General features: G+C 39.3%; 1 protein-coding gene across 2 annotated transcripts; it reads left to right on the top strand.

Moving 5' to 3' along the window:
- Nucleotides 1-82,423: 82,423 nt before the first annotated feature.
- NLGN1 (neuroligin 1) lies at nucleotides 82,424-287,656 on the top strand. 2 transcript variants are annotated; one of them, XM_063408223.1, is made up of 5 exons: nucleotides 82,424-83,027; nucleotides 92,539-92,691; nucleotides 276,094-276,306; nucleotides 281,216-282,005; nucleotides 282,982-287,656. In XM_063408223.1, the coding sequence occupies exons 2-5, from the start codon at nucleotides 92,571-92,573 to the stop codon at nucleotides 283,802-283,804; spliced, it is 1,947 nt and encodes a 648-aa protein (XP_063264293.1). In that variant the 5' UTR covers nucleotides 82,424-83,027; nucleotides 92,539-92,570; the 3' UTR covers nucleotides 283,805-287,656. The 2 variants fall into 2 exon arrangements, with proteins under 2 accessions (XP_063264293.1, XP_063264292.1); XM_063408222.1 differs by lacking the exon at nucleotides 82,424-83,027 and having other exon boundaries at nucleotides 91,553-92,691.
- Nucleotides 287,657-288,358: the final 702 nt, after the last annotated feature.

Here is a 288,358-nt window from a genome sequence, read left to right as displayed (position 1 = left end):
GCGAATCACATCTAACCTTAGCCCATGAAATATTTGCTGCCTCCCACTTGTCTTGTTGCCTTACAGCCTCCAAATAGGGAGAAAAAGAAAGGGCTGCTGCAGCTTTCATTAATTATTTAAGCGCTGTTATCAAGCATTCCTAGAGCGCCGTAAATTTACAGGCTTTGGTACCAACTTGGAGAAAGCAAGTTCCCCGCTCTGGAGAATTTACAGCAGAAAGACAGAGAAATTTACAGAGAAAAGACAAGAGAGGTGGAGATGTGAAGGAGGTGGATGTGGAGAAGTAGTGCAGGACAGGGGAGTTTGGATAAGAAGGGATTGGCACAGTCCAGGGTGTGAGGGAGAGCGGGAGCGCCGAGCGCGGGGTGTGCCAAGAGGAGAAGGCGGCAGCAGGAAAAGCCAGCAGCAAATAACGCAGGGGGATTACAAGGAAAGCAAAAGGATTGACCTGATTTGTGTGTTTACCACTCAGAGTCTTAGTGGTGCTCCTCCAGCTCCTGCATGCAATCGTGGGGCTCCAGGGAAGGCTGAGGAGCTTTCAGAGACTGCTGTGGTTGATCAGATCTCTGTGCCCACCACAGGGAGTTCGTGTGCGAGCCGGTGAGTGACTCCCAAAGACACACGGACAAGTGTGGGAAACACTAAAAGTAAAAAGGATTTTTAGGAGCTGAAAAAGCAGGCCACAGGCAGAAGAATCTGAGAACTCAGAATCTGCTGCGACTGAAAAGTTTGAAACTAGAAAAATACAGTAGTATAGCAAACAAGGACATGGGAAACAAAGGCTGGGTTTCTAGGTTTGGCTTGAATAAATCTTGAATAAACTGCAGAAATATGTGGCTGACAAGATAGTAGAAGGTCTTAAGCTTAACAAGGGTATTGTGTATTGTTAATAGAAAAACATACAAGTGACCATTGTTTGAAGCAGGTGTACGTGTGCTATAATTGTTTGGCTAAAACAACTGTCTCTAAGCTTTAGCAGTATAGTATTAACTGAAAAGTTTTTAGGATGCTCTGTAACAAATGAATTTGCGGCTGCTGCTGGCAGGCTGTGAGCTGTTGCCTTCTCTCAACTGTCTCAAGCCCTGTAATGAGACTGATGCTTCATTAAAGATAGAGAACAGCTACCCCAGCAGTCCCACACTGTTCCTGCCCTCTCCAGCACAAGAAATGGTCCCTTCAGGGGGTCAGTGACACACCCAGCCCCTAGCACAGGGCTGTCTCTGGGCCTCTGCAGTTGTGTCCCCCCCAGAGGCAAAGAGCTGCATCAGCTGCCCACTGAATCTGGTTTTTAAACTCAGCCTGTATCTGTGGGAAATGGATTTGTAGAGAATTGTGGGTTTATATGCATTGGTTGTTGTAGTGACAACACCAGTGATGGTGCCTTGTGTACTTCACTGTGCACGGCAAATGACGAACAAGGCAGTCAAAGAAGTTTTTCCCATTCAAGAGAGAGTGGGAAATGTGGGAAATGGATTTGTAGAGAATTCTCAAAGCCTCACAGAAGGCTCACATAACATACATCTGTATGCAAACTCTGAGATAAAAAATGCTGCCTTAGGAATGCCATGGAATAGGATGGACATTGTTGAGAGAAAAAATGGAACTAGGAACAAGTTTCAAAACCTTGCAAATAGACTAGATAATTTGGAGAAATAGAACTGTGAAAGATGCATTGTAGTAGGGTTAACTTTAGATGATTGGCTTTAAGGCATTAGCAGCATTGTGTGGCAAAAGCTGATAGGCCAAAAAATATAATAAAAAATATAATCATGTATAATAATTATGATGTATTGTATAAATTATGCAATTAGGAAATAGTTTGGCTTCTGATTTGGATGGTGTGAATTGTGATATCAGTACTGTCTCACCCTTCACATGAGACTGAAAATAGAACAAAAGTCCTTAAAATTCCTCTCAGTTGCCCCATTTCAGGGTCAGAAAAATCTGACATGTATCCTCATGTGGAACCAGCACCTTTTTTTTTGTTCTTCTAATAGGTTTCATATTTAGATGCATGAGCACAAAGGGTACAAGTGCATCTAAACAACACAGGGTAACTGGGGTGAACAGGCAAGACTGAGCTCACAGAAGCCACAGATGCTCCTGCTATTTCCCAGTGACTTTGTTGTGCTCCCAGGTCTTGTGTGGCAGTGCTCATCGTGTGCCACTGCCCCACGTGGTGCAACTGCTGCTGTGGAGATCCCTTGAAATAATGGAATATTAAAAGGTGTCATCTGTGATAGAACTGTCAGGCACCACGTAAAAAAAAAAAGTATTCAACCACACGTTTTTCCTAGAGAAAAGTCAACGTATCTGGGAGCCATATGATCACCCCTTGTTCTGCTCAGTGCGAAGGGCTGACCACGTGTTTGGGCACTGTTTGCTGATCAGATGTTTTTTATTGCACTGAAATGCTGCAGAGTATATTCAGATACTCAATCCATGTGTGTTTAAAACCCTCACTTCAGCATGTTCCTATGGAGAACAGTTGTGGAACCTGGGGTTTATCCAGGGATAGTTGAGGGCAGGTGTTGATTTAAAGCCTTGCCTGGTGGGAGCATTGCTGTTCACTGTTATAGGAGCAGGATTTGTCCCATAGTTTGCTAAAACTGGAAGGATGACTCCTGGGGACCACAAAAGTGGTTTAAAGTGGTTGTAAAATGTCTGTAAGTCTGGCTATAACCCTACTATAAAACAGGCATAATTGTAGTCACTGCATGAATTCTGAGCAAAACAAAGACATGTATGGTCATGTATTTTCACCCTGAGCTAAATAAGATTTTTCTGTTGGTCTTCTCTACTTGTAGCTGCATTTATTTGCTTATTTACTGTAACTTTTTTGTCACTAACTTTAAGAGGGAATACTTCAAGGTAGAAGAGCAAGATATATACATCTAAGCCCGTGGACAAAAATATCAGCCAAAAGCTCTACATGGGAATGAATACATAATCAGCAACTTGTACTTGTCTGTTATAACAAAATAGCATTGAGGAACAGAACATTGAGTGTAATGTAAGTTGCAGGTACTTCCCTGCCAGGGCAGCAATCCTCTTGAGGCTGTCATCTATTGCAACTTGAGCAATTGCTAATTGCTTTTATGAAAGCACCAGCGTCAATTATATTTTTAGTGTGTCACCTGTACAGCTTTATATTTGCATCTATTTAGAAAGGCATTCATGCAAAGCCAAAAAAATTAGGAAGCACTCCTGCAAAACTGAGAATGCCACGTGTGAATTGTGGCATTAAATATGCTGAAGGCACAGAACAGACAGTGGTGTGCTGATCACACCTCCTGTATGGAAAAGTGGGGAAAATGCAGTGTTTTGCTGACTGCCCAAACCTCCTCTGGGCCTGGGTGTGCACCTGGCTCCACTGCAGTGCTCCACCCTCGTGTCCCTGGCTCTACTCAAAGTAGAGAGGATCTTAACAACACATCAGGGGATCACAGGATTGTGGAAAGGTTTGGGTTGGAAGGGATTTTTAAGATCACCCAGTCCACCTTCTGCCATGGGCAGGGACACCTTCCACTGTCCCAGGGTGCTCCAAGCCCTGCCCAACCTGGCTTTGGACACTTCCAGAGATGGGGCAGCCACAGCTGCTCTGGGCAGCCTGTGCCAGGGCTTAACTGTGAAAAAACTTCTTCCTTAAATCTGACTTAAATTTTCACCTTGAGCTTTGCAACACTTCAGATTTGGACCCAGACTGTCTGGCTTGAGCCAATGCCTCCTTCAAAGAAGAGATAATTAAAATGGCTTTTATGTCTTTCTCAGAGCCATCGTGTCATTTGTCCTGGCAGCAGATGTGACAAAATTACTGCATTTACTTTAGGTTTTCTGTGTTGTCTTAATGGCCCGGGAATTTTTTAAAGCAGGTTTAGAGTGTGTGGCACACAGTGACAACTGCACTAAAGCCAGTGTCTGTAAGAGCGTGGCTTTGCAATATCAGTACTCATTTTATGGTCTGTGCTAGGCAGCCTTGAACTGCTTTATCATTTTGCTCTCTTCTAGTGAATCAGAGTAATTCCTCACAGTAATAAAACAGAGACCTGAATTAGCAAAAATCTGATCCCTAAGTGACCTTATCTTGCTGCCAGTCTGATGTAATCCAGATCCTGACGTGATCCTGCCCTCCTTTCATGTGAACAGTGAAAAAGCCCTCACTCTTATGGACTAAAAAACTAAGTTTTCTTAATAGTAAAAAGAAAAAAAAAATCTTTTAGCCAATTTTCACATTGGAAATATGTTCTATTGGTTTCCACAATCAAAATGGCCTGAAATTTTAAAAGTGAATATTATTACTGATATATTACTGGTATATTACTCTGTATTTTTGGATATATCTGTGTCTTTGTTAGTGGGAAAATTCTGCTCCAAGTGCAGCATAGCAGCTGAAAATGCTGGTCCCAGTTCAGGAGGTGGATGTAGGTTTTCTCTCTCTCTTTTTTTTCTTTTTTTTTTTTCTTTCCTAAGCGGGAAGAAAGAAATTGTGTTATATATTTTTAACAGAATGGTATTGAGATTAAATAATTATAAGCCTTGTAGTAACCTCCTGATTACTTTGTGCCTGAGAGTAAGCCTTGCAGTAGCTGAAATCATTGATGAAATGATGATACAGAAAATATATGTTGTTTATTAAAGAACCATTGCTAGATGAAATTAAGATGAATTTTTAGGCTTTGTAAATCAAAACAAACTAAAAATAGAAAACAAGACTACATTTTCATGGATTTTCAATCCTATTAATATTTATTAAGCTCCAGTTCTTTGGGTTTCTGTGTTTCAGATAGTCTGTCATGAAATAACACAGGCTTGTCTGAGATGAAAATTAACTTGGACCCGACTGAAATCAAAGTAAAGCGATTTCTTTATTTTCATTCCTCAGACTGACAGAACTGCATAAAGCAGAAAAGCCAGAAAAACATAATAATTAGACTTGAAAAGTCCTTGCTACTTTATACATCATGGATAGTTTTGGGAATAAAGATGTGCAAAGTTCTTAAAAAAAATAAAAAAAGAATGACGAAAAACCCTATTTAATTTTGTATTGCTATTAAAATTTAAAAGCAATGCAACACTGAGGATTACAATCCAGCCTTCCAAAGTGCTGCTGCCATGTTGTGTCAGTCTTCTTGTCCACATCCTCTGTACTGTTCTGGACAACAGCTTATGGAAATCCTGATTATCCAGGGAAAACAAAAAAATCCTCACCTCTGTGTGGCAATTGCATGGAAGGTATAATTGGTGGTGTTTTACCAGCAGTGGGGCAAACAGGTATTTTTTATCAACACAAAGGCATTCTGCATTGACTTATTTGATTTATAGATCATTGTACATGTGTCTTTTAGTGGTTTTATTACAGTAATTTGAGATGTGCTGGATGAAGTGCCTAACATAAATATTCAATATAATAATTGAATTATGTATATGATTTGAGAAAAAGGGAAAAAAGAGATTGTGATTTTTCTCTACCTGTGTAAAAACTGTTTAAAGCGTGGAAATCCAATCTTTTGCTTATTTTGCACAAAGGAGAAAATTTAGCTAGTCAAGAAGTTTTTAGGGGTCAAGAAAAAAACCTGTTATCTACACTGGGGTCCTACCTTTAAGTAAGAAAATAGGGTTGTCTAAAATATTTTGTTGTTCTCAGTAGTTTTCCTTTCAGAAATTAAATTTGACTCTCTGCCTCTCACTTGAATCTTTTTCCTACTGTAGGCCCCATTTCTGATGTGAAAAACAACAAGAGGAGCTTGTGAAATTTGAAACAGTTTTGAAAACAAAGTAAACTTTTTCATATATAAAAGAGAGGGAAAAGGGCATAGCCTCTTTGTTTCTTTTCTTCTCCTCTGCAGGTCATATTTGAAGTGACTCTGCCTCTTCATATTTCATCTTAGACTGAAAATTTTGGTCATAAATCAGAATTAATGTTGGGGCAGAAACAGTGCAGAAAACCAGTTGTCATTTAAAGTGGAAAATCCAAGAGAACCCTGAGCACAGGCAGCAGCAAACTGTGGTACAGCATTGAGGACTGGAGTGGGAGGCAACTTCTGTCTTTGAACAATAACCACAAATGCTTGTGCCTCGGAAACAACTAAAAATTTGTGATGCACAACAACCATGGAACATACTGTGTCAATGTTTAGAGCTATATTTTTATTTTAAATGTTTTTTTTTGTTAAGAAACCCCTATACCTTAAATCCCAGGGTGCTTTGTGGAGCAGTTTTGACTGGTGGTGGATCCAGGGGCGTCTCATCCCACGGCACCACCTTGTGCCAGCTGGTCCCGTGTGGTGTCCAAGGCTCCTGTCCTGGCCCTCAGCTTCTCCCCAGGTTTACCACAGGTACTCTCAGTAGGGATTCCTGCAGCAGCCTTGCTAAACCTATTTCCTTGTTTTTCTTAATTTTTTCTTAATTCCACTCGAGCTATTGAAGCCACCCAACGTGGCTGGGTTTTGTGGGCGCGGCTGGGTGGAGACCCCGGAGCTGTTTGCTGAGAGATCTGCACTGTTTTGCTTTGCAAAGAAAGTGGCAGCTGGTTTTTTTTGGAGGATCCAGGTTTCCCCCTTGCTCCAAAGCAGGCTTGGAGTAGATGAGAACATGTAATTATCTGACTGCAGATTGTTTCATAAGGCATTTGCATAAGGAGCCAAATTAGATTAGTTTAACTTAATTCTGGTGTTTCCTAACCTCCCGGTCTTTGACTCAGCAACCTTAATGTTATTTTAATGTAGTTTCTGGAGATTAATACAGACAAAGAGTCCCTGTAGATCCTATAAATCTGATAAGCACATGGAAAATTTAACGGGAGATATTTCTGAGAGAGAAAAGGAAAATGCTTGTTCACATGGAAATGTTAGCTTTCAGAAAAACTCTTGTCAGCCACTGCAAAAAGAGGGTGAAATCTTCATCCCTTTGAAATCAAAGGGATTTACTTGAGAGTTTATGTGATTAACACAGAGAAGATATCTGCTGTAGTAGGACCAGAAGGATTTTTTTTTAAAAGCCTTTCAAGTGACATAGTAAACTATTAAATTCTGTAGATTTCTTAGTAGTGTTGATAGAATCCCATCATGTTTCTCACTGCAGCAACTCAGTTTTTAAATATGCTTATTTGCATTATTTATCTGCCAAAGGCACATCCTAGACTGTTTCCTTCAAAAAAATCCATAATTTTCATGTGTCAGTTTTTGCCTGAATGGTTCTGCATGTTCACTTAAATTCTGGGTGGTGTACTGGGGGAGAGCTCTGTAATTCCCTTACAGATTATATTAGCACTGGATTAAGAAAGCCACAATAAGAATTATCTACTTTATCTTCCACAATTAAGCATTAGTCTGGTGTAAAACTTTAAAGTATCAGACAACACAGCAGTCCAAGTTTTAATTAGCATTGTAGCTAGTGCATATATTTGTGCTCACATGACATAAACATGCCAAGGACGTTAATACCTGTATTATTTTAATGCTTGTGGAGTTTTATTGTGATGTTAATTATAAATCAGGATGACAAGAGTTGTGGAGATATTATTCATATTAATCAAAGGGAAATAAAATAAAAAACTTTTCCTCCCTCATGAGAATAGAAAATCAGAAACTACTTGATGTTTTTGGGATTGTAGAAAAAATATATTCAGCTACTTTACATCTTCCGAAAAGTTTTGACTTCAGCTTTGCAAGGTGTTTTCAGCAATCACAAAGTCTTAGAAATATAAAAGCTGAAATTTTCATCCAGCTCTGGCTTCAGGAGGCTTGGAAAATGACATGAAATATGGTGAGGGCTGTGATTTACAAACAAATGTGTCTCGAGCATTAGTGTGACAGTGATAATCTGTCACTGCAAGGGTACAGCCTGCACTTCTCCCCAGCCTGTGATGGCCCTTGGGTTTCTTCCAGCTTTTGGGATGGCACAGAAGGGAAAGTGCATGCACTCTTCTCCCAGAGATTTTTTAAATGGATCATTACATTTTCAGGAGTCTCTGGCCTGGAGCAGGGACTCCCCTGTTAAAGAGAGGTGTGACTGCATGAGTCCATGTGTGGATAGGTTTATGGCAGTGAATATTACAAAATTCTCAATTTAGCCAGAGAAGCAGTTGCTCATTTTGCAGGTTCTATTAGGCAGGAATCTCCTTTTGGTTGTAAAATCAAATCCCTTCCTCCTCTCACTCCCTTTCTTCCCTTCCCCTCAGCAAAAAGCACATCCTACCAGCAGAACTAGCAGCACAACTTCAGCTACAGAGCAGCACGAGAGAGAAAGCAGGTTAAAAACCCTTCAAACATATGGCAAGCTTGGGCTTAATAGGAAGTAGGTGGCAATCTCCACAGGGATGCAGCATGGTTTTTTGAAGCATTTGTTTCCCAAATACCTTTTTATGATTTCTCCAGCACAGGCAGGCAGTAAGGGAGTGTAACTAGAGTATAAGCTGCTGTGTAATAGGCGCCTTCTGCAAATGTGACAGTGATGAATTTGACAAAAGAGGAGGTGGCAACCAAAACAAAGACAAAGAAGTGCTGGAAGGACTATGCAGAAATTAAATGGAGGTGCCATTTAGGGTATTGCTGTAGAGCCTGCTGATACTATTTACCTCCCTGCTGAGGTAGAAATCTTTCTCTTCTAAAAGCCTTCATAAGAGCACTGAGGATATGCCTGTGCAGCAGAGTATTACAGGACACACATCTGAGAGGAAAATTATTAAAGGCCTCTAATAGTTTTATTGAATTATTGCTGCCCTGAGAAAAAATACACTTTAGGAAAACCCCAGCTGCTAAACTCAGCACTTTTGGAGTGACTGTGTTTACTTCAGCGTGGCGTTTAAACTCAGTTTATCCCCAAATCAAACAGCAAAAGCTACAGCACTGGATGCAGGAAACAGATTTAGGGATGTGGGTTAGTTCTCCAGCACGAGCTTGCTTTGAGGGCACTCTCTTCAGTGCAGAGAGAGCAGCTGGGCTGATCCTGTGAGTGGTTGGGCTGGGGGAGAGGCAGGGGGGTCTGTGGTGGTTCCCACCTCGCACAGCCACAGTGGGTTTCAGGGAGGATGCTGAGCTCTCCAGGGCTGGCAGAGCACCAGGGGGGCACTGGGCTCAGGCCAAATGACAGGTTAGAGATGGCTGAGGAACTTGTTTACGTCTCTTCTCTCCCTCCTGCTCCCCCTCCCTCCCCATCCCCTCTCTCTTTGAAGTGCCTCTTGTTGGTGCCAAGGCAGGATCGGGGCGCCCGGACCATCCCATGGCAGTTCACAGAGCACTGTGGCAATTAGTTCTTCTTTCATTACACAAAATGTAAGGGCTCCCATTTCCCTACACTCTGTCTGTAAGCACGGTCTGTTTCTCTGGATAAAAAAAAGGTAGAAAATGGAATGTGTTCCTGTAAAAAAAAGTAGGTACAAATTTCCACCATTGTCTGGAAGCCGTCACAATATTGTGACTGCCGTGGCAGGTGAATAATGAGCCACTATGCTGGGCTTCCAGCTAAATGGGGCTTTGTCCTGGCTTTGCTGCAAAGGCATCCAGAAGAATGCAGAGCAGTTTTCCAGTATACAATGAATCACTCAGTGAGGCCAAATGACACTCTCCCCACACTCGTCCCAGATATTACAGCTGTTGAAGGAAGCTGCTTATGAAACAAGGGTAGGCTCAGTCGCTCTGTGACCTTACAGTTCCTGTGCAGTAGGAAATAGTTGGGGTAACTCTCTGCAGGAATAGTGTTGCTTTTAAACCCATAGAGCTCTGCAAATGGAATTGCTGGAGTGTCAGGAAGATGTTATGTTGGGAGCCGACCTGGCAGGATGTACTCTGGGAACAGTGTGGGAGCCATTTGTATCGACTGCACAAGCTCCAGGAGAGAGAGGGGAATTTAATGCAGCCACTTGGCAAAACCAAGCAAAGATCTACCTGGAAACGGGAGATTTGTCTCACCTCAGCCGGCATACCTACTGCAGTTGTAACACAGAGGGAGCTGTGGCAGTATTTATTCATAAAAGTGGGAATTTGGGGCCTTCTGCAAAGCAAAATGGAAAGTTTAAATGGTACAGACCTAAAATAATCTCCTGGCTGGGTTTACAGTGTGGAAGGGCTTTAGGTGTTGTTCCTGTGCCTGCTGTACTATGGTGAAATACTGTAATGTAGCTATTATCCCTAGTTTTGCTGCTCCCATGGCCAGTCACTTAAGCTGTATTTTATGTTGCCCTCTATAAGCTCTTGAAATGGTCCTTGAGCAGCAAGTCACTCTTATGCATTAGTGCAATGGGAATATATTATTTACAGGTTATACTTGCCTTCAATTTCTATCCATTTTTTCCCTTGAAAATTTCATGTGTTTCAAAAGTAAGTACAGGCATAGGTAAGACTATGTTCCAGCTAGATTTGGGAAAAAAGAGTTTGGTATGACCACTTTCCACTGCTGCATCCATTTCTTTAATTCATGGATAATCAATTTCTTAGTCTTGATGATCTGAATTGTTAAACTTCACTTTCATTCTTATGAATTTCTGTTAGGAGAGATTGTGTACAATGATTCACAATGTTTACCTACCCGCCTAAATCAGAAAACAGACTGCACTATCAAGGGAATTATATTTGTCCACATGACTAATTTCATGAAGAAATATTTACTTGTGAAGCAATGAGAACATGTCATTTCTATGCAGACACTTCGGGTTAAAAACCCCTGAAATTAATGGTATAAGCTTATGGTCATTGGTTAGGTCTGTGCTAATCACATATGAGCAGTTTCTGATAATTAGAAATTATTGTCTATGTCAGTAGCTGAGTGAGGTCTTGCACTTCCTTTCTGCCCTTAGGATTTAAACCCAGTGCACTCAGAAATCATTTCCCTTGCCTGTGCTTTGCTTTTTGTGTGTCACAGAACAGTTTAATTTCCCTTTTACTCCTCCCACTTAAGACACAAATTTTCTGCAATCCTGGGGCCAGATTGTGATAAATCACACATCCACTCACAAACAAAAGCAAAGATCAAGCTGTGAAAAATGTACCTGTGTACCCAAACTATGGTGTGGTCTTTTCTCTGGTGTGTAAACCTGTGCCATTTACTGCCCTCTTGCTGAGTGAGCTGCACAATATGAGGCTGCTCAAGGGTGTTCATTAGGGAATGGGATGCTCGGGGTACCCATTGTCACCCCCTGCAGATTTGGGCTGTGTTGCCCACCTGGATGCTCTGCAGAGGGACACAGATCTCTCCCAGGTCCTGTGTGCTCTGCCAGTCTCTGCAGATGTCCTGGACACTCTGCAGTGTCTAACAAGATGTGAGATGTTCCTGTTTCAGGTCCTGATCCATCACAGAATCCCTGTTCCTTGAGCTCTGGGACGTGGCACTGAACTTTTCAATCATTTTACCCTCACAGCAGTGACACAGAGGAAGCAGCCATGTGAAACTGGGAGAATTTTTCCTTCTGTGTCTCAGTCCCCTCCTGTGCAGCAATCAGGAGCCTTTGGAGGCATTTCAGGTTGACTCTGCTGCTCTTTCAGCTCTGTATTGGAATAGCTTCATTACAGTCAATGGAACTATTCCATTGAGTAGCTTATTCAGCGAGGTGAGAAAGAAGCTCATAATGTGGCCATAATAAAAGGCTCAATTTTGCCTTCTTTAAATGCACGAAATTCCATTGTCTCCAGCGTAAAAGGAAACAGGGATATCAGGCCTAATGCTGTCTGTCTAAAAGTAATTCTACCTGACACCTCTGACCTTTATTTTTAGAACAATTCCGCTGTTAAAGGAAAGTGCAGAAATATAGGAGCATTTTTCTATTTATATAGGGAAAAAGTGAAATCACTACTTTTGTCTGGGTGCAGGAGCATGACAATGTGCCTGCCAAACTCTATGTGTAGCTTGGCCTTCAAACCAGACAGCAGAGCCTTAAATGAACAAAAGACACAACAAAAGCCTTATTTGAAGAGTAGCAGGAGAATGTTGGGGACTGGAATTACGTTTAAGGATATCAGACTCTTTTTTTTTTTTTTTTTTTAATGTGTCTTTTAAATCATATTTAAAAAGATTCAGATGGAACGGAGTTAAACCTTGGACCAAATGAATAAGGTCACCTGTAATTTTTGTAATTATTACAGAAGGCATGCTGTGTGCTGTTACTTGTGTTGACAATGTCCAGGAATTGGTGCTGGGAAGGCTCCAAGTTTCACTTTGGTGAGAATAAAGCAACAATTTAATGCTGTTCTCCGATTCTTAATGTTTTTTGTTTCACATTTCGTCGAATACCAGGACAAGCCTGATGTGCAGGGACTGCAATGTGGAAAGAAAGCACGAGATGGCAGCCGGGAGTATTCCTGGGAGTGACAGCCGGGGAGATGGGGCTGGAATTGGGTTAGAACAAATAAAACAACACTCTGCTCCTCCTGTCGCCAGCGGTGAGCGCGTTCAGACCGAGCCCAGCTCTTATCGCACTCGCTTCTTGCAGTCCTGCTCCTGGAACACTCCTGGATGCTTTTCAAGCGATTGCACGCCGTGTTATAAAAAGCCCCGTACGTCTGGTCTCGTAGCTGTACAAAAATCAATAAGCTGCTGTTAAAAGTGCCAAGGTGCAGAGTGAAAGGCTGCGGGCACAGACCCAGGGATGCCCTGGCACGGCATGGGTGAGTCCCTTGGAGAGCAGCTTGGGCTGGGTTGGGTTGGGACACTTCCATTCAATTACCCTTGGATTGTTTCTGTCTACCAGGAATTTCCTGCCCAGCTGTGGGGATGTGGTTGATGCATCAGTCATGCCAGAATCACAATTCTGTAATGATATCTCTGTGTTCTCACAGTCTAATACCTCTCCCTCTTGCTCATGTAGCTGCTTTATTGCCACTGTAAGGGCTAAGCCTGCTGCCCCTCTGCAGGGCAGAGGGACAAGCTAAACTTTATAAAGGAAAAATGCAGTTCAAAAGTTGTCATGTATTTTTAAAAAAGTAATTATTAATTAAAATATCTTTGTAAAAAATAAACCACAAACCAGGATTTTCACTCTATAATTTATAAACGCTATATTTCCACAGTCATAGTGTAATTTTTATATGCCTTGCACTTTATATAATATTGTCAGATGTGTCTCAACATATTGATATATTTTACCAATTTCATATTCTATTTATTTTTGTTGGTGCTGGTTATTTTGGAATAACCAAGCCCATTTCTTTGACAGACAGTAAGAGACAAGAGGAAACTTTAAAATTAATTTAGGATCTTGAATCACAGATAGGAACCGTAGTATCTGAATGTGTTTTGAAATACATTTGAGAAAAAATCAAATTCACAATAATGCATCTGAATGATACTCCCTTCCTGAACATTTTAGGGCTGGAATCACTATGGATTGCATTTGAATACCACCCAGACAACATTTTGCCTCTTGTATTAAGCACCAACATGTGTGGACCCGACCTGGGGCTCAAATATTGCCCAGTCAGTAGGTGGCCCTCTGAGCTGAGCTTAAATGTGTGCCATCCTCATTTCCCAGAGCTTTTGATCCACTCTGTGACTTTTGGAAGGTCGTTTTTAATGTCTGTTTCTCCCACCATATTGCAAGCTCAAATACTTTGTAAAATCTGCTGGGGAAATGTGATGTTTTGGGCAGGGTTGAGTCTATCTTAGCATAATAATTACACCGCCAACATTTTAGCTAACCCTACGTGCTGAATGCTACCCCACTGTGAGTGATTCTAGTTTGCACTGCTGTCTTATTAAATCTGCCTGGAGTTTGTACCAGAGCCAACACATGACCCAGTTTACCTTCAAGATAATAAAGAGCTTCTTAGATTCTTCTCAGAGTATTATCAGATCCATAGAATATCCTGTTGTTATCCTGATAATGGGAAAGCAATCATTTGACCTAGGAGAACTTCAGGAGGAAAGAATGATCTGGGCAGTCTATAGGAGCTCTGAGTCAATCAGATTACAGTCTGTTTTCTAGAGCTCATTTAGTAGTTGCCAATAATATTGGACTGAGGTTCTCCTGTTCCCTATAAACCCATACAGAAAAAGCTCTGACAGCTTCCTCACCCAACCTTCTCACTCTACTCTCACTGAATTCACCTGCAAGGATTTTTTCCATTATTGTATCTGTAACTTTTCAATAAAACATCCCCAGAAGTGGTGGGTTGTTGGGGTTTTTTGTTTGTTTGTTGCGGGTTTTTTTGTGTATGTGTGGCTTTATTATTTTTTTTTTAATGGTGATATTTGTGGCAGAGACATCTATCAAATGCAAAGCAGCTCCAGGCCGTATTCCTGCTTTGCAGGAAGCATTGGGTAGCTCCACTGGTATCTACTTAAAGTCACCACAAATGTCTGCAAATTCTTGATCCATCCATTTGCCTAATGACTGTACTGCTTAAGAGAACTCAGACAGAAAATAGCTTGCTTTCACAAAAAATAATGCTGCAGTAATTAGGTGTTGTAAGTCACCTGGATGCTGTGAGAGCCATTAGGCTCCTTTGGCAGATGAAAGCAGAGCAATGGGAAAGCTACTTTAGAAAATCACATATAAAACGTATTCAGAAGTTCTTTCTGAAAGGTATTGCAAAAAAGCATACTTTTTATACATTGAAGTAATAAGTAGTTTAGCAAATCCTTTGCAAACTTGTCAAAATGTCACATCCAGGTACTGGATTGGAAAATTAGTAACTGCTGGAGTGTGTGAGTGTTTAAAGGTGTCAGTGTGTGTGGCAGGCTGGCGGATTTTAGCTTCTGGCTTTAAGGAGAGATGTTAATCATTATGGCTCATATTTAAAATGTCAGAAGACCTTAGCATGAAGATAAAGGATTTAATGTGAGACTCTGCTCTGTCATGTTTCCTAACAGGGAAGGAAGATCGGCACCTGTTCCTTTTTTCATTCTATCTTTTTTTTTTTTTATATAATTTAAATTCAGTGGCACTGTAATAGCTGAGGCAGCATCCCAAAAGCAGGGCTTATGGAGGTGTGAGATGGGGAAATGGATTGCTGAGTGTTTGCTTTTTTGGAACCACCCTTTACATCCCTCTGTAGCTCCAGTGCTGTCTTAGCAGTACCTGGGCTCTCTGCAGCCAATGGCACTGGCAGGGAGAAACCTTGATTTATCACTTCCATCCTCACCTGCCTTCCTTGGCCTTGGCTTTGGATGAGGCTGTGAAAAAGTTAAGGAAGATTTTCTTTTGCAGCATGTTTCTTGGCAAGGATTTCAACTACCTCTTCTTAATGCTTTCTAAGAGAATACTAAGTAAGCAAAGCTGCAGAATTGCTTTGCTCCCACAGCCAATGCTTTTAAACTACTTAGTGAGAGTGGTCTTAGTGGCTGAAGGAATCTAAAAAAGGGTGAAGAGGAAAAACCATCTATGATTTTTTGGTTTGGTTTTGCCCTATTTCCTTGTAGCAAGTCTGCAAATGCACTCAGGTAGCTGAAGCTTTACATTATTTGAATTTAAGCATAGAGTTTCCTCTCTGCCTGGTTAATTCTGCCTAGTTTGGTAAAATTAGGTAATGCTATATGGATTTCTCTGCCTTGTTGTTCACTTGGACAACCTGCTGCACTGGCACACCTGAAGGATGGTGTTTTTTAAATGTTACTGACATGAAAATGATCTATAAACTTTGAATAACAATCTGTAATATCCCATTAAGGAAGTATTTAACCACTTTGGATAAACAGATAATTATCTAATCATCATGTTTGTGTAACTATTTTAGTTCATGTTCTGCTTTTTTTCCTTCCAAATCTGATCAATGGTATGAACCAAGCTGTCACCAGATAAAGTTATACAAAGTCACATAAATTTTTCATTTTTAAGGATGACAGAGTTCAGAGAAAGTGTTTTGTGTACTGAGTTGCATTTTATATGTGAGGAAATAGAAGAAAAGACAATTTTCTTTTTTTTGCTTTTGGCAAGGTAACACAGAGACTTTGTGGTTGGTGTTCTAGCTTTAAAAAGAGGTTGGAAGAAGATTGATGTCTTGATGAATATTAATTGACGCTTTTCCACTATTTTTCTAGAAAACAAGCTATTTCCTAAAACCAGTAATGAACTTTAGGGCTGTTATCTTGGTACTGTTGTAAAGAATTTTTGCTTCCCAATCTTTCATCAGTATGTCTAGTGGGATGGGTGGTTTTGTGAAGAGAAAAACTGCACTTGGGGTAGGAAGATTTGGCATCTGAGTTCACAAGGTGAATTCTGATTACCTCCCCAGGAGTTTCTAGTGACCTGTGGGTAAGTGGAAGTTCATCTTTGTCCTGTGTTCTTTTGTTTATGCTCTACAGAAGAAATTGTTGTTAGTTAATGACTTCATGGGCAGCTTTGGTGGAGAGACAATGAGCAGTTCCAGGATACAGTCCCTGAATTTGAGCTGGGACACATCAAGGCAGCAATGTTCCTTTCTGAATTTATTCAGTAGGGCAAACATTCTGGTGACCCAAAGCTCTGGTGACCCAAAGAAGTACCCAGACATTCCCCCCTGAAGTGCCCTTGTCTCTCTGCACCAGAGGGAGCAGGAGCCTTTGTGCAGGGGGATTTTCCAGTGTGGTTTGACAGGTTCTGCACAGCTTCTGCCATCCCTCCCCAGCCGAGGCACCACTGCTGTGACCCTCCTGGTTGGGACCTGCAGGGTCAGATGAAACCTGAACTTACAGTTTCCATAAGGAATTTAGTTGTACCACTGTGGATAGAGATTTTGGTTTCTTCTGTGTCCTTGTCATGATGTGGAGAAGCTGCAGGCACACATTTCTTTATGGAATGCTTCACTTTCAACAGAGGTTTTTTTTAGTGCTCAGCCTTATAAAATTATATTTAAATGTGTTTAGCTTTTCCTGCATGCATGTGCATTTCTTCCCATTGCTTCCTCAAAATAAAAGAAACCTGACACGATTCTTTCTCCCCTGACAGTGTGCTGCCTGTTTCTCTCTTTCTTCCCTTCCTGTAGCTTCTTTATCTTTTGTTCTCCCAGTCATGTCATTTACTTTCCCAGTAGCTGAGAAACAGGAGCTACAATACATGCACTATGAAATTATTTTATCAGAAAATTCAATGGAAAACCTCAGTAATCCTTCACAAGTTATCAGACATGAAAAAATAGTGCACATTCATATTAAGCATGGGATAAACTATTCGGCATGTGGCAGTCAATATACTGAAGGAAAAGGGTTTTTACCCAACGTGAAAAAAGTTGAATAATTGGTAACACATAAGAGGCAAAACCTACTTTTTCTTCCCTCAGTGATGACAGTGAATGCTCTCAGTATGAGTTACATTTCTCAAAGCGGAGAAGACCAAGGAAAGGCAATTTCTGCTTGAGCATCATCAGGATCAAAACATCATCTATAATTTCTTGGTGTGTAAGGCAGTTTTGACAAGTACAGACCTGACAGTCAGTGGTCAGAACACATTTAATACATCTTTCATGTGCTGAAGTTAGTAGGTCTAAGGTCTCCCTGGAGTAATATGATGTAAAAGATGTTCATGGCACTAATTTACTCACAGACCATTAGCTCTCTGTAGATGCAAGACTTTATAGACCTATGTGCAAGGAACTTACTCTTCATATGCCCATATTGTACTGCAATCCTTCATTTTCTTAATGCAATTTCCTGCAGCTGTCCTGTTGGTCATGTGGGATGCAATGAAGAGTAGACCTCTGCAAGCCATAACTCTGAGTAATAGGTCTTCTTATTTTCCACTAAATTTTTGAGTGTTTCATTCCTTAAGCAAAGAGGGGAGATGAAATTTCAAATGTAAAAATGATTTGTTGTAGTCAGTTTTGACAAACAATATTCTCTAGTGTTTCAGTGCTTTAAAGGAATTGGCACAGAAAAATGAAATGCAAACTATCGTTATGGAGCTTTTTTTTATGGTCTTCCTGCCTCTGTTTTCCAGTTTTAATAAGGTGCCTGTAAAAAATGAATAATGAAGCAATATATAAACAATATTATGAAGGCAGCATTTCCTCATTAGGTTGAGCACCCTACTCTTTTATAGACAGATTTTTTTTTTTAATATTCTGAAGGTAAATTTGGGATGAAATGCCAAGAATCTATAGCATGATGAGCAATGATGGAGAATTAATGTCACACAGCAAATTGTGTTGCCATTTGAATAGTATATCATGCAGTTCAGTGCCAGCAGATTTAACAAATGTGTCAGCCATCATTATTCAATCATCCAAAAGGTCATCTTTCTATCCCAGCAGGGTTGTCCAGCAGTTTACAGCATGCACATAACAAAAGATGATGTGTGGGATCTCCAGCGATCTTTTTGATCAAGAATCAATTAAAATAAGTTGCTGTTAATGTGACACTAGATATAGACAAAGTGTGATACATTTGACAGCCACTAATTACAGCAGGCAGCCAAAAGAGCTCTGTAGAGATATGGGGACAGAAATGGCTAAATTAGTAAACTGTGTTGACACAATCACTCAATATTTTTTGATGTGCAAGCACAGAATATTCCCAGGTCTGGCGAACCTGACAGGCATGAGCTACTCAAACTTTATGAAAATAAAGCAGAGAATATGATTTTTTTTTTTTTTAATTTTACAATTAGAGTAGCTCAAAGCTAATTACCCCAGCAAAATGGAATGAGCAAGCTGTCCCAGCAGGGGAAGTTTGCACTTGTCGGTGGTGCTGCCTGAGTTTAAAAGCAACCTCAAGCAAGATGCTTTTTAACCTGGGGATGCCACCAAGAAAATGTGCCTGTTCTTTAAAGCAAATGGATCCTGACTTCTGTCCCACTCCCTCACTGCTTGTGGTGCCCAGTGGGAATGCTCCATCACCTTGCTTTAGAGCAGGAATTAGAGAAATGTAAATCTGGGGTAATTCTGCCCAGCTGGATCTCACTCCAGAGCTCGGAGCTCCCTCGGCATATGCCCTTCTGTGGGACACAGTCCAAGAGCAGCCGTGTTCAGATGCCTGGGGTGGAGGCAGGGAGCTTTATTTTGTTGGCTTTTCTTCCCCCTCCTCCTTTGATGGCTTCTGAAAAGTGCCAAATGATCTTGTCATGTTCCGGGTGATTCGGTGCGCGTCTCGTTTGGAGCTGTGTATGCCCACAGGAGGTTAACTGGTGCCTTGTAAGATGGATCCTGATAAAAACCTAACCCAGCTGTGCCACTGTTTTGAAAATGAATGCTGGATGAGAATCCCAGGGTGTCATATCTCCTGCTCTGCCAGAACATTTGTGGACGTTTTTTAGAATAACTCAGGGATTTTATGAGACTGAAATTGTTATTCTTCACCACATCATGAAATTTCCCTACATTTTCTTAGCAAGCGTTTTTTACAGCCTTGGACTTCTAATTGGGAAAATTGGGACTCCTTTAATGCCAGGGCTGTATTTCAGCTAATGGAAGAACCTGACACAGCACTGAGGTCAGCACTTTCTAGCATGTTTATCATGCTGTTTTCAACCTTGGGTTGCACTCAAATCTTCCTCTTCTTTCCCTTGGTCACACTTGCCAAATAAAATCTGGGGTTTTTTCCGTTTCTCTGGAATCTGACCATGCCTCACTTCCCTGTGCTAGGCACTTAATGTCTCTCACAGTGACACAACCCCCTGTCTATTTACTGGCTTGTCCCCAGCCTCCCCTTGTCTGCTGTAAGAGTATTTCTGATTCCTTTGTGTCCCACGGGCCCCAGTTCTCCCCAGAACAGAGGGGAACCCCACAGCAGACTCTTTCTCTTTATCCAAATGTTTCAATTCTTCATATCTGCTGTGTAAACTCCCAAGCTTGTCATGTTTTAAGTGTTGTCTCCTATTCCCCATGCTGGGTGAATGCAGAGTATCATGGGTCTAATGCCTTTTTCTGCCCCTTAAATAACAGCTAGAGTTTCTTGTAAGGTTTATCACAGACTGGCTGCCTGTGTCTGAGGTCAGGTTTTTATCAGGTTTCATATTCCTAAATTATTGACTAAATCCTCTCTTACTGAGCTGAGAATGAATTAGCAGCATCAATTTATTTAAGTCAGCATTGCAAAGGCTCTTCCAAAGGGTTCCTTCGGGATCAAGGTAACCCCTGAACAACTGAGCATCACAATTCCTTGCTGAAATCCCAGTGCTGCTAGCAGAGCTTTACCAACAGGGAGGAGAGACACAGACCAGTGGTGTTAATAAAAATATAAATGGTTTTCAGCCCAACATCGTGTGCAAACCAAAGCTGAGGATTGAATCACAAATTCATACTGTAAAAGATCAGAAGGAAACATCATAATCCAATTTGATTTTCTGTCCACAGACCTTCACCCAATCAATCCTGTGGTATAAAGCTGCTGTTTCTAACCTAGAAAAACCCAAGTTATTAGGCTGTGTTGCTGCTGCAGACTGAAGCTCAATTTTTTTCCTTTCCTAGGAAATGATTCTATAATTTCTGAGGAAATGGAAAGTATCTCACTAGTTGATTGTTAAATTGTTCAACAAATTGAACGTGCTTTGAGCTTGAAATATGAGATACCCCAGAAGTGGGGAAGGTGGAATGCAGATGATAGTAGTACTCTTTGACCAGGAATTTACCTTTTTCACTTACACTGAGCCAAAAGCAAGCTAAAACCTCTGCATGCACTTTCATTTCTGCATTAAATATGAGTGTAAGAAGCCTACACTGTATTTTTCTCCATTTCTCCCAAACAGGATATATGTAAAATCCCTTTTGCTTTCTATTTTGATGTAAATACCTCTTGCTATAAATTTCATTTTTCTTTGCAATACAAAAGAATCTCTCCATCTCTTGAAGCCTGCAGTTTTGTGGAGTTCAGGGACAGTTTTTCCATAGGAATGTTTCCCTTTGCAGCGAGGGAGCTCTGACTGTGGTGTTCTCTGACATTTTCCCTCACCGTAGACTCTTCTGTATCTCTTAAAGGCAATGAGCCATTCTGGGACTGACGTGACAAGACATGACAGGAAATTCCACTGAATAAAACAAATTATACACTAGAGATGTGCTGAACTGACTGAAAACAATTCGGACACCAGGGGCAATGGAAGGTGCTGAGAAGGTTGAGAGTAATGACATTTCCTTTTGGATTGTATTTAAAACATTTTGATGCAAAGCTTGGTATAAATCAGTGATTGTGACTTTTTTGGGTTGTGGCCCTTCAGGTTCCTTGCTCCAAAGGGTGTACATACAGATGTGAGTGAGACACATCCATTAATTAATTGTAACTGATAACGACTCTTTATGATTTAGACTCTTTTGGAAAATTTATGTATTCAAGTCTTCAATGTGTGTGTCACTGAATAACATTTATGAAGAGAAATGGCTGATGTTTGTACCCAGGTTTTAATTCATAATGTAATCTAGCATCACGTGCTTGTGTTGCAAAGCAAATTGTTCAACGCATGTGATATGATTAATGGAAGGATTTTGTTGAAAGTGGTTTTACTTCAAATAGTGACAAAGAATTTCTGTCTATTAAATGCAACAATGAAAGACATAGTTGATGTGGGAAAGTATTTAAATACCCCCAATAGGGAACAGGAAGAAATCTGTTAAATGAATTAGGATTGTTTGTCATTTATGTCTTCCAGCTTCAACAACGAGGCAAATTTACTTGATTGGTCTTTGGCGTCTGTCAATTTTAAATCACTGTGCGTCAGCTCCTTTTGTGAGGCACTTTGTGAGTGAGACACAGGTGATGAGTTATTGCCAATAAACCAGGATTGCCATTTGGGTGTACAGTAACAAAACATAAATTTTGCCTAATGTGCCTTTAAGAACGTGAGCTGAGTGGATGCGCTGCTGGCAGTGAGTAACACCCACAGCATCAGGACCAGGATCTGTTTGTCTGTCTCCTCTTGTCATGTGAATGTTGGAAAAAACCCCGAGCAGCTAAAATGGCAGTCTGGCAGCAGCCTGCACCCAGCCCGGGGAGTCAAGGGCTCCTGCAGCAGAGCAGGGGGCTCAGGAGGAGGCTCTGCCTTCCCTGACACTTTTTGGATGACAGCGGTGGGAGCAGAGCAGCCTCTGTGGATCCCAGAGATCCTGCACCCCCTGGAAATTGGTCAGCACTGCTGGGAGTGGCAATGGAAAAGAGAGGGGTGAAGATATTTTACACTTTATTTCAGGCATTTTCCTGTGGTGTGCTGAAATTAATCCCTGGAATAGTACAAGTGCTTCAAGTAACACCCAGGGAACATCATTTGAGCTTGATGCTGACACCTGTTCAGAAAGAAATGTCAGGAAAACATTTAGGCAACAGCAGATCCAGCTTTGTGATTTTGGGGTTTAATTAATACTTGAGATTTCTGCCCTGCATTTGTAGAAATCAGCAATGGCCATAAGTGAACCTGGACAATTCCTCCCTTGAAAATCGAATTGGAATAGTGTAATCATTCCTGCCTTGATTTTCCTGTGTGTATTGCCAGGAAACTGTTCCTGGTAAGACTGGGTTTACACTGGGATTTGGCCTGCCTGTCTTAGTGGAACTGCTGAGGTTGATGACAGGGGTCATGTTTGGGAGGCTCTATCAGCATCAATCCAGGCTACCCATTATTACCCATTAATTCAGTGCTTTGGTGTTTATTACAGTATTCCTTAGACTGTTTCTTTCATGTGAAATTCAGTAAAACCAACAGATTGAAATACACTATTGCATATGGTGCTGTAATATTTAGGTTTTAATTGCATTTCTGAGAAAAAGTACAAACTTAAGTGCTTGTCTCAATGGAAATATGAAGTAGATTGCAACCTTGAATGAACTGCAAAGCAGCTGAACAGAAGATAATCTTGAAAATACAGAGATACTATTGTTTATGCATATGGGTATATCAACATGTGCAAATTATGCTGGTAGCACCAATTATTGTATTTATAGACAGATCTTCAGAGGTGTATCCTTGGAGGTCAAGGAGCAGGCCCAGGACAGCTACAGAAGAGATGACACAGCCTCTTGCTGTGCTCAGCACAGGTGTCTCATGGAATAGCACAGCTTTTTATAGCAGGGTTTTACTACCACTGATGGTCAATCAAATTCATAATTCACACATGACTAACTTCATACCTTATTCTGTGGTAGGAAGGAGCTCCTGTAATCTTTCCAGCCACTGAAATTATTCTTTTCCTTTCCTGATCAGACTCACCAAAATGCATTTCTTTTGTCTGCGTAACAATTTCACATGGGCAGTGCAGAGATAGATGTATTCCCAAAACAAGGTGACTCATTTTTGTTAACCTGTTCGTGTTTTCGGTTTTACTTGCAATTGAGGAGTGTCAAATTTTGTGAAGTTGGTAAAAATACTTGTGCCCCTGTGTGCACTGCTTTAACAGTGCTGGGCATGCTCTCCCTCCCACGCTGCGTTCTGGGAACGAGCTGCTGGTTGGGAGCAAAATTGTCAGCTCTTGCAAATTAGGAACCAGCTCCAGCCATCCACAAATGACAGAGAGATTTCTGAACATCCTCAGCAGGGAAGACAAAAAGAATTTTGGGGCTGTGGCTACATGGGGGTGTGTGTGTGTGCAGTGTGTACATCCACAGAGCGAAGAACACTGTTCCGAGTGGGTGTTTGCACCTCTCAGGAGATTTAAAACACCAGACACTGAGCACAGGAACATGCTTGGTTTGCCAGGAAACAAATCTATATTAGCAACTGCAGAAAAATCAGTAGAATGTATATGACTGATTTGATAAAAACCTCTTAAGGCAGTGTGCATCTGAGAAGCATTTTCATCATTGTAAATTAGATATTGAAAATGTTTTTTCCACAGACTAAAAATTCTTTTTTTTTGCTCCTGTACTCATTAGATTTGTAATTAAGCTATGGAGGGGTTTTGTTTTGTTTTAACAGAAAGACCTTATTTTGTATCTTCCAAGAATGAAAGAAGAAACAACCATTGCAAGCCAAATGGTAGAAACACAAGATATTTGTTCATAGCAGGTTCAGTAAATAATGTTTCTGTGGCCAGTTCCAAGTACTCTGTATAAAGGAAATATTTCACATTTTTGCTGCCATTAGAAATGTAAAATATTTAAATATGTAATGGGGTTTTTTCTGTTTATGATCATCTTTTACATCAAGTATATTTGCACTTGTTCCTGGTATTGCTAAGAGCCTGAGTCAGATTCTCAGCTCATTGTCCTGAACCTCTTGATTTTCTTTGCCCAAGACTCTTTGGTAACTTGTTCTGTTGAATTCTGTCTGGGGGTAGTATCTGTATACAGCTCATATTTTGGGGTTACTAAGTAGCAAACAGTCATAGAGCACTGTCCTCTGGCCCTCCAGAGTTGCTTTTTAAACATTTAAACAAAAGAAATAACCCTAAATGCCGATATTAATTCACAGTGTAGTTTAACACCCAATAATAAATGCCAAGTGTTTATAGTAAATCTATGGAGACAGTGCCATATTTTATCACCTAAATACCTTTAACTACCACAAGGTCTTTCAACATAATTAGTAGAGAATATTGAGCCCAGCCAGAAATATGGGATTCATCATTAAACTCAGAGGCTTCTTCATCTCTGTGAGTCTAATCATGTGTGCAGACAAATTGTTAATGGCATGGGCTTTATTGCTCTTAGATTTCCTCTATTTGAAATGGAATGGCCTCCTTTGTGAGAAATAATTAGGTTTCATTGTTCTACCTGCATCAAGTCTTGTTGATAATCTCATGGTTTTAGCAATTCAGATTCAGAGAGCAGTTGGTTGTTGTGATGATGTTTCATTTTAAATCACAAAATATTGTTATATTTCCTCCTTCCTCCTTTATATCTTCTCCCCTTTCCTGTGCCAGTAATAGATGTAATATCACTAAATTTCAATGGCTGAATGTCAACAATTAACAAACGAAATTAACAAACGAAACCCATTTGGGTTTGCAATATGCAGATTTGAGAATATATCTCCTTTCTTGGCAGAGGCTGCAGTGTTTTGTAGGACACCTCACCTATGCCTGTGCAATCAGAAATGTAAAGCCTCAAGGCAATGACAGCCTATTACATAATCATATACAATTCTCACTGATTTACAAACTCATTGTTTGACCTTGCTTTTTTTGGTTGGGTAAGTTATGATTATGCTTAAGGATTAATTAGCCTTCTGGTACTTGTTCATGTAGAAGAAAGAATTGCTTATCTGTAGCAAGGGTCATTTGCTGTGTCTTGAAGTCTCCAGAGAAACCTCTCTCATGTTATTCAGTTTTAGGAAGTCCAGAATTAATATAAGCTGAGGTTTTATGTGAAACCAAGGGACTGCATGTCAAGGGGCATTTAACAGATTTGCTGCTTGTATCTCCAGAGGAGGGATCTTGGCTCTTTTGGCACAAGTACCAGGTCTCTTGTTGACTAATACATTTCAAAATGATTTTTAGAATGAGATTCTTGTCCTGAATGCACAGTAGGAAAAAGTAGCAATCTGACTGAGAAGTCACTGTGAGCTGCATTTCTCTGTCTACAGGGTGGAAGACCATATATCATTTGTCCAGGTCTGCATTTCCAAACACATTCCTAACAGTGTGTGCATCCTCTGCAGTCAGTGCCCTCTGGCTAGGAGAGTTCTAAAGCCCCAGGAAAATACCTAATATTTTTTTCTTTCTTACACCAAGGCAAATTCTTTGAGAATTTTTTATTGTTCACCTTGTTTTGGTATGTCCTGACACTGTGTAACCATACCCCAAATCTGTTGACCAATTCTTGGGTAAGATTTTAATTTTGATGCGTTTTCATCCCAAAGCCAGGACATTGTAAACATTTGTGGGAGTCCCTCAAGAGGCAACTCCAGAGGGGCTTTTTCAGTCTCTAGACTTGTGGTAAGGTTTTCCCTATTTTACACAGACACTGACATCTACTTACAAATACTTTCAGTAAGTTACAACTTCCCTGGGAAGATGGGGAACATTAAAACATCACAATGAGAGCTGTTTGTTGTGAAATATTGGGTACTGACTGTATGAAATGCAGGACTCTGAGCGCATACGAGTGGACTTTAAAACCCCTTGCCCAGCACGAACAGACTCTAATCTATTTTTGCAGTGCATCCCCGTGCTCCTGAAGTGCTGCTTTTTCTGTGGTACAGATCCATCTCAAAGCCAGGGCTCTTTGGGCTCCTCAAGAGAAATGATGTTTTCTCTGCATCTCCTTGGCCAAAGCGTGGCTGACGCGATGCCTGCGCGGTGTATAATGGCCGAATTGGGACTCCTGAAATTTATACAATATTTCAGTAGATAGAGCACTCATCCAGCCTTGCAAGGCTGAAACTCTGGGCTCCTTGTAGCCTCGGGGAGATCAAATTCATACCTTTCATTTCTCATTAAAGCGCCCTAGGTATGCAGCACAGAGGGCATTGTCCACTCCAGTCTCATCTCTGTCATTCTGCTAAAAGCCCCTGCAGGTCCTTGGGCTGAACAGACACACTCTGTCTGTGGTTCAGTCACCGAGGCAGCCTGGGTCAGCAGAGATCCTGGCCCAGTTACTAATCCAAGTTCAACGTGCCTTTGGGCAAAACACTCCGTGTAAAAATTCTGAGCAGTGGCCAGAAGAGGGCTGAGCCCCCAGCCCCCTCCTCCTGCCTGTCCTAGATAGGTGTTCTCACTCCTGGACTGCAGATTGTGCTGCCCTGCTTTGGTTCCACTTACAGCGGTTTTCCACGGGGTTGTGGAGTGTAGAGAGAGCTGCTGGCTGAGGGCAGGTGGGGAAATAGGGAAAAGATGAGAGTTTGAACCCTTTTGTGCTGAGAACACTGTGGAAGATTCACCTCTTTTTCTCCGTGGTGTATGAAAGAGAAGTGACTCATACTGCTTCCTTCCATTGTGCTGGGGGTTTTTATAGGAATGACCCTCGCTCACTTTATTGAAAGGAATGATTCCAATGCATAAATGCAGTAGCAGATGATTATTTTGGGACTGGCTGTAGCAGTATACGGAGAAACCACAACGCTGCCTTTTCGCGTTGTTACCTCTTCTCCATAAAGAGATTGCTGCCTCCAAAGCAGACACCCTCACTCCCTGTCAATCCAGGCTCACCCAGGTTAGCCTGAACCAGCACTAAAAGTGATTTAAACTAATCTGTTTGACTCGTTATCAAACTGGCCTGGTAACATTCACCCAGGCTGCCAGGAGGGCTGTGCTCTGCGAGGGGCAGAGGCAGCAGGAGCAGTCAGTTCTGCCAGGCTTGCAGGCTGTCTGCTGGCTCCCTAAATCACAGAGCCTGCTGGAACTCGGAGCTCCTGAGCCCACAGGGAGCTGGGATTTATGGCACTCTCCCATTTCAGCATCCCCCCTGAGGAATTTGAGAGTGTGAGGTGCTGTGAATCCCTCACAGTGCCCAATTTCCCTGTGCTGCCAGAAAACACCTCTTAAAATGTCACAGGTTGCAGTTGGGAAGTCAGGTGCTCAAAACTGAGGTTGTTACCTGACCAGTGTGGAAGTGCCTGGGTCTTTTTTTTCCCCCCTCATTTAGTGCATTTATCATATAGTATTTAGTAAAAACAATGAGGAAAAGAAGAGGAGCAAACAAATAGGGCTGTTCTATCCCACCAATATGATGGAACAGTTAAATTAATGGCTAAATCTAATTAGGAAATGAAAAATTACAGCTTGTCTGCTGCCAATACTAAAGCAAATGGACTGTGAGATAGAGCTATGGTTACACTCCAAAATTATCTTCCCATTGTTGAATCTTAAGGTGGCTTTGCTGCCTGCACTTGGAAATAAAATAATCCTAGCAATTATGGTTTGCAATTTGTGAGGGGTTTGAAATGTAGTGGCTTTTACCATAATAAATGGATTATTGTGTGTTGACAAAGTACAGGTTTAATTAACAGTGACAGATAAAGCTATTGCATTTAGAAGCTGTTTATATTAGGAATTACCTGATAAAAAGGGGTTTAAGCATTCTAAATGCTCAGTTATGCATTACCATCTTGATCTGCTACCATATGTATTCAGCATTGCATGGATGTTGCTTGGAATCACAGCAAGTTTTTCTGAGACATCAGACTGTCATAATAACTGATAGATCAGGGGCTTGATTTACATATTTATTATGGAGCAACTGCTCATTTTCATCAACATAACTTAGATCTTATGCACCCTTTGTCTAAAGTTAATTTGAAAATATTAATTTTCCAGTGACAGCTCAGTCTCCTTCCTGGTTAATCCCTTAATTTCCCATCTACCTAGGAGTGACATTTAGTGAAAGGAATGAGAAATGGTAACTTCAGGTTGTCATTGTCCTTACTAAGAGCAAACAGCTCAAGAGAGGTCTGGGTAGCTGTACAAAATATATCAATCACAAAAACAAAAGCTAATTGCTTTCTATTTTTATTCCTTTACGTAAGAACATAACATTAAAAATATCTCCTCCTTTAGTTTATTAATTTTCGGAAGCCTAAACCCACATATTTTTAGAAAAAATAATCCCCAAAAAGAAAAAAATGTGCCATCTGTCAGAACCAGGAATGTTGTTTTACTCTGCACATTTTGTTTTCAGCATCATATTCAGCATCATCTGGATCACAGTGTCTTAATCCTCCAGCACAGGAATTTGCACAGAGGGACTCTTGGATCTCAGGGAAAATACTCTCTGAAGTATTTCAATCATTAAAAAGTCTTTGTGTTTCTCTATTTTGTTAATTCCCTGCTTTTCCTTTATTTTACCCGTTTCTGCAATTCAAGGTAGCAAAGGTGTTCAAAGGAATGAGAAGAAGGAAATTTCTGAAAGGGAGTGGCTCAATGCTTTCTGTGTCGTTGCACTTTGTATGGTAGAGCTGAGTGGACAAGGTAGGGAAAAAAATAGAGGAATTACAATGAGGAGATTAAGGAATTGGAGTATAAAAGGACAGAGGGAGAAGTGGACAAGGTAGGAAGCATGGCACAGGCAAAAAGGATCACAGTCCTGGGGATGCTGGTGGTTGGAAGTGTTGGCAGGTACTCAACCCCTTAGCAACGTGTTTAGACCTCTTGGAAATTAGAAAAGCCTTAGAAAGTCAGCTTGAATTTCCATTGCTGCTCATGTCTTTGCAGATTCCTTCCTTCAAGGTTATTTCTGATTTTATTTTCGGGTGGTGTGCATCAGGCTTTTCTTTAAAACAGAGCTATTATTTGCACAGTGCATCCTGCATCAGCACTGGAATTTCTGCACGTTACCTAAGGCTCTCTCATCTTCTCCTGGGAGAGCCCTGTGCAGCCTCACTGCTGCTCATGAGGATTTTACTGATGGGACCAGAACACCTGGTTTGTCTGGTAGATGGATTTTAAGAATGAAAACTAGCTTTTGTTTTGGTTTTTTTATGCCATCAGTTTAGCACATACATCAAGTGTGTGCTGATAGGGACAGTGAACATGACTTTAGCCTCCAGCCTGTTTCTAACTTTAGTTTGGTAGAGGTTCAATCTAGTTCACTTATTTAGCTTGCCTCTGTTGCATGACTAAAGATCCAAGGGAAAAAATGCTTAAAGTCCCAGCATCTGTTAATTTAATCTATTTAAAGTACAAATGAATCAGAGGAAAGGATTTTTTAAACCAGTTTCTTAGAGGGTTTGCTCCACTCACCGCATGTGTCTATGTTGAAAATCACAGGAACTATTTTAAAATTCCAAGTTACAAAGCAGCCATTAGAAAAATGATTTTGAGTCAACAATTTTCATGCCTGCCATAATGCAGTAATGTGCCCCACTGGTGGGAAAGTGCAGTGGTGAGACTGGAAATGCCTGTCAGGTATCATTCTCCCCCTCAGACAAAACCCGCGATGGCTGCTTAAAATTTTTGTACATCATGGATGTTACACAGGCAGTTAAAGTCTCTCTGCAAATGCACTGCTTTTCTGGAGTTTGTAGGCACTACAGGAAATTTAATTGAAGCAGTTTGGTTGGTGTTATAGGACATAAAATCAGAGATGTTCCTTACTCTTATTACATACTTAAAAATATTATCTTAGAGTGTTCCCTAATAGTTTCTTATAATTTTGCCTTGGTTTTAAAAAGCAACGTCTTGGAGTACAAATAGATGAAAATTCCCTTGGTAACTAGGGTAATTACAGAGATTTTCAATTACCAAACTGCATGTTCACTAACTTTTCATTTATATCTTTCCCTTAAAATGAAGCTGTATTACAAGATGAAGTAGATGCATCCTCTGTTTTGGCTTCTCTTCATGTTCTTGAGAATTTGTTTTTCCTTTGGGTGCTTTTCTGTTGGCTCTCTGCTTTTTTTTTTTTTCCTAAGTGTTCCATACTGTGAGAACAAACACACCATGACTGCATTCTCCTTATCCAACCCTAACCACTGTCACCACTGTCTTTCACTGTATCTATGTGATGAGGATGTTTTGGATAAGGACATGCATTTTTATTTGTGTATGTATTCACACACACATACTCAGAATTATACATATACATTATGTTTTCTTGTCTACACAAATCTATAATCTTGCACATTTTACAGGAGCAGAAATGCACGACAAGCCCCAATGCACAGTAGGTTAATGTGAGCCCAGGAAGCTGAAGTAATTGTCACAGATACATTTTCAAAATTAATGTTGTTGAGCTGCATGTATTTGGTAAATATTCTATAATAAGAGGAGTTCCACATTAAGCCGAATGAACCGATTATGAAAATTGGAGGATAAAATAAATGTTAAATTTGCAGTGTTGACAAACTGATGGTACCGATAAAAAACCAAAAAAGCCCAAAATGTTGGGGGCTAAATTCAGGAGCTCTGTGAAAAGCACCTTGTTATAGCCCAATCTTTTCAAAATTTACTAATGCACTTTCAAGCATGTTTTTCAATTAGCTAAATATCACAGCTGCATCTTGCACCTCAGGAAGTCAGTGTTAGCTCTGCCTCCATGCTGCGAGGCCAGAGGGCTTTGCTGCAGAAGGGAAAGGAAACCAGTGCGAAGCTTCAAGGCAAGACAGTTTATTGCCTTTTCTTCTTTTTTTTTTTTTGTTTGCCACCATTCCTCCATCTTTCTGGGCGTGCAAATAACACCAATCTACATTAAAAATGTATGTGGATAATTTTTACTTCTGTTTATGTCACCGTTAAATGTGACTCTCTGTGATTTACCGCTGAGGTTTTAATCTCGCGTTAATGCAGCTGATTGTAATTATTTGTCTTCTTAATTTAAATATAGTAGGAAAGAGAGGCTTCTGGAATTTTTTTACTTGCACAAATCATTCTGCACTGGTTTTGAAGTAAACATCTTGCTATGGTGGGTGGGACTGGAAGACAGAACAGCCCCATGTAACTGCACAGTTTGTTATACAGTTGAAAATCTCAGTGAGGGCACATCCTTGCAAAAAACAATTACAGCTTTCTACCTGTGTTGAAGTAGAAGAAACCATCTGTGGAAATACCAAACTACAGGGTAAAGTCTTTTTTTGGAACGGAATTATTTAGTTAGTCTTGCTTTACTTCTTTTGTAGTGGTACACAATGCCCATTTTTATATTACTATATTTATAGTGTGCAGTTATGATTGTCTTTAAAAGCTGTGGGGTGTGAAATAGGAATATATGTATTTTTTACATTAAAGGGTTCAGAATTGCCTTTTCTGAGGAAACTGTCAGTGATGTCGGAGAATATCGAAGTCAGTGTGAAGCTGTTATGCTAAGAACCTGCTTTTCATTTAATTTCTCTGCCTCTGCATTTGAAATCTTGATAAAGGTTGAAAGTTTAGAGGTGACTGATGCAGTTATGGATGCAGTGACTGTTTAGCTAATTGGCAGCACTTTGAATAAAGGTACCATTTATAAATTATTCATTGATATATATTCCATGATTAATAGGTGGAGCTTGGTTCTTCAGCTCATTGAAAAGCATATTCAAATTGTTTTAGTAAATCAATAACAGATGCTGCTCTAACAAATTGTTATAAAACACATTATAATGTGTAGATATAACTGAAGCAATATATATCGTTTCACTGTTATTCAGTGTCACTGTCTTATATAATTTCTCACATCACTGTGACACTGAATAAAGGAGGGTTTTTTTCCTAATGAGGAATAAAACCATATCCTATTTGTGAAATGCCAACTCCATTAAAATCACTGGTGAAATTCCCACTGGCATTACATGTTTGAGAATACAATTCAAATTTCAGTGCTGTAAATTGGTGTGAGTGTCCTGATGTCACTCGAAGGAAAGGTTTATAGATAGAATAATAATGTTATGGTTAGTGTACATTAAAGTAACTTCTTCATTGCTACTCCAAGCCACTTTTTTGAAGGAAGAACTTAAGTTTTCAGTGGAAGTTCAAGTCTTGGTTGTTCTCTTTCAAGCTTTCCTCCTTCTTTCTTGTGAAGAGTCACCTTTTGTGAGTTCCTGGAGTCACTACAGGCTTTCTTGCTCCTCCATCAGTGGAGGATGATGGTGGAAAATATTTTCTGTTATTGTCAGTCTCCACCTTTTTTCTCACAGTCTCTAAAGGAGTCTAATCCTGCAGATTTGTGCACTGTGCTGTCTTTTGCAGTCTCTCCCACTGAGGAAATATTCACATCCATGTGACGCAGGGGTGGCAGCAGGACTGAGATCTTGGCTTGGAAAGTCTGGTTGCTGTGGTTAAAATCTGTCCAAACACACTGAGAATCCAGAAGTCAGAGCTATTTTGGATTATTTTCACATGAATCTTCAGTTGTCAAGGGTACTGAATTAACCTATGACTCAGAGAACATGAAAATGTTGCAGTTCAAATAGTTGTACTAAGTTGTTGCATAGATTGATATATTTGAACTTTTCAAGGGTCCCACAGGCTATTGACAAGCACATTCAGGGAATTCAGAAAAACAGATGGTCAATATTTACAGGAGAGACTAAAACAAGGTGATTAGGACAACAAAAAGGGTGATACAAATTTCAAGTTGCCTGTGGAAAAATGACTGTGGAGCAGGTGGGGAGGAAATGACAATGTGCCATTGAACAAGCTCAGCCTCCTGCTGTGGTTTGGGGGTGATTGCTGCTTTGAGGAGGGGGGTGCAGGGATGTGTAGCCTCCCTGCTGGACACCACCACATTTACTGAGAGGAAATCCAGGTCCTCAGCTTCACAGACAAAACCAAACGTTTACCTGAGGATTCCAGAGCAGCCTGTGCAAAGATATAATATACATCAAATGATATTTCCCCTGAATTTCTCCTCATAGCTTTCAAATGCATCATTGACTTGCTGAACTCATCTTTAGGAGCACTTGCAGACCACCACCTACCAGAGGAAGGCAGCCCTTGAGGAGCAACCAGTGTAGCATCTGCAAATGCATTTTCTGTGAGAAAGTTTCTTACCCCACAACAATCACAATTCATGGATTCTCTCTCTCCCTCTCTCGCCGTCTGTCTCAGACTCCAACATATTTCATCCCGTGCATCAAATGTCCCCAGGGGAAGTGTGGGTGAAAAGAATCCTCCAGCACTAAGATGAATTCACACAGACAATTGGTGAAAAAATATGGAAATCATATTTTCCCCAAGACAAGAACTCCATTTCCAGTCTCTCTTAGAAATCCTCAGGGAACGTCTACAAAATACCTTCAAGAGGCTGTGTTGGGAGAATAAGTCACATCTGTTGGACACTAAACCCAGGGACTCCACGGAGGTTTTATTGCACATTATAATTTCAGTTTCCATTAGTTTCTTGTATTCCAGAGGCAACAATTTGCTGCCTTATTCCCCTGTCCTGTTGTCCTGATCATCTTGTTTTAGTCCCTTCTGTGAATACTGAACATCTCTCTTCTTCTGAATTCCTTAAGCACCTTAGGTGAATGTGAACAATTTTTCTTAACCCCATTCTGCTTGAAGGTCGCTGCTCCCACAGCGAAAGTGAAGGAAAACTTCTGTACAAGTCTCATTTTCTTTTCCTCACAACCACATTACCTGTTCTAATGAAACTTTCCTTGCAGCCCTTATTTCACTTATACCCTTAGAGGGCGTTGATTAAAGGAACAATAACATCACATCCTGGGGAAGAGAACAGTGTGCCCTTTGCCCTTATTTCAGCACTGTGCTGTGCAAACACACGTGCCTATATGGATATATATCTATATATATGTGTATTTTCAGTGGCCAAATGGAAATGCAGGTGTTTAAGTACGGAATTTGTGGCTGAAAAGCTCCAGCTCTGCTTTTGTGAGTGCATTGCTATGGCGTGTGGACAAACACCAGTCACTCTCAGCTGCCTTAGTGAAAGCACTTTTTTGTTAAAATACAGGAAAAGGGTGCCCAGCAGTGGCTGACACTGTGTGGGTTTGGGTACTGAAGGCATTGCTCTTCTCCAAATGCTGCAGCTGCTCACTGAAAACCTTGGGGCTTCTGTGCTGTGACTCAGCATCTCCTTTTTAGGGGTTTTAATTTCCAAAATTATGTTGATAACTCTATCAAAAAAAGGGCTGGTTATACAACAATCTAGTGAATTTTCAAAGACAACAGCTAAATGCTAATTTTTAAAATGTAAGAGAAATATTTTTCAATAATTCATACTGTTAAATAATGAGCTTATGTCAGGAATTTTCTCCTGAATTTTTTTAGATGTAATAGGGTAAACTTGGTATATTTAGAGGTTTGAATACAGCAAAATTTAATATATATTTATTAAAAATCATAACTGCCTGTTATGTCTTAAGAGCAGAGCCTGGTACCATTATACAAAAGACAGTGGCAATATGGCTCACTGGAGATTATGAGACTTTCTTCAAACCCATGGAAGTAAATATTAATTAAAGGAAATTAGGTATTTATGAAGTCAGAGCTAGAATTAAGCCTCCAAAACATTTATTTTTTTCTTCATAGGATTATTTGGAAGAAAATGGTTCATATGAGTGGGATAGTTTCTTACCCCACAACTATCACATAATTACCTAAGGTTCTTCTAAATTACCTAAGGTTCTCTCTTAAAAGTCATCCTCTGGTTTCAGTTTAAAAGAGTGTTTTATTGGAGGTGTATTGCTGAAACAATAGCTCTATAAAGTTTCATATTTCAGTTATTTCCATGGCCCTGCTTATAAGTAAAAACACCTTGGTATGTTGGTGGGGCAGAATAAGGATTTTACTGTCAAAGGTTTTGTGAGAACTTTTCACTACAAACACAAGAATAATTTAATTTTGGTTATTACTCAATATTTATAAGTCAATCTTTTTAATTAAGATTTTTTTTTGCTTTTGTCTTTTTTCTGTCTGGAACCCTTGGATGAGCCATTGCCAGGTATCCTTAGAAGGACATCATAGCAACCAAGACACGGGGAAGGCAATAAATGAGAAAGTACAGCCCAGCAGTTTGTTTTAGCAGAGGTTAATCAATGGAGCTGCAGCTTCGATCGCAGAGCCTGAATTCATTTCTTGTATTTGATTTTCCTTCCAGCTACCATTACAATTTACTTTATATTAAATGACTTCTGATGAGAAGATGACTTTAACCTCTTTTCAGTCCCGTCCATTCAGTGCATTATTGTGGACTGTAGATTAAACAAAACCGACCCTGACAGAAGTAAATTTAGGCAATGTAGTTTCATTTTGTGATGCCAGAGTAACTCTTCGTTACCAAGTACCTTTCTTCATTAGCTGAGCTTGATGTAATCTCCTCTGAAGTGTTTATTTTATCCTTGTATGGACCTATAAAAGATTTACAGAAGAATGAAAAATATCATTGGTACAAAAAATGTAATGAAGGTCTTTTCCAGGACTGAGGCATGCAGTTGTATAATATCCAATATTCTTTTCCCTGCCTTCCTTCTCAAAGGAATTGTATCTTTTCCCTCATATATTTCATGGAGGCACAAGCTTGCAGGAATAGTCAACTGGGTCTGTATTTTTTGTGTTCACTGGTCAAACTTCAGTAACCTGCCCCTTTGAGGTGGCTCTTATGATTTTTCACTAGATCAACTGCCAACAAGATATTTTTTTAACCCCTATATAAGATGATGATGATAGAAGCATTCTCTACAGGGACTGATAAGAAATAAATAATCTCACAAATGAAATATGTATCCTTTCCAAGAGGCAGGATTATCACTTGTGTGAAGTAATACTGGGGAAAGAGATCAGTTGAGACAAAATAATCTGTGGGGCAGGACTAGGAAGTGTATGGGATCCAGAGTAACCCCTGGCAGTCAGAGAGGTGTGGGACACTTACACCAAGTAGTAGCAGGTTTGTGGGAGCAATCAGCCAAATCTCTGCTGTGGCCAGTTTTCCTCGAGGAATGTTGATGTTCTCCACCAGTGAAGCCCAGATGTGGTTCCCTGAAGCTTTGCAGTTCCAGGTTTCCCCAAAGCTTTGCAGAAGCTTTGCAGAGGTTCCTGCCGTGGCTGTGTGAGGACAGAAATGTTGTGTTCCATTTTCTGCTTTGGCTGCCAGCACAGAAATGGAGTGGAATCCTCCTGTGTTGCATTTGTTTCTCCCAACCCTTCCTACCCTCTCCTTCCTTTCTACAGCTATGCCTTGTCATCTTCCACCTCTTGCTCTCCCATCACAAATTCTTTGTTTCTTGCCCCCATTGACAGAGATGAATTTATTCCTTCCATTGCCTCTTGGCATTGGGTGCACATTCTACTCTTATTCTCCGTGTTTCTTTCTCTACCTGTGAATTAATTTTCCTCAGATTTTTGTATCTTTTTCTTGCCCTAAGTTGGCACAGCTGCCGTCTGACTTTTCTTTGTGTGATGTATCTCTTTTTCTCCATTCTTGTGTTCTGCAGTGTGTGAAATGCACTGAACTGTGGAGTTGCCAAGAAGCATCAAACAGTGAGGAAGAGATAAAAGTATTGAGCTACAAGAGTGTACTTTAAGCTCTGTGTGCTGCCACAGACAGGACTGGTTCCCTGTTGTGCAGCTCTACTTGTGTTGTATAAGTTTTAGGACTAATTATGACATATGTTGCTCATTCATTTTTGCTTTCTTGGGCTTACAATCCAATTCCATCTGGGAGATATGTTCTTTCTGAACACACTTTTCACCTGTAGGGCAGCCCCAGAAAACAAAAGCAGTGAACCAGAACAATTTAAAATCCTAGCTTTTCAAGCAAATCCAATAACATACCTCTTAATTGTCTATGCATTTTAAAATTTGGCTTTAGTCAAATGTATGGTTACTAATAGTATGTTGGTAGAAAAATTTATCGTCAAGAGGTTGTTATTTGCATAAATATTTCTAAAACACGACTTCAGAGTTTGCAAAGACTTTTCCCATCCCTGTTACACTTTAATCCTTGTTTTCCAGCCAATTTAGAAAAAGAAACATACCCCAGTCAAAGCACTACCATCACTCTAAAAATGAGTTTAACTTGTATTTGCTGAAAAATTGGGAGAGAGCTTACAATGAGGTTTTTTTTTTAATTGTTGAGAAGAATAATTTTAGAACTACACATATTGCATAAAGCAGTTTTATTGCCCTTGTATTGTTTACAAGATGCAAGGGAGATTTAAAAGAATAAGGTGCAAGGAAGTTTTAAAGGAATAGCATCTAGTTTACAGTATCAGGAGGCAGGAAATTAAATTTATTGCAGAATTCCTCCTCTTTGTTTCTTTTCAGAGATAAACAAATTTTCTACCTGTACAAGTGAAGCTTGAAAAGTTTAAAAAACACCAAAACCCCAACCCTTCCCCCTCCCCTCATAGTATTTTTTTTAAAGAGCGATGTATGTATTGCAGTAATATAGGCACTTTTAAAAATAGATATTTTATATGTAATAGGAATATTCACTTGCAGAGAACAAATGTACAAAGTTAAAAGTCATAATGTGAGTTGTGAATGTGAAGACAGAAAACTAGTGGGATTTAAGAATATATGGGAAATGCAGCAGTGAGATCTGAAGTATTGCCCAGGTACTGAACAGTCTGTGCCCTGTACTGTGTGTTCTGGGGAGCCCTCATCAGTGATGATTTAAACGACTGGGAGGTGACAAAAGCACACCTGAGCAGGTTATTGCTTCCTGCAAGCTGAGAAACTCTGCCAAACAGAGCACCAGGGAGGAATCCTGGAGCACTTGGAGGTGTCTTTAAGCTCCATCCTCAGATGGGTAAGGATGGCTGCAGGATGTGTCTCGCTGCTCAGGATGGTGTCTGTCCCCCTCGGGATCAGTCTCCTCCTGCACAAACCCATCCCCAGCAGCCTGGTCCCAGCAGACCCACACACTTCCCAGGCTGGCTGTGCTGTTATCTCAGCGTGAGACTCGTCTGTGTGAGCCACCCCTAGCGAGTCACTTCATTTAAAAATCACTTTTCCCACTTGGGGAAAGAGTGGTTCCTAATTCACAAGCACAGCGCTCAAAGTTGTTGCAAAGCAAAGTTAGAGGAGGAGGTCCATAAGAGCTCACTATGCTCCATTTATTTGGCAGAAATGCATAATTTTTATAAGAGAGACCATAATTTAGGAGCTGAATTTGGGCAACTCGGCCCTCTAATTCTCTTGGAATAGCACAGCCTTTCTTCTTCATCCAGCAAATACTCAGCTGCAGCTGACCTCCTGGCCATTTCTTCCCTCTTCCTTTCCTTCTGTGAGATTTTGTTCTCCTTTCCCTCCAGCCCAGCCCTTACCTGACCTATGTCCCCCAAGGCCAGTTCTGTTCAACAGCATTCAAGGTGTGGTTTAACATTTCCTGCTGCTGCTGAGGCAGGGAGTTGCTCATCCTGGATGTGCTCAGCTCCCTGCTGCCCCTTGGAACATGAAATCTCATGTGTGGAACATGAAACTTGGAATGTGAAATTTCAGGGGTGGAACGTGAAATTTGGAATATGAAATCTCAGCTGTGATTCTGTTTCATTGCTGACCGTGGTCTCCCTTTGCATCTCAGAAGTGTTTTCTGACTGGGTGCAGTTTTAAGAGTGAATTCAGGAAGTGGTTGAAAAACTTCTTTTGTTCCAGGTTTCCCCCATGGCAATTCCTAGGAATATAAAAGCTCTACAGCTTGCATGCCACCATTCTCTCTGGTTCTTCTTGGTTTCCATATTCGTAGGATCATCATGGATATAGTGCAACAGAAATTTTCATTTCCAGAAGTGTTATTTTCTATTCTGCACATGAATAGCTCCTGAGTCCTTTCTGAAAATCTGCAGGGAAAGGATTTGCCTTAACACATACAGTAACTCCACTGGACTTTTAGATGTGAACTCTGGCAAGAACAACAATAATCCTTTAAGTTTGTTTAAGTGTCTCAAGAAACAAAGACTCAAACTTGAATTTTGTGTTCTGAAATACAAAAATGCAAATCTGAAAACAGCTTCTCACAAGTTTTTCTTTGGAAGTTGATACCCTGGGTCTGTATTTATTCTTTAAACTGCAGTAGCTAGCAACAGAAGCTGTGTAGGTGTTAAGGAAAAGAAAAACAAATTACATTACAAAGCAAGATGCACACTGTTTGAATGCATCAATAGTTCCCTTTTTCTTCTCTTTTAGCAGCAGTCCTGAAAAAGATGCAAATATATTCTGCAACTTAGACTTGAACTGTTTATGGCAGATGTACATTAATATAAAACCCTTTTCTTCATGCACACTTGGATGAGCCAGATTTTTTTACAGAAATAATTGGGCTAATTAAAATTGAGTGAATGCTTTAATTTCCTTTAAATACAACAACATATTTTCTACCTGTATCAGATGTATGCCTTTCTTGTTTTGAGATACTGAAAAGAAAGGAAAAGAATTAACTACATTACATGTAAGGAGCTAAAATTTTTCCAGCTCTTTAATATTTCTTAGCTTAAAATGTCCTCTTCAATCAAAATAGTCTCATCCTAAACCTTTGCCCTGTCTCTTTCTGCATACAACTTCAATCTTTAATGTGCACATGGCATGGACATTATTTAGGTTAATGACAACCTTGGCATACACAGTGATTTAATTTGTAGTGTTTAGTGATGAGTGATTGGTCTTTAATAAGGGACAATTACTTGTCAATATATTTCAGATTGTTTTGCAGGGTGTAGTCACTTGGCTTGCTTTGTGTTATTCCTTGGGCTTGAGACATTCAGTCTTGGAAAATGCAGATTTCACCATCTCCAGTTGCATTTTACATGAAAATAGGTTTACTCTTTTTTTACTCTTTTTTCTCAAATTTTTTTTGTCTTGCTGCTCTTCACAGTGGATTAAGAGGATACTCAAACATCTATTGATTTCAAGGAACACTGTATCAGATACTCATCTATATTGTGCTAGCATCTGTTTTTTCACAAAGTCACTCTCCCTGCCCATCTTTTCCACTTTCACAGTGTCTTTGGTTGCACCAATATCACCCAACTAACCTTTCACAGCTTTCATCAGTCCTGCTCTGCTCCTAGCACTGTACTTTGTCTTTTTCCTCAATATTTGCTGCTAATGATGATTACCTGAGTCCTGGTCTGTGTGGGAGTTTTCTAACTCTCATTACTGACTTTTCATCTCTGTCATGAATCGTGCTGTTAGTGTTCAATAAATATGAGCAAAATAGAATTACACAAGGCCTTTTTTTTTTTCCTAAGTGCTGCAACAGGGATGTAAATTCAGTTTAAAGGGTTTCTTCAGCTCGCTTGGGTTGAATGCTTGCCTGTTAAACTCAATGGAAGTTTGCCATTTTCTTCTGCAGAACTGTGATTTCCTCTGCTGTTCCCTCCCCCACCCCCTTCTTTTCAAATAAATTATCAGTGTGATTCACCCCAGCATGGTCCCTGAAAACCCTCATTTTCCACTTTCTCCTCTTTACTTGCATTTTGCTGTTCTCTTCTTCTCCAAAAGCTGTTGTGAGATTTCCTGTTCTGCTCATATCAGAATACCCGTGGCTTTTCTGTCTTGTCATTAAATTTACCAAGGCTTGTGTATCCTTCCATCAGGATGGTGCTTTACATTGTATGTCTCTGTGAATGGGGGAATGTTAAGGAAATACTTCTCTTAAAGACAAGTTAAACTCTGAAAAGTGACTTGGATCACTGTGGAATATTGCTCAGGTTTGTGCAGGGTCCTCCAAAGAGATTAAGGCTTCACATGCAGAGACAAGGCACTTACCTGCACTCACAGTAAAGTTTTGTAGTCTCTCAGTTCAGATTTACAGAGTTTCTTCTTCAGACTCCTGTCTGCATCACTGCTCAGTGAATATTCTCCTGCTAGGATCAAGATGTGTTTCTTATGTTGGGGACACAGAAGAGGACACACCAAACCAAAATATATTCTGTGACTGGGGAAAAGCAAACAACTAAATAGAAATTCTGCTTCAAGCTGCCATTGCAGCTCAGCTTTTCTGTTTGGATGAGAGGGAGTTTTGTACCCTGAACATCTCTTTGAAGGGCTTCAGCAAAAGTGCTTCACAGGATGGTAGAAATGCCATGGATGGAAAAGCAAGAAGTTGCATCAGTGCAGAATGAAGATGTGCAGCACCCCTTCTGGAAAGTCCTGCACAAACTCCTTTTGGGGCCTAGAGTTGGGACTTTGAAAGGAATATACAGTCCAAGGCACTGTATTTTTCTGAGTTTCTTTTAAAGAACTTTTATGAACTTAATTTCCCTTTTAATACTGATGCTATAGATAAGAAAAAAAAAAAGTCTGTTACTAAATTCTTCTCTGTGGAACTGTTGCTATCTCTAGGAGCATTTTTACAAAGAAATCTTATAAGAGAATCTTCACATTTTTCATTTGACTATGTAATACACTAAACCTCAGGAGATATTAAATGTGTGTCTGTGGGAGAATGCAGTGTTCCTTGCATAATTTAACCAGCATTATTACTCAGCAGCTGCCTTAAAGGAATAACAATTTCAAAGCTCTTTTGCTTGTTCTGCATTCTGTGATGTGGTGCTTTACTACATCCTTTGCTAGTTAAATTAAAAACCTTAAGAGTCTTGAACCAGCACTACTGTTGCAGCACAAACTAGACAAGGAGAGATGAAAGCAGAGTTCTGTCTGGGCCTTCAATTCAAGAAGTTACTGAAGAGAAAAAATGCATAGTGATATCAGAAATTAATATTTCCCTGATAATATTCCTTATTATTCAGTGCAGGTTTGTGGAAATGTATTTCTGTAAATCAAACATGATGGGTAAGAACTTAACTGCAGTAGATTGCTGTTAATCATTCCTATTTTTCAGTTGATCCTTGGTAAATTAACCTTATGGCAGCACTAAATGCAGTAGAAATCTTCCCTTAGAATCTGAAAAGCTATTACCTGGTACCTGATGATCTTCTCTCCACTGTGTGCAAGAGGCTGTCAGGGAACAAAAAATACTGGACTTTTCTTCTTTACTTTTCTTTCTTGTCATTTTTGATCCACTTCTTGTGGACATGGCAGAAGTGTATGGAGTTGTGTGTGCTCTGAGCTCATGTGCTCAGTTCTCTGTGTGGATTTGATGCATTTATCTGTATTTGAGGCAGGCTGGAGGTATTATGCTGTGAGATGAATAATCTGCTTAAATGGTAAAGCACCGGTAAGCGGTATTGAAAGCAATGAATGTCTTTCTTTGATGGCCATTTCCTATGTGGCCTGAATAATATTGCTAAGAGCTGGCAGCCTGGCATTTCAGGCTCAGAGGAAATTTCTTCTGGTTTTGTAGGGCGAGTTTGTCAGGTATGACGTGACAACACTTTTGTAGGGAATTGAATGATTACTTTGTGCTGACAATTTGGCTGGCTATGAAAGGAGATGGTATTGACTCTAGTTTAGGTCAGTATTTGAGGTCTCTGTGGGAGCTGCTGTCTGGGTTTTAATTTTGAAGTTTAATTTACAGCAAGGCATGCTCATTCTAAGGTAGCTTTTACGCTCAGGCTTACAAAAGGGAAAGAAAAAAAAATTAAGGTAGAGTTGGCATGATGGACAAACTGTACCAGCAGAATATTGCATTTGTAGAAACTTGAGGGGGAAATGCAGAGGCAGATTAGAATAGAAATATTAGAGGTGGTAGAATTGCTAAGTGAAGGAGATGGGTCAAGGTTTCTCTGCTGAGAAATAGGTGGAGCTTCATGCAGAATAATTGAGCTTCTTGAGCTGGAAATCTGGTCATAAGGCTTGTTTTTCAATTCTGTGCTGTAAACCAGGCACCAAGGCCATGGGTGATACAGGAACCACCACCTACAGAAGGTACCAAAGGCACAGGGAAGCTGTGGGTGGCCCAGAGCACAGGAGTGAGAATCCTGTGCTTTATTGCTTAAAGAACCGGGTGCATTAAGTTAATAAAACATTAACTAACTAGAAGGGGGCTTTCCAATCTGCTGGATAAATATGTGCAACTTTAAAACCTCCCTATATTTGGTCTGCTAGGTTTTTGTGTGATTTGTAGGTCTTGGTAAAAGCGTAAAGTGCTAAATAGTAGCGCTGCTCTGAGGGATGTTAGCAGGAACAAGAGTTTTGTGCAGCTGAATGGCATCCTTTGTTCCTGATTACTCCACTTTGCCACTCTTCTGCATGACTCAGTTTGCAATTGTGTGCCTTTGAGGGTGTCTGGATGATTTGAACGGTGATGAAGGTGCTATTGTAAGGAATATGTGGGAGTAGTCATCTACAGGAACATTTAAAAATATATGTATACACACCATCTGGTGCAATGAGGTGTATTTCAAAGGCAAAATATTTGCTCTTTGGAAGTGTCTCAGAGTTAAGAATATTATTTTTTTTTCTTCAGAAAAGATGGTTTGGCAGTTTCTAGAAAGAAGGTCTTCATTTGGGGAAGGCGCCTAACCAGGAGCTGGATATTTTATAGTTCATTTTCTGCACCGTCTCCATGTTTTTAAAAAAACTCTTTTAAAGTACCTATTCAAGAACTGGAGAGTGCTTGAAGAATAGCATCATTAAAATTTCATACAAACATAATACCATTTAGCTACGCCTTCTTGATGTTTGTTTATACAACCAGGATCTATGTGAGCTCTCAGAAAATGTTGAATTGATTATCCCTTTCGATGGCCTTTTCAGAGCTTTCCAGCACAGAAGACTCCAATCAGGATTCCCCTGTGGGAAGGCTTTTTGGATTCATGGCTCTAAAAAACGCAGTATATTAGGCTATATGACCTTATGTTTTTCTTGAATTACTGCTCAAAGTGCTATGAAACTGTACAGGGCCAAGAACAGCTGTTCAAAGATCCACAGTAGCAGCACCTCTAGTGAGCAATGAATACTTCACAATAACTTTCAGAGTTGTCAGCCTAGCATAGTAATGTGCACATTTAGCACATTTAAATGTGCCACTTTAATTCTGTGTAATGCTATTTTTTTATTAGAACATTGTGTGCTTCAACATTAAATGTCTCGCAGAGAGATTTTTGTTGTCAACTAAAGCTGAGAGCAATCTTTTTGTTTTTTTGGAGAAGACTTAAAAACATGTTTATAAAACCAAGGTGAATGGCACGATTATTTTTTCCCTTCCAATTTCTTTACTCACTTGGCAGCTGGTACCTGTTTTGCTCACGATCAAAGTCAACCCGATGAGTTGCAGGTACAGATTTCATTTGCTTTGCACTTCACAATTTTTGCCCAAAGAGTTTAATTTCTGAGTCTCCTGGAATATCTGCAGTATGCCAAGATGTATTAGAAAGCAGATAATTCTTGTAGGAGACGTGAAACATTTTGCTCATTTTTAAAATCTGCCATTATTAGATGACTGGTTTTCTTTAATTACTGTGGGAATAAATATCCCTCTAAATGAACTGTGTAGCATAACCACATATCTTTCATTTTTCCAGACATAAACAGGAATACTTTGTGGGTAATCATTTTTATGCATTTTTATTGATATTTTGAAAATCCTAATATAGTAATGGATGTATGCCTAACTGATAGGTTCAATTTCCCTATTATGCCTCACTATTTGCTACAGGGTTTTTTTATTAGAGCTTGCCAGCTATCTTTTAAATTTACGTTTCAATGCAATGCAATCAGGATTTTTTGGTTTTGTTTGTTTTAGAGGCAGGCTTTTTTCAGTGAAGCTTTCCCTTTTCCTTCTTTTCAGGGTGGCTTTTGCAGTCAGTCAATCTTCTCTTGTAATAATAGAATTACAATTTGTGGGGTTTTTTTCCTCCTGTAAGAATTAACAAATCCAGTTATCATTTATGTTTATGGATAGGCCTTGTTGGACATGAGCTGTGTCTGCACACAGCAAATGAAAGCAGGCTGTGATTTATAGCTTCTTTAGGGATATTTGAGTAATGGCAGCATAAGATAACTTGGATATGTCTCCATGCTGATGGCATCTTGGATAATGCATTTTTTCCTCTCTTTATCATATGTGTTAAACGCTGCTCTTTGATCTAATGCTGGGCTCTGTACACACGTTAATGATTGCTGCTGTCAGATAGGACTTTAATCCATTCCAGGATGTCTGATGTGGCAATAATTTGGAGCAGTAAGACTTTCTCTCCTCAGCCCTAGATGGGCTTGCTGTTTGGGGATATTTAGAGACTTATACACTGCAGCCATCAGTCCTCCCACCAGACTTTGATAATTCTGATTTTTGTGTAATTTCTCCTCTAATGGAAGTTTTCCCTCTTGTTTTTTGGATGGACATTAGGCTAAGGACAACTGATTACTTTTACATCTCTCAATAATTTGATACATTGTTCAGTGACTGACTATCATCACTTCTTTTAACCTCTCAATGGCCTTGAGTTTTGGGGGAAAAACTAATTCTCTTCCAATTCCTGCGACTAGTGAGGCATGTGGGGGATCCTGTGCTCTCCTGCTGGGAGGTGGATTATCAGCAGATAAAGCATTTCCAGTTGCTCCAAGGTGATGTGAACTTTCCCTAAATCCAAACTGGCTCCTTGCAGGGTACCTGGAGGGCCTGGAGCTCTTCTCCCTCCAGGGGACCCAAAACAGCACAAAATTTCTGCAGCCTCACTTGAGGAGGGGCAGAAGTTTCCTCAGCCCCTCTCTCTCCTCATGTCAGAGCTCCTGCACCTCTTTCCACAGTGGCTTTTGATTGCTTTTTGATGACTACAGTTGAGTGATGACAATAACTCATGGAAGGACCCAAAGTTGGCCTGTCACTTCTAAATGCACCCAACAAGCAATTTGCAAGTTCCTATATGAAGCTGTTTTCAGAATGAGAAGTTCTTTTAACACAACAATCTATTCTGAGGGTGAAAACAAAATTTTGCACTTGTAATAACAAGAGATTTGTCCCATGAGAATCAGCAAAGAAAATATGTAAACAATTCAAGAATAGATAGATTTGACAGACAAGTAGAATACCTTTTACTGACTAATAGAATAATTTGCAAGAAAACTATTAACTAAAGTTGCCCACAAAGTTTGTAAAAACTGTTTAAAAGACAGTATGCTACCATAACAAAAGAGCCTTCTAAAGATTTTACCATGTCACTCTATATGTCATGTCCACCTCAAAAATGACAATAACCCTTCTCCAGTTCCTCCTGCTGAAATTGCTGTTTTTGATAGAGCTTATTTCAGTGAATGTTTTTGTAACTGCAGAGCAGCACGTTTCTCCTGCAGGATGAGGAGTGCTGGTGGGAAAATGAGTGTGTTAAAACTATGTGAAACTTCTACTCTGCACCTAGAACAAAAATGTGCATAGCCCAAATGTGTTTAGCCCAATCCCAGCAGGATTTGGCCCAAGATCCATTACCCACGAAGTTACAATGCCTTCTCCAGTCTATGCCATAAATCTGTTGATTATATTTCTTTGGAAAGGAATTACTGCTTTAGTCAGACATGAATCTCTCCTCAGGTTTTATTAGCTTTATTTACATTGCTACTTGGATTAAAAAGAGCAGTTAAATAGCATGAATTAGCAGTTTGTCAAATTTAAGTTTTCATGGGCCAATAATTTTCAGGGCGAGCTGTCTTGCGCTCTGCCTTTCACACTCGCTAGCAAGAAGTTTAATTCTGACTTGTACACAACAGCAACAGAGGGCAAACCAACAGGGACTGGCCCTTTGTGCTGTGCTTTGTCAGGGGTGAGGTTTTCCAGGCTGGTGCAAACCTGTGGAAGCAGGGGTTGGTGCAGAGGGGCTGCCCAGGCAGACCCTCACCCCTGCCCACCTCACCTCTGGTGTAGGTGCTGGACCCCTGTGCAGTTTCCAGGGTGATTTTGGCCCCATCAGCCACGAACACTGCTCATGTTTGTGCTTAGAGGCCGTGCAAAGTGCCTCAGGGAGAAGGCTTTTAATGCCAAAAGTACTAAAATTGGTCACCTGTATATAAAACCCCATCCCTGCTGTCTGTGGTGCTGCAGTGCCCTGCTGGGGCTGCCCCAGCTGGGGATGTCACTGTGGTGCAGGAGGGTCTGAGCCGAGGGCACAGGAGGCTCTGTGTGACTGAACCTTTCTTTGTTTATGTCTCTCCCCCTGTGAGCTGGAAGCAGGGAGATGTTAACCATTGCTCCAGGTGGAGGGTGGCACACTGGTGCCTTGGTGCCCAGCTCAGCAGAGCTCCAGACTCCAGGATAACACCTGAGAACTTGTTTGGGGGTAATCAGGAATGGAGGAATGTGTTTTTACTGAGGTGTTAGCATGAACTGGCAAAGTATCCAGGTCAATGCAATTCCAGGATCAGCAGATCCTCTGGGCACTCTTTGCCCCCCACCTCTGTTTACAAACAAAGAACAACTTCTGAGGTGGCTTTCAGCCCCCAGGAGAACAAATTAACTGTTCAAACAAATATGTTTTCCCTTCAGTTCCTAAATTGCAACCTGTCTGGTGACAAGGAAGATCTCTTTACCCCTGGCAGTGGTAAAGATTTTTAAAAGCTGAGTGTTAAATTCTTATTAGTTTCCCTGAACTCGAGCTGCCTGTACACCTGGGAGCCCTTGGAAGGAGACATTTCACCTGAGCATTGTGGCTACAGAGACACGCTGAGCGCCCAACAGGCCCTTGACTGTGTTTGACTCCCTCCTTGCCTCACCTCCCACTGACTGGGGTTTTTTAGCTGTGGAGAAGTTCCTCGTCCCTGCTTGACAGCTTTGTTGGAGGCTATTTCTGTTTCTGCCCTGGCAGCACCCTGTGGTGTGGGATCAGCATCTCCTCAGTGCTGGGGGTGAGCCTGAATATAATGCACAGTGCCTGCAGGGCTGCTTTACAGGAATGTAAAATACCATGCAGTCAAAATCCATTGTTGCACTTGGTGCCAGCCTTTGTCTGCTGGTCTTTGAGTGCCACCAGAGTTGCACACAGCTCTATAACAAAGACATGGAATTAATGATCATTTTCCATAAAAAAAGAGGGATGACACTGCTTATTTATTTCTATGAATGTGAGTGAAGAGATCTCTCTTTTCAGATGGTAGAGTTCTCAGTGAGTGCTGAAGCAGATTTGCTGTGCAGTAAGTTGAAAAACTGGCTTTGGTGTAAAAACAAATAGTGTAGAAAACAAATCCTGACTCCTCCAACCTACACACTCCATGAAAGTGTGATTATGAAAGGTGCTGGCCAGCTCTGGAAGCAGATCTGAGTTGGTACATGAGGCTTTGGAGAAGATCTCTCTTGGAATGTTATCCAGGACCTTTCAACCACAGGTTCTGCTGGTGACCTGCAGCAAGCAGAAGCTGGTACTGCACAATTGCATTTATGTCCAGGTTTCTCTGTTCCTGCTTCAGCATTGCCTGTCAAAAAGCCCAGCTCCCATGCTGGGAAAATGACTGGATGGATTTGTCCTAAAGCAAGCACCAAAGCTTTTGTTCATGGGCTGGCTGTCAACAAAATGCTGAGATAAGCTGGTTGGCACTGGAGCTTCTGTCCTGCAGATCAATTGCAATAGGGGTGCAGTGGCAGAATGAGATCTTTGCTCTCTCCTCTGCCCAATAAATTACTGTCTTTATATTTTCTGGTTGTCTTATTTTACCGTCTTATGAAATTTGATGTAATCGCCAGCACTTGTTCTCATTCCTGCAGGAATGTGCTGTGTAACATCCAGGGTTAGGGGGTTTTAATTCTGAACATTTCTGCTGGAATGTGCTGTATAACATCCAGGGTTAGGGGGTTTTAAGGCTGAACATTTCTGCAGAAATGTGCTGTGTAACATCCAGGGTTAGGGGGTTTTAATTCTGAACATTTCTGCTGGAATGTGCTGTGTAACATCCACGGTTAGGGGGTTTTAAGTCTGAACATTTCTGAGGGGAGTTTGGAAGGCTTGTCCTGGTGAATCCAGACACAGAAAGGGAGATGCAACTCTATTAATGAGGACAAAATGCACAAATTGAAGGTGAGGAGTCTGTGGGGAAGTACATAACAAAGTAGTGCTGTTACTGCTGTCATCTACCATGCTGCTCAGCCAAAAGATTGCTATTTTCAATAGCTGGAGGGTTTAGTGTAGATGAGGCACAAATGGAAATAAATAGGTATGCATTTAATATCTAGATATTAGCCTTGTGTTGTCTGTGTCTTTTATGTGATAGCAATCTCAATAGCTAGTAATCTCAATTTCTTTTTTTTTAAATGAAACATCCACTTTTTTTCGTGTATTGTTCTCACATCTCAGTCTGTGGAGTTTTGCTGCTGATAATAAACGTGCTCATGTTGTTAATTCCTTGTATTTTTACTTCTCTGAGTAAAACAGAGCAAGAAAGTCTGGCAAAGTAGGAACATTTAGTGCCTATCAGTGATACAGAGAGTGTGCATACACCTCCCTGGCTGGGTGATGATATCTCAGTAGCAAAAAAGAGAACAACTGCCAGCTACAAGTGAAGAGGCAGAAATTAGAGCAACTGCTGAAAAATCACTGAAATTAAGGACCTGCTCGTTTAGTGTGATTGGAGCATGTAAATATTAACTCTAATGATGACAACACAGAAATTGGAGTGCTCAATAAAATTTGAGCACATGAAACTGAAGTGCCACAACCTGCTTTATTGATAATTTTTAGTCATCTGCATTTAATTTGCCACACTATTTACATGTGCTTCCTGTTTGTTTTAGTAGAATTTCCATAAGGAATCCACCAGTCCTCCAAAATTCACACTTACAGGTACATATAAACAAAAAAAATTCCATCTGCAAGATATCCTAAAGTTGGAAGATAATTAGGATTATGAAATTCTTGCATTTCACTTGTTTTATAACAGCCTCTGCCTTTGCAGAGAAGATGGAAAACAGCAAGATAGTTACAAGGTAAAAGATTTCTGACATAGCCAGCTTTCATTCCTTAATCAATAAGGAGAGCAAAGAGAGTCAAATACTTCTCAACTGGCCAAAATGTAGTTCATATAAATAGATCCTAAACCTTATAGGGTCTAATCTGCAGTGAATTCAGGACTGTAAATGAAAACTGATTGAGGTGCAAGTATCTGGTTTACTTTCATGACCAAATTGAATTTGGAGTCTTTCTATGGGCCTTAAATTTACCAGAGCTGAGCTTTATACATACAATATTATAATGCTACCTTTTGGTCCCTGACATTCTCCCAAGTGCAAAGGCAATAATTGAGGTGACATTTTCACTGTGAGGATTCAGCAAACAAAGAGCAAAAATACCACAAAAGCGAATCAACAATGAGAACTCTTCTTAGATCATTCAAGCAGCATCTTTAAAGACATTGTGCACTTTGTTTGAGGAGAAGTCTTTGTGTTTTTGTAAGGCTTCCAGATCACAGACATTGGTATTGAAGAAAATTTTCAATCTTAAAATTGGAAGAGTTCATTTTCCAGGTTATTTCCCTCATTAACATGCAACTCCTTTTGTGAAGGATGGGCAGATGTAAGTGTGAGATTGCCTGGCATGATCAGAGACTTCTAGGTAATCTTTGTAATATAAAAATCTTGAATCTGACTTTTAAGATTTAAAAATACCTGCGAACAGGAGCATCAGCAGCAAAACTGCATTTTGGGATTCCAAAAGGCACAGAAGTTGTGTGCCCAGGTCAGTGAGAGTTTTCTGTCAGGAGGCTGAGCCTGGGTGCTCCTGCCTGGCAGGGTTTCCAGCGGTGCCAGTTTGTCCTGGCAGATGATGAGGTTTGCTTCCATTAGCTCCTGATTGAACAAAAGACAGGCAAAACCACGGGGACCCTCTGTCCTCTTGTCAAAGGCCTCATGCAAAAGGGACTTTTTACATTGAAGGAGAGGTTTCTTGAGATTTCATAATTAAATGCCAGACTGGAGTCTGGCTATGCCAGAGCTATGCAAAACAAAAATGAAACTCTTTGTACAAAAGGAACTAAGAAAGGATTTTTATAAATCACTGAAACAGGCACTTGTTGACAAAATATGAGCACAACCCATTCATTCATTCATCCTACTAAATGATTTTATAATACTTTGTGTACATCAATCCCATTAATGACTGGTTTTTAAAATTAATTCAGGTTTCTCACATATAGAGATGTATTTTTTGCTCATCCGCAAGATGTAAAGTGATAAAAACCTTTCAGCATCGTGGCAAACAATGAGAATTAGTTGGTTTCTCTCATTTCAATATTGCAGCCTTTCAAATTGCTCAAAGGTTTGCTGTGAGGAGGTGTTCTATTCTGCAGCACCAAGCCAGGGTGTTATTGCAAAATAAAGCTGCTGTCTCTTAAAAACCTAATGGAAGTGTGGGATAAATAAGACAAATCACTGACCTGCTTGATCTTTGAAGAGCTGGGAAGACCTCTGTGCAAAAATTCAGGATGAGATTGATTTTATGCTCTCAAATACTGGGTGAAATACGTGGAAAATAATGTGACACAGGGGACTTTGGGGGTTATCTCTGTTTCCCTTCAGGCTATGCTTGAACAAAGGCAGTGGCTGCTAAACTATGTGTGCCTCTACTATTGAAAAAAAAACCCTTACAAGACTAAAACCAAAAGCAAAGAACATGTCAAACCCTTCAGACAGTACAAACAAGTCTGAAGTCTTGTGCAATCAGATTTGTAATTCCAGTCCTTGGCTCTGAGTGCAGGTGCTGAGCACGCCTGGAGTTTGTTGCAGCTCTCTGCAATGAGAACACTGAGGCACGCCTCAAAACTGGGCAAATAAAAGGATGGGAGGGCAAGGATGGAGGAAATTAATTATTCTGGAGGGTGAGAAAGCTGGAGGAGAAAGGAGCTAAAGGAGGAAGCAAATGGGAAGGTGAGAGCTGCAGGAAATGCAAAGGTAAAGGAGGGGAAAGGAAGAGTGGGGTTGGAAAATATGAGAGGATGCAGGAAGTTACTGGGGAGACAGTAGGAGGGGTAAGGACAATAGAAAAGAAAACCTATAATACATAAAAAAGTATTTTAATTTTTTAAAAGCTGGGGTAAAAAGGAATATTAAACAGGAATTAAGGAGTGTAGAATGAATAGAATCCCTCCAGATTCACATGTTTCACATGTTCTTGGAAAAGCTCTTGATTTCATCTGCTTGTAACTGTCTTTAAGACACTTTAATATGTCCTAGCAAGAGCTGATAACTATTTTGGTGACCATTTCTTGCTCAAGAGGATGTGCTCTGCCTTAGCCTGTGTGCAGGTGCCTTGGAGCCCTGGATTAGCTGCATTCTATGCCCCCATGCCTTAATCCCTGGAGATCTGCAATGTGCACTTGATGTAACCCATGGCTGGATGCTCTAAGGTCAGAGGCACTGAAAGTCTATGACGTTACAGGATCATTCCCTTCTGTGCCAGTACAGAGTAGCTTCTTGCAACAGGTTTTGTTAGAAAATAATGTGAAATATTGATTCACCCATATATCCTTCAATAATCTGAACACTAAACCCACTGTGGTGGGCTCTGGATAACTCACTGCTCAGTGGAAAGTAAAAAGCCATGTTTCCTCTTCAGCTTCAGCACTTCAGTTTCTGTTTGTGAGACCAGCTGAATGGCCTGCAACTTGCAGTTTCTCCTAAAGTGTGTAATAAAACCTGTGCAGGATAAATGTGCTGTGATATTTAGAATATTTAGCTTGGGAAAGCTTGCCTGGTTTTCATGGGGTGCAAGGACCTGAAGAATCATTTCCTTAAAACACAAAAAAATTATTCAGGAGGTGAGGCATATTAAAATACTTAAGGCAGATTTAGAGAAGTCCTTTCCAAAATATTCACTTGTTCTCATCAGGGAGGCAGAATTCAGGGCTGATTACAGAACTGGGATATGCCCTTTGGCACTACAGGTATTCCATGGTAATTGGCAGGGCTGGCAGCAATAATTCTGGTTTTGGTGCATTTTGTGAGTGTGTATTTTATGCACAGCTCTGGGAAGGGACATGTTAGCAAGTAATAAGCTCTGCTTTAGTACTAGAATGTTGAAAATTGCTTTTGGGTGTCTAAAATTTATTTTTCTCATTTAAATTTTATGTTGATATTAATATTTAAACTGTATCAGCTAGCAAAAATGGTTTGAATGAACAGAATAGAAAGCCTTGTCTAACCATGGAAGACAAATGCTTTAATTTTTCTCATTTTAAGCCTTTTCTGATAAACCATATTATTTTGCCATGTTGTTAAACTTAGTCATTTTAATATCAAATTCATTATAGTTTTGGCATTTGAATGTCAGTTAAAATTAAATTTATTTAACATTTCGCTATACTCAATTTCTTCAACAGCTAATTCAGTTTATGCTCAAGAATAGTAAGAAATGTGTTTATAATGTATTTATTGTATTTAGGGTCATATTTTTCTTCTTCCATGAATTTGCTGAGATTGATATATTATATTTCATCACATAACCATCCAGGGCTCATAACATCTACCACAATAAAAGAAGTCAGTCAAATTTACTTATTTTTGTCACATATAGCCAGAAAAAAGTTCACATTACAGATCCTTTCATAAGTAAAAACACAGTGGCCAAGGCTTGCACCAAACTGGGAAGTTTTATCAGCTCTTCCATCTCTGTTCTGTCAATCCTGAAAAAACTGATCTAAAGGTTACCAAAGTCAATGAAAAGACTCCTATTGACTTCAGTGGGTTTGGTTCACTCCCTAAATGCCAGTGAATAAATGTGGACTTTGCAAGATGCCTAGAGAATTAAAAAAAAAAAAAAATCCTGGGAAAGATGAAAATGTGTTACAAAATCTTTCTCAGCCAAGTCCCACGAGTTCACTTCCCATTTATCAAAGGAGCTTCAACTCTGCTTCCTCAGTTAACCCTGTGTAGTTTTTCTCATTTCAGCTGGAGAAATGATTGACAGAAACAATCAAGAAGTGTTTGTCATCCACCTTCATTTTGGTTGAGCTGTGAACTAAAAGCAATGGGGGATTTCCACTCATGACCTTCAATTATTGCATCCTGGAATGCAAACCCCCAGCCAACATTCATGGCCAGAGCTCCAGTGGAGGGAGACAGCTGTGGAGTTTGTATTCCCTTATTCTTGATACTTTATATTTATATATATATATATATATATATATATATATTTTTAACATCATAAGCTGTATTTGCTAGTACTAACTTTTATGTGTGGCTCTTAATTTTTTAAGTTTATTTATTTATTTTTTTAGTGAGAACTAGTGCTTGCATTTATGAGACTCTGTATATACTTCTCAAAAAGTGCAGGTTACCCGCAAATTCCAAGTACCTTTACATTTTTAAGTGCTTTTAGTTCAACTTTCAAGCCTCTCACATTCTAAAACTTCTTTTGTTCAAGTGTTGCTTTAGAGGCACTTTCTATGAGTGCTGAACTTTTGTGGAAAATTGTCTCCACTACCACTTTATCATAGAATAAACGTTCAAAATTCGAGCGTAAAAATAGAACACTGTGGGTATGGCTGTTGTAGAGTCATCAAATCATTAACTCAGCCCTGCCAAGGCCACCACTAAACCACGTCCCCAAGTGCCACATCCACATCTGAATGCCTGCAGGGACAGTGACTTCACAGCTTCCCTGTCCCAGTGCTTCATAACTCTTTTGCTGAATAAATTCTTCCAATGCTGCACTGTTCAGAACTCTCAGTAATCACAGGATACTTTCTCTAAAGAAAACTTAGCTTACATAAATATTTACCAGATATTTCAGAGGCTTTGTAAATTCCTTTTCACAGCTCGTTGCTGGGTGGGCTGAGAGATGAGTGGGGGTGTTGTGTTGCTGCTGCAGCACTTGTGGTATCCAGGAAAGCCTGTTGGGAGATGTGCTGTTTGTTGGCTGAGGCTGGACAGGCTGAAGAGCTTAGATAATCCACAGAGCTAACACTGGAGAGACAAAGCTCAGCTCTGAGTCCTGCTTTTCTTGCCTGGTTGTGAGAGCCCTGAGAGGTCAGAGCTCAGGGGAGGTTTGGAGGGACACCACAGCTCCATCCGAGAGTTCGATGAACGCCCCGAGCACCAAATCCTCGCCACCGTGCCATGGGTGAATTTGTCCCCTCTTGCTGCTTGCCAGTATCCTGGGGACCCATCAGCCTTTAACTGAGCTGTCTCTGCTCAAGGATACCCAGGCAGGTGTTCAGGAATTGCCTCTGTGGGGTTTGGGCAGTTCAGGAGGGTTGGTGCAGCACAGCTCTGAGATTCGGGTGCTGCCCCAGGTTGCTGGCTTGGTCTGGTTTGAGCTTTGCCAGAGTGCCAGCAGTAATAATGGTAAAAAGTGATTCAGACTTTGGATCACCTCTCACTTGCAGCCACTAAACACTTGCTGAAAGTTCTTATTTTGTGTTCCAGGCTACGTTCTTTGTGGGGATTTCTCTACCAACCTTAAAGCATTTCCTTCTAAAAGAGCATTTAGTGATATGAATAACATCCCTCACATCAGGCCAATATTCTCCTATTGCTTATCTGACAAAGCAGAATTTGGCCTTGCTTTTAGTGGTGCTGTTTATTGTGTTTTTAAAACATAATTTTCATCTTTTGTGTATCTAAAGAGATCTAGGGGTTTAGAGGCTGAGGATTTTGAATCATACCATGGTCATTAGATCATCTCCAAGTTTCTGTCCTTGCTTTCACTGCTGTCACAAATGAAATTTGGTATCAGTAATATATTTAGACACTTTATTTTTGCTGTGAGGTCAATATGGGGTGGAGGTACATGAAGTCACACAGATGTTTTTCATGGAGTACATCACCTAATTTTACCACCATCTGTAAATGACTCATAAGATCAGAAATACAAAATTACCTTTTAATTTTGTACCTCAGCAGTAAATCTGGTAGTGGACTCCAGCTACTGTGTAGTGAGGGGGGTGGGCTGGGAACATTGGTTGGCATTTTGGGAGCTAGATTAACATCACTGAGGTGTAATGCAGAAACCCAGAAATTAGATTTTGTTTTTTCCCTAGGTAAAGGGAGAAATTTAGACTGACATCTTCCTACGTATGAAAGTATAGGTAACAGCAGAGTGCCATGTTTCTATATATTTTGTAATTTTTATGTCTTGTGTTTTTATGAGGTCTAAAAGGTTGGAATTATATGCACTGCCACAGCCAGGGATGAGTGTGCAGCAGTGGAAAAAGCTTTTCAAATAATGTGTTGAAAAACACTTGTTTTCACCCATTTTGTTTAACTACTGAAAAATTGACCTTTTGAAGATAAAAAGGCAGCTATATTCTGTATTCTGTGACAGGATTTCAAACAAACTTTTGTATAGGATAAATGTAAGAATAGGTAAACAGGTAAATTCAATGTGTTTTCCTGCTGTTTTGGTTTTTAAAGTGAGTCTGGGGTGTTGTTAGGAGAATTGATAAGCTTGGATAAACTTAACACTGACAGTGCAAGAGCCATAATAATCATTAATTAGGATGTGTGTGAGTTCAGTTGAAGAATATTGGATTATTTCCTACCATATTAACTGCATTTCATAATGTGCTGCCTATGGAACAGAATTGTATATATGGAATAAATTTTTATGGAATATCAATGCAATCCAGCCCAGCTGCTTCCGTCATTTTGTGGTGGGCAAACACCAACAGATTTAAGGGAGAACACCAAAAAATTTAATTAAAATATCAAAACCCCAAAGGGTTAAAAGCAGGACCAGACTCTATGGCTTTGCTGTGGCATGAGCTATTTAGGATTAAAAAGACATTTTGTTCTCATATTAGTTCAAATGGTGAGAGGGACATTTTGCCACAGATTCAAATACACCTGGCATGAATTTGTTGGCTTAGATTTACATGGAAAACTCTGGAAGCATCAGTTCACTGACTGATTATTTTCAAATGGCTTTAGACTATGTATATAAAGCGCTTTAGTTCATTGAACTCCTGTCAGCACAAACATAATATATAAGAAAATTGCTTCACCAGCATTCAATTATTACAATTATAACCTTATTACATGGAATCAGCTTTTTGCTCACTGCAGTAAATAAATAGCATTCAAGGTTTGTTTATTCTTTTTCTATGGCAGTGGAAGCATTGCATTGTTCAAGAAGAAAAGAAAGAAGCAGAGAGCAAATAAAATGTGCAGGGAAAAGGCCATTGAGAAATTTTAGTGATGTGGTAAAATGAAATGAGGGCTCATTTACTTCTGCATAGCTTTTCAAAGCTTGACTCTGTATTTAGGATTTGTGACTGCTATCAATTTACCATAACTTCTCCGGGTATAGTCTTAAGGGAAAAAAAAGAAAAGGTGAAATGCATGACTGGTTGAATATTTTAGGAAATGGAAGCTTCTACTTTTAGTTCATTGCTTTATTTCTGTATCCTTTCCTCCTTTACCTTGAAAGTTCATGAAGTGATAAATAGTTACTAGATTACAAGGTTACTTTGGCAGTGATAGCCAAAGATTCTTCCCTTCTGCTTATGTAGTAAGGAAAAGAAGATAGGGTTTTATGCAATCTCCTTTTTTCCTCTGGTCAAAGTAACACCTAACTCCATGCTAAATTAAAGCTGGAAAGAAAAACTTCTGGTTCAATTCTGTGATATTAAACTGTTGTACCAAATTGCAATTTTTTTATATTTAGCTCTTTTATTTTTTCCAACAAGCCTGCTAGGCCTGTTAGGAGATACTACCATTTTTATAAACCTTGTTTTTCTAATATCTGTTTGTTAGGGTGACACAGTGTTTGTCTTAGGTGAGTATCCAAAAGCGTAGATATCTGTCTGAAATACTGATGAAATTCCAATTCTCCCATATGTAGATGTCACCTGTGGTTCCAGGGATTACACAACATCTCACATCAACCTTGGTGATAGTGATAAAAATTCCAACAGTTTTGGGATCCTGACTCATCTCAGGTTTGGTTCTAATGCTGCATAGCACAGTCTGGAGCAAAAAAAAAAACCAAAAAAAACCCCATCCAAAGTGCACCTAAATTTAATGTGAAATTATTCATCCTTGATCAAAGATTAAGGGAAAAACTTAAAAGAATCATTGTGATATTTTAAAGTAGAACAGCAACGTTAGCTCACATAATATTGCCAAATCAATCCATGTCAGATATTTCAAAACCAAAAAAAAAGAAAAAAAAAGAAAGAAAAAAAAAAGAAAGAAAAAGAAAAAAATAGATTATTTAGAACAATTTATTTCCTTCCCTAATTATTTTCAGGTCTTGAGCTGTCTGAGCAGAAGTTTAACTTTTTTATCACAAATACTCCAGCCAGTTACATCACAGATGGTTCAAATCCGACCTTTTAGAAGCTGAACGAGCACCTCTTAAAGAAAGACAAAATATCCTGGTGATCCCAGATGGTGTGTCATGATCACATTACCTGATGGTTTTGTGGGAAGAGCTGAATTTCTGGCAGGAGCACATCACACATGGCACTGTGCAGGCTTTGGCTGAGGTTAGATGTTCTGTCAGGTGGCAGAGGTAAAACAAGTGGCTGGCACAGAGAGGCACAGACACTGGGAAGAAGTGGTTTGTGCATATATATACATATATATACACATATATATATATATCTGACACATAGAGGCTCACATGTACACACATAGTGCTACTTTTTAACAAGTTTGGTTCACTTCTCCTACAGCTGAAAGTAATCTGAGTATGCTCATGATACGAAACATTTCCACATGGCTTTATAGAAATGGGATAGAATAGGCCAGTAATGAGCTTATCTATTTATCCTATATGAATAAAGGGATGAGTGTCACCCCTGATTTGTCTTTTTCCCTGGTTTTAGTGAAGGGGTTTGCAGCATCAGGTAACAATTCTGGCTGTACCTGTGGTCCTGGTGGGTGTTTTCCTGGGTGGATTCTGCACAATTTTGTCAGGTAACAGAGTGGATGCACTGCACAGGGCCAGGGGGAGGCTGCAGAGCTCTTGCCTGGCCCTGGTAAATCCAAAGTGCAGCTCTGCAGTGGAGCTGCAGGGAGGAACTGGAAGAAAGCAAATAGATATAACTTCACCACTGTAAAATTTCCACATGCTTTGGGTACAGCAACATTCCCAAGAAAATACAACCTTTGAATTATGTGCTGCAATCCCAACTCCTGAAAACTTGACCTTGGAGCTTTGCCTGGGGCATGGCTTTGTGTGATTGTATCAGCAAGCACTCTGAGGCAAAATAGACAATTAATTTTAGGCAGAAGCCTTTGGTGGGTATTAATTTGAAATAGGTAACAATTTTTTTGGAAAGAAATTATTTATTTATGTCTTTGTGCCTTTTCAATGTAAAGGAGTGAAGATGGTTTTTCACTCTACTGTGAACAAACTTTCAGGATACAAAATTTTGTATCCTGGTTTTAGTAGTGCTGTTCATGTGAATAAAAGGGCCACAAGGAATGTCTTTGGCACTTTGAATAAAAATCTCATGTTGAGTAACACCCCCTGTAAAAGTCTTAGTGCACATTATCATTATAGCAAGCCACAAGAATCAATGCTACTGATTAATGAAATATTGCATGTTAATGAGCCACGCTCCTGTATCGTGTAGAAGGTTGTATCCTTGAGACATATTTAAATAAATAACATTAAGAAGAAAGAAGCCTTCAAATAAGTAAATGGTTTTAACTTAAGTCCATAAAATCAATGAAAATGGAAGCTAAAGCTCTTGCTGATCTATTAATTCAGCACTGTGCCTTCTCCAGGTCAGTGTTACAGCACACATGGGACAAAATACCCTTGAATGATTTTGTACAAGATTACTGCAATAGGCAGACACAGGGAGATAAGGTAAAGACAGACTGATAGGCTTAGCTCTGAAATGGCCTGGTTTCATGGCTTTATTTCAAACCCCTCACAACGAGCACTTCCTGTGGGTGCTGTATCACTGCTATATAAACCTTTGCTTATTTGGCCATTTAATTTGTAAAGAAGGCAACCTTTAAGCTGGCAAGCAGCTTTAGAGCCTTTCTGGTCTAAACCAGAAAGGTGAAAAATATGGGCCAAAGTGTGACCCATATGGTGTAAATGGGATGTGTCTTAGTGATTACGTTAATAAAAATCAGCAAGTGTTGCCTAAAAATTTCTTTTATCAGAGGCATAAGTTTTACTTATAAAAACAGTTGTTATTTTTAGTCTGCTACTATCTGTATTTGTGGCTCCTCATGTATCTTCACTGCAAAACTGTTCTCCAAGGAATAACAGAAACTGCAACACTGGCCTGTGTTACATCCCACATAATATTTGGGGCTTTACAGCTTTTTAGTTTCATTTTTCTCTGCTTTCCTCCTGCTGAGGATGTTCCTCTGTCTTCTAATAATGCCCCTCCTTTATCCTTACCTCTTTTCCAGCTTTAAGAGCACCAAGCTACAGCAGTGAATTTCCCTTTATTGGTATATTTATTACCACTGTAAACTTTGGTGTAAACCCAAGCTGAAGTCCTCTGTGGAAGTAGCCCTGCCTCCCACAATCATCAGTGTCATCCTTGAGGATGGCAGCCTCAGGGTTTCTGGGGAACACTGCTCTTGCGAGATGTTAGTGTGGGGAAGGGGGGAGCTCCCAGGGGCATTTTAAATCTTTTCCTTAGAGACTCCTGAAGTGCATCAGCAAGACCTCGAATTTGACTGAATATTCTGTGGGGAATTGGTGTAGAGAAAGAAAGAGGGCTGCTGTGTTGTTAGCTGTTGATATGACTAAGGAATTAAATGGCTGTATTTTAAATTCCTTGGAACCTTTCATTCATCTAGATGTATAAAAATATATATTAAAAAGTCATGGCTTAGCCAAGGGATCACAGGCATCAAGGTGTTGATGATTTTTTAGTGCAGGACCATACCCACCATTGTATATTTACTTTCACTGCAAAGGTAATAATTTTGGAATGGAATTTACTGTGAGCTTTCCTTGGTGGGTTCTCTCAGAGAGCCCTGTGATACGGCAGCCTTTTGGTCTGTACAAGATGCTGGACTTTTACTTCTTCTCATCTTGACAGTTTTTAGATTTTTGGTGCTATTAGAGCTCCTAATTCAATGTTGGTTTAGATTACTCTTCTCCCCCCTCCCCTAACTAAATGTAATTTCTGATTTGTTTATCATGAGGTTAACACTCACTGCCTCTGATCTTTATGTGAAAAGTATGCTAGAGGGAAATGTGGCTTTGTAGAAAGAGTTATATATTTCTCAAATATTTTGTAGAAAACCCATGCTATTAAACTAATAGTAAGGTTCTTGAAATAAAGAGCAAATTGAATAAAAATGAGTGTGACAGGTAATTTAAGACAAGCAGGAAAGACAAAAACCTTTCTTTAGTAAAATCTGTGTCATGAACCTGAATCTCCAGTCACAGGAATTGCAAGTGAAGTATTTCTATTCTGGACAACCAGCTGATGGAATAGGTACAAAAGTCGCATTGTTTCTCTGATAGTCTCAAATATCTGCCTTGGACACATCTCTGTGCAGTTGCAAAGTGTTACATGGCATCACATTGTGATTTCAGCAATTGAAAAGGGAGCTTTGAGGTCTCCAATCTCACAGGCCAGCTGGCACTTAGACACACTTTGTTTCAGCAGGGAAACAGCATCCATTTGTTTCCCCTGGAAATCTGATCTACCTTGGAAGAAAGGTCTTTTGAACAGGAGGTGGTTTCAGTGACTGACCTTTAAATAAATTTCAGCTCTGGCAGCTGCATTGAGAAGCCACCCTGGGACATGTTCTGCTTTTCTGTCCCCGTGCTGGTGCTGCCAGCTCTTGTTTGAGTCCACAGGATGTCAGGTGTCCCCTCCTCACTCCACGGTGACCCTCAGGGCTGAGATGGTGCACTCTGCCTTGTCACAGCAGCACAGCGAAGTTTGTCTTTTGGGGGCCATGGAGAAATGCTGAATAGCTGGGAGAGGATTATTTTTAACCTGGGAGGTTTAGCATGTCTCAGTGTAAATCTCATGGATTACAGTTTGACAGTGAGCAGCAGTGGGGTGTTAGACTGGCCCTAAAAGGATCAGCAGCAGTGCTGTCATTACCCCACACCCGAGTGAGGACTTTACTGTCTGGATGGGAAATTGGTTACAGAGAACAACCAGGCAAGCTCCTCCCTTAACACAGCAGTGAAGAGAAATCCCTTAATCATGATGGACTGGATAAATATAGGGCCAGGTTTGATTTTTGCTGGTTTAGGAACAGCCACATTGTAATTGACTTTTATAAGCTCAATAGAGTGACGGGGGAATAAATAAGAGGAGTAGGAATTTATAGTTACACTGATTTCTTTTTTTTTGGGGCGACCACTATTAGTGACTCATTAACATTTTGGATTCTGTGAAAGCTTCAGCTCATCCTTTCTGACAAAGATATTAAAAATCCATTGTAACCATGCTATGAAATCACCAGGCGCTACAGGAAAAAAAGAAGTGGATTTGATGGAGTTAAAATAATAAACATTTATTCCTTAAAATAGATATACTTTACAGTGACATATAAAAGCACTCAAAAGATGCAAGGCATAGATATAACTTCCCTAGAACCTTGGAAAAGACTTTGAAAATCAGCTTAAAGGATAAGATTAAAAAAAGAAAGAAAAGGAAATGACCATACAACTTTGGGATCCCCACAGGGAACTTTTGTTTGAAGATGATTTACCAACCATAATGACGAATTGAAAGTTAATCATCAATTGCCAGGATAAAGTGTTCTGAACTGTAATGATAAAGACCTGGATTTAATTCCCAATATCTTGATTCCTTTTCTTATCTGTCTGTGCTTACCCTTTCAGGGAACTGAGCAAACAATACTCTCATGTGCTCTGGCAAGGGTAGTGTAACACTGCTTAGATGGGACTTCAAAAGAGACTGCAGCACACAGAGATTAGCCACTGAGATTCCCCAAAGGGGGCAGGAAATTACAAAACACAGAACCAGAATTATAAGTGTGGTGAGATTTGGATTGATGTGGGACCAAGGCATGAAAATATAGGTGAAAGAGTATTCTATTGACATAGTAAAATGTAATTGAAAGCAAATAGAGAAGCATTAAAATGCTTTAAAATTTAAAATGGTTGTAAAGACACTGACAGACATTTGGAAAGGTTCACGTGGAAAGAGAAGGAGAAAGGAGTAGGAAGAATGTAATATTCAAAGTTATTATCTCGGTTCATTATTAGTCCCTGTAGCAGAAGTTTGTCTTGCCTTTATAGGATATGGGAAATAAAGGGGATATATAAATTGATTTTTTTGGATGTATCCCTTATAACACATAGTTGTCAGAAAAGCTGGAGGTTTTGCTTTATTTTTCTTCCCACTGTGGTGACATGTAGAGAATCAAAAACATTACAGCAGCTTTTTCTCAGCAAGCCTTGTAAAATACATTTCAGCCAGTTAGCAGGAAAAAACCTCCAAAAGTTCTCTTATTTTAGGTGTTACCAAAAGCTTCTAAGTGACAACAGAGGGGGTTTTCCAGGACCAAAGTGTGGGAGACTGAGGACAAGTCTGAATGAGAGGACAGTCTCCCCTTTTGCAGTATCCCCTGTGCCATTTGCATTTGGATACAGGTGCAGGTCTAGGCTTGCTCAGGTAGTTCTGTTTTCTACAGAGAAATTTTTTTTTGTCAGTTTAGCAGATGAATTAAGCTTAATATGTGCATTCTAGATCCTCCACGGGTTTCTCAAGATTAAATTCTGGAGCTGACAAGTGAGATCACAGCTACAAGAGCACCACATGTGTAATGTCCCCAGGGGAGGCACATCCCTGCCACAGCCACCCTGTGCCTTCTCTTGGCCACAGAACCTGCAGCTCCAGGCAGGGTGTGGCTGCATTTTGTCACAGAATCTTGCAAGGTTTTGGGCTGGAAGGGACCTTGAAGGTGACCTTGCCCCCGACCAGGCTGCTCAGGGAGGAGCAGCTCTCTGGTGTTTGCCCAATGCACAGCAGCAGATGTTACCTGTGGAGGGTTGTGCAGTGACTGCATCCATCAACACAGAGTAAGGTGAGTCTGTGCTGGTGCCTGTGACTAAAACCAAGTGGGAAAGCACTGTTATGTTGTCTGAAGGGAGATGAGGCAGTAAAAGTAGCAGCTGGATGTTTACCTGTTCAAAGCATTCACAATTTTCCATTTGGGAAGTAGAAAAACTAATACTTAGAATATTTCTATTGTCTAAAGAATCATAGAATTTAAGCCACACACATGAAGAAAGCAATTAACAGCAGAGAAAAAAAGATAAAGGTCAACCACTTCCAGTGAATGTGAAAAAACTTAGTTTGCTCTGAGAATTTTTATCATAAAGAGGCTTAATTATGAGGCTTTGTAAGAAAGCATTTATTCTTGTTTCTTGCTGAGGTCTGTCTTGTATTTCTTGGTTAATCATGAAGTTAGTTTTCCCAAGGTCACCAAAAATGCAGAAAATGTCACAGCTTAGCATAAAAGACTGAAAAGAAATGTATTCACTTATGTTTCTTGGAAGAAAGGACTTGGTAGAAACAAGAATAAAAAAAAATAAACTGCATAATAACACTGCTGTAATATTTTGGTGCAAGAAAGTAGAGAAAAGGATGCTGAACAGTTTTCCCAGAAACAAAACTATTAAAAACTGATCACTGATGACCTGAACACTTTTTATATTTTTTGCAAAATAGTGCAGAAATAAGCAGCATATCATTAACCTTCTTAAGGTTTGGGGGTTTTTTGCAAATCAGACAGATGGTGGATATAATGATCTCACTTTTCACTGCTCAAAATGTGTGCAGGCTTGGTGAAGAGGAATGCACAGTGACGTGAGGAATTTTTAAACCACTTCTGCCACACTTTTATGTGGCCTCAAGCAAACCATTCCATCACTCACCTGTTTTCCATTCTCCAGATGGAAATGCAAAAACATTTGTACCTCACAGGTGAGCTGTGTTGTAAAGTTATTCATTTCTAAGATATACTCACACACAGAGGAGTGCTGTAAGAACAGTAATAAATACAAGAAATGTTGAAACTAGAAAAGAATTGAGGCTCAAAAACAAGAGTGCTCAACTCACTTCTGTGCCTCTGAAAATTCCTCCAATGGTTCTAGCTCAGATCTCAGTATTCCCTGAGTCTATATAACCCTATACATTGCATTTAGTATTAAATTTGCACAGTACTTGAATCTTTGACTTTATTTCCCCCTGCTCAGCCTTTAAATGCTGCCCAGAGCTTCTGTTTCTGACCACACAGGGAGAATTATGCTTAAGTCACCTTGTGCTAAGCTGAGGCTCAGTACTTAGATATATTTCCCTCCTGCTATTGCACTTACATCATGTGGTGCCAGCATGTTCTGGGTAATCTCAAGCAGTTTACTGGCATACATGTTTATTTTCTCCTTTCTGTTACATATCTGCTCAGTTTCCTGTTTGCTGAACTCTAGACATTAATTTTAGCACAGTTGTATCATGTCTTGCATTCACAGGACCTGACTCATTTCTGGTGCCGTCTGTCACACACTTGGAATTTTTGCATTGTGCTGCCTAAAATCTGCTAGTCAGAAAGAGCCACATTACCCCCAGTGTGCTCCATGTGCACTTGTCAGGCCCAGGGGCCTGCCAGGTAATGTTAGAATTCATATTTTCCTACAAAATGCATGGTACTATACTGTTTTTTTAGATGCTTATAGAGTTTTTTTCCTCTGACTTTGATATTGTGTGTATTACATTGTATTGTAATGCCATTAACATGGCATTAATTATAGCAACATTCTGATGACTTAGTAATTCAAAATTCAAAACAATGGCTTGGAAAGGGCATAGCTCAATGTTTTCAGGAAAAGGCTTTCAATCCCAAGTGAAGTTAAATGCAGAATTTAGAAAGCAATTCCTTTATTGCAATGCTGTGTTCACTGTGTTTACAAAGCCTATCAAATATTCATTGGGTAATGAGTTCTCTTCTTTCCAATGTGGAATTTTCCCTTTTGCTTTGCTGCAGAGGAGCAGTGCAACTTGCATGACTTCCTGCCATTATTGGTACAAAGATCTGTGGTGGCACTGGAGGGTTCTCCACCCAGTGGGGTTTATGTGGGTGATTGGATCATTGGAACAGGATTCTTATTTGTCTTTCCAGAGGTGGGATTTCTTGAAGATGGCTGAACACCTGCCTGCCATGGCAAGTGGGCAGTGAATTCCTCGCCTCGTTTTGCCTTGTGTTTTTTGACTTGCTGTAGAACCACAGAATCACTTTGTCTATAATAATTTGAATTGTTGTAAATCCAGTTCAATTTTCAGTGCAGAAATCTCAAGGAATACTGGCAATCTTCTTTTTAATATATACTCCCTCCAAAGAAACAGCACAAAGCTGCCTGATGTACATTTCCCAGCTTTATTCCAAATCCCCTAATAAAACAAGGAGCATGAGTCCTACCCAGCTGCTCCAGTAACTCTTAGCCTCAAGGAGCTGAGAGTTTTACACTAAACCAAATTCTGTATAAAGGACATGCAGCCTTAGTCTTACTCTTAACAAAGAGAATAGGAAAATCCCATTTTGACCATACTGATCCTGCTGCTGGGATAACTTGGGAGCAGGCAGCAAGCAGTCAATCCCTTTTCCTCTTGCAGACACCTCTAACCACTGCCTAGGGAAAGGATAAGCTACAGCCAGTAGTACTCTTATTTCCATTTCTTCTTCCATCCTCCTCTTGTGACCTCTGTTAATCCCTTTCATCCTCCAAAGCCAAAGGAAACCTACATCTAAAGTTGCTCTTATCCTTTAACTCTTCCAAAAATAAAATGCCACAACAGCTTCTGAAAAAGGCTTTTAATATATGCTTAAGTGCCTCTGATATTTCTGCAATTATCTCAGACATCCGAGTGCTGTGTGAACTACTTATTTTTAATAGCAAAATATTGACCTAGGATTGTGGGGTGTGTTTCAGAAAACACAGCAAAACAGAAATTCATCCTTTTACAAAAGGCTACCAAAGGCTTATGAGCCACATGATTTCCACTTAGCCTTGTAAAGTAGGGCATAACTGCAACTTGCTTTTGTAATGTGGCCTTGTACTGGCTTTCTGCCTTTTTCATTTCTAGAAAAGACTGTATTTATATTGGTTTGGGGGCATTTTACATAATCAGGGAGTCATGGATTACTAAAAGGGATCTGGAGTTGTAAATATGACTCCAGGGTTTGAATGCAGGGGCTCCTCATCTCACTGAGTGTCACATTTAACACCAGACACAACATTTCTGTGATCCTTCTTCACTCTGTCAATCACTGTTGGTAACAAGTAAATAATCTTGTAGCACATTCCTAATGCTTATCCAAGTGTAGTTTTTATGTTGTTGGTTTTGGTTTTTTTTATTTTTTAAAAAGGGTCATATTTCAAAAGTTGCAGTTTTCCTTTTACAGATGCTAATTAACCTTTGACTAACTTACGTATCGGTAGGTGTGGGAATTTTTGATACATTAAAAGTAATGGTGATTTTGTTATCATGAGTTTGCCCACTGGAAGAGCTTACTATGCTATCAGACCACAGAAAGAAGAAAGGGGAAATGATTTGATATAGCTTAAAATATTAATTTATTTTTGATAGCACGTCCTGAAGTTTAATTAGCTCTTTTGGATTTTTTTTCTAGGTTGCCTAGCATTCTGCTGCTATGCAGTGGCTTAGTCTCTGCTTCTGCAAAGTATTTAAGAAAAAAAAATGTGGTTAAGGTATAATTTTACAACTTTACATTTATTTTTTAGAGAGGTCTACACAGTGCTTTAGGCACCATAATGTATAATTATTAACCTAACTGAAAAGCACCATTACTGGTAAAACAATTAAAAGGAATCAGCTGGCAGCTCTCTACAGAAGATCTCCTTTCCTTTCTATCCTTTTCCTCAAAGCACATTTTAAGGCCTCTCTGCATTGTCTTCTCTGAAGTGTTTTTAGAGGCTCCTGTTCATGTAAGCAGGATGGAGTCAATGATGCTCACAGGAGTTACTCGTGTATTTAAAGCTGCTCAAATGCTCATGTCTTAAATGTTTTGCCACACTATTACTGTAGCCTTGATTTCCCATCTGTACAACCTGCCTTAGGTACACGAGGTGATTTTCATTTCCTTATTCCACTTTCTATGAGAAACTGCTCAAAGAAATGCCTCCTTCGAGCCTGAGTTGTACTCTTTTGAAAAGTTTGTTTTCTTTATAAATTGAAGACAAAAAAATCAACAGTTTTAAAACAGCTTGATGGGTTACGATGGTAATAAAACACACTTTCTCTTTATTTTCAACAGTTCAGACTTTTATATTAGCAAATAAGCAAGTATGTGATCATTATGGCATAATGTTCAGTGTTCTGCCTTTTTAGGAGCTGAGATTTGCCTCTGATTACAATCTCAACTTCTTTTTCTATTCATTAGCTATTAGTCACCCAATTAGTCACCTGATTATCTCAAATTATTGCTATCAATAGATATGTTTTCAGATTTGAATTTGAAACATTGTATTTCTGGCGACGCACTGCCATAATTATTCAAAAGTCTTTGTTAGATGGAGGATGACTTGATGCAAAGTGCCCTCCTTTTCCTTCCTTGCTCTGAAAGTAGGGAAATACAAAGGTTTTTGATTTTACCAGAATTTTTCTGCACAATTTTCCTCACCACCATTTGAGGGGGAAGCCTGATTGTCTTCTCCTAGCAGGTAGTGCTTTAAGCAGTCTCTGTTGCTCACTGCCTGATCAGATTGGACATTAGGAGGAATTTCTTCAGAGAAAGGAATGGGCTGCCCAGGGAGGTGGTGGAGTCACCATCCCTGGAGGTGTTTGAGGAAAGCCTGGCCATGGATTCAGTGCCATGGTCTCACAGGTGGTGTTCAGTCAAAGGTTGGACTCGACTATCTCAGAGGTCTTTTCCCCCAAATTATTTCTGTGGTTCTGCCATGATCAGACACAGTCACATCCGTGCATTTTTTTCCTCCTTGCTCTGCCCACCCTGCCTGCCCCCCACGTTTCCTCCTGCCACAAAACCAGGTGAACACAGGTTTACAGGAGCCAAAGGAGAGGGAGCAGAGGTGCTGCAGGATGTCCGAGCCATTCCCATCACTCAGAGCCAGGAGAGTGCCTGAGGTTTGATGGAGCTGCTCTTCCCTCTGCAGCAGGGGCTTTCCAGTGCCACACCGTGGTTTTTCTGCCCTACAGAATGTTAAACTGAGAAAATCTATTACATTAAATATTTGCCCCCTTAGACAAAATCTTTCTTCTGTGCTTCATCAACCAAAATCATGAAAGCAATAAGGAAGATGGAGCTGTTAACGTTGGTGTCCATTCTCCTTCTGGGAAGATATTTGTGTTTTAAGAATGATTTCTATGTCATACAGCTTACTAGTCTGGTAAGAAACTTGGATTCATATTTACAGACATTCGTTGTGACTCATCAAGTAAATCACACTCATTTTCCAAATTAGTACTGTATGCCTATCAAATATGTACTTTCCAGACAGCTGTGGTCCATTAAATATATCATTTTCTTCTTAAGAAAATTAAAATTCAAAGTTGAAATGAAACTTTGGGGAAAATTTTTAGCAAAATGAAATTAGAATCTTTTTTCAAGTGAGAAATTTTATTAGGAGGATGTAAAAGGACAGGTTATCTCAGCCTGAACAAGTGAGTGTAACAAGATAGATGTAAATGTAATCTCTTGCTGCCAAAGTGATATAGGTTTCTAGATATTTTGTTTTCCCTTCACAGGTAATGTTATTTTTACTTTGAAGGATGATGGGAGGGGAGGATCTTTATTTCAAGCTTGAAACCCAAAATAGACTCTGCAGTTTAATATTTGACATAATAGATATGACAGATGCAACTAGTTGGAAGACTTTAAATGTTCTGTGAATTTTGCATATGACACACACTGATTTGAATCACCCATCTGTGCTTTCAATGACGTGCACTAATTGCTCAAAACAATAGAATATCAGACTATTATATAGGTGTGATGCTACACAGTGCACTCATTTTAATGAGAGTTTATATTCGGTTCTTCCTGTCTGCGTGAAACGAACCCCACAGAAAAAATTAACAATGAACTGACTAATTTTATGAAACTGTAGAGTTGATTGCGGCAAGAAATGAAGCAAAACAGTGTTTCCTGTGGAGGATGTGCACTCCTCACCACCCGTTTCTGTCTGGTTGTCATTTCTGGAAGCTGGCAGTGGGGTTTAGCTGCTGATTGAGGCACTGTCGTGAGGCTGTGAGTGCAAACCACCACCTCCCACAGCAGGATTTAGGGCATTGTCTAAGTCCTTCTTCTTCACCTTCTTCTTCCTTCTTCTTCATGGGTTTGGGTGGTTTTCTGTAATTGGGTGAGAAAGGTCCGCATTGCAGGCCTTGGGTGGTCATTATTGGGTCAAAAACATAAATAATGCAGGAGTCACCTCATTACTGGGTGATTAGCACCTAAATACCTTTGGAAAGGGTTAGAAGCACTCCATTTTACCTTTGTTTTCTATCTTGATAGCTAGAACTCACACCTTGTGATAAGAAATAATAAACACTGAGCCAGAACACTAAACTGTGACTCCCAAGTGTTAATCCCCACCTTGGCAGAAAAAGAGGCCAGAACCATCACAGGCTGTGCTGTCTCCATGCTCTGTGTGTGTCAAAGCCTCTTACCCACATGGTCCTTGCCTGTTTAGCTCACATGTGGGGAGCTGCATTTAGTGTTTACAGGCTGTGTCACAGTGGAACTAAAGAAGAGCCAGTGCCTCCTGCTCTCAGTCTGACATAAATTCCATTGCTCATCAGTGGGCCCAGGGGAGGGCACCTCAGAAAATAAAGGATTCACTGACACTGCTGAGAGTGATGCATTTCATGGCAGCATTTATGAGATTGTTTGAGTAGCTGTAAGCCAGTTCTCGTGGTGTTTGTCTCAGCTCCTCACAGAGGTGCAGCCCTCAGTGGAATTCGGGGTTCTGTGGATGTTATTCAGGGTAGGGCAGGGCCAGCTCAGGTGGGATTTGCACAGATGTCAACACACATCTGTTTTTGGGAAGCAGGCTGTTGCCAGGAAGGGTTCCAGCTGGCTGGACTGCACAGCCAGCTGGAAATCTGCCAAAGCTGCTCTTGCACTGATGCCATGCAGTGGGATGGGATGGAGCTGGAGGGTGAAGAGAGCAGGGAAGGAGAGGGAAGAGCCCTGGAACTTCTGGGAGAGCAGTTCCAAGCCGAGGACATGGCCCAGTTCAGCATGTAAGCACTGGAACCTTGTCCAAACCACAGTGAATCATGACTTTATATAAAAATGAGTTTAATTTACAAACAATACTAATTGAAATGTTGGTTTATTGTTTTACATTGAAATACAAAACAACTCTACTTTTTCATGCTTTCTGACAATACAAAACTATTAAATGTCTTCTGTTATATGGACCATTTAATTTGTGTTTGTCCATTTCTACAAACCATGTAGAAATAGACAAAACTCTCTGTCTATTCTACAAAGCTTTCAAAACAAAGTGGCTTACTGAATATTATTGACCAGTAGTGCTGGCTGGTGTGTTTTCCAGGAAACAAGGTTTAACCAATAAAAGACAAATAAACACAGTTTATTATTTATTTTTGGGGAGCTGATATCATTAAAATGTTCTTTTTCTTTTGCTTTCAAATATTCTGTCTGCATCTAGTATTTCTTCAGCAGATATCCACAAACTGTGCACAGAAATTCCCAGGAGAAAGAGAATTATTTTTTAACTCTCACTTTAGCAAAAAAATGTAGAAGTCATCTATGCCCACATACACTTCTAAAACTTTCTCCTACATTTAAATCACAATGTTAATATACACTCAGTGCGTGTGTATCTCTGAAGGCATGAGTTAAAAGCTCTCAGAAACAATTGAAGTTAATTGGATTGTTCCCATTTGTCTACATTAAATACCCTGCATTTACAGTTCAGTTAATAATCCCTTAGCTAAAGAGCTGGAATGAATCTGTCTAACACTGCCAAACATTATTGAATCCACAACGCTAACAAACTAACTAATTGTACAGGAAAACTGTACATTCTAAATTCTGCCTCCTACTATGGAAACTACTCATTACTGCTGTGGAATTGCAAATGAGAACCAGGATAGCTTTTCTGATGGACACAACAGCACAGAGAGTCTTTGCTGCCCCACAGGAGCAGGCCATCACTGTCTGTCACAGGAATAATCTCCACTGCCCTCAGTGCTTGTGGTAGTTTGATGGTCTAAAGTACAGTCCTGGTGCCAGGAGTTTGCTGTGCTTGCTGCAGGCATTCATTGTGCTCAGCAGGATGGGGCTTGGATGCTGTGATATTTTATTCACTAACTTTGGTTGACTTGGGAAAAGATTGTAAGGACTGTTTGCTCAAATAGTCTCAAAAATAATCCTCACAGATTTTTTTTTTTTACATTCTAAACAAAAGATGCCATTGGTCACTCTAAACAAACCAACCTTAACAATTATCACTAATGAGTTAAAGTGGTTATAAAGTAACTGCTCTGTGTGTCGCCCTTGCAAAATGCCCTGTTTAATTTAGCTACTGATTTTGCTACCAAAAGGACCCGTGCATGAAACCTTGGACCATCACTATAATTTAGTAGTGCATACTCTTTATTTAATTTACTTTAATTAAATGTAAAGAAATTTAATAAATTAATTTAATTTTTTATTATTATTTGTTAGGGAAAAGAAAGTACATTTTACCCCACTAGAGTGAAACCCCTGGTAACTGTGCCCATACTGTGATCCTGAGCAAGCTGACTTCCAGAAGGAAAATAAACAAAAATAGAAGCGAGAGTACCTTTTGTCCAATGCTGAGAAATGTTATGCCTTTATCTGCTCTGCATTTTGTTGCTTTCCTCCAGAGAGCAGGGTTATTGTCAGCAGACAAAGAATTAGAAATGTCATATTGTCCCAAACCTGTCAACTCTCACCTAAGTGGCTGTTGTGAAAATGGAAGCAAGGGCTACTCTGATATTTTGCTCTTAAATTTGCTATGCTTTTTGTAAATAATATATTGTAGTTCTAGACTTGACATTTTTTAGATCTGTTTCATTTTGATGCTCCTTTTCTATTCACCAGCTTCTGTGTTAAGATACTCAATTATTAAACAGGAAGCATGAAGGGAAATTTTCTAGCAGAAGGGTTTGGAGCCTTCTGTCCATATAGGAGTCGACAGTAGCTGTGTAAATAAGTGGTCCCAAGTATCACTGCCTGTCTGGGAGTTCTGCTAGATTAGAAGTGATGTGCTGATTTCCTTTCATGCTCCATTCAGTATAAGGATTTTTTTTTTCTATTCTTTTGGGAATCCTTAATGTAACATGCAGAGCAAGTCAACTGTACTTCCAAAACAGGTACCGTGCTAGCACTGAAAACATGTCAAAATGAAAATGATTTTTCTTATGACAAGTATTTGATCCCACTAATCTTCAAGTGCTGGCTGTGCTGTTCTGGTTTTGTGAGTGCTCCATTGCGGAGATGTTTTGAGATTTCCTGCCTAAAATTATGCTCTTCTAAAAATACAGAATGTAAATATGAGGAGATAAGTGGGGCCAGGCACTTTCCTTCTGACAACCTTTTACATAAATGCTGTCCCCTCAGCTCTCCCATCACCATTCCTCAGAGCTATGCACTTAGATTCTGTCAAAGGTGTGGTAATGAGAGCAGATACAATAATGTTTCTAAAAGCTGGTGACCACAGTCCAAATTAAATGGTTTAAAAGGATGCTCTGAAAGCTTCAAATAGCAGAGAAACATTTGACTTGAAGTACCTTTATTCTTTCTAAGACCCAAGTTAATGGAAAGACTGTAGTTCTGAGCACCAGGTTATTAGTATCAGTATTAATTTCTTCAGTGCGTTTCTGTTCCAGTCTTACTCAGAGCTTCAGTAGTGTAGGAAGAAATGCCTGTGTTAAAAAGGCACATAGGAGAGCCTGCTTGTCTGTATGTGTACACATTTATTTATGTAGCCATATATAATTGAATGAAAATCCTCCACCTCCACCTTTCAAAGGAAGAAACTGTATTGGGTGAATGTTTTTCAAAGCATTTGAACATGACTGTACATGCAAAAATTGGAAATAAGTCAGAATTGCTCTTTCTGCTCTTGAGATCACAGGAGACCAACAAGGGACAGCCCTGGGACTTAGTGCCAGCATCAGCATTGGTTTGGGAGGTTCTGGCCCGTGCTGGAGACAAGCCTTGACATTTAACAATGGGAGGGTGCAGCTCTGCCCAGCTTAACCTGCTGGGATTTACTCAGAATACACAACCTCCACCCTGGTTTCTCACTGTAGAATCAGATTTTCTTTAAGTTATTCAAGAAATACAGTGATTCAGAGTTAGCACAAGGACATTGAAAGGGTGATCAATAAGAGCTTTACCTCTAAACTCCCTGCCCCTCTGTCTGCTGAGTGTTTGAGAGGACAGGGTTGGATTACAGCCAGCTGAATAAAACAAGTTTCTTCTCCCCTTTGCCACTTTTCTGAAGGAATTCATCTCTGTGAAGTAGCTGGGGTCGTTTTACTGATAGTGGCTCAAACAGAAAATGGAGAAAATGAGACTTGCATGTCATTCCTGATGCCTGTGGCTGCAGGAGTGAGAGTTTCACATTGTCAAACACTGCACAGGTTGCAGTTACACAGAGCTCGAGCATGTGCCTTGAAACCAGATGACATGAGGAGCACTGGGAAGAGGGGTGGGAGAACTTATTTCACTCCAAACTCTATATGAAAATATTATGCACAATTAACTTCATTTGCTCTGCAATGTTCAATTACATGGTTACATGAAGACCAATTTTGCTCTGCTGTTCGGGCTGTGAAACTGGGCCTGGAGAGAGCTGGGCTGTATGCTCAGCTGTGCCATAAACAAAGCCATACAGCTGCTGCAACACCAGCCCCTGCAGTTAGCAAGAAGGGTCAGCAAGAAGGTTTTTCCAGCAGCCAGGGTTGTCCCTAGCAAAGGAAATTACTGGTGCAGGAATCTCAGAGTGATCTCACCTGTTCTCTCCCGGCTCTGGGATCCTTTCTTTGCAGAGAGAGATGTTTAGGGACAAGATTAGAGAATTTATTTATCCAGTTGTTGTTTTGGGCTGATAACAGAAGGCAGCAATGAAATAAAAGTGAAATAATTTCTTTTTTACTGTTATTTTTGTATATAAGTCAAGAGACAACAGAGAATGCTTTTTCATAGTGTAGTTTATTGCTGTAGATGACCCATCCTAGCATCTGAATCAAGATAACACAAATTCCCCCAAAAAGCAGAAAAAAATAGAACAAATCTTACCAGTTCCCCTAAATTGATGGGGTTTTTTTCAGCTGTGGCTTTGTGTGTCCTTATATAAAGGATGCACTCACTGCATCCTGACTTGCACTTATTACAACAATGCTAGAGAGAACTTCAAAGGAAAGTGAAGATTAATGTTGGTGTGTTAATGGCAGTTGTAAATTCTCCTTTGGGAACTGAAAATTTGGGTCTTTAAATTACAGATTTTTAGTTCTATTGCATGAGCTAAATATGATCAATTTTTAAAAGCTTGTAGTCTAAAAGAAGTTCATGTCTTCTTTAAAATTAGGAAGCAATTTGATTATGAGAGCTGTGAAAAATGAATGCAGAATTTTATTTGTATGTACACAGACTAAGAAGTAATGCATTTATAAAAAGAGAATTTAATTTCATTGCAGAGCTTTGGTGGTATGTTCAAAAGATTGAAATTCTATTTGTTGATTAGATTTATCCACAGAATAATTGAGGGAAGGTAGAAATTTGGGATGCTCCTGTCTGTTTATCGTTTACTCCTGAGCTGACCTCCTGGCCCAGATGCAAATAGAGCAGTTCTGTTAATGGTAGTGAATCTATCTTAATATTATTGGATTTAGCCTGTTGACTTGGGAGAACTTACTCAGAAGCTTAAAGTTAAGCATGACCATAAGTCTTCATTAGGGTCTGGATTGTGGTCATTACCTGGAGAGAGGGAGAACTGATTCATGATCTCAGAGCTCAGGTGGTGGCACAGCCATGCAATGCTGCACTCAGCTCCTTACAGCACTGTGCCACCCTGGGGAATGGGTGTCTGTTAAAAAAACCATGAATTATCAATGCAAATAGAAAGGTAAAATCTGCGTGAACTTGTGACACAAGCACGTGAGGTGGCACTGGAGTCGTAAATGCTGATGTTAATGCCAATATAACAGCTCACAACTTCCATTTCTCACGTCTCTTACCCACCCATCCCTCACCTCTGGAGCACTCCTGATGAGTTCCTGGCTAGAGGTTAGTGTTCCATGGGCTTTGTTCCTCTGGGCCAGCCTTGGCCAGCAGAGTTTTGGTGCCTTCCAAACATTCTTTTTCTCATGTCTAGTTCAGGTGGGTGGGACACCCACTCCTTTATCCTGAGTGTCTGTTGCATTCCTTACCTCCACTGGGAAAAATAAAGTGAATAAATGTCACTCCTCTTTCCCCTCTCTAGCATATCTTTTCCCCACTGGCTAGAGCCAAAGTCGGAGTGTCTCAGAAATCAGGATGTGTAGAATAACTCCCAGGGTTTTGGCTCTTCCCCTGTCCTAGATCCACCCCAGACATGACCTGTGTGCTCACCCCAGGCCTGTCAGGGTGAGCAGGGAGCTCACCCAGGTATCCCCATGGGCCTCTCCCACCCACCCACCTGCTCTGACCCTGCTTTCCCTGGAACCCTGCACGGCTCAGTGCAAGGCAGACCATGGAACCAAAAGCCCCTAGAAATGGAATTGGATTTATAGAGTGACCTGTTGTGAAGGGAGTGGGATTTACTAAGGGTCTGTTCTCAGGACATGGGAACATAAAGTGCCCGTGCCTCTGAGAATACAGAGAATTTCAGGCTGCATCTAAAACAGGAAGCAGAAGAGTGAAACTCTCCCTACATTCCCAGATTCTAATCTTATTTAAATTCACACATATCTAGCATGCAGTAATGAAACTCCTTCAGATTTAAAGGAAATCAAGATCCAGCCAGTGTGATTAATCTTGTGAATAAAAAGGTTTGGGATTAGATATTCTTTCTGTGTGACACTTCAGCAATATGCTGTTATAAAAGGCACAGCAGGAGTTAGTCTTGAAGTGTCAGAATAGCTTCTTTAGTGACAAAGCATTTATACATGTAAATTTTCAAAGAAAGTTGGCAACCCTTTTGTGGGTTCAATTTGTACCTGTCACTCACTTGCAGATGCAAATTTGAGTTACTTGCAGCTCTAATTACAGAGCTTGATTGTCATCGCAAATCAGGTAGTGAGATGTGAAACTACTGAGGTTTGTGCCATCATTTGTTGTTAAAATATGAATGCAAATGTTGCCATCAAAAAGCAAAGTCGGCCAGGGCTTTGCCCTGCTGATAAGAATGAATATTACAAATAAGTGCAATATGGAAATAAAAGGAATTTAATCAGTGGGGGTGTGTGTGAATAACAAGGAAAGGAGTGAGTGTGTGGTAAAATCAGGACAGTAAAAAGGGAAATAAAAAAGAAATTTAAAGATTGTTTTGTCTGTTGCAGCAAAATGACAAAATGAGATTTTTTTTCATTTAAGTGCTTCTTAGACCTAGCTGCCTTTTATACCTTCCAAATTTATCTTTTCTAAGGAATCCTAGGTCTTTTATTTTTGCTGAGAGCTTTCTAATTTTCAAGTGAAAGAAGATGACTTCATAAAATTATTCATCAGATAACTATTGTGCTGTAACTTTCTCTTCTGTCATTGCATTTATATATATGCATATATAGAGAGAGTTATATTTCAATCTCAACATATAAGAATTTGATTTTTATTCAGAGAAAATGTTGAGGTGTGAAGATTGTTAATTGTAACTCTATTAATTTCTTTTAAATTGAAAACTGGAGATAGGTACAACATGTTATTGTGCCTCAGCTAACATCTGCTAGACAGTGATAATTCAACACAAGTTTTGGTTTGGTTTTTTTTTAGCTGGAGAATCTGTTGCACAAAAACGATGGTAGAAATAACAAAGAATTGATTATTTTATATTTGGAACCAAAGGTAGAGTCTAAAAAGATGAGGTAATTTCCCTTCACAGGTTTTCAATGCTTAATTAAGAAATGGGCTAATGAAGAGGAAATAGCAGTAGCTGGTTGGGGGCACTTAGATAAGTTTGAAGATAAATATGTAATATCACATTCCACAGTGTTGCAGCCCTCCTGGTGAGCATTTCTACGAGCATAATTTCAGCAGCCAGCCTCAATCTTATCTCTTCCCCTTTCCATCAAGCAGACACCTTTACCTCAGAGAATAATTACTGCTGTGGTGATTTCTAAATGGCTGGATCCATGGAGCCTACTTAACCTGATGTAAAAGGTCCTTTTTCCTTCCCCACTTTCCTCATTACCGAAGGAGAACACTTTGGCCCGAACAGTGCCTGTGTACAGCAGCACTGATTTATTAAGTTTAGAGGATTTGCACTGTTGTTTTACAAAATGGTGTCAACTTGCAGCACGACTCTATTTGATGATGAATAGCTTTCCCAGGCCAGAGAGATAATGACATCCAGAGCTTCCGTGCCTCCCACACTCCTGCGGTCCGAAAGGCCACAGATAATTTCTGCCCAATCCAGCCCATAAAGAGAGAATTTATAATCAGCTTTAATGTATTTGGGAGCTAAAGTACCTTAGTCCTTCATCAAAGAGAATGATAAAAACCAGAATTAATATGGCTGGATTTAATTATTTCTGAGTGCATAATTACTCTTTAGCTAACTGGACAGGAGGTGTGTTATTTCTCTTATTCTGAGCAAAGGAAAGGCATCTGCAAGCACACAGTAGTCACTATCAAGATCTAAAAATGCATCGTGTTAGCACTGATTGCAATACAAACAGAATAAATATTTGAATAATAATTTAAATAATGCAAGAACTATTTTTAAATTAAATGAGTTAGGAGTGCCTCCTGCACACAGAGTTTCTTTAGCTTTTGTAGCAAGACTATTCCTTGCCTTTAGGAAACATAAAATGCAATAATCACTTTTTTCCCCTTTATAAAGTGACTTAGGGGTCCAATTTCCCATTAGCATTAATGAGAGTTATGGGTATGCACCAACATGAGACTAAATGAGACTAAACCTTAGAGAGCCTTTTGGTAAGTAAATCATCTCTGCATCAGCATTTTGGAGGCTTTAGTATCCTCTTTTTCCCCCATTAGTCACAGTACCTGATTACTTTGTTGATATTTAATATTTATTACGTAAACTTTAGCTAAAATTTAGTCTGGCACAGTAAGGCAGCATTATCTGTTTGAGGGTTTATGAGTTTACACAGTAAAATCCTTTTTTATAATGGATGCCCATTTTTGGAAGTGAAATGCTCAAAAAGTAAGATTAACTGGGCCTTCACAAAAGGTAAAGAGAAGGCTACAGTAGAACAACAATGAAAAATAACTGGGAACAAAAGACTTCTGGCAATCATAGTTTTGTAAAATATTCCTTTTTATTTCATTGGCCCATAGTCCATTATGTCTTAGTATTAATATTCTTAAAATTAGTTTCTGTTACCTAAAAAGAATATTAAAATGATGGAAGAACCCTAAATAATCACATATTGAATGAACAGTCAGTGCTAAAGAAATAAACCTAGTTGGGGTATACGTTTAATTTACAAAATCATAAACTATCTGTAGAATATTAATTGAAAGCTGCAGAAAATATCTCAAAATTATACACCTACTAGGGAATTTTAGTTCTGATTTATTTTTACTTAAAAAGCTATAGCTGCTACATTTTTTAGGTTCTTGCCATAAGATTTTATTCTGTTTATCTGCTTGTGATTTCAGCCTGTTTTCCTGTGTGAGGACTCCAAACATCAATCTTTCTTTATGATCATCCCGACACAGCGAGGCTGTTAGTCAGAGTAATCAGTTATCTGGAGAATCAGAAGTAAAAGCCATTTCTTACTGATTTTAGAATGAGAGCTATTGCTGAAAAGGGGTGGAATTCTAATCCAGAGCTTCTCTTAATGCTGCTTTTCACGACTTCAGAAAGTGTCTTTAACATCTGCACATGAGACAGGTGGCGCAGGTCACAGCAGAGCTCTGCTCCTCTCTCACTACCCCAGGCTGAACCTCTTGATGTTGCCCTTTTAGACAGCCCTGTGCAAGCTGGCTCTTGAGCTGATGCTGCTTTCAGGGATTGCCTAGCAATTAAAAAAAATATAAATTAAGCTTCACAGCCCCCTCTGTGTGTTTAGATAAAATACAGGGAGGTTCACACTCACTACGTGAGGGCCGAGCTCTGCTTTGGTTTCTTGGACTCGGAGCCTTGCAGGTCTAGGAAGCAAAAAAACCTCTCTGAAGATGTAATAAATGTTGTCCATTATATTTGCAGTGAACTTGTGGGAGAAATGATCTCTCCCCTGTCCCTCAGGTGTGTGAGGGGTGCCTGGTGGCTGTGCCACGGGTCTCCACAGGGATGAGTCCTCCTGCTCAGGGGATGTGGCCAGCAGAGCCCCTCTGTCGTGAGACAGATCTGCAGCTGTATCAAAAAACATGGTTAATTTATGGCAGCTTAAAAATAGGTCAGCCCCTTTGCAAAAAGGAGTTGTCAAGCACTGGAACAGGCTGCCCAGGGAGCTGGTTGAGTCACCATCCCCGGAGGTGTTTAAAAGATGTGTGAGTGTGGCTCCTGGGGACGTGGCTTAGTGGCTGCCTTAGCAGTGCTGGGTTAATGCCTGGGCTCCATCTTAAGGGTCTTTTCCAACCTAATCAATTCTATTATTTTAAGAAAGATGGTCTAATTCTTAAAAAATGTTTTTCATAGCATCTCAGAACTGTATAAACATGAAAATTACGCAGCTTACTTATAAAGCTAGTCCTAGTCATGCTTCACCACATTGTAAAATCAGAAATGGTAAGAGACCAGACATTTACATTGAAATGGTCGATGCACTTTGTAATTGAAGTAGAGATGTGGAACCCTGATCTACACAAAATACCTGCCAAAGGCCAGCTATTAAAAAGAAAAAAATGTAACATACATTGTCTTGGTTTCATCTAGAAAATAAATTGCCCATCTCTATGCAAGTTATTTGGAGAAATGTGTGTTGTTTGCCCTTCCAGATGCCACTTTGTCCTTTTCTGGTGACTTTTAAAATTTAAAATATAAGAAGCTATTAACAACATGTGTGTGTGTGTATAAATATATATATCCTTGCCTGTCTCTGGATCTCCATTCTTAATTACACAGCTCTTACCGATCTTAATTCACTCTTCCTGCTCTCTTTGCTGAAAACACATCATGAAATCATTGTCATTCTTTGCATAGAGTTTTTATTTTTCTGATTTTATTCTTTCGGAAGTAAAGTTGTTATGGTATGAGAATGCTGGGCAGAGAGATATTTGAATGTGTGAGTTTGGATCAGGGCACATTATCCAGATACCAAATATTGCAAAGATTATATCCAGGGCTTGTAGCAGTAAAAACTTGCATTACCAAGGCTTTCCACTGAACAGACTGATTGCTACAGGTGTGATTATAAAATGTGTTTTATTTATGATGTATAATTCTAGTGTTCTGTATCTAGAATGAGTTAAAAACTATACTCCTGGCTGATGCAGGAATTAAGGTATTGAGCTTTGGTTTTCAATAATACGGTCCAGTTCCTACATTCACAGTTAAAGTCTCATGGTACTTCATGGTTTTTTTTTTTCCTGTTTCTTAAATCCATGCACCTGGTAAAAACATTTTATGATTTCTTTTAAAAAATGCATCACTCAGATACATGGTATTTTGCCTATAAATGACAAGTTTAACGCTGATTGACTAATATCCTGTAAAATAACAGAGAGCTTTTAAAATACAAATGTTTTAATATTCCACAGTGCTTAGACTTAATGCATGTCTCTTGCCTACATCTACTGCAAATATCAACACACACTGTTCATCTCCTTTTTGTTGTTGTTTTTGTCTATTGCTATTTTATGCATGAGGAAGTTCTTGTTTTCTACTCTGTGCTTGGCTGGCTTTTTCTTTTTCTGTTCCTTAGCCCTGTGTTCGTACTGATTGCTTTTTCGCATGCAAATTACAGAATGTCATGGAAATGAGAGAGCTCTGAAAAAAAAGGAAAGATAATGCTGAGTTCCAACTGTCTTTTGTTTGTGCGTAAGTGTGTAAAATATACGACATGGAAATATTTTCAGAGTGGCCTTTGACTTTCCTTCTGGTGTATATTTTTATTACTCAGTAAAGGAGTGGGCAGCTTTCCCATTGGAAAATATAATAAATCTATAAATACTTGTTAATAATACAGGTGTTGGGCATAAAGGAATTTTGTCTCATCATCCTTTTATGGAGATAAGAAGTTATGAACCTGGATGCCTTGCCCAAGCTAAAATTTCAGTTCAATACAACTTTTTTGCATGAAACTCTGGCCCCATTGAAATCAATGGCAAAAGTCATTGTCTTCAGTTGGTCTAGGATTTCACTCTTGTTTCTGGTTTACATATAGATTTTCATGTTTCTTTACAAATATCTCAGCAGGTAGTCAAAGGTTTCAAGGGTATCTACGGTTCTGTTTGAAAGAGAATGTGATGAATGTGTCAAAAAAGCTCCCCCCAAATTAAACCTGTGCTTATCTTTATATAAAACATGAGCTTAAATGGTTGAATTTAGAAATGTGAATTAGCATTTGACAGAAAATCTTGTTTTAACCAACTGTCAAGACTTTTATTAACCACCTTATTGCATCAGATGCAAGAGGTAATTTGGCAGTTCTTGTCTCCACTATTCCTAATAACAGCAACAGGAAAAAACAATTAAATGAGGTGGATAAATAGAGTCTATGGCGGGGTATGCTTTTAGTAAACAAGCTTTGATTCTTCATTTAAAAACAATAAAGCACTGGGCACTCTCTGATTCTCGTGCTAGATGTTTCTAATAGCCATACCCCCTAGGGAAGGTTTTGCTGTAATGTTTGAAAAACTTAATGAAAAATGGGTTGTTATAAACTAAGATTTCCCTCCCTGCAAATGTTTTTCTTGAAACGTCCGTGGGAATTTAATATTCGCTGTTTTTTTCCTCAGTCTTGTATATTCTTGAATTGTCTTTTTTCCTCCATTTTCTCCGTTCTTAATCCTAGGTCCCCTTACAAAGAAACAGACAGATGATTTAGGTGATAATGACGGTGCTGAAGATGAAGGTATTTTTTGCCGCCAAACTGATTTGCATGACAAGGATCCCTGAAAATCTTTTTTCTCCCCTCTTTTTTTGACTTCTTGTCTTCTTTTGAAGAGTTTTTTTTTGTTTTTTTAATTCCCATTTTTGATGTGTTTTGTCTTCTTGCTTGTTGTTATACATATATATTTTTAATTTTTTAAAAGAAAGAATGTTGTTAAGTTCTACGTTTTGATACAAAACAGTAACAATATTTAAAAAGGAGGGGTTTTGTTTTCTTGAAATGGACTTTTGATATGTTGCATCCCACCTTTTGACTGAATTTTGTCCATACTATTTAAACTAACACTCTTTTAAAGTTTCTCTGTACACCTTTTTGCATGTTTTCTAACCCTATGTATTTCACCAAGTACAAAGATGTTTCTTTTTTTTTTTCACTGACTGATCTCAGTTTGATAAACATAGAAAATGTTGTGTTTATAAAAGGAAAAATTCAGAAAATTCTTTAAAAGTGTCTCTTAAGCAACTGAATTTCCCCAAATGCCAACCCATCTGCATTTATTCTGCCATGAAAAAATATAAATAAATTAAAGACTACTCCACCTCCCTCCAGAAGGGAGGCAGCATTGCCTGTTGGTGAAGCTCTGTGGAGCTAAACTAAAATTAAAATAACCCAATCTCCTCTGTTTTCTGCAAGCATACAAAGATGCTGATCTGCTTGAGCTGACCCTTAGGAAACCCTATTACCAAGTAAAATCAAAAGTTTGAAATGTCAAGCATATTATTCTGTTCATAAATTATGTCTGTTGATCATGAAGCTATGCAGATTTGATATTTTTTCAGGGCTATGAAAATGGTAACAAGGGGCTCCTTTCCTGAGCACTCTCATCCCTTCAAGAAGATGTGCTTCAGAGTTCTGAATCTTAAACACACTCTTTGTATGGTTGATGGTCAGGGAGTAAAACAAATTACCAGATAGGACTGGTAGAGTTGCTGCTTGCTTCTCTCTTAATATTTGGGGTGGCAGGGAAGCTGGCCAGATACTGAGATGAAACTTGTAGACTGAAAGGCTCTTAATTAAGAAGTTTTTCATCACACAGAACATCAACTACTTAACTTAAACAGAAGCATGCAGTCTTTTCAGAGAAGATTAAGGAAGGCAAATTTGAGCATTTAACTTCCTACCCAATAATTGAACAGAGATTTTGTCACCATTTTATGACTGACTTATGATCCTCTACTGTATGTTAAGCATATGAATGAAAGCCCACCAGCTGGGCCAAAATTTGCAAGATTTGATGATTTTGATAAATTGAAAATCTCCTTTGAAAGCTCTCCTGTGGTAGTTTAAGCCAGCAGGCAGCTAAGCAGCACAGAGCCAGTCACTTACTCCTCCCTGGGGGAGAGAATTGGGGAAGGAAATATAAAAGTGAAATTATTAATTGAGATAAAGACAGTTAAATATGACAGAAATTAAATGAAATAATAGCAACAATTGTGATAAATAAAACGAGGACATGCCAAACACGTGGAGCACAGAGCAATTGCTCGTGGCCCCTGGCTGATGCTCAGTGAGCAGTGACCCCCAGCCAGCTCCCCCCAGGTTCCATGCTGAGCGTGATGCCACAGGAGATGGAATATTTGGAATATCCCTTTGGCCTGCTGGGCTCAGCTGTCCTGGCTCTGTCCCCTCCTAACCTCTCATGCCCCCCCAGCTTCCTTGCTGGAGGAGCTGAAAAGTCCTTGCCTTAGTGTGAGCACTGCTCAGCAACAACTAAAAAAATCAGTGTGTTGTCAACATCATTCTCACCCTAAGTGCACAAATTAACTCTATCCCAGCTGAAATCAGGGCACAGGTTGTTCAGAGCTAATTATGAGAATTCAGATCCTCCTGGTTTATGAAGTCAGGACATTTTTACACAAGTCCATGACAGAATATGGCAAGGGACATTCTTATGAAATCTCAAAGATCTGTGATAGTGAATTAGCCATTACAGAAATCACTCTGTCTTGTTTTAACAACATGTTTTAGGAAATAATTTGAAATTTGGGCTATTCACCCAGTGGGCCTTGATAGCTCTCCTAAATTGCTGTATAATTGCCACAACAGATGCTAATGGTGTCAGGTTTGTTGAGTCCTTCTCTTCTTAGACAGACTCAAAAGAGACTCCTCAGTTTACTGAAATTCAGCAGAGAGTGGTAGCTGTCAGAAAATGCTTTAGTAGGTAGGCTCAGAGGAGGGATCTCAGTCTGCTGAGAACAAGTGTCCATGTCAGGGAAAACCTGTCTCCCTCTCTGACAACTGCAGGGGAGAGAAGAAGGGCTCTAAGAACACAGCAGTTAGACTAGAGGGGAAGAAGCACATTTACAACACTAATAAATCTCTGTAATTTATAGGACTGGGATTAATTTTCTCTGGCGTACAAGTGACAGTTTTGTTCTCCTTTCCCTGCCAATAGAAGAGTGCAGGCAGTAATTAGACTTTTACTGCTTCCGAGAGGCACAGAGAGACAGGGAAAATTTAAATTTTTATGATCACCAGACACTCAAGACTGCTGGGATGTCTGCTGGGTCGATAGAAGCCCTGTCTGCTGAGACCCTGCACTCCCCAGAGGAGGAGCAGGATCAGAGGTCCTGCATTTTTGTGAACCTGCTCTTCTGTATTGAAACTCTAGCACTTGTTGTATGTGCAGAACTGAAGAGTTCACAAACTTAGTTGTATGTGTTTGGGTATGAGTAGCAGGAAAGAGAGAGGCCCAGCAAAAGGTCAGCTTAGCTGTCTAATTTTCTGCTAACCTGTCCTTCAAAACCTTCATTTTCTGTAGTCTGGTAGATTTTAGGCAGTGTAAAATCCTTCAAACAAATAGCTGTGGAAAAAATAAAATAAATTCTAAACTGAATGGATGTTGAAATTGGAGCATTAGGGAGACTGGGCTCTAAATGGTGCAGAACAACTGTCAGATACCCATAGAGTCCATGGGATATAAACTCCAGTGAGTTCTAAAATGCCCAGGATGGCCTCTACATCAAAAAGTCCAGAGATCTCTGAAGAAAGATCTTCCACAGCAGCTTCTGGAGAGCATTTTGTGTTGTGCCACTCAAATATCTGAGCTTGATTAGAAGATTTCATTTTAGAACACTGTTCAATAATCCCACTCCCATCAGCTGCTGCATGCCACTGCCACAATGTTGTGGTCCAAACCTTGCCAGCACAAGCACTGGAGTCAGTAATCAAATTTGGATGTCTGGTATGTGCTGCAACCAGTAGACCAGGCTTAATTAGATCATTTTTCATTTTTGTTTTCAAAAGACCCAAAGGCAGTAGTGCACATTACCAGCTAATGATCTGCAAATTTGCTGTTTAAAAAATGAAGGTGTTTTCAAATTCTATGAGTGTGAAAAGTCAGAAATAATACAAATGCCTTTTTCCCCCAGTCTGGATGCATTATTCTTTCTGTTTAACCCTTCCATTCCTACTGTTTTCAGTAAATATTGAACTTGAGCAGGCACCAAAAACAAGAGTCATAGAAGCTCTTGCAAGCAGTGAAGGAGCACTGGGGCTTTCCCTCTTTATGGCAGTGGTGGATTTGCCCATTTGCTGACCTGCACGTATATAATATCTAGTCTAGATGCAAGATTTACCTTAAAATTGGTCAGCAGCTACACAAAGTGTGCCTTCCCCAGTCTGGAAACAAGGCTTAGTTGTAAAAGGTAAAATATTTTAATCTTCTTGTCTTATTCTTAATTTTGGTCAGGTAATAATTTAACTTTAATTTGGCTATAGCAAAAATCAGTGACTCTTATGCACCCTTAGTGCATAAGATCCCCTCAAATCCTAAGCAAGACCTAAAATATGGCAACACAAATCATTACCCAGCCCGTGTACTCTGGGACCAGAACTGGACTTGTAAGCAGTTAGTGTTGTATGAAATATCCATGAAGGATTGCTCACAAATGAATTCTCATCCACTGCTCTCTCATACACACATTGCCTGGCACATCGATCTGTCAATCTTAAACCCTCATTTAGTCCCCAGGGCTGTTTGAGCATCTCTCAGTTTTTAACGTGCTCAGCCTCACAGCAGCACAGGAGTGCTGCTGCTCCCTTTCTGGGAGGGAGGGATGCAGATGCTGACTCTGAGGAATGCAGACACTGTGTCTGCTGCTGAGAGTACATGCCTCACAAGTGGGGTCTGCACTGCCGTTGATAGATGCTTCTGCTCTTCCCTCCTCCCTTCCAATTCCTCCTGTGGAAAAGGAGACAGATTAGGAGCAGATGTTGCTGTTTGCTCACAGGCTGTAACTGTGATGATTCTCATCATTTAGTCTGGTGCTCTGTCTTGTATGGGCTGTTGGACTTCATTGACAGAACGAAGTTCTTGGTCCAGAGCATGTTTTAAATCAAAAAAGCCAAAAATCCACTCAAATTTTAAGTTGCTAAGGATGCAGAATTCATCTGCAAATCCCTTCTTATGCTTAACAGACTGTAGTGCCACTGGTGTGAAGGAGCAGATTGCAGAGTTGAGGCTCTCCACAAGCCCCTGTCCCTCCACTGGTACTAAAATACGCTGGGATGCCGAGTTTGGCATTTCATCTGCCTTCAGCTGTCATGGTAAGAAAGAGGGGGAGCAACACTCTTTCTGTCTGGCACTGGTTTTCAGACTTGGGAGATCAGCAAACAGCAAAACACATTTCTCTGCCCTGTAAAGCAACCACATGCTCCAGCCTTAATTACAACCTCTTTAATGAGAGCCAGCCAGGCTGGGGCAGCAAGATCTGACCACTTTGGGTGAGCCTGTTGACTGATGCACGTAGCCAAATTCGTGGTCCCTCTTCCTCCTGTCACCCATTCATGTTGGCTCTGTGATTTCCTCTCCAAAGTACAGCTTCTGATGCTGCTTGCACATTAAATTGTGCTGATTATATTTTCCCTTTACGCACAGACACTCAGTTCAAATTGTGTCAAATTTTTTGTGGTGATGTTATTAATACTTGAAAACATGCATGATAAAATTCTGACAGACCTTTAATTTAAGTACCTCTTTAGGGCTTCATTTGACTTTCAGCACTGCCAAGCATTGCTTGTACAGTGAAGAGTCTGTCAGCTTTTGCATTTCTAACCATCATCCTTTAATAATTTAAAATGACTGCCTACCTGGCTATTGAGGTCCTACTCTAATGGGAATCTGCTCCAGGTGTTTACCTGTAAAAGCTTTGGCCTTTTTCATGCTAGGATAACATTCATATAGTCCTCCATCAGGATCTCAAATAATTTCCAGGTAAAGGTAGTTAAGGGTTTGAGAGTGCACAAAATGATCCCCTGGTTTGACAGATAGGAAAGCAAACAAAGGGAGAGAATCCTATTTGTCTGAAGCCTGATGGATGCAGGCTGCATTTCAAAATAAAAAACATATCTGAAACTCTTCACAGAAGCTCAGTAGTCACTTTAATAGTCTCAGGACATCTAGTTTTATATCTCATTTTAAAAACGAGGCATTAATGGATGTTTACATATTAGGACTAAGTGCACTAGTTTATTAAATGGTAATGCATCTATAAGGCACCTGATGGATTTGAACTGAAAGGCCAAATGCTGCTAAAAGGCTTTAAAATTATTAAGAGTAGTAATGATTGGGCTCTTGCTCTACTGAAATATTTTCTACAGAAGCCTATGGAAGAGTTAGACACACATACACATGTCCACACAACGTTCTGTGGAGGGCACACACAGGTTTTGCACTAACTAATCTGAAAGTTTTCCACTGTTGTAGTGCTGCTTCATGTTCAAAACCCAAGATTTACTCACCAATCTGCATCAAGCTGTCACAAGGTTTTTTGCCATATAGAAAAGCAATGCTTGTGACGTCGATGCTAAACTAATTATCTTTTTTGTGTGAAGTTGTCTCCAGGTAGGCTTTTTTCCTTTCCCATTTTGGTTGTTCCCTGCAAATTATGCTTGTTAAGTCATGTGGCCAATTCACAGCAGTTTTGAATGACTGAATCTATAATTATGTTTTGTTATATATGACAATTGTGACTGATATTCACAGTCAGACCTGGCTCCCTGTTGTGTAATGTAACAAACATAGAATAAAAGTCAGCCCTATTCCTGAATTGTCTGTAACATAATTAAGATGAGACATAAAAAGTAGATGCAACAAACATCAGAAAGGTACAGAAGAGAAGTGATAATAGAAATAATTACAAGAAAGTTAATGTATATGTAATATAAATAAGGTTAATTTTCTGCTGTACAGCAAGATCTACTTAGATGTTTTATGAACTAGCAATTTAAAGCTCAACAAATCACAGCACTCAAAAATGATCTTCTGTGTGACTGAAACCAGAACTGAGTTGAATTTGAGAAGGATTTTTAACAGTGTTATTCTCGTGTATGTCTTTGAAAAGATGAATGTGTCCATTTTTAATTAAAGCAACACTTATTAAAAAGCAAAAAAATGTGGAACACAACTAAATTAAATCCATCTATAAATCTACCCTTGGCAGAAATGCCACATTTACACCTAAAGTCTTCAAGTTCTGAATGAGCTCCAAACACAAATAACTATTAATCTGCATCCATGAATAATTATTAATCTGCATATGAAAGTGTAACTACGGTGTCCTCCAGCACATGAATAAAATGGACTGACCCCAGCCTGTAGGAAAAAATGAAAGATGTATCATTTATGGTCAGATCTTGAAAAGTACCTGAGTACAAAAAAAATCAATTATTTACTTCACTGAGTTGGACACTTCAATAATCACTTTTGAAAAGTGCATCTTTCTGCCACATGTTTACCAATACACAAAAGTGTTCTCCTCACAGTGTATTGTCTTAATCCTTCCTCCAGTTTAGTTTTAAGGGATGAGAGTTTTCATGGACACTTTATGGTAGGAATCAATCCTTGATTACAATGTGATATTTTTGCTCTCTTCCTTTGATTTTACCATTTAATAATCTCAGTTGCTAATAACATATGTACCTAAACAACACTCTCCCAGCTGAATACCTGCATCTTTCAAATATTCCCAGCTGTAGACTACAATTGGTATGAAACCTCTGCCCAAAATGCAGTGATCTTTGCTTTTCCCATGAAGAGCTCCAGAGCCCAAAGTCCCACCAGCCTCAGCTGGATGCTCCATACCCTGACTGATGTCTCCAGCTCTAGGTCACTGCCCAAGACACTCAAATTTTCTTTTGTAGGAGGGATTCCTCTTAAGGCTGATGACTTTGACAAAGCAGCATGAGGAAAATTCATTCTGTGTGTCATTTGCCCTGACATGGCACAGAGGCAGAGCTGAAAACTGGCCTTCCCTTATCTATCTGATCTGTAATCTTTACAAGGATATTAGGAGTAGAAAATAACAGTATTGTAGAGACAGAAATTACTCAAAGAATAACTTCCTTATATATGAGATTTTATTCATGACTATGTGCTTCTTTTCTCAGATAAAGGACAGCCATTCTTCTAAATATTCCAATATTATTTTCCAGATATACAGGCCAGTGCTACCAACATTTCATTGCTGATCACAGTTGGTGCTCTGTAATTCTATGTAATTTTAATTAAAGAGGAATTCTGAGACAGTCTCCCCCTGTGTTACCATCAAGCATACAATTAACTGTGTACAATTTCTGCTGGGAACAGTCACACAGTGATTTCAGATTAATAATTTATTATTGTTTCCATATTTGTATCAAAAAAAAATTAAAAAGGCAGCATAGACTAAGAACAAAGCGTCTACTGAAAACAGTGTATGAATTTGGAAAGACTTTTTTTTACTCAGTGTAGATTTTAAACCTGAGAAGCTCAAAACTCCATCCTATGGACAGTGAAGATAAATAAACTCTGTAGCTTTACACTCTGAAAACTGCATGTTGGAAAGCCCTCACTAAAGGCTCAATCAAGGAGAGCAATAGAAGCAATTTCATGCACAACCTTTCATCATCTTTTTGCTCTTGAATAAGTGATTGTTCTAGTACTTCCTATATTGGAGATCCAATTTCTGATCTTGACTGTTCTGGCATTTTCTTCAAATCAGAATCAATATCAAAATAATAGTAGCAGTTGGCTTTTTATAAACAGAAATGTCTGTGCTGATGTTTTTCATCAAATTCCAAAAGCAGGATTTTAATGTGACTGCCCCCACCTACTCCTCACATCCCTTCAGAAACAATTCCAACAGTTCTGCACAGAGCTCCCTTGAAAGCTTCTTAACTAAGATCCTTCCAAATCAAAGGAATAAACAATACATCTGAGGTTCCTTCAAACCCTGAAGGAAGCAATCAGACAAGTCACTTGAATACTGTCATAATGATAAAAAAGTGTTTTTGAATCAGAATATTCAGAACAGTTCCTCACAGGGAAATTTTCCTATGCTCTCTTGCTTTTGTCTTTCTTGATTTTGAGGGACTATAATGGCTTATTATGATTTGGGTGGTGGGAGAGACTCAGGCACCCGGTAAATCAGAACAAAATGCAATTTAATCAGATGTAAGAGATTAAATTTACACCTAAGCTGGTTTATTTCCTGTCCAACAGAAAACCCCCAACTTTTTAAAACGTATCAGCCCATACTAACTGTTTTGAATTGACACTCGGGAACAATTCTCCTCAAGAGGAGTAGCACTGTTGATATATTCAAATTTTTGTTCTGAGTAGATGCATCTGTTTGCAAATAGGACTGTTTGGGGGTGGAGGGATACCTAAATCAAAACTCAAACCGTATGACAATATCTAATTTTGTTGTCGGAGAGAATGGCAGAGCTTCTCACATTTTAAAATTGTTCCCTGCCTTTGATGTCACTTTTGAGAATCTTACAGTTGTTTTGAATGCAGGGTGGGGATTTTTCAGCATTATTACAGGCTGTTATTTTTTCCAATATTCAGTCCTTTTCATGATTTAAGAAAATAAAAAAGTGCCCATGCACTTTAACCTTCAAGGTATCAATAATCTTAATTCAAGGTCTAAGTGCTAAGCAACTTACAATACTTTTTGAACTCAAACTTCAAACCCATGTAAAGACAGCTGTTTGTACACCCCTTTTACAAATTAAGTGGGCTGGAAGAAATCAACACTTTTATGTACAAGGAGGAATCTTGTTTATCTTAATATTTGGATTTCCCTTAGCTAAGTGAACAGAAAGTTGCACTGAGCTTTCAGAAGTGTTCAGCCAAAATGAGCTCACTCTTGTGTTGGTAGACATTAAACAGAAATTCAGCAATTCAACAATTCAGCAGGGTCAGATCAGAGCAATCAGGCATTTGAGCAAACGTGTTACCATTTTCAGATCCTTTCTGCTTTTCAGAGTGTTTCAAAAATAGGAGTTTTAGTTACGAGCAAGCCCCAAAGAAACACTTATGCCCACCTGCCCATTTCCTTGTGTAAAAGATGTTGCTTGAGAAACACTTAGAGAAAAAATAACCTCACTAAAAAAAAAAAAAAAGAAAAAAAGAAAAAAAACTTAAATATTTGCATGTATCTTCTTTGGTGCTTTCTTGAGATAAAATGTATCTTAATATTTTTTCCAGACATTCGGGACAGTGGGGGACCTAAGCCTGTGATGGTGTATATTCACGGAGGGTCCTACATGGAAGGCACTGGAAATTTATATGATGGCAGTGTTCTAGCAAGTTATGGGAATGTGATAGTCATCACAGTCAACTATCGCCTTGGGGTGCTTGGTAAGAAGCTTTCAGCTTTCCACTAATCCCTGCTATCTGCAATGCAATTCATATTATGTGTGAGAATGTGCTTAAAAAAGAGAAAAAAACCAACAAACGGAGAAGAGCGACAACAAGTATTTCAAGTATTTTTAAATTTTCTTTGTCAAATATAAGGTTTGTGTTCTGGGGATGAGATATAAAGATATTGCAGGTATTTTCTGGAAGAGCCTGCTGTCATGCCGCATGAAACAGGTATTCCCATTGCTGAGCTGTCTAAGCAGAATAGTTTAAATTTTTTTCTTTTCTTTTCTTTCTCTTTATTTTGTTTTGTTTTGTTTCTGTGAATAACACTAATTCTTTAATTCATAGACAGGTAAATTAATTTTTAAAAAAAACTTTTAAGGCATAGAGGGTAGGGTTTGTTATTGGAATGAAAGAGATTAACTTTTAAGTACCGTGAATTTTTCATGCTTTGAAGAAGTGAAGGATGTTATGAAAACATCTTTTTACCTGTTTGTTTTGAGCTTCATTGTGGTTTTTAGAAGTGTTATGGGTGTCATTCAAGTACCTCCAGTATTTATTTTTCAGATAATGAATTAGAGAATGAAAGAGTTACCTTTGATTGTTTCAAATACATTTAACAGAAGGTGCTTGTGCTGTTGGCAGAGGAGTGTGGTTTCCCTCTGGTACCTTGAATTTATGGAAAAAACAATTACTCTGCTATTTTCTCAGAGTAGTCACATGCATGATAAAGTCCACTAGCGACAATGTGATTGTTGGGGGTTTTTCTGCATATTCTACCAAAATATTGCATGCTCAGGCTCCTGAAAGCAGGAGTTGGGTGCTGGGATATAACAGAGATCAGAAGAGCAAATTCAGAATATTGACACAGGTGTAAGGGCATTCCCCCTAACATCTGAAGGGGCGTGACAGACCAAGGGTCATTCACAGCAGAGAATTTATTCTGAAGACCAGTCAATCTTGATTTCAAATGTCTGCTTTACTCTGTTTTACTTTTGGGTTGTTGGTTTTTGTTTGTCATGGCTCAGTCCTTGGTGTTTTGAATTCAGTTAGTACAGTCCCCAAGGGGATCAGTTCTGCTTTGCTCATCTGGGTAATTAATTGTCTTCCAACAGTTCCATTTTTGTTAAAAATTTGGCATCCTAATTTCAGTGGGAGGGGGGAATTGATTTTGACTTCAGATCTTGAAATTTAGTCTACTGTGATTGTGTTTTACAAGGGACTAAATAATTTCCAGAGGGATCGTAATTATTATTGTCTGGATTTATTTCCTTGGTACTGGAGGTTTCATTTGTGATGTTACACTTTAAGTAAGGGGGTTCTGGTATTTTGGATGGTTTTCTTCCTCCTGTTTTCCAATTATGTGATGACTTCAAGTCCTGGACACATATTAGTACAGCAGTTGATAATCTGTGACCTTTGCCTCTAATCAACATTTCAGTTTGACACCAGTGCCTGTCTTTGATGTCTCAAACAACATTCCTCTGTATTATATGCCAGTATAGAAGAAAGTATCTATTATCTGAAAAAGCTGTTTATTTTTGTATATTATTTAGTCTGATTCCCAAGCCATTAGTAATTGCAGTGTTTAAAAGGGCTGGTTGCTTGAAAGATGAAAAATTAATACACCTTTGTTGATGATAATGGTTTTTCCACTTGTAAATTAACACTGATCCCCGAGGTAACCCACAGCTAACATGTCCCTGAGCTTAGGAGGATTTCATTTTTGTTCATGTCTTTGTGATTCTTTGGGCTTCATGGTCTTTACTGAGCTTCAAGTGTCAAAGAGTTGATTTTAAGTGGGACCTGTTACAGTAAAACCTCTAAAATTCACAGCAGAATGCAGTGATTGGTATGAGTACTTGGTGCTACTTTCTGCAAACCCTGTAAAAGGTTTGCAGGGTTTTCTGAGTAAAACCAATGCTGTTTATGTAGAAATCATACACATCTATTGTATTTGGTGCAATGCTTATCTGTCATGTATTAAATAAAAAATGATGATGTATGATTAAATAGGTAGTGGGGAAATGGAGCAACAATCAGAACAGAAAGTTTGAGCAGTTCAAATTTTTCCTGCTTTTCCTTGTTTTCTAATCTACAGATTAGTCAGAGTAGGACTCTGCATAATCATAGTAGATATCAGATTTTAACTTTGATATTTTGAAACTCTTGTTCCTCCTTGTTCCAGCAGAATGTTACCCTTTGCAGTCACATTAAGATATGGATTTACAAAAGCATAGGGAACAAATTCTCAGCTTCCCTTACCTGATCATATCCCACGAGGTGAGAGGTGCAGCTCCACTGACTGGTGCCTGTGGGATCCTGTGTGAAGTGCCTGGCTTTATAGGCAGAAGGAAAATTTAAGGAATTGTAAGTCACATGAGAAGATGTAGGGATGAAATAAGGTCTGTCTTCTCCCTTTCATGTGATCTTTGTTGATCTGGTTTCTTGCATAAGACTTTTGTGGATATTTGTGTTTATATAGGTGATCTCTGCTGTCGTTTCAGCAAAAAGTTGTTGACTTTTCTTAGTCATTAAATAAATATATAAATCATTATAATTCAATAAATGTTTAGAGCTGAAATAGTAACATTTTCTTCCAGACCAATCGTGATGGGACTGGGGATATTTTGATATTAGGTTCCACACAGTACTACTAATAAGACCACAGTAGACAGCTTCTGATGCAGTTCAGATTATTTTCCTGTTTATTCTGAGCTGAAAGAACCTTTGTTTTATGGACTAATCTCCTTGAGGAGCTGCGTTTTTGGGAGATGCAAGATTTACTTCTAAATAAAATGTTAGGAAATGTTTAAATGTGAAATCCATTTGGTAAAGAGAAAACAATAACAAAAATTAAAGAAAGATGTACAAGTGCATCTAAACTAAAAATAAAAAAATAAAATAAAAACAAAATAACAAAATACACTAAACAAACAATCCAACAAAACCCCAAAGCCCTGGTGAGTTCCCTGGCCCAATTTTGTCTTTGAAACAAGTCTGAGAATGAAAGTCTGTTAGAAACTGTCCCTAGATAAAGATGATGGAAAAGAGAACTGTTTGCCCTGGGAAATTGGGGAGAACTGAATAAGAAGCCATTGGAAACACACTATGTCTTCTTTAGATTCTTTCTGAATGCAAGTCTTGTGCAAGCAATTTCACCAAGAAGGAATACTGCAGAAGCAGTCTAATAGCCTTGAAGGATAGTGCAGATATATTTTTATGGCTCCTTTTTGGGAAAGGACAGATATGAAGACAAGTTTGGATTTTAAACTCGGCTGATGGGAGATGTCAAATGTTTACTCAGTATATATCCACCTGGTAAAATGCAGGAGCATTTTATTTAATTTTCATTAAGGAAATGGAAAAGATTTATAAAAGGAGTCTATTCAACATCCAGAAAAGATCATGATGGACAGATTTAATACTGCCAGTGCTGTTTTCTGTGTTCTTTCTTATGAAAGGTTTATTTAGAGAAGGAGAATGCTTTGGGTCACCATTGGCTACTACTGCTTTCAATTTCAATGGTGGAGAGAAAGGAGAGAGCTGGTTTATGCTAACTGGGAATTTGTTTCTTCATTTTATTAATTTATACTCTTTGCTCTTCGTTATCTTTAAGCCACAGGACTTTAATAGAACTTTAATAGGAAAAAAGCATTTGCATTGAATTTTACAAACCGAATAGGGGGAAGGAATAATGACTTAGAGAAATCTCTAGTTTGAGCATTGCTTTAAATTTCCCATTTTTTCCTCATTAAGAGGCAGTGGTTGTCCCACAGAAACAGTAAATTGTCATTCCAAGGGTCTGGGTCAAAGGTGATAATAAATAAAAGGAAAAATGGTCTGTATTTTGTATTTTCTGCTAGGCATTCTGATAATGTCTGCCTCAGGAAGACAAACATCCAGAACTTTTAGACCAAAATTGATGTCAAAATGGAATCACATTCCTGAGTGAGATTGTCCTCATTATGGCTTCTTTAATTGTATGAAATTTTCCCTTTTGAGGAGGGTGTAGGAACCATTACTGTCATTTAGTCTTGCATTTCTACTGGCCCTCTCTAGTCTGAGAATATTGTCTGGGATTCCTGAGTGGAAAACACTTATCCAGGTGTTCCACCACTTCCATTTTTTTCCCAGTTGGTACTTTTCATGCTGCAAGTAAAGTCACTGCAGCAGACTGAAAGCTCTGCTGGCATTACTCAGTACATTATTTCCCAAATAACTGCACTGAAATCAATGGGGCTCTTCAGTGCAGGGCATCCCCTTGTGACAGAGCCTGGTTGCCCATAATTTGAAGTGATGTGATGAAGAACGAGGGTACTGGAAAGGTATTTGCTCCTCTTGCACGGAGCTGCTTCTGAGAAGAGCTGTTCGTAGAAGCCTGTTGTGTTTTCCAGCCCAAAATTCCATTTTTCAGTAGTGTGTTGTGTGAGCCAGCTGTGCTGGGCTGCAGCATTCATTCCAAATAAAACACACATTAGTGACAGAAAACAGACCAAAACAAAAAATATCCTCACAAAAGCCCTTTTTAAACTTTTCTAGTGGCTGTTGGAGCTTTATGGATAATTTAGTGGCAGAGGATGAGTCCTGTTCTGCCATGAACTGTTTTGTTGGTGTGTATGGGTACATTAGGAAATCCCTCAGGCTTGAACAGGCATTTGCAGAGTGATGCCAACCTGCAACCCCTCACTGGCCAAAGAGGCACATGAAACACAAGCACACAGCCCTGCAGGGTTGGGCAACCCGTGCCAAGCCCAGGATCTGTGCCCTCATCCACCCTGCTCTCAGCAAGGAGCTGCACATCCCCAGCAGGCCAAAACAATGAATTTGCCTCTCCTTTCTGAGCAAGCCCATGTGCATCAGCACCGTGGCAGTTCCAGGGCAGCCTGGTGAACCCTGGCATGGCATGGAAAACCATCAGCTGAGCACTGGCAGGCCACAGAGGTGAGAATAAATTATACTGAAAGCTGCTTCAGAGGAACTTGGAGGTACCTGCATATTTCAGCAGTCCAATTCCATTGGGATTGACTAGAAGGTACTGTCTTGTTTTGGTTTAATACTTTTCTCTTTTTAAATACAACATACCATAATTTTTTTCCCATTGCTTTCAAACTAAATCTGCCTTTTTCAATGTTACTCTGGTTTGTCAAATTTGGTAATTTGATTTACCCTAATTTTGGTAATGATTTATTTTGTCTCCATCACATAGTTTGGACCGGGTTTTTTTACTACCTTGCTTTCCTCCTTATTTTGACAACATGGTAACACTACTAAAAATACTAAAAAGGGGATTAAAAATATGACTCAAAATAATGCATAAAATTCAGATATAGCACTTTCAAAAATTGCTTCATGTGAGATTAAAAAGCTTTGGCCAACTTTATAAAGATATTGTGATGAACTAGTGTTTTGTTTCACTCAAGTATTTTTGCAAATATAGCCTATTATGTTCTTATTCTGCAACCTGGAGAGCTGTCTCTCCTGAAAAGAAGCCTTTTCACCTCAGTAAAAGCAAGCATCTCATGCCATAGTGGCTATTCAGTGAAAGTAACAGTGCAATAAGAAGGTTTATGTTAGTTAGCTATCAAAGGGTATCAAAAATGTACAAAGACTCTTTTTCCTGCATTGCTTAGACTGTGGGGTTTTCTTTTATAGTTCACAATTTAATATCCAGTAAAAGTGGGAAAATGTTTGATCATTAGCTTTGGTGACAAGCACATCCATTATCTTTTTATGAAACCTTAAAGGTACTGTCAGGAGATGGCATTTTATTCCAGCTTTGCTGCACCTCTAAAGGGTCTCTGATGAGCCTTTTTTCTATTATCCATTTCCTAAGAAGTTTGAGTAAAAGTGATAGATGAGCAGAAGATTATATATTATTGCCTAATTAAAAGTACATTACATTGAAAATAAAGATGGAAAATTAGTAGCAAAACACATCAAAATGTGCAGACAAAAATCATTCAAGTTTTCCAAAGTGGAAGGACATGCAGGGCATGTTAATTTATAAATACTTTCAGGGACCCCTGGCAGCTTCATAACAGTTTTCCTTTAGATATAAAAGAAATTTTAATATTTTAGGATTAAGCAGCAGAGAAGGTGTCCAGAAGGCCTGATCTGATCCCACCTTAGCCTGGGGCATCACAGAGCCTTGGTATGAAGCCCTGCAAATGGATTTGATTCTAGATAAATAGAAGCAGTTAAGATAGAGAGAGTACTGCAGTTATCTATTCCCCCTGGTGCTGTACTTCACAAGGGCTGATTTACACATCCTTAGAATTCTAAAAATGTAGGAGACAATTCTTATTTAATATCTCAGGTAACCCCGGGGCAGCCCAGCTCGCAGGGGGCCCCGGCTCAGCTCATCGAGATTTGCAGTGTCCTAATTTCAGAGGTCCATTAACAGAATTAGCATTCCAATCTCAGACCTGCTGCAATTAATGATGTTTTAGTGGTTTTTTTCTGTGAGCTAGTGCCAGCCAAAGGGAGGTGGGGTATGCAGAGAAAGGAGGATTTCCACACTTGGGTCTCTAGCACCAAAAACACAAAATGGATGTGAGGTAAAAAATGGGTTATTGACTAAAGAGCCCTAAAGGGTCAACTGCAAAGCACAGCAGGCAAGATATTTGTGAAATGGGAGCCCTGAATAAACAGTGCACTCTTAAAATGAACCATTTCTTTTCTATTTGTGCTGTTTCTAGCACAGCCAATTGACATTATCCACGTGCTTTTATAGATGCTTACACACACCAGCTTCTCTATTTTTTAGGGCATAAAGGCATAATTTTATTTGCCATTGAATAGGTTTCTATCTTGGTACAGGTACATTTTAAATAACATGTTTATTCTGATGTTTTTCATTAGACTTCTTTTTTGGTAAACACAAAAATAACAAATAACAAACTTTAGAACTATTCATTTTGGCATAAGAGCAGTTTGTGTCATTTCTGTCAAGAAAAAATACTTTGTGGCAAGATAAATTCCCTTCATCAATATTTAATCATATAATAAAAGTATCCCAGTTTTTCTAAATAGCAGATTTATCTTTGAGAGCAGAATAAACTTCACCATGATAATATTTGCAAAATAGGAAGGAAAAAGAGCTCACTGAAGACAAGTTATAAATACCTTACTGCCTCAGAAAAAAAATAATCTAAAAATCTTTGACCCTATTATCCTACATGATATTTGTAATTTTTATCACCTAGCTATGTGAAGCCACCTTCACTTTGCTCCAAGTAATATCTGACCAAATTACTTTTGCATCATCACTGATCCCCATGCAAAACCTTTAATCTACTGTATTCTTAATGTTTCAGCTGTACCTGTAGAGAACACTATAGTGTACTATATATATATAAAATACAGGTATTATTATATAAAATAATATATTCTATATTCTATATTCTATATTCTATATTCTATATATATGTCTATATATATATAGTACATACTACTATAATATTACAATACTATATACAGTACCTGTATTTTACACTATACACTATCCTAAACCTTTGATTTTCTTGTGATAGGATGGGAGACTTCTTGGGGAGCCAGATTTGGCCCCATCCTTAAAAGCAAACAGAATTTAGGCAGCTCTGCCTTTGCCAGGATGCCAAACTTCCCAGGAAAGGATCTGTCTGACTGTAAGCCAAGAGGAGGGGATAAACTGGGATTTTTATGCAATTTGTATCTCACTGCACAGCGTTCACACACAGAAATAATCCTCTGAGTTCCCAATATTCTGTTTTTCAACCCAAGCAGGAGGACATTCAGAAATCCTCTGCAGCTCAGCAGCTAAGTCAGGTCTGTGCCCAGCCTTGGTGGGTTGGGAACTCTGCACTCCTGAGTTTTGTGCAGCTGTAATTCATGCCCAGAAAAAAAAAGGTGAATGGAAATTCTTTCAACATTTATGATAGAAGTAGCAGGACAAGTAGATAGGATATTTCTAAATTCCCAGTTGACAGCATTTAATTACATATATTAAAGTAGTGTTCTGAAGCTTAAATTAAGCACTTCTGTGTACTAGGGGGCTTTAGAAGCAATAGATAACCTGACAGGGATTTCCATTGCAAATATTGCTCTCATTTTTCACACATTTCAATTGCATAAAATTCCTCATTTTATGAGGTTTTTTTTTCGTGTGCAAATTAGTTTACATATATGGGTGCTAGCTCAAAAGTTATTCTGATACTTCCCTGATGTAGTACCTCACGATATTTTTGAGTCAGTTGAACCAGATCTGTATTTTAAGGTTGTAGCAGCACTTTTTAATGGTTAAAAAGAGTAATGTGAACAATAGATCTAAAGGTACAAAACTCTCTTGGCAGCAGTACTGGCAAGAGAGAGTCCTAAATTTTTTCTTCTATTTTATGTGTCATCTATGTGTAAATGTCTGCCCCAGCCAACCTAGAAAATACTACAGTAAAAATGTTGAAATTTGCATTTCCCTCTAATGGAAAATATATAGAAGACTGCTTTGTTTGATACACTGATTTCTTATATCCCCAGAAGTAGTGACAAATAAATATTATTTCGGCAAAAACTGCATTTGAATACATTATTGCATGAAAATCTCCTACTTGGAGGTTTCTGAAAGGCCAGAGGAAATGTTGTATATTGGTTAATATCCCTTGTTAAGCAAAGTATGAAAATTGCCTTCCAGCAAATATAAATACTAGATACTAATGCATTTGTAAAAGTATTTTGAATATATCTCATGTTGTATATGTTGCAAGCTAAAAATATTTTTGAGAAAAGAAAGATCACTGATACACTTTAATTAAGAATTTGAAATATATCCTCTATGTTTCAAGGGGTTCATTGGTTGAGAGATAAATCTTACTGGCATTTTTCATTGTTCTGCAGTAATTTTTCACTATTTGTTCAAGATCCTAATGAAATAGAATGAAAGAAAGTTGAGCAGGCTTTGTATGGGACACTCACCACACATTCAAGAATTCTACTGACTTTAATAATAATTTCTGCTGTATTTTTTTGTCAGCTCTTGGATGTTTTTTTTTACAAAATCTCCTTAACTCATTATAATTTGTTCATTTTCTCAAGGCTTTCCACCAGGATTTTGGTTGAGGGATCTTAAATTGCCATAGGTACGCTGACAAATTTCTTTATTATTTCTTTTACTATTGAAGAATGAATTGCTCAGCACAGAAGCACAAAATATTAAAAGAAAGGAGGCAGAGCACATTAGAGCTCCAAATAATTTCAAAAAGATTAGGCAAACACATCCCTCAGCTGTTTTGCTTTCTTAGGTTCCAGCATCCCTTGAGTTTGGTGAGCACCTATTGGTGTCATCTCACTGATTCCACCAGGACACACAGGGGGAAAGGAATTTCTTCCCAAAATATTTGTTCCCATTTCTCCTTGTTGCTGTAGTTTGCTGCACATGAATTGATTTGCTTCTCTGACTGAATTTTTCCTTTCAGCTCCAGGTAAGTGCTGTGTCTCACTGGAGATGGGTTTGCATTTCACCTGCAGGGCTTTACTGGAGCAGTGACACCGTGGGCTGTCCTCCCCTGCGTGCTGTGGGGCCAAAGGCCATGTGCTCTCAGCTTCCCAGGAACCACACTAATGACCCTGTAAAATGCACTCCTGAGCACCCTGGGGATGTCATAATTACTCACTTCATTATTACCTGCCTCTTGAAAAATGTTCTCTAAATATTTTCCTTTTGCCATTATATAGTTCTTAACAAGGATGGCTAAATTATGGTGGATTGAAAGGGAATTGCTCACATTAAAAGGAATATTAACTTTCTTTCCAGCATTTTTTTTCTGATCATTTACCTTTCCTGCGGGGAAAGACTGAGAGAATTGGGTTTGTTCAGCCTTTAGCTCTGAAGCCTTCAGAGTGACCTAATTGTGGCCTCCCAGCACCTGAACGAGATACAAAAACAGAGTGGGAATTTTTACAGGGGCCTGGAATGAGAGAACAAGGGGGGAATGGCATCAAACTGAGAATAGGTTTATGTCAGATATCAGAAAAAAATTCTCCCCTGTGAGGGTGGGGAGGCCCTGGCACAGGGTGCCCAGAGAAGCTGTGGCATCCCTGGGGTTGTCCAAGACCAGGCTGGATGGGGTTTGGAGCAACCTGGGACAGTGGAAGATGCCCTGCCCATGGCAGGGGGTGGAACTAGTGATATTTAAGGTTCATTCCAACCATTCTATGATTCTATTACTTAAAATTTTCCCTTTTGATTCTTCACGGGCTTGCACGTGCTGTGTGCTCAAAGCTTAAAGCCCCTTTCATCTTTGAGTTCCTCCTGTTGTTGTACCTGATGGCTGCTTGGATGCACACTGTCTGGGTTTTGATTATCATTAGGTTCTGGAATTACTATTAAAGATAACTTAAAATGCAAATCTACTCACAATTTCATTTGTTTTCCTTTTGAGAACAAAGAAATCACTTGACAGCTATCTCGCTAGCACAGAGCTTTTCTAATGTGGGTTCCCTCCAGCTGAAGACATGCTTTAAAAATGTTATTGAGAAATACAAGATATTACCTGCATTTTCCAGCAACCATAAAATTCAACATCTGTGTTAGTGCCTGAATTTCATCTTTGCCATTTTTCTAGGTAGATGCTGTAGAAGTAGTAATCACAATTTCAAATTTAAGGTTCCATTCTCGAATGGCTTTAAAACAATGCACACATTTCTTTTCCTTTTCCCCTCATAAGCGCATAATGTTGCTTTTGTATCTTTTGAAAGTTCTGTAGAGTTGTTGGCTGGTTTCTTTTTATAAATATTTCATAAGCAGTGTTTTGATCTCTGGTTCAAATTCAGTCATGGCAGCAGATGTTCTTGTTGATAGGTTTCTTTTGAAAGTGCTGTGTACAAACAAATTTACAAACAGGAGTGTATTCAGTAGGTGTAGTGGAACTGATAATATTGAGAAAGTATTATGAAGAATAAATTCTCAGTTTTAACCTTTTTTTCTTTTCCTTGAGACGTGCAAAATTTGAACAAAAAATATCATTGCTTGACTATAGTGTATTGAAGATGCAGCTGAGGGTTAGTAAAATGTCTGAATCATCTTAAAAACATTGAAAAAAGCCCTTCTCTTGCACACAATGTTGGCTTGTAACCAGATCCAGTTCCAGGCTATCACAGAACAGGTCCTCTTGCAGGGTGGAGATGAGCAGCTCTCATCAGGAACCATCAACTTTGCCAGATCCTGATCTATTCTTGCCAGGACCAAGCACAAACAGGAAATATGATGTTTGTACCAGCAAAGTTTTGCATCTATAGAAGAACTGCCTGGTGCAGTGTCTCTGGAAGAGGTGCAGGTTTGGATTCTGCTGCCTGGAGCACCAAATAAGACTGGCTGCACATGTTTGTTTCTGTCTCTTACTCCCATTCTTTTAAGCACCATTCTTGTGGCTCACCCCTCCTGAAGTCTGCAGTGTTTCAGAAGGACTCTGAACAAATTCTGGATATTGCATTCAGAGCATGTGAGTCTTGCTCTGCATTTATATGGTTCCCTTACACCACTCCAAGAAAATAATTTTTAAAAATGAGCCCAAGAGTGTTTATTTCCCATCAATGACTGAATGCTGGCATTTGGATGATGGAAACAGATACATTCCTTTTTGTGACTGTACAGATGAGAGCTTTTGTTGTCAGATTGTGCTTTTCATTTACATGAGCTCTTAGTTTTCTGCTGCAAAAACTTTTCAGTCCTTTAAAAGCTTTTCCCATCACATTCTCTGTAGTTTCTCAGTGTTTCCTCCCAGGAGATCTCTACGATTTAGGTAAAGATAATCAATCTCACTGAAAGAAACAAAATTACTTGTGATGATCAATGTGTGCTAACAGTTAGTTGTTGTTAAAGTCATCCCGCAAAGTTGCAGAACCCAGCAGAAACACATTCAGAGCCTGGTTCTTAACTTCTCCCTGCCAAGCAAGCAATACAAAAAGAGCCAAAGGAAATTAAAACAAGCATGTGAAGGGGTGTGGCTTTCACCAGCTTCAATGTGAGTTTATAGAGAATGAGGGAGATCTAAACAAACAAACTCAGGCTCTTGGCGGCATCCAGCAAAAGGACAAGTGGCAGTGGTCACCAAATAGAGAGGAAAGTCGAAAAATAAAAGCTTTGTTCATTCTGAGGGTGGTCAGAAGCTGGTCAGGCTGCCCAGAGAGGTTGGGGAGTCTCCAGTGCATGGAGATATTCAAACCCTACCTGGACACAGGCCTGAGTAACCTGGTTTATTTGGAGAGCAGGGGAGGGGGTGGACTGAGGTCTCCACAGCTCTCAGCTACCCTAAGGCTGTGATTCTGGGATCTTAAGGCAGAGCAGTGGGTCCTGAGTAGTGTGAGGGAGCAGATAATTCTTTAGACATCTCCATTTTTTAACCCTTGATTATCTTTGTAAACCTTCTCTCTGAATAGTCTAGGCTCCCCTGAAAATGAATTAGCCCCTTATAGTTGTCTTAGGGGGAAAAAAAAAAGCTTTTCTGCAAAGCAATAACCACACTACTACCTTTTTTTTGACACCAGTGGATGTATCATCTACTCAGATGTGCTAAGATTTCAGCCTGTGGCTCATGTGCACAGGAGAGATTACTTATTCCACCATCCCAAAGGAGAAACCTGGCTCTGTTTTGACAGCCTGGCAGTGAGAGATAATGATCTGTCTCCTGAAAACTTAACCAGGCTTATGTCCAAACAGAGGTGCAGAAACATTTTCCCACCTAAGCCTTTCCAGGCCTTTTGGTAAACCCTGCCCTTACTCCAGCATCACCCAGGAATTGAGCAGGGGGTGGGGGTGGATAACAATCAAATGGTCACAGGTTCGATCATGCAAAGTCTCACTGATGTTGTAGCATTCTCTGCTGGAATTTGGGTTTTTGGGAATGGAACTCCTGATTTTAAAGGATCCTGCAAGTTATAAGACAGTGAATGATTACATTTTTTTCCCCTCTTTGTTTTTTATTCCTCTTAGGAAAGCATCCAGTGTAAGCTGGATGTTGACTTGTTTAATTTGGTGTTATTTATTTAGGTTCAGCCCCCAACCCCTGGCGTCCTGGATTTTTTTCTTTTTTTCTTTTTTTTGCCATGCCAGAGTGTCTCTTCTGTGCTGTCACTGTTCCTTTTCCAGACAATTTGGCAATTCCTGGGGACATATTTTTTCACATCTCTTGATGCACATTGAAAAATCACATGTTAATAAAGACCAATTTCTTAGGTAAAATTTGCCTGTGCTCTGGATGAATGCATCGCTTAGGGTACATTAGTGGAATTCTAAAACTTTACTTTTTGGAAGCTGATCATACACTAAAAGCAGGAAAAAGGAAAAAATTAAATTGCCAATTAGAGCTAATAGCTTGCTGCAATTGACATGAATAAAGGAGATTGAAGGTACTTTTAAAAGCAGCTTCTCAGTAAATCCAAGTAGTGAAATGTTTTGGGATGAAGCAGTTGCAAAAAAGATTAAATATCCTGTGCTTAACAACTTGCAGAACCCAGAAGTCTGTTTTAGAGACATCTTTGGGGATTTCTCTGTAAGAATACAACTGATAAATGGGTTTGTTTTCCCTTGAGAGTGTTTACATATATCTGGTATTATTTTCTGCATCTCCTTAAAAAAACCCTACCCCCAAAAATTTTAGTTTTAGAAGGCTACCAAAAAAATAACCCAATACTAGTGCCAAACCTTATTATTTCATGAAGTCTTCTCAATATTATTGACTCTAAAAAGCAGTATTTCCAAGGTGAATCAAACAAGTTGAAGTACTTTTTCTGAAAGCTGAAAATGTATTTTGTGTATTAAGTCACTCATTTTTCAGAAGGAATATTATAGTAGTTTTAAAGATGGAAGAGTTTTAGGAAGAGCAAAGAGCTTGTTATACTATGATATGTAAAGAAGTAAAGATGACTCACCGAGACAGGGCTTTCTGAACCTTTTTTATATATGTATTTCTCAGCACTGTGTAAAGCACAGATGAAAGGTTAAGAGAGTAATAAACAAAGCTGGAATGTGATTTTGATGGGTAAGCTGCACTTTGATCTTCAGACTATAAAACACTGCTACCTGGGTCAGAACTAACACTCAGCAGGACAAACAATCACTTGTTTGCTGCGCTATAAAACTCACAATTCCTTTTTCTGTGCCATGCTAGCAAACGTTCTGTGGCACTGAAGGATGGAAAGGGAGAATGTAGGAGTTTTAGCAATTTGTGTAATTTAAAGCAACTTTAAACATAAAGTTTTCTTTAAAGTTCTCTGATCTTTAGCAAATAGCACTATAGGAATGGATTTGCAGCAAATACTGAGAACTCTAAACATCTCCAAAATACTAAAAATATATAAAATTGTTTAAAACCAGGAATGAAATTGTAGGTTATATGATATCTTGAAAAAGAACAAAATCAGTGCTGCTTTTATTTCAGTTAGACAAAATAACATTTCCTACTGCACCAGACTGTTCTGCCTATGATTCCACAGAAACATTGAATATCCTGAGTTGGAAGGGACCCACGAGGATCACCAAAGTCCAACTTCTGGTCCTGCTCAGTCCCAATTCCCATTTTGCCCTCCTCAATCCTTCCTTCAGAGAGATGTCTACTTCTTTTTAAGTTTCTTGGTTTCCCTGGTTTTTCCAAGCACAATTAACTGTGCTCTCAGGTCTGAAGCTGTGCCCTTCCTGCCCCTGGGACTGTTCCCAACCTGGTGGAGCTCTGGCACTTGGAGATGTGGCTGAGTGGGGAACGTGGCAGGGCTGGGTCAGTGCTTGGACCTAATGGTCCTGGAGGTCTTTTCCAACCTTAAATATTCTGTGATTTGAACAAAGCTCCACAGTCTCACATCAGCCTGAAGAAGAGGACAGTGTGAGATAAAAGAAAGGCTGTCTCAGGAGCATGAGAGACAGAAAGAGCACGGGAGGAAATCTAGACCCTTTAAAAAACCATGGGTTTGATCTTTCCTTTCCTTTGGTCTTTGTTGCTAAAATAGTTCTTGTGGGTTTACAGCATCTGTGATTTCTGTTGATCCTGATTAACTATAAATATGAGTAGTTCTGCTGATTGCAGTTAGGTTGCTTACACGGATAAAATTAACATGGAGTAGATTTTTGTCCAGTATGACTCCTGGAGAATACAGCAAAGAAAAGAGTGAAGGTTTACTCTTAAGGAAACTGGAAAAATAAATATTTTCCCCTTGGAATCTCAGTGGAGGAAAAAGTGTGATTCCCACTTGACCAATATTTGGCTAATGTATCAATTGTAAAATAAGTATTATTAATTCCAAGGACACTTACTGCTCTTGGTTATCTTGGTAAAGCCACTTTAACATTTTACTGGACCACAATAGTATAAATTATCTGGTTTTAAATAAACAAAATCCAATTAGTGAAAACAACTTTTTTTTCCAGTGAAAACTACCCCCATACTGACCTTTTTATGTACAAGGCAGTCAAACTATCTTCACATACTGTGAACAGGGTTATCACAAATGCATAGGTTGTGTTAAAAGTGTGACCATATCTTTTAATTATGTCCTTGATTCTAGCAAATTTCAGGCAATAAAAAACTCATTAATTTTAATTGTGTTGGATCAAGCCTCGTATTTATAATGTGATGTAATTGTCCACTGCATTCCTGACATCTGGCAATAAAATTCTTGCTCATAAAGCACTAGATTATATTTATTGGTGCAGGATTAGCCATCAGGCAATGGTGAGTCCGGAACAAAAATCTATTCAGAGAATTCCTTAATCACTGATTAGGAAATATAGCCAGAATATACATTTATTTATATTTGTTAAAAGTTACATTGCTCCTGTCACAATATTGATATTGATGTAAAGTAGATACAAGTTGTTGTTCCTGACAGAACAACCCCATTTCAATCTGCTAGAAGTTGAGGGATATGAGTATTTATTCTTTTTTTTTTTTTTTTTTTTTTTTTCTTTTTTTTTTTTCCAGAATTTTCCACTACTAAAAATTTGGCTAGCAGGAAAGAGCTGATATGCCATAAGTTTGAGCTGGCATGTTGTATCACAATGTTGGGATGTGCCTTTCTGGCTTGATTTATCTGGTAAAAAATAGATTTTAAGTGTCCTTTACAATTATTTCCAAGCAGAAGGGATAATACTGGGAATACCCAGACTGCTAAAACTACTCTGGATTGCACAAATGCCACTGCATGCTATTTATCTGTTAATTATAGCAAATTAATTAATTAATGACTTTCTTTGTGATTCATTACAGAGAGATTGATGGAGATTATGACTCCTAGACTTCTGTAGCTATGCACAGTCCAAATATTTGGTTTCTGGGCTGCAGCAGGGAGATTAAGATAATTTATCTCCTCCCCACTTTCCATCTCGATGGCATTTGTTTTGTCCCTCAGCCAGGGAGGGCTGGCCTGGCTGCTGCCCGTGCACAGCAGAGCAGAGCCCAGGAGGGGAAGGGTTATTGCTCACTTCTCCCTTGTTTTACACCAAAGAGCAGGTGCTGGGGGCATTTCCCCTTCCCTTGGTCCTGCAGCCAGTGCAAGGCACTTGACAGCAGTGTGGATAACTCCTGGAGCTGTGGTAGTGCCAAAAACCCTCAGAGATTCCATCCAGGCTTCCTGTCCAGGAGCTCTGCTCAATTATCTGGCCCACTTGCAAGTTAATAAAGGACCTGTGTGGATCTGAAAGCTAGAGCTTACTGTGTCCTTACATCCTTACAATAGTAATAGAGGAGAAACCAAAAATCTGGCAACATGGTCCATTTGTTTTTTAGGAAGCTTAATCTCTTGTTCTTCACATTAAAAAACCCTAAATCAGTCATGTATTCTCCCCCCGCCATCCACTGAATAGCCCATCAAAGTCTTTAAAAAGTAAATAATAATGGTTGAAAAAAGTGACTTGGTAACTCATTTAAGCAATTTAACCTGTTGTAAGTTTTTATAGGACTAACCTTTTTTGCTACTTCTCTCCAGACTCTAAATCTGCATCTGATTTGTATTAATAGAAAAAGCCAATTTGCAATTGAGTAGTTTTTCCAGGGAGTCCTGTTGCTGTCCAGATTTTGGTAATATTTTCAGAAACTGACTATATCAGTATTTCTATTTTTGTTTTAGAGAATAATTACAATGTCATGCATAAGGCTATCTAAAATTTTATCAGTAAAGTAAGTGACCAAAGTGATTTGTGCCATTGCATGAGTGGTAGAGCAGATGAAATAGAACAGTAATATTCGAATTATTCTTTAATTTGGCTTAAATTCATTATTATTTCTGAGCTCTGTGGTTCCTAGAGACAAACAGAGGGAGGTGAATGTAGCAAGGTTGTGTACACATGACACAGAATGGCAGATGTGGCTCCATGTCACTGGTTTTGGTTTGAAACCGTGATGTTTCTTTCAATGCCTCTTTTTCTTCCTCTAATCTCAGCCATTTTTAGCACCCCTTTTTGATTAGAGAAGAAGATCTGTATCTGAGAAGAAAGGCTCTTCCACCCCCATCAGCATCAGTTCAGTAAATCTAGGTGTCATCTGCCTAACAGCATAATGAGCAGTAATAACTCATAATGACCATAATGAGCACTAACAGCTGAACATGTCAAATATCCTGGAAAAAAGAATAGCTCCCTATGGGACTCCAGCCTCCTCAAAGTGGAGGTACAAAGTGCTCCTGCAGGTAGCTGTGAACTGCTGAACTGCAGTGCAACCACAGGTTGTTCCAAAGGATCATTTCTAGAGGGAGACAGCTTTGGTTGACATTTTTTGACATTATGTTCATGATGAAGTTAGATTTCTCAGAGGATTTTGAAACAAAACAGCTGTTTAAGTTTCTAACCAAACCTGAAGGACAAGTTCTTTCCATCAGGGCAAAACCAGAGTGCAGATTTCACCCTGGGCACAGGGCAGGACACTGATTTGGTTTCTGGTTAATGTGGGACCAAATTTTGTGAGAGCAGCTGGGGCATTTAGGGTAAAATGTGACCCAATATGTTCCTGGTTAACTCTGTGTCTGTAACACAAGCAGGTGTTGGGAGTAACTGCAGTCAGGTAAGCTCTCTGCCATTCTCACTGGTGTTTGCAGCCACAGAGATCCCAAATTAATTTACTTGATTTATCTTACAAAAAAGTTTCATGATTTTGCAACTCTCATATTTTAGCCCTCTGGGAATATTCTGACATTTTGTATGAGGTTGTTGTTGTTGTTGGGCTTTTGGGTTTGGGGTTTTGTGGTTTGGGGTTTTTTTGGGTTTTTTGGGGGGTTTTTCGGGGGAGTTTTTTGGGGGGTTTTTGCCTGATTTTGCTGTTTCACCACAGGAAAATATTTCTATATTTACCTGGAAAATATATATATATATATGAAAAAATATATATAAAAATATATACATATAAATATATAAATATATTTTTATTATTTAATTTTTATTTATTTTAATTATTTATTATTTATTATATATTATTTATAAATATATTTATATTTATAAATATATAAATATATAAATTTTTTTATATATATATATATATACACACCTTAAATTTTTGCAGATATCGTGTTTCCCTCGATACTGGCTGATGGTCTATGCAGAAAGAGTAACAGTAGCACTATTTTCTTATGAAATGAGCTTTTAAACCTCTGTAAAAATTCAGCTATATTGTGATCCATTCTATTCTAATTTTTATGTGTTAAAATTTATACATGAAACTATGGAAATTAAATGAAGCACCCGGGTTTCAATCCCATGATAAACAGTGGGAGAAACTGTGGGAAACAATGGGATGTGTTATCAGGTGTATCTTCAAGCAGATTTTGGGCATCAAAGGCGTTACTGAAATAAGGCTGTTGCCTAAAACTGAGGCAATGTTCTGTAGCTGAAGTACTCCTCAAGTCTTTAAGTGCATGCATCTTTTTCTCAGTAAGTGGTCCAGTTTGTTTCACCTCAGTTAATTGCAGTCATGTGGATGCATTTGCCACATCAGAGCCTGAGAGTGTAAGAGTATCAATATTTATCAAACAACAGGGAAACATCAGGAAATATTAAAAAAAAAAGTTGCTTTACTAATCAGCAAGAAAAGTGAGCCCAAATGTCATAATCTCCTAAACAGTCAGTGTGATGTGATAGTAAATACAGTCAGCTGAATACACCCTGAGCACACTGGGTTTGGAAAATACCTTTCATGGAACCTGTGTAGGTGGAGACCTTTTCAAGGAATGCCAGTCTATTGTTTCTGTAATGGGAAAAAACTGTGGCTGATCTCAAATCCTGTTTTGTTTTGTTTTGTTTTGTTTTTTGTTTTGTTTTGTTTTGTTTAGCTGCTATGGAAAAGAAAAAATCAGAAACTTCTCCAATTGCTAAGAGGGAAAGTTCTCTAAACACTGAGAATTATTTTCTGTAGAATAATCACTGTATGTGCAATGTTATAGTTAATTAGACCAGTCACAGGAAGAGTCCTGTAAGGAAGACTGTGACTCCTCTGTGCTGAGCACAGAAAATGCCTCTGTGCTTGAATAAAAGGTTTTACATGTTCCTTCATGTGCATACATTCAGGCACACACATGTTACAGTTATTATGTAGCTGTGCTTGGTAAGTGCTTGATGTGTCACATCAGTTTATGAAACACATTTAATCTTCACGATTTCCTTGTAAAATGTGTTTGAGGCTTCCATCCCAGGTGAGACACAAAAAAAGAGACTTTCCAAATGTCCAGCCCTGGGTCCATGAGAAGCAGAAAGGGGAATTGTGGAACGACAGAAGGTTTGGGTTCAAAAGGATCTTAAATATTTAGTTCCAACTCCCCTGTCATGGGCAGGGGCACCTTCCACTGTCCCAGGTTACTCAGAGCTCCATCCAACCTGATTTTTGGTCATTTCCAGGGATGGGACTCAAGAGCATCTTTGGAAAAGCCATGCCAGTGCCTCACCACCCTCACAGGAATCAATTTCTTCCCAAAATCCAGTCTAAACCTGCTCTCCTCCAGTTTAAGGCCATTGTCCCTTGCCCTGTCACTCCATGCCCGTGCCCAGAGCCCCTCCCCACCTCTGGCACTGGAAGGGGCTCCAGGGTCTCACTGGAGCCTTCTCCTCTCCAGGCTGCTCTCCCCTCAGAGGAGAGGTGTTCCAGCCCTGGAATCCCTCCCCTGGATCCATTCCAGCAGGTCAATCCCAGTGAATGCCCAAATCCCCAGAAAACACTGGCCAAAGGAGGCCTCTGCCAGGCTGAGCAGCACTGCACTGCTCCAGAAACCTCCTGTGCCGCTCCTGCAAACCCCTTGCCCATGAGAAGATAAAACAACTGTCAGGAAATGGGGACTATTAAAGAAAAAATATTTTTAGGCTTTCAGTTAGTCAGAGAGGGATGTCTTTTAGAATTGTGTTTCATTTATAATTAAACATATTATTTTTAAAAGAAGTATAGGTTCATCTATAATATAAATGAGGTACTTTAAGTGAAATAATCTATATTTAGAGGCTCAAAATGTTTGCTATGACTTTTTTTTTTTTTTTAACCCCTTCACAAGTAGCCATCTGCTTCAGAGCAGTTTTTCACACTCTTGATTCTGACCAGGAAAGGATTTTTTATAATAGTGTCCTACTTCTGAAGCATACATGGACTAGGAATGTATAAAAGTGGAAAGGGTTTTAAGGGATTAGTAAAAATGGATGATGTGGATTCCTAGCTGCAACCAAGTTTTGCTTTGTGCCTTTAAATGATTACTTGAAATGTAAAAATTCTATCCTACAGCAGCTAGTGACCAGTCTGTGAAATGTCAGTTCTTTACATGTCATTGCCAATGGACAAGTGTCAGTAGGAAAGAAATCCCCAGCAGTCTGAGTTTTTTGATTTTTAGACTTCTTAGGTTAGTAATGCCCAGCTCAGACTACTCTTCATTTCTAGGTCCTAGTTAGAATATATAGATCTGAAACGTAAAATAAGATTTTTTTCACTTCTGCCTGTTGTAAACCAGATGTAAAAAGTATAAATTTATACCTACAATAGGGGTGGTTGGAACAAGATGATCTTTAGGTCCCTGTCAATCCAAATTTTGCAGATACTATCTGACTTCCTCTCCTTTTATTTTTATTCACCTTTTTGAGGCAAAAAAGAGTAAATTAGGGATTCTGTTAAAGGCAGATTTTACAGGAAAAAATTTTCTGCTGACTCTTCATGGTGAGACAAAAACCTTTATTTTTTTGTTTGTAAGTTGTTTTTACAAACAAGGAGGATTAGGGGCAAGAGTGTTGAGTTTGAGTTTGTTTTGTGTCGGTTTTGCCTCTTGCTTTTCTTGTGTCCCATAACAGTGATCATTTATGCAAGGTAAAAGGATAACTTTCCTTCTGACATATAAAAATGCTTGAGTAAATTATTTTTTTCATGTTTTATGATGGTACAGAATATACCAAGTATTTACTTTTTTGGGGGGTTTTACTTGTTTGTTTGTTTGCTTGCAGTGTTTTTAGTTTTTAGGGGTTTGTTTGGTTGGTTTTGGTTTGGTTTTTTTTCCCTGTTTTCCATCATTGTTGGATGCTTTTTCTTTGAGGGGAAATTCCTAATAGATGTTTTTTTTTCACTTCCCTTCTTCATTTGTTCCTCTTTGATGTTTGTTTTTAGTCATTTGTGTAAGAACAGCATCTGAAGAATGGTAGGAAGTATTTTAATGCCATTCCTTGGTTATAACTAAGAAAAAATAGGAATATATTTCCTTGTGTATGTAATTTATAACAGCTTGGGCAATTTTCTTGTGTACTGCTGACTGATTTCCTTTGGGGATATGAACTCTGCACACGCCCTAGTCAGACTCCAAACATCTTTTTTTGAGTTTTTGACTCTGCCTCTCCACTCACCCTCTCTCTTGAGCCATATGAAGGGTCTCCAGCAGAGAAACCTTGACTGAAGTGTTCTCACCACTGAAATAGAATTGTGCATGACAGGGGGTTACTACCACCTACTGCTACTCACACGGCTGAGCTGACAAAAATAAAGTTTGCTGGCAACAGGCAGCTGCCAATCTGTATCACGACACTGTGAGCGCCGGTCACTGGAGTCACCAGCAAAATCCTGGCAGCTGATGGGAGGGCAGACCTTGATATTATTGAGAGTTCAAAAAGAGACAAGTCTGCTTGAGTCGTGGCCTCGATGAGAAGGGTTCCCCTTGTGTGCAGCAGAGCCTTCAAGAGAGACTGCAAGGAGGAGAGCTGTGTTTGGGAGAGCTGTTGTGCTCCAGCACCCCTGGCACGCATCTAAACTCTTGACAATTGTACCTCCTGTTTTATGCTGAACTTGCCACATCTTGTGCTTTTTATTTCCCTCACACGTTTGCTTTTTGAAATTCCTTTTTCTGGGAGGAGCTCTGGGGACAGTGGTGTGGGCAGTGAGGGCAGAGCCTGTGCCAGCCCCGTGCTGTCCCAGCCCGTCCCTGCAGAGCATCTCAGCCCCGTCCCCAGAGCTCTGCCTGCTGCTGCTGGCTCAGGAACCCCTACAGCCCCTCACAGCCTGCTTTTTACACATTTCTCTCTGGAGGTATCTGCCTAGGCCTGGAGAAGTGCTCCAGCCCACCCCACTTAGGGTTGCTCCCAGGGCTGGTTCTTTGTGGGATTTCCTGGCTCTCACCGAGGCCGGGCAGTCCTTAGATCACTGTTCAGGGAATGAATTCACCTCCTATTTTCCATCACAATTAAATGGAAATTTAGTACCTCACCCCATTGTTGTTTCTCTAAAAATCACTGTAACAACAGAGACTAATTCTCTGGTTTGCAGTATCCCAAGAGAAGAAGAAACCTTTTTTAATAGTCCTTTCTGGTCTTGAAAAGATGAGCCTTCATGAGCAGTCACAGCACCTGACTTGGAACTTTGTCCTGCCAGGAGTGAGATGGTACAAATGCTTCACACCCCAGCTGCTTATCCATTTTCTCCCCATCTTTCCTCCAAAAAAAGGTTAAATCTTTCATTTGTCCAGGCCTGTCAAACTAAATGACCTGTTCATAAGCCTCACTTTCTTGACCTAGGACCATCTAATTGTACATTCATCCCCCTCTCCTAGCCTGATAATATCTTCCCATATCCAGTTTTTATTCTTTCCAGAGATCTATCTCAGTCTTACCTGAAGGAGATACAAAATTTTTCTCATAGCAGACTGGGCTTTTTCAAGATGTTGCACAGCTCTTCATCCTTTTTCTCATCAGGAAATTTTACTGCACTTACTGTCTCAAATTACTGCGTGGTATGAAAGGCCTGAAGCAAAAATGGACTTTCATAGTTAGATATATATAGCTAGGAAATATCACAGAAATTGTGCTAAAAATCAAAAAGGAACTATTCACTTCCTGGAAGAATATTAAGCTCATGGAAACTTATTTTTTCCCCCTATAGATTAATACTGCTCCATCACAAACTCCCAAAATCAAACTCTAGTTGCTCAATCATGGTTTGTGAATAGCCCAATCTAAGCTGCACTCTTTTTTTTTGTCAAAAGAAAATACTGTCCCAAAATTACTTCTAAAAGGCATAATTTCTGGAAGAAGTGTGATGTAACTAACACTTGAGAATGCAGTTAAAATGAAATATAAATTTCCATAAAGGTGACTTGTAAACAAGGTGGGTTTATTATTTTCTATACATATGTCTTTAATATAAAAATATAGATTACAAGAACTTACTAAATTTTGATGAACTTTGGAGTAGCCAAGGCCACCTTCCTTTTTTTCCATCTACTCATCATGAAACGTCTCCAATAAGGAGTCTTGAATAAAAGACATAGAATACAGGTTTAAAAGGAAAAAGAAAAATCTCTGTAATTTTTTCTTCACTTCCTTCAGAATGATTTCCAAGAATGATAGAGGCACACCATCCTCACTATGGAGGCAATAAATGGTTCCATATCAAACTGAAAAGAAAGAACTTTCTTTGTAATGAAGGAGAGGGAACAAGAGTTGGTTTCTTTCTGCTTCCTATCCACCTCTTGTTTAAAAAAGATTGTGACATAATTTCTTCTTCTCTAGAATAGAAAATTGTTACTTTTAATAATTTTTTATAAAGCTGTCATCATTCATTACTATTTAGAAAGTGGTTTGAGATTCCCAGAGAGCTGTATCCTGTAAGCGAATTTTCACACCATTTGCAACCAAAAAATATTAATAATTATTAATACTATTTTTAAATTTCCTTAATCACCTGAATTGGAATAGTGTATATTCTTTTTCATAAAGAAAAAAAAAAGCAACAGTTTTCATCTTTGCATTCTAAAAGCTGTCTAAAGCAACAGTGCTGGCAATTTCATTTTTTGGGGTAAATCCACAAATTCAAAAAGTGAAAAAAAAATTTACTTCTCCTTCTAGGATCTTTATTATGCTAAATAATAATACTCTTAGATTTAACCACTATTACAAAAGCTTATTCTCTGTTATACAGAGATTTGTTTTTCAAATACTGCTGTATAGACAGGAATTCAGTGTATTCCACTTTCCTTTTTCCTTCTTGCTGTTTTTTAAGATAGGCTATGATTTTTATCATGGGTTATCCTACTGTAAACACACAACTTTAATTTCCAAGGGCATCTTCTTTCCTGACTCCTATGGTAATCCTCAACCTGCACACTATTGGTTTTCATTTCCTTTTAAATGTCAATTTTAAATCCTTAAGTACTGAGTCCAAATGAATATTTTATATGGGCTCCTTATTCATCATGTGAAGTAAATTGTCTAGAATAGGTCATTTATGTAGTGCTGGACATTTCTCTATAACAATAGCTCTGAAAAAAATTTCTCTCATCTTTCTTGGTCACTGCTCTAACAGTAATTTAGAAATGGTTAAGGTAAGGTAAAAAAGGCCCTTTGACAAAACTCTGGGGACAGAAAAGCATGGTCTGTAGAATATTAATTGTCACAGATCATGTTGCTTTCATGCTTTTCCTCTATCAGTTTGAACACACTGATGGAAGGTCTTGAGTTACTAACCCTGGAGATTGGTTCTTTATTCCAAGGCTGGGTCCTGATCAAGAAATCACAGTAAAACCTTCCATGAAGCATCTTCTCTTGTGGAAATGAACTGATTTTGAATGACTTTGTTTAAAGGGAAAATGTAATTATGAACAACAACAACAGAAAAATCAACAGCCAAATGTTTGTCCATCCATTCTGTTTTAGTGTGGACACTTTGGCAGCTGGAAATGGAACAGATCACTAAAGCAGTTTACACAACTGGGTGAATGCCACAGGCAGTGGATTATGCATTCACACACCTAGCCAGGATCTATGCAGGGTAATTAAGAGATTTGGAAGGTTCTATTCTGATTAGTATTGATATCAACACTTCACAATTAAACTTGAAAATTAAGGGAGATCGAATCTAGTAATACCCAAATATTACATGAATATTTATTGGCTTTAGAACTTGCTTTCTAGAGAAAACAGAAGTTTCCTTGGCGTCCTGTAAAGATTTTTCTGTGCTTCCTACAAGAGGAAGTTTAGTACAGATTTTATTTTAATCAAATTGTCCCTGAAAATTCAAATTATTCTTCCATCATTGAACACCTGTTGTCAATATACTACCAGAAGTGCATAATAAGGAAATAAATCCCTGGTTATTGCATTTAGAAATCAGGTAATCTGAAGTTTTCATGTCAGAGGTTAGAAGATGCTAACACAGGTGCAGTGTTTACCTGTGCAGTGGGCTGGAATTTGGAGATGAAAGGGCAAGTGCTGTGGAGCCAGCTGGCTCCTCTGTCTGGGTGTGAATAATTTCAATCATTTTTTAATAATTTTATGCACTAATCTGTCTACCAAAAAAAAAAAAAACATTTCAAACTCTCCCCAGTTCTGTCCCATGCAGCTGGTACTGAAAGGGAACTATGGAAAAACTCCCTCATTTCAATTTGATTTGTTGCTGTGGACACTTGTGGCATGTTTTTCTTCTGGAATTTTTGTTTGTTCGATACCAGCATTACCGGGGCAGTTGTGGTGTTTTAAACAATCACCTTAGCTCTGCCTTTGGTTGTGGACTCCATATCTCAACATAAATCAAAGAGAAACTCTGGTGGACAAGGGCCAAAAGGAAGAACAGATGGAGAAAATAACAGGAAAGTGAGTATCTAATAACTGATATAGTGTTTAACACACTACAATTATAATAAATATAAACTATAGTTTAAATACCATAATTGTATTTAAAACAAAATAATTTAGAACATAAGGTATAGGTCAATCACACCTACAGTAGGAAGGTAGACTGCCAAATTTAATTTTTAAATGGACAAAGAGCATTTGAGTATTGGTCCAAAATTTCCATAAACCCCCACTTTTAATTATGAATCCACATGAAGAGAAACATCTTTGTCTGTCAGTTGTGGAAATACAAGCATTAGTTGCTGAATTAATGGCTGGATGTGGCACTTGGTGCTATGGTTTTCTTGACATGGTGGTGTTTGGTCAACAGTTGGACTTAATGGTGTTTGAGGTCTTTTCCAACTTAATTGATTCTCTGAAATTTGTTGCAGTTCATTGGTCTGACAGCTAATAGATGCACACATTGGCAATTTGCTTAGTAGATTATCATTTACTGTCACTTTTTACATTTAGAATGTGATCTTCCATTCTATTTAATCTGCTTGCATCGTGGCTGACAATTTTCTTTCCTCAAGGGCAATCCCTTATTATCATAAAAAGCTTTTATCCAAATTGTGACATGAAGAGAACACACAAAACTGTAAAAATTTTAAATTCTAGAAATTGACTATTTATTTATTGTCATTCTTAGAAAAATAAACTTTTTTAACTCATCACAATTCACTCCAAATACAGAATGGACTCTCTAACTGCTTTGATTCTTCAGATCTCTCTTTACATGCTGCATAAAGTGGGAAATTATTTCTTTTACTTCTCAGAATAATATTCTGAGAAATACAGTGCAGCTTGCTTCTTTTAAGCCTAAGGAAATTGTTCTGGCAGGGAACAGTTTACAACATTTAAGTCACACAAGAGTGTTGGTTTGTTTTGCACGTTCAGCTTGAAAAAAACCCCACGTGGAGATTCTTGGAGATGTTACCTTACCATTCTTTCAGCTGAAGTCAAGAGGGGCAAGTGGCTAAATCTCATCTTTGTTGCCTCAGTTAACTTGGTGTTGCAACACATGGATATTTCAGGCTGGTGGCTTTGCTGCTGTTAAAAAAAAAGCAAGTTAAAAATAGAAAACAGAGTCTTCCTATCTGAAAACTAAAAGTTGAAGTTCTGCAGGCGCTCACAAGTGCAGCAATGAGAGCAGTAGGGAAGTGGTTTGCATGGAAAGACGGGATGTTTACATGGAAAAACAGGATGTTTACATGGAAAAACAGAATGTTTACATGGAAAAACAGGATGCTTGCATGCACAGCGTGGTGCACAGGCAACACACCTTACCTGGACCTGCTGGCATAGCTGGGAAGTAAAAAAACCTCATTTGATGGCAGTGCTCTACCATAAACTGCTCTCACAAGATGAGCAGCCAGTTTGCCCTCATCAGTTCCGATGACTCCACCAGCTTTGAATAGGCATGAAGCAGAGTGTGTTCTACCTCCAACAGGAGGCTCTAAGTCACAGAAAGGAATACTCCATTTCTTCACAAAGAAAGCATTTAGAAAACAAATGGAAAAGAAGTGACATTCTCACTTTGGGTTTGACTCGGACTCTTGCTTGAATAGGCTGGAAGGGATGTGCTTGGTGAAAACAAACAGTGTATTACAGAAGAGAAAATCATTTGAAGAAATGTCATCTGGGACTTCAGTGTAGCTATGCCACAATCCTCTGGTTCCTTCCTAGAGATGTTGTCTATGACGTGAAAGGGGAAGCAGAGCTGTCCCCAAAGGTCATGGAAAGCAAAAGGAAATATTTTCCTAATGAAAAGGGCAGTGCTGTTCTTAAATTTTCCTTCACTGGCCTGATTCTATGTGAATCCTCTGAGTACCAGGTAGCAAAAGTAGCACCTCAGAAAGGTTTTATTTGATGTGAAATATTTGCCTCTTCTTTAACAACAAAGTCCTGCAAATGTTAAATCTTTTGGCAAAATCATATCTAATTCAACATTATGTACTACCGTAAAATCATTCTAAAAGAGGAAAGTGTGAAATATAAAAGCTTTTCTTGGCTAAAACAAGAGAAGCAACTCCTTGTCCCTCAACAGGGGGTATGTGCTGTCTCAGAAAATTTGTTTCTAGTAACTGTGGACATATTGCAGAATCAGAGAACAGGAATAAAAAACGATTTATTCTGTACTCTGATCTCATTTTTCACATTCATATATATATTAACCATAGAACTTTCAGCTTTTAACACACATAATGATGAATTTCAACAGTATAACACTTAATTCAACATATTGGTGCCTCTGTTGAAGCTTAGTCTAAATGTTATTTTTTATGAGTAGCACTAAATTCTGTGTCTCAAAATCTATAGGAACTAGACTCATTAATAACCAACCATAAAAAGTGGATACAAACTGATATTTTAGTTTCTGCTAAGAACTTGAGCAGAGCTTTATCAGCATGTTTAAACAAGCCAAAGCCTTGTTTTGATAAGCATTATTATATTTTCATAAACGTGTCTAATTTAATTATGCTAACATCAGGAAATCATGTAACCATTGTAACTGAATCAGTGTTGGAAATCAGCTGTTACTGTGCTAGGACTTAAGACAGCAGAAACTCAAAAATCCAAACTGGGGACAAGAGTTTAAATTCTGACTTTTGGTCCACTATGATTGAGGTCACTTTTACTTAGAGAATTCTCAGAATCAAAGAGCATTTGGGTCTAAATGCCTTTCCTTTGCCTTACTGCTGTCACAGTAACCTGTCATCACAGCACTTTGAGAGGCAGGACATGTTAGAAAAGCTTTATGCAATTTTTTCTTGACTACACAAAAGTTTGGCAGAGGGTGCAACCAAAGTCGAACCTCTTTGAGCAGGCAAATCTTGCCACTGCCACCACGAGAAATCCTCAGGTGACCTTGAGATGCACATTATTGAGGCTGTGCAAACTGGCTGCCTTGGAGCTCATTTATCTAAATGAAGGAGTTCCTTTAAGCATGACAGCAGGAGAGGAGGAATGCCTCGTAGTCTCTGCTTGTTTTATTTTTTTCTCGTCCCTCCTATTATCTCGTCTTGTAACCTTGGTTAAGTCCATTAACCTCTTTATGGCTCTGTGTCATTTCCCATGTGTTGTCCTTTTATTCTGAGCTGTTTGGAGCAGGTCTGCACACAGAGCGAGGGCTCACCAGGACCCTTAATGCCTCTGCAGGAGAAACTGCAAATAATTGAGGTAACCTATCAACACCCAATAAGCCAACACAGAGCAGCACCCAACGATCCACGCCATTTCATTTTCAATCTAGTTAATGTTTTAATTACTTCACTCCCCCTCCTCTGCTTAGTGTTGTCACTGTGTACGTGGGAATATCCAAATTTGTTTCTGCATCGAGCCACCGACTGCTCCAACCTGTGAGGTTTGAACACAGGGCAGGGGTGGGAGCTGATGGGAGCAGGGTGACATTGCCAGGGTGGAGAATATTCCCCAGAGAAAGGCTGCACAGTTCTGGCAATTGAACTGTGAGGGTTTCTCCTGGTTGGTATTTGGCACACTGCCTTTCAAAGGAGTCACCAGGGCTCTGTTGGGTTCCCAAATTCTACCATGGAGCCATTTGAAACAGAAACTCTAATCTTGCTTACAAATTGCCCTGCTCCATTCTGTCCTGAGTGGTTGTTTCCATCTCCTCCAACAATCCATCAGAATAAGCAGTTTGTTGTACTTCACAAGCTTAATCAGATTTTTTTATGAATAAAGGAGTTCTTTACACGCTTTTCTGAATTAAGACATGCATTTTAATTAAGATTGAGAATTAGGGCTTTCTGTGTCTTTTTAGATTTATTTTCCATTTTTAACCTTTTATGCTACTATTTTTTGATATTAATATTCATAACACAATGTTCTATTTTAATTACCTCCTCCTTTAACTATCTCATCTCTGTATGCATGGCTTTAAACATATAAATAAAAATTCATTATAGAAAATCCAAAGTAAATTAATTAAGAAGTGAATTGCCAGATTTATTTTTATTTCTATATGTTCTTTATTAGGTGGTATGTTGTTCTAATATTTCCTGGTGGTTTTGCTCTCCCTTGGCTTGGATACGTGCTATTTACTTTAAATAGCTCATCTTTTTATTAAGTTAGTGAGGAAACTGCCCATATCTTACAGCACTGGGTAAGGATAAACTCTATCCTGTTCACCTTGTTCAAACTAAGAGATTTGTCTCACTTTGCCAGTATCCTAACATGATCTTTCTGATTTTATTAATAGTTTATAAAGTCCAAATTTATTTGCAGAGGAAGGCCCAGATATCTTCTTGGGGTCATTTCATAGACAGAGGTCCAGGGTCTGCCTTTAAATCCACTCTTATTATCTCTTTTGCTGAGGTTTTTATTTGTACAAAACTTTGTAAATCACTGCTTGGGGTTTCCAGTGTTTATGTGCATGTTTGCACTTTTCAGTGTAAATTTGTACCTCCCCAGTCAAAGCAATCTCTTGCAATGATGGATTACAGGAGCAATTTTAGTGCATAGCTTCAAAGGCTTTGTGTGCTTTCTCTGTTAAATGAGAACAGGTTCCTGCATCTCCCTGCCTAGAAACACTTAGGTAAATTGTAGTTCATTAAATTAATGTAGACTAATATCATGCCCAGATTAATTGATTGGTTCTATTTGAAAATTATTCTTTCTCCCCACTTACAACCTGGGAGATTTGGTGGAAAAGATCTTCAAAAGCAACTTTTGAAGGGTTAAGAGTGTTTCAATTTTCAAGTTCCTGGTTCTCATACCTGAGACATTGATATTTTGAAGGGCAGGTTCACTGGTACAGTCCATTTAGCCACAGTTAGTGACTGAGGCCACAGAGTACAGAAGATTGGAGTTCATTTCTGTCTCATTTCCTTTGCTCTTGCCACAAATAAATCTCATGCAATGGCCTTACCCAGAAGCAAGAGTTTTAAAACTTTTTAGAATTTCTTACCTCTGGGGTTTTTTTCTCCTGAGATAGTATAAAATATTTATGGCAATTGCCAATATGAAAAAAGAAAAATGTGGGTCATTCCTACTTCTGTTCACAAAAGGTTGAGAACCACTCTTCCAAACAGAGACACAACTGTTCAACTTTATATCATATTACAAATAAGTCAGGGACGTTCCTTTGGTAGCTTCATTCTTTATTCCAGCTCAGATCCATTCCTACAGACAAAAAGGACATTCCATCCTATTTTCTGTCCTTCTCTAAAATGTTCCCAGAGCCCAGGAGCTCCCTGAGGCTCGGAGGCCCTTGGTGCAGAGCTCCCAAGTGCTGGGGGTGAGGTGTTGTGCCAAGGCAGCCCTGCAGCTTTCTTCCAGGACTTTGGTCTTTTTTACTGCAGCATATGTTGAATTTCAGCAAACAAATAGAAGGTCTTCAAGCTGCTCACTGTTTAAATATTTCATTGTTTCCCCCCTCATAAATACAGATGTAGTCTAAGTGTGGAGAAAATAGAAAAATCAGCAGGTGTAATATTCTGCCCAAGTCAGTGGAACTGCTTTATGAGACCTGGGCTTCCTTTGTAACCTTCATTACATTGTGGTACTCCACAGCACACTGTTAAAGTAAATTCTGCTCTCTGGCTGCAGGTTCATCCTGCTTTTCCACGGGGATTTTTTTGTACTTTCTTGACTAAATTGAAATGTAACAAAGCTCTCTTAGGGAAACCACACTACTAATAAGGCCTGTGGTAGCCCATGAAAAGATGATCTGCTCTCCTGCCAGCAGGTTTGAAAGGAAGAGCAGGGGCAAGCCTGGAGGAGAGCCCTGAGTGGCTTTTAGGACCTTGCATTTCACTCCTGAGGACTCTGCAGAAGTTTGGGAAGTGCTGGGTGCTCACTCTGGCTCTTGGAGTGTCAGCATTTCATTCCTGATGTCCATGGCTTGACCCAGTGCAGCTGGAGTGTTCACCATGCTTGGGGGTTCCTTTTTAATTCTGGTTTCAAGAAGGCAACCGGCTTGCAACTAATGGAAAATATTTATTACACTGAGTTTTGAATCATTCCACTTTATTAATAAAAGTCTCTTGTGGTACTCTTGCTGTATAATATGTCAATACTTTGGAAGCCAAACTTAATTTCTCTAAAAGTTGTTAAGGGAAATTAAATACAAATGTTTCTTTGTATCTCTCTCTACACTAGCATTAGCACAATTTTAAGTTTTTACTAGTTGTCTTGAATTTTCTCAATATCCAAAATGTATTTTATATATTTTGATAATATATTTAAAATATATGGCCCCCTGAGGTTCTGGGGTGATGGTTTTAGACCTCCTGTATGAAAGATTTCCCACTGAAGTTCTGCTTGTTTATGCTGGAATAGATATTTTTCCATTATGCTCCTGTAGGGCAACAACAAGTTGGTTCAAAATGTGGGAAAAAAATACTTGAGTTATTCTTCACTTTCATCTTTATTATGGTAACTGCTCTAAATATTTAGATCAATTTTAAGAATCTCTCCCTCTCTCACATACTTCATAATTTTCTCCCATCTTAATCAAATCTGCCAGCCCTTGATTTTATATTCTTTAGTTTCTATTGCTAGTTTCCTTGAGGCCCTACTTATATTTTATGTCTATTACTATTTATCCCTTTTCCCCACATTTGCTGTAATAATATCATTTTACATTGCCTAAATAGCTGCATTGACTTTTGCTTTGAAACACATTGTTTTAGGTTTGTCATCAGTTTTTAGAAAGTTGAGTTTTGCCATTCTTGGTGTCTTATTTTGAGCATAGAGAAAAATGCTCTTAAAGCAGTTCACAGTTATAATTCATAATTTTCCATTTGAATTGAGCATCCACTAAGATATTCTGTTTATTTTTTTCCCTGCTTAGCTCTTTCTCCTAAGTGATTTGATTCATATTTTTCATCTTTATGCAATTAGTTGTTTTACAGAGAAAGGCCGGGCAAATTGCCCCTCCTCAGGAGCAGTAATCTTCTCCAGAAAGGTCTGAGTGCAGTTCAGGTTGAGAAAGAAAGGAAATGAAGGAAGGAGATGGTAAATTTTCCAATCAAATGTGTTTTCCTCAGGACTCTAACCTGCCACTACAGCCCTAATACACATTTTTGAGGTAGGACGCCTTCTCCTGCAGTTTCCAAAGTTCCACTTTATTTCCAGCAGTGGGGGATGCCCAGACCTCTCAGGTGTGGCTCTCCCAGGATTGCACAAGTGCCTCTGTGCATATCACAAGTGTTGTTGTGCCCCCTCATCACCTCCCCTGGGGGTTTTGATGCTGTGAGCAGGGGATAACAGGGACCTTGTCATTTGTTCAGCTGTTACTGTGTACCCACGAGCATTCCAGATCTTCTGTTTCTCCTATTTAGGGTCCATTACTCAAACAGAAACTTCTTTTTTAAACAGTTCTCCCATAGAAAAATTCAATGGGATCACACAGTGTTGTGGGATCTTCTGACTGTCTCCTTCTCTGGACTCTTTCCAAACAGGTTTGGCACTGAAGTGGCAGCCTCAAAACAATTGGTTTTCTGTAATTTGAGCTCATATTGGCTAGGAAAATTGTTACCCAAGAAGGGATCTAGGGGTGCCTGTTTTATGGGATGCCAAAGTATCCCCATGGAGGAGTTTTTTATAAATGGTGACCTGTGAAAACACTTTCAGCCCAGCTGATGTTATCTTAGATGACATCAGTCATTCACAGCAAGATCTCTAAGAGCCCAAGCTTCATTAGTTATTACAATCACAGAATTACTTGACAAAGAATATTATTATGCCTCCCTGTTGTCCCACAGCCCTCTCCAAAGACTTATTTTAACATCCCTTTTGCAATTATATTCTTCCCACTGGGTTTCAGTGGTGTTGGCCAAGCTGAAGTTGTGTTCATGAAGAGGCAATTCCAGTGGTGCTCCTTCATTTCTCAGGCATCTCATGGGGAGATTGTCTTCCCACATTCCAGTGTCCTGGGTATATTCTGTTCTCAAGATCTCATTTACACCAAAAACTATTGCTCCTTTTGCTCTTTTTAAAAACTTATTTTTCATTTCCCCATGTGTTATGTTTCAGAGAAGCTTCTGGCTACAGTGGACCCCCTCACTTTGCCCTGATTTCCTGTCCTTGCAGGTCTCACTAACATCTCTGTTGCTGCCATTTGGGTGCCCAGGTGATTTTAGGATGTGCTGGTGCTGTGCATGTGTCCAATACATTTCCACCTCTTGCATAGTGAGGATGTGAAAATTTATTGGCCCCAATGCCTTCTCAGGAGCCATGGTAATAAGTAAATATTTTGACTTTGCTGGTGGTTTTTTTGTTGTTGTTTTTGATGTGGGGTTTTGTTTTGTTTTGTTTACTTTTTCTGTTACAGACCTTATTTAGGTTGAAATTAGGAGGTCTGGGGAGCTTTGTCCTTTTGGGAAAGCATCATGTAAATTCCCTTAGAGTTAAATTCAGTGGGAGTCATGCTGGGCTGGCACAGAAACCAGGACAAGCATAACTGTGTTAGTACAGCTCTGTCTGAGTTAAGTAGCTTTGCTGAACAGCAGGGCAGAGGAGGCTGATCAGAGCACTGTGCTAATTCACTTAAATCCTTTTCCATTTTGGAGATGTCACATTTAGAGCTTGTATATTTCTGTGCAGTGCTGTATTTTCTCATGCAAACATACCCTGATAAATCTTTCAATTCTAAGGTCGGTGACCCATTCATGGATGAAACCACATTTTTTTCCCCAGCTAAAGCATGCAGATAGCATTGTACAGAATAAAATACAGAGTGATGAACCCAGGCCCAAGGGCACCACTTTCAGCTGATGTCTATTATATATGTATATGTGTGAAGGTACATACCATGCAATGACAGGCTTTTAGAGGCTTCTAATCTACATTTTTCTTAGCATGAATAGGAGCCTGACTTCATTTTCTGAATCCAAAAAGCACATATCTTTATCCTATGCTTTTAAGCATCCTTTCATTTGTGCTCATTTGCAGCCTGTTACAAGTTTTTTGAGAGTTGTATGCATACATTTCAGAGCAGAATGGTGGCTTTTATTTTTGCCTGGACTATTTTCTCCTCCACATTCCAGAACAACTGCTCATGTGGCAGGAGGGCACAGATATCTCCACGGATCTAGATAATCTGTGGTTATGAAAGCTATTCAAAATGTTTCTCAATTATTTTCTTTTTCTATATTATTTCCTGTGCAATCCTTTTTTGTACCCCTGGGACAGTGTGGAAGCCTTTATGTTTCACCCTCAATATGAGAAATCTTCCAATGAACAGTGTGTTCATTTTTGAGGGAGAAATGGTTCTTACTGCAGCTTCTGTTCAAATCCCAAATGCAGGTGTATGATCATGGCAAGGATTTGTGTTTGGCTCTCTGCATGTGTGTTTTTAGTGTTTTAACAGCTGAAAATCAGATTGCTTTCAATTTTCACTTTCTGAATCCCACATGAGCAAAGGGATTTATTTTTCTTGATTGCTTAATTAAGTAGGATGTTCACTGTGGAAAGCAAAATATTCCAAATTCTTAACAGCTTAGAAAGCTTTTAGAAAACTTGTGGTTTGATGTGAATAGAGTCAAACAGAGGAAACTTACTTTCTTTAACAAAATTCAATTTGGAGGGCCTTTAAGAACTAATTAACTAAATTAATTGATGTTGGTTTCACTGAAGCAGATGATGATAACTGTTGTGTGTCTTGCAGTCCTGCCACTCTTATCCCTGCAATGCCAGAAGAGCTTGGGGGATTTTTTAATGACAGAGACAATAAAACAAAACAAGTCTTCCAAACTATTTACTTACTTTACAGCATGTCACTGCCAAGCTTGCACAAAATACAGAAAACCTGGCTGCTTTTGTTTCCCCCAGCTTCAGCAGCACAGATGTAACTTTGAAAATGATTCTGGGGGTGGTTTGGGAGGGAATTGCTGAGAGGTGTTTCTGCAGGAGTAATTCTTGAGGTACATTTGGGAGATTAAATGTTAAAAAAATGAATTATAGTGGAACGGTTCTGCAGACATGGAGAGACAGGTTTAATGATGGATACACAAGATAATGCTTTGAGAGTGTTAAAGGGAGGGAAGTGTTGAATGATTACTTTGTTGAGTAAGAGCTGTTCAATGCAGTCCTTGGGGATGGTGCAGGGATGCACCTTAGGAAGGTGCTGAAGTTTGAATTAGAACTGACTGAGGCCATGATTCTTAAATGTATTTACATATACATGCACACACACATATAAATATAAGAACCAGAAAACAATCTGTCAACAGTCAGAGAACTAAAGCAATTCCATTTCCTCCTACATCTCTTCTTTTTTATCTCAATTTTATCCATAAGGTTGGTAAAAATATCTGTTTTTTTCCTTATGGCACCAGTATTTCCTGGATGTTTTGAATTACTTTTGTTAATAGCTGTCTAGATTCCCTCCATTCTTTCCCTTTTCTTTCATACTTTCTCCCTATTATCTAGTCAACTCTACTTTTTCTCTCCATTCTCTCCCCCTCATACTCTGCTTTTTGAGCTCTTGGCTACAAACACAAGATTCAAAGGGCAAATCTATTAAAAGAAATGGCAGTACCTTTATAGCTCTCTCAGAAAAGAAGAAAGAGATGTTTCCCCTCCTCCCACTGGAGTGATTTCACCTGGGAAGCTGCCAGTTCATTTGCACAAATATCCCTTCCACCTCCCCTGACTGATGGAGGCAGTGGTGTCAGAAAACATTTAGGATGTGCCCCACTCAACATGAGAATTACAGAAGCCCTTAATTCCTTCAAAAGAATGTCCATTAAATAAGCAAATAGACAAATAAATGCCTTTAGTTAGGAAGATTGCATTTTCTGCTTGCTGCTCCTGGAGTTTGGCTTCATGCAGTGGACAGGAGCCTAGAGTAAATTTCCAGCTGAGGAAAGACTTGTCTTTAGTTTTTCCAAGATGCCCCCAGCAGAACATATACCTTGCAGAAATAATTTTCTTCTGCTGTGTTTTCCCTGTATTTACTGGTGGGCAGTGCTAAAGCCTTGGGCAACATCTAGTTTTTTGGTTTTTTCACTTTCTGAACACCTTTCACAGCTTCAGTTTTTCCTGTTTTTCCTGTTGGGCTCTGATGATTTTTGCATTGCCACTGCAGCTGGGAAGTGCCAGAGAATCTGAAGCCATGCCTGCTTTTTCCTGTGGGATGGTTTGAAAAATTGCCACTCAAAAATAACCTCAATCAAAAATATCTTATTTCACACAACAGTCAAAAAAAAAAAAAAAAGGAAAAGGAGTGATCATAAAGGTGGAACAGAAAAATAATTAATTATTGAGGTTTTCTCTACTGCAGATTCTGACCTTGTAATATATTACCCCAAACTGACCATGCTAAAAATTACTCGTATCAGTTCCAGCCTGACTTTGTGCTTTTCTGGGTTCTCCAAGAAGCCCCAGCACTGTCATTTTTGCATACCTGCTCTGCTGTACTTGTGGTCTGCCTATAAGCCTACACAACCATAAATATATTTTGAATTGCTTTTACCAGAGCTGATCTTCCTTGGGCAGAGGCAATATTTACCCTAGGTGCTGTTTCTAGCCTTTTTACTGCAAAAGATTTGTTTTAATTTTGAACACGACTCGCCATATCAGCTCAGTGTAGTGGACTGAATGTTTCATGAGTCTCTGCACTGATACTGACAGTGGATTTTGCAATAAGGTTCTGCACCTCGTTGCATGCCAGTCTGGCTGCTCACTATTTCATAGCAATCACTTCTTAGAATTGGTAAATCTTCATGCAAAAAGAGGAAAATACAGTCAACATTCCAGGAGTTGTTGTTCCTTGCTGCATAGGGATTTACAAACAGCGCAGCAACACTGAAGGTAAAATTATTTTTAGATGCTCTGCTCTGGCCTAAAATCTATCAACTAGAAGGTCAGGCAATGGTTTATGAATGTAATGGAGCTTCAGTTGTAAAAATCTGCTGCAGGAATCAGAGGCAGAGATGGAGGGATTCATCCAAGAGCTGCACTAAAAATGCAATCCAGGCTGCAGCTGTTATTCTTAAAGAGGGAGACATAACCCAACCCTGACATCCAGACTGTTACACCTAGCAAAACTAGTTTATTTTTGAAGCACTTTATTAATTAAGTCAGGAATAACCGAGAGGGGGGAAAATGAAGATTATTTTCTGCAGGAAATTAAAGTAGCAATATAAACACGTTCTGAACACTCTACTTATTTCCAATTAATGAAATTTAATTTGAAAGATAGAATGAGCTTCCATTCCATGATCCTTATAGTCTAGAATGTTGTCTGGGAACAGAATTCATTTTAATTAGTCATAAAAAGTATTTAAAATCTTCCAGTGTCAAATCCCCACATAAATTTGGGACTCTATTCAGAAAACAAGGATGGTACTACTTTTTAAAAAGACTATGCTGAATATTTTTAGTAATGTTAATGATAAAAACATATATAAATCATATATCCCTGGCTTTTTTAACATCCTCCCAATATCTACAGCAGTTGTAAACCTACTCCCATTGTTGCATCATGGAAAAGTTACATATAAATCTTAAGTTACATTTAAATCTTCTTTCCAGCAACTTTTGCATGTCCCTTCCAGGTTTTCCTATCACAGGAAAGTCCTTGGGCCTAACACAGTAATTTAAGCTAATCCTCTAGGGAGAAGCAATATTCAGTACCTGGTTGCCCATTACACAATTAAGTCTGTGACTAACAGGAGACACTTTTTAAACCCCACAGACCCTGTCAGGCACCAGGGGCCATGGAAGAGTTTCTCAACCTTTGCTTTCAGTCCCTGGAGCTCACATTCTCCTCATTTTTCACATCAGCTTCCACGGACACAAAAATCAAACATCCCAAAAATCATTTCCCAGCTTTAACCTTCCCATATGGCCCAACATGGAATTACCAACTGCACCACAGGAGAGCCCTGATGGCTCCTGACACACAACATCCCAACTAAGGGCCACAATGAAAGCTGCAATTTCGGCTTGGTTAATCACAGGCTTCACCCAAGCAAGGCTTTGCTTCAAAGGGTCTTTTAATAAATGTGAAGTAAAGCTTGAAAGGAGGGAAAAGCTAAACAGAACTACGGTTGCTTTGTTGCAGATGGTTAAAGTGGAGAATTGTTGGCTTAAAAATGAAGCTTTTAGTAGCTGAAGAGTCTCTCAGAGACAGCCCGTGGTGCTGCACACACACCCCCATGAACCAGCCCTGCTATGTGCACGCTTCTCTAATTCACATTCCTTGCTTGGAAAAAAACACTCTTGAAACAACAACAATAGCATCAAAATGGTTTTTGTTTATGGCTCATTGTCCTGTGCTGCAGAACTCTTCAGAGTTCAAAAACACGGTGAGATTTTATTGCATGGCAGAGAGTGGTGGCAAGCAAGCTGAAAGTAAAACCTTTCTGTGGAAAATCAAGCTCAGCTTTATTCAGAAATTAGAATTCTTGCTGTCATCTCACAACTAAGACCTACTTATTCTTCTGGATAGACAAGTACTGTGCACAGTAGTTCCACTCTTAAAATCTGCATTTGCAATTAACTGCAGAATTGACATAAGGTGGTAGCAGGTCTAATTTTTTCACTAAAGTCCTTTTTGATAGTGATTTTTTGTATGCACATACACGTTCCAAAGAGATAACTCTGCTCTTCTTTCCATGGGATCATTCCTTAATTACTTTACACAGCTGAATAACAGATGCACAGCAACAATAGATCAAGAAAAGACGTTAAAGATATTCTCTATGAAATATTTCCTTTCTGGGTGGTGGTGGGGAGCTCATGGAATGTGGCAGTAATAAGAGTTAATTTACATTTGGCATAATTTAGGGGCCAGAACAGCAGCAAGGAGCCACCTTTCCTCTCAGACCTCAGCTGTGTGCACATAACATGGTCCCAAATATCCACTTTTCTATTTCTATGGACATGCTGGGAGGACACTCCTGGGCTTCTGCCTTCTTTAGAGAGAGCTGAGAAATTCCAGGGCAAACCAGCAGCATGAACAGGGAAGGCAGAAAGAAATTTGTAGCAGCAACATGGTGATTACTGAGAGGGAAAGCACATTTTTATGTTCTCAGTACAATGTTGATTCCAGGAGCTGATAACATGAAAAAATGGTGCTTCTTTTTCACCACAGTCCATTTAAACAGCTAAAGACATCATTCCATATTAACTGAGCTCCACAGCATCCTTGTGGAAGTTATTGATATAATGTGCATATATTTACAGTAAAGCACCACGGGTCAAGGCTAAATGATTAAAAATTTGTGTTCACAAACTATATGAGGACCTCAGAAAGATCCAAATGACCTCTGTAAAGTTCTTAGCCATAAAACCAGGTTGCAGTGTTAAAGGCCAAAAAGAATCCCAGAAAAAGGAGTGGGAAGGATGCTGGAAAAGGGGGGATTGATCACTACAGTTCTAGCAGGTATAGGATTAGCAGGGAGAGAGAAAAGGCAGGACTGGGGTCATTTAAGAGGAGCACCTCTAGCTCTGTCCTTACAAGGGCACTTTCTGGTATTAAAAGCTATCTGAAGATTATCTGTAAAATGCATCTACCAAGAAAATGTAAATCTGCTGTGGGAATGTTTTGTGACACAATTTCTTGTAAGCTCAGGCTACATCTGTTAAATGGTTAAAGGATTACATTTAATTAAGCTTAAACTGGGACGTGTAGTAGTTTCATCTTTAGCTGCAAATTAGAATCACTTCTTGCCCTTGTGCTCCAATATAGAATGGCAGACCCTCTCTGCTTGAGTGTTTTATAGTTTGGATTGTAATAAAATATCTTATAGGCAATAATTGGTGGGTAAACTGGGGAAGGTCACACGATTTATGGGATAACTATAACTTCTGAAAATGGGAAAAACTAGCATCACACTGCATGCAGACAACCCAGTTTACCAACGTGAGATGCTGATACAAATGCTTGAGGCACTTTCCAGTCCCAGCTGTTCTGAAGTGGGCTCAGCACAGGGGGAAATCCTGATCCTCACACTTCCCATGAGTGAAATCACAGGTTGTCTGATGCTGGGCTGTGGTCTGGGAAGGGTTATTCTTCCACTTTCTGCATTTCTGCTGAGATAATTGCAGGTTTGCTGTTCTGCCTGGCATAAAATGTAAAAATTTAGAAGAGACTTTATAATGTTTTGGCTCTTTGTTTGGGTTCTTTATGTGCTCTGTGGCACTAGAAATTGTTTTTCACCTCTGTATTTCAGTGTTTAAAACATCAGGATGATGCGTGAGAGAAACAAACAATGTTCAATTCCTTTCATATTCTGAAATTAGCTGCATTGACTTAAGGGAGTGTTGCTTTTCAAAAACTTCTGTATTTTAAAGCAGTGTTCAAAGGCTGAACTTTTATGAATGCGTACACTTAAAAGACCTTCCCTATTTTAAAGCATTTGTGTGCTGTTGTTGTAATGGAAATATTGTCATAATGGTGATAATAAAAACTACATCAAAATGCCAATAGTGATAGAGATGCAGGAATCCTGTCCTTGTGCCTCACTGGTTAAAATTACTCCATCAGCACACCAGGGTCTGGCACAGAGCTCCCCCTGCTAATTGTTGTGCTGGTAACACTTGCTAAAGGATTTCCACTTATTGGAGGAGGAAGAGAAAATCTCTCTCAACATAGGAATTATCACTGAAAATATTTGATAGGAAAAAAGCTGTAATTGTGGGTTTGCACATAGATATGAAACCCTTAAGTTTGGGGTAAGAAAGGGCAAAGAAAGAAAAATAACATATAGACAGAGCTTTGCCAGGACAATCATGCTGGCTGTCAGGTAGATGAATTGTTTTTACTCTGTGTTTACACTGGTTTGGGGTTTTTTATTATTTTAGCACCCATTTTCTGCTTAAATCTACTTCTACTTACAAGAGCAATGGAGCTGATGAAGGGTCTGGAGCACAAGTCTAATCAGGAGCAGCTTGGGAGCTGGGGGCTCAGCCTGGAGAGGAAGAGGCTCAGAGGGGACCTGAGGACTCTGTACCTCTCTGACAGGAGGTTGTCACCAGGTGGGGGTCAGGCTCTGCTCCCAGGTGACAGGACAGAGAGGAAACAGCCTCCAATTGCACCGAGGGGAGTTTTAGATGGGCTATCAGGAAAAAAATCTCCATCAAAAGTGTTGTTAAGCACAAGGACAGGCTTCCCAGGGATGTGGTGGAGTCACCAGCCCTGGAGGTGTTTACAAGATGTGTGAAGGTGGCACTTGGGGATGTGTTTTTGTTGTGGGACTCAATGATCTTAAACATTTTTCCCACCCAAAGAAATACATGATTCTACATATCTTTTTTCTCTCCAGAAGTTTTCCTCTGCTGACTTGAAGTTTTTAATCCCTATTCTCTACTGTTCACCTGTGTTTACATTATTTATGTTTCCTTTGCTCAGGAAAGGAATCAGGCAACCCTGCTTAATAGAGTAAATCTGTTACCACACTGTGATACTCTGGTAAATGTGTAAGGTGTATCTCAGCACCGTTATGGATGAGGAAGGCAGGATATGCAATAAAAGTTTTACAGCAGGGAAGTTGTGTTTACTGACCTGTATAAGCTTCAGGGATTTCATTCTGCGAGGTGGCAATAGATTTGTTTTGTTGTGCATGGGCCACTCAGAATCAATACAAGTGGGGTGGTGTGGCACTCTGGCATGGACTGGATTGGGCCATCCCAGGCAGTCAGATTTACATTCATAAAAGTCCTTATTCTGTGTTTTTATGTCTGATGGCAGTGAAAAATACAGGGGGGCTGCAGAGCCCTCTGAAAGTGGAGTGATCTCTCACGTCTCAGCCACTACACGTGGTGTTTGCAGCGAGAGCTCTTGTTCCAAGTGCATGCACTGGAAACTTGAGAGCCCCGAGGCACCGAGCAGAGCAAGAGCCACTGCTGGATTTGCATCTCCATCTCCATTACCAGGGAGCCAAGGGCTGGGTTCTGTCAGGCAGAGCCAGGTGTGAGTCATATTCCCACTAAACGGATCGCTCAAGGAGCACAAAGTCATCTTTGAGAACTGGTCCTGGAACTCTCAATTATGCCACTAAATGTCCACAGCAGTCCACAGCTGTAGCCTCACTCCTTGGAATATCCACTTTCAAAAGGGAAGGAGAGGTAAGGGCTTTATGCACCTGCAGTGAAGCAGAACAGGATTTGGTCTGTAATCTCTGGGTGAATACACTCACTGCAGAACAGGTGGAGTTATTCTTGCCTGTCTGAAGGTGAGAATCCCCTCATCATCACCATCTTCTCTCATAGCAAAGGCCAGTGAGCCAAGCTTTCTGCTCTGGAGAGCCCAGAGAAGCTACTTTTGCAAAGGGGTTCCTGTAGTCTCCCAAAAATCCTTGCCCTGTTCACCCCAACCCTCATTTGGCACAGACAAAGCTGATTTTCCAGAGCTAAGCATTGCTTTGTTGCTCACTTTTCATCTGTGTTAGAAAGTTCCCAGTTTATCTAGAGAGCATTATAATGTCTGGTAAAGATCTTCACAACTGTCTACACCCAAACCTGTCTCATCACAGATTAAACTGCCCTGTCATGCTGAGATTTGGGGCTTCTTTCCAGGGCAACCCAATCCTGTTACCAGTTACCAGCCCTGGCAAAGTGAAAATGGGTAGATGAGACTTGACTTTCCACACCCTTCCTCCTTTTTTTGTTGTTCTGGCTTGCATCTTTGGAATAGAAACATCCAAGGAGGCTGAGATTGATGACCTATAAAGCACTAAGATGTTGGCAAGAAGATTTACAGGACAGTTTGTCAATGATATGAAGTTAAACAACACAACAAGCTGAGAGGAGCTGAACACAACACAGTTCCTGACACAAAAGGGAAATTGTGTGAAAAAACTCTTGTGTCTTGCTCTCCCGGGATTCAAAATGGTCTTGGCATCTGTTGCCTGCATGGGTTGTGTTGTGTTTCTGGCCTTAGCCAGGAAGAGGCTCTGCATCTGCTCCAAGGGCTGGGTCCCTCCTGGAATCACTGACCCAGCCAGAAGGAAGGCAGCCCTCAGCTCCTGCACAGATGTTGGCTCTGGGGTTGTCTCTCCAGCAGCGTGGGAGGATGGACCTCTCTCACCCCACACATTGTGTCCAGTGTGCTGGAGATGCCCACAGATTCCAAATTTTTTCAGTTGAGCTTCCTGTTTTCCCTTCTGTGACCACCCTGCTTCTCTCATTTTGGCTGAGAGGTGTTCAGGAGCCTGCTCTGAGGCAAATGAATTCTTCATTTTGAATTCTCTTCAGCAGTATGCTCTTTTCAAGGCCATACACATACGTAACATGGATAATATTTTGAGTCTGCTGTTCTACAAAGTTTTGTACTCACCAGTCTGGTATCAGAGAATTTTTTTACAAAGCTCTGGTTACTTCAGGTTATTACAGGAAAATAGAAAAGGATTTGTTAATGACATTAATTGCTATAAAGATTTGGTGCTTATTATCTCATGGAGCCTTTGTTGTGTGGACAGTGCTGAAGAGGTTCTGCTCAAGGAGGGTGTGTTGTTTTTAAGACACAAAACTTGAAAAGATGAAAAAGATTTAATATCATATTTGTTCCAAAGCAATGGGCTTTTATGCTTTGAATTTTTTTTTCTCTAAAGAGACAAGAAAATGAAATGAGAGATTATGTGGAAGAGATAGAGAAAAAATGGGATCCACTTGGAGCAAGGGGAGATGAGATTAAAGGATTATCAAGAGGGTGGCTCAAATCAGATGCCATCATGACTATGTGCATTCCTAAATTCCTAAATTTTTTGAGTCCTGAAAGCTGTGTAGCTGTTTAATAACTGACTTTCAGCATTTCATCTTTAATATTTTGTGGTGGATACTGAGAAACAAAGTGCTGCCCATGTTACCTGCTAGGACAATTTTTTGTGTAAAATGTGTACTATTTAAAATATACTGACACTCACATGAGGAAGGGTTGCAAGCATTAGGATTCCCAAACAAATCTCATATGTATTAATTAAGATCCCTTTTTAAAAGTGTCTGGCTTGAAGAGAGAGAGCATCTACCTGTATTTTCTCCTGCATGAAACAGCAGTAGTGACAATTTTATCTCCACGTGAGGGAAAAACAAGTTCTTTTCAATTCAATTCAAACCAATTCAGAGTAGAGTTCTCTTGATTTTATGGCTAATATTGCATTCTCATGCATTCAGCTCACCAATCCAAATGACTATACACCTATTTATGTATGAGGGGAAAAGCATCCATACAGGGAGGCTTCCCTATCTTTGGAAATTGCTCCCACCAGTGTGTACTGGATTTGGACTTAAAACTGATGAACCTTTTACTTGAGAGAAGATTAAACCACTGGGTTCAGAGCACCTGCTATCTCCCTCAGAGCTTGCATAACGAAGCTGATAAGGAGAAGTTGGTTTTTATCACAGAATTTGTGTGTCTGCAAGGGGATAGCTTTTTTATTTAAATTTTACCCTGGCCTCCATGAAAGCAATAACAATTCCCAGGTGCACTTCAGGTCTTGAAGGCAGGCTACATGGAATGCTCCAAAGGTCTTGTGACGTGGTGGGGGTCTAAATTTCTCAGTGTGCTGCAGGATCAAATGGAATGGATATTAGTTAACGTGCAAGTAGTAATATGAGTGGAAAAATTAGATTCTTTTATTTTGTACTGGAAACATTCGTCTTCTGGGAAGCTTGTAACTGCAACAGCAAGGTTATCTCATGCTATCTCTGGATTAATGTACAGGTGTTTGCCTGAAAAAACCTTCAGATAGAAAGAAAAAAGGAAAAGGCTTCACTTACAAAAACAAACCCAAATTAAGATCAAATTTGGTGACTCCTGTGAAAGTTATCTTAAATAACAAAACAGGCAGGCATTAGTCTACAAGAAATAATTGTTTGGGCCATTACAACCACCAATACTCCTGCCCCTGCCCAGCTCTAAATCGAGCAGTTTATCTTAATTATCAGCCAACACAGCATTGACTAGCCCTAAACCCAATCCCCATTAACCTCTCCTGTAATGTGTCTTCAACACGGACCCGCAGCTCCTCAGACCACACAGAACACACAGAGAGCTGCTCACAGGGCACACAGCCCTCCCCACACTTTGATAACCTGTAATTCAGCAGCTGCAGGAATTTATCTCACCTCAGTGCTCAGTGACAACAGGTTATGGGGAAGCAGTAATGCCCACAGAGCACTGAGATCACTTCTTTATTCACATATTTGGTATATTCGGTACTTGCATCACACCTTATTTTTTTTTTTTTTAAACATTATTCATCCAGGACTTAAAAAAACCCAAAACACATGACACTTTTTTTTTTCCCTTCTAAGACAGGAAGTGTAACAACAGTGTTAATCTTCTGGGGACTTTTTAAATTTAAGCTGCCAAATATAAAAATTAATGAGGTGTGAAGAGATGTAGTCTTTTGCATCTGTCTATCAACAACTTAAATATGGGCAAAGAAAATAATCTACTTGAATAGCATCTGATTGTGTGCTTTATTTTGAGTCCTATCTCAGTTCTGAGAGGCACTTAGTGCCTGGAGAAAGAGAGCACTTAATATCTGGCAAGACCAGCCCGTGTGTTGCAGTGGCTCACAGAGCATTAATTTTCAAGGACAAAAATCAAAAAAAAGAAATGTTGCTACTAATTTTTCTTTGAAAGTTCCAGCAGAAAGCAGAGGCAGTGGAGTAGGGTGGCATCTAGGGACAGGTTCCATGGCCTGAGATGCAAGTGCTGGCAGTATGGGACGTGACACTGGAGCTGTTTGCTCTGCTTTGTGTCTCAGCTGAATCTGGTTTTATTTGCTGCTACAGATTAAGGGTTCAACCTGAATCAGCAAACAGCTTTGTGTTGGTCTGAACTGTAAAAAGTCTTTGCCTGTTCCTACTGTTTCTCTCCAGATAGTGAAATTCTGTAACCCTAAACTTTCTTTTTAGAGATATTACTTTCCTTTGAATATTTATTGTTAAGAGCATTCTGTATTTTCATTCTTTCGCCTCTGGAGCTTTGCAATAATCCTGAACCATGCTGGAGCTACTGTTTTGGGGTTTCTTTTTAATTCTGTGTTAATACATGAAGCACATTATTCACCGTTACATTGCACCAAACCCCTCAATTTTAATTAACTTCTTTAAGGACTTGGTTCTGTACCCACTGACATTAATTAAGAGGTTCCATTGGCTTTCAGCTGTCACTCACTGTGCTTGCTTGGGGCCAGACTCACCCAGGGAAGCAATGCAGAGTTCCCCACTGCAATACCTGAAACCAGGAGGGTGAGCCTGAACTTGCACCTGCCCTGCAGACAGAGCTGCTGCCCTCAGGGCTGCCAGGAGGGCTCTTCCTCCGCAGCACCTGAGAGAAGCAGCCTCTAAAAGCTGCTTAAAAGGTGGCCAGAGGCTGCTTAGGGGTTCTAGGGCTGTGGTTCCCCATCCTTCCAGTCTGTGGGGCTGCACCATGAATATTTGCTGCCTGTACCCCAGCTGCCCTGTGAGCTTGCAGGGCTCTGCTGTGCTCTCCTGAGCTCTCCTGGGTGCAGGGCCCATGCACAGGTAGGAAATAACTCCTGTGAGCCTGGAAGAAGGTGTGGAAGAGGAGCCTGGCTTCACAGCTAAGGCCTTTACCTGAGAAAGGCCAGACTGAGTTGTAGTCTGAGCTATTGTTGGCTGAACAGCCATTGGAATAAATAAAAAGTGAACCTGGTGATGGCGAGCAGAGCTTGGGAAGCGCTGGTGGAGATGGAGCAGTTTGGCACACAAGAACTGGAGTTTCTGCCTCCAGGGTGAGTAACCAGTGGTTTTTCTTCATTGAATTTTTGGTGGAGGTGCTGAAAGCTCAGCTGAGCCTTTCGTAGCTCTGACCCCACCTCAGTGTGTGTTGTGTTTGGGGTGTTCTCTGCTGCCCCAGCATTTAGAGAGGTGCAGCCTTCAGAGACTCCTGCCAGAGGCACAGTGTTTTTGTGGGGGTCTGTGGTTAGTTTTTGGGTCCCTCCCTTTATCAGGGACAGTTGGAATGTTTGCCTTGCCAAGCTAAGAAACGGGAAGCCTCATGTGCATATTTGAGTGTGAGTGTGAATAAGTCAGTTTTGAGAAGTGAGCAAAGCAATCTGTCCTCTTAGGGAATTTAATAAAGGGAATGGTCATTTCAAATGCCCTCTTAATTTTAGAAAAACTTTCCAATAAAGTAGTGTTTATCCTAGGCAGCAGCAACAATTGTTTTATCTCTTTGTTCAACTCTTTTCTGCCATGTAACACACTTGGATAAAACTCATAATTTCTATTATTTTTAATTACTTTTATTGCATAACTGGGCAAATCCACATTTTTAAAAAGGCTTGTAATTTTCTTGAACTGAGATCATACAGAAGCAACAGCAGTTGCCTAAGTGTGTATAGATTGCAAATATTTTTTATGAGTGTATTTAGAAAGTGATGCCTATTTTGGAAAACACTGAGAACTTTATCTACTGCATGTGATGGATGCCAGAGCTAGTTGGTTTTTTAAAGTTGAAATTATTCTGTGTTATTCTCTGTTCATTAACAGAGTGGCTGTCTTTTCTTTTAAGCAAGGCCAGATGAATTGAGCAAGAGGGCAGAATAAAGTTGAAGTCTGTACAATTTTTGTCCAGCAGTCATTAATCAAATACATTTGGAAACAAATAGTGCCCTGATTCCCTTAAGCAGTATTATGCTGATGTAATTGCATCAAATTTTGAGGAGGTTCTCTCATTTACACCAGTGTGAATAAAAGGGAAAAGCAGGTCTTGGATCTACCTAGCAAAATGCAGTTGGTTTGCCAGGAAGGGTGGGTAAAATGAAGGTATCACACAGGCACTGTGCCTCTAGCTGCTGTGCTTACCACCAGCAGCTCAAAGAGAATTATTTAATCCTTGTTTGCATAATAACTTCTGATAAATAATTCAAGAACGTATGGCCTAAAGTTTTTTTAAGGCAGTGCCTGAGGGAGAAACATGATTCTGTTCCAGTTTTAACAAGGAACCAGGAACCCCAGCAGGGTTGTTAGAGCCATATTCAGGCTCCTCAGATATGTTTTGGTGTAAAAGGTACAGTGAAATGCAGAAGAGGACTTCAAGATATTTCATGGGGAGTTGTCACAAGAGGAAACACACCTCTGTGCAATCAAATGTTGTGTGTTTGCAGTGGGAGAAGTAGCAGCAGGCTGGAAGGTCCTTCTTTACTAACAGCACTTAATGGTGTAATCCATTAAATCAAATGTCTAGAGAGTGGTGTTCTGAAAAAAGGATTTTTTAAATTATTTCGTTATTTTTTTTATGCCTTATACAACAAGGTGCTTAATCCTGGCTTGCTGACAGTAAGTGCTTCAAACTGGCTTCTCTCTTTTTTCCCCCTTCTCCCTGGTTATCTTTACAATGTTGAAGTGATCCTGAGCAAGGAATGGAAATGTTATCATCATCTTTGGCTGCTTTCTGCCTTGATATTGTGTATATCAAATTTGGGGGAAATTATTTATTTATAGGACCAAACCAATTCTCTTAACAAACATAATAACTTGAATTTATCTCTGTCAGATGAAGTCTGATACCCTTATTACTTGCATCTGTTTGCTGCAGTGAGGTTTGCTCTGAGTTAATGCACTGCTGCATGTGAATAAGGAGGCTAAATTTGGTCCTTACATCATTGATCTGTAAGGGGAAAAAAGTAATTATTACCCCTGACAGCCCAGGGGATATCGTGGTGGTTTGAAAACTATTTGTTCTCAGTCTGTCATGGTTTTTGACATCAATACCTAGAGTGCCACATACAAATCTCATATTTAATAATTGCAATATCAACAGGTGCTTGCTTGGATTTTGTGCAAAGTCTTGTTTGTTTTCAGCCAGTTCTCTGATCTGCTTTTTCTTTGGTTTGTGTTGTAGGAGAGTTTTAATTGACCATACTCTTCCATCAACCCTGGTTTTGCATCTCTATATAAAAGATACAAAAATCAGTAAAGGTTATGCTCACCTTCATAACAGATGGATCCATAAAAGCTTACCTGCAGCAGTTTACTTGAAATTTTCAGGTCCTTAGCAAGTGCAGCAGCGGGATCATTTCCACACTGTTGTGCTCTGTAGGCAATTCTGATTTATATTTTGGTTACCTCAAAGAAGAGTTTTGTAAAGATAGCTGTTAATGGAACATCATAATGAACAAATTATTATTTTTATCTTTTTGATCCATACCTCTTACAGAAATTAATGCTGGATGAACTTTTGATTGACTTTCTATCCCATGCTAATTTTAATATAATACAAGGAAAAGCAAATTACCACTGAAGTTTTGTGGTTGGGTAGACAGAACAAGAATCTTGAGAACGTGCTGTTAGTTTTTATCTGATGCCAATAAATGCCCTGGATATTTTGAGAGCTTTTTAATCTTTGTTAAGGTGCCTGATTTTCATGAACTTTCAAAGGAAGGAAGCAATTTGGCAAGAAATTAGTTGTTCTTGCAGAAGGCTCAGAAATGAAAAAAGTGCAAATCTGGCAGAAGGACAAAGTGAAATGTGACTGTAGTAATTGTTCAAACCTTTTTCCAGGCTGCTAAAATGCAAGTGCAGATGACAGCTGTGTATCTCCAGGTGAGGCTGATTCTGTTTGAAAATCTGGTTTTGTTCTATGTAGGCAGTTTGGCTGTTTGAATTCCAACAAGGAGAAACCTTGTGTGTACCAGGCTTTGTGTTCAGCTTTTTCCTCTGTGTTTATCTGCAGAATTCCCATTGAGACTCTTCAGCTACAATGTTCCCTGGAAAATCCTTTGGTATCTCATGCTGTTCTTCTTTCAAATCTGAGGTGTAACAACACCAGTTTAATCTCTCCATCTGCTGATGGCAGAAGATCAATGCTGTAAAATCATGTGCTAATATAAACCTCTGGTGTGTTTTGTTTGGCATTTGCATTTCTGTCTTTCTGATTATGAGAAGGGAGTTTGCCATAGGATCTGGTTACACCTCTAAGTAATTTTACAGTCTTGTTCTTTCTGCAGCATCCCATAGCCTTGATCAGTAAGATATTATACCTGCACTTTGTGTGGAGGGTTAGGGAAATCCCACTGAATTTGGGAATGAGGTGTATCCCAGCTCCTTAATAAATTAAAGTGTACATGGGGGAAAACACATTGCCTGCTTAGGTGTTATTGTCATATATAGAAAACAGGTTTTATTCTGGAGAAAATCCTTCCTTGGTTACTTGGAAACTAGATTTGTATATTAAAAAGTTTGTATATTAAGAACCAGCACTTTGTGTATAACTGGATTGGTAGCCATGGCTTTGCCACTACACTTGGTTCACAGTTTTGAGACCCATTTTTGTATGGCTCTCAAAAGGAAAGCACATGAGGTGGCTGAAAGAGAAATACAAGAGCTGGTTGTCTTTGCTGGCTTTGTTGTTTGGGGCAGGGAGGGAAGTTTGTTTGGGTTTTTTTGTTTCTTTTTTAACGCAGACCTTAACATCAGTGTACTCACAGTTTTACCAATTTCAGTGACCTTCAATTCCCTTGCCCATTGCATGAGTGTTGAGCTTGTCTGGGGTATCATTTTAATTCATGTTTTAATGATTTCAATGGCTTTCATCTCCTGGTTCTCATTTGTGTTCATTTTACTCTGGATTAGCAACAGGCTAAGAATGGGCCCATGGCCAGTTGTTCTCTGGCTCAAGTGGCATCTGGAACTCCTGTCTGATGTTTGTCATCCCAAGCAGTGTTCATGTCCAAAAACATTATCTCACATTAGAAAAGAAGGATGCATTTTAATAGAAATTCCAAGAGCAATTAGAGGTAGTTGGCTTTAACTGCACAGTTACAGTTGTATGATCAGCATTTATAATTCTTCCATGAATAACTGCTAGGCTCAGGTTATTGTGAATCCCTCTTGTGACACACACTGCCAAGGGAATGATGTTGTCTGCTGAAGTTGGATAACAGACCTCTCCTCACCCTCAGCTTTAAGACAAAAAGAAAGCCCTCCCCATATCATACAAAATACTGGAGTAGCAAGAGTTAAACTATTGTGGTGAGTTTACAAATCAAACATTGATTGCAATTTGAAAGTCAGATTATATTGTATCATTTGCATCTGCAGAATCCCTAGGACTGGCAAATGGCAATGCCCAGTTGTTTTTTATTTCAAGTGAATATTCTTTGCTCTCATTTCTGTGAGTTTTCTACCCAGGAGGTTATGCAATGGAAATGCTGCCTCTTCCCCACTGAAACCCGGGGTGTAATGTGCTCTCACCCTTCAGAAACTATGTTTGTATACATGTATAGAGCTTAAGACAACTAAGCTTGTCTAAATAAATAAACAAAAACGTGTTTTTAACATCTTCTATAGAGATTCTGCTTTACAGGCAGTTGCAACCTGCTCATAGCCCATAGGGATGGATTTAGTCAGAGGAAACAAACACTCCTAAGCAAACATTATAAAGTATATATGTTTGAAGCTCTGTTTGATGCCACTGAAGTTTTGTTACTATATTCACACTTTTTACTACTCTAAAGAAAAAGAGAAATAAACTCAGTTAAACAAAATTAGGGAAATTGGTGATCACTAGAGTCTGGTTTTATGATATTTTGTCCTTTTTTTTTTTTCTTCCCCCCCACTTCCTTTGCTGCTTTACTTGAATTGCTCTTGGACTGCAGCTGGTTATAGGGAACTTGTTGCTTATTTTCTGGTTAGCTACAGAGATTTGAGTGAAATGTTGGGGTCACCTTTTTTAGAATAAAAATGGACTCTCTGTTATATGGGTATACTTTTAAATACAATTAGATCAGCTTACTGTGTGCAAAGGTGAAGTTAATAAAGTGGGAGATTCAGACTATTTTAGTTGTCTCTGTTGCAATGGAGCAACTTCTTCAAGTGGTCATTGCCAGCTGGGAGAAATGTTTGGCATTTCTAGGCCTGGCAAACGCTTGCACTGCCCTGCATCCTCCCTGTTCAGCCTCTAAGCAGTGCCTAGGAGGGAAAATCCCCAGAGTTAACACTGTTTAGCAGGTTGTGTTCAGCTGTAATGAAGATTTTGTCCTCTGATCACTTATGCAAGTGAGTAATTTTATTCACACCAGTGAACCCCGTGGCTTTGGGGAGACTGCTCACAGGGGTTTGCTGGCTTGAGGCTGCCATGTGTAAATTATGGCTGCTGGATGTTTTATAATTATGTATTTTTAATTAAATATTGCATATCAAAATATAAATTATATTTCTCTAGAGCCAAAGAGTAATATGATACATAACATTACTTGGATGAAGGGACAGGGGTTTCAGGAAGAACTGTCATTGTATTTGCTGAGTGACATTGATTTGTGTGGCTAACATTTTAGTAATAAAACCCAAAATGTAAATCTGTAGCCTGCTGTGAAGGGATGTTCTACAGTTTCAATGAACACTGCAGGATTTGCTCATAAATATTCATTAAACAGAGCCTTGCTGAAAATGAAACTTAAGTACTTAAGGTAATGGAATAAAAGTAGTTGAGAAGCTCTTTTAGGCGTGTTCAAAAACAGGATAGGAAAGAGAAAAGTTAAGTAGCATGAAGTTTGACTTGCTTTTTGGTGTTGAAAGATGTTAAAAGCACTGTAGAGTTAATGGCAGTGAAATACCTTGTCCTACTGTTAGTGAAGCCACATTAGCTTTTGATGGAAATACTGTAGGCTTTCTGCCTCCTTGGACCTCAGTTACATCTTTCCATGGCATTGTTGTGCCAGGATTTTTGCCTCTTTACATCAAGAAAGCAATAAATATGATTGTGTGTAATTCATGATCATTGTGACGGTCACCAGCAAGGTTGTCCATGCTCAAAACAAGGTTCTGTTTAATTTTTTTTATATTTTTTGTTATTAAGACCCCCAGAAAGAATATAATTTTTGTATTTGTGTCTCAGGGTGTGCTGCATATTTAACCAGGTGGCATTTCTGGAGGTTTTAACAGGATCCTGAGGTAAACATAGCTTTGAATTGTAAGTGCCAGCTCTGCTTCCTTAAAATAAGGAGGCTGCCAGGTACTGCTGGGCTGCTGCTCTCCAGGGATTGGCTCTCTCAGAAAGGGCTGGCTTTTGAAATAGGGAGAATTTGCAGGATGAGACAAATTCAAATGGAGGATGAGAAAAGCAAACTTCTTCCCTGTGCCCTGGGATGAGGAGATTTTTCCTTGAATTTTTTCTTTCTCACATCCAGCAGTTTTCAGAGGCTCCATGTGCTGGAGAACTGTGCAAAATTCGGGCTCTCAGGTGAGAATTGTGCTATTTGTCCCCCAGGAGGTGACACTAGCTCTGCTCCCTGCTTGTCTTGGGCATCCCAGTGCCTTGAGTTATTGGTGCCTCAGGCTGCTGGAGCCTCCCGTGCTTTTCCTGCACTCTGTGATCCAGAATGTCTCCAAGCTGAGGAATCCCCTATTCATTTGAGTGCAATAACCTGAAAGAAGATGGAAAGGGCAGGTTTTTAACACAATTTGACACTGATCCTGCTCAGAGCTGGCTCTCCTAAATTGCTGCCAGTGCCTCTTGAGAAGCACACAGAATATCTCAGAGTAGCTCTTCAAAGTGAACACGGACACTTGGAGAAGCCTGGGCTGGTTGGGATTGAGGATTCTGCTGCCAAAACCTTGTGGATGCTCTCACCTTCCTTGGGAAAGGAGAGTGTGAGGGACCTGAATCTTGAGGAAATATTTTTGGACAAATGTGTGGTGTCTCCACAGTTGAACTGAGGAATTTTCCCCTGCTTATCTCAAGTGAAAAGCTGTCTGCTGAAAGAACAGGTGGGGTCAGAATCTCCCCTAACATCCCATGGAGCTGGCATTGCTGCAGTGTTGCATTTAATCCTTCCCTGGTGCCTTCATAGCTGGTTTAGTCTGTGTTCAGATAAAGGAAAAAGCACATGTTGTGCCATGCTGTCTGGAGATAGGAAAGGAAGTGCTCATCTTCCATATACTGAAACCATACAGCAGTTTGTATCTATCAAACCATTACTGCTCATCTTTGACACAAACTATGACTAAATAATATATATTTGCATACTGTGTAACCCTTTAGTCATTTAAGGTGCGGCCTTGGCTAAAAACTCTAGGTAAATATAATTAAATTTTGCAAGGCAAAGTAATTCTTATTCTTCATTTAACAGAAAAAAAAAAAGAATAAAAAATAATAAAAAATATTACTGACTATATTTCAGCAAAACTTCTGTTAATGAATTTGCTTTGTTATTTAAAAAAAAGATAAACAGGGAAAAACACCCCCTATTTAAATTAAATTCATTGATTTTTTGGTTGCCCAAGCCCAGCAAGGTGAGGGCTGCAAATCAGGGGCAGACACAGCACGTCCCTGATGGCAGCTCTTGGTGGTTTTGCCATTGCAAAATGGAAGAGGTAGAAGAAGAGCTGAGGTTGTGGAGGGGTTGCTCCTGGTAGGGATTATTGAAATATCTTTCTTGAGACCTGATGCCAGCTGGCCTGGCAGTGTCACAGAGAAAGAGGCTTTTTGTATTGATGTGTTTTCCCTCTTATTCCACACCAGCATCTACATAATAGAACTGAACTTTAATTTTTGTAAACTTTCTCAAAGGTTTTCATTCTCTCTCAGTATTTTATTCTCTCTTAGTATTCTGTGCAAACTTACATTGCTAAACAGTCACAGCAAGTTTCTCTTCCTTTAAATGTTACACAGGCTGTGCCAAATTCTCTTTTTCTCTCTGTATATATCTCCTGCAAAAATACAGAGGGGGGCTGGGAGAACCCATGAGTATATATACTCTTGAGACACCAAGAACAACAGATGCAGTATTTTGAATCCTTAATTATTAGTCCATGCTGTGGCAGGTTCTGCTGCCCTTTGGAATTTTGATGCTGTCATTTTGCAACAAGCACAGATGTTCTAATTATGAGAATAAATTAATGCAGGTAGTTCACCCTTTTCCTGTCCCTAAAAACAAGAAAATTATTGATTTTTGAAGTCTTCATTTGAGAGTATTACTGAATTTTGAAGTCCTTGTCTATGATTTACCTGCAGAGCTGCCATTTCAGCTTGCTTGTTGACTGCAGCATCCTAACTAAACTCTCTAAATTGCCATTCTCAGCTGAAGATGTATCACAAGATTGAACAAACGACCTTTACAGTGTGATTACATCCTCTAGCCATCAGGAATTAGTGTGGTGCATCCATCACTGCAGGCCTGGAGGTGTGTGCCTGGTTCTGTAGAGCCATTCCTGTGATAATGTTACAGCCTGGAGAGAGACCCTGCTCCCTTCAGTGCAGCTACCACTGGAATTGGTGCTCTTGTTTCAGCATTATTGCCACCACAGTGTGTTATAGGTGATCAAATAACAAAACGTGGTTCTGAACTATTGCTGACCTAATTTTTACTATTTTTTTTTCTGCCAAAGTTCATTCTTTCCCTGGTTGTTACCCTGTGAAAAATCTTTTGTTTAGATTAACCAAGATAGCTAAAGGCTTCAGAGCTTACTCTGAGGCTTTGCACAAATAATTAAAACCCTATAAACTGCTGTACACAACAGGACGTCTTGGTGCTCAAGAAATTTAACTCCCAATTGGAAAGAGAAATATGCACACATTGTTTCAAAGAACAATTAGGTGTTTTTAATAATGCACTCTCCAAACTTTACATGACTTAGCTAACAAAATGGAATTATTAAGTACTTGTAAATGAAAGACAAGGCTTTTATCTGCAGCAATTTAAAATGTATACAGTAACCAAACAATGATTCTCCATGAGAACTTCAAAGTGTCTGATTTAGGTTTCTAATTTTCAAGTCAAGAGTATTTAGCATTCACAAATTCACAAAAATGTTGGTTTGTGTAGATTGATCTTGTAAGTTAATTAAGGCACGGGACCCCAGGATGATATTGGCAGCCTTGTGGCTGTCAGTTGTTCCTTGGTAGAGGTGTGATCCTGGCAGGGAATGCTGAAACGGATGGTGCCTGAAGTTTTCACCTCTGCCTCACCTGGGAAGCACCATTAAAATCTGGACTAATTTTGAGGGGAAGGCAAGTGACAGAATCCTTCAAGGTCTGACCATTGGGAGAAGAAACTAGAAATATTGGTGTTTGCCATAAGCAACCAGCTGAAATAAATTTGGAGGGACTGATCCGTTCTGGGAGTTAGTTCAGAGGGTGACAGCACATCCTCTGTCACCAAGGGCAGCACAAAAGGGTGAGATCACACTTCTGAAGACAGAGACTGTTGCTGGGCTTTGTGAAGAGGAGTGGTAAAAACATCCCAGAAAATAAGGAGAGCTGCTCTCTCAGTACCTGCAGGGTGCCCATCTCATTGTCCCCAGGGTGAAAGCCACATGTGGGCAGGACAGCTACTCCCTTGGCTCTGTTGTTTCCCCACTGCAGTTACACAGCCCAGTTTGCACAAATTCTGAAGTATAATCATTATCTTTGTAATAACTGTGCTCCTGCACTCCTGGGTGTGCTGCAAGGGTTGTTACAACTCCAGCTATGTAGGTTTCTAAAACTCACTCCTTCTTAGATCCCTGTTGTACCAGTCACCTCTGCTACCACCCCCACAGCTCACTTGCTGGAGTCTCAGTTTAAATCAAAACTTATGAGGTGTTTCAGTGAGTTTACATCAAATTTCATAGCTCACCACTTGTGCATCATAGGATTTGAGCTCCTGAGTTTCTGAAAGGGAAAAGTTGGTTCTTTTACTTTGCAGTGATTTTTTTTTCCTCAATAATTTATGTAATCTTCGAGCCTGAAGGCAGAAAAAGACTAAGAATAAAGTACACCTATGGTTTCATCACAGAGACCAAGCAGTCAAAAGCAGTGAGAAACATCAAAGAACAGTCTTATTTACATTTAAAGCTAATTTGAGGACAGTTAGACTGCTGGTGACATTCCTGGTGTGTTTACTTGAATCTGAAATGTAGATGTTCCTCAGTTTGAGAACACACTGTATGTGACTGTGTGGGCATCGGCAGCATTGTGATTTGCTTTCAAGCAAAAGGAAAAATGAACACAGAAAGAGTGAGTCACCTTAAAAATGGGAGAGGGAGAGGGGGAAAATGTGGACAAGTATCTCTAGCAATAGAAAAAAAAGTCAGGGAGGGTATGCCACTGACAGTCATATCATACTTTTATTTCTACATGAGGATAAGAACGCCATTTGAAAGTTGGAGAATCCATTACAAAGGATTGCAAACTCTTCTGGCTAAAAGAGGGCTGCTCTTAGTGCTCTGTGGCTTCTCACAAAAGGGTGAAACATTTGTGTTTTGCTCACCGTTGTTCCAGTTGTGTTTTGTTTGGAAACCAGACGTGGGAAGAAAAGACCTTGTGCATCTCACTGATTTCAGAAGTGTTATTTTGTGTGTCTGGAGGAAGGCACCTGCCAGAGCTATCAAACCCTGAATCAAAAATTCAAATGTTGGCCTGGAGTCAGCCCCCACATGGGACTGACTGTCTGATGCTGCAACTGGGGAAGGCTCTGGGGGAAGGACCTGACCTGGAGCTGCTGCAACTATTAACTGTAGCTCTTACATCCACTCTCTGTGAAGTTTTTCTGAAAAACAGAAAAATATACAGAACTAATAACTAGAAATCTTACAGAAATCTGGGCAAAAACCCAGCAATACAGGACTCAGTTTTGATGATTTCAAATTTGTTTGCGGGGATGCAGCTCAGGCATAATGCCTAATATAAATCTAATGTTTGTGTTCAGAAGGAAATACTAATTAACAAGGTGGGATAACTCCCTGCACCTCTCCTCCTCCTTTTAGTATCAGGAGGGTGAAATGAAGTAGCTCTTAATGTGTTCTCATCCAATTACATTTGGCTAAAATTATTCATTGATCACTAATCACTGGCAGTTGTTTACACAAAGCAGTGCTCGTGTGCAGCATGCAGCATATTGAGGATTATTGCTATAATAGGAGCTAATCAATGAAAACCACTTGTGACTCTCCTAATGAGGTAATAGTGAAAGGGTTGGGGGTTTTTGTTTTGTTTACTGCAGCAATGGATTTTTCAGACAGAGCTCTTTGCATCCAGCAGGAAACTGGTTTTCAGCATTAGATCGCAGGCACCATTTTTCTCTTTCTCTCTAATAATATTAAAGTTGAAAAACGATTATTCTGGTCCCCCTTTATTAAACAAGCTATTACAAAGCAAGTGAGGGATTTCTGCACCTTCAATTTTCCACCTAATAATAGTAAAGTGTTTTCATTGTTGCCTTGACAATATTAATGCTATTTTTTTCCCAGTGCCTAAAGGAAGGAGTCTCACCATTTTCTTTGCCAGGTTGAAACAAATTGTGGCTTTAGACTTTAATATTAAAGACAGGTTTCTTTACTGGTTTTCACTGTGATTGGTTAATTCACAAGCTTGATAGTCACCAGTAGACAAGATGTGGAAGGTAACTAAATCTTCACAATAGGGTTTGGATTGTTCTTAATAACACCAATATTTTGCACTGGGACATACCTTAATTCTAGAACTCCAAGGCAGCCTAAAATAAAAATATGTCAGATATTAGGCATTTAGGAAGAGTTAATGTCATTGGCCTGCATCTTTTCTGGTTTATCATGCCATGGTTCTGCCTTAGAGCTTCAGAAACACTAGCTCTGGTATTTTTGGAGGTGCTGTGTTCTCAGAGATCTGCTGATTTATTAGAGAACACTGCATTCGGCACCCCTAAAAATAGATGGGTAAAGTTTTGACTTCAGAGAACATTCATTTCTGCAATCAGAAATGCAGAAATAGCCCTCCCCAGGCATGTGCTCTGAATATCAGGCTGCAGCTCTCCCTGTTCCACCTCCAAACAGTAAGAAACCCAAGATGGAATGGTCTTCACTGGAAGATCCTTTAGTTAATTCTTTTTAATTATTTATGCTGAAATTATTCCAAGTGCAACAGGAAGCTAAAAGTTCTTATATTATGCAGATTCAATGAGACTTTGGGGACAGCCATTAATATTTGCATGCTGGATAGTTTGGTTTGCTGCTTCAATTATCTGAAGCTTGATCACTGTATGTAATCATAATTTGTTCATAAAACTACCCAGGCCTGTCAGCACAGTGCCTGAAATTAAGCTTCTTCTGCTTGTGCAGAGCTTATGAAAAATTGAATGGCAGTTCATTTTCACAAAACATGACAAACATAAAAGAAATTATGAATTAATTTTAAACCCTGCTTAGCAGAGTCTTATCAATTTGATGGAACCCTTTGTCTTAGAGAAGTCTGGCATTAGAGCTGATAGGTTTAATTAGTATCAAGCATCTCAAAATGTCTGTGACTGACAGGTTAGATCCTTTGGTGTCCTCCCCCAACCTCACTGTGAATTGCAGTCTCAAATCTAACAGTTTTTATTAGGGAAGCTGGAAAACAACTTTCACACCTTTTACATCAAATTAAACACATGACAATGCTTCATCTGCAACAGTAATCCCAAAGACTGGCACAACCCACCAAATCAAAGATAAATAAAGACACATTTCCTGCTGTGGAGTCTCTTTAGATCCAAGATTACAGTGTCTTGCTGTGGGAATATACTGTGGTTTGAATGTGAACATAATGTTTTTGCTTAGCACTTGGAAAAATTAACCCATCTGACACAGGAAATCAAATAGGCTTCAAATAGGCTGCTGGACATCTCCAATAAGCACTTTGGAGGCCATACAAATTGGAGTGTATCATTCAAAAATTCTGCCTCCTGTCAGTAGGATTTGAAAGCAGCAGGTACCTTACCCAGGTATTCTTCAAATATTTATCTTCCTGGATTATGCTGAGGTAGGTGTGTTCCCCAGTGCGAAAATAAGGATTTTAGTCCCAAATATTTGGCTAAAAGGTATTAACAGATATTATCTGTCTCCTAGAAAAGGGGAGAAAAAGTAGAAGAATAATAATACTTAGGAATGTTAAAAGTTTCTCTCATTGAAGTGAAGCCATATAATTAATTATACCAATTTCCTCATGGTAATTCCTGGACTGTGGTGATGTAACAGGAGCATTATTAGACCCATAGAATGATAGAATAATCTTTGCATTTCTCCTATCCCTGCATATTTTTTGCAATATCTAGAGAAAAAGTTGGCTATCCAGAAAATATTGCATAAAGTTGTGCTCATTGAAAAGCTATTAAAGCCTAGTTGAACTTGGACTGTAAAATCTTAAATCTAACTATGTGGCAGTCAAACTGTACTTGAGGTTTGGGTATTGATCAGATATCACATTGGTGCTGAACCCTTGGTCTGTGATATGTTTTGAATCTTTCAATAAAGACATTTCTATTCTTTGTTGATATTTTCAGGACTTTCAGCCAGGTTCAGCTGTGCTTCATCATCTTTTCTCCTACTGGCTTTTAACTCCCATTGGAGTTACTGGGATAATTTGCTGAGGAAGGAGGACAAGTTTAGACCTATTTCATGTATTTCTTTTTTATGTGCAAAGAGAAGGAGAAAGAATGAAATTGCCCTCAAGTATCTGAAAGGATATCTTTTTTATTCAGCTCTGCAAAATGATTCTTTTTTCCTTTTCTTTTTTTTTTTTTTTTTCCATGAGTCTCCTGGCTCTCAGAGTCTCAGGTTGCCTTAAGTTCACACTGCACTGGTATAAATGGGTATGGTTTATACACCTGCAGGAGCCAGGACTTTGGACAAAGAGTATGATCATGTTTACAATTATGTTGAGGAGATATCTCAAAATTTCTTCTACCCTCCTGAACTTTCCATAAACCTTTCTGTGACTTTCATCATGTGTTTCTTTTATGTGAATTTTGGATATTCCTGTTGCTCCTACTGTGGTCCTTACCACCTTGCCAGGGCATTAATAGACCTCAACTTTTCTGCATTCCAGGTTGATCTTTTATCTTCCTTCATATCTGTTTTGACCATTCTGGGCTCTATCTAGTTTTCCTCTTAGTATTAAAGTGAATATATTGTAAACTGATGAGAACAACCTATTTTGAGCAAGCTGGATTCTTTCAGGATGAGAATATTTTTGTGCTGGTAGCTGTGCTCTCCCCAGAGGAACCTTGGCTTAACTCTAAACTCAGTTGTCACTGCTAGTCTTCATTTCTCATCATTTCCAGCATTACTGCACTGTAAAAGTTATTTCTGAAATATCATTACAGATTAGGACAAAGCTTTTTCTTCTATATCATATGGCTTAGAGGGCCTTGGTATGTCTAAGAGACATGTTTGTGTCAGGAGAAAAATGGTTTTTTACTGGTTTTTTACTTACATTTCAGATTTAATAGCAACTAAAAGCATTTACTCATTATGCAGCTACCAGCACACAGAGCCTTTCCTACATGTATTGTTGGTAATGAGAAAACTGCTTTTTAAAAATGTGGTTTTGATAATGAAATTACAAGAAATGCAGCTAATGAGGCACAGCTTGGCAGATCAGTAGTGAGTGCTGGTTCAGTCCATGTGCTGCTCACTTGTGAAGGGTTGTCCTCATCCCATGCCTTTGATTTCCAGCAGCAGGGCAGAGATGGGTCCTCTGTGTGTTCTCATACCCTAAATCTTTGAAAAAAATAGCTACTCTGCAAATTTCAGGGCTTTTTGGTTTTTTTTCCTTTGTACATGAAAACTTTCTAGGATCATATGTTAGCACTAACCTCTTTATTTCTCTCAGGTCTATGAAATGAAGTTGAAATTTGCACAGCTATCATTCTTTTATCATGGAAAATTTCACACCTGCTTACATAAGCTCCCCTGTCTGAACCTGGTGAAGATGTTTTCTTTTTTTAGGCAGGGAAAGATTGGATTTGACTGTATTTGTAGCTTTTCTTTATTCACCAGAAGTGCTCTGCTAAAAGGAGTTTGTTTTTGCTGCATCTCAGCAGTGTAAATGGCATGCTTCAGAGCAGTAGTGGGCACTCCAAAGTGGTCAGCCTGATGTTTATTAGGATTTTTATATGATCTTGAGTGGCATGTGATTAAAGGGATGATTCTGAAGTTTTACACTGTGGCTCTCTTAATGCACTTGTCATTTTTTAAGTGGTGCTAGTGCAGGAGTCCTGGAGTGGTTCTTTATGCCCCCAATACAGCAAACCTCTAATGAGGAGCCCTTTTCCCTCTACCTAGTTCAACTTTTTAAGAGAAAATAAAGAACTTGATGACAGCTTAGTGTTCAGCCACAAATACTGAGGCCTCCAGCATTGTCTTGAGTTTCCTTTCTGACTTTTAGCACTCCTGGGTGTCAGATAGGAGATGTGCTAATCTAAACCTCACCTCAGATTATTTGCTTGGGTTTCTGAGCAGTACACACTTAAGTGTGCTAAAGTCATATTCCTAAAAATGTCTGCCAGCCTTGGCCTCAGTGGGAATGTTTTCTTCCAATCTCTAAATTGTCAATTTGTTCTGGAAGTGGAGCTTCTGTGCTAAACAACAGGGAGTAGCAGAGGGCAGGACAATTGTACAGAGCAGGAGACTTGAAGCACCTGGCAAATATTTGGCTGTGCAGTTCTTCCCACAGGAATGTAATCAGCTCCCTTCTCCCACCATCTGGAAGAGGGAGCATTTTTGCCAGGAGAGGAACTTGCTCTGCAGTGCCCATCCTGCCTGCCTTCTGTTCTTCTCTCCACAAAGAGCTTTTTTTTTCCCTTTCTGACTTCACAGGATGATCCAGAATCCCACGTGAGAAAGTAAATGGAGGTGGCAGTATTGTGGGATGGATATTTCTTGGGTTTGCAAAAAAAAGGAAAGAAGTTACATTCTGCTCAAGCTTTTTCAAGGTTGGAGAGCATTTAATGCTCTGACCTGTGGAAAACAGTGATCAATGTTAGCTTTGAAATGAAGCTATTCTTTTTGCTATTCCAAACTATATTTGAAGAGCTTCCAAACGATTTGGTCGAGTTTCATGGATAGACATGAAACAGAATGGGGTACAGCAGCTTGGGGTTTATTTTGTTTTGTTTTCCCATCATTCCTCAGCCAGAATTTCTCTGTAATGGGGACTCTGGTTCTGTTTGAAGCTGTGCTGGCTTGTGTGTGTCAGAGGTGGTTCATGAGTGTAACACAGGCATTAGTGAGCTGCATCAGTTCTGCATCTGCGTCTTCAGTTCTGTTGAGCTGTTGTTGTCAGTGAGCAGAAAAGTGCCTTGTCTCTTAGCTCAGAGTTGATTAGAGGGGTTAGTACCACACAATTAGTTTTGAGACTTCCTTGTGGCGTGTAGTTGGTGTTTTATTAAGTTTGGGGGCAGTTTTTATATCTGAAGAGATGAAAGTAAATTATAAATTCTCATTATTGATGGAATATGGTGAACACACTTTAAAGTTTTATCTCCTGCCCCTCAGGTCAGGTGGGTTCTTTATGTAGCCAGCAGATTCTGCTTATTCTGATGAAAATGTGTTACAAGGATGTGTAAATGCACAGCCCCAGGTTGTGTTTGTTGCAGGGGCAGGGCTGCAGGATCTGTTGGTGAATAAAAGACATCTCCTCTCTTCTGCCTGCATGACTGGGAACTGGAAGAGGCCATGAGGACCATCAGGAGGATGTTAAATGTGCTCCTGCAGCCTGTCTGAATGGGTGTTCTGGGTTCCTTTTCACCACCCAGGCTGGTTGAGTGACTGCCAGGGCTGGAGATGAGAACAGAAACCTCAGAGTTCATGTTAGAGCAGCCCCTGAGGAGTCACGTCAGGAGCAAACCCCCTGCTCCCACCAGGGCCACTTCAACAAGGTCTGAAGGATGTGATGCACTGTGGCAAACTAAGGGGGGAAATAAAGTTATTTAACAGCTTTTAATTAAAATGTTTCCCATAATAACAATGCATGCATCTTTAATGACTGTGAAAACTGTTTCTGTTGCTTGATCCTCATTTTGAACTCCAGTTCTCACAGAATTCTCATCCATAGAACCGAGTATACGTGATAATCAACAACTGCTCAGATGCACGAAGTTGGTGTTAAAATATTAATATTGCCAAATCAAACAGTCTTTTCTTAAAATTAAAAAAAGGCATTTACTCCAGAACAAAGTTCAATTGAAGCAATGTGATTCCTCCTTGTCCTTTTATCCATAAATAATGGATTTTTAAAGAATGGAAGGATGACTTTGTGAATTTTTCAGGTTAAGAAATATTCAAATATTCAAATTACAGATACAGTATTATTTTAAGTAGTTACTCAGGTGTTTATTAAGGGGATTTTTATTTCTAGCCTTCATTTTTACATTGCTTCCAATGTGCTGTTTTTTCCTTAGGAAAGATTATTTCATTTTCAGAGTGTAGGGAAGAACTAAATCACTTCTGATTGAGCATCTACCAAAGAAGTGCTGGGCAAGTCAGACACTTCTTATTTGTATTATTTCCACTTCATCGGGAGGACAGATGTGGACCTCTGAGAGGAGACTGGAAATCAGTAAAAGAATAAGACCAGCAGATGCTCAAATTGTCAAGCCTGAAGTGGCTAAATCTTGAAAGTGCAGCACTTGCAATCTCAAAGTCAACACAATCTGCCAGAGAAGTTGTTGGTTTAAATGTTTATTTGTCCTGTACAAAGAGAAAATAAAGAGGGACTGAGGGCAGTTAGTCACTAATTTATTATTCTGGAGTTGCAGAAAGTCCAAGCACCTATCCAAGTCACAGTGTCCTGAAGTTCTTTCTTACAGGCTTTGAACACAGGTTTCATAAACCATGGCTTTCTGCACGTTATTTTGGTTTGTTGTGTTATTTTTAACCTCCCTTGCTGCAATGATGTGGGAGTGATGAAGCTGGGACACATTTGATGCTCCGTGGGAAGCGAAGCTGAGACCGGTTTTACGATCACCATCCTGGAAATCAAACACACAACATTCTTCTGGACCTGCTTCCCTCCCACGAGCTGCTGCACCTCCTTTAAACCATCTCCTGCTCCATCTCTCCTTACAAAACAGGGAAGGAAAATTACTGCAGGCTCAGGGAGAGCCCAGCCAGTGGCTGCTACTGCTGCAGGGCATCGCGCTCTGCTGGGCTGTGCCCAGCTCTTGAACCCTGCATTCAGATGTCAGGAACAGAAAATGGCTGTTCAACTTTTCTTTTTTCTCTTTTGAAAACAATAATTTCAAAATATTTTGCTAGCCAAGTGATGCTGGTTAAGCAGTATTTTTCCTGATGCAAAGATTTAAAACCTGTCTTTAAGGAGAAAATATTTTAAGTAACTGTTGTTGGGCAGTTAGCTTGGATTTCTAAGCTATATATCTTAATTATATAATAGAAATTTTTATATGCAAAAATAATAACTTACACTAAGTTAGAATTCTAAGTAATGGACCAAGGATATATATCTTGGAGTTAAGTTTCCATTTTCTTCCTTAGTTTTGAAAACATTTGACTGGTGTATTTCAGAATTTACAAGTTTGTCTTCATTGAATTAAGTGTCAGAAAACTTTGTAGGGAAGTTTCTGATGCAGAAATCTGAAGCAGGGCAAAGAGAGTGGGTGGTGGAATAACAGAAATTGGCACAGTGGATTTCAAAGGCTGCACGGGAGGTTTGCAAATAGGAGAGGGGATGGCATTAATAATGTTTGGCTTTACTGCATCCATTACCTGATTCACTGTGCCAGGGAAGAGCAGGATCTAATAAATTCCATCTCTTGTTGGAGCATATTAGCCATCCATTTGCTAGGGGTTTTAATTTGCAGAGAGATGAAATGCTGTTTGACTCAAGTGCTTGTTGAATACAAACCAATGGCAAATATATATGCATAATTTAACTGCAGTTTTCAAAAATCTTTTCAGAAAAAACCTTCAATGAAATAATTTGATGTCATTAGTTTGACTCACAGGATGTAAGAAATTTATATTCACATTCTAAAATCTACAGCTAAGCAATTAAGATTATCTTTTCTCTGCCTCTTGGATTCAGGTTCAGACAGGAAACAAAGTGTTCACTTTAAAATAGGAGTGTAGTGGTCAGTGTATGTTTTTTTTTAAAATAAAATGAAATTGGTAAACTGAGTAGGAAGCTTTCAAAGAGTGAAGTTTAGTTATTTGAATTTACTGTAACCTATTGTTATCATGGAACCATCTCCATGATAAGAGGCAAATTTTTATGAAAAGACATTAATGCACTGAAGTTCTGTAGGAATTTGTAGCTCCATGTAAAGAGCAAATTGTGTGCTGAAGAATAGTTCAGAATGAGCCTTTCTGGCTCTTGTCTGGGAAATCTGGTATTTCGTGTATCTGTGTGCTGGAATGGAAATATGACAAAAACCTGATCTGACCCCTGAGCCATCCAATATAATACATGCAAGGATGTTACACTTTTTGATCTTTTTACTGGAGTAAGTTTTGATTATAAATCAGAGAAAAATATAAATATTGCGAAAATAACTTTCTGAATTCCATTCAGTCCCAGGAACAATCACCAAAGAATTTGATTTAAAGGGTTAGAGCTGTGCTAATGGCAGTTTTCTCCAGTGTGGTAAAGCCTTTATTAAAATTCCAATTAAAATTCACCAAGAGGAAGGCTGCTGTTTGTGCCACTTGTCCTGGGAGCCACAGGCATCTCTGTCCAATAGAAAAGGTTTTTTGCTTGTTAATTGTATCTACATTTTGTGGCATTAATGTATAGAAAGGTATGAAACAGGATTAGGGTTGGAGGGCTCCTGGATAAATTGTTGGTTTCTGTACTAGTGCTTGCACTATGAGTATATAAGGGCAGGTTAGTGTATTTAATAGGAATTTTATGCCCTTTGGTATGGGAAAGGATTAAAATAAAGAAGAGTAGACAAAAGAGTAAAACTTTTGCTGTAGATAGGAGTAAACCTTATATTTTGGTGACCACTTTACATGTACTTGAATAGTTTGTAAAGGATATTCTCACTTTGAATGACCCTATAAACATTAATGAGGCCAGGTTGTATTTCCTGGAGATTCATGAAAAGTTAATATTTGAGGAAGTTGACTGTGAAGTACTGTCATGGAGAAGCAGTGTGGCTGTGATTTTTAAGGATGTAAATTCTGTATGAGGTTTGTAGCCAGGGGATCCTGCCCACAAAGGGGATCTGTCCAAGGCTGGCTGGAAAGAAGTGTCAGAGACAAACTCTCATTTTAAGCAGTAATATCAGGAACTTCTGTCCAATGTAGTGGCCTCAAAACCAAAGGGATGAGGAATAGGATTGCAGCCCTGTAGAATTTGCTCATCAGAATATTTGTATGGTATTAATGGCAAGGAAAGTTAAACTCAGAACTCCTGGGTTATGTTTAATGAGGATACAACATTTCACATGGAAACTCAAATGGTTTTCTGGCACCACTCAGGAAGATGTACCTTGGGGCAGGAATATGGCTTCTTCCCAATTGCAGAGGGGCTCTTTACAGGACAATTGAGTGACAGGACAAGGGGGAGTGGGTTCAAGCTGAAAGGGGCAAGTTTGGGTTATATTTTAGGAAAAATATCTTCCCTGTGAGTGGTGAGGCACTGGCACAGGTTTCCCAGAGATGATGTGGATGGAATTTCCCTATACCTGGAAGTGTTCAAGGACAAGTCAGAGCAACCTTGTCTAGTAAAACGTGTCCCTTCCAACCCAGGCCATTACATGATTTATTTCCCCACAAATCTACTTGTCTGTAGCAGATCTGAAAGCCCCTCTATTTGCTGGTGCCAGGCCTGGATGAGGATGTTAATGGGAGCTAATTTTCCAAAAGGAGCCTCTGTTACTTTGGCAACTCCCAAACCTCTCAAAACCCAGCATGGCTTGGATCTCACTTGGCCTCTCCACTAGGAGTGTGAGCCCAGGAAGCTGCTGCAGGTGGTGGCACCCAAAGTTTTGAGCAGGTTTGGGGATCTGGACCTTTTGACTCTGCTGCTTCTTGGTGATTGCTGGGGCAGGTTCTGTGTGACCAAAGGTTCAGAGCTGTCCTGGCTGGCCATGACCCACCATCTCCTGGAGGACACAGCCACCCCAGATCCACAGAGCAGCCCACACTGAGGAGAGGTGACACATGGGCACCCCAGTGTCATTGCTGCTCTTTCTGTGGCTGATTGCACAAATCCTGGGATGGTTTTAATGGGGTTTACAGCACATTATATACAGAGCTTGCTGTGGGTGGCATCGGTGGGGTCTGCTGAGCTCACAGGTTTGTGGAGTGCAGCACTGGCACAGCTCAGGGCTCCATCAGTTCTAATTCTGCCATCAAGCATTGCCCCAGTCTGCAAAATGAATATGGATGGCATCTGAGAAGGTTATGCTAATTAGCCTGGTTGAAGTCATTCCGTGGCTCAGTTTGCGTAAATTAATATTTTTAACTCTCATTTTAATGGGGGGGAACAATTGGAAGCGACTCTAAAATCAGAACATTGTAAAAAGCTATTGCTAGCCTCTAAACATGGCTCTAGATGATGATGATGGTAATAAAGAGGGGATAACATGTTTTTCTAAATATCTTTCTCAAATAATATGCAGATTAAATCTAATACATATATTTCAAGATTTCATTTCTATGTATTTATTCTACTACTGTACAAGTAAAAGACTCAAATTTTGTATCATATTTATAAATTACAATGTTATGAACTTTAATTTTTTAGAAGAATATTGAGTCTTTTTAGTGTTGAAATTAGGTTTTTTACAGTGATAGGTGCAGACCAAATTAATTTCAAGTTTTCTTTTTCAGTTTCAATGTGGGTGATCTGCTCAGCTGAGCTAGTGTCTGTTTTCATATTTGAAACCACCATGAGTGTATTTGCTTCTGAGATATTTATATACCCTGCTTTTTCTGCAGTGTCATGTGGAAGACCCAGGTTAACTTTGTTTGCTCCACAGAGATGCTATTATGCCTTTTGTATAATGCTATACTTGTTAGAAGATTTTGGAATTCCAGCCATCTCTTCTATAGTTTCTGGGGTGAAAAAAAGGCCATAAGCTCTCCCCCACCCCACTCAGGATGCCCCTTAAACACTGAAACTTGCAAGAATCTTGTCAAAGAAAGAAAAATACTTCTCCTTTTAGGTAAATCTTAAAACTTTGGAGGGCACAGCATTGCTTAAAAGAATTTAAATGTAGAAATGGAACAAAGAGAACTAGGTTAAATTGAAATTTCCAATTGTTTTGTGTAATGCCCCATGATTTCACTCATTAAAACACAAAGACCTAAATATGCATCGACCCCACTGTCATAAAGAACCTCAGGTGCAAGGCAGCAGGTGTGCCAGGACATATTTGAATATAATTGGAGATGTGACTGTGGCACATTTAGATGCTTCTGCATTATTTATGAGTGATGGGACTAATGATGGAACAACTAAAGTTTCATGTAAAGTTGTGGGAAAAGAATTTTGCAATTGCTGAGTTATTTGGCCAATTTGTGCTACATCATCATCCCTGCATTGCCACCTGAGGGAGCTCCATTAAGGGGTCAGGTGTGAGTGCCTTGACCCACGCGTCCTTGTAATTCTCAGAAAGAGGTTTTCAGAAGAATTCAAAATCTTGGGAAGATTTTGTTTGTGTATGACATTATCCAATTCTAACCATAAAAGAGCTGGGCAGAGACACCTCCAGAGAGGTACTGAAGGCCTGGTAGGAGGGGAAGCAGGGCCAGAACAGATTAGAACCAGCAATGGACTTCACAAAGTCATTATTGTATTTTAAAAATTCCTTGTTGTTTAATAACTTTGTGGTTTAATTTACAGCAGCAGCTGCTGTAAAAGCACCAATTAAAGCCCAGCACTTGTGCCTGGAGGTGGCAGGCACCTCTCTGTTCCTCTGAGGATGCCTGTGCCACACTGCTGCTGCCCAGACCCCTTCCCTCCTCAAAAATGTGCTGTAGATAAAGATAGGGACCCCTGAGGGGATCAGACAGAGCTCTGACAGAGGTTTTCAACCTCTGGCACACTGTCCCAAACATGCTGTGCTGGAGCTTTAAACCTGTGAACACCTGGCGTGAATTATTTTATAGGAATAATTTAAAGAATTTTTATAGATTGAAGCTCTCAGAGGCAGGCACACATGCCGTGCAAGAAGGCTCTCGCTGTCCAAAACAAAGTGAGAGCCCCATGTGAACTTTGATTTTTGCTTTTTTATCTCAGGCTTTTGACATGTTTCCCCCTGGTTTAAACCATTGTCTTAAGGGCAGTGACTATGTGTGTTTTCTGTGTTAATATTTGTGTGGAAAATGTCTGCTGGGTTAGCAGACAGCCTGCACAGCCTGACACACAAGTGTTTATCTCTGCACAAGGCAATCCAGCAGGATGTTTTTGACAAAAAACCCAAAATTTTCCTGGTTTTGTTTTGGTAAATGGCTTGCTTGAATTGAGTTTCTAATTAAGCTTGGGTTTATATTGAGAGATTATTTCCAGTAATGCATCTCAGATAAACAGGTGACAGCAAGCCACGGACAAATCCATCATTAATTCCAGCATTATCAATCACTCTTTGGCTAATGCCAGAATCTCCAAAGACAAGCATTTAACTCTGTTCAATGTGTTACTGTGTGTCAATTGTTGATAGAGAGTTTTTTTAATGATCTCTGATGTGTCATGCTCCACTTAGAATTCTCCAGTGTTTCCACTGGTAAATGCTGAGGCATAAGTGTCATTTGCATGAACAGAAGCTGTAATTATAAATGTACTTATGGTCTGTGCTGAAGTCAGGAATGCAAAGAAGGGTGTTTGCTAATGTAGAAATATAAATAATGGTTAATAATGTTCACTGTTTAGCATAGAAATTATATTTCTAATCATTTGAGATGCATTTTGGTTTTTAGAAAAACAGTATTAGCAGGCTTAATTTCTAATATTTATCATTTTGCAGTTGGTGATCATATAAATAAGTTTGGCAAGAGTTGTGTCTCCATTTATGAAATGAGAAAAAAAACGTGAGAATTAACTTGGCTAATTTAAGATTTAAGGTTAATGAAGACCATTTGAGAGGTGTCTACATCTCCTTAGAGCTGTATCCTCAACAGTTTTGGGTTTTTTTATTTATGATCTTTGGATGAACTCGTAGTTTAGGAAGGATTCTGTTGCTCTCCAAACATGAGGCAGTATCTGACCTAATCCAAAGTTGCTGTTTGCTGGCAGGAAGGCACTGGATTTCTGTTCAGTTTATATTCACTGGGAAAGGAAACACTCAAATGCTTCTCAGCTCCCTGCACACAGAGGCTCTTGGATGGAGATGTGAGATGAGTTCTCCTTTGCCCCTGCCCAAAGGAAGCTGTGGAGCTGCATCAACTACACCCTTTGCTGGCATTATTCAAGGAATTTATCAGACTGGAGCAGCCCTTCAGCTACTCCAGAGGCTTCAGAAATACCCCCAGGCCATGGGGGTTCGAAAGGTGCAGCTTTTTCATAGTCCCTGGAGAAGGAGGAGTGCTGATGGTTCTGGTCATGATCCAGAAAGACACCAAGAACTAAAATATTTAACAAAACTTCTGCAATCCAAGTTCTATATCCTCCCTCACAATCGTCCCATTAATGTCCTTTCACTGAAGACAGATCATTCCATATAATTTCTAATTAATACTATCAACATAAGATGATTTTCCAATGACAAATATTTTCCTTGAGTTAAATTTGATGAAATGAATGAATAGTGACACTATTTGTCTGTTGATTTTTATTTTTAGCATTGATTCATATTGTCTTGCTCTATATCAACTGTGCTTTGGCAGTGTGAGTTTGTCATCTCTGGATCACAGCAGATGCATTTAGGGGGCACTTTTTAAAAATCTTTGATTTCTTAGAGGCAGTAGATTAACAGTAATGAAATAATTTAAGGGTGTTACACATAGAATCTATTTTATGGCCAGTAATTTAGACTCTGTAGACCAAAGTTCTGTGGGTAAGTTACTATAATAAAAGACAAAAACTAAAAGGACTTTGTTATTTTTTTAAAAGTGATTACAGTAAACAAAAGTCATATAATTTTTTAAAGTATTTTAGCAAAAAAATATTCATAGGCATGTTTTAAAGTAAGTTAAAATTGCTTTTTAATGACAGTCAATGTTGTTTAAATTGCTTCAAATGCTAAGTACAGAATTCATTTGCTTTTGCTGGGATTATCTTGCCCAACCAAAGTTACACGAGTTATTTAGCACATATTTATTAACTATAAATTTATCTTTGGTGCCTAGATTCTGTGTTAAATATGCTATTCATAAACAGAGGAGATTGAGGGTCATTTTAGTCAGGAATAAGGAGAGCTGAGTTCCTGAAATAAAAAGTCCTGCCAGAATCCTATTTCCAGCTCCCTGCAAACTTTGCCTGAGAAGTTGTTGCTAAGGAACACCATGGAGTGTGCAGCTGCTCCAGAGCAGCTCCTCCTTTACCCTTCCTGACATCTTCAAAATAGAAAAGAAGATTCTGGGTTTTACCAATATTTTTAATAGGTGTCTGTGTCCTTACTGTTTTATTTAAGGAGTGGACACAGAAATGCTGGATGATGTACAGGTGAATAAATTACAGCCCCTTTGGAAACACACAGCTTGGATTGTCACTTTTGTTTCAAAATCAGGTCTTGTGACTCAGATTGTTGGAACAATTCCTCTGAACCAAAAAAAAAAATTACATTTCCACCTTCCAAAATCCATTCTTATTGGTTTGATGCACGAGCTGGAAGAACAATTGATTGGCACCAAGACTGGTAGGCAAGATTGAGCTAATAGAATCAGATTAATGGGAACATATGGTAATTACAACTGTGAAAAAACAACTTAGAATTTATAATGTTGGCTTGGGGCACATAATCAGATGTGTTATCAATGAATAATTAGAGTTGATAAAAATCATCTGGTATGTATAGGATGGCTGTGCATAGTTACAGGTGTGTGTAAAATGAAAAATTATTGGAGGTTTCCTGCCTAAAATATGCATGACATGTAACCACATTGTTTGTGATAACAAAAAAATCAAATCAATTCCTGCAGAATGCTTCATGGCAGAAGATCAAAGTTTATGTATGCTTGTCATTAATGTTCCATAAAAGATTAATTTCATGCCCTTTATTGCATTATATTAATCGCTTTCCCTAATATGTGTGTTATTAATGACTATTCCTGTAACAGCTGGCAAAATACTGGTATGCTAATAATGGAAGTAAAAAAAAATAACTTTATGGATATGAAAACCTTTGCATTTTGCAACAGATTAAAAGAAGTCATATATGATGAAATAGAAATAGGAAATATCTACCACATAATTAAAAATGCTGGGGAAAAGGGGTTCTGCAGAGCCAATGTTTTGGGAAGTTCAGATCTATTTACCTCCAATACCCCCATTCCTCCAGAGTATAAAGGCTCACAACCCATTCAGAAGTATAGTGGAAGGTGTACAGAATTGTGTATGTGTATATATATACATACATACATATATATCCATATACAGCCAGCTTTGCCCTGAAACAGTGAGAGAGAAAATCTAGAGGAAAGGGATGCAATGACAACAACTACAAAGTTCCCATTTTAACAGCAGATAAATTACTGTGAGTTATTCTCCAAATTTATTTAGGAAAAAAAAAAAAGGTCGTTTACTCATTTTCTTTTGAAATTTCTGCGACTGGAAAACAAAAAAAGAACTTGTCTTAGGTATCCCTGTGCAAAAACATGGTATTGAGTGTTTGTGCAAGGGCTATCCATTAACAAGTGCAGGACTGGGGTCTGGTTGGAGTTTCTCTTGTGTAGAGAGTCAGGTGCTGAGCAAGGAGCTGTAGCCAAACTCCTGAGAAATTCTTTTACTGAGGGAGCAATAAAGGCTTTAATGTCATTACTGTGATGCAGCTGGGACTGGGACTGGACTCCTGCAGCTTTCAGAACGAGATGCAAATGATCCTAAGCCTACCTTCAGCATCGTTTAGATTCCCATAATCTTAAGGAATGTGGGTCTTTAGCTTCCAAATATATCTTAGCTTTTAATTATATGCAAAATTCTGGGAATGTGAGAGCCAGAATTCAGTCCTGCAAGGCTGCTGTGTCTCAGGGTTTTGTAACAACTTCTTAAGAGTCTTTGTCAGCACCATGTCCTGGAGTTTGACTCTTCCCATGCCGGGCCCTGGGTGTTCTCTGGCAGTGCCACTGTCTCATCACTACAGGATTATCCTGCAGCAGCTACTGAGGTTTCATTGGTCCTGAAGTGATGCAGAATTCAAGGATCTCCAAACAGAATTGGTGGTACAGGAATGGTTCCTGTATGAAATCTCCTAAATGTTTGAGTGCAGATGAACAATCATGGGGAACAAAAAAGAAAGAAAAATAAGAATAAACTTAGAATTTAAAAATCACACTGAACTCATGCTCTTCTTGTAAATCAACACAGGAAGAGTCTTGTTTTCATGTAAGGGTATGCACAGATTCTGGTAGTGGATCTCATTTGGCAGAGGCAATGGTGTTCTAGCACAGGGATCAAGAAAATTAAAATAATAATTGACTTCACTAAACAACTGTGCTATTTTGAGCTGTCCACTCTGTCCCCTGTTTAATGCCTTGCACTAAACACATAGCTTCTTTTATTTTTAAATTTAAGGTCTCAACAAGGTGAAAAACACAAGTCCTTCATTTTTCATGCTCCCATCATATCTTCCTGCTGTAAATTTCATTCTGTTCTCAGAGTCTGCATTGAAACGTGTCTGGAAAAAAATATTCCTTGAGACAGTTGAAAACCCCCTTTGTTTCTACCATTGTGATAGCCACACCAAAAAAGAAAAAAAAAATGGAAAAAAAGGAAAGTTTTGCTTCTATAGCAATTTGAATTCTTCCTTTAATGACCATTTTTGTGACTTTCAAAATCCTGATATACTGGTGGTGATAATGCTGTTGTTTACTCCATTGGCTACTTGATTAAGCCTCATTTTAATCACAGTTACAGCGATATTCACCTCTTCTAAATAATGTCATTATGATTTAAACCAGGAATTAGTAAACAACTCACAGCTGTTGTGCAAAATGTTTGTATAGTAATGCATATTCATGAATATTTCATACAATAATGCTTATTAATCTGATTTTTGCAGAGAAACAACTAAATGATACTTTGTAACTTGATGTTTGGCAAATAATGCAGTTTGTTTTTCATGGCTGGTGTCAGTGATGTATGAACCTCCCTACATTTACTTTGTCACTAAACATCACAAAAAGCTTTGCCTAATCTTTAAATATCATCGAGACAAATATTTTTTCACTTTGTGCTTGGTATGGGGGGGCTAAAGAACCTCCTCAGGGTCACAAACTCTAGAATAGGACCCCAAGGGGTTCATTTCTCTTCCCAAACATAGAAGCAACTCCTAGACCCTTCCCATGGAATCTGTTCTTGGTTTCAAAGAGTGGAGATGCCAGTACTTGGAAGCAATTTATTCTTAGAGCTGTACCATGAAACAGATTTTCTTTCCTAATGTATAAATTTAAAGATATAGCCTGAGCTGTCCTCTTTTGAGGTGGTCACACCAGATTATTTCCAGGACGTGTAAATCCAAATCATTCTTTTGTACCAAAATTTCATCTCTGCTGTTTAAACTGCCTGTTCTTTGCCTCATGTATGTGCAAGATATGGATTTTTACCCCCCCTTTCATCTTTTCCTCCATGTCTTGCATATTTAGATGTTGCTGCTCTGGCTCCCCATGGTCTGATCCCATTTTAACAATAAATATCTTCTTGGGGTTTGTTTGTTTAAAGGATTTTTTCCAAACCTGTGGTTCAGCTGTGCCTTTTGTGGGGTGCTTGGGTTGGGTTGCACGGGCTGTGTTGGACCAATGGAACTCATGGGATGGAAACCTGAGCTTGTTTTTCCTACAGTTTTAGCCATACAACCCATCATGATGTCTGTTTGGTCTGATACACCTGAGTTATATTGCACTTCTGACTCATTGTAGTTGTGACATTTGGGGATTTTTTTGCACCAATGGAGGCCCAACCCTTTGGTACCTTGCGTGTGTGCAGGTTGTTATTTTTGCTGAAAATGTACAAATTTATGGCTTGTCCTGGAATGATGTTCTGTTGTTTCCTTCTCTGAGACTTAAACTGTATTTCTTCATCTTGGTTCTGAAAGTGTACAGAGCGATTGTGTGAAAATAATTTCTACAGTCAGAATACGAAATTAAAACTTCCCTTCTCACCTGCAAGATATGATTAACTTTTGAATTGAAACAGCCTTGCTCAATGTCCTCTTTCAAGTGCTCGTAGGTAGTTTTATAATTTTGATTACTTGAAAATCAATAAAATGAAGCAGCCTAAAGTCAATGGCTCACGTGTTCTGCTCTTTCTTGAACAGGAAAAAAAAGTTTAGGTTTACTGAACACTTAGTGTTTAGTAACTTTACCTTTCTTCCACAAGTACCCAGAGGATGTGGATGCAATTAGGTTCTCACAATGTGTTTTCTCTCAAGTGGCAGCTGAGAAACATTTGGAACCCTTGACTTAGTGAATTGTTGATCTGGCATAAAGTTATACAGCTGAGATGAGTTTTATTTCATTTTTCCAGGGGAGCTTGATTTTTTTCAGTGCTGTATCAGCCTTGAGGGGTAACAGGACCATTATATAAATGAATTTAATTTATGTATAACTAGATTTTGTGGGGTGGTCAATAAGCAGCAGTTGTTATGTAGATTGTGAGGGTTTCTTTGATAGCAGTTTTGGTACTAATTTAATTTAGGGCAACTCCAATGAACTTTAAAAGGAAGAAATATTTTCTTTAAGATGTTTTTACTTAATGCTCACTTAACTAACAGAACTAGGGATCCTGTCCTGGAAAGAATCAGATTTTTTTGGTTTTTTAATCACAATAATTTGATAGAGGAATTTTGCATTTTGTGCTGAGCATATAGGTCAGGCTTCATTCAAGTCTATAAAATCCTGTAAATTTCAAAGGAATTTCAAAGGAATTTCAAAGTTCCATTTCTTCAAATGGAAGAAAAGGAACTTCACCCTGAATAGTTAGGTTTCTATAAAAGCCCCTAAAAGAGGGAAGCAAGCAGAAAGGAGTATTAATATGCCTAAACTGGAGCATCATTTAGGCTTTTTAAGAAGTTTTTGGGCACCATGAGCTCTGAAGTTAGGTCACCATATGGATTGTACATCCTATACCTCTGAACAGCATAAGGCAAATCCCTACCCCACTAGCTATGTTTATTGATTTGGGTTTGCAGGCTGGCACAAATTCAAATCTGAATAAGAAAGTCATTTAATGACTTACTTTATGCTCCTGATGCACTTCAGGGTGAGTTGTGTGGATACAGAGCAGCTCCTGATGACACTCTTGTCGAATTTCTCAGTAGCATCTTAGTGTAATAAATTTTTTATCTAGAGCAGCCTGTCTGTAAGTTCCCCAGTTTGTTTATGGTTTGTCTGACTTAAACGGTGGTCTCTAGTCCCTTATTCCAACTGCAAAAAACAGGATTTTATCCACACCGTGTAGAGAGAGAAATTGTGTTTGGTGACATCTCTCCAGTTTCTGGTAGTGTCTCTGTGTCTTGGAACAAATGACTTGTTCTCACCTGGTTATTAACCAACCCATTTCAGCATTAGCTGATGGGTTTTGGTGCAGGATTAGTTTTTCCCAGCTTTGTTTACCTCTCCTGCAGTTCTGTGTGCAGCCCATACACACCTGGGCTTCCATCAGCTCTAGGAAGGGTGCATGCCCTTGTCAAGTGCTTAAAAAGCTTTTCCTTTTCTCATTACTGATGGAAGTGTTATGAATTTGGGACTGGAGCAACAAGTTACTAGTCAAGATCCTTCATGTCATAGTTTTTCAATAAATTATTGAATTATTGAGATTTTGATATTGTATTTTTGAGATCGCAAACTATTGAGAGCATTGCTCTCCTCTTTTGCCTTTATTTTCCTATTTAAAAGTTTGGAAACTCCAAATGAAATTAGGTGGAATTTTTGCCCCCTGATTTTAATTAAATTTGTAACAAACTTGCAGTCAGAGCATTCCGCCTGTAGTATTGCAAGGAGCTGTTTTAAAAGAGAAAAATTGTATTTAGTTCTGGTGTTTGATCATCTTTATGAAAAGTCACCAACAAAACTGGTGAATATAGAATGGAATTAGAGGGCCTAGGATTTCTCACAAGTGAAGAATGTAAAGCATTAAAATTTTTTCTTCTTTTCTTCAACCCATTAACATTGGCAAGGTCCCCTTGAAATTCATTCATGTTTCCATCCTTGAAAAACTTGTACACAGTACAATGAGTCCATTTAGTAATTGAATAGCCAAGCTATGCACATTATTTTTCATACTCTTACTCTATAAACCATTCTTTCCATTTTCAGAATTACTTCTTTTCCAGTTCTCCTTTTGCCTTACAGTTTTCTAGTCTCTTCCTTGTGTATACATAGCTGGAAATAAGTGCATTCTTTGTGTTGCAATTATGCTGCTGCTCTGTAAAAAAGGAATAGTACTTTTAATGTGTCATGTGCTGCTGTATCTTTCCCGCAATCATTTGGAAAGGAAAAATGCTCATCTGTAATTACAGAATATCATTGTGGACAGTTTGGACTTGCAATATGTATCTTCCTCTCCAGTGAGAAAAGTGTCTTGACTTATTTTTCTATGCTATTTTTTTAATAAAAGTGAGGCAATTACAATGAGTAATTGTAAAGCTTAATAGAATAAGAGACTCTCCAGGCTTAGTGGATTAATAGTCCCTTTCTTTTTTCCTGTTTTTTTGTTCTTTAATATGTAAATAAGTAGGAGACATCTTGCGGCTGCTTTGGATAGCTTTTGGTGTCACCAAGGAAATATCAATATTTTTATGATGTGTGACCTATATACAGTGAAATGTGATGTTTCAGTCATTCTGCCTGAAAAGCTTGAGTTGTGTGGCAGCTATACCTTAAAGATCTAATGGTTAATTCCTATAAAATGTGTTTATGGGTAGTTAGCCATTGTAAAACTTAGTCAAATATTAAATAAACATCACACCCCACCCTCCAAAAAACAAACAAACAAACAAGAAAAAAAAAAAAGAAAGAAAAAAAAAACCAACCTATGTCTATTGCCACATAGAACTTCAAGTATTTATGCCCCACAGATATGTACCATCTACAATATCACTGCAACAAAGTCCAAAGTATCCAGGTTCATCAGCACTGCCCCTTAGAGAAACCAGTCTATCACATATAAACCTATTATTCCTTATGTTGTCTGGCTTGTGTAGTGTTTTTCTGAAGTCTGTTGTAGTATCTTTTGGTCAGTAGATGGTGCAGCAGGTTACAAACATGTTGATTTTCCTGTACGACTCAATTTTGACCAGTACTTGAGTCAATAATGTAAAGTTATTGTTAGAACATGTTGAATTTGTATTAGTAAATTCAGATGAAATTCATTAGGTTTCAAATGTGATGAGTTATTTTTAAAATCCATAAATAATGCCTAAGAGTAGCACTGGACATAAATTAGCAAATACACAGCATAGTAAGAAAAAGTGGATAAAGTGAATGAGAATATCCAATAAGGTGGATAGATATAATTTTGCTGATATATAGAAAATGGATTTGTTAAGCTTCTCTGGAGGGAAAATTCTTGAAGAAACTGGGATTAGAAACCATTGCTACTGGCATGAATTGTGCCAAGCTCTGCAGGGAGCTGCACCAAAATGAATTCAGTTTATTTCCTCCTGTATGCACATCCCTGTCAGTCACATCCATTGGTGAGCCTTGGAAGAAAAGGAAGTTAATCTGTTACCCAACACCAACCCAAGCCATCCTGTGATTCTACCTTGAAGAGCACTGTAGTGAGATGCTGCTGCTTGATTGAATCTTAAATTACTTGAAAAGGCCCTTATGGTGTACTCAAGCATGAACTCAAGAACTTGCAAGCCAGTTCAGTATTTAAGAATCAAACACATCATTTAGAGTCTACTGAAGTTGAGCGTCTCTGCCTCGTTAATTAAAGCTTTGTTCTCCACCAGGCACATCTGTACTGAGCCAGCTTTCATCTCCTCGAGTGCAGGGGAGCAGTGCAGCCTGTGAGAGGTGTGATGTGCTTCGTGGAGGTGGAATTGTCTTTATTTCAGCTGTCACAGGCTGTGATGTGACACCAGGACAGCTTTCTGCTGCAGACACCACCGTGGGGTGTGCAGGCGTTTGTTTCCTCTCTGCAGAGGGGTGGACATGGAGATGGAACATGACTTGGCAGGGGGCTTTCTTTTTTTGTAGTAGTTTTGGCTCAGAGGAAGCTATTTTTGTTAGATAAATTTGCATGATACACCTTTAGGCCAAAAAAGTAATTGTCCCTGTGTAATATCTGAAATAGCAGTTCATACCATCGAGCCAAGACTTCACTGTGCCACGTGCTGCACATTCTATGTAGTCAAGGTAAAGCACAAAGCTCTGAAAATACCCTGAAAATATCATGTGGTCCAGACTTGCCTTCTTTAAATAGTGTAGGAATAAGGTGTGTGTCAGTAAACCTTCCTGCTGTATGCTGCACGTGTTTCTGAACTGTTTCCTGTAATACAATACAGCAACAAATCCTCCTCTGACAGATTTCTGAATTGCTTATTAGTTAAATGGCTTATGGTTAGTGAAACACACCATTTAAAAATTGAATCTGTGTGAGCTAAGGCTCTGCTTCATCCATTTTTCTAGTTTTCTGAATGAAAATTTATGAATTTATTGATGATTTATTGTTTTTCCCTTCACGTAATCAATTTTGTGCCAAAATACCTTTGCAGAAATCACCAGATCCAGTTTGTATTGAAATGAACCTCAATTTTCTAATTGAATCTTGTGAAATTGCATGAGTTCTAAACTACTAAAATGTGAGGTCTATTACTGCCTCCCCTCTTCTAAGAAAAAGAAAATTACAGGTGACTTTACATCTCTTTCTGTGATGTGGTGGAATAATCCAAATTTAAAGCTCTGAGGTCAAATGTCCCTTCCTGCTCAGTTTGATGGCAGCAGAGGAATGCAGAAGCTTGAGCTGCAGAATTGCTGGGGTTTCATTATATAACTACAGCATATTAACAGGAAGCCATTAAATACAATTTATGTGTGAATAGCCCAATTGGTAGGCACATTGGCTCCATTGTGCGAGGGATTAAATAAATGTAATACTTTCCCATTATTACTCACTGAATAGCTTTTATTTTTTATTAAGTTTTGGTTAAAATGTGCCTGGTTATGTTGTCAAAGTGGCATGTCTGCTTCTTTAAAAAATGAGTCTAAACTGAAAAGTGCTTCAAAGTTAAAGTGCTATTAGTACAATTTTAGCCATTTAGTTTTTTTCGGTTTGCCCCTACGCTGTACATTTACTTTCTGCTGAGCAGTTTGCATGTTTGCTATTTTGATCTAATAAATTGTGTGGCTGTTGAAGAATATGAGTCTTTGGTAAGTACTTTGACAAATACCGAAGTGTGCACTTAGAAATCGTGGAAATATCTCAGTTTCCAAGTGGAGAGAAGCATGAATGAGAATTGTTTCATCAGTTTAAAATTTTCTCAGCAAAATGCCAGAGGGTCATCACAGGTCTCACATTCCATGTCATAGCCATTTTTAGGAGTTAAATTCTAATTTTTTTTTTCAATTTATGCCTATTTTCTCTGCCTTTGTCCCATTTCCTACTCTATCATTTACACCAACATTTGTCATCTCTGTTTCTGATCCAGGGCCTTTGCTAAATATCCTTACACTGAGTACACCAAGCAATCTCTGAATTGTGCTTTTTTCCTTGGTGGGTTGGCAGGGGCACTCTCTGTAGCATTAACTGATTGACTCCCTTTGGCGAGGTGTTTGCAGCAGTTATTAATCTTGTTTTGTTGTCACTGTCGTCTCAGGATCCTGACATAAAATACTGTATTTTCATTCCCTTGAAGGAAAGCACGGGAATATATCGTAAGGAATGCAATTTTTGAAATGGTCTTTCCCACTCTAAAATATGCTCAAATTTCTAGCAGAAGGTTAGCCCAGCTGAAGAAAATATTGTTTTTAGAAAGCAGCAGTGCTGTGTTCTGGAGGCTGAAGGTGTTCTGAGGGTAAGAACTCCACTAACAGGGGGGCACAGAGAGCTGGCACAGGGCATCACCAGGCAGTTCAAGCACCCTCCCCTCACTGCTCGTGCTCCTTCTCCTGCTTTTGCTGCTTTTTTGGGGGAAGTTTCAGGCAGAAACCTCCTCTGGGCTTGGCTGATCTGCTGCTCCTGGCCTCACACCAGACTCTGATGCAGGTCCAGGTCTAGCAGACGTGGAGGTTGTTATGATCCTTCTGCCTGGCTGATGTCCCTCCCCTCCTCAACATCTAATAACAATTCCTCATTAGCATTTCAGTGGAGCTCGAGCTGGAAATGTGAAATAGCATTCTCACAGAGAGCAGTACTAAAAAAAAAATACTGTGTTCATTCTCCTTCAGCTCTGGAAATAACAGTGTAGACACATAATCCAACATTGCTTAAAATAAGTGTAAAAATCTTGAGAGGCTTCATATCTATAATCAAATCTGCAGGCTGTTTCTTCATAATTATCTGGTATTTTACTAGTTTCTGATGCTGTATATGCCACATCTGAATATATATGTTCTTGAGCCATCTTGCATAGATAATAGAATTTGATATGAATAGATTTCTTTTTACATTTACAGTCTTGTTAGAAAATTCAACTGGTAGTTGATACATATATTACTTTACATTTTAAAGAATATTTCAGTGAATAAGCCCTTTTGAAATTTGATCAGAAAATTGGCACATGTACTTTTCCTCACGTTATATTTTCTTTTAGGGCATGGAAGGAATGGAACTAGGAAAACAGAAAGATCATCACCAGGGAGAAAAATAAACTAACCAGAGGAACAGAGTCTCACAGCCCTCAATGTCTTTATAATTTTCAGTATTTTGTGTCCTCTGTTACAAAATAGCCAAAAGGTTGACTTAAAGTTGTGTTTATATTCATTGACTGACACTCGAGAGCGTTTGTGAAGGTAAAACTGTGGTGAGGTTTCTTGGTGCACAAGGGCCATAATGTCTTTGACAAGAGATTTACAGTTTGTGGGTTTTTTTTCCTTTGTTGGTAGGTTTATCTTGCTATGTGTGATGAAAGTTTGCTCTCAGCAAATAAGCCAAAGGGCATTCCATAGGTCTGTGTTCCTGTTTAAAGGTCTCCACGACAAGGCAGGAATAAAATTTTGGAATGTGAGCACTCATTGCTGTCTACCTGTATCAAAGAAACCCCTCTTTTAAAGTTGTCTGAGCTAGTAATCTTTAAATTATTTTGGTTCCTCCTTTCTCCCTAACAAGCACAGAGGGAAAAGATAGCAGAAATTCCAAATGGCAGGAAAATAAAAGAGCATTGAGCACATATTACATAAACTCCAGCGTTTGATGGGTCTTCTAGATGCAGTATTTTGGCAATATTTTATTGCCTAATGACTGCCAAAACATTTTGGCCCCTTCATGGTCACTGCCAATAAAAACAACAGAAGTTCAATAAAATATTCTTCACGTTCTTTAATTGGGCTAAGAAGTAAAATCCTGATGGCTTTGATTTTCTTTTTGTTGCTGTGGTTTCTGTTGGAGTCTGGTCAGTGAGGGAAGCGATGATGTGGAAAGGATGCCTCCTGAACCTCAGCCAGGCACATTACCCAAAATATTTTGATCTTCCAATAAGCCTTAAACTAAAGCCAAGATTCAAATGAGTCCATTCACATTGCCTTCATCAAAATTAGCACACGCATTCTGCAGGTTTCATTCCAAGTGAATTCTTCAGCATTCTTCTGGCACAGAGTTCCTGAAATTATCCCTGGTACAATCCACCCTTGGAATCAAATAGAGGTTTTAAGGTGTCCACTTTCACTGATCAAGTCAATTAGCAATTTTAGCATTCAAAATTACCTTTATCTCTGATTGGCCCTGTAAAAAAAATCATGGCTGAAGCAAAGTTTATAGATTTTTTTTTCATTTTTACCAACATTTAAGCATTTCAGTAAGGGGAAAAAAAAAAAAGGATTGGCTCCATTTTGTTAAAATCACTTCTAGTATCTACTAAAAAGAAAAAGTATACCAAAAAGATATTTTGTTTCTCTTTCCAAGGATGATAAATTGTGTTAATCAGTTTTTACCTTTGCAGACTGCTTAAAAACAGCCCCTCCCCTTCAACCTGTCTGACAAGATGTATAACACTCTAATTCTGATTATTTTTTTCAGTGTAGATATTTATTTCATGGTATATTCTTCTTCCCAAAGTTGCAATTACATCTGCTTTAACAAAGAAATCTATTGCAGCATCTGTGTAGGGAAATCCACACAAACTTGTACAGGATTCATTTTACATTAGCATCCATGCCATATTCTGACATAAATGCTAATTGGAATGCTTCAGCTGGTTTTAAATGACCGTGAATGTGCCACACAGTAGAGTGACTTTCACCTTAATTTTAGTGGTCAAATTAAATTCTTTGCTATTTAAGCACTGCTCCCTCATCCAATCACTGCTTGAGCCTGATTCTAAGGGGCAGAAAAAAAGAAAAAAAAAAACAGCTGCAGAAATCTGGGTAGGAAAATGGATTCAGATGTGGTGACTTGGAAGTGGCATCTTAGTTTGTGCAGCGAGCTGGAGATCCATTGAAATGATAAAAGAAATGGTAATTTATGCAATAGCTTTAATTATTGAAAACAAGAGCCAGATTCACTGCTGCCTGAGCATCTAACTCAGATTTTCAGAAGGCACCTAACCAAGTTAGGGACCTAATTCCCTACAAAATCAATGCCTGTAACCTGTTCAGCTGCCTTTTAAGCATCCCAATTCCTTCCTGTTTACCTTTGAAGCTGCTGTTGGGGTCCAAATCCTGTCATACAGCTAAGGAAACTGTGGAAGGTGTCTGTTCATGTTGGTGAAGGACTTGGATTGTTGTTCCAGATCAGCTGCAAAAGCTTCCATTGTGCCAAAGCAAACAGATCAGTCACAGTTTCCTGGTTTTTGTATGCTACACTACACAAAAGCTGGTGTGCACTTCTTGCTGCAAAGGAGCCCAGTTTGATAAAAATTGTATCAGTTTAATCAATAGTAATGTTTTCCCTGACTAAAACATGCTCATAAGTGTTGTTTTGAAAGAACAGGCCTGAGCAAAGTCTCCACCTTTTAAGAGCCTGGCTCTTGCTGGCCTCGTGGATATTTAAGTATCTTTTGCATCTTTTGCCTGCCTGTAGAAACACACCATGGACTGTTCCTGGAAAAACCACTGCAGAAAGATGCTCTTTCTGGGAACAGGGTTTCAGAGCTGGTAATGTTGATTGGTGACTAATTAGTGTCATTCCCAGAAGTATTATCTCCAGAAGAATTTCCGAGAAGGGACTGACAACATGGTCTGTGTTGGTATATGGCTAAGTCGTGCTGGTGTTTTGTTACCCCTCCCATAATTCAAAGTTAAGGCTGTGACAAATGGCAGTCATGAATTTGGGGTTTTTTTTCCTAACCATAATTAGCTAAAGCAGAGTTCTGTTGCCTTCATTTCAGCCCTTTATCATATTTTGTGCTTTTGTTACAGGAAAAACACCATGAAGAAGAGCACTGATGGGTCTAGTTGGCTGTCTCTGCATTACTTCTCTGCATGCAGAATTAGGAACTATTAAATAGGCCATGGACATTTGTGTGTCTAATTTACAAAAATATCTACTTTTACATGGGAGGGACTGGTCTTGTGACAACTCTAATTAGTTCGTGATGGATGAAAATATCTTAAGATAATTAGTGTAAGAATCTAAGCAAACAAAATATAAAGAATAAATATCAAAAGAACACACAAGCAAAACCAGCGTGGCCAAGGAAAGCAACAGCAATGAATTATGTTGCAAAATATAGTATAAATTCAAGTTGGTTGGACAAGAAAATCCAGAAGATGGTCTGGATTTTGTCAGAGGTAATGTTCCTTTATTAAAAAGTCTCAGGAACATTGCTGCCAGTGGCAATTGTGGATTGTGTGCTCCTGTCTGGATACTTGGACAAACTACCCTGGATATCCAGACCTATTTTTGCCTTATTCAAAAAGCATCTCTTGTTGGGTGCTGTGTAATTTAAGCTCATAGTCTTCATTTGAAGGTCCTGTTGATACAGCTATGCTAACACAGTTTTATTTCCAAAACATCTGTTGTGCTTCTGCTCTTCCCTAAGGACTTCTGAAGTTGTGGACATTTGGATCAGCTGTGGATATGATTTATTTATCTGTTTGCTTATTGGCAAGGTATAACATGAGCAAATCCAGATAGACTGGATACAATTTACACAGTCCAGACCCAACTCCCCTCCTCCAAGTGAATTTCTTGGGATATCTTAACATGCTTAGATGACTGGGATAAAATACAATGTCAAATGTATTTTGCAAGTACTTCTGTATTTATACTCAGAGTCTAGGTATTTATGTGTCAAGGAAAAGTACCAGAGCCCAATATTGTTGTGAAGGCACAGGTTTCAAGGCCATGGGATAATGATTCAGGGTTCCAGGGTATTAAATCTGGTTTTACCATTAGTCTGCTGAATGGTATTTGGTTGAATAACCCAAAATATAATTTTGCCTCAGTGTGCTTGGGAATTTAGACCGAGAGGTTCCTTGTATGTAAAGATAAATAGATCCTCAGCATCTTTGTATTTGTGTCCCTCACCTGAGGGTCTCTTACCACCAGCAGCCTTGGCAGAGCACATCATGGTCCCAGAGCTTTCCCCCCTTGAAGGACACAAGTGATGAGCTGACTTAGTCAAATTTTTGAGCAGGTAGTGATGGCACTGAAACTTTTCAAAAGAATGTAGCTGCCCCTCTGTTCTCAGCCATTTGCTGTGGAAGGTAATGAAATAAAACAGTAAAAATGGTTGTGGAGGATCAGCCTGGGTTGTCTGAAGCCTTGGCATTTAAATTGCCACAAGGCCTTCTGCAGTCTCCCCAGTTATCACTTCTGCACATGTTCAGCCTCTGCTGCCTGCCAGCAGCACTTCAGCAAGTTGTGCACAGGATTTTCTCCTCAATCAATCCATTCTAAGCTGGTAGTAGAGCTACTGATGTATTTTAATGAATTCAGTTTCACATTTTCCCATTTATACTGCAGTTTATATACTGTCCTTAGAGATTTTGGTATTCATCTTATCTGGCTTTAGAAGAGAGCTGGAGAATCTGGCAAGTGACAGCTGCTGTGTTTTTAAATTCTGCTGTAAGGTTTCAGCAAGATAATGTTGCAAGAGTGGAGAGGTTTGGGGTTGAGTTTCTTTCTTTTTGTTTTGGTTTTATTTTTCTTTTTTTTTTTTTTATTTTTATTTTTTAAGAACTGAAGCCTAGGACAAATTGTTCTGTTGTTTAGCAAGTACCAACATGTGTATAAATTTCTAACAACGCTCAAACCAATAACATACTTCATGTTACATCAAGTGTAAAGGTTATTTTTCCAGTGAAATAGCTGATTTTAGGATAAATGTAGTGAAGGTGGCACCTTGACTCATGAAGTTTGTCTGCAGTGGTGCAGCCAACTGAGTTTTGAAATGACTTGCCTTTCTTAGCTCCATCACTTACAGAAAAGCTCCTAGAACTTTGTTCAGACCCCTGATTTTATTACCAGCTGGTGTTTATTAAAGACTACTTATTCTTGTGCTTTAGTTTTTCACTTCCCCCGCCAGTATTTATCCCTTTCTTCCTGTCTCCAACCCACAGTGCGTTATATTTATAAAATAGGTCACTGGCAATTTTTAAGAAAATGTCCTGTATAGATTATGGAACAGATTGATATGCTGCAAATTGCAATAACAGCACAGGACCTCCAAACAGGGAGAGTCGCCCTCCCTGTATCTGAATATTTGGTTATTCCACTCTGGAAGACAGAACCAGCGACACAATTAATGTTATAAAATCTTAGTGAAGTTTCTAACTTCAAATTTACCATGACATTGTGCAGGAAACACTGATGCACCATGCTGCAAGGTCTAGATATGCCCTAATTCCTCTGTGGCACACATCCCAGTAAGAACCCTTCTGCTTCAGATCTACAGCTTGACAGGGAACCGTGTCACTGCTGAAGCTTTTTCCTCATTTCTTTGTTTTCTTGCAGAAAAGCTTCTTGGTTTTATATTTTCTTTGATTTGTTCAAGAAAAACAGTTTTCTTTTAAATTCTGCAGAAGGTCTCAGATGAGGGAATATTTTCCTTTATGGCTTTTGAATAACAAGTTTCCCTGACATTACCCACAGGGAGCAGCCTCGTATCTGTGAACTCTCAAGTTCTCTCAGTAATTTGTGTTTCCCCACTCCTAAACCTTCCTTTTCCTAGGCTGCATGAGTGTCACACCTTTGCCCAGGCCAGGGGTAATCTTGGGGCTTCTAAGTTTGAAGTTTGAAAGACATAGTTAATAAATTAATCCTTTATATAGCTCATTAGTCATTCAAATACCATATTCTATGTGTATTTTCTCATCCTGCCTATGTCCAATCAGTGCAATTGAAACTGGCTCTCCTGAAAGTGGCACATGGGAGGAGATGATCACTGTAAGAGCAAGAGACAGATTGGAAATATTGTTGGGGGTTTCTTTCAAATTAAAACACACACGGTAAAAATCAGATCAGAGGAAAAATCCCAACATTTCACATCTGGCCACCGCCGTGGTCAAGGAAAATAACATTCCTCAAAACCAACATTTTAATGAAAATTTCTTCATTTTTTTTCTTGTATTAAACTCAAACACCTCGTATTTTGGTTGTTCTCCATTTAATATTACTCTATTTACGTATTCTTAAAATTATTTTTTCCACTTGGGAAAATATTAAATGGACAGATTTGGAAACTGAAATAGTTTCCATGTAAAAGATGGACAGTACAGGCAGAAGTGTTGTTCCCACTCCTCTGACAGGAGTTTCAAGAAGCATCAGTCCTCGCTGGTGAAGGGGTCTGGGTGTCTGTATCAGTTTCATTTGGAAGTTTGGTGATATTTGGTGACAATATCTGCTGCACCTGAGTGGGCAATTCCTCTTCATTGACCATAGGATTAGTGGTCTGTGCTCCATGTTCAAAGGTGTCTTCCCTCTCTGTAACAGCAGAACAACAGAGTTCTTTATTTTGGAGCTGGTGCTTATTTCCCAGTGAGCCTGTGAAGAGGCTGAGTTGGGGATTATCTCCTCAGAATCTCCTGATTTTCAGTGCTCCTTTTGCTGGTTTCCTGATGCAGCAAAGTCTCAAATATCCAGGGGAATGCCTGGGAGAAAAGCATGAGGAATCAGGGATAACCAAAAGGAAGATTTTACATAATAAAATTATCTGTAATATATCACCTTTGGGGAAAAAAAAACCAAAAACCTCCAAGCATTTAAAAAAATGCAGATGAGTTTGTGAAGGGCAGAAATATCTTTAAATAGTAACAAGGGGAACTGAACAGGGAAAGCTGCATGTACATCTCATCCTCTGCAGCATCATAAAACTGCAGGGCCTTGAGAGAAGATATCTAGGGACCTCTCAAAGTTGATCACAGATATTTATCGTAAAATAGATTGATCAAAGGTATTTACCATAAATTACTTGCTCTTTTTAACAAAAAGCTTCATCTGAGAGGTTTATGGTTGACGGATTAAAGCAATCTCTTTGCTTTTCTTTTACCCAGAATATCTGCTGGTTTTGTTCTCCTGTACACCTCTCCATGTACAGGCACAACTTGAGGGATGCTCTTAAAACACATATTTTTTAGGAATTTGTCTCTGGTTTTGTGGTGGAGCCACAAACCCTTCTTGTATCTGGATTACTCCAGGCACAGACAAAGATAAAATTATAAAGTACAGTTTGAGTTTTTTCTTTTTTTCCCTAATGAGAAGAATAGAGAATAATGAATCATTGCATGATAAACATCCTCTGGAAGTTAGTTTTCAGTCTTCTTGACTTCCTTCTTATAAGACAAAGTAGGATTTGCCATTTGCTTCACAGACATGCAAATATTTTAAAGGATAATATTGAAGGATGAACAATTGTATTCTCCTTAAATGATTTACTGTATTTAATGAAACAGCTTCTCTTTGTCTCTTCCTATCCCTAAAAAGAGGAGATGGATCATTATCACAGCAGGGAGGCTCAGTGGCATTCCCAACCACCACATCATCCCAGACCTACCCTGGCCTGTGCTGCTGCTGTGAATATTCCCTAGGAATAATTGCTGTGTCTTCCAGAAGAGTGTTGGTATAAGAATGTGTGTGTGTTTTGTATAAAATTTGTATAATGCACAAGCAAATATTGAATGTATTCTATATTGCAATTTGATTTTTTCCACTACATACCATTATATTATATTTCTAATTTTCTATTTCTCACTGTAAGTGCTAGCAGTGAGGTGTTTTTCTTAGCCTTGTGGTCTCTCTCTGCTCAGCATACTCTGGGTTTTCTGGGTATGAAGGCAGGATTTGCCTCCTGTTTTTTGTCAGTAGGCCTGGAAGTCCTTTATCAGCAGCACATTGGGGATCTTGCCATTGACTGACTCACTTTATTTCCAACTCTGCAGATGAATAAAAGCAGCTCTTTAAAGCACTCTTCCACTCCCCTTGGACAGCCCAGCTCTAGACAACACGTGCAACAGGGACAGAAACAATTGTCATGCTTTTTAAGCTCTTTGCCTTCTATTTCTAAAGTTAAATATGTTTAAATAGTGGAAGTCACCAATGTGATACCTCCTATCTGTTCCCTAATGAAGGCCAGAGGGAATTAACCCTAATCAATTGCTTCTTTCCTGGAAGCAAATGAACTTGTTATCAGTGAGGGGGCTCTGGTCCTTACCAGCAAGAATGAAGTTCACAAAATTGCCACTTGACATTCTACCCCCACAACCAGTTATTGAAATTGAAGCCCCAAGAGCAAAAAGTTTAATAATGCACCAAGTCTGTCAAGCAATTGAATTTAAGTAATGCTATAATGCAAAACACTGGTTACTAATCACTACAAGGGAAGAATTGCAATAGAAATTTTCAACAGTTTGTTATTATACTGTGGCAATATTATGAGATTGGCTTGGTCTTGCAATATAAAATGCTGATTTCAAATTGATTTTAACAGATGAAGCAAGGAGAAAGCCTGTTTTGACTCCCGAAATTCAATACTTAGAGGAAGTATAAACTTTTAGCTCTCTAATAATAAATACAAGAAAAATGCTGAAGAGTTTTTATGACACAAGTGGGCTGTGGTTCTAAGTAAGGTTGAGCTCAGGTTGTGCTCCTAAATCCCAGCTGATTCTGCTTGCACAATGTGTGCAAAAACCAAATAATGTGACACGGGGGGAATGGTTAAAAGCTGAAGCTGAGAATCCTAATTAAACAAATTTAACTCATGAAATTAAAGGAACTGGTTTAGTTTGGGTGTGTTAGCCTTCTGTAACCAAGACCACTTTTGTTTAATCCATGCCAACCAGTTGCATTTGAACTCTTTTTGGCTAATGTACTTTTTTTTTTTTTTTTTTTTTTTTTTTTTTTTTTTTTTTGTACTTCAATTTTTGAAGTGTTTATTGTGTTAAAACTCTCAACCAATTGCAACATAAAAATAAATGGCCATAACGTTGAGACATGTTAGTGGATTCTCTTAGTGAGAGGGGAAGGTGGAGACAGGAAACAGCTGAAGAGGTAGAGTAGCAACAAAGCAACAACTGAAACAATTGAATTTATTAAATGGAGTGGGAGAATTGGAATTTGAAAGCTGGGAGGTCAGGTTATATTGCATTCCTCAGAGGAAGGAGGAGTAGCAATACTGCAGATAGGCAAGGTAGCAGAGGGAGCTCTGCACAGGAAAGGAAGAATGAAAAGGTAATGTGAACCAGAAGAATAAAATATGAAAACAGACCTGACCATTAATTAATGAGAGGAGTTTCTATTACTGAAATCAGTTATGACTTTATAGAGTAAGAAAATTTAACCCTCTTGATAAGAGGCTGGAACAGAGACAATTTAAAAGGAACAGACACCAAGAAAGGCCAGATTTACAGTTTTCATTTTCCCACACCTCTACGAAATGGTTTCCTTCCCTTTCTGGGGAGCACCACCTGTGCTAGACAGTTTTTCAAAATGATCCCAGGCAGCCCTGCCATAAGATGGCAATTTTGTCTCTTATTTCCAGCTGCATGCTCTTATTAAGATGTTACTTGGTTTTGCTACAAAACAACTGCTGACAATACCAACTGGGAAAAGTGGGGCATGAATGCTGTTAAGCCTTTTCTCTTGTCTTTTTGGCATGAGATAATTTGCTCAGTGCACTAATTTGCAACAAGGTAAGACACAGCTTTCAGTCAATAGGGTCAGTTCTGAAGCTTAGAGCAACATTTTTTCTTTTGTTCCTTAGAAAATTGTCGGTTCTGTCTGGGGACTTCATTAGGGGAGTAACAGGATTCTTTCTGCCAGTTCTTCAGCAAGGAGGGAGCCTCATTACCAATTTTTAATATGAAGAAGTAAGGGATGTGTTTGAATAACAAAAAATTGAGGGGCCATGTGACAGCTCAGCCTTTCCACATGGTGCACTGCCTTGTGCAAGGCATGGTTGAGTGGTTATTGCAGTATCTGTGTGAATGAAAAATCTGATTTATTAGGGTGTTATAGATATGGTGTGGATATAAAATTATAGATTTTATCAGTTTTACATATGTGTATATGTACACATACATAGTCTTGATGACCCTTAACTGACTGCTGTGGCAAGTATGGAGTTAGGCATACATTATACATGTAACAAAAGTCTTTCACCTTCAGAAGGACTAATAGAATAAAATAAAATATCCCAGATACAGATTAGGCATCATCCTGCATGTGGGTGACTTCCTGTTCTGGAAAAAGCTCTGTCTTTTGGTTAGGAAAGGCCTTCCTACTTCTGCATCTGAAAAGCAGTAAGCACATTCTGGTAATTAAGGTAATGTAAAAATCAATGTACTAATTATTGGGTTTTCCCCCATTGCTATATATACACTAATAATGAAATTCAGGCTAAACTATATTCTAATTCAGTAAATTGGTTTGGCTGCATCCATGTGTGTATTAGCTGTGCGTTTTCAAAAGGTTTTAATCCTGTAGAAGCCACTTGAGCAGATGAAAAGCAATTTTAGTGCAGGAGGTACAGGAATACAGATGCTTTTGGCAATGCACAGTCACTCTCTAGGTGGGAGTAAAGAGACAGAAGGCACTGAGTCTGAGAACGTGGACATGCCAGTAAAAGTTTGCTGCTTGTGCAAGGTCTCCTGAAGTAATTTTTTGTTCAGGTTTGCTCCTGAGAGATGGAAGAGTGAATTTCCAAGATGAAGACTTGCAGGAAGTGGCACTTCCTCGTGGTTATTGGTATTCAATACCCACCATATCTTTACAAGACTGAAGAGTATTATTTTCACTTCTTCAAAAGACATGGCTGAAAACACCAGCCTAAAATGAGAATTAAAAAAGAAAGAAAAACAAACCAGGAGACAAAACTACCTCCTTAAACAAAAACTTAATTATGATTCCACAGTAATTAATTCAGACTCTAATTAAAAATACTTTTAAGACGTTCTCAGTGCTTTGGCATGAGTGCATTGTCGGGAGTAAGCCACCAGCCCCAGAATCATTTGGGACACAGGGGGGACGTGCAGAGGTCTCTGTTTTCCAGAGTCATGCCAAAATAGAGGGCTGTCATCAAAGTTTGGGGCTCCTCAGCTTCCTGTCAGGGCGTTTGTGAAAACAGAATTGGTTTTTTTCCAAGTCCCTTGGGGTGCCTTTGACAGCACAAAGCTTTAGAGAAGGTATATTACATATTGCATGCAAAGTTCTCAGTAAATTGAACCATTAGGTCAATTAACCACGTTTTTCCATAGTATAGTTTTATACAGGTTTTAATGTTAGTGATCTTCACTGCTAGTTAATGTATTAAGAAGAAAAGATAAAATAAATCCCATTACTTGATATCATATGCAGCAGATGCAGGTTTCCAGTGTGCTCTCAGTGGCTGAATCTGAGCTTTGGGCCTTATTTCCCAACCATAAATAAATCTCCATTTTCTATCCTCCCCTGAATTCTGTCCTCCAATGTTTCCATTTCCTCAGAGCTACTGCACATCCTCCTCCACTCTTAAAAAATAAATAACAATATTTAGCCCTGAATTTTCTGTAATCAAGTCACAAACTGAAGTCCTTATATTCTCTGTGGGTGTATATATTAATCTATATCACTTAAAGATATTTTCTTTCTTTTAAAAAAGCCTCTCCCAGCACGTTAATGCATTAAAATCTTACTATTGTGAGCAGCAATGTGCTGTACACATAGGGAAGTCTCAGCTTCATCAAATGAGAATCTTTTTAATTGTCCTTCTGTATGTGAATTTGATAAAATTAATAAGAAATGAGCTTCTAATATACTTCAGAAATGCCAAGTCCTTAAGGAAATGTTTGGATGGTGTTAGTTTTTTTAATAACAATTGCATTAAACCCCACTTACTGTTTTCTGTTTTCGTACATTACGCTTCATTATTTGCTGATTGACAGTTTGAGTTGTTTCTATTCACCTCCTGCTTAATTACATACAGTCTCTTTGTTATTCTGCTATAATTTCATGGCCAAGCTAATGAAAGTTTTGGGACTATGGATTGATTTCCATGGAGTCTTATCTTTTTGTAATTTAGGGGCTGTTAGCAAAGGAAAAAAAAACCTTCAAGAATTTGCAATTTAAGACTAATTTATATCTAATTAATTAAAAGAGAAGTCTTGGTACTTCCATTATAAGCAAAACTCAGAAGCTTTGAGAATTGCAGATGCAGACCAGGGAATATCCTGTGAAGTGTGTCCAACTCCCACCTTGGATAGGGATGCACAGCTGGGAGCTAATAAGTATATTTTTAAAATATGAGGAAAGTGAAATGCAATTTTCTAAATATGGAAAAGAAGAGGAAAAAGTTTCAAAAAGTGAATAGAAGCATCTGCCTATGGCTGTTTTATACAGTGTGTACGAACCTCCTACTGTCTAAGTGGCATATGGAAAGTCTAGCTGTAGTCCCCAAAATAAAATCCTGGATTTCTCCCTTAGAAGCCATAGCTGTAGTAGTCATTCTAGCAAGAAACTTGTAGAACATTTTGCAAAGAAGTGGTAACTCACAGTGAACTTATTCTCCTGGAGTTTTTTTGATTAGTTGTGGGTTTTTTTCCAGTTCTGGAAAGAATTATGTCCTCTACTGGTTGACTGACTTCCTCCATATCATGCATTACCTTGTACAGATGTAACTCCAGTTATAGAACTGCAGCCTTGAACTTGAATTTTTAATAGTGGCTATGTCAGGCATTATATTGAGCTTCACTTCTCCTTAAAAATAATACATTTCACATGCATATTCCAGTCCTACTTCTTCAAATTAATTCTCTAGTGTAAATAGCAAATGAACCCAGTCTGTGGAACACAGGACCAAAGAGGGAGGGAGGAGGAGAAAAATTAATGATTACTGATCCATGAATGACTTGTAAGCATCAGTCTGCCTCACAATGTTTATGAGCCATGCATTGCTGGAGGCTGGGTGAGGATTTTGGGGCAGTGTGACAGAGGCCTTTGGGGTTTATCTCTGGCCTGACTTGCAGACCAGATTTCTGATTTGACCCATTGGGTTGTTTGTTTGTTTTGGTGGTCATGGCTCTATTTTTTTAAGTGCATAAGAGGTGTTGCTTTTCAAGAGTCTTTCACAGGTAGTAAAACTTGCACTGTATTCTTGCACCAAATTTGTGTATTTGTACAAGCTGTTTAAAGGATCACAGCCAGTATCTGCTTTTATTTATGTTGTTGTAAGTCCAGAACAATTTATTAGTAACTTCTTTGAAAGTCACAAAAAGAGCATTTGACCCTGTCAGTCTTTGTCCAAAGGAAGCAGAGTTCAAGTGTCCAAGATTTTTTTTTTTTTTTTTTTTTTTTTTTTTTTTTTTTTTTTTTTTTTTTTTTTTTTTTTTTTTGCCTTGAGTTTTTTCCCCACACTGTTTCAGATCCAGGGCAGTAGGCCAGTAGTAAAACTGCACTAGTATCAGGGATTGTGTTTGGTTCCTGGTGTTTCCTCTTCAGTAATAATCAAATACCTAAAATCATAAACATGGTCTTGTATTTTTAGACTGTTGTGTGTCCCAGGATTTCAGGGATCTTCATGACTTCAACCATCATTATGCTCTTCCTTGGGTGAGAAGTAAATTCAATGTAATTTTTACAAATGAGGAAACGGAAGTACAATGAGAGAGTTCAAAGTGTCAGTGACAATTCAGGGAGTAGGAAGTGATCTATTTAATCAAATTAATTGATCAGCAGGCTGAGAGAGGTGATCCTGCCCTTCTGCTCTGGTGAGACCCCACCTCCAGTGCTGCACCCAGTTCTGGGTGGACTCATTAAAGGAGGGTCAGACAAGGGATACAAAAATGCTCTGAGAGTTGGAGGCTATGGAGAGAGGCTGAGGGAGCTGGGGTTGTTCTGCCTGGGCAAGAGGGACACTTTACTGTGACCATTTAATATACAACAGGAGCTTGTAAGAAGCATGGAAAGAGACTTTGCCAAGTACAGACAGGACAAGGGGCAATGGTTTTAAGCTGAATGAGGCAAGATTTATACTGGGCATTAGGAAGACATTTTTTATGATGATGGTGATGGGACAAGTTGTGCATTCTCATCACTGGAAGTGTTCTATGATTCTATGCACACTGTAATTTTAGTCATGAGATACAGGTTAGTTTGGTCCTCAATCTCCTCACAGGTTAGCTGCACAGTGGAATGTCTGCCTGCACTGAATTGCTTATTCATAATTTCCCCCATTGTAAGAGAAAAGAACTGAGCAAGGCAGGTGTATTGAGTGTATCTTTGTATGCAGGCTAGCTGCACACAGTGAATGGAAATTATTATTATATACACATATATATGTATTATAAAGAGAAGATCAAAATGCCATGCCGGCCGTTGCTAGTAGGTAACTTTAGATGTAATTCTTTGGGTTTGAGCATTAATTGCTCCATATACAAAAAGCATATCAGGTAATATTAAATATTCACTTGAAACATTGTACTCTGCTTCAGCAGTAACTGAGGTGCAATATATGAATGTATGCAGTGACTTTGCATTAACTAATACTGAATAATGTGCTTTACAGTCTACATGCTTGAATAGTAGGATGCTTTGCATTTATATAGGACTATCAATACAAAAACCTGGAATACTTTTAAAATAGACTTAAACATTGGTATCCCTACATCCCAGTTGGAAAATTGAAGAACAGAGACTGAACTGTGTTAACAAAAAGCTGGTGATTATTCGGTATAGAATGCATAACCCAACTGTTTGGACATAAGAAAAAATTCTGGTATTCTAGATGGATGAATGTTTCTAGCCTCTCCATATTTTTTTTTCTCTTTCCAAGAATTAAATAATTTTTTCAATACAGAAAAGCACCATAATTTTTCTGAGTTTCCTGAATGAGCCATTTTATTTATTTGGTCGCTAATGGCTTGAGACACCAACTTTTATAAAAAAAAACTTTTGGGGGGAGCAGATTCTCCTTTAATGACATGGCCATGTCTGGTGGGTATTTGCAGCTGTTGAGTCTCATGCTAAATCCTAAGGTTTTGTTTCCCACTGAACTGTCTCTTTAAATGAAAACCCTGCCTGCTCAGGAGGTGTTGGAGAAGTTCTCACTGGGGATGTGCTGTGACCTTGGTGTTGTGTGCCATTTGTGCATCATTAAAAGGTTGTAATGAAGCTCTGCCACACACAGATTGTAAAAGGTCAAGCAGAAAGTTGGGAGCCAATGAGGTTGGGAAGAAAAATTGTGCTAGCAGCAGAGGTTGAGGGATTCATTATATTGATGCTATGGGGTTTTCAGCAGAGTAATAACTGAGTTAGCAATAGAATGTAAATCTTCTCAACCACTTAGTCTGAGCCTGCTTCTTCTTGATTTGTGGGGATATATTTTTACTAGAGTACAGGAAAAGTCATTATGCTTTCAAGAAAGCCACTGGAACTAGTTAATGCATTGTAGGTGAAAAGACAGAAGATAAACAGAACTGGATGTGGCTCATCTGTAAAAGCAGGGTCTCAGTGACAGAAGGAGAAGGATTGTACCAAACAAAAATGTTTATGCAAATAATGGGAGTTGCTGCACTGGATAATTGTAGGTTTGCAGGTTTTGGTTGGCAGGTTATGTCATATATATGTAGAATGCTGTGATAATAGCTGTAAAGGTTGCCTTTTTGGTTCATGGCATGAGAGGGGGCAGTGGCCTTTCAGAATCATGTTTACATGGTAAAGTATCCTTCAGTCCTACAGACTTCATCATTCCCTTTCAATAAAACAGCCCCAAGCAGAGGTGCTCATCAGAGTGACACTCAACAGACCATGTAACTTCCTTGCATTATAATTGACCTGAAATTAATAAAAGAATAAATGGAAATGGCAGTTGCTATGCCTTTACAAAAATTGGGAGTAACTAAACTATATGGAACAATTTTGCTTTCCAGTTCTCTGGATATGCTGAATTAAGTTCTGGCCTAATTTTTCACGGTCTGGACATAGTCAAGAAGGTCATATGAAAAACTGTGGGTTTGTTGTATTTTTATAGTCTTGCATACAGGACTTTACTCAATTACTCTATAAAACTAGATAATTTTCGATATATATGGAAAAAATAGTAACTTAATTGTTTGCGATGTTATCAACTTGATATTCTAAAAGTGGTTTCCTCAACGTGAGAGGCACCAACCTGGCATGACCAATCTAAGATGTTTTCTGTTAATTACTTAAAGATTCTCAGCTGGGGGAAGTAAAAAGCCAAATATCTCTAATTCTAATCCAATATCTATGGAAGTCATTAAGAGTCTTTCTGTGGCTTTCAGTGGCCAGAGCCTGCAATGTTCCTAGCTTGTCCTCCAAAGTCTTTGCATTTCATCCAAATATTTATCAATTTATATATATATATGTTTAAGGAATTAATTCCCAAAAGAGGGAAAGAGTACAAAAGCTTCTATCATCCTCCCTGTTGTCCACATTTAGGCTGATTAATTTCTGTACTTGGATGGCAGAGGAAGGATCAAACCCACTGCTCCTGAATGGTCCTAACAAACATAAACATCAATGTTCATCACTTTTTTGTTCCTGGCAGGTGATCTTGTAACTAATTTAATGTCAATTTTAGCTACCTTTGAAAAAAGATACTCAAAGGATCTGGAAGGAAAAAAAAAAAAAAGAGTGACTAAACCAGATTATTTGGCATTCAGTCAGCTTCCATCAGATCACTGTAAATTACCCGTCACATTATTCCATTGCTGAACATGCTTTGTTTCAACAGCCTCAGCTAAACAGTTACACATTTTGTACCTTTCTTCTGTCACACTTTCACCCTTGCTATGCAGTTGTTTTGTTCTAGAAAACGCCGTCTCTCTACAAACTGTGATTAAAGAGCTCAAAGGGGTTTTCAAAGCAAGCTTTAATCAATATTGGAGGTTTATTCTTTTGTGCATTGATTATTATGTTAAGGTGTTTAATTAATCAACAGATGTTATTTTAATAGAGAAAACATTACTGAAGGAGCGATAATGGAAAATTACAGGATTCTTTCTTTGACACCAGCCTAAAGATTTCTTTTAACACTTGCCCACCGTTCCTATGAACTTGAGACGGTCCTGCTAATCCAAAACTGTCCCTTTTGGAGGCTTTTATCTGTTTGGTCTCAAGCTCCATCATAAATAATGTCTACAGCTGAGAATTTCCACTCTCAGATTTAGCCAGTATTTCTGTCAAAAACGGAAGTAACTCACATCTTGGTGTGGCCCCTTTTCCCTAACCTTTCCCTGTATTACAGAATCAAATCCCTGAAGTCTGTTGCTGTGTTATTGAGCCATATCTAAGCATTTGGATGCTATTTCAAAGACCCCCAGTTTGTAGGCATTTCAAGTGCAGTCTCAAGAGTCAGGCTCCCTGAGGTTGTCTAATTCATTCCTTTGTACCAAACAGGATCAACCACACTGCTGTCATTTCTGATGGCTGTCAACATCCATCTTTGTACACTTCTGGAGAGGAGATGACTGTACATAACTATCCTTATCTTCAGATAGTTTTTTTCCTATTTATTAGCCAAAATCTCTCTTGCTTCACTTATTCCTGATGCTGCCATCCATGAAGGAAAGATTAAAAGAAGGAGTCATTTACATATTATCAAATCTTTGATATCCTCTTCCTTAACATTAAAACTTAAACATTTCACGTTGTTCCTTGTCTCTGCTGCTGTTCCCTGAACAATTCTCTCTCCTTTTAGCTCCTGCCCAAAAGCAGAGGCAGCTCTCTAGACAAAGCCTTTCCAGTGCTTATTAGAGCACAAAGGATCATTCTGCTTGTCCTGGAGGTGCTGCTTCTGTTTGTGCATCTTGTTTTCTGAAAAGGCTTCTGCAGAACGTGAGTGTTGGATGAAGACCAAGCTGCAGATCCATTCAGGGCAGGGAGGGCCCTGATGCCACTGTGTCACCTCGTGCCTGCTGCTCCCTTGTCATTGCCATTGCAAATCTGTTCTGTTCTAGAGCTGCAGAGTCTCACACTATGTGTCCCACAGTTAAAATGCATTGGGTTTTTTGGCATTTGAACCCAAATCTGGTACAAGCAGTCCTAATTATCTTCAAACGCTTACTTTGAAACTTTCAATACGGCATTTTAGCCTCCAGTTGGGCTGCCAAGGGTTAAGAGTCTGGACTATGCCAACAAAACCAGCATATCCAGGTAGAGGCTTTGTTAGTTCTACCCCGCTTGCTCTGACTTCACTGTTGAAGATCTGTAAAGCATGAAAGGAGTGCAAGGTTGTAGAAAAGTAAAAATGAAGGAGTTACGGATCGCCTGTCGCTCTGTGCATTCACATAAGACAAAATTCTGTTGAGTAAGTAGGACCTTCTTGTCTCCTTTTCTTTCTAAAACTGAATTATACTTGGTTAAGGCTGGTTGTTTGGAAATCTTACTTGCTTTGAAGAATGTATATGGCACTGTGACAATATTTTCTATTTATATTCACTTCTCAAAAGGTACATTGCATCAGTTTTCAGTTCTATGTACTAATTCTCTTTTTCTAGTATGTTGTAAATGTTTAGCTAATTACAATCAGTTAAGATACATGAGACATTATGTCATTATTCCCATTACAGCATCATTCTTTCAGTGAGTTATCTCTGCTATTGACAGTGCAATTATTTCACTGCTGGAGAGTGCAAACATGTATGAAAAACAAGATAAGTTATCAAAAACAGCACCTTCAGAATAAAAACGGATAATGAATACATGTGCCTTGAATTGTGCTGAATGCATATAATCTGTTTTCTCACAATCACTGGAAAATAAAAACTACTTTTTGATTCCTTTTTTTCCTCTTATTTAGAATGTGATTCGTACCCAAATAAAACCACTAGGCACGTATATTAAGGGAAACCTGATGTATAAACTTGTTTTTAAGACAGAGACATTTGCTTGAGTTCAGTAATCAGAAGACGTTGGGTTTGAAACTGCAGATAATTTATTTTACTTATTTATTTACTTATTTTCCTAGAGGTTTTTTATTAGATTGAGATTTGCAATACCTTTGGTTTGGAAAATGTGGGTTTCTTCATTCTCCCTGAAAACAGATGTAAGCAGAATTTTTTAGGATGCAAAAACATTGTTCTGACAGTAACTTTATACTTTTAAATTTAGGTCAATATTTTGGGATAGACAGTATGAAGGTGTTACTGACCTGACTGGCCAAAACAAGGGCTGTTTTCTCAGGCCATTTCTGGCATAGCAGTGCTATGGATCAGATTAAATTTAGCATAGTGGCTCAAAAGGAATACTATTCAGATGAATTATATTGTGGAGTTTTTATCTATTCTGAGTTCTCCATTTTGAATCACACACAGTATTTTGTAATCCTGTTTTGCTTTTCAAAAATGCATCTTATTATTTTCAGCAACAGATTCTGCTAGGGATTGTGAGTCTTGGAAAATGACTGAGCTTCAGTTGAGTCCAATTTTTGCAACAGTATGTTAATGAAGCTTGAAAAAAGTCTCCATTTTCATGTTGAACCATATAATAGAGTTAGCACTTCAGTGCCCAAATTATGTAAGTGACAGAGGAAGGGAGAAATCAAGAGCCCTACTCCCAGAGCAGCAGAATTAAACAGGCTGCAGATCATATTGAGAACCTGTGCTTGTGCTCCTTCTATTATTAGACAGAAAATTCCTTGCTGTAGGGCATTGTTAATGAGCCAATAACTTTTGGAGTTCCTCATTATCTTTCCCATCACACCTTCCGCGCCCGGCCCGTCCGCGCCGCCGCTCCCACCGCGCCTCTGCTGAGGGAGTCAGAAGGGAATGGTGTCACATTTAATGTCATTTGACAGCTTTACCTTCACTGTCTCTAGCTGTGGCCTCCAGGAGATCACTGAGTTTTAAGAGCATCCACTTCTTCTGGACAATGCTGGCTGTGCCTGTGCCAGTCTCTTTGTGGTGGCGAAGGATGTTGAAGGATATCCTGCTGAAGGATAAAGCTCTTGGCTGTCAGTGCTCACACCAGCCAAGTGCCTCACCTCACCCCTGTTTAGTGGGGGGCTGTTGCAGATGGATGTTTTTATTTATGGCAGCTTGTCATGGCTCCTGTTGAGATTTAACGGCGTATTGCTGTGAGATGGGGTCATCAGGCCACTTATTAACTTGCCCAGCAGGAAAATAAAAATGCCTTTTGGGCCCCATTGGCAATATTTCTTGAGTGCCTGCTATTTAATCACCTTCCTGATATGTCTGGGATGTCAGTTATCTGCACTGCATATTTTATTGAAGGGTATAGAATGAGGTGTGATAATGATTTCTATATTCATAGTAATGAAGAAGTAGCTTCCCCACGGTAGCTGAAATTACTGTGGCTCCACAGCATCAGGGATACTTATGTCACCAAACCCCAAGTTGCTCTATTTTATACCTTTACTGCTGGCACTGAATTTCTAGATGGTTACTCAACCAATTAAACCTGGTTTATTACTTTTAATTACCTGTCTGGTTTACTTTGTTTTCTCATTTATCAAACCAGGCTAGAATATTTTATACATGGTTACTACTTTGCTAACAGACAAGGCACCTACATGCCACATTATGTGCATGCAGTTAGTGCTGTCTCTGAGAAGAGCATTATGAGAAGTGGGAAGGACACTTTAAAAATATCATTTCAAGAATCCTAGACCCAAATTGTGACTTTTCTTAGAGTTTCAAGTGCAGCCCAGTCTGTAAATAGCAATATTTGAGAAATCCTGCACTGACATCTGAGAAATTGCATTATTTTCCTTGAAGCTGTTATAGGGCAATCATTTGGCACTTATTTTCTTACTGAATTTACAGCAAAAAATAGTTAAGTAAGAGGGTGCTTTTCTCAGAGTTGTGTACTTACTTCTGACAGTCTTGCTGATTGGAGAAGGCACGTGAACACCAAGAAAAGGCAGGCCAAGTGGAATTTGCAGGGCTCCACAGATGTGTGCTATCTTCTCCTGCTCATGGTCAGTGTATATCCAAAAGTTGTCTGGGACTTCTCTTCTGGAGCTCTGAACAAAATGTCCATTTTGTATTTCCTTTATGTTAACGAAAACGTGCTCATTTCCTAGGCAAACCTCAGGATGAATTCTTCATTCTTAGCCTGGACCACTTGACAGTTGTCAAGACAGCTGATTCCTTCTTCTTCCTCCTTCTCCTCTTTTAGACTGCTTTTCAGGAAGCCCTTCTTTGAAGCCATCCTGCTTTCTGTGAGGGTTTTTTGCAGCTATATGTCCTGTTTGCTTTCTCTTTTCCTATCGTGAGTCATCTTTGATTGGTTTTATTTGCAACAAGCTTAAAAAAACTGTTCTGTGCTGCTAAATCAAAGCCTTATCCATCATCCTGTCATCTGTCCAAATTAACACCCCAGCAATGCCAGGGATCTTATGTGACTATTCAGTTTTAAGCTAAATTCATCATATCTAAAAGAGAATTCCCTCACCCATTTCTAGTCTTTCCTGGTGAAGATGAATGGCACTGTATTCTGCCTCTAAAAGCTCATTTTAAATGACTTATAAGACTTGTAAATAATAACCATACAAGTGTGAGGTCAGCACTTAAATCTATGGAAAGGTTTCTAAAATTTTTTTTTGGTTTGTCTCTCTCTTGTTCTCCTTCGTTTTATTCCCTTGTTGATTATAACCAAGATTTCCAAATTCTTTGGGGAAAATCTGGGTGCAGAGCACCAGCTATTGAGCTAATCTGTCTAAACAATGTAGAGAAAGTAACTCAAATATACAACAGCAGACTACGTGAAACTATAGAACATGATTAATCATTGGAGGGCTATTGAAACTAAAGCTTTCTTGCTCAGGATTTCAGTGACGAACTGAAGCTGCAAGTGAAATATGTTCCTTTAATTTTCAGTTGTCCACAGATTTTATGTGTGTGTGTGCTTGCTGTAAGACAAAGAGACACCACATAATTCCTCCTTACTGCATGGAAAAACCTCCAGCAGAATCCTGCAGGGTGGTGTGAACCTCGCTCCCAGACCTGGCAGCGCTCTTCAGTGTGGGCTGAACTTGAACTAACAGGGATTGCATCCTTGGAGAGCTTGGTTTTGGCACGTTCTCTTCCAGTTTTCTGTGAGATCACCGAGAAACTGCGGCCTCGGCGGTTTCAGAGAGAATATTTCACAAAATCGCTTGTGGAGCGTTCAAGGCAAAGAGCCAGGGAGTCCAGAGAGATGTGTTCCCATCCTGACAGATGATGCATTTTTTAGAGTGGGTTTGCATTGTTCGTGTGCACCCTCAATAAACAGCAGCACTCGGGAGCCTGCAGCAATCACACACAGAGTCGTGGTGACGGCAGAGCCTCAATATTTCACAGAATCTGCTGAGAAAATGGGAGGGGGAAAAGTAATCTGCAGTGCTCGGGGCACTCAGGTGTAAACTGTGCTCTCTTCTGTGGCTGACAGAGCTCAGGAAGATAAAACTTTCTCTGAACTCTTAGAAACACAAGATTATATGCCTGTTCACATACGTGCAGCTGCTTTTTTAGTGCTGTGCAGCAAAATGTCACGAAGAATGTACCAAGATGTTGGTGCAATGACCTGTAACAGGAACAAGTCGTAGAGCTGGCAACCAGAAGCCTTCAGAAAACTCTAAGCTGTCAGTTGCAACTTTTAGGCAGCAAATTTCCCAGTAAATAGACCATTAATCAATTTAGACAGCAGGAAATGTGAGTGATCAAAGACTGGCATCTCGATCAAAATACACATTTTATTTCCTTGTATCCATAGGTGATGTGAGCTGACTTGAGCTGAGGAAGAGCCTGTTAATTTGAAATGTTTTAAGTACAGATTTTATAGGAGCCAAAGAAACTTCTGCTTGATGGCTCTTCATGGATTTGCTATTACTGAAGTGAATGGGGAAAAAACCCAGCCTGTTTATTTGTGTTTTTAGTATTCAGACCTGCAGACTGCTTAAGGCTGTCGGTGTATCTTTCTTTCCAAAACAAAAACACTTTTTTTTTTTTTTTTAGATCCTAACATAAAGGCCTTAATAAAGACATTTTGGTTACAATTCTAGTGCTTTACCTGAAAAATAAACCTTCAGGATTATTAGCCTGGTATCATTAGGAACAAAAACATTCCCTTTAAAAAGCAGATTGAAAGGTACTTTGCAGGAACAAACAGGATTCTGCTGGGTAATAGGCACTGTTTCTTTTATGGGGCTGAATGAGCAGCAAGGCACAAAACTTGGAACATTCTGAAAGTGAAGGGGGCAGATGAGGAGCAGGGCAGAGAGGCCTGGGAGGGTTTTGTCTGCTGTGCTGCAGGGATGTGGTTGGAAGCAGTGCCCTGTCTGTGGTTTGTCTGGGGCCAGGCTGCCTGCAGAAATGCTTCCCCCCAGTTTGTCCCCTCTCTGCAGAGTGTCCACATCCCAAAGTGCAGAGCTCTGCAACAGGTTCCAGCTGTGCACAGGAGTGCAGGGCCTGAGAAATGATAAACATCCAAACCACCCCCTCAAATGAAATCCCAGTCCTGCTGGATTAGTGGGATCTGCATTTTAAATCAAAAATTCTGCTTTAATAAGTAAATGTCTTGATTTCTGAAAAGGGTAGAATTACAACAAACCTTATTTGCTTGCCAAACCACGGATTTGGTCAGCTGAAGGGATTGGATTTCCTTTTCATTAAATAACTAGCCCTGTATCCAGGTAAATGCAGAGGGTCCTTATCCTGCAGGTATTTCTGCTAATTTCATGCACTAACTGAGCCCCAAGGCCTATACAGATCCTCCACTGTATGCAATGTAAAAGAGTGGGAAGTGGAGAAAAGAGGCAATCCAGCCCCTCCTACCCCTCATTGCTCAGCTCATGTGTTTTATCTGGTAGCACGTGAGTGCTCAAATCTTTTGGAAAAGCATCTCCCTGCTGGGCACTGAAGTCAACTGGGACATTAATATTTTGAGGTAATTACTAATCCCTTCTGCTTCCTCCAGGAAGGATTTGTCTCGTGGCTGTGCCAAAGCAACTTATTTCAAAGTTGTGACACACACTAAGCATGTGTGTTCTCTTTTTTATTTATGATTCATACATTCTTCTGTCTCCCAGCTTACTGCTGTCCTGATGCCTCTTTCAAACTGCACGGTTCTAAATGATAGGAAAGAAATAATCAGTTGCTTTAGAACTCATCATTTGAATGGTAATATAGTGAATGAATAAAACAGATGATAAAATATAGCTTTAAATGGGTCTGACTACAGATTGTTCTTTCTCTCTCTAAAGTGCACCTAAAGGTTTTCCATTCCCGACTTGCAGCATCCAGAGAATCTGTGGCCATGATTTTAACAGGTGCCTATGGTAAATAACCTTGCACATGACTCCTGTATGGAGCTTTTGTGATTTTTATTGTTCCAATTTCAGAAATCTAGCTTTATTTCCAATGGGTCCAAAAGAAAGCTCACCTCTGCTTTCTCTCTTCACCATCTTGAAACTTCAAATTGTTGGGAGCAGCCTTGCATTTCTGAGTGAATTCTTTCATGGATATTCTCATCATAAGAGCACTTGGTATTACTGTAGAAAGATTATCTCCATTGAGGCTCATCTCCTTGAAATATTTTCTCATTTTCTAAACACTGAAGACAAGGTAAACTGCACTGCCTAAAAGAAAACACTACAGCAATTCAAGGTTATGTTCTAGTTATCATTAGGGAGTTTCTCATGAGCTGGTATTTGGATTTCTTTAATGAAAATCAATGAGTGATTTTAAAACATTTTCAAAACTTATTAGCTGTAGTGTAACCTGGTTGAGAACTGCAGTGGTGCTGGTGTGAGTAGACTAAATGTAATTCCGGTGCAAACTGCAGATTTATTTACTTTAGCTCAGCAATGCCAATCTGTCACTTTATGCTCACGTGCAGGAAGAATACAGGGTAAAGCAGTGCTGTTCACCCCTTTCTCACAGCTAAAAGAGGGGTCAGGTTTTTCTCTTCCTGCAGCAAGATTTCCAGCAGCTGCAGCTCTTCTCACCCAGGAGTGCAGGGGCAGCCTTGCAGTGAGGAAAGGGGAAATAAATGTACATTTTTACTTTAATGGCACACATTAACCCCTTAACCCCCCCATATGTAAATGTTTGGGTGTTACCCAGTTAGTGATGATGTAGAAATGCCAATGCATCTGGCACATGGCCCTGTAAATGATTTCTGTGGGTTTTTCTGCTCTCTTTGTTGTTGTGATTGAGGGTTTTTTTGTACCCAGATAACCTCACATTTCACAGGAGTGCCTTTTAAATTAAGTGAGATGAGGATCAGTGGTCTCCCACTTTGGGGCCAGTTTTGCTGGTTCATCTGCTAAACTGTGCTTTTCTAACTTCACAAAATCACTTTAATTCCAGTTAAACTCTTTCATGTTATTAGTGACCTCACAATGTGCTACCCTGGTTATACAGGAGAAGGTTAAGACTTTTCTCTCTGAGCTAGCTCATTGAATTAGGGGGCAGATTCTGAGCCACTGTAAAGTGGCATAATAAAAATTGATCTTAGGGGAGCTATGCTACTTTGCATCTAGTGAGGACACAGCCCTTCTTAAATCTTAATTCTGATTTTTTTTCATTAGCTGTGTTATTGGGAGATAGCTATTACATGCATCTAGCTGCTAGTGCAATGGAAAGCTACAGTGTACTACAAATCAGAAGCGAGCAGAGGCTTTAATTTAGTCAGAGACAAGCTTTGAAGGCAGTCAAAGAGCCACTGATGGAGTTCAAATGCTCTTTGTCCTGCAAAAATAAAGAGCCCATTTGTTCTGCCTTTTTACATTAGCATCTTTTACCTTGCTGGAGGAAAAGCAGGAAGAACTGTAATCCTAGCTCTTGGGATGCTGTGGTTTTTTTTAAGAAAGGGAATATTGAACTCATAGGCTTTGGCTATATGATAAAATATGCAGTTTGCATTTAATAAATATCACAGGATGGATAGTTTATGCCCCAGTGTTGGGTGGTAACTATTTCTCCTTTCTTATTTTGCTTTTATTTCTGCCACCACAACACAACCACGACAGTGCAGTGCCAGGACAGAGGTTGCCAGCAAAAGATTGGGTTTGGAGATGTGCTGGGCACAACCCTCAGACACAGGACCCTCCACACTGGGCTGGGACTGCTCGACTGTCAGAGAAATTCTGTGATAGCAGCTCTTGCTGCCTATGCAGGACAGTAATTACCAGCAGAACACTTGATCCTATGACAAACACAGCAGACTAAGTGGCTTCTCAAACAATAAAAAAAAATATTTTGAGTTTTAACTACTATTAGTCCTTGCTTTGCTCCTTTTGGATCAATTAATTCATGTGTGATGGTAAGGATCTCTCTGTGTTAAAATGAACACACTCTTTCCCATTCCACACCCTACTTCTGTACCTAATAAAACCTAGCATCAGGTAAGCACCTTCCCCATCACCCTCAGCAAATGTTCCAGTGATTTGGAAAGTGATCAGGGGTTTTTAATTCCCTCCTCTTTTGCTTTGTGCACAGTTTGTGTGGCACTCCTGCTCTCGGCAGCACTGTCTGATAGCAGTTTCTCACCCTGCTCTCTTGGCAAATTGCTTTTATTCTCAGCAGGATTCACAGATGGTGAAGTCTCACTGCTTTTCCTGGTGAATAGATGCAGTTTAATGTGTACAGCCTCCAGTAGAAGACAATGCCTTCATCATCTGCTCTACCTTTAGCCCAAGGAATGACATTTATAGCCCTGTAGTGTTCAGTGCTTTTGAAGAGCCCTCTTCGAGTTGATTAAACCTGTTGCAAAACTCAAGTGGCAAATTAAGTTCAATCATGATCTGTTCACTTGTTTTAGCCATCTATTTCTTGAGGGGAGTTGTCTTTTCAACTGAAAATAAATATATTCTTATATATAGATAGATACTTCTGTATAGATATACTCTATATTTTATCTACAAATGAATGTCCTGTTTCAATAAAAGATATATTCAGACTAGATTTAGTCAATAGATGCCATATTTACTAGCACTGAGACTGAAAATTTAAGGGTAAAAAATTATCAATTAAGAGAAATTTTGAAATATAAAAAGAGTTGCTGTGGCCAAAGTTAAGACAACAATATGTCATTCCATCAATGTATGGTGTTAAAGGCTGCTGGTGGTATTTAATACTACAAATTCTTCCTCTTAATTTTTCTCAGCATCTCATAATGCAGTAAAACTGGATATTGTCATCATGTGATCAGTCCAGAAGGAACTGAGTATATGGGTAGTGCTTTGATTACTTGAATTGTCAAATTACCCAAAATTTATTCTGTTCTAAGGTTCTTTGGCATAAAAATTTCTTGCTGACTTCAACTGCAATTCCCTGTATTAAACAGTGTCCTTACTCTGTAACTGCAGCAAAGTTTCTTCTTTGTGTTTGAGTCCATTTTGAAAAAAATATAAATTATTCTCAAAGGCTGCTCAACACATTTATTTAAGGTGTGATTTTGCAATTCATATAGAAGCACTCTGAATTTCATAGACCAAAGTTTTAGTAAAGGATATGTTTTATTTTCAAGAAGAAAACACTATACCAAACTCCTATGTACTTCTTGAGAATTCCAGCTTGAAGGAGAACTGATTTCTGGAATTTATATTCTCTCATGTTTGCAAAATGTGCAAAACCAAATATAATAAACTGTGGCAATATTTGAGCAATATAGTGTGTACCTTAAATAAAATAGCTTAAAAACTGGAATATAACAAACAGGTTGCAATAACTCATTGCATACCTTTAGTGCCACCTATATGCAAGGAAGGGTGCAAGGAAGTTGCAGCCCATTCCTGGAAAGTGTGTTGATTGAATGTCAGTAATATTCACCCCCGAAGTCATAGCAAATAAATTTATTAAATGGGAAGGTGCCAACTTAGTAATAAATTATTGCCTTCTAGTGAAATGACATGAAGTTATTTTCCATGCCAGCTTTACACCAAGACACAACTTCAGCTTTCTATCGTGTTGCTTTGAATCTGAGTTCCTTGTATTAAGGTCTTGAAACTTCCTTCAACTTTTAAAAAGAAGACTTTAAAATCAAGCCTAAAAAAAAAAAAATCACAAGAGTTGTTGTATAAGTGCTTGTTGGCTTATCAGATTTCAACTATAAACCATGGGGTGTTCGAGCTGGCTTTTATTTCATTTGTTGCATCTGGTTTTCCATTTCATTTTGTGCTCATCCCTTGCAAAATTTAAATCTCTGCACTTTACTGTTGGAGTACCCTTTTTTTTCCAATTTCCAAGATGACCTAATACCCCAAAGATGCTGAGTGCAGTCTTGCTTGGTGTGATATTACCTTGGTACACACAAACCATCAGGTTTTTACAGGGACTGGGTTTCAGCAGCAGGTATCTGGTTGTGTGGAGTGATTTTATTTTATATTCAAGTAGCAAGAACAAGTTGATTACCTCGCCTATGCCACCTGCATGTAAAGCCAGAAAACTGCAAGCCCTGACATGAATTTTTTTGCTGTCTTACTAAAAGCTAGAAAATACTTATACCATCTCTCCAGAGACAGAAGAAGATGGAAGCATACAGTCCTGCCAAAAACAAGTAATTCAGACTATTGATAAAACAATTAAACTGGTGTTTATTTCAGGGTCTTTACCACTCTACATTACTATTAATGGGTTTGAATTCAACCATCATACCCAGCAGAAAATCCTGTATTTTAGTAATATATTTTGAAATTTAGTCCTTGTTCAGGGCATAAGAGTTGTGTAGGATCCTTCATGTGAATCCCATGACAAAGAAATTTTTGGAACAGATGCAGAAAAAGGATGTGGGTAGATCAGGGTGTGTCAGAAGAGCAGCAGTGTTTGAAATGGTTGTGAGATCCTTTGTCTCTGGTCCCTCTGTGGTTTTGGACAAGAAATACAGATATTACAATGTTAAAGCTGCAAAATAGGGAGAGGATTTATGTTTGCAACGAGTCTGAATATGAATGACAACTGTTGAAGGGTTATTGATGTACCCTATTCCATTGCTTTCTTCCCCTGTAAGGAAAAAATACAGTGCAGATATTATACCTTATAAAAACTGTCCCCTCCCTCAGTCCTACAGGCTTACCTGGCATTTCAGCTTCACACTGGAGCAGTCCAAATCATATTAGGATGGCTTGTGGTTTAACTATTTCCTCTGTGCACTCATAGATTTAGAAATAAAAACCTCACCAAACAACCCTGTGGACAGAAAAATGCCAGTGACCTGGTAGGGTCAGAATTTCAGCTCTGGAATTAAGACACCAAAGTGGTTGCTCTGTCTGTGAGCTCAGAGGGAAATGTTCCTCAACCCTTCCTCAGGTTCATGCATCCAGCTCTGCTCAGATCATCACCTTCAGTGTCTAATAATCAGATTTCTTTTGAGCATAACGAGACAAAGGAGCATCTTACAATGTTGATTGCCAACCTGCAAAGAAACCCTTAATTTAAAATTGAAGACATTATAATTAACTTTCAAGCTATTCAATGAAGACTTTAAACATATCAGTGATCATTAAGCATTGTTTAAGTTGTCCTGCAATTTGAGGTGTTGTGGTTTGGGTTTTTTTATGACAGATCTGAAACAGATCTCGAGTAGGTCATAGAACAAAAAAACACCATCTCTTTTAAAAAAACAATAGCTTTCAAGGCCCAGGATGGCCTCTGTGCTGAGATTAATAAAGCTTGACAATGCATTCTGAATGCAAGCAATGACTTCTATTACAAGGGGAAAAATGAAAAAGCTGCTATTACTGACACAGTCAATAGATTGCACCTCAGTGTATACTGTACTTTCTACATTTTTAATATAAATGTGTTCAGTTTCAGAGGTGGGAGCATTATCAGCATTCATTTTACTTGAGGCAGTAATGTGAGAAGTTGTGTCTTGTGTAATAAATAAATAACCTGTCTTTAAAACCATTTACTCAGATTGCTTTTCCCAAATGCTTATTTAGAGGTGCTCTGGAAGGTGTCATATACCAAGACAGCCATGTTATAAAGATTTTATAAGATGCATTTTCTTTGTTTCACACGTAGTATAATTGATCATGGGGCACTTTTTGATGATTTTAGAAGTAGGATAATGGCAGTATGAAGATGGGATGGTGTGGTGAGTTGTAAAATGTGATTTGAGACTTCCCCATTTCTCAGAGGTTCTTGTGAAATATAGAAGAAATTGGAGGAAATATTCTTCCAAGAGAGGCCAGAAAATTTTCCATCATTTACAGAATTGTCTCTCTCAAAATTTCAGACTTATCTTTTTCTTCCATCATGTTTTTTTGGACTTGAAAGAGTAGAAGAAATTGTCTTCTCTCTATAAATATATATTTTCAGATCCTCATAATCTCTGTAGCACCCACTCATACTAAGAAACTATTTTCTCCCTGTCAATGGATCATATTAAATGGCACATAGGTATAAAATTAGACAGTGAGTTAATTCCTGTTTTGTGCTGTCACTCCTCTGTGTCTGTCTTGGCACATACGTTCATGTGAACAAATCCTTTCCAATCTCCTTAGAGGGACAGGAAATGAAGTATATATTACACAGGTAGCTCAGACAAACAGGAAAATGAGGAATAATCAGCAAAGTTGTAATTACTTGTAGTAATATCTAATATTAAAGGAGGTGTTTTCTACTCATCTGATGTGTGACCATAACTGATTTTTCTTTTTTTTTAATTTTTTTCCATAATCTGAGCAATCAGTCTGATGTATCTCTAATGCCTCCTTTACATCAGCACCAATGTGCTGATTTCATTGGAGTAGCTCTTGATTTACACTGTTGTAAAGAAAGGAGAATCAAGCTGTAAACATAGAAGGGAGGGAAGGCATAACTGTCCTGGATGTCCAGAGACTCCAAGCACAAAACAGAGGAAGATTATCTGGAGTGGCTCAGGGGTTGTAGGCAGTGCAATAGGCTGTAACAGAGCACAGCAAATTTAGGAAAAAACGGGGTTTGCTGTTCTGTGGCTCAAGGTGAAAGTTCATTTGGTTGACAGAGAGACACATTTGTGGCTGTAGTTAAAAGGAACAGGTGGAGGTGAAGATGTACCATTTATGCATTCCTAGTTCTGTGCTCTTTCAGTGCTAGACCTGTTTGGTAGCTCACAAAAATCTCCTTCTGAGGCTTTGCACTTCAAATTGTGGATTTTGGAGTTAAATCTAAAAGTTTATTCTTTATATAGCAAAAAAAAAGCTCTTTTCAGTAGTACAGGTGCTCTGCATAAAGTCTTCTACAATGCTTTCTTCAGGTCATACAAGGAAACCTAATTTGGAAATATTACAGAAGGCAAAACTTTCCATTTTCTGTCTTAGGACTCAGCACTGATCTGATTACTTTTGACTGTGATTCCAGGTTATCTACCTAATTTGTCTACAGTGTTATTACCAACATGTGTTTTCCCATGAGAAACATATTAATTTGATTGTTACCCTGGGGAAATCTAAACAAAAACACACACACACAAAAAAATTAACTACAAGAATGCTTTTTCATAAAAAGGAATGCCATATACACAATAAATGACAGCCTTGTGTTTAGAAGAGTGGTGAAATCAAAGGATTTTCAGTCTGCACTTCCCAATATAAATTGCTCATTTCAAAACATAATGTTCTGCATAATTAGATCACATAGTCTGAGCATCTGGCCTATCAGTCTGTGAAGTGATGTGGTAAAATCCGTGGGTAGCAGCAGCAATGAGCAGAAGTGCTGCCCACCTACAGAGCATGGCATGGCCAGGGTCACTCTGCACTCCCCATTTCCTGCTGGACATTCCCAGTTCTTTTCCTGCTGCCTTTTCCCACCTCTCCTCTCTGTGGCTCTTCCATGGTCACAGAATGGGAGCAGGGGTGACTTCTCCCTGCCCTGGCAGAGGGAACAGCCAGCCTTGAGCTGCAATTACCCACTGCCCACCCATTCCAGCAGAAGCTCAGTCATCTGAGTAATGACAGCATCCCTTCAGCTGGAGGAAACGTGACAGAGGAAATGGGGAATCACACAAATTATTTTACGTTTCTAATTTCACAAATACATCAGACCATCAGACCTGAATCCACGCCCAGCTCGGAAGGATAATGTAAGAAAATTCCTCAGCAAACCCTCGTGTGGTGCCCTCCCCGCTGTCTCTTTTTTTCTTTCCATTTCCTCTGGATGTAATGAGCAAACAGCCAGAAGCTTAATTGTGATAGATTGCAGCACAAAGTTAAATGTTGTAAGAGAACGTTGAGACATTGATTGTTAGCACATTTTTCAAACACTTTGTAAAGGTACAGAAGGTGTTGGAAAATGATGATTTACAGGGATAAAAATCTACTCTCCAGTTTCTTCAGCAGACATATCATGACAAACATGTCATGGTTGTTTTAAAATACAACTGTATCAATCCAACTTTGGATTGATTTTGTTCAAAGAAGAATTTGGAAATGTGAAGTTTTTGAAGGCAGATATACCATTAATTCTACTTATTTTTTTCATTTAATTCCTTTAGTTTGGAGGTGCAGTTTTGTCACCAATGACTGAACTTGAGTAAAATTCAGGCGTGACTTTCAAGTATTATTACAAATCCTTTAGTCTCTTGGAAGCAAAGTGTAAATGAAGAGCCTGGGCAGCTTCTGCTCTACCAGAGAACCAGATAATCAAAGATATCAAGCTTTTTGAAGTATAGATCTATTTCCTCATATTTTAAAGAAAAGAAACCTCTTTTGAAAGTGTGATTTTTAGCAAAAAGTAGGATGATGGTTTAATAGTCTACTGGATTTTGCCAGCATGCAGGCTCAGAGAAAATTGTTGCTTATCTAATTCTACATACCCTGAAAGCAAGTTTGAAAAATAGAAGTCATTGAGTAATATCTTTACTGGTGCCATAAATCAGAGACTTATTTGCATACAAATGAAAATTCAAACCAAAGTGCAGTAAGAAGTAACACTACCCCAACAGTTAGAGATCAACATTAAAATATGAACCCAAGTTTCCACCCTGAAGTAAAGCAGAAATCAGTCAGGATCTTCTATTGGGAAATCTTTTCTATGTACTTGTTTTTGGGATTTTGTTTTGTTTGTTGTTTTAACTCTGAACACATTCACAGGAGGATGAAATTATTCACTGGTCTTTGACATAATGCTTGTAAACAATTCATTAAAACCTTATCATTGATAGTATCAAAAATACATGAAATATTCAACAGATAAATCACAACAACAAGTCGTGGTTGCAACCTGTAGCAACGCTAATCAGAAATGTGTACTCAGGTGTGGGACAGCACTTTGCAGAAGATGGAAGTGAATTCTCTGTGCTTCCTATTAGCCAGTTTTTTCAGTGTTGCTCAGAAGAGACAGCAATGAGTTCTGAAACAATAAAGCCAAGGTTCATCAAAAAATGATACTGGCCTTCTCAGGAGAAAACACAGTGAAATGGAGCAAGGTGAAAAAAAAACCCAAACCAACACATTAAAACTCTAACAAATTCTGAGACAAATTTGTAGGGTCAATACAGGAGCACAAATACACAAGTGGCCATTTTAGAATCAGAATACTAAACGAAATCTAAGCTACAGTGGTCAAGGCAACACCACCTAATTAAAGGTCTAAGACGGAGTTCCACCTACAGGGAATAGATGAAACAGCTTCCAGATGAAACAGACTGGGAGGCTGCAAATGAGAGATGTAATTTTTATTAAAAGAAACACAGCAATTTTCCCTATGGTAAGGTCAGGAGATGAAAAAGGACTATGTGCAAAGTTTTTAGAAATAGAATGTATTATTTAGAGCAGTCCCTCCCTTTAATTTTTCAGTCTCCGGATGAGATTGGAACTTTAATTACACATTTGCTTCTTTCAGGGAACACTTCTCCCTGGGCTCATTTTTTTCTTAACCTTAGCTCATTTTGGTAGTGTTTAAGCACCCCTGTAGTCCAGTTGACTTTTTACCTACTTAAGTACGTGCTACTGAATCTTCATAAAGATGAATGAATCTGGAGGAAAGCTGATTAGAAATGTATATTAAAACCTGTATAAATAGATAAAAAGGCTATTTTGACATAAAGCTTATTTTTACATAAATCAAAGATTTATCAAAGTGGCTTTTAAAGTTATTTGAATAATTTGCATATTAAGTAGATTTGTTGGCAAGCTAAACCATTACTGCTTTAAACTACTTCTCCATTACAAAACCTGTTCTCATATATGTAAGTCAGCATAGCAAATCCAAAGAATTTGGTTTTATATGGTCCTGTTTATCTTGTCTCAGGTGAAGCAGTTCACTGGTGGCACCATGCTCTGTCCCCTTTGCAGACTGGGCAAAGAAAATGTCAGTGATCTAAAGGCTGCAGAGTTACTAAAGAGGGATTAATCAAAGACCTGATCAACAGATTTTTTTTGGCTGAGATAACCCACCTCTGGTCCCCTCCTCCAAGAAAAATTATAAGCTCTTTATATTCAGCAAGCCAGTTAGAATTTGATGAGAAAAAAAGTATTATTTCCATCCTTGTGTATATAGTCTTCAAGTTTTGCCAGTTGTATGAAATGTCATCACATGATTATCTTAAATTCAGGCTACTCTGAGGGGTGTTTAAGGAGCTGCCGTGGATATCTTGGTGGATCTGATGTGCAATTTAGGGATGAGAGTAATATTGCAATTGGTCAAACATTTACCATAGGCTACAGGCATTGTGTAAATTAGTATTCTGTGCCTTCACAAAAAGACTTACTAGAATACAAATGGGCTGATTGTGACCGTCTCATTCTTCCCAGTTCATCTTTTTCTGCATCACAGTAGAGAAATGAGCTTCACTAGGTTAAGAATTCTTTTTTGAAGAATCCTAGGGAGAAATTAATAGAGGACATGAACCCATGTTCTTTGAGGTGCATTCATTTGGCCAGACTAGCAAACTTGTAAGTATTTGATTGTAGGATGCATAAAGTGTAATGTGGAATTTGTTACTTCCCTGATCTCTAGGATGGAACAGAAAATCTGTTTACAAAAGTAGTTAATTGAATATGCAATCTAAACCTTTACAGATTTCTTGTTAATATTACTACTAATAATAGAAAGTGTATATATTGCTTCAAAAGTCAGTCTACATTCAGCATGAGGTGTGTAAAACCAGTCATTTGTTCACTAAAGATAAACTATATTTAACACTGACACAGCTGCACATGCCCTCAACAAAAACTATTTCCACACGTTATGTACCTTACCCAAGGTGATCGATGTGAGTGCTGCCTGCAGGGAGGATGCCAGGCAATGGAATCAGCAAGTAATTAAAGGTGGCATTTTATAGGTGGCATTATGCAGAATTAGGTATCTGTTACAATTTCAGCTGTGAAATATTTGAGTCAAATGTAGAGTAGAAGACAGAACTTCAATGAACACCACTGCCCCATTTCTCATGAAACCCCACAACCAAAAAGCTTCAAAGAATGTAATGTGAGCCTTGTTCTGTTGTGATTACAAAGAAAGCTGATTGATTTTGTAAATCTCTAAAAAAATAGCATTTCTTCTGCATTCCCATATATCAGATAATCACAAGCACTTACTTTTCCATATGTACTTTATCTATACAAGGAATTCCCGTGAGCTGCAAGTGTTTTCTTTGTGTCCATGCCAAATTGTGTGGCTGTGCTTAACAAACTGGGGTCATTCATGCCACAGTTGTTACAAGCTATTAAAACTCAGAGTGGAGCACTCAGAGCGTTCATTTTGCAATTGCCAGAAATGCCGTGGGCTGATTAGTGCTGGTGATTGTCAGCACTTAAAAAAATAAAGAACAGGTGCACCAATAATGTGGAGTTAATTCAGCTAAATGTACATTTTGATGCCAAATATTGGAGGGAAAAACAGTTGTCAGAGAATTCCTGACCATTCCTTGTAGCTTCACAAAACAGACCAGCTAATAAGCAAGTGGAAACAATAAAATCATCATCCTTTTTTTTCTGTGCACCAAATCCTGAGTGGTCTCTTCAGATGGCCAATCATGCCTGACTGTGATTTTTGAAATGGCAGGGTAGATTGCACTGCTGAAGTTAATGAAGAACTCTGAGATTTGACAAATTTATTTCCTCTGACAAATAGCAAGTGTTTATGGTGCTTGCCTTGGTTTCGAGCCATTACAGGTGCAGCAGAGATGTAGGAACAACTTCACTAAAAAATTATGATTTTTCCAGGGAACAGCACAACTATCCTGTCAATCAGAAATACGTTTTCTTTCAAGTGCAGTAAATAAATAAGCAATAGTGTTATTGAGTTGACAAAAAAAAAAAAAAGAAACACAAGAAAAGGAGCATAAACTTCTGAGGAAGTGAGAGAAAGAAGAAGGTTAAGACCTGGGCTATGGTCTAGAAGAGGTTTGTAATTGCGTTGTTGTCTGGGTGTTGCCTGGCTGATTGAACAGCCTTGGAGGTGTTCACAAGCTGTCAGGCCAGGGAATTGGAGTTAATGGACAGCTAATATCATGATTGAATGGCAAAAGTGGAGGCTGATCTCTTTGAGGATGGAAAATCAATAGTCTATTAGATTTGTCAGGCTGACAGGGAGAGAGGAGAGCGAAAGTCTGCTCTATTTGCTTGCATTATGGGGGCTGCTCTAATTAAGCACCCACCTTGAGACAGAGGGGGACCTGTGGAATTGAAGTATTAATGAGATTCAGGCTTGAAGTAAATGCAATAACTGCAGTGTAAGGCATGCTGACAGACAATTAAATCTCTTTATCAATGCTGCTTCTTTCCAGAAATAAAATCTCCTATGGCAGCTGTAAAATGAGGCTGAGCCTGGTATGATGGTAAAGCTTGCATCAGCTCATGGTTGTGCACCTCACTGATCACGTTGGTTTGGTGTTGGTTTCACAAAAGTTGTAGATGCACTGGCCGGTGATGAGCCTCCTAAATGGAAGTTTCTGCTCCTGTGAGTGTGTGTCTTGCTTGGGATGACTGCATCAGACCTGCACTCCTGCTCTATTCCCAGCTGGTATCCACAGGGACACTCTGCCTTGCTGATAGCGGATCCGGGGACACACCAGCCAGATCAGTGGCACAAGGCAGCTCTCAGCCCCCTCCCCTCTTCCCTTCTTGCCATCAGGAGGGAACTAATCTGACTATTTCAATCAGCATGTGCATATCTCCTCCAAACCTGAGAGCAAGTGGGATGCTTCTGACGCTGGGAATCTTAGAATGTGCCTACATTCACTGGAATTCAGTGCTGTGTGAAATTGCTGATTTCGATTAAACCTGAAATTTTCCAAGGCTTCAGAAGGCTCACACGTGTGCAAATGTATAGCATCATTATTTCTGTTATCTCCTTCCTAATCAGAGGTTGAGTAGATGAAAGGTTTTAGCCTCGGTATTTCTTGTGGAGAACATTTTATTTTGCAGTAAGCAATGGCAGCTTTTCTTCTCCCAGCTTTTCAACTTGCCAGCACTGGAGGGTCACAGGAGTGCTCAGAGTCTGATGGGCACTGCCTTGCATCATTTTTGGCTGACAGGTTTATGGAGAAACAAATTCCTTTGCCCCTCCTCCTTGCTCTACAGCTGCTATTTGCTGTAGCAAATTAAAGTCAAGCTTTTGCATGCTCTGCTTTGTACAGTCAGACATCAGTGGGTATTATACATAGTTAACTGCAATTGCAAATTGAAAATATGTAATTTGGGTTCTTAATGCTTTTGGCTTGCCATTTTGATTAAGTGTTATCATCTGCTGAGGGCTCCCAATGTCCAGTCAAGGGTTCTAGGGGCACATATCCAGGACCAGGGATTTATTTACCTCAGACTTTTGCAGACACTTGTGAGAGAATTCGCCAACACTACAAAACTTCTTTGATCAAGGTTCCACTCTGAGTGATTGCTTGGTCAGAACTCCTCTAAACTAAACTCCCAAGCAGATTCACAGGCAGGACCATGATGATTGTTGCACTCTGTTGTGTTTCTGTGAGTAGATATTTCAAATAGAACCAGGAAAACTTTCTATAAATAAGGTCATTACAGCCTTTTTGTTTGCTATTGTATCTGTCAGCCTTTCAAAATGAAAGGTAATTTCCTCTACATTGTTCTATGTTTCTGTTATTATGTCTATAGTGTAATATTTATTAATTTAGATAATTCTGTGTATCTAAAAAGGTACAGGAAGCTTTTTGTAAGCGATAGGGCTATATATATGAGCCAGCTGTTTCTTTCACATGTGTATGTGTTATTTGTAGTTGAATGCTCATTTGATTGGCTTCCCTTCATTATGGATTCAGCTTAATTTGAATTTATTAAATTAATTTCTGCTATTTACTCTACCTTATTTTACTTTACATCCATTTAAAGATCAACTGGTTGCTCTTCATCTCAAAATTCATTTTGCTTTGATAATTATTTTTGATTTACTTCTACTACTGCATTGGTTATATTAGGTTTAATATTAAAAATTAAGCCATATCTCCCTTCAGTCTGCACTCAATGCAAGTTCAAAGAAGGGTTAGCCGAAAGATATTCACATTTTCTTCACAAGAAAATGCCTTGTCATTTGATCTCCTTATCATAAGGATTTTATTATAGATCGTGGTGATTGTGCTTTAAAATGTATTACATAGGTGCACATCATATAAGAAGAAAACCATCTGATTTTGAAATGTATATTGAGGATGTTTCTTGCAGTGTTCCCTTAGTTCATTTCTGTTAGTAGGTTAAATGAATGACAGGTGATAGAGTGGTTTAAAATGAATACCTTGCACAACCTTCCTTCACATCTGCTGGGAATAAAAATGGAATAGAATAAAAACAGGTGTCAGTACAATGACCTTGATTTAATACTTGGGGAATGTTTGTAAAGCATTGAAAGTTCACAAGTTGTCATGATGAGGAACCAATCGACTCATAGGAGGACAAAGAGCAAGTGCCCGAGTCTGAGAGAGTTTGACATTTCTGGTGTGTTGAGGGTGTCTCACTGAGGAGGCTGCACACAATGCTCTGAGACACTTTTTGGCACTGGTCAGCATTTCATTAAGCCAAGGTGTAAAGGAGCACAGATTTAAGTTCAGGTCTTACTGCAGAGAGCTGTAATATATTTTGGATGCTGCTGACTCATCTCCTCTCTGAACAGCAGCTGATCAATGCGTGGTTGCCACGTCATTTGAAATATAAAACAAAGATTTGGTGCAGTGTAGGATTAGATTTTATTGTTAAAGAATGAGGGTTCATCATCAGTCTGAGACTGATGTCTTCTATAAAGAGAGAAATTTTGTGCCTGCAGAAGGATCAACACACCTTGATAAGAGACTCTGTGATCTCCATGCAAAAAATTAACAACTTTAATAATTGTGCACAGTACAACAGCAAAGATGATTTCCTGTAGAAAGCATAGGGCTACCACACAGTTAAATATTCTTCAGTCTGAAATGGGCAGAAATTGAAAACAAATAAAGGACTTTACCAATGTCCAACAGCTCTCTGAAATCATCCCATTGAAGCTACTGAGTGTATTTATATGAAATAAATAAACACACACACTGTAAGACCCAAGCAGGTGAGCTTTCCCTGGAGGCAGCAAGACTCGGGGTGTCTTTTTAATAGGTAGAGTTAGTGCAGGAACCAGAGACCCTCATGGACAGCAGCACTGAGAGCCTGGCAGCAGCTGCCCCTTATTTATCCTGCAGCCTTGGTCTTTTTGCTTGTCTCAGTTTGGCACTTTAGAACTTTGGAGGAGGGAGAAGCTCCCTGATGCACCTGTATTGATGTTGGCAAAACGCGCCCTTGTCGGAGCTGGCAGAACACACCAGTTTCAAATGGAATACTGATTTTTTGGCAGTCTGGCTGAAATCTGATCCATTGCAATACATGTATGATTGGGGGCTAGTGCAAATGTGGCCTTGTAAATTGTTCTTTTGACGAAGGGGTGTCAGTGATATTTCTTAACATTCCAATTTTCAGTGTTTGAGGCTCAGAATTAAATACTCCAGGGTGGAGGAACTGTGTTAGTGTGTGAGAGGAATTCAGCAAAGCAGATCTTCCATTGCACTGATAAAGTAGCTAATACTTATTATTTATTTAGGACTTTAAAATCAGGAAGAGTTAAGATAATATTGCACAACTTCTAAGTTATGCTTTTAGAAGTTTTAAAACTATTTTGGCTTTTATTAACCAGAAATCCCTTGGCAATCTTCAGTAAGGCGGTTTTGATCTTGTCTTCACTCACAGCTAACTTCATAAAAGTGATAAATGTGAACAAATTTAAGAAGGCACATGGTTTAAAATTCTGTAGCATTTTTGTTTAGATTATAATAAAGAGTGCAACTTGATGTGATCATACTATAATTTTTAAAAAAGGGAACAAATACAAATTGAAAGGTTTTTTCCATTTCAAATGCTGGTCTCTTTAGAACTGTTTTTCACTTCAGCCCTTCCTAAGCCATCACTAAGGCTGGGAAGCACCACTGGAAAGTATCACACAGTCCAAAGCAGAGGCTGTTCAAGCAGGCCAGAGCAAAATTCTTTCCTCTTGCTTCACTGCTTTTCAGACAATGTCCAAATGTCCAGTGTCAAAGTCCACAGCTTTTAGTTTGTGTATCTGTTCCTCCTGATGCCCAGGCACCTGTTTTGTTGTGTGCTTGTATTTCTCTTTTTCCCCAAACTCCTAGATTATTAGTACCTATTGGCATTTTTCAAGTGCCACTTTTAGATTTAGACCTCAGGAGCACTGACGAGTGCAAGTCAGTTGTGGTCGTAAATAATGCCAAGAATTTCCATTGCCACTACTTGGAAGAATTGAAGTAATAAAAAAGATCAGGCTGTGAGTGACAACTTAAAACCTTACTCACTAGACTGAAAAGGTTATAAAGTTACAATTTAATGAGTATATGCTCCAAAATTTTAAAGCAGAATATAGATAATTCCAGTCACTCTATAAATACTTGACTGAGCTGTTCAGGCCTATTTTTCTGATGCTACATTCATTGCAACTATAAATTTAAACTAGACGGTGTCAAAGGAACAATTACAGTTTGTCACAAAAGGGAAAATTTAAGCCCATGTTCTTTTCTTTATAAATTATTAGACATATAAAATATGTTATTTTCCCCTTAAATTTTAAATTAATTTAATATTGAGTTCAGTGCCATCTGGATACATGGTTTTATGCACTTCTCAGGAATTTACTCAGCTAAATTTTTGGTTCAGTTCAAACAAAAAAATCTTTATAAAATAAGTTCCCACTGTCTGCAGAGAGAGACATCCTGAGCATGCTGACCAATCTGTGTTTAGGATCATAAATCATGTTCCATTAGGCATATTAGAAAACAAATTGTTCTTTTCTGAATGTACTTTATGGAATATTAGACATGTTGCAGCATAATGGAGCTAAATCTTCAGTGGATATTCTCTGTGTAAAATGGATCCAATTTGTGTTTAAGGAAGACAGAAGTTTACGTTCTCTTTACTCAGGGAATTTTTTGCAATTTATTTTTTGCAACCATAGGGGCTGGAATTTTTCCAGCTGCATTCAGTTGAGATGATCTGACCCTGGCTTTGGGTTCAGACAGTCCAGTCCATTCTCCCCAGCCTTTTGAGTGCTTCTGTGCTGTCTGTGCCTTTTAAACACAGAATATAGATTTGTGTAGGTTGTGAAAACAATACCTGAAAGCATTTTGCCACGTATGCTAAGGAAATGGAAATACTTGATTTCATTGCCTTCCCAAAGGCCAAGCTTTTTGATATTGCACATGCTCCTGTTATCTTTAGAGTGTAGCCTTAATAAATGCTTTATCTTTGGCAGTAATGTGCAGAGCATAAGTGGTATTGGCCTTGGAGGGATTTTTGACTTAATTTGCTGGATGCAAAGCCTCTGTTTCCAATAATTTATTATGTTTCAAAACCATCTCAGGGAATACAAAATGTGCACCTGAGGCTAGCTTTTATTTATTTCCGATCATTTTTGAACCTGTGCTATTTTCTGGCATGACAAAGTATATATCATTTACCTTTTCTTCTGTCCCTCCCCCTTACCCTGAATATTTAAAGCACAAATAAAACCAATATGATCATATATTGATTTCTACAGCATCTTTTGTATGCTTCAAAGTGCGTAGCAGAATTAGAAATTGTGTTGAACTCCAAAAATAATTTGATGGCAGATTACGCTAAGTATTTAATCACTCCAAAAAAAAAACCAATCCTAACAAATGCCTTGGCTGAATCTCTCATACCAAAATTGATTCTCTTGCACTGGATTTTAGACTTTGTAAAGTATATATTAAAGAGCTTAACTAGTAAATTAGAAGACAAGATAACTGCAGTGTAGATAAATGAACATTGCACAGAGAATTTTAACCAGGTTTTTGCCTAATTATTTATTCTCTACTGCGTAGTAAAAATGAGCAAAACTGACTCCATGGAAATATAGGATTTTGAATGATTGTTTTTATATAACTGGGAGCAGAGGGTGCATATCTGCATTAATTTGCATCTCATGTATAAGTTTCAAGGTATTTTTGGCAGGGTTCATCATTTATTAGGCATTTCTTCAGCGCTTGGCCTATGAGAAGCATTGTCTTGATTAGGAACCCAGCCCTCTCATCTGGGACCTTAAAGAGAAAAGAAAGGAGCAAAATTCTTCTATAAATATGAGAACTTCAAACAACTTCTCCCTTGCTCATGTTGCTGTGCAGTGGAAGCCTCACTCACTGACCAGAGCTGCTGTCCAGCTTTGGTCATTTTTCTACCCAGCTGGACAAATGGGGTAAAAACCCACGTGAAAAGCAATGCTGTAAATCTCTTTTGTCACTCCCTGTGGAAGCTAAAGCTCCAGCCCACAGGATGTATGGGCTCTCCTTCATCCTGGAGTCATCCTCCTGAGATGGATGGGACTCCAGAGGGGGCCTCGTTCCTCCCAGGCCCTCCAGAGGGACTGAAGGGTGCACAGCCAGTGCTCCCCTGGGAAACCTGGCCCTCCAAAGCACAGGGACATCCCTGGATCAAGGACCCATGGCAGTTTCTCCAGCTTCTCTCTCCAGTTTGTGCAATCCTCGTCCACAGACAGGACAGGGATGTCCCAGTGGTGCCCGAGGTCTGTGGGTGCAGACCATGAGCAAGGAGAGAAGCCACAGTACAGGAAAAACAGAGATGCTGAGCCACACTGGGAATAAACACCTCCAGAGCTCTGGAAATCAGAAGGGAAATGCTGTCAGGAGCTTGGGGGCAAGCTGTGTTTGCCACAGTCCAAAATGCTGCACCAAGATTGGAGAGAGGAACAGCCTGGAAGGGCAGAAAAGGAGGGGGAAATTCTTTCCTGAAGCCACTTTCCGTGTGTTCTCTGTCTAATCCCTTTGAATTTTCTCTGTCCTAGGGAGTCAATTATTCTGGTTCTTATTTTAATGATATTTTGCCTTTTTAATTTTAAGAGACTGCCTGTCTTCTCTGTGAACCCACTGTAAGGCAAAGATCTAGGCAGATTTACCTCAAAGCCTTAGCCAAGTTATAGTCCTATTACAAGCCATTGAGGTGATTTAATTTTATTACCTGAAGTCACTTTTTCTGAGGAAAGTTAGTACATGCTGCAGTGCTCTGCTGAGTCTGGGTATCCTTCTTCTTCAGCCCTGTCTGAGCCCTTGGTAGGCAAACACCATGGGTACAGCTCTAATACACACTGATATTTTAAACTGCAGTGTAAGGATATAAGATTTTAAAATATTGATTTGGATTCATCTGCTTAGGTGACCCCTGGCATGAATATCATATTTAGATGTGAACTTTGCCTTTTTCTTTTTTTTTTTTTTTTGATACAAAGAACTCAAATTATTCTGATTTTTTTTTTAGCATGAGCCTCATCTGGCACTAGTTGGTACAGAAAAAGCTCCACATCAGAGAAACAAAGTGTATTTTTTTTCCTTCCAACTACTATCAGAACGAACACCAGGACCAAAGGCTCTTATTGAAAATAATTCCTTAAATAATCACTTACCTTGAAGGCATTTGATCCGTATGATCTGAATGCAACTGCTGATAACTTCAGAGAAATAGAAAACTGTGTTAAAAATCACTTTCTCTTGGGGACTGCGGTCCTGTCCGTCACAGGGTGGATTAGAGGCTTGGCAGCTCGCCAGCCCATCAGACAGCACGTAAATTCTTTGATGCCAATTGCATTAGCTTCCCTCCACTAATGTATTGTAGAGCTTGGGAAATAAAAGAATGGAGGTCAACACTGCCAGCATGCAGCCCTGGTACAGCAAGGGCTGCCTTTAATGTGCAGGAGAATGAAAATGCTCCCGAGCTCAAGCTGCGGGCTGGATGACCTTCTCCTGTGCCCACGGTCCTGAGACTTTTGTCCTCAAGTCCCGAGTGCAACCAGTGCCTGTCCCAGGACGCAGTTTGCTCTGAAATTCCCAAATGAACACAGTTTGCCTCCAGCCCCCACGGCCTGTGATTCGTGTGCAGGTGCTGGGGGCGGTGAACTCCGCGCTGAACTCCGCTCTCCTCCCGCGGTTTTGTTCACCGCCAGGGCCGGAGCGGGCAGGAATCAGCGCAGCTCCTGAGCAAAATAGCCAGAATTTGTGACTGATTTGAGCACCAGACAGAAACTCTGCTCCACGTGCATCTCCTTCCCCAGGGCTCGTGCTCTGGAGATGTGCTACAGAGATGGATGGCAGGCCCGTGTGGCTGCTGCCGTGCGCCAAGCGCAGCACGGCAGAGACACTGCACGAGTGATCGATGACCGGGGCTGGTGTGGTTGCAGGGTAATTAATTGCTACATCCTCCTTCCTCCCTCAGAAACAGGAGGAAGGACCCAACCACTCCCAAAAGCATCTGAAGGATGACATTTTGCTGGGACGTAAAGCTTGTGTGTTGTGTTGGAGCAAAATCTATGTTAAACCTGAGTATCGACTGACCTAAGTGTATCTAATCATCACAAAATGATCAGTTTTGACGTGGATATCCAGCCACAAAAACTCTTAGAGCCCTCGAGTTTATTCTCCAGGATATACCCAAGAGATTTACAAGCCTTTCTTGCTCCTCTCCCTGGACATCATCTTATATTTTTCCCTGTGTGTGCTTTGGGAGGCTGGGGAGGCTCCTGCCCCACTGCTGACACGGTGCCACAGCCCCTGGGTTCACACTTTGCCACTGAGAAGGAGCAAACTGTGACTCCCTGGGTAGCAGCTGGCACAGGGTTTGGCATCAGCCAGCCTGTGAAATGGGAGATTGACACTGAAACCTCCTCATGCCTAGTAAAGAACTAGAGGAGGATAAATCTGGAAAGGAAGTTCTTTCATATGGAATGACAACCAAAAAAAAAAAAAAAAAAAAAAAAAGGTTGTATTGGTCTTAAGCTGGTTTTGGTCCAAAGACGGAAGGGTTTTATTTTAACCTCTGATTTTTCAGTGTTACTCTGTAATAACATCATCAGGGAGACAGGCTGTAAGGTGGGGAACAATTTGTAGCATTTCTCCAGGACTGTTATGTGATCAATTTGCCCTTCAAGCTTGAAGTGAGGCTGGTTTTAAGCCATTAAAGGGGGATAGACCTCCCAAAGCAAGGAAACTCTGCTGTGCTTCCCTTCCCTCACTCACACTGATGATAATTGATGCTCATAAACCAGAGGCAAGGGCAACACTACAATAGCTACCCTTGACAAGCTTGTAGCCTTATAAGAAAACTCTCATTGCTTGTCAAAACCAGGGCTTGATTACACAGTGTTATCTGCCATGGAGTGAAGAAAAGCTGTATTATTTTGCTAGGCTAAAAATGGGAACACCAAGATTATGTACAAACAACAAAAGAAGAACATACTTTGATAATAAATGAAGGAGACAGATGATGGATGATGTGGAGATTAAAGTGTAAGAAATGTTGGAGTAGTTTTTAATTGCTTAATTTTATCTCTTTTGAATGAGGAAACATATCTTCCATGACTTCAGTGGCGGTGAAATGTAGACTGTGTATAAAATAGAGATCTGGCATGAGGTTAAATACTTTGGGTATATACAAATCTGGATCTCAGTCTTGGTCCAGGATGTACTAACGATATCAAGAGAAAGAAATATTTCCTATCTGTAGGCCTTGGAGTCATTTTGATCAGTGCCAAGATGAGTCATGCACCTTTGGATGACTGATTTTGCTTTGCACATCCTGCCCAGGTCTTCTATAACCATCCAAGTATTCTGCTCATTTACAGGGACTCTGACTTTTCAAGGTTCTTATGGAAAATGTAATAATGTAACCTTGGATGTGCTATAGGATAATTGCAGAATCTTGGTCATATAAATCACAAAATAAATTTATAGGTTTCATACAGGGCATTCTGGTACAGAACACCCTTTTCCCTCCTGGTTTCTCTTCACCTGAACTTTTCAAAATAGTATAGTAATGTTTTTTTCATTTCTGCTTTTAAGAAACCAAAGTTTGAAAATTTGCAGCATTTAACAAGATTAGTTTTTTGAATTTCAATATTATTGGAGGTACTGATTTGGGAGAGTACTCACAGAGTCCTGTAAGATTGGTGTTTCTATGTAAAGCATAGACAGAGAAATTATAATTCCCTTTTTTGATACTTCTGATAGAAAAATGTTTTTGGAGTTGCTTTAATAACTTTTATGTTTTGTATGTGACAGAACCAACACCAGATCTTTTTCAGGCAAAATATAATGGGAAATCAGACTGACTTCTAATCAAAATATTAATCCAGAGGAGAAAAGCGGTGTTGCTTACATTGCCTTAAATATTCTATCTGGAAAAAAAAAATTCACCCTCATATTTTGGCACACAGATTTGAAATACCAAACTATGGAGAGGTAGCTTTGCTTCAGCAATGTCTGTTTCTGAATCTAAGTATGAATTCCTCTTATTTCACCTTTCAAACAAGTCCAGTAAGATGAAAAGTTTAGTTTTGTGTCTTCTAGTTTTGCATGTGTTGCACTGGGGAGGATGGAAGGAGAAGCCATACTAGTCTGTTAAAATAGTTTTCTTAATTTTGACTCATATTACAGTAGTAATCATCTTCTAAAAAGTAAATATAATTTTTTAAATCTTTTTTTTTCCTGCTGTTTTCTCTCCTCTTCCTTACTTCATGCCTTCTCATTCAGAATGTGGTCACATAATAATTGATTTCTAGAGTGGCTTAAAGGAAGGGATGTAAACATTCATGAAGATGGCAGGCACAAATGTAGGAAGATTATGGTTTTCTAATATTTCTGCCATAATTGGAGGTTTTTCTGATCCACTTTAGATTTCTCTCTCAGGTCCCAAACTTCTCACTGCTCCTCACTGCCAGGCTACATCTCACAAACCCCTTTGTTTTAACTAATTTTTGTTCAGTTCTTACTGAAGTAGTAAAAAACTTTTAGACAAGAAGCAGAAGGAAGGAGCCAGAAGCAAGATCTCTCTATTATTTGGGAGGTAAACAGATTTATCCCTCTTAAAGCAGCGATTAGTAAATCCCTCACCATTTAACTACCCTCTGGCTAAGGTAATAAAATTACAGTTTATCCCAAACCAGAAATATGGCAATAAAAATGTTCCTCATAGTGACACTGAAATCCTTAGGTATTTTTTTTCTCGAAGAAAGGAGAATGTAGCTGAGCTAAAAATCCTGTAAATATACAATAGCACTTGGATTATTTGGGAAGATACAAGCCCAGTTGAAGTAAAATAACATTCCCTTGTACACATAAACACTTAAGGATGCATTAGTTTATACAATATTTTATTGCTGGTCGTTTTTGTCAAGTTGGAGACAGAGGAATATGAGGCATTCTATGTGAATATGTTGAATATGAGGAATGTTATATAAATATGTAGAATATGAGGAATATTATGTGAATGCATGAATAGGAATATGTTGGAGACATGAGGAATATGAGATGCTGTGGGAACAGAGATGCTCTGAATTTACAGAGAGAAGAGGGAATTTAAAAGGTGGGTTTAGGGCACTGGAGGTCAGTGAACTGATGGGAGTTGGGGATGCTCCCACAAGGTGGCAAAAATGAAGGTACAAATGAGGGAAAGGGAAATAGGAAGGTGAATAAGAAGGTGGACTGTGTAGGTGACAAAGGGACAAGAGAAAGAGAAGAGGAGCTAGTTAGACTGACTGCAGCAGAAGGCAGAAAATGCAGGGAAGCAGAGAGAGTTTCCCTAGTTGAGTAAATGATGTTTTGGAGGCTGGAAGGAGCCCCTGGAGAGCCTCCTTTCTTTCACCGCCACTGAATATCTGCAAAGCTTCTGTCAGATTGTCCTGTTCTTCTCCCAACCCTGAAAATGTCCTTGTTGGCTCAATAAAGTAGGTATTTTGTGGGTATGTGAAGTGCATGTGTGGTGTGTAGATTGTCAGAGATGCCTCCCTGAACATATTTTTCAACTTTTTTATTCTGCTTGCTGCTTTCACATCAGCATCTGAATGATCCATGCAGATTGGAGATTGGGAAATCAATGGATCTGAGTTTGGGTTTTGTTATTTTTATTTTGTTTGTTTGTTTTTGTATTTTCTGAAGGGAGGGGGAATAAGAATAGGGGGAAGAGAAACTGTGCAAATCATTTAGGCAAAATATTACACAAACAGCACCAATTCCAGGCATCTTAAATTAAGTGCCTGGCTTCATATTTAGACAGCTTTTATTCCCACTGACTTTACTGCAAACTTTATCTGCAGACCAGCATTTCTGTTAAGGAAAGACTGCTCCTTAGAGCTTGAAAATGGGGGTGTATTTTACAGTTTGGAACCTGGGTTTGTAGATTTGCTCAAGAACACTAACCTCTCCACTGTAAGAATCCCAGTTAAAGTTTCTTTTTTCTTCAGGGGCTCAATCTTACAGGAGGCTGAACATTACTGACATTAAACTCATGGAGTTCAGGTTTATGTAACCCAAGTACACAACACTCTGAAGAATTGAGCCGTGAGCACAGAATTCAGCAGCCTAATGCCTTTGGAAACACTTTGCTTTGCATATAGAGGGAATGATCACACATCAGACACCTGGCAATTCTGATGATCCTGTTTTCAATAGAATAACATTGCATACTCTATTACCAGAAGAGTAATAAATGAGAACACTGAACAGAAGTGCCAAAAGGAATCCTTAATATTGTTTTTACGAACATCTGTCATTTGTTTAAGTATAAAGAAAAATGAGCTTGTGCGGAATGAAAAATCAGTTCTAAAATGGAGACTATCAGTACCTTTTGCAAAATATCCTTACTTTTATTGAGCATTTAACTGTGTGCATGAGAATTCCCAGCATTATTTTTATGGCCCTGCACAACCTCCATTGTGCATTCTTGGTGTAGACCTGAGAGGAGCTGGCTTACACGTAAGGACAAAAAGAGGTGTAATGAATCATGAAACAAGCCTGTTTTATTCAATAAGACATTGTCTGAGCTTTCTTTCCACATGAAGAACTGGCCATTCAAACAGAAATGACCTGCAGAATTTTTGCATAGAAAGGAAGCTAAATTCATTGGGGCATATGCAGTAATAACTCTGTTGTTTCACGATACTGAGATATTAAATTAAACAATACTAGCATTTGGAAACTTCTCTAGTACACAGAACAATGGAGTATTTTCCCCTGAAAATGTCATTGATTCCTTTCTCCAGTCATTTTTAGCAGTTCAGTAACTGCAAGACCTTTGTTTTCAAGATAAATGCGGGCAGAGATGTCTGGCACAATGGAGAACAGAGCATTAAAAAGCTTTCCCAGGAAAGCAAGGGTCAGCCTTACCTATGCTTTACCAAAAATAAAATGTTGCAAAAAGGCAACTGGTAAGAGATGCCACCAGCACACCATGGGATATCTGACACGAGTTGCCAAAAGGAATTTCTGTAGTCCAGGTATCACCTTCAACCAGGGAAGAGATGAAAGAAAGCTTATTGCAATTAATAATATTTGTAGGCATCAGTGTTACCTATAAAATTCTTGGCCTTTGTTGTGTCATGTAAAGGTCTGAGTCAGAGGATGCCACGGATGTCATTTAGAGGCTGATGCATAGAGTAATGACTCTTTTTTTTTTTTCTTTTTTTTTCTTTTTTTTCTTTTTTTTCTTTTTAATTAGAGTGAGTGGAATAGGTCTTAGTGGGGGGAAGGGAATGTTGTCATAGTGGGATTTGAAAATCTTGTACACATAAAGATTAGTCTTTGGGCTCTTTGTCTTTTTTGGTCAATAATGTGAAACTATGAAGCACTTACAAAAAGCTTTTCTTCCTTCATATCTTTGCAACATCCTAGCTTTAGAGGATTGCACGGATTTTTTCCATTTAGACATCCCACACAACAGGTCTGGTAGTTCAATGAGTACCTTTCTCTTTCTTCTCTCTGTACTCAGGGATGCCTCTGGTTGATTAATTTTAGAATAAAGCATTCCTAGAAGAGCTCTTCCAGAGAGGGTTTTCCGTGAGCTTCTGTTCTTTACATCCAGGGCAAGATGGTCCCTGAATGGTCAGGCAGACTGAGCAGCCCAGTGCATGGAAACTTTGATTTTTACAGTCTTTTAACTTTTGGATGTGGCTTCTTCACGCAGGAAAACGCTTGCTGCAAGTCAAAGTGCAACAAGCTATCAAGTCAAATTAAAACTGGAAACAAAAACGGAGAATGAAAGAATTTTCCTTCCTCCCCAGAGTAGAGCACTGACACATCAAGGCCTGACCTTAAAGCTTTCACCATTAGGATTCTTTAATAGAGAAAGAAAATGAGTAACTGAGGAACAGAGGAAAAAAGAGAGAGCTGCAACCCACCATAGTCCTTTGACTCTTTGTTACTGCTGGAGGAGTCAATGCTGGACATGCTGCTGCCTCCTCCCTTTTATGCACTTTACTGGGCCTGCTCTTCTGTCTTTTTCTTTTCTTTTTCTTTTTTTTTTTTTTTTTTAATGTGTGGTTAGTCATTTTCATTATGAAAGGTCAATCTACTTTTCTGCTGGAATTTGAATGTTGTCCACATTTCTTCCCCAAATGTCATTACATCGGCTAACATTTTTATCACCAATTATGGCAAGGTTTTGTAGCCTTTCTAGCACACGTCTTTAGAACACATTCTGTCTGAAGAGTTCTTCCTTTTGTAATTAAAAATGACCTGGCTACATGCTAAATGCTAAAATATTGTGAAATGCTAATGGCTGTCTTCAAGGATTGAGAACCCTCTGTTCCCTGTAAATTATGCAAAATGTGAGTTTGAGATCTTTGAAAAAATGTCTTTCCCCTATGTTCATAAATTTCTGTTAGTTTAAATGGATAAGGTCAGTGAGTTTGTCTGCAAGACCATTTAAGAATAAATGTTTCTGAGAACTTATCTCCTTAATCTGGCCCTCTCAGACTCTGCTCAACCCTGATGCACATTGCTTTGCTTGCCTTTCATACTGACTGATTCCCCCCATTCCTGCATGTCTTTCCCCAGAGTGTTTTTATAATTATAGAATCAGCTACTAGCTGAGAAAAAATGGGCCCAGCATATGTGGCTGGGTGAGGGATGAAGCCTGAGCTGCCCTCCTGGCGCTGCTGCTGTCTCTGAAGCCAACTTGTGGGACACCTTTTATTTTCCCCTTGTCTGCCTCAGCTTTGTTCTCTGCAGATGGAGTGAACGGAGCACTTGGCACCTCCCGGTGGAAAATGTTTATTTGCTCTTATCTGTGAATTTTAGCAGTTCTCAGTGCATAACCACTTAAACCACTTGCAAAACTGTTAATTGCATTTCGGCTCTTCCACGCCTCCTCCTCCTCCCATCTGCTGTTTTCTCCCACCTTTCTCCTCACCTCTGATGAAGGTAGAGCTCAGACATTCCTGCCCAGCTCAGTTATCTCCCTGCACACTGCTGTCCTGTCCTCCCCTGGCTCTAGGAATGCTGATATGTGATTTCAGCTTGCTTACCTCGCTTTCTCTGCCACAGAATATTCTAATTTCCTTCTGCTGGTAGTTTTATCCCCAAAGGCAGTGGCCAAAGTGAGTAGAACAGTGAGGTTGGCCCCTCTGTGGTGTCCCTGGACCCTCTGGAGCTGGGGTCTTGCACCCACAGGTGGGAATCACAGTTTGGAAGGGTCCCAAGAGGACTCTGTGAAATCATTAATCACAAAAACCTCCCACATTTAACAGTTTTTTACATAACAAGCCATCAAAGTGTGCACTGGGTATTCTGAGGACATGGTAAACAATCAAAGGTGTGATGTATCAGATTATCCAGAAATTATATCAACATTCCAAAGGCAAAATTAAATTTACTTTTTTTTTTTTTTTTTTTTTTTTTTGCCCCACCACATATTTTAATGGACGATATGGTTGCAGAGGTTTTATTTTTTCAAGTTCAGTAGGACTTTCTCTTATTATTAGAAGCCAAGCCAGGTGTCTGATTTGTAAAGCACTTACCAGTTTTAGGGACACTCTGAGTTGCTAAGCACATATAATGGAAAGAAATGAGGGAGAGGAGCTAATCAGGAATTTCTCAGCAGAATGCTTTTTCCTGGAAAATGGTGTTTCAAGGAAACTCAGATGTTTAATGGATTTTCTCTGAGCTTTCAATATGAACTTTAGCAAAAAGACTCTGACATTGCAGGAGGCAGTCTGCCACCCTTCTCTGCTCTTGGCATGACATCATGTCCAAGAGTACAACTGAAATGCTTGGGTCTGCTTCTAAAGTCATTTTAAGGACAACTGCTTTTTATTGTTGATTGTCAAGGCACCAGAATGTGCCATTGTAAACTAAACCAGGAAAGTTTCAGTCCAGAAAAAAATGGTGTTTTTTAACCAATGCTGGGTGGCAGATGGTCTTTGGTGGCTCACAAGTAAAACACCAGAGAGTCAGGGAATGGTTTGGGTTGGAAGGTGCCCCAAAGCTCAGCCAGTTCCAGCTTCCTCCCATGGGTGAGACCCTCTCTCACTATCCCAGGCTGCTCCCAGCCCCATCCAGCCCCGAGCACTTCCAGGGGTGGGGCAGCCACAGCTCCTGTGCTGTGGATGCCTTCTCCTCTCATTGTGGTGCACTGCTGCTGGTGTAGAGCACAGCAGCATGAACAAAGGATACAAAAGGCAGCATCAAAATGTATGTTAAAAGGAATTTAATTTGAATTCTAAAATTTTCTAAAAAGCAAAGCATTTTTTTGTCAAAATATGTTTAGACCTGGAATTTTTTGTAAAGCGCTTTAAAAAAAATTAGGATTCTGAGAAATTACCTTTCTTCATTTTGAAAAAAAATTGGTGGGTAACTTCCAAGAAGTGTCTTCCTGGGAGAAGAGACTGGCTGGAGCAGCTTTCTATTCTATCCTGGTCTGCAGCAGGAGCTCTGGCTCAGGATCCATCACTGATTCAGGCAGCATTTAGGAATATGAACTCTCTCACATCACTGACTTACCTCTTTAATTTCAGACACTTTTCTATGAAAGGTGGTTGCACAATTTACCATATGTAATTTTTAAACCTAATTTAAGTAAATTCTGTACGACTTCTCATCAAGGCACTTTCAATTTAATTTTATTTTTTTTAGGACTGGTTTAATTAAATTTAACATAAGTCAATTCATATTGATTGAAATTACCTTAAATGAGTTTGGCTTGAGCCCAAATAACACAGTCTTTTGCACCTGTTTTAAGTTAAATTGGTTTAATTTTATACCAACAGTTCTACTGTTGCCACCCATCAGTGGCAGCCAGCACACAGAAAGCTCCCACTTCTGGGCTGTTAGGAAGTACCAAGCAGAGAAATAATCTGAGATTACCTATGTGCACTCATCTCTCAGTGGTATCATTTGTAGAGTAAAATGCCATTTAATTAGTATAAGCTTCTGAGAAACTCATCAGTGCCCTGCTTTTGAGCTTCCATTCTTTATTACCAATTTTGCTATATATTATACAATCAAATGAATGGTAATTTATATATTATCTGTTTTTTATACAGCAGCTTTTATTGTGATTCTTACTAGAGCTCACACTTGTCTGCTTTAGTATTCTGACATGCTTTCCTTTCTTTACATAATTTAATGAGAAATACCAAATTAATGCAAAGTAGGCTAAATTCAAAGCAGGAAAAGGAGGGAGATTCTCTGTGATGAGCAAAGGCAGCAGTAAAGGCACAATCTCCCCATTGCTAAAATTTTCTCCCCAAGTCCAGAGCTCTGAAACACAAGTAGAAACTGCCACTGAGCTTCATCTGAACTTTTCCTTGTGGCCCTTAAAAATGTTATTTAGAAGAAAGGCAAGTAGAGCTGTGTTTGGGACCAGGAGGAGGGTTTTGCTAACAGATTCACCAAATATGTAGGTAAATATTGGAGCTAGTTCTCTGCTCACATCACTAAAAACTGGAAGAGAACAAGTGAAATAGAAAAGATTAATTTGGGGTTTTCCGCTATGCAGGTGGTAGCTGTGATGGGTTTGTTGCTAGAAGAGAAAAAGTTGGCCTCCTCCTCTGCTTATAACCTATGGAAAGGAGTAGGACTAAAACTGAGGTGTAAAATAGGTGCAGAGGTGAGAAACAGATGTTCTTGCCCTGTGCACAAACAGGACTGTGCAGGCCAGGCTCACCTGAGCGCCTTATTAAAACCATAAAGTGATGAGAACACCTAGAAGCTTAGCAATTTCCAGTGTAAGTAATTTTTTTTTGGTGCACTTTAGAGGAGAAAAGACAATTTATTTTACTTTTATCCATTTCTTCTCCTCAGACTCTCTCTTTACTACAGAACTAATTTGCTGCTGCAGAACTGTGACCATTGTGTGTGCGACATATAAATTAACAGAAACGGAAAATAATGTGCTGCCAGGGATTGATATAACATTTAATACATCTGCATAAATATCCATTGCAATGTAAATATTACTGTTTGGGAGATGTTTGACCCTTTCTAACACAGGAGACCACACCACATTATATCAGACCGTGCTCTGTCAGGTTGCAACATGAGATGAAGTAACAAGAAGTGACATGAACCTTTGTAAAATGCCACAGTGCAGTAACCCATTTTTAATGCTGTCAGTATAAACCATGGGAGCAGGTAGAAACAAATCAAACATAACATCTGAACGGGAAAATATTGTTAAAATTACCTCCAGCCCTCGGTTAATATCTGACTGTCAGGACATCTCTGGCTGAGGTATCAATTCACACCGAGAAACCGCGCGGGTTTGTGACGAGAGCGATGGTGAATCTCATTACAGAGATTGTCACTTCAGTGTTATTTATCAGCACCTCACAGTCCAGCAAACAAGATGAGTTTTGTCTTGGTAATTTTTTGAGTAACATCCCCCCAGGCCCACCACACCTCCCTTCCCAGGTCAAAAGGAGTATCAGTCGTTCCAGAACCTTGGTCGCCAGTTCACCTTGCAGTACTTTTGCCCTCTACTCTCGAGTTTTTCTCCTCCTAAACTGCCCCAAAACACATTCCTGTGTTTCCTAAAACACATTCCTGCTGGGATGAGAAGGCTAGCAGGGCTTTACCTAGCTCTCCTTTCCCACACTTCCCTGAAGACTAACAGCATCCAGCTTTTATGGCCCTGACATTTCAGCAGTCCTAGGGCCTCTCCCACCAACAAATCTTGCTCTGGGTGCCAAATTATAGCCAAAAAGCAAAAGCAGTGCACTTCTCATGGATTTTACAGGACATTGTGGAATTAAACTGCACAACCAGTTTAAGAAAGTAGAGGCTGATTCACCAGCATTAACACTGAGGAATCAATCAGCAGATTCGTTCAATCTGGTGGTTTGGACATAAATAATGTTTAAGGCAATTAACTATGGATTTCAGGCTTGTCATGAGGACTTTATCAAACTGCAATTTTGTAGCACAAAGGAGGTGTTTTGAATTCATTTTATTCAAATATTTGAATAAAAATTCCAGTGTTACAGTGAGGTTCTTTGGTGTATGTTATGCAGCAAGTAGGCCTCGATGACACTGCTCTTAACATATATGAATAAGCACTATCATAATAAAAGTGATTCTTCTACTGACACTGGTAATAACTGCACCATGTTAGGGATTTCTCTTTCATGTGGCCTTTCTGTTGAAGTTTTTATTCTCTTAATGTTCTCCCCACTGAAAGAAAGATGATAGCAATGGAGGATATTCAACAACAAACAGGTGAATCTTGAAATCTGAGCCAGTATCAGGACCTTGGGATTTTTTTTCCCAATTTAAGGAATTTTTCACAAGCATATATAGGTAGAGAAAATTCCCACAGCTCTTTCTAAGGGATGCTGGCCTAATAAACCAGTGATGTGTCCTGAGACAGGTTGGTGGAGACTTTTGTGTTGTTAAACAGTACAAGAAATTAAACGCAAGCTGCAGCAAGGGAAGTTTCAAGCAGATATTAGGGAAAATATTCAAAGTGAGGGTGACCAAATATTAGAACAAGTTGCCCAGACATGTGTTGTAGTTTCTATCCTTAGATATATGAAAACCACAACCAGATAAAGCCCTGAGCAACCTGACCCAACTCAAGAGTTGGGTTCACCTTCCAAGTGGTCTCTGCTGTGCAAGGTCATTTTTCCCTGATGGTCTGCAAAAGACCCTTCTACCCTAAATTATTCTGTGATTCTCAGCCAGCACTTTCACACTGAGTAGCACTGGGTGACCTTCTCTTCCTCACTGATTTGTTACAAAGACTGAATTCAAGGGGTTAAATGCATTTTATTCAGGGATAGAGGATGAATATGAACTGCAGATACAGAAGAATCTCGTGCTATTGGCTCATCCACTGCATAGCTACTGTTACAAATGCTCCTAAATGTACCGTAAAGATACTCAAAATCGTATTAATTCTTCATGTTATCTTAACATCTGCTCTAAAATTGTAAAGACATATTCTTTTGGGTTCATTATTGTTATGTGTACGCTGTGAAAGAATTAAGGACTAACCCAGCTTGCTGCAGGTCATCAGATTTCCTCTTTGACCTTGTCTGATATCATCTCGTCTGTTTGTGTTCAAGACTGCTTAAAAGCCTAAACCTATCCTGCACAAAATAAATATAGGAGGAAAACTCTTAAGAAATGTTCTTTATTCCAAGCCCAATGGTCTATCTTTATTCAATAGAGCTAAGTATTTGACTAGTTTTGCAATAAATAGAAGCTGAAATGTAATTTACCAGCTCTTCATGAATTGTTTATTCATACCCACCCTCGGGATATTCTAATACTATTGAATTACTCAGTATGATGTTGACAACTAGTTTATTTTTTTTTTCTTCTAATTTCTGCAACGTGCTGTTATTCAGTATTTAGATCTGAGAACTAATTACTGGGGACATGTGAGAATTTTGCAAAAAAAAAATAAAGCTGGAGACAAGTTAAATAAAACAGGCCAAGTTCTACCCTGAGTTACTCTGGTGCAGCCCAATGACAGCAGCTTTCTCCTGACAGCAGAAAGACAGAATATAGGCAATTAACTATTACTGCAAATTTATTTTTCCATCTGTGACATTGCTTTCTAGATCTCCTAAAAATACACCAGAGTTGGGGGGATTGGTTTGTTTTTCTTCCCTGTTGATGCAGTGATACAGTAAACTTCTCTAATAAGAAAGGAAAACCATGGGTAAAAAAAATCCCTTGGCACGAAATTATTTTTAGAGGTTAATAGGGAGTGCTATTTACTTTGTCAAAAGAGTTTCAAGGGAAGTACAGCTGCATTCCCAACCACTTGCTAGAGGACAGAACAAACCAATGATTTCAGCAAGGCTTCAGGAGGATGAGTTAGAGTTTGGTGAAGATCCTGGGAACTGACTTGTGCCTGGTCCCCTGGACTACAGGGAGCTTTCTGAAGGGTTTCATTGGGACAAAAACCTCTGCCTAAACACAGGGACTGAAAAAACCCTAACTAGCACAGCACATTAAAATAAAAATTATGTGGTTTTAAGAGGGGGAGGGCACTAATTAACTGAAAACCATAACAGCTTTGGTGTTTGACCTGGAAAGATGTGGGTGTTAACTTGAGAATAGGCAGAACTTGCTTGCAGCAACATAAGCTATAAAGATGAGGAGGGGTATAAAATATGAAGAAGAGGGAAGACTGCCATGCATATTTTCAGTTCATGTTGTGACAGTCAGTGTTGAGAGACTCGGCAGGTTAAAAATAACATTCTTATTTTGTTACAATTTTAACTTTCAGCATTCCTTTTTCAAAAACATTTACAGCACTAATTACTTAATTTCCTTAAATATTTATGGCCTAGAATAGTGCAATACTTTAGTAAAGGGTTAAAATTAATGATGATTTTGTGTGGTTTTCTAAAGTAAGGCCCTCCAGTACACAAATACAGCTTAAAGGTAAATTACATATTTTACCTTTTACCTTACCTTATTTATTTAATTTTATAATTATATACTTATTTATATTATTTATTTTAAATTATATATTTTACTTTATATTATACAAGGTGAATATTCTCAAGGCATCACAGCCTCTACATTGCCTATGCCCTACATGCTGCAATGCTAAAAATGAAATAACCACTCTCATTTTGTTTATCAGGGTACCAAGAGCTATATTGTGCAGTATACTTCCCTCACACACATTATATTATTGGAGTTATCTCTGACCCTTTCTTCCCCTCCCTGTCAGAGCTGGAGAATAAACTGAAATATCCATGTGCTGCAGGAATCACAGAGGGATCTGTGAATACTCAGGCCACAGCCACCATTCACTTGGGATGCTTTAAAAATTACCATCCCTCAAATTAAAAATCCTCCACCTGAAAAACATCCCATACAGCTCACCTGTACTCATAACAGGCAGTTTTCTGCTCTTTATTCCAACATTTAATGCTCTGTTTGTGTGGAGCTCTCCTTGTGACAGTGCTCAGAGGTTCCTGCTCATTCCTGGCCCTTCCAGCAGCACAATCCATCACAAATGCCCTTCTTCATTGCATTCCTGCTGCAGTGACTGGATCCCACTTCTGCTCAGATTCCTGGTCCCAGCTATTTTTATGGCCCAGTGTCAGAGTGTGGAGGTTTTTCCTCTGGAGCTTGGAGCTGGTAGTCCAGAAGGGGACAGCTTTGCCTCTGGAATTCAAGTTTTAAACAAAGCAGAGACTTTTACACATTAATTACAGAGTGTGAGGGCAAGCAAAGCTGTCACAAGTCTTAGTAGCCACGATTAACTTCTCTATTCATTATGAAGCATCAATATTAATATTTTATTCACCCGTAAACTTCAAAGCATGAAAGGCAGCCTTACAAAAACAGACTAAACATCTTTCACATCTCTCAGAGCTGTCTCACTCTGCTCACCAAAAAGTGGGAGTGCTTCTTTGGGACATCAGTCCAGCATTCAGGAAGTCTCTTGGCACTCCAGGAGTCAGAATCCTCTCCTTGCTTGGTCCTCAGCAGGTGCCAGCAGTGAAGCCTGCATCCCTTTCAAGTTTCAGATGACATCGAGCACAGCTCTGAAGTTCAGGTCTTTGCACCACTGGGCTGTGGAGTAATGCAGATCTGGCAGGAGGGGAACCATCATATTCATCATTCCAGCTTTAGAACTCACCCTTTCGAGCTGTTGTCCTCTATGAAATGCAAAGTGCTTTTGAGAAAGCATCATTTATTAATAAGATATATTCTTTTAGATTTTGGCAGGTTACATTCCAAAAAAAAGACCCAATGCGTCCTTATGTAATGAAACAGTTCACAATTCATGTCTCAGCTCCTGCCAGTGCTTTTAGAAAGAGGTGGAAATGGGTAATTACCCAGAAATGGAGCATTCCTCCATTACTTACAGAGAGTATTTGGCAGTGATCATTTAGGCTTAAATGTTTTTTGAAAGGTAATACCAACACCATTCATGGACTTGTCATGTTCAGAACTTCAACGTGTCCCTTAAACTCCTCAACCAATTTATTACAAAATTATTCCATTTTTAAAGTTAGCTTTTTTACTTCTGTCACTCTTTCTGATCCATATTTAAACCATTATTATCAAGTTGTTTGTATATGTCAGGGTATCAGAACGTGGAAATAAAGATTGCTCTGAGTGGTAGCATAAAAGAAGAAAAGCTTGTGTCACCTGTAGTTCAGGGAAAAGTTGAAGAAACACAGCCCTGTGCCACTGACACCATCACAGCAGCTCTGGAAGTGTTCAGGGCCAGGCTGGATGGGGCTCTGAGGAGCTTTCCCCATCCATTGCTCCCTTCCATCTGGAATGCATGGCTGAGTTCTCCTGAACTTTGTTTTTTATGTAATAACATTGTGCAAGGCTTCTGTTTTAGAGAGTTCCTCTCTTCAACAGTGACTGCTGACTGGCCTGGGATAAGGCAGCTATAAATTTCAAAAATCTGATTTCAAAAATCACAGATTTGGGAATTGGTTTCTTCTGATGGTCTCAAAAAGCTGGACTTTACAGGAAGAGAGAAAGGTAATTTCTATTATCTTAGCTTCACTTTTTAAAAGTGTGTTAGATGCAGATGTGCTAATTACGGAAATAGTTTGTACTGCAGAAAATGTAGTTCAGTACTTAAAACAAATAGATTCATAATTTTTTCTACATTTCTCACAGATGCATCAGATTATTATATAATCTCTTGTAATATAAACTAATATGCTACAATTCGGCTAAAAATAAAAACAAAAACTTGTGCTTGTGCCAATGCAGCTGAAATGTCACTGAGCAATGGTGTCGTTCAAAGCCCAAACCACCAGTGCAGTGCAAATAGAGTGGGGTTAAGAAATACTTCATTTCGTCCTGCAGCCCTAATTCTGCTCAGGCAGAGGAGAATTCTTGGTCTGCATTTCCATTTTCTACGGGATACACTCATGGCAGCTTTGTGAAATGAAGGACAAGAACAGGGCTCCTGCTGGGTGGATTCTGGAAGCTGTAAGAGCACCTTCCCTAATTTCTGTGGGCACTGGACCAAAAGGCTGCAATGCACTGTATTGCAAAACTGCCACAGGGAAAGTTTTTGTTATAAAATATTTAATGAGGCCATAGGTGCTATAGTGGAGTTTTGAGTCTTCTCATCTTAGTAGGGTGTGGGAGTTAAGTTAGGGAGTTCTCTGCTTCCTGTCAGAATGCATAGAAAAAGTATTTGAAACTGGAGTAGTTTGAACTATTTTCTGCAGTTAGTACTCAAAATAAATAATCCTTCCTAACTTGGTGGAAATGATTGATTATTCCCTAAGCACCACTTTGTAGCTGGAACATGGACTCTTGCTGGTGTGCTTAAAACAGCACAAACAACCCTTTGCTTTAGAACTTCAGCTAGGCATTAATCACACAGGAGTTTTACCTTTAAGTGTTTTGGTATTGATTAATAGGCTGGAATTTGAAAGTTTTAAAACTCTCTCTCAATGTCCACACAGTGCATGACTGGGTTGGTGGGAAATGCTCCGAGCTCAGGTTGCAGTGCACCTCCCATTAATTCTCATTAAACAGCTCCCCACCTTCCCCTCTTCCAGGGTCTAAAGTGATTGCAACAGATTTCGCACTCAGAAATAAGTATGAAAGGCATGCTAAAAGAAATATATTTATTTAGCATATTATACAAAAGACATCCATAATGAAAGGCATGGGTTTGGGGGGCTGAAGGAGAATCTCCTTCATGGGTTGGGGCTAAATGATCCCAGTTTCTCTCTGATGAGCTCCACTGGTGACAATTGTCAAGGTTGCTCCTCACACAAGCCCACTGCCCCTTTCCTTCCCCAAAGCAGCAGAACAAGATGAGTTTCCCCACGTGTTGCTCCAGTTCCCAAGCTCATAAATAACCTTAACCCACCTGTGTGATGAGTCTGTGCAGAGGCTGTGCCTCACCCCGCTGCCGTGCATTCCCTTCCCGCTCCTCACCAGACCTGAGTCAGTTTTCCCTCCTGGAAGAGTCTAAAGGGGTTTTAGTTTTCAGTTTTCCTTACTAAAAGTAAAAAAAAAAAAAAAAAAAAACCTGTGATAAGGCTTGAAGGAAGGAAATAAAATCCAAAGTGTGCTGAAGCCCAGTGAACTTTGCTGTTTCACAGGGGCGGGGAGAAAAGCCCGGGTGGAGCTTGGTTGGTGGCTGGGCTGGTGAGGCCGAGAGCATCCATCAGGGGAAGGCTCTCTGTGTGTGAGAACACAGGAACAATTCCCAGGGAAGTTCCACAAAAGCAGAGGATATTTTAAAATGTCAGGAGAGAGAGAGCATTTCCATGATAAACAGGATTCTAACATTTAATATAACTATCCCTGCCACAGTCCTCAGCAGAAGATCAAAACACCATCATTTGAACATCAAAAGGCATGTTCAGCTTTTTTCTTTCTTTTTTTGTTTTTCTTTTTTTTCTTTTTTTTTCTTTACTCTTTTTTTTTTTTTTTTTTCCTTTTTTTTTCTTTTTTCCCTAAAGACAGACATTCAGACTCTAGAGTAGAGGCTGTTCACATCTCTTTTTTTTTCAAAAGTTGTTTGACAGCTGATCCTGAGAGGGGGTGGGTCTCTCAATCCTTAACACTTTATTAAGCTGCAATATTTGGAATTTTGAGGCTGGATTTTAGCCTTTGGGGAGGGAGAGTAGTCAATGGCATGAATCTTTTGAACTGCAGTGGTGCAAGAGATTACTCCAGCAATTTGCCACAGACCATTTTTCAAAGAAACAATGACATATTTGTGAGCAATACATGGCAGGAATAAGCTTCAATTTTTTCATGCAGCAACTTTGGAAGAAACACTTATGTGTATGCAGTTTACCTGGTACTTAAAATAGCTCAGGCAACCTCCAAAGGTATAAAGTCAATTTTTCAAATATAAATCTCAATTTCAGGTCAAGTTGGAAAAAGAAAATAAAGCAATTTAGAAATACCACTGACAATTTTTTTCCTCTGAATTTGTAAGCTTGTGTGTAGCTGAAAGCCAGGCTCAATGTTGGGCTAGTTAAAGGAATTTGTTCTAACCCACCTGGTATACAAACACTTGCTTTTAGTGTCTTTTCCACAAGGTCAGAGTCAGATGCCAAGATTATTTTTTAAGGTAAATTTTCAGTGTAAAGTCTAGATGAAAAAGAATAAAAGCAGGAAAGAAAGTTTCTAAGTTTCTTATAAACTGCCTGTACTGTCGCTGTGCGTGTTTTCCTAAACCCCAGGGCACGCAGCGACATTCAGGGGTGCGACACCTTCCCCCGGGGAGCTCTCACTTCCCCACCGGAACTCTGGTTCAGCCAGTCTATGGGCGCAGAGACAAAGTGAAGACGAGACGGGTCTTGGGGTGAACTAAGGAGATTTATTACGGGTATAACTGAAGCATACCAACTAAAAAATGAACCCCAAAGACCAGGGGCACGTGTCCTCCCGTGCGTTTTATAGACAGGGCAATACAAAGCAAGCAACCAATGAAAATGCACTCAGGGAGGGGTTTAGGGCGGGGAGTACAGAACAAAATCCAATGGGAATAGCAGAAGCAGTGTGATGATATGAAACAGCAAATGATATATCGATTTAAGAAAGACTGGCAGGGAAGGCTCTAGAAATAGAGGCAGGGGCACAGAGGATTGACACCTAACAGTATGTATAATTTAAATCATAACACACAAATGAAATAGAAAGCTAGCTTGAAAACTTAGAGTAGAAAATCCACACCGCAACATCTCCTCCTTTTCTTTTCTAAAAGAAAGAGAGTGTGATGTCTAAAATAATATTTACTAAGGAAAAGGGAGAAAGCAAATTTAAAGGAAACTGGCATTTACAGCATCCAGGAACTGCATTCATCATTGCAAAATTTTACTTTTGGCCAATTAAAACTTCATGGATCTCTGTCTCGAAGTTAGAGTTCGAGCTGATAATCTTAAACTTTAAATTTTAAAATCCAAATTTAATTTGTGGTTAATGGGTTCCTGGTTACTGTATTTTCACAAAGTAAAGTTTTCTTTATTAAGGTAATAATAAATCCTGTTTATAACTAAAATAAAACAACAGTAGTACTGGTCATGCCCCTTGCTCTGAAATCACTCAGTGTTGGATCTTCTTCTGGACAGCTGAAGATCTGCTCTTTGAATGGCGAGGAACAGCGTAACTACAGAGATGTTCAGTCTCTGAATCAGTTCTCTTAATTAACAAATCTATGATGATGACAATTACAACACAAACACACAAACTTGCTGAGTCAAAGCAGGCTGCAGCATACTTCACTGTTGACAGATCTGATTGATGGCTGTTCTGACTGTCAGCTGGCTGGAAGGTTTTCAGCAGTCTCAAGTTTTTAGATGACAAAGCGCAAGGTGGCAGGTGCAGGTGAGGCAGCATGACTTTCTCTCTATAACATATAACTTGATAAATTCTTAACAACACAAAGGACAACTTGATGACAATATAAGTTTAAAATGATAGTAAACTCAATACTTAATTAGAACTCTCTCTTCAATATCTTTGCTTCTAACTTAATACCTTTATTCTTAGTAAACCATTCATTTACTCTTTCACTTCTACTATCTCTAACTTTCTCTTCCTTCTTATTTCCTTCTTTCTTCTCCCTCTCCTAACTCTCTATTATTCCTTTATATTAATTCTCTCCCTTCGTCCTGCCCTCTAATACTAGCACATTCCTTCTTATCACTTACTTATACTTTCATTAGATTTCTTTTACTCTTTCGATTAAACTCAAATTACAATTTAACTAACACAACATAGAAAAAAGACTTTTACATATTAAAACTTACAATAAGAATTAATAAAATAAAACAATTTATATGTCATTCATTCTATTTCTAAACTATGAATCATTGATCTTCTGCTGGGCCCTAGCAGGAAAGCAATGAACAAAGTCTAGCAAATAGACTATTTAACTCATATTCTAAACTTATATATGATAGAAAAATATGTATATAATAAATGCAATATAATAATATTATTAAAATGCAATGAACATAAATATAATAATCATGTATATAACAATAGTATAAAATCAAAGGGATCATTGGGAAAGGAATGACAAGGAGTGGATAGGGACTTGTGCAGTTGCTACAAATGAATTATCAAATTAGAGAGACACAGGAGAAATGAACAAATCTCTTTTGCAATATAAAACAAAACTTCTTTTCTCGGGGATGAAAAAATCTTACAGAACCCAAAGGTTTCCTCAGAGGTCTTGAGAGATCGAGGATATCTGGGATGTCTTTCCAATAATGGAATATTAACAGTTGAACGCAAACTAAACGCGGAAACTGCTTTGTAAGAAGAGAATTAAAAACATTAGGATTAATAGAAGAACAACTGATAGGGGTAGAAACTGAATGGGAATTTGAGCAACCGGCACAAGTGGTTAGGGGTTCTGGAAAGGGGGGTGGCCTGGGCGCCGCCATCTCGGGGGGAGGCAAGATGACAACCCCCGGGCCAGGGTTTCCGGCAAGCCGGAAGAAGGAGTGGGAGTGACGGTTTGGCGTCTCTTCAAAGGTGCTGACCCCTCTCTCTCCTGCCCCCGGAAGACCCCTCCTCCAAGGAGGGGCATCAGGGTGACGACAGGAGGGAGGGCGGTTGAAGGGAGGCGCGGAACCGGGGAAAGTCTCAGGGACCGGAAAAGAAGGATCAGCGCGGGAAAGTGGAACCCAATCGGCGTGGCCATCGCCATTTTGGAAGGGAAGGGGAGAGCCTGCCCGACCCGAAATGGCGGCAGGCTCAGGGGACAGGGAAGGGTTTGGGGAAGTCTGAGGGACCGAGGGTATGGGGAGCTTCACAGAAGCTAAAGGTGAATCTACGGGAGAGGGGCCTGACGCAGTCAACTATCGATGTTGTGCGTGATGGTAAAGGGCTTCTTTAATTACAGTGTAAATTGATTTTAACTCAAGTTTCCAAACTAAAACTTCCCAAAACGAAATCTTAAAGAAATCATTAACTGGGGTCCCTGGGTAAACCCCGAAAATCAACTTTATAATCTCCTTTAATTCTTTTTTATCAAACTCTCTCCCGTATGAAATTAAATACCGTTTTAACCTAAAATAAACGCGTCTCTCCGTTTCAGTTAGTCTCTGCCCCATTACGATTTTCCCTTCCCTCTTTCCCCCCCCACTGGAAGCGCCTAACCGAGTTACACCAGTATGCCGAGGAGGGAAATGGAAGGGACAGTGAGCCCACTCCCTCCCCCAAGAGCTTTCCTTCAAAGTAGCCTGCTGCAGTTCCTCCCTCGGGGCCAAGCAGAGCCCGGTTGCCCTTAAAGCCTGGACAGCAGACTGCCAAACAACTCTTGGGAAGAGGGCTTCCCTACCGACCCTGGCCAGTCACTCAAACTAAAAGCCGATAGGGCCCTATCCACCCGCCCGAAGCCTTACCCGTTTAGTGGCAACCCGGGTCCTCGGCGTTCCACGGCCTTCGCGACGGTCCGGCTGGCACGTTGCCCCGGGTGGACCTCCCCGGTAACCTGACAAGTGCTCCTGAGCTCACTGCGCGTCTCCGCAGCCGGTCGGAGTAAACGAAGACTGGCTGACAACTCCTCACGCCTCTCGGCTCGCCGTTTCCGCAGCCATTACTCTCCTTGAGCTTCAGCCTTGCTGTAGAGGCCTCGGCTACGGTGTGCCCCCGCACTCTTCCCCCGCAGGAGCTCTTCTCCCTAAGGGGCCTTGAGACGAGCTTTCTCCTCCGCCCTTGGGTACGTGCCCCCCGCCTGGGTGCTGGCAGGCACGAAGGAGTCCCGGAACTACTCTGTTCCTCCCGGAGTCGAAGAGTCCCTTGTCGCCGGTGTTTTTCACTCCCTTCCTCTTCGCGGGCTGCGAAGAGGCAGAGAGCCCCTCTTTCCGCGGAGCTTCTCGCCGCCGCTTCTCCGGATGCTGAGGCTCGCGCCGTGCAGCGCTGGGCCGGGGCCGTCCCACGCCGCTGCCGCCGGAGCCCCGCCGGGGCCGCGCCGCCACGCGCTGGAGGCGCGGCTGGGTCCCGCCGGGCCGGGGCTGCCGCGCCGGCGCCGCCGCGCTGGCGCCGGATCTTCGCTGCGCCGAAGCCGCTCGGGTCACGCTGCGCAGCCCACGCCGGCTGGCGGTGGCGGCACGTGGGGTGGTGGAGCGGCGTTTTCGCGCGGCGGCTCGGGGGGGGGCGTCCGGTCCGCCGGAGAAGGTAGGAAAGCGGCGTTTGCGGTTTTTTGCGCTGATGGTGCGGCGGTTCTTCTTGCTCCACGTTGCAGGCGCCAGAAATGTCGCTGTGCGTGTTTTCCTAAACCCCAGGGCACGCAGCGACATTCAGGGGTGCGACACCTTCCCCCGGGGAGCTCTCACTTCCCCACCGGAACTCTGGTTCAGCCAGTCTATGGGCGCAGAGACAAAGTGAAGACGAGACGGGTCTTGGGGTGAACTAAGGAGATTTATTACGGGTATAACTGAAGCATACCAACTAAAAAATGAACCCCAAAGACCAGGGGCACGTGTCCTCCCGTGCGTTTTATAGACAGGGCAATACAAAGCAAGCAACCAATGAAAATGCACTCAGGGAGGGGTTTAGGGCGGGGAGTACAGAACAAAATCCAATGGGAATAGCAGAAGCAGTGTGATGATATGAAACAGCAAATGATATATCGATTTAAGAAAGACTGGCAGGGAAGGCTCTAGAAATAGAGGCAGGGGCACAGAGGATTGACACCTAACAGTATGTATAATTTAAATCATAACACACAAATGAAATAGAAAGCTAGCTTGAAAACTTAGAGTAGAAAATCCACACCGCAACACTGTACTGCTGGGAAACCTGCCTGAATTTATCTATCATCACAAAACATCTTTTACTAAATAGAGATTTGGACATGGTGAACAAAACACATCCAGGTTAGAAGAGCTTCAGTGAAAAAGAGCCCAATAGATTCTTCTAAAATTTGAAATTTTTGGAGGTTTACTGATTGACAAATACTTGCAGATGCTTCATTGCAATCACAATACTTAATTTATATTCCAGTGACACAGATTTGTTCACCATGATTTTCAGTGTCTAAGCTATAATGAGTGTTTTGATGATGCAAATGGCATCCTGATCTATTCTATTCTATTCCATTTTATTCTGTTCTCAAATTCTGCAAATGATGATGTTTGGATTCATGGGGAAAAAAAAAGTTTAAATTGCTTTGTGTTCTCACTCTGCTCACTGCTGAAGTAAAACACTGTATGGTGCAGCATCAGCATGGGCTGCAGATGAAACAGGAAAATAAAGTTAGCAGCAGTTTCTTTCCCTTCTTCAGGGAAGATCTGTAGTGGCAAATATAGTGCAAATAGAAGGAAAAACACCCTGTTAATGCACCTCATAACAGTGGCTTCCTCATTCATCACTGCACTAAAACCAGCTCTTCTCCCCCTTGCTGTCACAGCAGCAGGGAGACCTCAGCCTCCAGGATCCACAATGTCTTTATCTAAAAGTTTCAGCGTCCTTCTGCCAGTCCTTTCCCAGTGCTCTCTGTCATTACCAGGTGCTCGCTTCAAAGTTATGGACTAAGCAATTTCTTCTCATGGCTGAGGTGAAGTTCTGAAAAAGAAATGACAGCAGAAGTAGAGCAAATTCATTTTGCTTACAGATAAGTATTTTAAAAACTAAATTATTGCAAGAGCAGTGATAGGATTCCTGCAGCTTACTCTGGAAGTGGAGGAAATGCACAAGCATGTTTTTGGATCTTAAAGCTGTCCAGGAGCCCAGGTTATTTTCCTGTATTGCAGAACATCCTGCTGTAAGTGCTATATATACACATCACTGCAGTGATTAGACTGCCTTGGGCTATTTTAATTCCAGTATATTCACCTTCCACTAGACCACATCTAACTGAACTCTTTATGGTGGACAAATGGAAATCAAAAGATTCAAGGCAAGCACAACTTTTAAAAAATTGGACCTATAAAAATAAATTAAATAGTCTGTCCAGTTTCATTTTTGAAAGTTTTCAGCTTTCTGTTTTTATTTTGCTGCTGGAATCCTAAAAATCTGCCAGGGATGCTGCTGACCCTGCTCAAAAAACCTCTGTGTGTGTGCCTTTTTTTAAAAAAAACAAAAAGTAAGAGCAGATGGAGAGAAATTACCTATTAGCCTCTGAAAAGTGAGGGCCAGTATTAATAAAGATTTGCCCCCTTTGTAGATTCAGACGGAGAAATTTTCAGTGTGTTCTGCAACCTGCTCATGATGCAGAAGTGAGAACAACTGAGGTTCCTTGAGGTCTTTTCACTAAGTTCACATGGAAGAGGAAGGGATTGAATATTTCCTCCCACAGCTTTGTTAATAAAACTGAAACCAAAACTTGTCAGTTGCTCTTGAATTTTGTTTGATTTTTACCTACTGAACTTGCCTGCTCTGGTTTGTTTCAGACAGACTGCTGAGACTAATAGGAGACTTTCAGAAACCTGGAATTTTCTCTTTTAGACTCATTTGTGAGTTTTCTTTACATTTAGGAACAGTGAGTTAGAAACCCCGCCCACATCATGTTTTGTGCCTTACCAATTCCTTGAGCCTAATTACTCAAGACATTTTTTATAAGGATGGACCCTCTCATTTTTTTAACATTTATCTGCTTGTGCAGCTTTTCCACCATGTGAAATCAGTCTCTATCAGCAAAACCCACACCTGTTAATTTTCTCATGTGTTCCTCAACACTTGAATGTTTGTGATTTTAGAATCTCTACAAACTCTGTATTATTTTGTTTTTTCCCTTTTCTCTGTGCCTGGTTATCTCAATTGCAGGTGTATCACCCAGTTATCAAAGTGTTTAAGACTGCAGAAGCAGCTTTTTATCCTTTTCTTCCCCTGCCCCTCTGTTAATGCCTCATCCCCATGAATCCAGCAGTCAGCAGGTCAGTTCCTTTCTGCCACCTCTTCTCAAGCCCCTCAGCAGTGTGAGCTGCCTCTCAAACATCTCTGTCCTGCCCTGAGGAGACATCTGGGCACAGCCCCACTCCACAAGTGTCCTCTGTCCCCCTTCTGGGATGCAGCCCGTGTGACTGGGGTGTCCTTTAGCAGGGAGAGCACCCCAGGAACAGGGAATGTGGGCTCACAGCAGGCTGTTTCCCACATCTGTCTTCTCCTGTCACTTCTTGGCAAATTTCCCAAAGTTCAGACCTGACCTGTGTCGCAGACTGTGCTTCCAGAGGTGCTCTGGTGAGGTATCAAACAATCATCTCCTGTGCAGGGCCACTGTCACAGCGTCCTGCAGTGCTGCATCCCTGCAGCCTCACTGATGCACTGCATCCTCACAGCACTGGCAGGCAAGAAACAGAGTTCTTTAAGCAGCCTTCTGTCACACATGTTGTTAAAATGAGATTGTAGTGATGCCATGGAAAACATTCACTGTGAGTTCTCTGTACAGCACTGGAATCATTATTAATGCAGGGTGATGTCATTTAATGCAATCTAAGACACAATAAGTCACGTTCCAGCCCAAGCTGTTGAAAGCTATTCCATTTTGCCCAGATCATTTTGTTGCTTTTATTTATTTAGTGCTACTATTGTATTTTATTTTTTCAGTCAAGTCTTACAAGCAACAAAGAAAAAAAAATAAAAGACAGTGCTTTTTTTTTTCATTTGCAACTACAGTATTAGAGTATTTTTCTTGTCAAACTTGAGTTGAAAATTGTACCAAAGGAAAGTTTTAGGTTGGGTTGCTAAAGAAACAAGGCTTAAGTGATTATTCTGTCTGCTGTTTTTATTGTGCTGGTTTGCCTGTCTGGTTTGCCATGCCAGTAGCTTGCTAATCTGCTGGGCAATTTCAAACAAATATGACTGGAGGAAAAGCTCTAAAAATGTGTTAGGTACATGCATGCCTTATGAAAGTAGAGAAGCAAGATAGAACAGGAAGATAAAGCTTAATGCCCTAACTGAGGGGAAAATTGCCACGTGAATTTAACCCTGTTACCAGGGCTCATAGAAGAGCAGGTTCCATAATTCCTGCTATTCTTTTGAAGTATAAACATAAAAGAAGAGCTCCTCAATTGACATTTCCTGAGTGTACTGTCCACAGCCATTAATTTTGTGAGCCTAGCTGCCTGCCAAAAGTTCATTCAAAGCACTTGCTTTGAAACCCAGTTCCATTATTGATGACCAAAACACCAGTGCATGGAGCTCATGGAAGATTCTGTCTGTCACAACAAATGACCCTCCTGAAAATACCTTTAATGAAGAAGTTCGTTTGTAGTTGCCATCTCTTCATATCTCCTTTCAGTATTTTGACCTGGATCAGAAATTTTAAAGTTTTTCATCACATACCTTATCAGTTTAGGCAGTTTTGATCTTTTTACTGGAATTTTTCTTTTCTGGCAATAAATTTGAGCATGGATTTCATTTGGATCTTGAATCAAAGTTTCATAATCCACGGAGGTGTTATTATTGTTGTTGTTGTTATCTTACACTTCCAAATTAAAAACCGAAGCAGGGTGTAAATGTGCATTTTTCTCCCTGTTGTATTTTTCACAGAGGTGTTCTCAGTTGTATTAAAGGTGTAGAAAAATGGAAGACAATATTTTAGATCTAAAAGAAAGCAGATGGAAATCTAGGTACCGTCTCTATACTGGCCATGCAGTGAGCTGGGTGGTTTAATATCTGTGAGATGTAGAAGAGTCTTTCAGATTGATATTCAGCATTTTTTGAGTAGCAGCAGCAAATTACTTCACATCTGCAAGCTCAAAGTTGTGTGTATTTGTTTCATGTTCTTTTCTTAAAAAGGAATTTATTTTAGTTGTTTATTTTAGTTAGGGCTTTAGAGGGAACTTCAGAAATCCGCAAGGCTCTTAATTGCACTCAATAAGTGACTCATTCATTCAGTATTAATTCATACATATAGTATATCAACCTCTAATTTCTGTTTGATTTTAATTATAATACTCCTTGGGCTTATTTCCTCACAACTTTAAAAGTGACATTTGCATTAACTTAATAACCCTTACAAAATAAATGAGAAAGCAGCAATGCCTTTAATAAATGTTGTTCATAAAGTACCATTGTAACAGGATGCTTAATTAGAAATATTGTGTGGTCAAAAGCAGAATAGAAATGAAAGAGACAGATAATGTTTCCTTGCTGGTAGCAACATCTTGAATGTTCACACTAATAATTCTTGCTGTAGCTGCCCAGACATGCTGCAGGTTTTTCAGTAATGTTTGCACTTTCCTAACTTACAAATGCAGGAATTGGTGAATGTGTGGAAAATATCAAGTGCAGTGGTTTATTGTTGGTCCTGTATTCAATGGGGAGGCAAAGATATAGTTTATGAACTTTATGGTAGTTTGCCATTTTTTGGCCATCCTTTATAGACAGGAAATTTCCTTAGAAACACCTTTATCTGGAGATTTTTACTTTTTCTTTTGAAGAAAGCAGTGCAGAAGCCTGGTTTATTTGCCAGGTAATATTCATATTTCACAGTGATTTGGGCATAAAGTAGGTATTACTTTCACAAATGGGCTTCCTAGGTGAGTATTTCTTAATGAGATTTAATGGAGACATTGATTCAGGAGGAGAAGAGCATTTAGCATTTGGGAGAAGAGCAGTGACAAAGATGAAATAGCAAAAGGAAAAGAAGTGCTGACGAGTGAAGGATTTGATAAATGAGAGCTTGAGATCAGCACATCTGACAAGAGAGTTGGGAAGGAATCAAAATGTAGTTTTACAGAGTTCTTGTTCAGTTGCTGAGGTGCACTCTACTAAATGTTTATTTATGGATCCATTTTTTCCCTCTTTATTTCTCTGTGCGTGGATTTAGCCATTCAATCAGATAAATCTGCTTGCATATAATAAATGGTAGATAATCTCTGTGTGAATTGCTTTAGTGAACTCTGGGGGGGATAGTACTTAATTGTAACAAATGAAATAAAACTGACATAAAAGACAGCAATCACTTCAAAGTAAACACACTATCCTAAGCAACTTCTGTGGCTTTAAAGTGCTGGAAAATTTCTACAAGGTGTTGGTTTTAATTGGTTCTTTGGGAGATTTCTTTATAAATTTCCTATAAATTATAAATTAATTTAAATTTAAATGCCTCCATTCAGTGCTGAGTTAGCCCAGAACTTGAAAAACAGCAATATCATGTTCTTAGAAGTGTCGCTGACTCTGCTAATGATTAGAATATTTCCTGAGCCATCCTGGTCTTTACTGCTTTGTAAAATTTCTAGGCCAAATGTTTAGGTCCCAGTGAGCACCATAACACTCTGCTGATGGCTTAATTCAGGATCTGTAGTGCTGCTTGACTCAACTGGGTGGAAGAAACATAAAGAAAAAAAGCTCAAGCTCAGCATTTTGTCAAAGGGAAGTGTCAAAAGAAGAAAAATATTTACATTACTGAATTGAAGTGTTCCTCCAGCTTAATGGCCATACATAAAATACAAAAATAACTAAGAATATGTGACTAAACATGAATAAAGTGTATAAATTAATTTTTGATGTTCATTTTCACATTGTATGTCTAGTCACTGAGTAGAAACAAATTTGGAAAAATTAATCTTGTAAATAAATCCTGATGACTACAAATAGTGAGGCAAACAGGGAAGAGTTCCCCCTCTTTTTAATCTGAAAGATTGGAAAGATCAAGGACCTCTTTCCCCTTTTTGGCATTACAGTCTCTGATCAGAACCAGGGAAAAGCATTTGCTGCTGCACACAGACAGCTCCATTCATGCTTTCAGGAGGTGCCTTGTTCTCCACAGACCACAAAATAGAAATACTTTTATTTAGCTGAGAAGTTCAAATGGAAATGCCAGCCAATATTAGCGAAGTAAACCTAAGCAAAGATAGATTTTGTGCAGAAGTGGGTTATGAAAGGAAAACCAAACCAACCTACAGCAAGCCATGCTGAATAAAAGAAAAATATTGGTGCCTCAGTGTAAGAGCAAAAAGCTTAAAAATCAAAGAAAAGACATAATGTGTTTATAAGATCTCAAACTTCTACTTATGTTGAAGAGGAAGCTTTGTGACCAGCTCTGTTACAGCAGCCTCTGACAGCTCAGGACTGTGTGCTCTCCCACAGCAACTAGAACTGAAAATCCTGCCACAAAATACTGAAGCCAGGATGGACTGCAATACTTTACAATACTGAGATTTTTTATATGTGATGAGAATGAACTGTAGGGAAAAGACTCTTTGATTTTATCTTTGCAGATAAAATTCTTTAATTAGTGGTAAAGTAAAATATTCTAGGTGTTCCATCTGGAAAAAAAAAAAAACTTTGAAAAAAAAGAGAAAATACTTTATTTGCCAAAAGAAAATGCAGTCACAACTGAAGTCAGTCTTCAAGGGGGGTCAGTGGCTCCCTCTCTCTGCTCTGAGAGTATTCAACCTCTGGCAAGTAATGAGGGAGATGGGATTTCTCTGCAGAATTTTGTTATTTCCTTTGAAAATGCAATTAATCATGAGCAGTGCAGTATTGAGCAGGTGCTCTGTACAGTGTTCTATAAATGAGGCTTGTCCACGAGATGTTTTTGTATATGGTCCCTCTGTTTTCCTATAGAAGGTGGTCAAGAATCTCCAGACTAAATATGCCTCTGGTGAATAATTTGGATACATTTGGTCTGAGGCCCTAAAGTTGTATCTTTACATTATAAATCAAAATTGTAGTGGTGAACTGTGATAAAACCTACTTATTGTATTGTACTTGCCGTGGCCGCTGTGTTTGCTCAGCCAACTAGTGCAGGACAAAAAAATCAAAATGAAAAAGTATTTGGAAAGAAAGTAATTTTCTGTGGTTTCCCTACATTTATTTCATTAAATACTACCACCATATAGCTGCCAACAGTTGTGTTTATTGAAACCCCTATTTATTTCCAGATATGGGACCTCATTAGGCTAATAGTATACTATTATGTAAATGTATTTTCTATAAATGTCTAGTATCTGTAAGTAGTTTAGTCTCAATGTCCCTAATGTAATATATCAAACAATAACTCATTTGTCAAAGAGAGACAGTTCATTAGTATTCAGCAATCATTTGGACAGAATAAAACAGCAACAGTATAAAAATTGATGTTGCGAAACTTAACAAATGAGGGAATAAGGAAAGTGTGATTCAGGAAATTGCAGGCCTGCCCTCAAGGGCCATTTTTAGGTCACTTGTCTGCATTTTAATATTACATCTGTTTTAGAGGGAGTCTCCAAGTTATTAGGTTGGGAGGGAAGCCAATTTGCAACCGTGACATCAATATCCAGGGGGTTCAATAAATGGGAACATAACAACACTTGGGACAGAGTCAGGGTGAAAAGGTGCCATGCTGCCAACTGTGGCACTGTAACTCAGTTCTGCAATTAAAGTATTGAACGATATAAACCTTAACTTTTAAATATTGGGAGATTTGCTCTTGAAATCTCTTACCTTTCGAGACACGAAAGAAGTGCTTGCATGTACCACCTAAATTATGGTACTTCATGCACTCAATTCAAAATCCAGCCACTGCACAGGTACATCCAGGTGTGGTTTGTCCACCTGTGGGCAAGCTGGAGAAGATGCCAGTTCCACAATTTGATGGGAGCCTTCCTGCACAGCTGTCAGGCTCATGTCATTCTCAGCTTCTTGCAAGGTTTTCTGCTTCTTCTCAAATCAGTAATTTCTCTTCTTCTCATGTGTGTGAGTCTGTCTTAACACTGGTTGGCATTGCCTGATTTATAGAGATACAGAACTTTTGCTGGCATTTAGCCAGCTGGTAAATGAGTTCTTTGTTAAATATACAAATATTTAACAAATATCTGTTAAATGAGGCATTTACAGGGGATTTCAAATTATCTGGAAGCACCTTGTCTATTGTTACCACTGCAAGGGTTGCTTGAATACGAATCTCTTTTACATGAAGGGTTTGAAGGATGCTGTGTGTGGCCTTTAATTACCTTGCTGGGCAAAGCTGCACTTTCCTCTCTGACTCAGAGAAAATGTCAGCAGCAGATTTTGTGAATCTGTCTGCATTTCTCCAGTGTTCATCTCAGCTCAGAGAACAGCACTGGTGGAGTGAGTACTCTTCAACTCTTCAGGTGTTCTGGCTCCCATCATTGCATTAAGAGATGGGCATATTCTAAAACAATCCATTGGTTTGGAGATGGGATTTGTGCACATTACTTTTAACTTGGTTTTTGGCCTGAAAATAAATGAGCCAGACAGGGAGGTACCCAGGTACTGAGAAGTGGATTTCCTCTACACTTGATCCAGGCCTCTATTGTCAGGCTTATTCATGAGGATGTATCTGTTCATTTGATTCAATATTCTGTTCCCCTGTTATTTTTCCTCCCAAAAGCACTGTAACCTCCATTCATCAAGTCTAAGATTAACCATCTATAGCTTTTCCAAAAATATCAAGAGCTACACAGTTGCTTTTGAATCAGAATTAGAATAAAACCTTCTTATAATGCTTTCTCTTTTATATTCAGCACCCTCATTTCCATCTTTCACAGCTGAATCAGGTTATTTAGATTACAGCAAGGTCTGAACCAACTCAGAAGAAAAAAAATTTATCTACAGAGCCTATTTACATTTCTTTAATGAAACACTACGTTGGCTTTGTATAAAAAACGAATTTTTTAAGACAAAAACCTGAATGTGATAAGCATAATACTATTGTGGGGTAAAGATAAGCCTAAAACTGAAGCTAGTTTTTGAAGAAAAGAAGAAGGAGATTGTTCTTTCAGAGCATATGGATGACAGTTAATTGACATGTCACTGGTCACTTGAAATAACACACAGAAGGGAACAGCTCCACTGTGGTATTTGAGAGACTCATTCTGACCACACCACCAATTACCTTCACCACCTCAAACTTCTGTTTGATTTTAATTATAATACTTATTTCCTCACAACTTTACAAGTGACATTTGCATTAACTTAATAACCTTTACAAAATAAATGAGAAAGCAGAGACACCTTTAATAGCAGCAGCTGGGATAAGAGATGTAAGCCCTGGGCTGGCACTGAAAAGCAGCAATACCTGTGCACCTGTGACCCTGGGGGCTGCCACTGGTGCCAGGTAGGAGCTGTGGTGCAAACCAGCCCCTGTCCATGGAATATTTGGATAGCAGGAGCCCCAGTGACACCCACTGCTCACCCCAAGCTGCCAGGAGGAGGGCACGGAGCAGCTGGCACTGCTGGGAGTGCCTGGGGATGCAGCCATCCCTTTAGGATAGATCAGATCTCTTCACTGTGTTTTCCCAGCACAAAATAAACCAGGATCTGATTTTTTTTTTTTTTTTTAACTATTATTATTTTGAAAAACCGTGGAAGTGAACCCCAAATCTGAATCAACAGTGTTTCATTGGCTGGTGGATGTTAGCCAAAATATGGCCCTTTGATTTTCTCTCTAGCAACAATAATTTCCTTTCCATATGGAACACCTACAGAATGAATTTAAATGAGGCTGTCATTCTTTTTTATAAGAAGGGAATATTATCTGTCTGTGCATGGAGAAGGGAATCCTCCAGCTCCAGCTTAAGTCTGTGTTTTTCCAGCCTCTACTTTCATGATGGGAAAGACATGCCTGCCCAGCCAATCTCCAAACCCAGGGAAAAAATTGTAATTTGATGCAGCCCATTCTTTTAAAGGTGCAGTAATTGACAGAGTAGGAGGCTTCCGATATTGTGAGAATGTGACATGAAAATATCTGATACATGAGAAATAACCTGCCATTTCTAAGGTAGTTTAAAACCCAGGCAGTTGAGAACAGATGCTATCTAGTGACACTCTTTTGAAAGCATCATCTCTGCTGACAGGCTGCTGTGCTGCTTTGGTGAGCAAACAAGAAGTGTTACAAGTGCAGCTGATGAGCAGGCACAGATCGTGCAGAGATGAGGCTGAAGCAGTGTTTATCTCTGGGTTAATACAATGCTGAAATATTAAAATCCAGCCTTATAAATACCTGTTTGAGACGTAATGAGTCATTCATCAGCAATCTGCTAATGACTGACTGCAGCTCTCAGGTGTGGATTTACAGAAGCCCTAGGATAGCCATGCTAATGACAGGGTTTTAGTTATTATTATAACCTGTAATGTTTCTTAAGGGCAGTTCTGGAGTCTGCACTATCTCTTGTTGCTGTCATTTTAGAACTTCTGGGGATTTAAAGTTGTTTTTTCTTCCTTTCAAAGGACCTCGATGTAAGTGCCTTACAACAACCTCAAAGATTTTTACAAACACATATTGTTAATGATATGTACATCATCTTATACCAGCAGACATCAAGATAATCCTCAGAAGAGAGGATTGTAATCCTCATCTCTTATGTGGGAAAGATGAGACTGGGAGCTGTGATGTGCCTGAAGCTCAGGGGAGAGGATGCAGCTGACAAACCAGGAGAGGTTTTCCACCTGCTGCTGGAGAGGTGCTGTGTATCCAAACACGCTCAGGCAGGGCTCTGGAACAGCCACTTATTTCTCAGTCATGGACTTATTGAAAGACCAGACAAGGGGAAAATCCAAATTAAATCCATGTACAGGTATGCAGATAGCTTGCACATGTTACACTAGGCAGGGATTCAGCCCTAGTTTGACTATTGATAAAAACACAGTTCAAACTCAGGAATAATATTTGCCTACTCTCTTGGATGATTTTTCTCACCTTCCAGTAAGAGCATTAATATATATGCCGGATTTTGGAGTGGTTCTTTGCACTGTGCTGTTGAAGCTGCTTGTGGTGATGTTATGTGACCAGAGCTGCTGTAAAAGCCACAGCTGCCTTTAACTCCAGGGATTGTTGTTTAGTCACACAAAATCTGAATTGATCTGCACAAAATATGATCCCCGTGTTTGTGTCTGTTGCAAAAGAAGGCACCCAGGACTGAAGACCAAGCAGGAGCAACCAGGTTATAATACAGGGGAAAAAAATCACTGGTTAAAACAGAACTAAAACACAGCCTGGAGGTGCCTCTGGTACATTTTTGACTTTCCTCTAATTGGATCCAAACACTGAAGTCTGTGCTGGATTCTTCAGACGAGTTTTGAACAGTCCTTCTCTTAAAGTTTACCAAGCTAGGAAAGTAAGGACGTAAAAGAAATACCCACACCCCAAATCCTTGGTTTCTTTGTGCTTTGGCACCATTACCTGTCAATACGATTAACGTGATGTCCTTGGTGTTTTACAGTGTCAATACAGAGGCAGGCTTAGACAAAATGACTCTTCAGATATCTCATGTGTGAAAACTTGCAAATACCAGCTTACTTAACAATAAAAAAACAACCAAACAAACAAAAAAAAACCCAAAAAAAAAAAAAACCATAAAAAAATCCCCCCCCCAAAAAAAAACCCAAACCCAACCCAACCAACCAAAAATAAAGGTAACTGGTAGTTATAGTGTCCAGAAAGTGTCCCAAACCAGGACAGCAGTCTGTAACCTCCAAGGCCAGGGCCCGTTTGGAGCTCCCCAGCTGCTGGCAGAGGGCTCAGTGCCAGCCAGACACACAATGTGCCTCTCCACCTTCAACAACAAATGGTTCTCCTACAGAGCCAGCAAAGATCTACCAATAGCTGCTGCAGATTAATGCAGAGGGAGAGCAAATAGGACCTGATGGTCCAGCAGATGAAGGCAGAAGGCCCAAAGTGATAAACTGCACTTCTAGCACGGGAGCAATTCAGTCACCCTAATCAGGCTCTGTGGATGCAGAGTTATCCATGCTCAGCACCATTTCCTCAGCTGGAAATCCATAGAAAGATTATTTACAGTGTATAAAACTTCCAAGTTGTTCATGTTTACAGACTTCCATCAAATAGAGCTCAGTGCAGTACCAGCCTCCAACTTTCCAGATCTTGAATTTCCTGGCTGGTGAACTATTAAAATGCAGATTAACTAAACTTCAAACAGATTTATTGCAGATGGCTCCTGCAAAATCCTTTTGGATTACCTGCCTCCGGACATCATTTCCTAGTCTGTAGGGGTTCATTAAGGACAGATTTAAATGAGTTAGCTGGGAAAAGGCCAGCAGGAAGAGTATGTTGAAAATTATTCATATTATTATGCTTGATCTAGTGATATGGATTTACCTTTCAGGAATTTTTCAAGTTTCTCGCTCGCAGTAATGAATAAGACATGCAAGCATGCCTCGTGGATCGTGGCGTTGTTTGGGAGTGCATTTCATAACCTCTGAGTTATTTGTGGCAAAGAAAGTCACCCGTGCTGAGGGTGCAAAGAGAAAAGACAACAGCCGCAGTGCCTGTCCTGCAGTTCTCAGCTGCAGCAGCTCCATTTCCCTCTGAGCAGGGCCTTGAGATTCCAAACATAGCCGTGAAGCATTTCACTTTGTTTCTGTCATCTAACCCATTTCAAAATAAAATTAGCCTGGGGGTTATAAAAACAAAAATAGCAATGTTTAGACTTACATGATTCACTAATTGTGCTGCCATTTGGTTCCTGCAAATTGGCTCCAAAGCTCCGAAGTTTTTTCTTCCTCTTTTTTTTTTTTTTTTTTTTTTTTTGATGTAGTTAATCTAAATTTATGCAGGAGCACTGTAATGACTTCTCCTTCAGACTATGAGGGGTTTTTAATCACTTTCAGCATTTAGCCCCTGATTGGGCAAAGCACTTAAATCGAAGCACTTGGGTCCTCCAACTCCTCTCTGAATCGGGACTGAGGACTAAATGCTGAATTCTTGGTTGCCTCAGGTTTTTAAAGAAAGTGGATGTGCAGCCTTGTGAACAGATATAATTTGAAGCTATTTAGCAGATGGGCACTAAATTGGGGGCCTGGATGTGTCTGGCAGTACCACTGGGGCAGGAGAAGCCAGGGTCTCTCTTGATCTCAGGTACCTCCCTGCTTGTGCCACTTAAATGGCACGTCTTGCCTCTAGATTTTATTCTGTACTTACATAGGCTAAATACAGTTCTTGTAAGTTGTTTGAAACCACTTTCCACTTCAGATCTCTAAATGTCTTATTCATTAATTTAAGAGTATTTTGACAGTGTCAAGCACACAGTCCAAATACTCCACACAACATCTTGAATCCAATTCCCTTTGACTTTGGTGGGTACAGAAACCAGTTTGGATGTTCCATCTATTTCCAAGTTGAAGCAGCGTGTTCCATTGACAAGGACTTGCCAAAAAAAGCTGCCAAGCACTCAAAAGTGATCAGCCCTTTGGACTGACTTGTGTGTGAGCTGGCTATAGTCTAACAGATACAGTTCAGATATTGAACCCTGGTCCTCAGTGATGAAAATTCGGTGCATTAAAGAGCGACAGCAGCTTGTTCGTCTGACGGGAGCTGACCCTCACACCTGCTCCAGCAGTTTTGTATTCAGACTCTGTGTGCTCAAAACCAAATTTCCTACCACGTTTCCCTCTAAAATGTGCTCCTTCACTGCTGCAAACAGATGTTTTTGCAGCTACACTTGTGCAGGTTAACAACCACAGTAGTAAAGTGCATGTGGGTTTTAGAGTTTATCCCCTTGAGCTTTTGTAAATGCTCTTTTCAGGCTCTAATGGCATTGCTGATGTGTGTGTGCAGGTGTCAGTTGTGTTGAAGTATACTTGCAGGCATTCATGGCTGTACAGGATTGATGAACATGGCAACTGGGGGTTGAATAGCAGGTGCTGGAAAACTACCCTTTTTTCCTTCAGCTTTTAGTTTTCTAGAGCTCTTTGACTGCAGAACTATTCAATTGTATTACAAATACAGCTCCTTTTTGTAAGCATAACTATCATTATTGCAGCTTTAATCTGTCATGGATTTTACCTAACCACCCAACAACAACAAAAAAAAGTTTAATTAGAGGTATTTTCAATAACATACTTTTAATCCTGAATGCCTGCAAATAGGAGTTCTTTGCCAAATTCTGACTGGTAAACAGCACGAATGCTTCATATGCTTCTGTAGCCACTTTCAAAAGATGCTGCCAAAGTACATAATGCATCAAAGTTTGCACTGAAAAAGGAAAATCAATCAGGTCAGATACTGTTTCAGCCTGAAGCTTGTTTGGATGTTTGCTTGCTTTCTGAAAAGGTTGGGAGCCATTTCCTCTCCTGGTTTGGGAAAGTTTGCAGGACTGATCCCTGCCCTAATGGTTATGTGACCCCTGGAGGATATCTGTTTTACTTTCAGTGAATGAAGTACAGTAGATATATAAATGTCAGAAGGAACGGACAAGAGCTACTAATCAGAGTTAAATCTGGTAACTTTGTCTGGTTGTGTAATGGGTTGTCAATTTTGCTACCCCTGGAACAAAAAAGGGGACTTTTCCTAGAGGGCAGTTCGTGACAGAAAATGCAAAATTCTTCAGAAAAGCCTGACCCTTGCTTCTAAAGCTTTATTGAAATCACATCGACATCCTTTATAAAAAATGCCTTTTTCTAGAGAGCCACTCAGAGGATCTGAAGCATATTGTGCACTCACGTTCCAGGTTCTCTAACCTTCTGCAGTAATTGGCAGCTAGCCTGCCTCAGGATAAAATTTATAAAGCAGGGAAAGTGTCCCATATGCTGCCCTTTCAAGGAGTCTTCTCATTACTGGAAAGCAGGAGCACAGTGATGGTAAAGTACTGTGGGGATCATTTATCAATCACGCTATCAGCAAAGCTGCAGATACACAGAACTAGAGGAATTAGGGGAAAGATCTATTTCTTTCATCTTCATCTCTCTATTTTCACCAACACAAAAAAATTTCTGCTGCTGTGTATCTCTTAGTTTGCAAATTTCAATTCAATGAAGTATGCTGCCATTTCCCTCAATTTTAGCAGTTGTCATAGCCAAGAAGTGTATTTGTTTCTTGTCCTTGTATTTTGGTGCTATCATGTCTAGTGATAAACCTTATGTGGTAACCTGAATAATTAATTCTGAAATGTACCTGCTGTCCCTGGGGTGGCTTTGACCAAACTATATTCGTTTTACCCTGTGTTGTTTACCCACTTTTTAATCTTTTCCAAACAGTCTCTCTTTGAGTATCTTATCATTTTCACTTCTCTTGTGAGCTTATTCCCATTTGTTTTCCCTTTGTATTCCAGATAAGAAAGACACACTGTGACACCTGTGTTGTGCAGCACCTTTCAGATGCTAAGCATGTGCTGAGCTCATTGGCAGAAGGAGCACTTTTGGCTGCTCTGTGGCAATGCAGACCTGTGATGGACTTAACTGGGGTGAAAGTGGAGAAATGCTGTTATCCCATCTTCTCCCATTTCTTCACAGGTTCAGCAGTCTCCATTTTTTTTCTGGAGCTAATCTTTCTTCATCATGTTTTTATCCTCTCTGCCTCTATTTCATTGCTGCTGTGTTCACAAACCCCTTTTCTTTTTAGTCTTGTTGGTTAATTTAACTGATCCTCTTCCCATTATTTGTCGAGGTTTTGAATGAGGTGCTGACACCATTTTTTGTGGTGTTCCCTTCCATACCCTGTATCACCAATGTGGTCCCCAAAATCAAGAGCTCATTTGCTGTGAACTTATGAAATCTTCAGGTCATGAAGGAGCTGTCTGAGGAGAGAAGCAGACAATCATAAGCAAGGAACAAAATTCAATAAACAGCATCCAATAATCTCAGACAAATACAACTGTCAGCTCTGTGCTGATGAATCACAGACGTGTTCCCTTCTCGATTTCCCCTTCCTGACTCTCAGCACGCTAATTATTGGGAGAGTGAGAAGGTTGTTACTTTATCCTTCCAGCTTCCTTCTATTCCTAACAAAAATATAAATACATTCCCAGTCTTCTAATATTTCTTTTGTTTTGGATTATTCTTCTCACTAAATAGTTGCAGTATTCTTTCCATTTAATGAAATGGCTTCAGCTTTCTCTCCTGTTTAATGAGTTGGAAAATTAGCATCGAATGAGAATAGTCCATGGCTTTGGTCTGTAGTTTAGGAAATCTGTGAGAAGGAAGGGAAACACTTGCAAAGGCTGTCTGCAGACTCAGGAATGGTCTTCATTTTGCTTTTTAAATTTTATTTAGAATACATGTAAAGAGCTTAGTAAATGAAAACAGATTCAGTTCAGCAGAAGGCAATGCTGCTGAAATGCTAAAACTTTTTTTCCCCAGACTATTATTTTTCAAAACTTAGTTTTTATCAGGTGTTTTTTGAATTTGTTCCTCAATCTTTCTTACATTTTTCCTCAAATGTACCTACGTTTATGGCTAGCAATCTTTAAGATCTCAGAGGGTTTTATTTAAGTTTTTTGACCACACATAGACTTTTGCATTCTGGCTCTTTTGTTGTTCTTAACACAGAGCTAATATGACAGTATGAGGTGGCCATTGGTGCTGTATTTTGTCTTGCTAAGTGATGAGATTGTGATTTTCTAATCTGCAGTGGTGTCTAAAGGTCACTGCAACAGCTCAGCACCACAAAAATCTGTGTTTTACAGATAAGTCCATTACATGGAGTCACACATGTGGGATGAACAGGCAGCACAAGGAGCCTTTATCAGCCTTCAGCCCCCAAGGGTTGTGCACAACACAGGAAAATCCAATTAGAGCCACGGGGAGTTTTTCAATCTCCTAATCGGCATTGCAGCGCTGCAGATGGATATTATTGCCCACTACTTAAACTTTATGACTCCATTTTTCTGTCTGCAGCCCTTCTCCCTGCCAACCCACCTTGAAGGGACGGCGGGCACAGCCGTATAAAACTTTTTATGACCTTGGCACCTGCGTTGTTGTGTCGCATGGAAGACGAGCATGACTGTGACAGCACAGGGGAGCCCAGCAAGGATCTCAGCTGGCTCCAGCAGTGCAGCTTGCTCTGCCTCCACCCCAGAGCCTGACAGAACCTGCAGGACCAACCTCTCAGTGAGGCTGGTGCCTTCCCGAGGAGAGGCAGGATGATCTGGGATACAGGAGCAGGTGCTGGCTGCACTCGAGCCCTGCCTCGCACGGAGGTGCAGATTGATTGTGTGACCTTGCCTCGAGTCACTTGACTTCCAGTGTTTCAGCTGGGCTATAAAATTGACTAAAAGCAGGACTTAAACCAGGCACTGCATCCTGGGTAAATAATAGGCTCAGGGAAAACATATAGGAGGAGGGGATTATGTTTTTGTGCCTTAAAATACCTTTCCTGACAGAGAGGGTGGGTCTGCCATGGATGAATAATCCGTTTGCATAAATTACTGTTATTTTCAGTGGTGGCTTACCAGGTATATGTATCAAAGAGTGATACAGTCTGCTTGATTTTATGGTACATTAACTTTGCCAGAATGCATTTATTATATTTAAAACCTGCTAGGTACCTGCAGTTGGGAACAAAGATTGCGTAATTATTTTTTCTTTAGCTTGTGGGAAACCAAATGCTTTGAATATAAAAGATTCTGGGGGTGAAAAGTTCATTCAGTTCACCCCTCCATAGGGAGAGTACAGACAAAAGGCATCTGATTACTAATTTGAAAACAGATGAAAGGAACCAATATAGTGATGAAATAACTGCTACTTCCATTTCTGCCCTTTTGTGTTATTGGAAACAGTAAAAAGATGCAATAATTGAGCTGTGAAGCAAATTTTACATTATTTTATAATAGCCATCTTCTCCAATCAATTAATCACTTTGAAATAGCTTCAGGTTTTGATTTCAGAAGCTATATGTGAGGTTTTGTTACAACAGCAACAAAGAGTAGGAAACGTCCCAATGCACAGTCCCTGTTTAAATGAGGAACGCTGAGTCTATGAAATTAATGGAAATATCTTCATTAAGTTCATGGGCTTTGCTGCCTCAGAAAACAGTCCTTTGCTCTGGAAAGCACTGCAAAATCCCCATGAGCAAATTCATAGGTAAGGATTTCCATTTTCCACAGCTTTTCCATACAGGTCTTGGATGTGTTCATTCTGGCACCCCAGCTCAGTTACTTTATTATCTGATCTCTCATCTTTTATGTAATAACTGTGAGAATTATGTGATAACTCTGGTTTTGCACTGGTCCATGCCTGCCCTGTGTGGGGAGAGAGTGTCTGTATGGATGCTGTGGTGTGCAGAAGGCCCTCTCATCTTTATTTGTCAGCAATGAAACTTGTTGATCCTGATATATAAATATATATATTATCAAAACAAACAAAAATATTAAACTCACCACTACATTTTGAAAGCAGAGAACACCTTCCAGGTTCCACAACTCCTCCTATGCTTCGAGCAGGAGAAGGGATTCAAATTATACTTATTTAAAATGTACGAAGCCTGGAGGTCCCAAGGAACAGTAAGATTTTGCCTGTCCAGCCACAGCATTTTTTCAGTCAACAGGTTTTTCAGTGCACAGAGCCTTTTCCCCATTTTCTATATCTATTTTGACATAGCTCTGGGAAGAGGGACAAAGGTAGAAGGAGGCATAAACTCTCCTACATGGCCTGTTCCCAGCAGCTGTCAGGCAATGATTTACAGTATTAAAGTAAATATTTTTCATAGCTTGCACAGCAGTGTTTGTGTTTAGCCACTTTTAGTGTGAGATAGAACACGTTGTTGACTGTGATGAATACACACTGGGAAACAATAGCTGGGACAGAGCACAGCAGTATTTAAAAAGGGTTTAGAATGAAGCAGCAAATACAGAATTGAAAAAGTATGGAGAGGATTGGAAAAAAATCAGTTCAAGGTTAGATTAGATCCACCCTCACAGAGACTGTCATAGCTGGGCATTGACTTATTGACAGCACAGGGGAGCACAGTATTCCAGCCACTGAAATGTTTCTAAGTGTCTTCCACAATGCTGTTAGTCTTTCAAACTTACAGAAAATAATTGTAATTTTGAGAAGAAAGAAAGATACAGCATAAGTTCTAATTTCCATCCTCGAAAGAAATACATTGCCCTAAAACTAATGAGACTAATTCTAAATATTTAGGGACTTATTCTATTCTTTTTTTTAATCACATGTGATTTTTCCATCAGAATCAGCAAAATGATTCATATGTTCTTTGCATTTGACTGATGGATCATTGAAAAGCAGAAACCATGTGTGGTACTTTTTGTTCTGATGGAGGAAAACAGCAATGGCACACAAAATAACACTAAATGAAACAGCAAGTCATTGAGCCACTCCCTTTCTGCAGTCTGCAGGTAACCCATCATTGCTGTTTCCAGAAGTTAACAAATGAAAAGAGCTGAACCTTCCTTCTCCAGTAACTCCTGAGTAAAGCACAAGAACAGAAGTACTTTAACTGTCAAGTGATGTTCTGCACCGGTGACTACAAAGTCATGTACGTGTTAACATGCTAAAGTTATGTTAGAAGCTGGGAAACCATAGAAAGATTAATCAAGCCAGCACATCAAGCCATTGTATCCCACTGATCCTCCACTGAAAACAGCTGGTATTTTTCTGGAAGTGCTCTGCCAGAAATGGGACGTGATTCAATATTGCAGCATCAGAGATGCCTTTGTTAACTGCAGCAATCCTTGGAGTCAGCAGAATTGCTGTTGTGTATAAATACATTTTCTGACAAATCTCGAGCAGACCAAGAATGCAATCCCTGGCAATCAGCAGATGCTCTTTACATCCAGTAACTTCATCAGGATGTTGCTTTAGATTGATGGTAATGACTGATGTGTCATTTGGGGTGTGCTGTTGAGCAAAGTCCATTAAAACTCAATTTGTTTCATCAGTTAGCACCCAGCTTACATTATGCAGTATGTTCAAAGAGCAGTCACACTGGAATTGCAAAGGTGGGCATGAGGGAAAAGATCTTCAAAATGCAATGGCACAATAATTGTGTTTTTCATGGCTGTGGTCTACCAGATCCTATTTCTGGCCTTGTAATTCAAGGTTCAACTCCCTGTTCCACTACAGCTTTCCTCTATAATCTTGGCCTGTCACTCCTCTCTTTGTGCTGTCTCCTTGTTCCTATAAGTTGAGTATTGCTATTAAGTTATTATTCAAGGTGAGGACAAAAACATAACGCTCTGTAAACCATCCTGATTTCCAGAGTAATTCAGGGCAGTGTTTAAATATCACAGAAAAAAGAACAGTAATAGACCATTTCTATTTTGTTCCCTCAGCCTTCTCCCTTAAGGAGCAGATCACGACTGAAACCAAGGAAGATCTTGGGACTTGGGTTTGTCTGTGCCATATGGAAATGTCTGACTGAGAGGAGGGAGAGGTGGCAGGTGTTGTGTAGGGAGCAGCTCCAGGAGAACACAGTGTCCTCTATCTGGCTACTGCAGGATTTTTAAATCCTTTTTTTTTTAAGATTATGATGTTGCAACAGCATTGGCAGAAATCTGCTCCTCTTAGTCTACTGAAAAGCTGTGGAAGAATTGGTTTAATAAGCTTTCTTTAATGTTATCCCCTCTTCCCAAGTTTTCCTTTCCACATGTTGATTGAATTCCTCTACACAAACCCTAAGAACATTCTTTGTTATCTCTCTAACATAATCAAGCCCAGGGCTGTGGTGATTTTAGGCCTTTTACAATAAGAAACATCTAAAATCACCTGTTAATACTTACTGTCTGCAGTCTTTATTTCCAGATCAGATGGTATTCAGTCCTATGAGTTCATACCTCCTACCTTCAATTCATGTACCTGTGTGAGGGTTCCTGTTATAGTCCTGTTTCCATCACTAACAATATTTCTTGGATGGGAGTGAAATATTTTCCATAGATAGCATTGTGCTGCCCATGCAAAAAATACTGGGTTTAGTGACAAGCTCTGCATCCTTAACAAAATTCCTTGAAGGCCCAAATTCTGTGACTTTTGTCCCCTTGAGTGTCTCTTCCTGTGCAATTAAGGAGGTTGTTTTCAGTTACTTAGGAGAAATAAGTGGAGGAGAATAGAGCCCTAAGAAATGAACATTAGTTATCCCAAAAGGGACCTAGTGAGAATTGAAGCTTAAAAGGGTCTACACAGTTTAATTCATGTACCATCTGTTTTTGGGAAAATTAGCACAGATTAGATTTTCCAACTCATCTGAGGCTAAGAAAGTGCCTTTAGAACCTGTAGTATTTGCTTAAGTATTAAAAACAAATTAGCACCGTTTTACTTACTGTGTGAATCCTGTGCATATCAGCTCCCTTTGGAGTAAGCTATAAGAATTGTAACAGCAGAATAGCAAAGTGATGCCTCTCAGCCAGCCACTCCCTTGTCAAAATATTTCTTAGCTGCTTTATAGGAATGCTTGACGTTCCCATGCTCTTCTGAGCACTGTTTGGTTAGATGTGACCACTTTGTATGAATTCTGATATTGCTCAGGGCTGAGAATCTGCTCCCTGTGACCTCTGACTGGTGTTCCTGCTCTCAGTTTGGCTGTAAGGGGGTGTTGTAAGCTCAAAGACATCTAATTTAATGCAAAAGTAACAGAAGAATATAAGCCTCAGACTCAAAGACAGAGTAATTGTATTGTATTAAAGAATTACATTATAATTACAGGATTGCTTTCAAAAAAGGAAAAAAGGTTATATTTTAAAATACATGACAGAAACATGAAATAATTTCAGTTTTCTTGGTTCAGTTTTCCCCACTTTGGCACTTAGCAGATTTCTGTGTTGTGATGGCCAACAGGTGGAAGCAGCCCTGCTGAATGAGGCTGGTGTGATCCTCTCCAAGCAGGCACTATTGAACACCAGGCTTCCTGCTGTGGACCAGACACAGGGGCAGTAAATGCAAAGTTAGCATCTTTAACAGTGTATTTACCTCAGCTGGACTCCATTTTTCTTCCACTCTATTTGTTGCAAAAATCACTAAATGTAGGGCAGTCTCAGTTATCCTGAGCTGGATGGCCTCACATTTTGTACACACATTTCTCATCTCAGAGATTTCCAGGCTCTTACTTCAGCTTCCAGTCATCTCACATATTTAATCATCTCACATACTTTATCATCTCACATATTAAAACTATGCAACATCCATTATTTTATGCTACCCATTACGCATTACTTAGTTGAGACACTTTGTTGATGCTGTATGTTTGATGCTGTGCCTATGGGTGTAGTTACTAATGTGATATTTTTTACATATCTCAAAAGATGAAAGGCCTGGAATTCCACCCTTGGTTTGAACTTGCAAGTTTTCTTGGCTTGACTAGAATTGGATTTAGCAAAGCAATGACCCTGGCTCATCATTTTCAGATGAAGTAGGGGTAATGCACAGGATGCTCACTGCAGAGTAGGAGGACAGGATGCAACATCCAACAGAGAACTGGAACTCTGCATTTAGTTGAGGTTGCAATATGCAGCCTTAGAATTCCCTAATTGTAATTAAACAGAGTAAAAATGTGAGCAAATAAATATTTTAGGCTGGAATTGCAAACAGTACAGGTGCTTTTGTGCTAAGTACTATTTTGGGGGATGGAACTTTATTTGGTGAAGCCTGGATACCAACATGCTGATGGTATGAGCCTGTGTGTGCCCATGTGTTGAAGCATTTTTTGCTAATACCTCTAAATAATGGAATCCCAGCTTTGCTTTTGTGGTACCAAGGTGCCAACTGGGAAGTGAAATTCAGAGCATTACAAGGCTTGTCCTTCTGGTACTCCAGGAACCCACTGTGAGTTAATCAGTGATTTTTCACAGACGACATCTAATCTATAAGTATAAATTACTTTTCATTCCTATTATGCCTTAATTGAAGTGCACCAATGTGAAACTGCAATAGATGGAGCTTCAGTAATTCTAGCCTCAATTAACTTTGTGTGGATTTGAGTCTTTTTTCTTTCCTTCCTTTTCCATGGACTAAGGATAATTCTTTGACATCTTGTATTTATTTAAATTATTGCTAGAAAAGTTAGGGGATATGCGTGTGATGAGGATTCTCTAAGACCACTCTGAAGACATAGGCAGGAGTTGTGTGTATGATTTATAAATTAATACATACCTTTTATGTCCTACTGTTTTGTTTAACAGCTGTACCATCAGCAGTAGCCAAATCCCTCAGGATTCTGCTGGGGAGGAATAGTTTAATAGCAATCATTTTTTTGGTAAATGGCAGTTACCATCTCTGTAACAGCTACCCTCATCCCATCCTTGACTTTCCTTCAGCTCCCTGCCTTCAAGACACAAAATGTGTGTTGCAGCAGAGGAAAATCACAGTGAAGAAATAAAGCACCTTGCTGTCTGGAATAGGAAATTCAGACACAGCAGAAAAGAAAAAATTATACTGGGAGAGGCAGGATGCTGTGTAGGAAGAGAACAGGCATATGGTGATGCAGTTAATTCTTAGATACTTCACATTTTACCAGAACTGATATACATTTACCAGAAAATTAGATTTGATGCCTCTATCTGGGCATATATGCTCTTACAAATGTTGCTGGTGTTCAGTTAATAGCAATGAAAACAGCATAAGAATCCCACTAGCACAAGCCTGTGGATTAAAATAGTTCTTTACAACACATTTTTGTTACAGACCTCTCCAAGTTTTCCCCGTGGCTCAGATGGTCAAAAAGCATGTTTGTGTTTGCTTTTAATTGGTTTGCTCTTCTGAGTGATCTATTGCCACTGATAACAAGCCCACAGACTTTGAAGGGTCAGCAGGTATAAAGTGGGAAATCTGCTGTATTCCTCAGCCTTCTCACTGCTGGCCAAAGCCCTTTTCTCTGAGTGAGAGCATTCCCAGGCTCGTGCTCACTGAGGTACCCCTGGACATGGTGATGGCACAGGCAGGACAGGGAGTTTGTCACCCCAGAACAGATGGAGAGAGCGTGGCTGGTTCTTGTTGTCACTGGGGTAAAAATACTGCCACGTGTTCCCGAGGATTTGTTCAGTAATAAATGGAGGGTGTGCCCCAAGCTTATTTCAAGGAGCACATGGACACACAGAAATCCACATGAATAACACAACTCCAAGAATGATGTTGATGCTGATTAAATAGGATTAAGCTTTGCAAAAAGAGAAGGGAAGAGGCAAGGCAGAGGAAGAGAGAAAGAAGGAAGATAGAAAAGTTTTATTTCCCAGGCTTTCTCAAAACTCACTAAAATTCCCAGTATTGTCTTCACTGAGCAGGTCACACAGGTCAGATCTTGATTATTTGAGACTGATGTGTGGTTTAACTCACACATTCCAAAGCAAGGCAGGATTTTCGTGACCTCTACCTGTATTCTACTGTTCATAAAACTTTCCTGAACTGAATCTTACCTCAACAGTCACATGCATTCCAAGGCCTGCAGTTGTGGTTTAAGAATGACACAATGAATGGAATTCTTCATAAATTGATCCAATTTATGATCAGTTTATTTTCTATTTATGTTCAAATAAGGAGATTTGAGTTCACAGTAAATTAGCACCATAATTTCTGCATTCTGATTGAAAGATTGCACTTCCAAATAGCTGCTAGGCTTCCAACTAGTGATTTGCATGTACAGTTTTACATGAAGACTTCTAACTTCCTTTTCATCAGCTCATGGAATATATTTTAGCATTGATTGGACCCTCATTGCAAATCTCAGTACTGGGAAGAAGAATCAAAAATTATGGCCCTGTTCCTCTCAATGGAACTCTTAATTTTCTTTTTTTTTTTCTTTCTAAAGTATGTATTTTCCCTTCTAGTGAAATTAAACCCATCCTTTCTCTCATTTACCACATAGTCAAAATTCTGACACAGTGCATGGTATTACTGGAAGAAAAAAAAGCATTAATATGGAGCCAGAGTGACCATTATAAAGCAAAGATGATTTCCAGGCTAAAGTCAGCAAAAATGTTCTCTGGCATGTAATAATCAATTAAAATATATTACCTAAAAGATGTGAACTGCATGTAGCTCTAAATTGCTGCACATATTACACAGCTTATTATACAGGAAAAATTTCTTGGGTATATTGGGTAGAAAGATTTTCAAGTCCCATCTGGGCCATCTTCAAATAATGAACTAATTTTGCCCAAATCCTGAATGAAAATGGAAAGCAGAGTTTTATGGGGTCAGTTTTCATCTTTAAAGCCTTGCACATTAAGAACATTGATATTTGTTAACTCTCCTCTATAAAATCTCTTCTGGGTTTGTAGCTGCTGCCTTGGGTTGTATCATCTGAAGTTAAAAGTTATGGAATATTACATGAACGGCCAGCATATCTTAATGCCTGGTTCTGAGCTTGCTACTGAAAATGAGGGTGCTGAGAGACCACAGTAAAGGGCAGGTACATGGTGCAATGTGCTGGGGGCTGCTTAATTTTGCATATTGCACTACTTGAAGCAAGTAGGATGGAACAGCTGTGCACTCAATCCTGGTGAAGATAAGAATCTCTCCCTCGGGGCATTGCTTTCCTCTGCCAAGTAGGACAGTCAAGTGTTGGATTTGGCTGTGGACTTTTCTGTTCTCTCATGTAGCCTCTCCTTATAGTTTGGGCTTTGGCTGGACTTTTCAAATCCTTTTGAAAGAATCGTGTCTGATTTTTGTTATTCCACACATTATCCTGGAAGATTTTGGTTTGTCCATGCTCTCTTTTAGGGATGATTTTATTTATATTTTTGTAAAAGTTCTCAGATGGTGTTTCATAAGAGCACTGCTAGTGGATCACTTAGTAATACAATGTTCATTTCCTGTGAAGACTTTATATGCAGCTTATAAATGCTTTAAACTAAAACTTGAGTTGCCCTAGAGCATGACCCAGCCATGTACTAACAACTATGATTTTACTTTGTGGAAGGCTTTTAAGCAGATGTCCTCTGACAGCAGTAGAATTTCTTGGTTTTTTCCCAAATGAGAATATTCATAGATATCTGCTATTTTCTGTGGCAAACCCCATCTTTTTTCTTATATTTTTCAAAGAAGAGAACACATTCAAATCAAAGGTCCTCCAGCTGCCTCTTGTGTCCACCCATGCCATAATGTCATTCATCAGTTCTTAAGGCTCACTTCTCCTTTCTAACACGTGTCAGCACATATCACTCAAGATCTGGTAGAATCTGCAGCTGTATCTCTGAGGCTGGACTCGCCTCCTCCTTCTCTTTTTTTGCTTTTACAGCGTATCCAGGAATCAGTATTAAAGATCTCATCTAGTGGACTGGCCCCATTGCTTACAGAGCTCTCAAAGTGTCTCTGAGATGGTTATCAGACTTTCCTTTGACTTCAGTAAAGATCATTTGTAATAAGTTACTGCAGAGCTGATCTTTGTGTGGCTGTGCTGTGCTTGGAGCAGGGGCTGGCGAGCAGAGTCCCCTCTGATCCCTGTTCCCCTGCCCCATGCCACGGGATTGTCACAGGGACAGGGCTGAAACATCAGTGTCATGCACACAGAAAACACCCAGAATTTGGGAGGCTCCCCACAGCTGTCCTGACGTGACAGAGGAGGCAGAGGGGGATATAAGCATTGACAATGTGGAGGAGAGGCAGATACAGATTTTCAAAGCACTCTCAGACTTTTATCATCCCTTTGCCGAAATGTTAAAGGCAGAGTCACCCTCTTCTCACAGCCTTCAAAGAGTGATGGATTTGCAACATCTGCAGGATATGTAGAATTGTAGAATTATGGAATGGATTGTGTTAGACTTTAAAGATTATCTAGTCCAACTCCTTGCCATGGGCAGGGACACCTTCCACTGTCCCAGGCTGCTCCAAGACCCCTCCAACCTTGCCTGGGACACTTCCAGGGATGGGGCAGCCACAGCTTCTGTGGGCACCCTGTGCCAGGGCCTCCCCACCCTCACAGGGAAGAATTTCTTCAGATATCCACCCCTTTTGTAGGCTCCAGCCACTTCAGTAATATTAATTTAAAGGATTTAGTACCCTGGGAGGAGCGTTAAAAATTGCAGCAGTGGACTGGTGCTGAAACAGCACATCAGAGTTCATAGATCATCACTCACTTTCTCCCATGCATACCTACAAAATGCCAAATGAGACATTGACAAGGTTGTGTATTTACTGATTCAACCCTGTAAATTCTTTACTTGATGAAATGATTGGGAATTTCCAAAGGCTGTCTGCTGGGGCAGCAGCACTGACCAAGTCACCGCTCCTGGAGGGATTTAAAAGATGTGTAGATGTTGCACTTGGGCACATGGTTTAGTGTTTGGCTTGGCAGTGCTGGGTTAATGGTCTTAAAGATCTTTCCCAACCATAATTCCATGTTTGTGTGATTCTCTGGTCTGAAACAGCCAGGAAAGGGTGCATTGTAAGACACACATTTCATGGAGTTAAGCTAAAATCTTGCACTTCTGAAATCATTAATCTCATTACTAATATGTATGTGGCAGAAAGCTACAGAAGCAGACAAGAACTTTGCTAATGTTGCAATCACTTTTCTGTATATGGAATGAATTTCATACAAAGCACCTGCTTGAGCAGCATTTTCAGAATACTTGCTTGTCTGATTCTCAAGCAGAGGTACACTGCAGATGTCTGTAGAGGAATATTTTTCATGCACTGAATAGTTCATATTCTCCTACATTTTTCTTTTGGGAGTTCCTAGTCCTTTTAGTCACCTTATCCCCTACCCATGACTAAAATATGCTGTTAAAATTAGGAAGTGCTGGTCAGCAAAGCAGACCAGAGGAGCAGTATCCTCTGCTTCATGAATATCACATCTACATTAATGTTCACGGTGCTGCTGCCCACGTAAATCACTCAGATTAGCTAGCTGATGTGAATTCTAGAGAGATGGCTTAGATGAAAACAAATGTGCTCTTTGAGTTTAACAATCTCTCTTAAAATTTGCTTATCTTGCTCACATTCCTGTCTGAGTAGATATAGTTTAAAGGGCAGTGGAAATTTCCTGTACATGGCAATTACCATTCAATATTAAAAGAAGCTGTTGAATTGAAGTCCTAAGCAATGAATCCAGAGGTAATACAAATTCTTCCCGCAAAAACTACTCTATATTCTTCCAGTATGCATTGGTGCATTTATACTTGTACAATCTAACATTTGCTTTTAACAAAATTAAAGCTGGCATTTGACTGCACAGGGAATTGTACCTGGAAACCTAGCTAAATTATTATAACACATGCCTAAACAGGTAGGTAATATTAAAGTCTTAAGTTTTACTGCTTTCAGAGACACAACTCTTGGAAAAAGCCCTTTAAGCATCTCAGACCAGTTTTTATAAGCCTTTGTGCTTTATTTTTAGAGTAGCATTTGTTCTTGCATATTTTCTCACAGGCAGATATTTTTTTGGTGTTTCCACCAAGACATTCTGCCCCTTACTTCCATCCAGCCACGAAGGTCACTGGGTCATCAAACATTCATATGGACAGAACTCGTTAGAGGGATGGTTTGGGTCTCTTGTGATGTGAAATGGCATTTTCATACCCACCAGCCTGCACCTGGTCTCTCACTGCATCACTGGGTTGTGGCAGTCCCTTACATTGGGAAAAATTCTGTCTTTGCCTCCCTCTCTGCATTAATTTGAATCTTCAAATTAGGCCAGAGCTTAAAATAATTCCAACTACCTAAGGTTTTCAACTAAATATTTTAAGTTTCCCAAGTCCATTACTTTATTTACTCTTCAAAAATGCTGGAATCATATTAGAAAAAGATTTATCTGAATGGCAAGCAGAAATCATTACCCAGGCAGATAAGCCTATAAAGCATTAAAATTTTTCTTAATACAAAATAGAGGGCCGGGTTGTGGCACTCTCTGCATATTTGTCTAACAGACATGTAACAGAGAAATGGTCCAAATGAGCTTAATAAATCTCTTTCTTAAACTCACAAAAGACCACATCCTCACTTCCATAATTCTATTAGAGTCTGCTCCTCTGGAGGAGATAAAAGAAGAGATAACCTCTCCATTCAGAATATAAAATAGCAATTGTTCAGCTGATGATTGGAATATTTCCAGTAGAAGAACTTAATTATGGAACAAAATTAGCTCAATCTGACCTTTTCAGAGAATAATGCAAAACTCAGTTTTTCCAAATGTCTTTCTGGAATAACTGAAATAAGGAATAATTTACTTCCCTCTCTTTACAAGAGCAAAAGGTGGCAGAATATGATAGCAGCGTTCTTGGTGAGATGGCAATCCAGGGGTAATAATAAGACACTATGTGCAAAGAGATAATATATTTTAATAGACTAGCTGATACAGTTTAAAAACAGAGACGCTTTCAGACACACAAGACCTTTTCAGCAAGAGCAGATTTCCCTCAGTGACTCAAAATTGTGAGCTTAATAACTCGATGGTGCAATGGTTGTGTCATAGGAATGCACCAAAATGTGTGGTATCTATATCCATTAGACACTGAAAGCTCCTCTTGGGATAAAGACAAAACCTATTGTTCCAATCTCTGTTTTATCTCTGTGATAAACAGGAATAAGTACCTGCACCCACAGAGCAACAGCCTGGGGATGATGCTGGTGTTGAAGCAGCTCCCTCCAGGTGTTTATTTCCATGCATTTATCCTTATTGAGGCACTCCTCACTGGGAAAAGAAAAAAAAAAAAAGCCACAAACTGGAAGGAAAAACCTCATCTGTTTTATCAGTCCCATCTCTGATTTCATGACATTCTGAATGCTCCTAAGTCATGCTGATACCACTGCCTATGAGAAAAAAAAAAGGCATGAACAGGTGGTGATATTAACAGGCTTCTTATGGTTCTGAAAAATGAGATAGAAATGTTTCATGTCATGAAAGTCAACATCAATCATCATCCATCTTGTGCAGATATGGAAATCAGCCAGTGTGGTTCTTGCTGAGGAGGCGTCAGATATTTCTTTTGCATCAGAGCTGTTGCTCTGGACACAAGTCATAATTTGTTTAATATAGATGAATGAGGAGAACATTACTAACACTGCCTTTTTTTGTTTTTTTTAAATAAACTGAAAGCTCCCCCTCCTGGCACATTCCCTGAATTGAATGCACGGTTCCTGACATCTATTTTAGCAGCAGGAGATTCATGAAGATTCTTTAAAAGTAGTATATTTTAGTCTCACAAGTATTTCCCATTTCCCCATCCAGCTATGGGACTTGATATGAACCAATTGGACACCAGGGGTTTGCCCTAAGGCTTTGTCTATAATTTTAAGCTGCTGGTTTTCCAGGCAAAGACTTTTGGTTTCTACTTTGCTGCCCATTAAAGAGTAAAGAAAACAACTTTTTTCAGAAAATTAGAGTGCTCACATTTCTGTTCCTTCAGAGTGATTGGTGTAGCTCAGCTATAACCCCACCATCCAATTTCCTAATAAATGCCTTGGAGTATTTTCGAGAAATCTTCTGGATCTCTTTGAAGCAATGCTGCAGCTCTGCTGAGAGCAGATCCTGACCAGGCTCAGGGAATCTGAAAGCAAAAAAAGCAAAGAGGGACATGTTTATGTCACAGTTTTGGTCTCTGCTGTAACTGCTCTCATTTCATTGTTGCCTGTGCTTCAGGGACTGCCAGTCCCTCTAATCCTTGAATCAGTGCAGTCACTTATGTGTTTCTTGTGATGAACTGATTTGTCACTGAATTTCCACAGCCATACACTTATGCAAAGAAAGGAGAACACTTTCCCAGCATGTACAGCCACGGGATCCTGTAGTTCCCATAAATTCCTACGTTTTAATTTTGTTATAGTCCCTGGAACCATCCCTCAACTCCAAGCAGGCTGCCAAAGGCAGTGACACTGGTTAGGGAGCTTTCAGTAGATTTGCCATCCTATTCAAAGACATCATCTCTCTGTGTCCTTAAAAATTATTTATGGGGAACAACATTTTCCTGGAGCCTGAAGACAAGAATGAATGTTCTTTGCAGGCAGGACTGTGCTGGGGCCACACAGAGCAAAGTGAAGGAGAGTAAAATAACATCACCATAATCTCAACTCAGTGCTGTAATAGTAAAGTGAGAAGGAATGAATTAATTATAACTATGTCTTCCTTTCTAAGCTTCTCCTGAATATCAAGGGGGTATTTTCCTCTATGGTAGTGATGCTACTTTGCTTTTTATGCAGCTGGGTAATAAATATGGCAGGTTTCAGTTGTAGAAGAGTGGTTATTTTAAAGTCCAGCACAGAGTAACAGTTTACTACAGATACAATGAATGAAGTATGTCTATTAGACTTGGTACATTAGGTCTGGAAGTAGGAGAATTGCTGGTGTGGCACCTTATGCCACTCTCCTCTTCCCCCTCTGTGGTTACAAAAATCAGGATTGACCTACACAAAGGAAGCTGCTCACCCTAAGAAGAGCAGAGCTCAGCTGCTGAGGCAGAGGCCACGAGCTTGCAGTGCCATTTACAGCAAGGAAGGGCTGTCAGGATAAAGGTCTTTATACACAGGGCAGAGCACCAGATGCAAGCTTGCCATTTGAAACCAAGTCAGAGTAACAATAAAGTAACAAAGGACACGTTCATTATGTCCATGAATATGGGTACACACATGCACCTATCTGTATTCTTGTTAAATCCTTCTTCTATAGATGTACATGCACACGTGTCTTCTTAGAAATGTCTTAAAAGCTGCTTTTATTGTCATAATGAAAGAGTAGGACTCCTTTGAGAGCCATTTGTCTGCAAAACTACTGTAAACTTCCTTTGAGTAGGCTGTCTGCACTCAAGAGAGTTGAATCAGTAGAACTTTGACGAGACTAGAAGACCCACTGATATCTAATTAATGTGGAAATAATTGTTGTAATCGTTGCATTTCTCTACAAAGCATGTACTGAAAAGCAGTTACACGATTTAGTGAGCATCAAATCAGTTTGATATGCAAATGGAGGTATGGACTATTCATAATGCTGGCAGTATTTAAACATTTGTTTATTAAGCTGAGAAAATTGGAAATGTCAACAAATGGGGTCCAAAAGTGCTGTCTTTTATCAACAGAGACTTTCTCCAGAGTTTTTGCTGTGCATCTTTTAGAGTCAGTAGGCTCTAATGACAAGAGTAACAACAATGCTAAATGTGAGGGGACTGCTGGGAGCAAGGTGTGGAACACTCATTCCTGCACCTGACTCATTCCAACACTTTTCCTCCAGGAATAAAAGGGAGCAGTTGTAGTGCTCCCCAGATTACCCCTCTGCTCTTATCTTTTTGCTGTTAAGGGGTCATGGAAACAACCTAAATTGTCTTTATCCATTTAATGTAGATTGAATTAACTCTGGTTAATGGCTATGGGATGGAGCTGAGGGAGCTGAGAGCTGCTCCCATTGTTCAGCCTGGCTTGTCCTGTGACAGAAGCTGCATTTTTGAGTGGAGAGAAAAGTAAAAGACAGTGAGTTGCCAGGACAGGATCAAACAGAGTCTACAGGGAGGTGTAATCATTGCACCTAAGGCACATGCAAAGCTCATGGCTGCATCCAAGCACAGAAAAGCAACACAGAATTGATCAAATCATGTACACAACAGCTGCATCTTATCTACTTCCTAAACTTTTAAACTCAGTGCAATCAACACGGAGTCCTTGGGAGTAATCAGCTGTGACCTGTTAACATTACATGAGTATATTGCTGGGATATATCTTCATCTTTACTACATATATTTATCATGGTCAAAAGAATGGATACCAAATATTTTTTATTTCAGGAGGACTGCAAAACTGCAAATTGTTCCCAGGGACTATGGAAACTATGTAGTTGCATGATATTTAATGGCATATACTTCTGAAATCTTGGAAGGTTTTAACAGCATCACTCAGAAGAGCCCTTGCTAACCCCTTCTCTTTTCATTTACTTTAACAGGATTTCTGAGCACCGGGGACCAAGCAGCAAAAGGAAACTATGGCCTCCTTGATCTAATCCAAGCTTTGCGATGGACTAGTGAAAACATTGGGTTCTTTGGTGGTGACCCACTAAGAATAACTGTTTTTGGATCTGGGGCAGGCGGTTCCTGCGTCAATCTCTTGACTTTATCCCATTATTCTGAAGGTAACCGTTGGAGCAATTCAACCAAAGGTATTATGCAGGTTGCAAATTTTGACAATTTTGGTGTCTGCATGCCACCACCATTAGTACTATGTGATGTTCTGTATATTCTCTTTGTTTCTATGAACTGTTGGATTCAGCTCAATATTAAGAAACTTTTTAAAGGCTGTACAAGCCTCCTTCTCCCTCAGCTCTTCTGTGCATGTTTAAATTTTGGGTCACTTTCTTCTTTTTTCCTATGGAGCTTTGTAGAAACACTTTATAGCAGACTTCTGAACAGCATTTTCTTGGTGCATCATTTTTGTCTCTTTTCTTTCCTACCTAAGGGTGTCTTTTTTGGAAAATCAGTCAGTCATGCTCACAGTAGATGAGGTCATCTATATTCAGACAGTTGTGAAAGGCATGTTTAGTTTCTCCTGAGGAGCAGAATTTAAAGAAAACTAAAATGACACTGTTTCTCTTTTCAGTCTAACAGCTGCATTGCTCAAAACTATTATTTTGTGTGAAGGAAATAAGTGACTAGTTCAGAAATCTTTTGTCTGAAACTGCATGGACTTCACTTGCTGTCATCTAATAAAAGGATGGTTGAATGTTTTGCATGCATGATCCAAAATTGTCAAAGCATCCAAATTGCAAATGGATTTCCTTCTTTTCTGATTTTTTCCTATTCCATTACTAACACCTTTTCTCTCTAGTTGAGGCAGGTGGCAGGGAATTAAAATCATGCTGTTTGAGGCACCCAACTTATTCTTTCTATGGTTTTTGCACCAAAGTTTCACACAGTGTCTCTCATTTGCATGGCTAGTGCTTATTGATCATGTTACTTTTGCCTTACTGTTTTCACATAGTTTTATCTGTATTATTTTTACCAGGGACACCACACTGTGCCCTGGGCATTTAATCCTCCACTAATTTATATTGCTGTATCTCCATGGGGGACTAATTGGCTGGTCATAAAAACATAACTCTGCTGACATTAAAAGAGCTGCATTTCCCCAAAGTCATGTTACAAAGACCACTAAGGTCAATAGAAGTGAGAGATTCTTTAGACCATGCCATTATGGTTTTTTAAATGAGAGAAAAACATAACTTCTACAAGAAAAGTCAAGTGGAAAATAAGACTGTGATCTAAATTTTAGTCTATTTTCACAGTTTGATTTTTAGTTTTTTTCTTCCTTCCATAATTACCTGAATTTAAACAGGAGATATTTAAAAGAAGATGCTTGTAAGAACAAGATGTAAGCATTACCTCACTGCACTGTGGCCTGAGGGTCTCAATGCACCATCTTCTTCTATTCTATCAGAATTCTAAAAACCATCTTTATCATCAAGGATTAACTCCAGGTTGAATGAGGACACCTGGTTTATCTTCCCCTAACCCTTTACTTGGTCTTAAAATCAATATCCTTGGTGTAACATGACATCAATGCAAAGTGCCACATTTACAATATTTGGACAGTCATGTGTTGCCTCTTACCAGCAAACAATAAATACCCTGTCCCATCCCCACACATGGCCAGAATTCTGCCAGGAGCAGAATCTGTTTGGGGAAATCTGAGGCACCAAGTTGCCAACAGCAGATCAAGGCATTTTGGAGGTGTCTGAAGAAGGTTCAGTAAAAGTAAATTTTTGAGGATTTCCTTTAGAAGCAAACCCATGCTTTGATGAAATTTGGATTAAACAGATCAACTCACCACACTCCCATGTATGTTATGTTTCATTTGGAGGTGGTTAGGTCTGCTATCAAATAAAATAAAGAAAGAAAGAAAAAAGAAAATGTAAATTGTTCAGGTTCAGATAAGAACAGTTATTTCTTAACATTTCCAGACCTCCTTTTGTTTCATGCTGTTTCATATTCACTTATGAGAGGTGGAGAAGGACTTTTTACAAGAGCATGTAGTGATAGGACAAGGGGGAAAGGCTTCAAACTGGCAGAGGGCAGGGTTAGATCAGAAATTATGAAGAAATTCTTCCCTCTGAGGGTGGTGAGGCCCTAGCACAGGGTGCCCAGAGGAGCTGTGGATGCCCCTGGATCCCTGGAAGTGTCCAGAGCCAGGTTTGGATGGGGCTGGGAGCAACCTGGGACAGTGAAAGGTGTCCCTGCCCATGGCAGGGGGTGGAACAGGAGCTTCAAGGTCCCTTCCAACCCAAACCATTCTGGGATTCTGTGATTCTATGATTATCAACCAGTCTCTTTCATAAGCTATAAATTCAGAAACTCTCTCTGCTTCTGTCATTTCCCTCTGAAAGATTCCCTTGACAGTTGAGAGGAAGAATTCAGCCTATTTCAAGATGGAGCTGTTCACAGCCACCCACCTGCAAGTGGGCAGAGCAGCACCCTCTTCACAAAGTGCTCTCAAAATACAGATGAATATATGCAAATTATTATTATTTACTGTGGTGAGACATTGAATAAGGGCCACAAAGCACTGTGGCCCATTGAACATCTAAATCTTCTTTCCATCAGTATGAAGCCCACAAGCAATAATAATAATACATATTATCAGATAAAAATGTAATTCTCCATCCTGTGAGGTACAAATTTCTGCCACGAATTCTGGGACAGAATGAAAATAATTTTTCATACCGTTCATTTTTCACCAAATGGTCTGAGTGGAGGAATAGCTCTGTCAGCATTCTTCAGGACAAGCAGGGATGTTTAGTTTCACTTCCTCAGATGGTTTTATGGCCAAAGGACTTGACCACTTTTACTTAATCCAGCATCTGATGTTTATGTAGCACTTAGCAAGCCACAGTGTTTGTATCAGCATTTTCTTACACGCAGCTTACACTTTCTGTCCTTGTTCAGACATATTTAATAAAACCATAAAGTTAGATTTACACAATATGCAAAAACCCTCACACATCATGAATTATCATGAAATACATCTTTGTGAAAATTCAGCTTTGTCATTTAGTTACATTTATTACAATGCCTGGATCCTCTGTGGTAATTCTACTGACTGAGCTGATTTATACTAGCTCAATATCTGACCTTATAAACATGCAAATATATTTTTAGCTGTTTATAGCTCAAGTTCATTCTTATTTTTACTCACATCTTGCAAGAAAATAATATCTTGGATATGACTTCTCATAAGTTTAAGAAGAGGCTTGAGTTTACACATTTCAGTCTCTACACCTATCTAATTTGAAGACTTTTAGATTAGGACCTAATGCAATCTAGAATGATTTAAAAATTCCTGGGAAGCCTGTAAAACATTTCCTGCCAGCAACAGACTCCAAGTTATTTTTGAGTGTACAGGGTCTGGTGCTGCAATAGAGGCTGTAAAAGCATTTCTCTGATTTGATTTAGAGGCCAGAGAGGGTTTTTATCAACAGAAATATGTTGCTTATCAAAGCAAAAGCCATCTTGTGCATTATTGGAATAAATTTCAGGGGTAAGCTGAGGGCCCTCGCTCCAGTTCCTCTGGTGGGAGTATCCAGTTATTCATCAAGCACTGGAGCAAAGGTTCCTGGTGGAATTGAGGGAGGTCATGTGTCACTGTCCCTCCCTAAGGAACTCCACCAGAGTCACTGGAATGACTCCAGGTGCCCATCAGCACAAGTTAAACAAAATTTTGACCCATATAACTTAAATCAGCACAACTTTTGAACACTATAGACCATTTGGTATTACCCAGAGTGGTAATAGGAGGTAGGATCCAGTACAAAATATTATCCAGCAGTTTGTGCAAAAGGTATGATACTGAAATGAACTCCTCTGCAAATGAAAAAAAAACCTCCTCACAAAACAGCAGAAACGCCATTGTTATCTAAATATAATCTAAATACCTATTAAATGCAATCCAAATTACCTAAATATAGTTTCTGAGCAATATTTTACACAAGGTTCAGACTTATAATCTCTTTCAGAACCCAAGGTACCCTCCTCAAATGGAGTGGAAAAATGCAAAGAGAATGCAAAGAAGTATCAGAATAAGCATGGAGTTCTGATTGCATTAAAGCCAATAGCAAAATAATTTCATTAATTCACTGACTACAGGGGGGTGAGGCTATCGTTCACAACATGTTTTAAAAATCATTACAGAGGGGAGAGGAAAACATAAATTTTAACATATTTTGTTATTTCTCTGTGTAGAATTCCTAGTCCAGAGTGCTAATTAAATTAGCATAAATTTAAGTTAATTGCTCTGAAGTCTTTGGGATTTACTGCAAGTTTATATGGAGTGCCAGATCATTCTCTCTCCCTTAACTGAATACCTGAACATATGTTTAAATCTCTGAATTACAAAGCTAAGCAGTGCAAAATACATCATTTTCCTTTTTATGTAAGTGTGATCAATATAAACCTGCCTTTAAAAAGCTCCTTACAAGAAAGGATTTTGACTTAGGCACCTATAAATTTAATAGCTGCCAGGTACCTTCTCTTCTATCACTCCAGAATATAAACTTTTGCACTGATACAGAATTTAAAAGCCCTGCACCTTTCAAACCAAGTTTAATCACAAAAAATACATTAAAAAGTGTAATAGATTTATTTAATACATAGTGGTATGCATACTGCTGATGGCTTGAACAATACCTAAAACTTCAAGCCATTTAAGAGACTTGATGACTTTTCCCCCAACCTATAAGGTGCTTTAATTTTAGGATTTTTTTTTAACCTGGTAGTGTTGTCCTACATATGGTAATGCCACTCCTTTTTCTTCCTGAGTTTCTTTTGAAAATCTGTTCCTCAGCTGGACCATATTGAGGGAGAATCATTTGCTTCAGCACATACTGCATTTATTTTGTGCACATTACCTGTAGGTACAACAGCAGTAAGATCTCCCACCCTGTATATTTAAGCACCATTAAGATTCAGGTATCTCTTCTGTTAAAGTTTTCTATTGTTTCAAAGAACTCCTTTGAATCTTTCAAAGTCTGTGGCTGTTTCAAGGTCGCTTCAGTAGTTTTCAAATATTTCTCCCCACAGGACTTTTTCAAAGAGCAATAGCTCAAAGCGGGACAGCTCTCTCCAGCTGGGCAGTCAGCTTTCAGCCTGCAAAGTACGCCAGGATGTTGGCTACGAAAGTTGGCTGCAACATGTCAGACACTGTGGAGCTGGTGGAATGTCTGCAGAAGAAGCCTTACCGAGAACTCGTCGACCAGGACATCCAGCCAGCGAGATACCACATAGCCTTTGGACCAGTCATCGACGGCGACGTGATTCCGGACGACCCCCAGATCCTGATGGAGCAAGGGGAGTTCCTCAACTACGACATCATGCTGGGAGTTAACCAAGGGGAAGGGCTGAAGTTTGTTGAAAACATTGTGGATAGTGAAGACGGCATATCGGCCAGCGATTTTGACTTTGCGGTTTCTAATTTCGTCGATAATTTGTACGGATATCCCGAAGGCAAAGATATATTGAGGGAAACAATTAAATTTATGTACACGGACTGGGCAGACAGGCACAACCCCGAGACCAGAAGGAAAACGCTGCTGGCTTTGTTTACTGATCACCAGTGGGTTGCACCAGCAGTGGCCACGGCAGATCTCCACTCGAATTTTGGATCGCCTACGTATTTCTATGCCTTCTACCATCATTGCCAGACAGATCAGGTACCCGCATGGGCAGATGCAGCCCATGGAGATGAGGTTCCTTACGTACTAGGAATCCCCATGATTGGTCCTACTGAGTTATTTCCTTGTAATTTCTCCAAAAATGATGTCATGCTAAGTGCAGTGGTGATGACGTACTGGACAAACTTTGCAAAAACTGGGTGAGTATCAAATAATGAATGGTCTTGTGTGCAAACTTTGGGTGGAATGGTGTGCTTTCCCTTTGTTACTTCCCTTGGGAATTCCTCTGTACTTGTAGGATGAATAAGAGATTAAGAATTGAGTTGGATATTTATGTTTACTTGTACTGTCCCTTGGCTCACATTTAGGAAAAAGAGGGGAAAATGTCTTTGCAGACTTTCTGTGAGGAAATTTTAAAATATACACAAAACTGATTAAGGAAACTCTGGAAAAGTATAAAATGAAGCATTTAACATATGAGTATAGTTAAAACCAGCTACTTTAGTACCTGTTTTTACCCCACCGCTGATACTTTCATCCCATGAGACAGAAAATTGTATAAATATTGCATCAAATATAATACAGCTTATTTTTGTAGCACATCTTATCCTAAATTCTCACTTCTGACCGTAAAATATGTGGCTTTATACTTGGAAAGTGCTGCAATTTTCATTAATTCTTTTTTTTCCACTGGAGTCCAAAAACCTCTGTTACATTTGATCACTTATTTTTGATTATGCATTGCACTGAGTTGATCTCTGCCATCATCCTTTCCCTCTGGAAGGTCACAGATGGTTCACAGAAACAGAAATGCAGAGTTGTATGAACTTTATGCTGCTAAAAAAGACAAGAAAATCTTAATGTTCTCTCACACTGGTCTCTCAGACATTTGTCCATATCACCACACCTCAGGCAATCTTCCCTCAGCAGCACAAGATTTCACTGAGAGACACCAGCATTTTGGAGAACCAGGGAAGCCACTGAAGTCTGTGTGAAAGAAGGATTCTTTTGCATAATGCTATTTCTAATCAAGATTATTAAGGCCTCTAATTTTGGGCAATAGCACTCTGCTCCGTCCAAAGGCAGTCTTAAACGTTTAGTATAAGTCCTAATTATGTTAATTTCATAATTCCATTTGAAATGCTTTGTAACATTGGAGATATCTTTCTCTTTTAGTGACCCAAATCAACCAGTGCCGCAAGACACAAAATTCATCCACACGAAACCAAATCGTTTTGAAGAAGTAGCATGGACCAGATATTCTCAGAAAGACCAGCTGTATCTTCACATTGGATTAAAACCACGAGTTAAAGAACACTACAGGGCCAATAAAGTGAACCTTTGGTTGGAACTGGTACCTCATCTGCACAATCTTAACGACATTTCACAGTATACCTCTACCACAACTAAAGTGCCATCGACTGATAATACTTTCAGACCCACAAGGAAAAATTCCGTTTCAGTTACTTCAGCCTTTCCTACAGCCAAACAAGATGATCCCAAACAACAACCGAGCCCGTTTTCAGTGGATCAAAGGGACTACTCAACAGAATTGAGCGTTACCATCGCAGTTGGCGCATCTTTGCTGTTCCTGAACATTTTGGCTTTTGCGGCGTTGTACTACAAAAAGGACAAGCGGAGACACGACGTTCACAGGAGGTGTAGCCCACAGCGTACCACCACCAACGATCTCACCCATGCACAAGAAGAGGAGATAATGTCCCTCCAAATGAAGCACACTGACTTGGATCATGAATGTGAGTCCATCCATCCACACGAGGTGGTTCTTCGGACCGCCTGTCCCCCAGACTACACGCTAGCTATGAGAAGGTCTCCTGATGATATCCCCTTAATGACACCCAACACCATCACAATGATCCCCAACACTATACCAGGGATTCAGCCCCTACACACATTCAACACATTTACTGGAGGACAGAACAATACTCTGCCCCATCCTCATCCCCACCCCCATTCACACTCAACAACCAGGGTATAGCCAGACAAGACGAAACAAACTTTATTTTTTGATGGATTACAGTAGGTGATATTACTGAAGATTACTTGGCTTTCAACCTACAAGACTCTTACTATTTAAATATGGAGGAATATTATGTGAATATACATATCAAGAACATTTGGGGTTTTGAAAAAAATGAATTGTACATATATCAAATGAACTTAAGAAACAGACAAAAGAAAAAAAAAAGAAACAAAAAAACAAAAAACCCAACTGTTTGCAATTGCTTGAAGCAGTTGTCCTGAATGATACTTTTTCATTCACATTCAAGTATTAATTTTTTGAAGATTTAAGTTACATAATGGAATTAGGCATGTGCAACACAAACAGGAAAGAACTATGACTGAAAATTTTAAAAACCTATAAATATGCACAAGGGACACACTAATGGAATGTCAGATAATTTTCACCAATTTTTATTTGGACCTGTTTTCTTGTGTAGACCATATTTACATATTTGAATAAGTACACAAAGCACCAATGCTGTTAAGGCCTTAGAAAGGGGCTCATGCTGAAATCTGCCAGTCAGAGAAGTTTTACAGCCTGGCAGGTACAACATTATCACATAAGTGCTGTCAGTATAAAAGTTGTGGGAATAAAGGAAACTGGATCTTTTTAGCACGATGTGCATGATAATTTATATGCTTGGTGGCTGTGCTGCTGATTAAGCCGTAATTAAAATTCTTCTCATCCCACTGGAGTTTTTAATAGAAGCTTTCTCCATCAATTGGCACAACCTAAAGAAGTTTTTTAAAGGGGCGAAAGTAATAACAGCAAAATATTTCATGGTAGCTTCCGAAAGAGAAGGGATTGCAACAGTTCTTAAAGGTATTTATGGCATTCTAGGTATACAGTGGTGGACCCTCACTGATATGAATCCCAGACAAAAATATGTATACTATTAATGTTCTTTTTCCTTTCCACCAAAATAATCTCTAACTTTCAAATAAATATAACTTCAATGGAATCTCCTTTGATGAAGGATTTATAATTTGCTGTGATTTAGTTACAGAGTATTTTGTTCAAATTGATAAGGTAAAGTGTGTCCAAAAAATTTAATTGCAATGACATTTTGCCATTTAAAAACGCCCCGATATTACCTCTCTGATTACACCTTTCAATTTATTGTTTCAACTCATGTTGCATGTTACAAAGTTTACTTATAATATCATAATATAATGTTAATTCCCTTTTTGCTGTACATCAGCTTTGTCATTCCAATCAATTCTCTAGACCAGATGGCAAGAGTGCAGAAAAAGAGGGTATATGAGAACGGGGAGACAACAACTGGAAATTTAAAAAGCAGGATACTACATATGTTTGTGTGATTTGAAGTGAATGTTCTAAAATCACAAGAAATTTTTCATTCCCCTGTTGCTTTCCAGTAATTCTATACCATGGTCCTTTCAAAATGTTTGTATATGTAATCAGATGTACATTTATATAAAAGAAATCATTGAGATGGACTTAAGAGCACATCCCTGATAAATACTTTCTCTCTTACCTGTACTATATTTCTATTAGACTAAAGTTATGTGATTTTTTTTTACCTTTTTTCAAATTACTAGCAATTTTGATAGTTTGTAAGATAATGCGAAGAACTTTCTCTGACAAACTAACTGCAGTAACAGAAACATTTCTTTTCAGTTACTCTTTTTCAAGAATGAAAGCTTATTACACACAAAAATTGTATACTACTTGATGGAAAATTACTTTGTATTTCTTGGCCATATTACTGGTCACTGAGTGAAATAAAGATAATCTGGATAACGAATATTATTCCAATGTTAAGAGACCTGATCTTTGCTCATTAAAGAGCTAAAATGTTTATTGCTGTTTTGTCATTTTTTAATGAAGTAATGGTAACTGTCTCAAATTAAGAGTAATATCTTAAGACCAGTCTGGATTTTGAAGACATGAGGGTGACTTCTACAATTAATAAAACTGCATATTTATGGGCCAGCCCCACCACAGCCATTTTTTACAGAAGTACTGACATTGTGACTGTCGTCACAGGTAAATCTCCTCCAGATTTCAGGAAACAGTTAAAAATGCAATATCAACACCAAAAAACAAAACAAGCGAGGAACAGGCCAAATTGAAATAAATCTGCAGTATTCCATGATGGGAAAAAAAAATCACCTGGGTTTTATTGTGTGATTGACGTTTTATTATAAAAGATTGCTGAGAAGGTTAAAGCATGTTTGTTAACATTGAGCACAGACATTAAAATTAAGCTAAAACCAAAATAAAGTACTGCAATTTCAGTTTTTTTACATACCTATTTAACAACAACAAAAAGAAGAAAAAAAAAAAAGGGAAAACCATGTACTTAGTACTTTTTACAGTCCCCAGTTTTAAATTAAGGTCTTTTTGTAGAAGCATAAAAAATAGTCTTCAAAATCCAGGGCGGTCTGTGTGCAATTTCTGCCTGATGTGGTTGTGCTTTTAGACTGTGACCTGCCAATGTAAACCAATAAAAAGAACTGTCTGCCATCTGATAATTATTGTTTAACAAAAAGATTGTATTTTGCTATGTTGATGAAACGAAACAAAAAAAAATACAAAAATATTGATGGCCATAAAACAAGATATTAATGAAATATGATTTTATGTGCTTTTCTTAACTTTATCAAAACCAAAATAACTTTCTACTATAGTTTATTTGTGGCCATATATCTATATATCTCTATATATACAGTATCTGGTAATTGTTTACTTTTATTAGTTACAAAATAAATGATTTAGGTAAACCAAGCATGACAATACACTTTATTTCTGTCAGCCAATAGTATTTAAAATGTGAAAGATGAAGGCAACAACACAAATTTTGTCACTCCTGTTTGGGGAAAAAAAAAAAAAAGTCCATTCCTGTGATGCAGATACTGTGAATGATATTTTAGTGGCTACTTTATACTGACATTACAGCAGCTGGCTTTCCAAAAGTAAGATGGTGTCCCACATTTTAACACAACATCAGGGAAGAGAAAGAGATGTTTTAAAGCTGAGATGAAAATCTAAGAAATGGTTTTGGAATATTTTCATGTGCTTCATGGAATGTAAGTTTGTTCTTTTCAAAATATTTTATCTATTTGATTTGTTTTTCACGGTAGCCTACACAGAAGCAAAACTGAGTGTGATATTTAATTTCTTGTATCATCCTTGGACCAGATTTCCAATAAAATTAGGATATCAGTCAGTCTTTGGAAGTTCAGTAAAAATATAAAAAGCCTGCATTTATTGATTTCACACTTTTGTAAATATGTTTGCAGACCTTTTTAAGAAAATGTATTCTACCATTTTGAGAAAAAAAAATAACAATGGAATCATTGTCTCGTTTATCTATTAAAATTACAGGCAATATAATGTGCTGTGCTGACATTTCTAGGAGAAATAAAACCGATACAAACCGCATTTTGCTCACTGGTATCTCAGTTGGTCAGAGCTGGTGCTCTCCACCCACGGAAGAATGGCAAGGCACGGATGAACTCCCTGGATAAAATCCTCCACAGGAAAATGTGGTTGTGGTTTCTCTTGTCTGTACTAAACGTTGATCCCTGTGTCACAAATCTTTAATTATTGGATGTTTTTGTTACTCAAACACCCTGAAAACCGGATGAATGGAGGTCTAACAAATAAATATGTTACAGTTTTAAAGACACCACTGCACGGAAGATGCTGGGATTTCTGTTGCCAACTTCACTAGGAGATGAAACAGCTGACTTCATAGGAAGCTGTCAAACATCATGGTATCCCTTTGATGTTTGGAAGTTGTTGCTTTTTCCCTGTGATGTTACTTTAAAATATTGGCCTTTGCCCCCACCTTTTTTTCTAGTATTGAAGAGTTACAGGTGGTCGCTTTTTAATGTAAGCGAACGTTAGATAATTTAATTATTATTGTGAAAATGTGCTTCCAAATAAATTAGATTAATGGGAAATTCCCTTCAGAGGTTTTGTTATTTTTCATTCAAAGCTCTTGTAAAAGTATCTGTTGCAGCAGTTCTGCTTCTTTTATTTTATCAGTCTGCAAGCTAAGGGACTTTCTCCAAATAACATTAAAAATCTCTTTTTCTATTTGAAATAATAACACTATAAAATTAAGATGCCCTCCTGAGGCCTCCAAGTAAATAGGAACAATTTGAAACGTGGCAAATGGGCTTTTACTCTAAATATTCTAATTTGATTCCATTCTGGCACATCAATAAATTTGTATGCAGACCAGAAATCAGCAGCATTTGATAAAGTGTCCATAAGAACTTTGCAGCAGAATCGATGAGTTCATCACCAGCCATGCACAAAGTCCCTTTTCTCTCAGGTTCTGCTCATGCCATTGCACAATTAATTTCTTATATACAGGTTCAGTAAAATCTTAACGTTGTGAAATGGGAAATTGTTAGAACAAGGTAATGAACTTTATCTGGCGGAAAATGTTTAGAAAAAAACCTGTTGAGAGTCACCTAGGAGGTGTAGATTTTTATATGCAACCTGGCTTCGTTCCTTTTTGTTGATATTCTAATTCTCAGTAATTTGTAC

Source organism: Prinia subflava, chromosome 11, assembly GCF_021018805.1.
Source record: "Prinia subflava isolate CZ2003 ecotype Zambia chromosome 11, Cam_Psub_1.2, whole genome shotgun sequence".
NCBI lineage: Eukaryota > Metazoa > Chordata > Aves > Passeriformes > Cisticolidae > Prinia > Prinia subflava.
This window is presented reverse-complemented; position numbering and strand designations above follow the sequence as displayed.

Excerpts from the sequence above, each read along its gene's own strand:
- NLGN1 (XM_063408222.1), top strand. The coding sequence starts at position 92,484 with ATGTATCTTCTTTGGTGCTTTCTTGAGATAAAATGTATCTTAATATTT. Across the intron at positions 276,307-281,215 it reads TTGGAGCAATTCAACCAAAG|GACTTTTTCAAAGAGCAATA; the intron begins GTATTATGCAGG and ends TTCTCCCCACAG. Across the intron at positions 282,006-282,981 it reads ACAAACTTTGCAAAAACTGG|TGACCCAAATCAACCAGTGC; the intron begins GTGAGTATCAAA and ends TTTCTCTTTTAG.